The 282,082-nt window shown below is 39.7% G+C and overlaps 1 protein-coding gene across 1 annotated transcript; it reads right to left on the bottom strand.

The window, feature by feature from the left end:
- Nucleotides 1-56,133: 56,133 nt before the first annotated feature.
- On the bottom strand, nucleotides 56,134-253,313 carry PTCHD4 (patched domain containing 4). Its single transcript, XM_070360923.1, has 3 exons — nucleotides 252,888-253,313; nucleotides 195,409-195,889; nucleotides 56,134-58,210 (listed from the first exon to the last, which is right to left on the bottom strand). Exons 1-3 carry the CDS (start codon nucleotides 253,311-253,313, stop codon nucleotides 56,577-56,579), a joined length of 2,541 nt encoding a protein of 846 aa, XP_070217024.1. The 3' UTR covers nucleotides 56,134-56,576.
- Nucleotides 253,314-282,082: the final 28,769 nt, after the last annotated feature.

Raw genomic sequence — 282,082 nt, 5'->3', positions numbered from 1 at the left:
AGCTGATTTGCATAGGTGCCTCTGTGCCCCAGATGAGGGGAGAAATATGGGGTTTCTACCAAGTCTTCCAGAACTGAATTCTTTCCTTGTCTGAGGCAGTGACCTGCTGTAGACTCTGGATATTTGAATGCTTGGTTTGAGCAAAGGAAAATTTCACAAATCTGCTTCTTTTCTCAGGTTATGACAAAATTAGGCTGATAGGCGGTTTGGGGGCACAGTGAATTATGCATTTTCTCCCGAAAACAAAGGTTAGAGCATTGGAGAAACATCATTGGGTAGAAGTATGGGGTACAGATGTTCACTTAGCCAGAGCTAATCTCGCACTCAGGTTCTGTCATTTACCAGCTGCTTGGGCCTGGGCAGATGACTCACTCTCTCCTGTCCTCATTTGTCCTAGCTGCGAAATAGGGACAGTCTTACCTCAGTAGAGTTTGTTGTGAGTGATTTAAGTTGGCAAGGTTCTTAGGACAATTCTGGCCCTTTGAAATTATACCATAAATGAAAGCTGCTATTATTAACATAGCTAGTGTTAAGAATACCACCTTGGGGATATGCTTACCTGCTTAAATCACAGCTGGGGGTGGCAGGTGGTACATTAGAACAAGAGAGTAGAGGTTTGCTGCATTCCAGTAGGCACCCTTCTGGAAGGAGAAGGAGGCTGGAGTACCTTGTCTATTTCATTCTAATGGAAGGATCGAGAAGACCAGCCCTTCATAGATACTTCACCGAAGTGAGAACATAATTTCCTGCTATAGATCTTTTTGGAAACAGAGGCAGACTCAGAAATTCTTTCTGAGGCTTAGCTAGTTATAACAATTCTCACATAATTACCTCAGGTTACTAGCTGGAGAGTACATTTAAAGCAGAGAAAATTCTATTTTGAAGGCTTAGCTAGGATTTTCAACCAGTTAATGTCTATGTATGATATATGGAGTATGGTCTAAATCCTTGTTGCCTAGAGTATAGTCTTCAGAACCAGAGCTTGGCTACTTTTTTTTAAATTGGAATATAATTGCTTTACAATGTTGTGTTAGTTTCTGCTGTACAATGCAGTGAATCAGTTATATGTATACATATATTCCTCCCCTCTTGAGCCTACCTCCCACCCACCCACCCACTTGCATTATACCCCTCCAGGTCCTCACAGAGCCTGGAACCGCACCCCCTGTGCTATACACAGCTTCCCACTAGCTAGCTATTTTACGAATGGCTGTGTATATATGTCAGTCTTACTCTCCTAGTTCGTCCCTCCCTTCCCTTCCCCTTTGCATCTGCATCTGCGTTCTCTACGTCTGCATCTCTGTTCCTCCTGATTCCATGTGGGGGTGGTTTAGTCGCCCAGTCGTATCCAACTCTTTGTGACCCCATGGACTGTAGCCCACCAGACTCCTCTGCCCACGGGATTCCCCAAACAGGAATACTGGAGTGGGTTGCCATTTCCTTCTCCAGGGGATCTTCCCAACCCAGGGATTGAACCTGCATCGCCTACATCTCATATGTTGGCAGGCAGATTCTTTACTGCTGAGCCATCAGGGAATGCATTAATATATGAAATTTTTCAAAGCTGGTTAGATTCTTCTTCTTAGGAAAGCAAGGGAGGGGAACACGAGGCTGGTGGGTGAGTCAGCACTTTCCTGGCCTACAGGGATGTGGATGGGGATAGACTACTCAAAACTACTTGTTCAGAAAGAGATTTTCCGTCGATACAAAGAGTCACACTTTTGTTAAGTATTTTCTATTTTGAATGTAGCATCCACTTGCAACACCCACCCTCCCCAAATACACACACACACACACACACACCCACCCAAATGAACAAAATCTAATTTTGTCAGAGGAAAAGAAAAGCATCTGATCCATTTGAAAAATGAGCCAAACTTGGCAGCAGCCAGCATGTGGGATTTATCCAAACTGCCCAGAATAATATCTGAATCTACAAATTTTGATGTTCCATCCATGAAGGAAGCATGGCCATAGATGAACCCAGATTGATAAAACCTTTTAAAGCACTGGGAGTGAAGAGTAACAGCATTAAAGTAGCAAGTCACTTTCAACACTCCAGGAGAGTGGAAACACTGGCAACCTTCACTAATTATGGGACTAGACCTGAACACAACACAGATACTTTCAAGCTAGGGTTTTGCAGGAACTCACTGTCACTGGGGAACTGGTAGGGCATTCATCCGAAAGAAAATCTAATTCTGCCATTGAGTCTGATGGTGGGTCAGAGATGAAGAGATGAAGCCCTTAGCTCAGGATGAGGATGAAACCAAGAACTCTCCAAAGATGATACTTCCTCCCAGGATGGGGATGATGGCCAAGGTGAGAAAAGATCTGCCCATTGTTAGCCAATCGAGTCCTGCTGCTTGCTGGTTACAAAGTCAGTATTCACAAATGCTGGTAAAAAGTGAAGGTGCCTTGAATCAGAATGCTGGCTATCTGGGGAGATGGGGAGATGGTGGCCTAAGCACTCTCCTGCCCCCACCCAACTACCTCTGAACATTCTATTCAGCCATGAAACAGGGAAGGAATCTCAGTTAACTGAGATGAAGGGTCAGAGCCATCGCCACCCCCCACTGGGTACAGGCTTGACAACTCGTGGTCTTCTTTTAGAAACTTGTTCACACAGTTTGATCACACAGTTTGTTTGGGAGATTGTTGAAGGCGAAGCTAGGGAACAGATCTGGTCATCTGTTAATTACTTATTCTTCATTTCTACTTCTTTGATTCACAGAAAGAACCAACCAGTTAGGCCAGGTGTTATGTGATTAAAAGATTTGAAAGGTGTTCTTGGGCTGGACACAAGTAGAGGATGGAGGTGCTGGCTTAAAACTTGGTTATTCAATACAATATACTTTTACTAAGGTGATAAGAAAAGGGGCCTCCTGCTGAGGGCAGGTTTCTGCAAAGAGCTCCTTACAACACTATCTCTATTGAGCCTTTTTCTGGTATCTTTTTAAGGTAGCTGAGCAGACTCCCAGAAGGAGCTTGTAATGGAGAATATGGGCCAGGAGCAGGGCAGTTCTGAAAATCAGCAGTTGGATCAGCCTGGATTCTTGAGACCAGGCACCCCTGTGAGAAGCAGCTGGCTCCATGGTAATAATGGTAAGGACCAAGCACCTCTGGACTGTAATAGGTTGAGCGGATAACACAGAAATGAGAGAGGAGTGGAGGGGCATGAGACAGTGAATGAACAAGGGAATTTCATGTCCCTTTGCTGGGTTGAAATAGCTGCTACTGGCCCAGGGCTGGCAAGTGGACACAGCCACTTGGAGGATCTCATAAACTGGGGACTTTATGGGCAGAGGACAGCAGCAATCCTTCCAGGCAAACTCTACAAAAAAAAAAATTGCTTGCAAAAGTTGATATAAAAAGGAAGACTCCTTTAAATTTATTTAAAAATTATTTATATTTAGCTCTTGGCGAGGGCTTACCTGGTGGCTCAGCTTTAAAGAATCTGCCTGCAGTGCAGGAGACCTGGGTTTGATCCCTGGGTCAAGAAGATCCCCTGGAGAAGGAAGTGGCAACCCACTCTAGTACTCATGCCTAGAGAATCCCATGGACAGAGGAGCCTGGAGGGCTCTAGTCCATAGGGTCACAAAGAGTCAGGCATGACGAAGCGACTAAGCAGCAGCAGCTGGTGAAAACACCAGAAATGGTTAAATCATTGTGAGCATAATGTAATAGCAAAACAAACACCCTGACTAGAATGTCTAGTTTTGGTCACCCTGAATCTCCTAGGCGGGGCACCAAGGCTATGCCTTTGTAGGTCATAATGAACTGAATAATTCTGAGGGTTCTGTATATGACAGTATAAGTATAAATGTGATGCTGGAAGGTTGTAAAGGAGTAATTTACTCCGTATTCAGCAGTGTAGTACCTTGGTTCTGTTTGGTGTTGTCTTGATTTAATTTAGCATGGTTATTAATTAGCATAGTTTATCATTCAAAAGAAATGGTTTTCAAATTTTCACTTCAGTCAGGCTACTGCTTATGTTGTGACTTTCCCACTGAAGTGTCTTACAGGTTTTTTCAAATTGTTTTGTAGTTTGGAATGGTAGAAGTTACAGGGAAACTATGTTGTCCAGAAAATACTCCATTGGTTTTATTTCATAAATGAGAAGTGGTGGGAACTATGATTATCTCCTGTGAGTCTTCTATGGCACCCTGTTTTGTATTGACTCCAATTAGTACAAATAGGTGAGATGTGTTCTCATTATAGTGGGAACTACACAATTAAAAGTTGTATAAAAGATCAGAACTGGAGTTATGCACCAAAATGTAAATTTCTCCAAGGAAAATAACAACAACGACAATATTATTCAGTTTAACACGTGCAAACATTGCTCTGGTGCAGAGGTCGGCAAATGATGGCCCGTGGGCCAAAGGCCAGTCCACTGATGGTTTTTGTCAATAAAGTTTTATTGGAACATAGTCATGCTTAGTTGCTTATATATTATCGATGGCTGCAAGAGAGACTGTCTTGCGCAGTCTAAATTAAGTAGTTTCTGGTACACTACAGAAAAAGTTTGCTACAAGCTGCTGTACTGTTTGTTTTACATGTCTTAATGACTCTAGTGGATATTCTTTGTTCCCTGTGAGGAAACTGAGGCACAGAGAATTGACAGAATTGATGCGATGTGCTCAAAATCCCACAACCTACCAGTGTGTCAATGGAAGAGCTCCAGTTCTAGCTCTCTCCCTGCCTCCGGAGACTGTGCCTCTTACTACTGTGTTTATTCTGGATTTAGCTCTCCTCCTTCCCTCTTGCTTGCTTTAAAATCCTACTCTAGGTCTCATAATAATTCTACTCACTTTTTTGACTTACAAGTGGGAATTTACCAGTGAGAATTAAGAACTGATTTCTGGACCCTTTCTATGGATTCAGAAGGTCCCAATGCAGGTGTATTAGGCCCTAACTCCATTTATGTTCTAAGGGAACTAATAATCTGGGAGTGCAATGAAGTGATGGCAGGTGAGGGTAAATTCAAGACACATTTCTTGAGTGCTTCCTATAGGGGAGGGTAGGCAAAAAATAGTACGTATTCTTTATAGGAAAAGAAGTTAGTCTGGTGGAAAAACAGATGAGTAAATAGAAGACTGCAATACATGATGGGGAGAATAGAGGCTGTCTAGGGAGTTGCAAGAGCATAGGAGGACGCTTCTAAATCATGTTGGTGTGGAAATGGGAATGGACCCTGGATATTCCTGGGAAAGGGAATCCTAATAGGAATAGGTCAGAATAAATTGCTAGGGGCATGTGGTCTTCAACACTGAATGGGGCTTTGTGAGGAAGAGCACACGTATGTCACCGCCAGGTGGCTGTAGAGGCTCTGAAGAGCTGGGTAAGAGACCCGGAAGAGGTCATCACTTCCTGAAGGTCTTTAAACATCATAACATTGTGTCCAGTAACTTCCTTCATTTTCAACTGACTTTAGGGAACTATCTACATGTTTTTAGTACATGTAGATTGTTTTCCAGATTTCCATTTGGGATCATACATTTGAAGTGAGTATAGTCCTCATTCTCATCCAAATGTGGCAACTGGAGCACCTCTATCAGAATTGTCTGAGATGCTCATTTAAAATGGAAATCATCAGGCTTCCACACCTCCTACATCAGACTCTCTGTGGAGTTGTACCTATTTAAATCTGCATGATATTTAAATCCAGTGGTGTTTATTTATATCTACATTTAAATAAACATCTTGGGTGGTTCTTATACACTCCTTGGTTTAAGAAGCATGGAAGGGTAGTTTTAAGAAGGAATAAGGGCAGTGTCAATCTAGGTGATGTGGGTCTCAACAGGGGTACCCAGGCTTCAGAGAAAAGATGGATGATGTGTTTTGGAAATAAAAATCGATGAGTTGGTGATTCATTGGATGTGGGTAATTGGTAGTAAAGGAAAAGGAAATGCTCTTCCTGATTTAAGAAATTCTGACCTAGGTTATTGAAATGAGATAGAGACTGTTTTTCTCCCACCTAAAACATCTACCTCTTCCTGCCTTCTCTCCCAGGATAATTCAGATACTTGCTCACTAACTTCTTGTTTTCTATTCTGGAAATGAACCAGACTGTCTGGAAATGAACACTCAGTTTAGTTCCCCAGAAATTCAAAATAATGTCCAGAGTGGTTGTTTGGAATGTAGTATATTTATTTAAGTGAGAACCCAATACGTGGGTTCCTCAGTGGTACTACTAGTAAAGAATCTGCTTGCCAATGCAGGAGATGTAAGAGATGTGGGTTTGATCCCTGGGTTGAGAAGATCTCCTGGAGGAGGAAATGGTACCCCCCTCCAGTATTCTCATTGGGAGAATCCCATGGACAGAAGTGCCTAGTGGGCTACAGTCCATCATGGGATTGCAAAGAGTAGGACACGACTGAGTGTCTGAGCACAGTACATCCCAATACAGAATACGGTAGATTTTTGAAATTGTCATGCCAAATGTGAAGGATGTGGAGGCTGGCAAGAAAAGCAATTTAGTTAAATGAAGGAGTATCTTATGTGGGCAGATTTGCCATTAGAGAGCTAATGAAGACTTATTTATGAATCAACATTATCTTTTTTTTTTTAATTTCTGGGAGAAAATGTTATTTAGTTGATAGTTTCTCATTCCATATGTCTGTTGATCAGATCCCTGAAATGAAATGCTTAGACTTCACAAGTCCACAAGCTCATCTGTCACAGATAATTCAGAAATGGCATCTGAGGTTCCTCCCACGCATTTGAAGGAGACACTTTTGGTTGGCTTTGGCTGTTCTGAATAGGACAAACCCCTGTGTGATTCCAGCAAAACTCCACACAACAATCTGATTGGAAAGAACCTTGCTGAGGGAGTTGTTGGAACTGTTCTCTCCCTGCTTAGTTGTATGACTTTGGTCCAACAAGTAGCTGGATAGTGATGTTGAATCAGATACGAACGTAAACCTCTAGGAGCTGATTTTCTAACAGGAAGGGAAGGTCAGCGGGTGGATGGCTAGATGGATGGTTTGGCTTCAAGGACGAAGCAGTTTGAACAGAATCTTAAAGGCCGGATTAGATTTTCTGGTATAGGAGGGGGCGGTCCCTGGCGGGCATGACTAGAGGATAGAAAATGGTTTATATTGATCAAACAGTGTGTAGAGTAAGTTAGGCTGTACAGGTAGAAAGAGGCTAGATCCTGGGGAGCCTTATAGGTTAGTCTTAGGAGTTTGCATTTCATTCTAGACAGTAGCATCTTAGGAGTTGAAGACACGGATGGTGGTTAGGAGATTAGGCAGGTGGGACAGAGAAGAAGGGAGTCCTGAACTAGAATAGTGACCATTAGAATGTCCAGGAAGGGAGCAGGATGAGATGCATTTGGAAAGCTTGAACCCGCAGAACCAATTACATGTGGGAAAAGGAAAAAGAAGTTCAAAGCTGTCCTCAGTGACAACGTCCATCCATATCCCTGGGCTTCTGGTATTTGTGTATGTGTGAGTGTGGTATGATTAGGGTCTGAATTTAGTTTTGGAATCTCTCCACTAACGGGTGGTCTGCTTCTCCTGGAAACTCAGTTTTTCTTCTCTACAGTCGGAAGAGCAAGCTTACTGGTTGTGAAGAAGGCACCTAACGTGTTCACATGGTGTCTGGCATCTATAGAGATGTTAGGTTACAAATGTTGGTCCCCTGACCTCCCGCCCACATCCTATTTACCCTACCAGGAGAAAAGTAATTTACAGGGAATATCAAAATAATAATGTACCCTAGGAATATTGCAGTCACCTACCTTAGCTGAATAGTCCTGTTCTGAAGTCACCTACCTTAGCTGAATAGTCCTATTCTAATACAATGGCAGAGTTACCGACTGCAGCACGCTGGAGACCCATGTTTTCAAAATCCTCCTCTGCACACCTTGGTTTCCAGTCGTGTCCAACTCTTCACAACCCCATGGACTGCAGCATGCCAGGCCCCTCTTAATCTAGTGAATAAGGGACTGATGGTCTACTGAATTGGGTTTGTGAAAGCTTGTCTGGACCTGGAGCTGATTCGAGGAGGTCAGTCTGTGTCTTCTTCTGGGGCAGCTTCATTCCACAGTAATTTGACTTTTTCTCTTACAGGAGAGGTACTGGGCAGACGAGAGTGTGGTTGGTGAAAATATATTTTTATAATTGACAAAAGCATTGGGTAGCATCTTCTGCTGATGGGAAGAGATACCAGGTTAGGGAGTTAGGTTTGGTCTTGATGCCTCTGAGCACTCTCTGGGATTTTTCCAGGTCAAGTGCAGTTTCAGTGAGGATAGTGTGGGCATCCTGAACTCAGATGTTCCTGGTCATGACAGTCAATGTGGAGGTCATTGCAGATGCAGGTTCTCAGATGTGGGTCCCATGTGGGCAGAAACTGCCGGATTCTCACACCTGAATTACTTCCTTCTCTCCCTCCGCCCCCCTTCCCACACCGCCCCCTCCCCCAACTTCATTAAGGATCTTGGGAATGTCCCTTACCTTTAGAAAATAAGAAGTCAAACCAGGGAAACCTGAATCTTTTTTTTTTTTTTTGTGAAGTGGAGAACAGAGACCATTATATTTACAACTTAATAGAAGTCAGGAAGCAACAGTTAGAATTGGACATGGAACAACAGACTGGTTCCGAATAGGAAAAGGAGTATGTCAAGGCTGTATATTGTCACCCTGTTTATTTAACTTATATGCAGAATACATCATGAGAAACGCTGGACTGGAAGAAACACAAGCTGGAATCAAGATTGCCGGGAGAAATATCAATAACCTCAGATATGCAGATGACACCACCCTTATGGCAGAAAGTGAAGAGGAACTAAAAAGCCTCTTGTTGAAGGTGAAAGAGGAGAGTGAAAAAGTTGGCTTAAAACTCAACATTCAGAAAACGAAGATCATGGCATCTGGTCCCATCACTTCATGGGAAATAGATGGGGAAACAGTGGAAACAGTGTCAGACTTTATTTTTTTTGGGGCTCCAAAATCACTGCAGATGGTGACTGCAGCCATGAGATTAAAAGACGCTTACTCCTTGGAAGGAAAGTTCTGACCAACCTAGATAGCATATTCAAAAGCAGAGACGTTACTTTGCCAACAAAGGTCCGTCTAGTCAAGGCTATGGTTTTTCCTGTTGTCATGTATGGATGTGAGAGTTGGACTGTGAAGGAAGCTGAGTGCCGAAGAATTGATACTTTTGAACTGTGGTGCTGGAGAAGACTCTTGAGAGTCCCTTGGACTGCAAGGAGATCCAACCAGTCCATTCTGAAGGAGATCAGCCCTGGGATTTCTTTGGAAGGAATGATGCTAAAGCTGAAACTCCAGTACTTTGGCCACCTCATGCGAAGAGTTGACTCATTGGAAAAGACTCTGATGCTGGGAGGGATTGGGGGCAGGAGGAGAAGGGGACGACAGAGGATGAGATGGCTGGATGGCATCACCGACTCGATGGACGTGAGTCTGGGTGAACTCTGGGAGTTGGTGATGGACAGGGAGGCCTGGTGTGCTGCGATTCATGGGGTCGCAAAGAGTCAGACATGACTGAGCGACTGAACTGACTGAACTGAACTGAGAATAATTTTAAATTTATTTTAAATTTATTTGAAATATATAGTAGGAACAAAATAAGAAGTGTCTACCTTAATTACAAAGGTGACTCTTAGTTGAGGAGGGAGAGTGGAAATAGGAAATTTAGACGACAGAAAGAAACTTAAGCATTTTATAAATTTTGAGTGGACTGTAGACACATAAGAGATGAATAAAAAGGGCCCGCTAGGAGACTATGAAATGGTCTAGCTGGGAGATGACTAATTCATGAACACAAATCTTGGCGGCAGGTAGGTTAACCATCTGAGAACTTTCTAAAGGTTAAATGTACAATATTAGAATTTTGTTAATGCCCTAAAGAGAGTTTAAATCATTAAATACATGATGCAGATATGCAAGTACCTTTAATTGGGCATAATTAAAAATAATGAGGTATGTTTAAAATAGTGACATTTAGAACAAGAGAGCAATGAGGGAGAATTTGCCTAAAAAGTCAAGTGATAGTTGCTTGGTGATTTTATTGTTATCAGTAGAGCGAATTCTCTTTGTATAATAAATTGGGCCCTTTGGCAAATGAAATTGGTTCTAGGTCACCTGTGAGTCCCTGCACATTCCCTGGCAGTTGGAAACCTTGTTAAACCTAGTCAAAATGAAAGCTATACATGACCCTTCAAGTCACGTCTACTTATTGCATCAGGTCAATTGAATGTTTGGCACATCCGTTTCTTGGTGATTCAGAAGCTGATTCTCTTTTACCTTCTGCCTAAACATTGGTTGGCTTTGGCTGTTGTTGCATAGGTGTTTGAGAGAAAAAATTAAGCTATTTGGGTTCTCTTTGACTACTGTCTCTACAAGTTACCTCTTCTGATTTTTCAGGTCTATGAAGAGCTTTGTCTCCAAGTTAGTGAGAGAAGCAGATAATTTACCTTTGCTTGCATGGGTCTTTGACCCTCTAAAGATTAGTCCTTCCTCTTGGACTTCATGTGTATATTTGCTTAATATCTTTTCAAAAACTTTTATGAAATTTTTCAAGTATGTACAAAAGAGAAAGAATAATATAATGAATTCCAATATATCCATAACCCACTTTCAACAATGAACAACACATAACTTATCTCGTCCCTTGTTTATCCTCATCCACTACCTCCCTCTCCCTCTTCCCCCATTATTTTGAAGCCAACAACATTCTGGAATTTCACTACAATTTTAAGAATGTCTGATTTGTGAGGACAAGATTTCCGAAAATATGATCTACAAAAACCCTCTCCTGAAAAGCTTCTGCAAAAGTCAAGGATTCTAATCTTCAAATACTCTGGGCAAATGTTAGATACTCTCTCTCCTTTTTGAAGAGTTGCCCTGTACATTAATGTTTAGTGATTCTGAGAAATCTGCATGTAACAACTCATTTACATCAACATCTTCCAAATTTAATTGAATCTGGAACTCTTTATTTCCAGCAGATCCTATTTATATCAAATGGAAGAAACGTCAAGAGAGAATATTTGCAACGTTTACTAGGCACTCACTGTGTGCCTAGTTTTGCAAGCATTTTTCTGTAAAATATTTTTATATGCATTAGCTTATTTAATCCTTATAATAATCCCTTGAGATGGGATTTCCTGATGAATATATTGCCCTGTTTTTAGGTGAAGAAACTGAAACTCAGAAATGTGAAATAACTTGACAAGGGTCACAGAGCAGGTAAGAGACAAGGATAAGATTTACCCCTAGATGTGTAAATCCTGGAATCTGCACTCTCATCCACTGTGCTGTACATCTGGAGAAGAGGTCTTAGTGATATCTGATGACATGACAGCCTCTAGTGGCTTTGATATCCTCTTATTTTCTTACAGTGACAAGGGAAACAAAAGGATGGCAAAGCGCACTTGGTAAGAGTCATTAGACTAAGCTTAATAGCAGTATCTTCTATTTCCATCGTGCTTTGTACTTTCCAGAGTTTTAGCACTGCTTGGTGATAAGAGTAGGATGAGTATTATTCCTATTCAGCTGTTAAGGAAGAGAAAAGTTACATATCTTTCCTAAGGTCACAAGCTTGTTACAGGGCTAGAATTAGAACCAAGGTATTTATGTTCAGTGCATTTTATTTTGACTGCCCCTGACTCTTGGCTTGTTCTGGTTGATGTGAACTGTGGAGGCAGAAAAAGCCAAACAAACAAGCAAAATACAAAAAAACAGAGGTTGAGGGGAGGAGACTGACTTCGTTCAGAATGACCTGATAGTCAAGAGTCCACAAGTCATAATGCTCTTTACAAAACTATTCTAGAGGCAAGCTCTGGTGCTTTCCTTGATATCTATTATAGATCATGATTTTTCATATTTTAAGGTAGGAAAGGAGAGGTCTAAATGTTTCCTTTTCTTGGGACAACTGTGGCTCAGTCAGTAAAGAATCCACCTGCAATGCTGGAGATCTGGGTTCGATCCCTGGGTTGGGAAGATCCCCTGGAGGAGGGCACGGCAACCCACTCCAGTATTCTTGCCTGGAGAATCCCCATGAGCAGAGGACCCTGGTGGGCTGCAGTTATGGAGTCGCAAAGAGTCGGACATGATTGAGCGACTAAGCACAGCAACCCAACACATGACTATCATCTCCTTTTACTCCTTTACCAGGAAAAAGTTCACCAGTGCTCACTGTAATACCCACCCACACCTAATCCCTAACTTGTTTTGGATGCTCTGGTCCACACCCTGCTGGTGATAGGAGAGGCTCCGTGGAACCACTCTGTGGTCCTTAGCCAAGATGTCCATGATGTGGCTGGAAAAAGCACTGTTTGGCGAGTTGGAAGAGCAGCTCTTTGTCATCCATCTCACTTTCCTTTGTCAAGGTCAAATTGTTGTCTTCTAGAGTACATGTTTGGTAAATTCTCTGCTGAGTATAAAATTATGCAGAACATTTTTAGAATGATGCGCTTATTTTCAAGTGTATCATGGGAAGCAGAACAGTTGAATGATATCTACACAGAATTAAGTACCAGCATTATTAGAGTTCTACTGAGGCAAACTAAAACACTTCTGATTAACCGGGCATTTATTCTGGCTGAGACACACTGGCATGGAGATAGGGAACATTTGGAGGTGGGCTGCTAATAATAAACATTATCACTTCATTAAAGTAGGTCAAGGTAAGGAGGCGTGATAGGTTTTCTTCCCACATGCTATAATTACCAAGGGTAATTCAGTAGGTTTTAGTCCTTTATATATCTGGGCCATAAAAGTATATAATAAACAATCATTCACTGCAAGTGTTTAAAATACTTGTCTTTGGAGAGATTAAAAGAGGAGAGATGCTGAGAGAAGCACCATGGTATTATTATGTATGATATTCCCTCTCATAACTAAGGAAGGTATAAATTTAAAGCTTATTTAAAATGCACAGGCACCATGATGTAACAAACAAGAGCTTTGGTCCTGGGGTTAGACAACTGGAATCAAGGAATCAGCTTTTGACAATAGGCCTTGAGAAAATCATTTCACTTCTTTGAGCCTTGGTTTGCTTATTTGGAAATGAAGATAATAATAGACCCTCAAATGTTGTTCTGGGGATCAAATAATATATACGCATGTACAGTCTTAAAATTTTGTTGATATTAATAACAATAAGAATCGACAAATATAAGGGATGAAGCTAGAGGAGAAAGGCAGCAACAAATGACCACAGGGTCCCCTGTAAGAGGTGACGTATGTGGATGTGCAAACCTGAGACCCTTGTCTCTGAAACAGAAGTGCATTAGGCTGCCTCCAGGTTCACTGATAAGAGGGGAGTCAGCTAGCTTAAGAGCAATGAGTCAGAGAAAACCCCAGGAGTCAACCACATACTAAGTATCAACCCAGCATTTACTGATTTTGGGGTCTGTGACACTGAGAAGAAAGAATGATGTTTCCCGCCCCCCGCCCCGATTTGGTTACCTGGTTCGAATTATGTGTAAGTCAATGTGATAAGAGAGTGCAAACCTTTTTTTTTTTTTTTTGGTTGGTTTAATTAGGTTGTGATAGTCTAGAATGAAAATTGTCTATTCCATGAAACAGGGGGCTCTTGCTCACACCAAACTGTCAAATCAATGAGCATTTAAAGTGTTCATTTGTCTTAGGAAGTCAAGCAGCTTAACCATGTTTCATTCCTGGAGGTTTTGAAACTCAGGGAACCCCAAAGCCTCTTCTGAGAAAGTACCGAGAGCTAATGACAGAGCTAGAGAAGGCTTCCTGAACTGGAGCTTTTCCAGCTGCTCTATCTACTGCAAGTTAGATGGGTGTTTTGTAAAGTATGCCAAGCATGGGCTGTTATTCTACAAAAAGAATATCATTAAGGAAAAGAGAGACCTTAAATGAAAACATAGCTAAGGAAGGTAGAAGTGTCTGACATATACTAAGGGTAACTTTCAGAGGAATCTGTGGCAATCTGGTAAAAGAAATTTAAAAGTTGGCTGTAATTACATCCTAAACAAGAAGGTAGGCTATATAATCCTTCCAAATGAAAAAGGAAATAAATTCCAGTTATTTTTCAGACAAGCCATGGGTAGATTACAAATACTTTGAGTGGCAGGTTGAATTGTTGGAGGAAAATGAGTTCCTCTGTAATTAGGTTTGTCTTTTATGTTATAAATGTCAGAGTGAGAGAAAAATATAGAAAGATTTCCATTCATCCTAAAGAGACTGCAAAATAATACTGAAGAGAATTCTTAAAAGTTTTTAATTTGATATTTGTAAATTTAAATAGTAACACAATCTCATTGGAGCAATGGGAGCAGTATTGCTCAAAGATGTATAAAACCAAAGATGATGGATGGTATTCCCTGCAAAGTCATCTCAGTGTAAATAGTGTGATGTGTAACCAATGCACAACTGAGAAAGCATGTTGAAAGAGACACTTTTTTAGATAAAACCAGAGAATTTCAAAGTGCTTGAGACTTCCCAGCAAGATCAGAGAGCAACCAGAACTACCTTCTTTGGGCTTAATCGATGTAGAGGATAAACTGAAGGCTTTAGAGTCAGGCAGGGCCAAAAAAAGGAACCATGAGAAGCAGACCCAGAATAATTATTTAATATAATTATTGGAAATTATAAAAAATAATTTCTGGAAAATAATCCCTTAGCTGAGCTGTTAGATAATCAGACTTCTTCCTTCACATCTTACTCTGCACTTCCTTAACCAAACATCACAGAAAGTAGTTTATGGTGATGTGGCAATCATTGACATGGCACTCACATAGCCTTAGAACAGCTCTATCACTAAAGTGTATTTAATATGCATCTTTGGGGATGTGGTTGTAAGGTGCAGAGGCTAGAAAATCAAGCTAAAGAGACATGATTCGGACTTTCAGAGCATATAAAGAGAGATCAAGGATCTAGAGGCAGATGAACAAGTAAATTAAGTAGTAGAATGAATCAAAGACTTAATGTATTTGTGGAATGGTGAGGGAGGAAGAGCTGGGGCAGGTGCATATTTGGATAAGATGGGCTTGAAATAGATGCCTTGATTCCAAAGGCAGCTACCTCTGTCTAGCGAATATGATACGGGAAAGCGTTGGAATGAAAGATAATAGTGTTCTCATCCAGAGAGAAAACTTTAACCTGAATCCACTGGAGCATAATCCTACTCTGCCAGGGTTATCTCTTTGGGGCTTTTGACTTGCAGTGTGCTATAAAAATTGTAAGATGACAAATAGCATTATAGCTACACAATATATCTGTGTATCTGTGAGAGGATCTGAGGAAATAACCCTCCCTCCCTTTCCTCCTTCCTTCCTCTGTTTCTTTCTTTTTTCTTTCTTCTACTCATTCATCAATGCATGTGATCATGTATATGCATTATATATGTCTTTATATACATATATGTATACCTGCATACAATAGACAAATCTCTTAACCAAAAATTTTATAAAGACTTGTGATTAGTGATAATCGCATTATTTATGGAGTTCTTTGAAATGGAAAAATTGCATATCTCTTACTCATGGCAATTGGCTCTATTTACAGAAAGCCTAGTAGTAATTTCTTAACTTGGAAATTTTACACATGTCTTAGTAGGACCAACACACTAGGCTGTTCTGGTTATAAGTTCAACTGGGTTAGAACTCTACCCTTGGAGTGCTGTCTTTCTCACTGGGTTTTCATCTTAAGGATCTGAAGTCACGGATGGCAAGCCTTAAACTTGATGCTTTGTAAAAACATCATACAACTCTTCATCTCCAACCCAGTGTCCACTGCTGAGACACCTGTGAGTAAATAGATAAAGGAGAGTCTGGCCTCAGAGAGTATGGCTCAGAGATTGTAGATTGTCTCTATAGCTGTGCCCTCTGTGAATAGGTATGAAGAGCTACTGAATGGATGCTAAAAACAATAGATTTCACCTCAAAGATGTTATTCTCTGAAAGAGCAGGTACGAATGTACTAGTACTCATGACATGGATAGAATGAGTCATGATAATAATGGGAACTGTGACAAGGAATATGAAGCTATCTTCTGGGGCCAAGAAGCCCTTCATCTGTTCACTGAGCTTCAGAAAAAAAAATGACAGATTCTAATACATATTTTGAAATTCTGAAAAAAATTAGTCTGTTTTGTGTAGTTATTTTTTCAGCTTTGAAAAAATAGATGACCAAGGCCAGCTGAAGTCTTCTTGTTGAAGTTTAGTCATCAGTATGCAACATAGATTGTTAAGTATTCGCTTTGCAATCTTCATGCATGATTAAAAAACAATGACCCAAGAGAGAAAGGGCATCCTTAGCAATGGGGAGGCAAGGAGTAGCTTAAAGCTTTTTATTGTTGTGATAGCAATTGAACTTCTTGATAACTTATTGTTGTAAACATGTCTTTGAAACTACCGAGTACTGCTTCCTGTAGATGGTTAGAATTCAGACTCTTATTTGGGAAACTTCTAGAAGCATACTTTGTCAAGTCGACTTGTATAAAGCATTTGTAAGTGCTCTCTATGAGAATATTCAGAAGATGTTTTTAATTTCCTATTTGTTCTTTCCCGCCCAGTTGTGTGTTCAGCTGAAGGGCGCATTTGGCTACTGCACTGGGGAAAGATGGATTATTTCTTCTCCTCTCTGTCAGTTGCTCTGTATCCACACATTTAAAATAATTTCTCTCTCTTTTCTTTTCAAGCCACAGCTGTGTTATTCAAGTGCGTTTTTTCAATAAAGAAAATACACCACACTGACGTTCTGAATTATTTTGGTTTTGTTGGAATTGTTTATTTTAAATCTAAAGATTCAGCAGCACAGTGGGTAATAAATGAGGCTTTGACAGAACTAAAATAAGAAAAGCTTACATTAAAAGGACCAGTCGAATTGTACAATTTGGTAACTCTCTCTCTGCCTATTATGGTGATTTGTGTGGACTTTTCTAAAACAACAAGATTTAGGTAAAAATGCTCACTGGTTAGCAATATTTCTTAACATTTAATAGTACCGGGAGTTATCTGAGCAACTGAAAATATCCCTGGGAGTTATAGCACTAATTTCCTTGTCTAAACAAAAGCAAGTCCCCCAAGGTCACCCTTGAAAAATGGGAAAAACCAACAAATATTCTGTTATAAACTTTGTGCCTTCATCTTAGAAGACAGAACTGTTTAGTTAGAAAAGCTGGTTTTCCCACTAACTATAAGTAGAACAATCATTGCATATTGCCACAGGGGCCCCAGAAATGTAGAGAGACATACTACCCAAGAAATCCCGGAAATGTAGAGAGACATACTACCCAAGAAATCCCGGAAATGTAGAGAGACATACTACCCAAGAAATCCCAGAAATGTAGAGAGACATACTAACCAAGAAATCCCAGAAATGTAGAGAGACATACTAACCAAGAAATCCCAGAAATGTAGAAAGACATACTACCCAAGAAACTCAAAATGAATTAAAGATCTAAACATAAGACCAGAAACTATAAAACTCCTAGAGGAAAATGTAGGCAAAACACTCTGACATAAATCACAGCAGGATCCTCTATGTCCCACCTCCCAGAGTAATGGAAATAAAAGCAAAAATAAGCAAATGGGACCTAATTAAACTTAAAAGCTTTCGCACAAGGAAGGAAACTATAAGCAAGGTGAAAAGACAGCCTTCAGAATGGGAGAAAATAATAGCAAACGAAGCAACTGACAAAGAATTAATCTCAAAATTAATCTCAAACAGCTCATGCAGGTCAACCAGAAAAATAAATGACCCAATCAAAAAATGGGCCAAAGAACTAAATGGACATTTCTCCAAAGAAGACATACAGATGGCTAACAAACACATGAAAAGATGCTCAACATCACTCATTATCAGAGAAATGCAAATCAAAACCACAATGAGATACCATCTGAAGCCAGTCAGAATGGTTGCGATCAAAAAGTCTACAAACAACAAATGCTGGAGAGGGTGGGGAGAAAAGGGAACCTCCTTTCGTTGTTGGTGGGAATGCAAACTAGTACAGCCACTATGAAGAACAGTGTGGAGATTCCTTAAAAAACTGGAAATAGAACATAGAATTCCATATGACCCAGCAATCCCACTACTGGGCATACACACTGAGGAAACCAGAATTCAAAGAGACACAGGTACCCCAGTGTTCATCGCAGCACACACATGGAAATCAACAGGATGATGAGACATTCAAAGAGACCCCATGAACATGTACCCCAGTGTTCATCGCAGCACTGTTTATAATAGCCGGGACATGGAAGCAACCTAGATGTCCATCAACAGGATGATGAGAAAGCTGTGGTACATATACACAATGGAGTATTACTCAGCTATTAAAAAGGATGCATTTGAATCAGTTCTAATGAGGTGGATGAAACTGGAGCCTATCATATAAAGTGAAGACAGTCAGAAAGAAAAATGCCAATATAGTACATTAACACATATATATGGAATGTAGAAAGATGGTAGCGATGACCCTATACGTGAGACAGCAAAAGAGACACAGATATAAAGAACAGACTTTTGGACTCTGTGGGTGAAGGCGAGGGTGGGATGATTTGAGAGAATAGCATTGAAACATGTATATTGCTGCTACGTCGCTTCAGTCGTGTCCGACTTTATGCGACCCCATAGACGGCAGCCCACAAGGCTCCCCCATCCCTGGGATTCTCCAGGCAAGAACACTGGAGTGGGTTGCCATTTCCTTCTCCAACATGTATATTACCGTATGTGAAATAGATCACCAGTCTAAGTTTGATGCATGAAACAGGGCACTCAAAGCCAGTGCACTAGGACCACCCTGAGGGATGGCGTAGGGAGGGATGTGGGATGGGGTTTCAGGACGGGGGACACATGTACACCCATGGCTGATTCATGTCAATGTATGGCAAAAACCACCACAATATTGTAAAGTAATTAGCCTCCAATTAAAACAAAAACAAAAAACACAACACCACAGCAAACATCTCAACCCTGTATTATGGCCATTTAAGAAAGAAACAAAAAACAGAGAAAGTCAAAGAAACATTTTTAAACAGTAGATGCATGAAAAAGAGTGTGTGTGTGCATGTGTGTTTGTTAATCCTTCAAATGAAAGGGATTAACAGACAGACATAAATCAGTTCTCATGTAGTGACAGTCAAATTTTAAAGCCTTTTAACATATTTCTCCTGATATATTTTATGAAAACAAAGGCCATGATATGCTGCAAGTTAATGACTGTATTAACTTGCAGGGAATAGATGGGGAAACAGTGGAAACAGTGTCAGACTTTATTTTTTTTTGGGCTCCAAAATCACTGCAGATGGTGATTGTAGCCATGAAATTAAAAGACGCTTACTCCTTGGAAAGAAAGTTATGACCAACCTAGATAGCATATTCAAAAGCAGAGACATGACTTTGCCAACAAAGGTCCGTCTAGTCAGGGCTATGGTTTTTCCTGTGGTCATGTATGGACGTGAGAGTTGGACTGTGAAGAAGGCTGAACACCGAAGAATTGATGCTTTTGAACTGTGGAGTTGGAGAAGACTCTTGAGAGTCCCTTGGACTGCAAGGAGATCCAACCAGTCCATTCTGAAGGAGGTCAGCCCTGGGATTTCTTTGGAGGGAATGATGTTGAAGCTGAAACTCCAGTACTTTGGCCACCTCATGCGAAGAGCTGACTCATTGGAAAAGACTCTGATGCTGGGAGGGATTGGGGGCAGGAGGAGAAGGGGACACCAGAGGATGAGATGGCTGGATGGCATCACTGACTCAATGGACGTGAGTCTGAGTGAACTCCGGGAGTTTGTGATGGACAGGGAGGCCTGGCGTGCTGTGATTCACGGGGTCGCAAAGAGTCGGACACGATTGAGTGACTGAACTGAACTGAACTGAATGACTGCATTATGTTATGACTGATATGCTGCAGTAATGGCACACATACTCACAAAAGCCCCCAAACAAGCCAAAAGTCAAGACCCCCTAATCTCAGTAGTTTAGAACAATTAAAAATGTGTTGCCTGTTCTTACTGCATTTCAACACCAGTGGGCAGATGGATTCTGCTCCATGCAGTCCTTTAGGATCAGGGTCCTTCTCAGCTGTCTGGTGACATCTCCATCTTCAACATGAGGTCTCTAAGGTTACCGCAAGAGAAGGAGATGAGAGTGGATAGTTTAGCAGGAAGATTTTGTGAATCATGCCAGGAAGTGCTGTGCATCACTTCCCCCTACTTTCTATTGGTCAGAACTGAGTCATATGATCCAACCCATCTGTAACACGTGTGGGTAAAAAGAGTCTTCCTATATGCCCAAGAGGAAGATGAATGGATTTGTTGAACACGTGACACACGTGGGGGTGGTTGTTTTGTTTTATTTGTTGGCATCAGTGAAGATATCAACTCTGAAATACTAGTACAAGTCTTTGTAAGAACTTGTTAAGAGACCGTGGGAGGATAAATAGTATTATCCATGGTGTCATAGATACAGTCATTAATTGTCTCATAACATTTTAGTTAACATCTAAATAAATAGAAACAACAAATAATAGTTCTTAAAACAAGTCAGAAGCTTATTTTTCTGGTAGGTGGTCTGGTGCCATCATGGGATTCATGTTCAGCAGGGACCCAGGCTCCCTCCCTTGCTGTTCTGCCATTCTCAGTGGGTAGTATCATCTCAATGGTCTACACGATTCTTCCAGATCCTCTCATCACTTTCACATACAGAAAGAAGGAAGGAGGAGAGGAGAAGAGGGCATGTCCCCTCTGAGGATACAACTTGGAAGTCTTACAGATCATTTTGTTCATAATTTTTTAGGCAGAACTTAGTTACACAGCTACCTCTAATTACAACAAAGATTAAGAAAAGTGGTCTTTATTATTTTGGGGGCATAGGGATATGTTCCCCCATGGCTAAAACATGCAGTCTGATTATTATGAGAGAAAAGCAGAGGATGGAGGAAAATAGTCTCTGGCACAGTTCACTTTTCTGCTACCCAAATACCAGCTTCTTTTCATAGGTAGAACACATTTCTCTATCTGGTACCACCTTTACCAAGGAAGAGAATTTCTGAAGTCCCATCTGGTTAATGTACCTGAAGAGCCCAGAAGCTCTGGGTGATGGGAATTCTCTATGTCGGGTTTGTGTGACGCATCTGTGATCCAGTGACAACCCGTCACTCCCAACCCCACATAGTAGACCACGGCAGGGCTAGGAAGTGAATAACCAACACAAACACTCTCATTCACAAAAGCATGGAATGTGAAGGACGGCATCACAGAGCCGTGAGTGAAGTGAGTGAAAGGCCTTCAGTCCTGTCCAGCGCTTTGTGACCCCGTGGACTGTAGCCCACCAGGCTCCTCTATCTGAGGGATTTTCCAGGCAAGAATTCAGGAGTGGGTTGCCATTTCCTTCTCCAGGGGATCTTCCTGACCCAGGGATTTGACCCAGGCCTCTTGCATTGCAGCTGGACTCTTTACCATCTGAGCCACCAGGGAAGCCATAACATTTATCAAATTTAACCCAGCAGGCATCTTGAAGCTTCCCTACCCTGGCAGTGGTGTAAATGCATTTATTGGCTCCATTTAGTAGCTTCTGGTTTTTCCACTGGAAGAAATCTCTTGTCCTTTGGCTTCAGTGACCTCTGGCTTTGGCCAAGGGAATTCTTTTTTGCTTTTTATTGTCCGTGATTCAATCTGACCTGGGCGCTGGAGAGTGTACCCTTCCTGAAGGCTACAGAAGGTTCTCAGCCTGCTTCCTCCTGGTGCAGATTTGGGAGTTTGGGGTTATTTTAGGGATCAAAATCTCTTGAAAATCTTTTGCAAGTAAGGCTTGCATGAATTGTTTTGAGGTATTGGCACTTTATCTTGATGGTAATGGGGAACCACTAAAGGCTTAGATGGTCAGATTTCTCTTGTATAAAGGTCATTGCCTAAACATCCAAAGAAAACCAAAATTCAAAAGGATGCATGCACCCCGATGTTCATTGAAGGACTATTTACAAAAGCCAGGACATGGAAGCCACCTAAATGTCCATCAACAGAGGAATGGATAAAGAAGATATGGTACATATACACAGTGGAATACTATTCAGCCATAAAAGGAATGAGATAATGCCATTTGCAGCAACATGGATGGATCTAGAGATGATTATACTAAGTGAAGTAAGCCAGACAGAGAAAGATAAATATTGCATAATATCACATATATGTGGAATCTAGAAAAATGCTACAGATGAACTTATTTGTGAAGAAGAAATAGAATCACAGATGTAGAAAACAAACTTACGGTTACCAACGGGGATGGTGGGATGGGATGAACCGCAAGATTGCTGTTGACATATATACACTACTATGTATAAGTATTTAACTAATGAGAACCTACTGTGTGGCACAGGGCACCCTACTCAGTGCTCTGTGATGACCTAATGGGAAGGAAATCTAAAAAAGAGTGGATGTATGTATATGCATAACTGATTCACTCTGCTGTACAGTAGAAATTAACACATTGTAAAACAACTATATTCCAATAAAAATTAATAAAAATGAAAGTCATTGCCTAGAGCAGCATCCAAAAAAGGGTTGGTGGTATTGGAGATGGTGGTATTGGAGATGGGGGTGAAAGTGTAGGTGAAAGTGTATATTTAAAAAAAATATCAGGGTACCAGGTGACTGACTGGATGTGCTGAGAAAGGTGAGAATAGAATTAATGACTCTGAAATATTGTCTTTGGTGACAAAGCAAAAAGGTGAGTTTGAAGTGAGGTTGATCAGTGTACAGTGCAAAGGATTCAGATGGTCAGAAAAACCGAGCTTTCCATTCAGGGCACTTTGACAGAATAGATGAATCCCAACTGAAAATACAAGCTTTATTTTTAAAAAAATTTAGAACTATCAGTTGCCAATAAATTGCCGTCTTCTTGGTTTCTTTTTTTTTTTTTTATTATGGAATGTAGGTCATATGGATTTCATATGATTTGAAGATCAAATTGCAGGTGAAACACAACATCAAGCTTCCTTTATAAAAAGATCCAAGCATTTTCTCTCTTTCCTCCCATGTCCCACCTAAAGATTCCATGATGGGAAAATTACTTTATTTCACTAGGCAAAGTGACAGGGATGTCTTATGAAAATCTATTTACAGTAGGACATTTTCAGCCCCATCATTTGCAGAGCAGCAGTCCACCTCCTCCGGAGGATTTCACACATTAGTAATTCATTATGTTGCAGGTTCCTTTTGGTGTGAAATTCCTCTGATAAAGAAGAGCTGACGGAGGCAGAAGAATGAAGTAATTCTCTCTTCCTCCCTTCTAAACAAGTCATACTTAACACTTCTTCAAGGTCAAGTTCAATTGAAAATAGGATAGGGTGATAGCTCCTTAGATTTGTACTAATAACTGGGTGTTCTCAGCCGAGGCCTTTTGGCAGGAGAGCAAAGTTAATTTATCAAAATGCTTAAGAAAGCAAAATTGCTTGCCAGGTAGGAGATCCAAAAGTTTTAGGGCCATCATAATCAGATCGCCCTTCCTTTTTTCTAATAAGAATGAGCCTGATGCTGGCGGAACAAATGCCTTTGAAAGTATCATCTCAGATGCAGAGAAACAGTGTTCTTCCTAGGAGTTTGTTTGTAATTTTATTTTAGGTGTTACCTTCCAACTGGCTTTAGAACATGTTAGAAAAATTAAGAGAGGCCAACGCTCTTTCTCCTGGTGGTGACTATTAGGGTGACACCACGTAGCATATAGCTGAAAGCTCCAACTGGCTTCTCCATTAACTGTCCTCAACGAACCCTTCAATCATTCTGGTCACTGGTTGTGACCTGTGATTCAAATCCTTGAAGTTCTAGAAAACTGATCTTTGTTGTCTGTGGATTCAAGAGCACATACATACATATATTCACTTTAACTCATAGGTGTCAGACTGAGGCTTGTATTTTCACAGCTCATACTGACTCTTAAACAGTAGAACATAGTTAAGAGGCTAGGCATCTAGGCATCACTCTGGACTCTAGCCCCAGATGGAACCATTCCTAACTGTGTGATCTCTGGTAAGTTACTTAACCTCTCTGTACTTCAATTTCTTAACTAAGAAAATGGAGAACAGTAGTAGTTACCCAAATGGAGTATTATTCAGCCATGAAAAATGAGGAACTCCCACTATGGGGGACAACATGGATGAAACTTGAGGGCTTACTAGGTGAAATAAACCAGACAGAGGAAGATAAATACTGCGTGATCTCACGTGAAGAATCCAAAACAAAAATGACGTAAAGCCCCCAAATACCAAATACGTATAAAAAGAGATCAAGCCTGTGATCAGAGTTTGAGGATAAGGCAAAGGAAGAACTGGAGGAAGGTGGCCAAAAGGTATGAACTCTGCATTCTAGGATAAGTAAGCACTAGGGATATGATGTACAACATGAGAACTGCAGTTAACACGGCTGTATGTTTCAACTGGTAAGGAATCTGCCTGCAATGCGGGAGACCCTGGTTCCATTCTTTGCGGGGGGAAGATTTGCTGGAGAAGGAATAGGCTGCCCACTATAGTATTCTTGGGCTCTCCTGATGACTCAGACAGTAAAGAATCCTCCTGCAATGCAGGAGATGTGGGTTTGATCCCTGGGTTGGGAAGATCCCCTGGAGAAAGTAATGACTACTCACTCCAGTAGTCTGGCCTGAAGAATTCCACGGACAGAGGAGCCTGGCAGGCTACAGTCCATGGGGTCACAAAGAGTCAGACACAACTAAGCCACTTTCACGTGCTATAGATACAGGAAAATTATTCAGGTGGTTGCTAAGAGATCTTATCACAAGGGGAATATTTTATTTGGTTTATTAAAATTGTATCTATCTGAGATGATGGATGTTAACTGAATCAAACCATCATGCTGTACACCTTAAACTTATATAGTGATATAATTATTTCTCAGTAAAACTGGAAAAAGAGTAGTGTTTACTTCATGGCATGTTTATGAAGATTAAATGAGATGAGATGTGGAAAGTGTTTCCCCCAGCTGTTGGCACATAGTGAGCTCTAAATCGTACCCCAGTGTTCATAGCAGCATTATTTGCAATAGCTAAGACATAGAAGCAAATTAAATGTCTATCGACAGATGAACGGATAAAGAAGATGTGGCACATATATACAATGGAATATTGGTGTCATAAAAAAGAATGAAATGTTGCCATTCGCAGCAACATGGATGGAACTAGAGATCATCAAACTAAATGATGTAAGTCAGACAAAGACAAATACTATGTGACATCAATTACATATAGAATATGAAAAATAAGGCAAGTGAATTTATTCACAAAACAGAAACAGACTCACAGATATCAAAAATACTTACGGACACCAAAGGGGAAAGGGAGGCGGGGGATAAGGGATGTATTAGGAGTTTGGGCTGAACAGATACACACTACTATATATAAAATAGAAAAAAATAAGGATTTACTGTGTAGCACTGGGAACTATGTTCAACATCCTATAATAACCTATATGAGAAAAGAATCTGAAAACTATAACTGAATCATTTTACCACACTCCCAAAACTAATACAATATTGTTAACCAATGATACTTCAACAACAATAAAAATATGCATCAAAGGTAGCCCTCTTGGACGAGATCAATATATTTGGATCTAATTCATTCTCTTAAATATTTACTCTATGTTCCATAGAATCATATATAATAGTATATATATTATAGTTAAAAAATTAAATGTATATCTAACATTCTCTTTAAGGGGCTTCCAAGGTTGCTCAGTGGTAAAGAATCTGCCTGCCAAGCAGGAGACACAGGTTTGATTTCTGGGTTGGGAAGATCCCCTGGAGAAGGAAATGGCAACCCACTCCAGTATTCTTGCCTGGGAAGTCTTATGGACAGAGGAGTCTGGTGGGCTACAGTCCATGGGGTCACAAAAGAGGTGGACACAATTTAGCATCTAAACAACAATAACAGCAATACATGAAAAGGGGGATATGGTTGAAAAAAATAATCTGTGAAAGGGAAACTTCCTGGTAGATGTTGGGATGTCAAAGAGAGTACAGAGATGAGCCTTTTTAGCTTTGAAGTTCTGAATAAACTAGATTTGGAAATTAGATCTACATAAAAGGTGGGAGTGATAAAAGACAGCATTATTCCAATATACTCAGAGGGAGTAACCATGTGTAAAGGGAGGGGTTTCTCATTCCTCAAGAGATGATAACAAAGAAGGGAAATACTTGAAGATCAATGTAGCTGGAATGTTCTCTTTTCCCTCTGTACTAACTTTACCCCATCTTCCAATCCTGGGTAAGTTTCCACATCACACACCAACTCTCACCCAGTAGACACCAAAGCTTTCCCTGCCTGCTCTTCCCCCTGAAATTCCATGGCCCTTGGACGTTTGAGATGCAACACGATGCTTGATTCTGGAGTAATATTTGTCTCAGGGTGTTTTGATTTAGGTGACTGGGGTGCCCAAGTCTGATCCTATGCCACACCTCATGGGCTTGGGCATATCAATATTTCCCAGCACTTTCATTTAACTTGCACATCTCCCTGTGTGGAATGGAGAGCATATATACATCCCAAGCTGCATAGAAGCCATTCAGGGAGTTTAAGTGATCTGGGAAGGCCACACATCTAAGCCTCCCTGTCATCTGTGATTCACTGGTGGCTCCTCTCCCACTTCTCTGTACAACCCCTACACTGACCCAGTCCTCAGCTTCCTCTCTCCACTGGTCTGTGATTTGCTGAGTTGTCTTTATCTTCAAATAGTTCTCTGGACCTTCCTTCCACAACCTTGCCTTTTCTTTAACCAGGTTCTTCTGGGAGGATAGGGTGTCTCTCAGTCCTCTCTCAAATAAAGACTCGTGCTCTCTCACATCTCATAAACGTCAAGGCCAGAAAATGATGTGGGCGTACCCCTGATTCTCAAATGCTGCTTCCAAGCCATTTCTCTTCTTTCCTCCATCAGAACAAATAAACAAGGGAAAACAAAGAAACACCCAGCTCCTCCGAACCTCAGTGCATTCAACTCAGATATCATCATTCTAGTCCTCCTCACTGGCTGGCCTCCTGTTTTCTCCTCTCTTTCCCTGAAGACTTACACCCTGGATCCTTACCTTGCTCTACGTCTCTAGTTCTGTCATCATTTATGATAACGGTATGATCCACATAAAAGAACCAGTTCCCCCCCTGATCTATCAGTTCCTTGATATCCACACATTGGACAATCGTTTCCTTCTTCTCATCTCCTAATGCTTGGCATCAACACTTCTGGAATCCCCGCTTTGGGTAGTGGAATAATCCCATGTTTCATAGCAGGACAAAGTTAGTTAAGGGTAATCTGGTCTTGAAAGAGCTTTGGAGATAGAGATCAAGGACAATTATAGTGATGTGTGTGAACTCAGGATTCAAGACCCCATAGGAACCAAAACATCTTGGTGGATGCCAGAAAGATTTCCATAGCTGCTAAGTCACACCTTGTGTGTCCTGGTGCTAAGCCCCAACCTATGTTCGAAGTCAAATGTAGGAACTCCCTGGTAGTCCAGTGGTTAAGACTCAGTGCTTCCATTGCAGTGGGCATGGGTTTGATACCTGGTTGGAGAACTAAGATCAAGAAATATGTATGGCATGACAACAACTGGAGAAGGCAACGGCAACCCACTCCAGTACTCTTGCCTGGAAAATCCTATGGATGGAGGAGCCTGGTAGGCTGCAGTCCATGGGGTTGTTAAGAGTCAGGCACGACTGAACGACTTAACTCTCACTTTTCACTTTCATGCATTGGAGAAGGAAATGGCAACCCACTCTAGTATTCTTGCCTGAAGAATCCCAGGGACAGAGGAGGCTAGTGGGCTGCCATCTATGGGGTCGCACAGAGTAGGACATGACTGAAGCAACTTAGCAGCAGCATGACAACAACAACAAAAAGTCAAATGTAAGCTTCAAGAAAAGAGAAAGATCCTGAATTGACCATCATCAAGCTTTTGCCACCAAGTGGAGTGGAGTCCTAGGGTAAAGATAAGTTCCGCTACAGTAGACTATAGAAAGCTACACTTCCTGCATGACAGTGCTGTGAGATGAGGTTTATACCTGCCTGATTCCCTTGCCCACTTTTTAAAATGACTTCCTGCTTTCTTCTCTTCATACTTGTCATGTCTTCTACCTGTTCTTGCTGCACATTTTTCCCTGAGGAGATATCAACAGAGAAACTCCTTTGTATTTTGAGACAGATCTACATTTCACAGATTTCTGTGCCCATATTCTCTTTTGTTCCCTTCACCTTTACCTTTGCCTGGCGTGCTGCAGTTTACTGGGTAGCAAAGAGGCAGACACAACTTAGCGTCTGAGCAACAACAAGAACAACAACAACAACATTTACTTTGTGTGAAATACCCCTGGGTCTATGCCTTTCCTCCACGACACGCTATCGGAGTGGTCCTCCGTCTTCTCGAGCATCATCCATTGCTTGCTTCTTCTATTGGAAATTCCCCATCAGTGTAATATTTGCTATTATGTTTCCTTCCTTCCCAAGGCTTTCACCGCATTTCTCTGCTCTTTATTGTAGCAAAAGATTTTGAAAGGGTCATCTCCCCAATGGTTGCACTTCCTCACTTTTCAGTGCATGAAGAGTAGCCTCCCCTACCTCCCCTCAAGGGGCTCTTATTCTATTTTCTACTGACTTGCAAAATTCAATACATATGTCTCTCTCTCCATTCAAGATTTTCAGCCGCATCATACCCAGATGGCTGCTTATTCCTCTTTCTTCCCTTGTCTCTGCTTTCAGCACCTCACTCTCCTAGGAGTCCACACATCTCACTGACCCTTTCTGTTCGTTTTCCTTTCTTGCCAAATCCTCCTTCATCCAATTATTTGTTATTAAAAAAGAGTACGTTAATCACCAACGTAAGCCTCTTTAGTGGATTTCCCTGCATTTAGAATGACATCCAAGTTCTTTAAGGCACCTTCCTGTCCGACATTGCTCCATTTGCTTTTCTTCTGCCCACTGTGCCCCAGCAATGCTGGCTGGCCTTGGTTGTCAGTTTTCCCCATCAAAGCCTCGGTCATGCTGTTCCCTTTGCCTGGAACTCTCTTCCCTGATATTTTGTGTGCTTGGCTGCGTCAGGGGACGGGTCAACTCTCATCTTCACAAAGAGGACTTTCCCCACTCCCTTCTAAATTCCTCTCACATAGGATTCAATTGCCATGATAACAATTCTCGCGATTTTATTTTTTTCCCCAATACATTTCCTCACATATTCTCTCTCTCTTTGCTCGAATCTAAGCTTGATGAGGGAAGGGACCTTGTTTACCCTTTCAATGCTGCACTCCAATTGTCTAGAACAGTGTCTTAAACCTAGTAGGTGCTCGTTAAGTGTTGAGTGTTAGAGCAGAGATTAAAACTAACGTTAGGAATTCTAATCCCCATGCTACTTTTATCTACAAAACTATAATATTTTGTTTTCTTTTTTAAATTTGATTGTGCCAGATCTTAGTTGTGGCATATGGCATCTAGTTCCCTGACCAGGGATCAAATCCAGTCCCTGCATTAGGAGCGTGGAGTCTTAACCACTGAATCACGAGGGGAGTTTCTATAATTTTAATAGTACAATTTTTGGATCTGAGATTTTTCTTTCTGATCTGAAGGGGAAGCTGTTAGTTATCTCAGGGAAAGGTGTAGTCAAAAAGCTTGACTCATGGCTGGTGTTGTTTGCTTTTCAATCCTATTCCTTCCCTGATAATTTTCAGTGGGGTGGGCCAGTGTCTGTGTGATAGCTACAAACTTGAGGGTTAATGGGCCATCCCCATGTACCCAAGACAATTTATCTATGGATCCCCATGGAGGCTTAATGAATTATTTTGATATCTTGAAACACTACAAAATTCAGACACCTGGAGATTGGGCCTGCTGTATCTAACTTTCTCTTTTTTTTTCTTCCACGAGAGAGGACAGAACCTTGTCAAGTAGGTCTTTGGAGGGTGTCCAACATGAACACTCCATTCTTCCCTCTTTCTGTATTCTTCCCAATTCTTACAGCTTCCCTACAGTTCTTTCTTTTATCCCTTTCCATCTGTTCCCCACTTCTTGTCTGTTCCCACACACCAGAGTCTTCTATCCCACAAGACAAAGAGCTTCTTAGCCCAGTTTGGGATCCTGCAAACTCTATTCTCATCTGGTTCAGCTCCAGCTGACATTGTGCTGGGAAAGGGAAGCTCTGATCCACTGAAGGATGGCTGAGTCTGGGTGAGTAGTTCAACGCCTGTTTCTAGACCCACTTATAACACTAACTTGCATGTTCTCTTCAATCCCTTAACTTTCCAGAGCTTCACAGTGAAAACTGGTGTGCTTCTAATGAGTTGCGCAACTTACAGTCTCGGTTTTCCCCTCATTTGGTCTTCCAGATCAGGTATCAAAGTTCCATCTGTTTTCAAGCTTCCAAAATTTTGTTGACATCTCCTGTTTGCTGTTGTTTGTCTGGTCTTAAATGCCCTTATGGATATATGCCTTCTTTATTCCTTAAATGTCTTGTTTGTTTGATTTTTAGTACCATGAGGAATAATGAATAAACCAGTAGGATAAACGTGCCAGGATGAATCTGAAGTGTGGTCTCCTACTGTCTCTGACCTTTATGAATTCATGCTTTCCTGCAGAGCACATTGATTCAATATTCAGTCCCTTTTGATTGTTTTGGTCAAGTGTTTAATAAATTTCAATGTAACTCCCTATCAGTGTTGGTTTAAATAATATCTTTGGAATCATTCACCTCCTTTTGGTTAAACGCTCAGGCTCTTAGATGTTTTCTCTCTCCTTCCTGGCAATATGGTCTCTGAGTGCGTGATGGAGAGAGAAGACTTTGGATTCACGTAGTTTCTTCTGGATCCTCTTGGGTCTGTGACATGGGGAGGTTGGTTTGGTTTGACTTCACACTCATTGCTAGGGCTGTGGCCCTGGCTCTTTGCTGTCAACGATAACTTTTCTGTGTCATGTGGGCCTAATTTCCAGGTCTTATCAGACACTTGTTTCCCCAAGGTCTTTTTATTCCATCCTCAAGCCACCCAGAAGCTTCTCTGTCTCCACATGCCCAGCACAGGCTGTGGGGGGAGCAAGAGCTTTATTTTTCTAGTCATCTCTCTGAGCTACTCTCTAAGGCTGTCGTCCTTCATATTGGGTTTGACTCAATCATTCCAGAAAGTTCTTTCCAAGGTTCTCTTGGGAGCATTGTACATTCAAAGCAGAACAGAAGGAAATGTAGTTTGTTTCAATTTTCCCTAAGCCTACACAAAATGTCTCTCCCAACTGGGACTTTGGCACAAAGAAAGGGACTTGGGACATGTGTTTCCTATGACCTCCCTCTACAGCACAGTTAGCCTAGAAAGAAGAGGCTTACCCTCTCCTCACGTTCTGGAAGGGTGTTTTCCTCCTCCTAATTCTTTCTTGGGAACATTAACCTTTGTGGTTTTGCTTTGATGGTGAAAAAGTATTGACTTGAAACTGTGCAAGAAACACTTTCTTCTGCCAGTTTTGTCTTTGATATATATAGGTGGTGCAGGACAGGTTGTAACTACAGGTCACCAAAGTTAAAATAAACCCAAATGTATACCAAGTATACCATCCTTTTTATAAAGGCTTAACTAAAATCCAAATACATCCTGAATTCTTTGGGGAAGGTGAAGATTTTAAATAAATGGAAATTATTCCCGAAAGCAACAGAAGACACAAACAATGGACCCTAAATAATGAAAGGAAATGGAAATCATATATGTTCTAGCTGTGTGAGTTGAGTTCCCTTTTATTTTTTTAAATTTAATTTAATTTTATTTTTTAACTTTACAATATTGTATTGGTTTTACCATATATCAAAATGAATCCGAACACATGTATTCCTGAGTTCCCTTTTAAAATCTCCCCTGAATCCAATACTACTCACTATTGTTTCGGGTATATGCAGATTTTTTCTTTTTAGTTTTGAAGAACAAAAAGATGTGCTGAGCTCTACTTCACACTTGGCCTGAGCGAGAACAAAGCCTACATTAAGGGCAGCAGACATTGGGTAATGCTTTGTTTTGCTTTGAGCGACAAATGATGGCCCACCAGATTCTGTCGTAGCTTGAGGGAAATATCCTTCCGACAGTACAATGTCTTTACCTTCAAATGCAAGCTCACCAAAGAAAACCTTTGCTCCTGAGGCTGTCTTTCTTGGAAGGAGGCAAGGTGGTAGAGTTTGGGAGTGGGATCAGGGTTATGTGCTCCACCAGGTTTATCCTAACTGCTACTAAGTCACTTAAGTCGTGTCCGACTCGGTGCGACCCCAGAGATGGCAGCCAACCAGGCTCCCCCATCCCTGAGATTCTCCAGGCAAGAACACGGGTTGCCATTGCCTTCTCCAATGCATGAAAGTGAAAAGTGAAAGTGAAGTCACTCAGTTGTGACCGACTCCTAGCAATCCCATGGACTGCAGCCGACCAGGCTCCTCCGTCCATGGGATTTTCCAGGCAAGAGTACTGGAGAAGGTAACTAGACCCTGACGATAGTTAATTTCCCAGACTTAGCATGAGGAGAGTCTCAAACTCCATGTATCCTGGTAAGAGTCTATGTTCCCTTTCCTTATAACTTCATCAGGAAATATAAACAAATTCTATGTCTCCATCTCCTTTGGTACCAGAAACTTCCACTGGGCTCCAGGGAGAACAGTAGCACCTAAGACGAAAAGGCCTGTCTCCTAAGAGAATGTATGATCTCATCCAGAAATGTTCCCTAGGAAGTCTTTCTAGTTGTCAATGCCCACTTCCAATCAGGTAGAACTGAACATTCTTTCCTTTAGCACTTTTGCAGACCATGTGGGATGACCCTTGCTAAAATGTATTCCACTCAGGGAAGAGTGTCCTTATGTCCAGATGTCCAGTGCTTATTCCAGAGCCTATTATGGAGCAGGCGCTCAATGAATGACCGATGAGTGTGGACTACTGAACGAAAGCCTGGACAAACATTTCAGTATGGCAGCTCTATGGACCAGAGAAAGAACAGGCAGCCCTGGAAGCCAGCCTTCTTGTGGTTGTAGTGCTGCTCCAGGTTCTACAGCCCGGCTGTGACCAGGAGAGGCTACAGAGGGGCTGTGACGGAAATATTTGAAGTTCTGTTATAGTGCCTTTTTAAAAAAGGCTTTATTGAATTTGTTACAATATTCCTTCTTTTTTTTTTTGCTGTGAGGCATATGGGGTCTCAGCACCCCAATCAGGGATGGAACCTGGACACCCTGCATTGAAAGGTACAGTCCTAACCACTGGCCTGCCAGGGAAGTCCCCGCATCACAGTGCCTTTTTGCCCTGAAGCCTGTCACAATGTATGCACATCATCTGTTTAAACTTCCCTGACAGAGAATACTCCAGGTAGTAGAATGCAAGAAAAAAAAAAAAAATGAAGTTCTGGTAAACAGTTACTAAAAACCTAATTTTATATGTGAGAAACAAGAAGTTCAGAGAAGTTAGACCATTTGCCCATTATTCCACGGCTTGAGGATACCCACAGATCAGGAAACTCAGAAGGGCAACCTGCCTTCCAGGAAGCTGGCCCCATTATGGACAAGGTCTCCGAAGGAGGAGCTTGTCATAGAGGATGATTTATTTCAGAACTCACCTTTTGTGTCTTAGATGTAGCAGGCAAGATGTGTAATAACTATTCCCATGAAGAAGGTTGGAAGAGAGTGTACTTTAGGGCTTTAAAGAGAACTGGTTGAATATATTGTGGTTTTGCAGTAACATGATTGGACCTAGAGATAATTACACTAAGTGAAGTGAGCCAGAAAGAGAAAGATACATATTGTATGATACGGAATCTAAAATATGATATAAACAAATGTATTTACAAAACAGAAATAGACTCACATACATAGAAACTAATTTATGGTTACCAAAAGGGAGGGAGAGAGCGATAAATTGAAAGTTGAGATTAACTAATGTATACATTAATATATATAAAATAGATAACCAACAAGGACCTATAATATAGCACAGTAAAGACTTAATATCTTGTAATGACCTACAATGGAAGATAATGTAAAAAAGGAATATATGTATACCTGAATCACTTTACTGTACACCTGAAACTAACACAACATTGTAAATCAGCTAAATTTTAATTAAAATAAAAAAAGGTGGAATTTTTCCAGTGCTCATATTCTTCTATCGTTTAGAAATCTTGACTTAATTGTTCACATCAGGAATTAGACTCTAGACATGAAAGACTGTGGAAAATTCTGAAAGAGATGAGAATACCAGACCACCTGACCTGCCTCCTGAGAAATCTGTATGCAGGTCAGGAAGCAACAGTTAGAACTGGACATGGAACAACAGCCTGGTTCTAAATCAGGAAAGGAGTATGTCGAGGCTGTATATTGTCACCCTGCTTATTTAACTTATATGCAGAGTACACAATGCGAAATGCCATGCTGGATGAAGCACAAGCTGGAGTCAAGATTGCCAGGAGAAATATCAATAACCTCAGATGACACCACCCTTATGGCGGAAAGTGAAGAACTAAAGAGCGTCTTGATGAAAGTGAAAGAGGAGAATGAAAAACTAGGCTTAAAACTCAACATTAGAAACTAAGATCACGGCACCCGGTCCCATCACTTCATGGCAAATAGATGGGGAAACAATGGAAACAATGAGAGATGTTATTTTTTGGGCTCCAAAATCACTGTAGATGGTGACTGCATCAAAGCATTAAAAGTAAGCATTAAAAGATGCTTACTCCTTGGAAGAAAAGCTATGACCAACCTAGACAGCATTTTAAAAAGCAGAGACACTACTTTGCCGACAAAGGTCCACCTAGTCAAAGCTATAGTTTTTCCAGTAGTCATGTATGGATGTGAGAGTTGGACTATAAAGAGTGGGTTCCCAGGGCCTTATCCACGAGATGATAGCTGAAGAGCTTTTGAGAAGTAATGGAGTTCTGTACTTGATCATGTCCTGTGCTTGTGCTAACAATGTGAAGTGGTGGCTGGGACCACTCAGATGATTTCAGGCTGCACAAGGAGGTGATAAATTTTCCCTCTTGGTTCACAATCTTCAGGCTGTGTCCAGATCGGGGCAGGGAGCTTCCAGAGTGTCGCTTAGAAGCAGGGGCATGCTCATACAGGAAATCAGCATAAAGAGGGGCTGGCCAATTGTGTTATCTGAACAATAGTTGAAGGGGCTGGAGATTTTATTTTCTTCCACTTTGCTGGAAGGTGAGAGTCCTCAGGGGAAAAAGAGAGATATCTTTAAATACTGAGGATCTGTTTTGGGAAAGATGAGCTAGATTTATCTTGATTGTGCCAAAGGATGGGCATAAGTTTCAGATCAATGTGAAGATGAGCTTTCTAACAATTATCTGAAGATGGAAGGTGCTGCCTCAAAAGGAGTGAGCCCTCTATTGTCAGCAGTGTGCAAACGGAAGCTGGATGTATGTAGACATAACTACAACCTTGGGTGAGAAGTTAGGCTGTAAATGCTGAGTAGTGCAGAGTGCAAGTTGCCCGGGAAAAAAGGTCTCCATTTCTGGCATGGTTTAGCTCAGATCATATCAGTCGCTCAGTTGTGTCCGACTCTTTGCGACCCCATGAATCGCAGCACGCCAGGCCTCCCTGTCCATCACCAACTCCCGGAGTTCACTCAGACTCACGTCCATCGAGTCAGTGATGCCATCCAGCCATCTCATCCTCTGTCGTCCCCTTCTCCTCCTGCCCTCAATCCCTCCCAGCATCAGAGTCTTTTCCAATGAGTCAATTCTTCGCATGAGGTGGCCAAAGTACTGGAGTTTCAGCTTTAGCATCCTTCCTTCCAAAGAAATCCCAGGGCATTCAGAATGGACTGGTTGGATCTCCTTGCAGTCCAAAGGACTCTCAAGAGTCTTCTCCAACACCACAGTTCAAAAGCATCAATTCTTTGGCACTCAGCTTCCTTCACAGTCCAACTCTCACATCCATACATGACCACAGGAAAAACCATAGCCTTGACTAGACGGACCTTTGTTGGCAAAGTAATGTCTCTGCTCTTGAATATGCTATCTAGGTTGGTCATAACTTTCTTTCCAAGGAGTAAGTGTCTTTTAATTTCATGGCTGCAGTCACCATCTGTAGTGTTAAGAAAAGCTATGATGGTTTTTATTTGCCAGATTTGCAGAGGCCACACCTATAGTGACCAAAGAAATCAGGAAGAGGCCTTAGATATCATTAATGTAATTCATTCACTTAACAGGCAAGGCTAGCTATTGTCCCTCAGCCATAGAGAGGCAGAGATAAAGGAGATTCTCTGCTTTTTCATCTACCAATGGTTTTCAAAAATTTCCAGGGAGCTTAAGGGGTTGGAAGCAGAATGGTGGGAGTGACAGACTCCTGGTTTCAGTCTACTATACTCATCTGTACTATATGTGCAGTTGTTACGTCGATTTTTATTTGAAGAAAGGAGCCCATATCTAAAACTTCAGAAACCCAGATTTACACCAAATAGTGTCCCCTTTTATCTCCTATGGTTTTCATAACTGGGGTAATGGAACTTATCCTCTGCTTCTAGAAATGCTACCAATTGTTGTTTTGAGCACCGATCACCATGAGAACTCAACAGAGAGTGAACAAATGGTGCATATTTTGGGAGTATTGGCTCAGATCTACTATTTTCTTTATGATTCTGACTTGCATCACCATTGTGTGTCATTGTTCTATTTTTTTCCTGAGCCACGGTTTATTTTTATTAGTGTATTCCTCTAACTGCTTCCAATCTTGCTTCTCACTACAGATCCTTCCAACTTGTCCCAAATGTTACTGGGGATTGAAAATGGCCAGTCCCTTAATTTCTATAGTATATGAAAACTATTTTCATCTCTCAATTTAATACTGTAAGTCACCCCAAATAGCACTGGCTATTTATGTCTTATAAATACTACAAATGCATTCTCAGCTTGCTTTCTCATAGTTTTGTTGAGCTCTGTTGGTTTAACTATTTTTGTGCATGTTTTTGTTTTGTTTTTCTAACCCACCCTCCAAACCAAGGTTTCTGGTAAATTTCCCTGTATGTTTCTCAGCCAGATTCTTTTGGGCTCTTTAATGCTTGCCTCTTTATGCTTGTATTTCTTGATTTTTTTCCCTTGTGAGGTTTAGGAACACTGACTGCTTTATTATCAGATGCAGATTTGGTTTATCGGTTGTTCTGAATCGATAATGAGAATGTAAAACAACGTTTGACTCTAAGGGCTGTGGATGACACCTCCCTTCAGCAAGAATCATTTCTATTCATTTATTGATGCTGTCAGCCTTCCAACCACAAGAATGTGTAAAGCCCCAGCCATTTGCAAGTAAGATTTTGGCATTTTTATCTAAAATGCTTTCTGCAAGTCAGAGTCTATGGGCACCTTGCTTATATATTCATTTTCTCTCCCATCCTGATTTGAATGATTTTTATCAATATGTGACCCTCATGGTCTTTTTGAGATGGCTTAGATATGTGTTGATTTTCACTCTACCATTGGATTGATGGGTCACCAAACTTTTTACTCACTACTTTACCAATTATCAAACCTTTTTCTCCCAATAGGCGTCCCCCTTTTTTTTCCTTCAGTACTATCAACTCTCTGGGTTTCCCAGGTGGTGCTAATGGTAAAGAACCCACTGCCAGTGCTGGAGACTCAAGAGACATGGGTTCAATCCTGGGTCAGGAAAATCCCTTGGAGAAGGAAATGGCAACCCATTCCAGTATGTCTAGAAAACCTCACAGACAGAGGAACCTGGTGGGCTACAGTCCATGGGGTCACAAAGAGTCGGACACAACTGAATACACACAGCACCATCAACTCTCTAAGGAAAAAAATTCCATTCATCCTGAAAATTAGAAGGCAGTGGGCCCAGTTTAGCAAAGCTAAGCACTTATGGTTGGTGCTGTGCAGAGTGTTTAATGAATAAAGGATGATGTTTTATCCTTTTAAACTGAGGATAGATGCCCAGATGAACAGCTCAGATCTTAGTTATGTTGGGTCATAGTGGGTAACGGTTTATATTGTCTTTTCTGCATTAAAATATCTACCTCGCAGCCTGTTGCAGCACCTACTCAAGCAGAACTGGATATTTTAGACAAGTGAGCTTGCGTTGAAAATACTTAACACTTAATTGAATTTTTTTTTTTAATTATTCTGGGCCTTGGTAAATTAAAGAGGAGGTGAAATTTAACTCACCCTATAAGCTTTCCCTTTCTTCCAGTTAGAAAACTAACACACTATCCCTCAGAGGAAAAAAAGAGGAACTCTCATTTTGGCTAATACCTGCTAAATTGTTAATGAATAATAGAATGCTAAGCTGTTAAACTTTATCACTATTGATCTATAGTATCACCTTTTCCAGAGACTTTTGCATCTTGATGGGGAACTCTTAAAAGCAGTAAGCTTTCTAGATCACAGAAGGGAAAGCACAATGATACCTGGTCCCCAAGTTGATGATGGTGGTCATGTTGTCCTTGCCTGTCACTCTTATAATTTATCTCATACAGTCCGCTCTCAGCAAATTGGTTCCTTGGAGAAGAAAAGTTTCAATTAAACACTGTATCTGACAACATTTCCTTTGTACTTATCTGTTTCATAGGCAATTTGGCAATGAGAGTGCGATTTGGGCTTCCCTTGTGACTCAGCTGATAAAGAACCCACCTGCAATGCAGGAGACCTGGGTTCGATACCTGGGTTGGGAAGATATACCCTGGAGATGGGAAAGGCTACCCATTCCAGTATTCTGGCCTGGAGAATTCCAAGGACTGTATAGTCCATGGGGTCTCAAACAGTCTGACAAGATTGAGTGACTTTCACTTTCACTTCTTACGGTTGCTCTGGTCCCCATTCCTAGACTATCAGGAATTTGAGGTTTAGTGATTATGATAATCTCAGTAATAGTAAATATTTTAATTTGGGGTTTGGAGTGGAATAATTAGGGCCTACAAGATGTAAAGATTTGGCCGTGTTGTTTGAGGCTCAGCTGGTAAAGAATCCTCCTGAAATGCTGGAGACCTGGGTTTGATCCCTGGGTTGGGAAGATCCCCTGGAGAAGGGAAAGACTACCCACTCCACTATTCTGGCCTGGAGAATTCCATGGACTATGCAGTGCATGGGGTCACAAAGAGTCGGACATGACTGAGTGACTTTCACTTTGATAGTATTTACCATATTGTGTTCACCCTCTCCCTAAACTCGGGAGTGGATGGAATGAATTTCTAAGTAGGTGTGATTGGGCCTCTATGAATTGTATGCTTGTTCTTAATGGTATTCAGATATGCATAAGGGTTTTTATTTATTTTTTTTTTTGGTTTATTTTTCCCCATAATGGGAAATTAAAATATCCCCAAATCCAGGTGTGTTGGCTGGATATGATTTTATTTGCATACCACATAGCGGAGGAGAGAAAATCTGGACGTATTTTTGGCATTTTTAACAATATGCTTCCAAGGAAGTAAACAAGCCACACAACTTATTTTCTTTGACAAAACTTTAATTAGAAAACCAGACTCCTCTGATTATAAAAAATTACACAAGCTGATAAATCTTGGTAAGTTATAGAGAGAATAATTTTACGAACATTTTATAGCTAATAAAAAAGTTAAAATAATTAACAGCATTCATCAGATTAATTTTGTTTTCACATGATTTTCTAATATAAAAAAGCATATAGTCATCAACCTTTATAGAAATCCATATATGTTTGTAATAGCTTTTCATAATGGGAAGGGAACAGTATTTGTATTTAAATAATGATATTAATAATCAGTAATGAATTATCAAAACTGCCAAAAGCTGAAGCATGACAAAATTTATGATCAAAGATGCTTAGGGAATATTTGAGTTTTCTGAATCCAACAAAATGATCTTTTGGAGAAAACCTAGACACAATAATTTGTATTATCGTAGTATTGCCTCACTTGAAAAAAAATGCATATGATTAGTGTCATTTTACGTATTTTCAAAACAATGACTTTTTCTCTTCTTTCAACAGTTTTATACGAGAGAGGGGTAACCATGTGCTGGTGAATTGTGCTGCCTGCAGGAAATGGTGTTTGATCTACAGTAAAGTGGAAAAGTTGTTCCTATCCAGACTCCTAAGAACAGACACATAGTGAAATACAAAGTTTCATGTGAATTCGCAGCTTCCTGCAGGAGTTAACCTCTGTCCTGCAAAACTACATCATTTCAAAATATCTCAGTCCTTACAGTTCCTGTCCTGGAGCAAAGCAGCATCACGCTGATAATCCTGACAGTCGCTTTTCGATGAGATAAAAGAGTAGTTCTGTGTCCAAACAAGAAATGATGAGTCTGGGTAGAGTGAAGTAGTCACATGTAACATCTACATTTTTATTGCATTCTAATTTTTTTCAGTTTTGCGTTGCTGACCCAATCTCATACCTTTACCAAACCATTTTAAGCTACAGTGTTTCTGTTAAAAGTGTGGCTGTGTCTCTTCCATCATATCTGAATACTATAAACTGTTAACAAATTGCTTATTTTCCTTTGGAGAATGGCAATGAAAAATGGTGAAGTAAATTGTCTAGTAAAGATGGCATTATGTTGAACACTAGAAATTAAACACACAAATGGTTGCAATTATTATTTTTTTACTTGCTGGTACTTTAACACTTGACATCCCAAAGAAAATTTGATTAGAATAGTTTTTGAGCAAACTGTAGCTAGAGATAATTAGATATCAGTACCTTGAGAACTGAAGATTATATGTTTAAGGATGCTACTTTTTTTCACACCTCAAATGCAAATCCAAACATACACATTTCTGAAACATTTCAGTTGATTTATCTTGTGAGCTAAGAGTGGCAGAACCAGAACATCTATGGAAATTTAAACTTGAGTGTTGTTTATGCAGTCTCTGTTGTACCTTCCCCAAGAAGTGTTCCAGAAGAAATTATACACCACGTGAGAAGCCTGAGTGAATACTCCAGCAATTATAGGAGAGGGAAGGTTCTCAGAAATATACTTGATTTTGTAGCAGGCATCCCCCCAGGTTCAGAGTCAGAGGCAGACATAAGAAGAAAATGTGATTTTAGTTTATAATATTCATCACCTTCCCCATAAATAAATTCCTTGTGTAGGACAACATGATGCGTATGAAAAAATATTGAATATATTCAGCTTACCTCAATGTCAAGATTCAGGTAGATAAAAATATAAACAACAATTTCAGCTAAGCACAGTGTAGAGAGGAAAATATTAATGAAAATAAAATAGCTATCACATCTCCCAAATATCTACAGAACCTAAGAAAACTTCATGTATGCTGAAACCTGTGTGGTACAATTAATAAAGGATTTTCTGCCACAAATAATGTCATACTGTTTCACCAACATAAATTACATTATTTTGGAGAAATTCTAATAAGGATAAACTAAGGCATGAGACAAAAAGCAATAAAAAATTAGAATAAGCAGCAAGACTACACTTCACTAGCCATGTGAGTTGGAATTTCCGTGGTTAGAATTGAATAATAAATATTTTGGTGTTAAAGAAATAAAAAGAGTTCTAGAATAACAAAAATTTAGAAGAGATTTCTTCCAGAAAGAATGATACAGCAAATATCAACTGTACAGAAAAATGCTTCCTACATTTCTTCCTAAATTGATGAATTTAAACTACAAAATTTCTTCTTAATTCTTGCAGCCATTAGAGGACTAATGATCTCACAGAATCTGTAATTTAATTATGAGCTTCTGTTTTGAGGAGTAATAAATGAATCACTAATATGAGTTTGGGAACAGCAGGTAAAATACCGATAAATTATTCATTTTGCGGGAAGAAAAAATGTTCCTGGGCATCAGATGATATATTTAACTTATATTTATGTCGGGCTAGCTTTGAGTGCTTGTGGACATAACACTAAAATTCCAACTGAAAAGGTTTCAGGCAGAAGCTTTGAGCTCCTTGGCCAGGAAGAAGTAGCATAGTGATTTCTCTTATTTTGGACAATAATCTTTCACGTTTTCAGTTATAAGATAGGATATGAACACACTTCCTGCTGTGTCAAAGGAAATCATGGCTTTTGTTAAAATTTAAGCTACTGATAAATATTTAAGGAAAGGGAAAGCTGACATTAATATTACCTGGCAAGGAATTCATAGGCTAGGAACTTTCTAATTTTTCAGTAAGTCTACCCTGACTTGGGCTTCCCTGGTGTCTCAGCCGTAAAGAATCTATCTGCCAATGCAGGAGATGCAGGTTCAATCCGTGGGTCAGGAAGATCCCCTGGAGAAAGAAATGGCAACCCATTCCAGTATTTTGCCTGGTAAATCCCATGGACAGGGGAACCTGGTGGGCTACAGTCCAGGGATTGCAAAAGAGTCAGACAAGACGTAGCAACTAAACAACAACAACAACACTGAATTACTTCCTAGACGATGAGATACATCCAATGGCTTCAACTTTGTGATTGAAACACCAGAACCTTTCCAGGGCCTCCTGAAACTGGTCCACACTTTGATCTAATTCCCTCCTTCCCTTCATTCCTGCCTCCTTCCCTTTCTTCCATCCTGCCTTTCTTCCTTCTTTCCCCAAATATTCACTGAATGCCTAATATAAGCCTGGCACTGTTCTAGGGTACTGAGGTCATAGCAATTTGTAGAGCAGAAAAAAACCTATTATCTATTTATTTATGAATAAATACCAGGAAAAAAAGGGAAGAACACTTATGGCTAGAGAGTGGATAAAAAGCATTCAAGTTAGTGTGAACAGCGAACACAAGAGGACAAAGTGGATTGTGGCCAGAGAGGAGGCCAGGGAGGAGGAGGCTGGGGACAGGTTGGGTCTGGTTCCCTCTATCATGCATCTTCCACCAGCAAGAATGGCTGTAGGGAATGGGATCCTTGGCTTAAGCAGGTCCACTGTGTTCTTCAAATAAAGTTGCCTTTCCTTCATGCACTTATTCCCCTTTAAAGCCAACAGGCCTTGATGCCCAGATGCTCTTAACTTTAACTTATGGACCATGTGAGTCATTGTCAACCATTTTCTGTGTTTTATCACTCAGGACTGTTTCCTCTATTAGCATCTTCAAATAGATCCCAAGCAATTTAGGGGAGAAACCACGTAATACCTTTCCTCTTTTTCCGTACACTGCCTAACACTGCACTCAAGGTCATTAAAAGAAAGGAATACATCAAATGATCTGTTAATTAAGAGAACAAGAAGAAATCCACATTTCAAAAAAAAAAAAATTCAGGAAATTTTGAGGATGTTGCCATGGAAACAAACAACAACAAAACACTAATAGGTCAAAACATAATTGATCAATTTCCAATTTGTCTGATGATTTATGTCATTGTCCATCCTAATCTAGGGATTATAAATTTGTAGACTCTTCTCTTGTGCCTTGTAGAAAATGGGGTCTTTCTTTCTTTATAATAGTACTGCTATCCATTCTCCTTTAGTCTGCCATCAATTATAATTTTTTCCTCTGAATTTATATCTGCAGTTCCCCAAGATACTGTTACCAAGTAGGATGAGGGTTGTCAATGGAGCAGAGGATTACAAATATATTGGATATTTAAGCTACTGAGTAAAAGTCCACCAGACCACTAAGTTATTTGAATCACTTGCCACTTGCTTGAGATTACTTCCTTAGGTTACGGACAAAGAGTGGTAAAACACTTTCATAAAACACTTAAAAAAGATAAAACACTTTCATAAAAATGAATTATCTCTCTTGTGGTAAGGTCTTTATGATTTTTTAGACTTAAAATAATTTTATACACGTTTTTCACCAGTTCTCTACTGAAGAGAGTAGAATTCAATGGATAAATAAATGACATATCCAGGCCCAGTTGAACAGAGAAGAAAAGCAGATGCTGTTTGATGCCTCTCAAATCATTATGTTAGTGGAAAATATAAATCTCAGATTAATCTCAGTCCAAAGCTTGAGATCTCACAGTCCTCCCAGTGCTAAATTTTCAACTAGACCAGCGCTTTGGAGCTTCAAGTGAAGAGAGAAAAGCTGTCCCTCCATACATAGATGGACTCTTCTTTCACAAATTAGTCAGGATTTCTCCTTTCTGTGAGCCATCCTTCTGAATATGTCTTAGTCATTGTCACACTGGATAAAGTGAGCGGAGGTGGCAACAGGGCAGGAATGATTCCTCATTAACATTCTTTGGTAATGCTTTTTCATAAAACAATTTTTCCTTTTTTTATTTCTTTGGGTTTTTTTCTTATCTGCCTCAGTTTTGGCCTAACTGGTCTATTTATCAGCTTTTCCCCCTTTTGGATGAAATTATGAGTTTTAGAACTTGTTTATACTTTTAGTCACTAACTTGTTTTAGTTTATTAATAGCGATTAAAAGGATTTACGCCCTCAAAGGTTTTATCTTCTGCATTGTAAATAACACAAATCTATTGATTAACCTGTCCTGGCTTTTTTATCATTTTGTTCCAAACTCATCTAGCACTCACTTACAGCAAACGAAACAATTAATAAAGTAACTGCCATATTTATTATGGCAGACAAACATTGTCTAAAAATATTGAACAATTTTTAGATTAGGATAACAGTGAGTAATTGATAATTCTGGTCTTACCAATGTTTCATAATAAAACTGTTGGATTAAGCAAATAGTCACTTTCCTCTTTTTATAAAAGACATTAAAATGTTCCTCTGAATTATTTGAACATTTTTTTGACCCTAGCATAGGACTTAGCCCATTAATTGGCATATTAAAAGTGCTTACTAAATGTTTGTTGGCTGAATTAGTGAGGGATATGGCTGGTTCATTATGCCATTTTACTTTCCAAGCTCCAAGGTAAATGCTCTAAGTTTCAGTTGTTGAAAACTTTCTTCCAATCAATAATTATTTTCTGTCCCTGTGAACTTTTAGTTATGGCTTCCTCTTTCTAAAAAAACCTGAGTTCTCTAAATATTTAGATATAATATGTAAAGAAAAACTATTGGAACATAAGTTAAAAGATCTTTTACTTCTAGAGGCATTTTGGATGTGACTAATATAAGTTTCAGCAATTCTTTATCATATTTGTATGACTGAGGGGGGCCCTTTGGGGTGTTTCATGGTGGTGGATTTTCTTAATGAATTTCTTAGTGAAAGCCATTGCTTTCACTAGACAATGGCTAAAAATACATCCTCAGTCTGGCATATATCAAGTTCAATAGCTACAATATTGAGACCAAAGATCTCATTCATTTTCAACATTTATTATACTTATAAAATTTAGTTTAGCTGTTGCATTCCCTCTTAAGAAATTCTGCATTTGTTTTTTAGCTTTTTTAAAAAAATCATCCCCTATCCCTGTCCTTTGTTATTTTACTTCATGTCAAATCACATTCCCTTCTACTTCACTATTAAGATGTGTAAAGCTCTAGGTTCTAGCATTTCAACTTACTAGAAAGGCTAGTGAGTTTTGACATACCTGAAATTCTTCCCTTAAATGGGGCCTTATTCCCATGTAACCAGCTGTACAAGAGAATTCCAGAGACATTCATAAATCAGCTCTCACAGATTGAGATTGTTCAATAACTCACTTCTCATTTGGTCACAGGCAGACAAGTCAGAGGCAAGTAATTTTTAATTTATTTTTTTCACCGAATAAATAGTGAGTATCCACTAAGTGGAAGGACCTGTATGATCTACTCTTTGCCACATCAGCTGCCATTATTAAAAGCAATAGGAAAAAAAAAAAAGCGAACATAAACTATATCAGACAGGAAGACGTGTTATGGTAAAATTTAAATTGTGATATGACAGACTATTATTAGAAAAGGGATTGTAAATGTTTTAACCACAAAAACAAATGGTAATCATGCGATGTGATGGTGTTGACTTATGCAAGGGTGGTAATCATTTTGCAACATTCAAGTGTGTCCAATCAACACACAGTTCACCTTAAACTTACATAATGCTATCTGTCAATTGTATCTCAGTAAAGCTGGGGAAAAAGCAGTAGGCGATTTCAATTTGTTGCACATATAAATAAGTGATTCTTTTCCTAAACTTTACCTCCTGCAGATATGTTCACCTGTCCAGCTTAATTTTGCCAAGTTCTTATTTCACTCCTTTCTAGACATGCCCATTCTTACCAAAGGAAACATGTTTTAATTACTCTAAGGAAAATTATTTTAGAAAAAAATTGAATAGGATAAATGCAAAATAAATTACTGATTGAAATATTAAATCTGGATAGGAAATGGCTACTGAGTATATCAAATATTTCCAGACAAAATTCTGGGCATCTTGTTTGAAAAAATATGAAATGCTAGATAACATGAAATGTTATTAGAGTTCTCTGGTTATTTATGCAAATGATGTCACTAACGAAATCTGCAATAACAAAAGTTCTGAAGTGGATTGAAGTGAAAGTGAAAGTCGCTCAGTCATGTCCAACTCTTTGTGACCCCATGGACTATACAGTCCATGGAATTCTCCAGGCCAGAATACTGGAGTGGGTAGCCTTTCCCTTCTCCAGGGGATCTTCCCAACCCAGGGATCGAACCCAAGTCTCCTGCATTGCAGGTGGATTCTTTACCAACTGAGCTATGAGGAAGTGGGTTATGGATTATTAATTCAGTATAATTTTCACATCAGGTTAAACCTGGTAAAATATCAGTTATCCATGTGTTCCCTGAAATGACATTACATTATTCATTATATACAGTGGACTTGGTATTCAAAGACAGAATGTTCTTGGCTTTAACGGCTTGACAATGATGCTGACAGTTGATGAATAATTTTATCCAGATCTGGAACTGTATTATGTGCAGCCTGAGGGATGTGCTTTGTCTGTAAGCCTGGGTACCACTCTCTGAGCCCCAGCTCTGAGTTCTCACATGGTAAGAAAACTTTTGATTGGATGAAACTTTTGTAGTTAATGTTCCTACTCTAATAAAATGTGAAGAAACTATGGCTTTGCAGTAGTCACGTATGGATGTGAGAGTTGGACCATAAACAAAGCTGAGTGCTGGAGAATTGATGATTTTGAACTGTGGCATTGCAGAAGACTCTTGAGAGTCCCTTGCATAGCAAGGAGATCAAACCAGTCCATCCTAAAGGAGATCAGTCCTGGGTGTTCATTGGAAGGACTGATATTGAAGCTGATATTCCAATACTTTGGCCACCTGATGCGAAGGGCTGATTCATTTGAAAAGACCCTGATGCTGGGAAAGATTGAAGGCAGGAGTAGAAGGGGACAACAGAGGATGAGATGGTTGGATGGCATCACCGACTCAATGGACATGCATTTAAACTCTGGGAGTTGGTGATGGACAGGGAGGCCTCACGTGCTGCATTCCATGGGATCGCAAAGAGTCGGACACAACTGAGCGACTAAACTAAATGAAGTGAGATGTTTTAGACAGAATTTGTTTGAACTGACGATAAATTACTTTAGATTTCAAGTTAATACAATTATTAGGGATCTTTAGGACTTCCTGGTGGCTCAGATGGTAAAGCATCTGTCTACAATGTGGGAGACCCGGGTTTGAGCCCTGGGTTGGGAAGATCCCCTGGAGAAGGAAATTAAAATCCATTTCAGTACTATTGCCTGAAAGGCCATCTGGCTTCCCAGGTGGTAAAGAAAGTGCCTGCCATTGCAGGAGACATGAGGTGTGGGTTCAATCCCTGGGTGGGGAAAATCCACTGCAGAAGGGCATGGCAACCCACTCCAGTAATTTTGCCTGGAGAATCCCATGGACAGAAGAGCCAGGGGGGCTACAGTGCATAGGGTTGCAAAGAGTTGGACACGACTGAAGCAACTTAGCATGCATGCAGGCATGCACACAAAGGCCATCTATTTCAGTAACACTTCAGTGATTTACACATTATAAAGATATTTGTAAACTTAGAGACTTATAAAATATATGTTTCAAGAATGCCAAGGTATCTTGTGTTTGCTTCAAACCTTAGCCTAACCAAGTAGGAATCCTTGATATATACTATCATGGTATTATTTTAAATGCATGTATTGTATTTTTAAAGGGTAAATTTTATAATTCTTAACCTGTAATTCAACAAAAGATTGAAGTATAGTTGTTATGTTACACTATGATGTCATGGGATGTTATATTTAAGAAGTTTAATTCCTAGCCTAGAAGAATCTTTCTCTAAAGAATAGGGAGCCCAAGGATCTCACTGAGGTTAGAGGAAGAGGTCATGGAACATGACATTCTGTGGGGCATTTAATATTAGCGATAAGAAATGAAAGTGAAGAAAGTGAGTCTACGAATATCCTAGTTAGAAGCATGTGAGACCGTGACCTAGAAAGAACTGGTGAAGTTAATGAACCCTTATAAAATAAAAGGTCAACATAGCCAGAAATACTGTGAATAATTTTGCCTAATGGTATTATAATAAATATAACTGAGTTGACATTTTTGCAAGTAGCTAAGACTGTGTTATTTTTCTTAAGATTTTTACCTTTAGACTTCAGATCACATAGTTCCTAAACAAAGTAATCTTGAGAAAATTAAAATTATTATATCTCTGTGCACAAAGTATGAAAACAATGAAATAAACAAGGGAACATTTGCAACATAATGTCCTTTGATTGAGTTAGGAGATTAATTATTAAATATATGTTTGCACACATAAACCTATGGGGAATAATTTGCTATTTCTTTATTTTTATTATAGTCAGAAAAATCTGGTTTATAAATTATTTTTTTGCTTAGCTAGAACTGAGATAAATTTTGATGACAGACCAAATTCAGGGAATTTGGAGACTTTTGAAGACTCACATGGGAATTCTTGCTTCTTAGTGAGGTTTAAAAACTGGGCATTCAGGCAGTTCCTGATTTTGAAGATATGCTGGAATGAGAATACAACTTAGGAAATATACATATTTTTTTTGACATTGACGTTTTTGTTCAGAATTCTTTTTTAAACTTTCCTCAATAAGGACCTTTAGTTTTAGAGTCCAAGATACAGAATTACAGAGAAGAGAGCTTTAAATGGCTTATTAGTTTTTTTGCACTATTTTAGAAGTGATAAGTGAGGTTTTTTTCATGAACAACAGGTGGTAAGAATCTATATGTCAAAGAATATTAAACAAAAGAATGTTCTTACAGAGAAATATGTCTGAAAATGCTGGTTTGCCATTAGATAAGTATGTAGATAAGACATTAGAGTCTCACAATTTCACACTTTCTATCATTATCCTTTATTTTGTTACAGAAATTAGCATTTGATTAGCTAGGATTTAGAGCAAGTGGGTTTTTGTTTTAGGAAAAGAAAGGAAATAAAAGTCCTCAACGTTAACTCTCATTCCTACAAATTGTCTATGCATGAGTGGAGAGTGTTTCTTACTAACAGTTTTCTCTTCACTAATTCTAATGTTTCCAGAAGTGACTTCTGTTTCAGAACTCCAATTTAGCTAAAAATAATAGTAATGGCATCTAGTGAAAAAGAAAACCCAAGCGCAGTGCCAAATACTGGCAACTTCATCTCTTTCTGTTTGCTTAGGGCAAACAAATAAGAGTTTTCCCTCCATTGATAAGAAGTGCACTTGGATTTTTTACTGAAGATTCCACAGATTATTTGATTGTGCACTCACTATGTGGACCACTGCCTCATAGGCAATGTCAGGTTGCTCTCTTTCTGAATCACGTTTTGAGATGTCTGCAGAGAGATACCAGACAACGGTCCTGAGAGATTTCATATAAATGAATATTAGTAATCAGAATGCACAAGTAGAACTGCACGTAGGGTATCCCTTTCACATTTAGTCTAGTCTAAATTTACAAAGGAAAAGAGCATCAAGAAGAGCTGACAAATAATATTGCTTTGTGGCTTTAACACATTGCCATTTAATCAAAGGTTGCCTGCCATTTTGTCTTTTAGTACCCTTTTGAGGTAGCTTGGAGAGATCGCTGCCCTTTTCAACTGAGACAGATTTCCTATTTAAGAGCAAGAAAATCTATTGCTGAAAAATATGCATAATTAATGGGGAAGTATAATAAAATTGTTGCTTAAACTCTGCCAAAACTTTGAGATAACTTGCACTGGTGAGTTTAAAGTCTAATTTATCAGCATCTAGCACATTTTATGTTTGAGAAAAAAAGGTGCCAGGATTTCCTGACTCTCTCTCAAAAGAGATGCCACATACCACAGCAGAGCATATAGGAATATGATAGTTTGGGTTTCTTCCAGCTTTCTTGTGTCTACCAATAACCAGTGAACCAAACAGAATGATGGAAGGTATTACTATTTCAGTTTCCAGGGAGAGATTCTGTTGACTGTTTTACATGAAATAACCTAGATGTTCCCCACAACATACTGCAGGTTGGCTGTACAAAAATGCAAGTTAATAAATTTATACAAGACTGAAAGGTAACACATTTATAATACTCTTCCCTTGTCCCTTACTGATGGCAGTCTTTCTAGCTCCTCCTAGGATATTCTTCAGTGAAATTGTCCAAAGCATTAAAGTTCTTATTTCTCCACTGGTTTGACGGAGCCCTTCGTGTAATGCTCTAATGACTATGCAAATAGAGGGAAGTGAAGCCATGCTATACTGTCTGACCATGCCATTAGCAATATGGGAAATCAGAACACAGTGACGCGTGACTTCTAAACAGCCCAGTTCAGAAACGTACAAACATGCGACATGGAGCAGGAACCACACGTAACCAGTAGGTGTTCTTATCTTTTTGTTTCTGAAGTTTCCTTCTGATTTTTAAGACTTCATAAATAGTATGACCCATAAGAACTTTCTTAGGGAAAACTTCAGCTGGCAAAAATAGTAGGGACTGACTTTACATAATTTATAAAAGTGAAAATTAGTAATAATTTTTAATAAATACTTTGTTATATTAAAAAAAAATCTCTAGCTTTTAGAGCTTCACAATTGAAGGAGTAAGCCCATTCGATCTTGACAACATCTTTAGAGCTGCAGAAGATATTTGATATTATCTGTAGACTAGTCAGCTATACTATTCCAGTATCTGATTTTTTAACCCTATATACTTCTCTCTTTTGGGCTTCCCTGATGGCTCAGCGAGTAAAACATCCACCTGCAATGAGGATCTTCCTGGGTCAGAAAGATCCCCTGGAGAAGGAAATGGCAACCTACCGCAGTATTTTTGCCTGGGAAATCCCATGGACAGAGGAACCTGGTGGGCTACCATCCAAAGTGTCCCAAAGAGTCAGACCCAACTAAATACACATGCATGTGCTTTCTCTTTGAATCATTTTCCATATCATGAGAAAAGCAAGGAACTTCTCTAGCAGCAACAGAGAGGCCCTAATTGAGTACAGAGAAAACGTCAACAAAATATTCATTATATGTCAAAGATGCACAAAGTCAGAGCAATGCCAACAGCCTGCCCAGATAATGCTTATCTGGGTACTAACTGGAAGCTTGTCTTCAAGGAGACAGGCTAGTATCCCACTTTCATTCACAAAATGATCTCTGGTTCTGATTCATGCTTGGAAATTCAGGAGCACTTTACCTGCAAAGGTCAGGTTATGATTCCGACAAATGAGAAGGTAATCTTCAAATGGAGTTTGTTGGTATTTGTTCAATTTTCCTAGCAGTTAAGAATCTATAGTTTTGAGGCACCATGCAGTTCTCTGTGCTATATCTTAAACTGTAAAATATATGGAATTTTCCCACCTGTTCTCTGCCCAGTGTATAGACATCTTAATTTTTAAGCATGAGATATTATTTCTCAATATCCTTTCAATCTTATTTCAGTTGCTGCCTGATCTAGTTCCACAACACTTCAAGCACAGAACAACATCCTCGCCCTTCCAACTAAAACGTGATGGTGGATCAAACCTTGGCCATTTAGTTTAGAAATCAAAGCAATTTGCTGTTGTGATATCTATATATAGTCCCTCCTGTGCGGAACCTGATGCAAACAGGCTTTTTGTCCTCATTCATGATTTCACTGCTCTCATTTGGTAAATATATTTGCTGTCATAATTCTGAAGACAAACCAGTAGAAAAATATTTAGCTCATTTCCCCTCTCTACAACCTTTTGGCAGATCACTGCTTAAAAGATTGGGATAAATGCCTGCACCACAGTGATGATGCTGAGTTTTATATTTAGATTGAAGATGGGGAGATTTCAAGGGCATGCCAATTCAGTGCTGGATAGGTTTTGAGTCAGTGTCATAAAATTTGTCACCATTTTTTTTGTTGTTGTTTGTAAGACAGAAAAAGCAAGAAGTGTCTTTGCTTTGTTTGTTTTTAAAGGGAATGAAAGTGCTTCTAAGTCTATTTTGGTATAAATGACAGTTTTCAGGCTCACATTTGAAAGGATTATCAGTACCATTTGCAAACATCAACAAAATAGACTGAACAGAAGGATTCCTCTAGAAAGAGGTCAAGGGAATGACTGAGTTCCCCAGTTTACCGGAGACAACACCTAAATTCCATTCTCAAGGCATGACATGGTTCACTTTGAGATTAGCAAACACAGGACACTAAGGTGTGCTTAATCACTGACTAACATAAAATCTGCTGTGTCCTTTACCTGGAAGCCAGACGTACTCTCCAGGATTTTCCAGAGGACATTCTAGAAGAGGTTGCTGCCATTGACACCCAGGGAGGGCAGTTTTTAAACTGTTCCTCCTGGGATGGAAATTTCTATGAATTTTAGGTCCTTGGGACCAGAACCTACAAGGCATTTATGAATAGGTGATAGAATTTTACTAAAAGTTGCAATAACCATGAAAATAGTGTCTTTAAAAGTCTGTGTACTATTAGTAACAATGCATGCATAGTGCTAGGCATTCATAACTACTTGGTCATAAAAATATATGACTGTAATTATAATATTTACAGTCAACTTATAAAAAATACATGTAATTCTGAATGGCAATAGTTAATCCCTAGCTCTAACCACAAGCCTAGGAGGATCAGCTTGTTATGGGAAAGTGCAATGGGTAATTACAAAATGGACAAAGCTTTCATCCTCTTGAATTCAACAATCAAGAATGGCTATTAGGGCATCACAGGAGCTTCATTTATCATAATTCTTCTTCTAATCTCACAAGGTAAAACCAAAAAGTCCGTGGAAATAAATAGGAATGAAATGGGAAAGGAACACTCACATGATACAGCCACAGTGGAGGATAATTCTTTCATAGAATATTCGTGCACAACCTTCAAAGAGGTTCACTGGTCCCTGAAAGAATTCATGGGATGACATTTAAGTATACTTTTCATTTAAAAAACTTGTTCAAGGTCTAAGTTGGCATATGATTATGTTTAACGAATAAGAGGGAAAGAATCGGTTAGCCAAATCTCTTTTCTATCATTTAGGTGAGTACCTCTTTGAAGCTTTAGTAACCATCATGGAGAGTGCAGCTCTTACAGTTCTCTCTAATTCATATTTAATTTCCAGTGGGAGGAAACAAATCCACATTCCAGTTTAAATTCAGAAAGGGTTTGGACTTTGGTTTTTGAGACTTTAAAATTCTCTCACTTTAAGGGAAAAACCATGTTTCAGCAAAATAAAATATTCTACACATCTGAGATATTTCCCATAGCTTTCTTCTTTTCTAGGACTCGATAGGTCATCTTCTAGAAGTAGAAAAGTTCCTAATTTGAACACCATCAATATTTCATAAATGGACTAAGGACAGTGGGAGTAAACTCGAAAAACTTGAAGAGTTGCACACCAGCTACTGATAACGGCAGAGATTTGGTGTCACTTGCAAATCATGATCTATTTTAGGATTCATCTTGGCATTCAGTGAATGGAATTCTTGGAAATGTCTGTTTCACAGTGAGGTTGGGAGGTCAGACGATGCTCAGTTACATTCTACATTCTTCCTAGACTCAAATAGCTTCCAAGGACTAAGTTAGGGCATTTTGTGTGGTATATTAACTCTTCCAGAACAAGAAATTCCATTTCAATAAATTATTGCTGCAGTTCACTAAAGAGTACCATGGTGTCCTGGAAAAGATAATGTCCCTTCCAAAATTCCACACCTCTAGTCACTTGAACGATGAGAAATTCATATTTTTCTTAGTCACTTTGATCCTTGAAGATCTAACCTAAAAAAGAACTGTTTTCCCTGTCCAAATAGAGACTGTCTCAATGATGGGGGCATGATATTAGAACTGCCCCAGTGGTGGGGTAGCTATACCACTATTCCCACATGCATTTGGCAACTGGCATGCTTGATCCTTTCTTTATAAACCAATCTGCCAATCTTCTTTGCATGTGGAATTGTCTAAGGTAATTAAGAAGAAAAAATGACTCAAATAAGCAAGCTTTTTTAAAAGTTGGTAAAGTAATGGAGTATGGCACAGTTTACAAAGAAATGGACTGATAGCTAATGGGATTTCTCAGCTGATGACCTCCCATCTTTTGAAAAGGATGTAAAACCAATCTTCAAAAATGATGAGTCAACTGTGAAAGAAGAGTCCCGTCTCCTCCATCCAAACACTCAATGCCTTAAAAACTTCCCTTTCAGATATAAGACCAAGGTCTATAGGTCTGCTAGTGTCAAATACCAGTTCATCATAGCAGAGCAGCTCAGGAGGCAAAAGGCTAGACTTATCTGCGATGTGACGTTACACATAATGTATGAACAGTAATCTTATGTCATGGCAAGTATTTTCCATACTCCATCTATTGCTATTTTCCCCACATGAACACAATCGAGAAGACATGGATCACTTCCAATAGAAACTCAATAACCTCAAGGTAGGACGAAACAAACTCCCCATTTAATAAAATGAAATTTAGTTAAATGTTTTTCATTTAACTAAAAAGAAACCGTAAAGAAACAGTTCTCCTTTCCCTTAATATTCAGGTAAATCCTTCATTTGTAAAAGTATGCTCATTTGGTTGTTTCATTACTTCATTCAGCTACCAATTTCATTTTTTTTTAAAAAAACACTGAAATCAGAATGGAATGGTTTGCATCTCTTTTCTGAACCTGAGTCCAGAAGCTTTTTGTTTGTTTGTTAGAGATTTTAATATTCTAAATTCATTTAAATTATGCAACCAGAGTTGGTGCAGAGAGTAGTGCTCTTCCAGTTAAAAGAATTGACTAGCAGATTTTATGATCATTGGACATTTGTGAAGTCCTACCTGAAAATTAACTGATTTTACAGCTTGACATGGGAAAAGGCATTTTCTAGTAATTTTCTGTGACAGGAAGCACAGCATTCATCCAAGGAAGCACCCAACAGATTGAGTCTATCTGCTGGGGAGCAGTTGTAAATTTTAACGCAATGAAAACATTTACCTCAGTACTTTTTTTGAGAGAGAATTCAGCAGCAGTTACAGTTACTATGTCACTCATGGAGAGCAACAATCACCCTAGGAGGCAGGCCAACCGACAAGCACTTTTCAGGTCACAAAAAAAATGATATCGCAAGAAGCTACATAACAATACTGCAGTAGTTATAGAGACCACTACTGTGGTGACCGTGGCCTGGGTTAATGTTCCAAATATTAATGCAAGGAACACACTAGACTTTATAGGATTAGAATATTTTTTTTTTTTAACACTAAGAACCAGTTGAGGGGACATGATGAGTGGCGATGGTTCATTTACTCTATTTCATTCTGCAACAACTTTCCGAGTTACGTTCACTTTCTCCTATGTTCATTACCTGTATTCCAAGGCAGTATATTTTCACCATCTAAAATGAGAATACTGTAACCATGGAATACCTCGACTTTCTCTCTCTCTCTCACACACACACTTGTGCACCCTTATACACATTTGTATGGACAATACATGCTCATTTGCAGTGGGTGAGCTCCCTAAAAGCAGCTAAATCAGCCTTCCCAAATACAGAGAACCATTTTAAGCCAATAAAAAGCCATAGTAACTATTTAGCATTAACATGAGATTTGAAACCTTGCCCCCACGGCAATGAATTCGAATGCCTTTTGTGTTTTTTTCCGTCCAAAGCAAGAATCTCAAAGATTGACAACATGGTGTATGAATCTAATGGGCCCATATCTGTTTATTTTGCCTAGAGCACAGTTGAAAAATGCTCTTGCTGCTGCACCACTTGAGTTGATGTAGAGTGGCCATTAACATATCTAGATTTGGCTAAGGCTGATTGGACTCTCTAAAGAAAGCCCAGCCCACCTGCAAATGGGCACCTCCCTCCACACAGACATCGATGTACACTAAAGACAAATCTATGTATATGTATATATGGCATATATACATATGTATGTACACATAAAATGAGTCAGGAAGTCCTTTGGTTTAGACAGGATTAGACGTGTACTTCCCAAATGCATAGGTTTCCTTTGACCAACCTATTCAAAAAACAAATATGAAAAGTGCCACGGCAATTTTGACGTTTCTGAAGTCTTCTCTGCTATTTGGAGGCCCCCATCTTCCCTACTCCATCTCTCCTAAGCATTTTATTTTTAAAAGTAGCTGTTCCTTTGGCCTTCTAACACTCTGTCGATTTGTCCGTTCCTTGGAAGAGCTCTTAAGATCACATTCAGAAACTTGTCTTTAGAGGAGAACAAGGTTTCAAAGAGCTTTTTACCCTTCTTTGAGTCCCTCTTGCCCCCCGGAAGTGGACACCTTGACGTGTTATAAATAATTCACTCTTCATCTGACTTGCCTTGTTACCCCTGGCCAGCCCAAGCAGCTGAGGTCTGAGCTTTATCGGCCCTGCATCATTGTGCAATACTGGAAAAGAAAAATAATCCATTAGTCTACACCCTTCAGACGGTAGTGACGTGATCAGGGTTCTCTTGAATTTCTATGCATTCAATTTCCTCTCTCTCCTTTCGTTTGGCACGTTTCTTTTTCTTGTGGTGCTTTTTAGAAGGGGGGAAAAAGGTTAGGAACACAGGTAAGATAACAAAACAGTGCAGAAGTGTGCAACTCCCGGTGAGCAGCAAGCATTTGAACAGTGTGAAGGTCAGGTTCGAAGGCACAAATAGGAGGGGGACCAACCCAATAAGAAAAGAAGTAACATTTTGCAAAATGGCTGTCCCATGCTCTTGAAGGGAGCTTTTTATACATTGTGTTCGGGTGTGCTCAGTCGCTAGTACAAACGTGTAAAGCAGTGGTGCACAGTGGTCAATGGCAAAATTGAAAGTGTAGATAAGGCACAAGATAGAAATGCAATCCATGTCGACGTTCCATAGTGTCATTAAGCCCAGAACGCCCAGCTCAATTGAGGTGACGCTAAGAATTAGCCAGAAGTTTCCCAGAGGGTGGATCACTAGGAAAAAAGTCAGGATTAACACCAGGAGGACACCAAAGCCTGCAATCAGAACAGGCACGGTGACAGATAAGCTGTAATGGTCCATGAACACGAAGGAGGGGTTGAACACGATGAACCGGATGCTCTTTGACAAGGACAGAGGCCTCAACTTGTCCAGCACTTCTATGACTTCCTTCTGCTTGTCTCTGCTTGTCCGGGCCACCAGATACAAGCGAGAAGCAATGATGTTGCTTTCATCTCCTGCCTTGGAGAAGATGATATCGTTTCGAAAATGCTGGAATTCTGGCTTTTTTAAAAACGAACTTTGTAGGACACTAATAAAATCACTCTTGTTATTGGCACTGATGTTGCTCACTTTCAGGAACTGGTAATACTGCTCCACCCAGGACACTGCAGTGAACCCACTACAGAGTCTCCGAAGGTCCTCCTGGACACTGTTGTTCCAGTACTCGAGGGGCTCGTAGACGTAGAATCCTATCACAGGGCTGTAGTTGCTGAAATATTTCTGCTGAACCATGGCATAAGAAATGCTTGGGGAATCACTGGCTAGTAGATTGATGATGTTGGCTCCATCACTGATCTGCAAGCACCCCATGAAGGAGAAGGAGGCGTAGATGAGATAGAGGATGACCACAAATGGCTTCACATAGATATTGGTAATCCATTCATTGTAATGTTCACGGAGGAAGTGCTGAATAAAGTGGTGCTGGTAAGGGTTCGTCTCGTGATGGGATGTCTGTTGATGTCCATCACTCATCACTGTCTGGAACCACACAGGCTTGCGGTCCAGGTATTCTGCAGAAGGGATCTTACAGCAAAAGATGCTGTGGTAGCGGTTTTGCTCTAGTTGGCCAGCAAAGACCAGACAGGAGCCAAAGAAGGAGAAAATGTAGAAGTAGTTCAACAGGATGGAGACGCACATGTTCTGACAGAAGACCTTCACAGCCTCTATATTGGTGAACGGGCTGGCACCCATGCCAAAAGTGATAAAGTACAGGGAGCTGGTCATGGTATAGGTCACCATCACGTCCGAATAAGCATCTGCTACCCTGTCTTTGAAGGGCAAATTCTCTTTGGTTCTCCGCCATCCAGATAGAAGCTCAAATACTCCTTTCGTTCCATGACCTAATTTAAAGAGAGAAGGAAAAGAACAATTGTTTTCATTGCTTCCTATGGTTCAAGTGGATTCTTTATAGCTTATCTATGCTAACCAGTATGTCACACTCTAATCTTCAAAGTGCTGTGATTCTCCTATCAAGGTCTCAAATTTCAGTTACATACCAGGATGTATTTGATTCATGTTTCTATTTTAGTCAAGTCCAAACTAATCGGTATTCTGGGAAAAAAGAATCATTTACTGTCTCTCCTATTAATTTGACAAATTATAAATGCAGTGTGACACTATTTCATGATTCCCCCCCACCCCCACACACATATTGTCTCTCTAAATGGACCATAAGTCATCAAGGGCAGGGGCTGTTATTCACCCATCTTTAAATGCTGCTTAACATAAATTCAGTGCTTGATCAACTGATGTATTGACTGATAGTCCCCAAGCTCCATCTCAAACTGACTTATATGCTGATTTGAGAAATTTTAAGGGGATTTTAAACACTTGAAAATGGCTTTAAATTGATTTTACAATGTTAATAATCTGCTTGATAGCCAAATGGCTTAGAAACCAATTCCTATAGATTTGATTAATTAACATTGGATGTGAGTCAGAAAAAATCTGCCAGGTCACACAAAATACAGAATAAGTCCTTCTCGGGGAGAGATCATAGCAAGCAGTTCCTCAGAGAGCTTTTATTCACAAAGAGTGGGTGATGACTGAATGTTTGACTGTTCCATTAAAGTGGATGGAGAATGCTTCTTTTTAACCAGTTTCTGTACACATTTTGATAAGGGTAAACAGATAAAAGGTTTATTTAAGAACTATTCCTTGAGCACCTATTATGTGCCAGATACAGTTAGATACTGAGCTTTTTTTTTTTTTTTTTTTTTTAGGAGCTTGACAATTCTTAAGATACTACCCCTTGCTTCTTTACTAAAATAACAGAGAGAAAGCAGCTGGGAAATAAAAGTATGATACCATATTTTCAATTAACCCTTTTTTCCACTTCTCTGGATTAGCTCTGTCAGTTATCACCCAGGAATAACAACTGGAAACTTTCTGACTGACTGGAAATCTTCATGGGTCACTCTTGCTCTTGTAGGATTATCAACCCTACAAACAAACATTCTCTATGAATGGATACAAGCTGTGCTTGGGCTGTTCTCCAAGAAATTCATTAGAGAGAAATGTAGTTTAAAGGCACAAAATGACCTAGTTTAAGCAATCCTAGAAAATAGACTTGTGTGGCACCTGGATATTGGAGCTATGTGTTACCCAATTCACTTAGCAGTGTTTTAACAAACCTATTGTAATGCTTAGGGTTTTAGCATAATCACTGATTTTGTGTTGTTGAAAAGAGTTGCTAATTGGTCTCTATAATGCTTCTACTTCTTTTTTAGTTTTATTTGGAGCTGCAATGCACACAATTAAAAACTATATTTCTCAGCCTGCCTTTCAGCTAGGGGTGGTTCACATGATGCACTTCTGGGCAATGCAATGCAATTGGAAGTCATCTAAGGATGCTTATTAGAAAATCAGAAGGGACTTTGTTCTAAATGGCATCATGAAGCCATCAGGAAGAACCAAGGCCTACTTTCCTCTTGAATTCTCTTTAAAGAAAACAAAATCTCTGTTTGGTTAAGCCACTGTAATTGAGGCTATTATATGCAGCTAAATATTTTCCCAGCCAACAAAACTTTATAGGTAAGTTCACATTTACCAAAACCTCTTTTATGGGTATCTAAGAATTTTAATTTATAGTTAATTTGACTACAGTATGTATAGGTTTAACGGTATAAATGCTAATTTTTTATTTAAAAGACACATTGGTTCATTCTTCTTGGGAATTCTTTTTTTTATTAATTATCAACTGTTATTGCATTGGAGTTCTTTTTGTCCACAGTATAAAACCTATTTCTTCTCCAATGTTATTTCTTTTGGGTCTCCAGTCAGGAAAGATATGTTCATCCTAATGATTAGAAAGGGTTTTAAAGAGTACATTTAAGTATAAGGCAAGGTTTTTTTTTTTTTGAGTCAATGATCTATTTTTTCTTGAAACTAATTACTAGCTCTACATCTATGTGTACTGAATTAAGTTTAACAATTCTGAACAATATTAATTATTCATTTCTGTCTTCTGTAAGACTCCTTGACCAAATGGAATACTTGTTCTCTAATTCTCTTGACAAAAGCATAATATTAGGATATTAATTAAAGTAATTAAAATCATTCTTAAATTAGAGGACTTCTCTTCTGAAATGAGGACTCTTGCTATCTTTGTAGTCACAGTGGGGAAAATGCTACCTGAGGCTATGGCTAAATCTGGCTTGTCTCTGCTTTTGGCCACTTTTATGGAATATTAGGTACATTATATAGGCCAGGTTGCTGCTTTATATAGTAGAAAGGTCTGTACGTGTGGGAAGATGAAGCTAACTCCTTTCAGGTCAAATAATCACTCTGTGATGAAGACTGAAAACACAACTTTGGGGATGGCATGTTTATCCCATTCACAGGTTTAGATATTTTACAAGGTTTTCATTTTTTCATAATTTTTATTGGAGTACAGTGGCTTTACAATGTTGTGTTGTTGTTGTTTAGTCACTAAGTCATGTCTGACTCTTTTGTGACCTCAACCTGCCAGACTCCTCTGTCCATGGGGTTTCCCAGGCAAGAATACTGGAGTGGGTTGCTATTTCCTTCTCCAGGGGATCTTCCCAACCCAGGGACTGAACCCAGGTCTCTTGCACTGCAGGCAGACTCTTTACCATTTGAGTCATCAGTTTTTACTATAAGCAAAATGAATCAGCCATACGTATGCATATATTTCCTCACTTGTGGACTTTCCTCCCACTCAAGTCACCACAGTGCATTAAGGAAAGTTCCCTGCACTACACAGTACGTTCTCATTAGTTGTCTATTTTATACATAGTATTGATAGAGTATATATGTTAATCCCCAGCTCCCAATTCCTCCCACCCCCTGCTTTCCCCCTTGTTAACCATATATTTGTTCTATGTTTGTGTCCCTATTTCTGCTTTGCAAATAAGATCATCTATACCACTTTTATAGATCCCACATATATGCATTAATATATGATATTTGTTTTTCTCTTTATTACTTCACTCTGTAGAGTATTCCTAATAATGCTCATTTGATTTTCACCATAATTAAATAGGTTTCACCATAATTAAATTCGAACTGCAGTTCAAATCTACTACCCACTCAGCCAGGTAGTTCTCTGACTCCTTATCAACCTGCCTATGATCAGTCTTTCCAAGTTTTGTTCATGTTATTTTCTCTGCCTTTCAGTTCCTTCCCCTGATTGTTGCTTATGTTGAAATTCTACCCATCAGTCTGTTAATCCAATTCTCTTCTTTGTCTTATAGCCATTTCTGACAATTCCAGACATACTGACTTTTTTTCTGTTTCTTAAACTCCTGTTGCACTAATTTGCTACTCATTTTGGCACGCAAACGTGTGTTGTTTTGCTCTGGAACAAAATTATTTTCTCAGGACATGTTCTATCTTTTTGGTTGGATTGCAAATTCCTCAAGGTCAGGGAATGCTTTTTATATTACTTTTATACTCTGCAGAACATCCAATGAAGTGATAGATGCTCAGTAAGCTCCTACTGAATTCAGTTCAGTTCAGTTTGGTCGCTCAGTCGTGTCCGACTCTTTGTGATCCCATGAATCGCATCACGCCAGGCCTCCCTGTCCATCACTAACTCCCGGAGTTCACTCAAACTCATCCATAGAGTCAGTGATGCCATCCAGCCATCTCATCCTCTGTCATCCCCTTTTTCTCCTGCCCCCAGTCCCTCCCAGCATCAGAGTCTTTTCTAATGAGTCAACTCTTCGCATGAGGTGGCCAAAGTACTGGAGTTTCAGCTTTAGCATCATTCAAAAATCAACCTTCATTCTTGATTCTAGATGGGTCTAGAGAAATACTTCTTAATTATTAATTCAAAAATTGACAATGCATCTTTGTACCTATATTAATTGTGTTCAAAAGAACTATACACTTTAAATTCAACTCAATTCCAGACCATCTGAGGTGACGATGCATGAAATATACACGTGTGACTTGCCCCACTCAACAACGATGCGAACTAATTCCATTATATTGCTCCCTGGTACCCCAGTCCTAACAGTTCTTTGCTTTTGTCTCATTCCCACCAAAATCCTTAATCCTCAGCTAAGGCCTCAGTTTGTTTTATGAACAACAGTGTTCCTGTTCTTCAGTGGTGAAAGCAGCTAATACGCAAGTGGCTAACTTGCATAATATGAAAAGAAGGCTTGCACTCTTGTTAAGTAGAGATGTATGCCGTGTACTGTGAAAATACAGCTGATTCTCTCTGGGAGATCAGGGAAAGCTCCTAAAGGTGTTAGTAGGCAGAGGATTATGCCAGTGGTGCTCTAGACTGATGGAATAACATGAATAAAGGCACAACACTTGTAAATTAAAGGAAGGTAGTTGTGTTTTTAACATTTATAATTGATTTTTTTTCTCTTGGCAGAGACAATCTATTGCCCAAATTGCACACTTTATTTAATGTTTCAAAAGAAGACTGCCAAACTTTGATCATAATTTCTTCCCACTATATTATAATAATATACATTTGCAAACTATATTAGAATAAAATAACAAGTATCTGTCTCACCTGGGTCATTATTAGATAGCTCACATTTATTTTGATAAAGTTTCATGAAAGAAAAGAGAGAGAACTCTTAGGAGTAGAAATGATTTGGACAGAATTGGAACTGAGAGAACGATGCAAGGATGGAAATGAATACAAACAAAATATTTGCATGTGTATGTGTGTGTTGAATATTCCAACATTCTTCAGGGATGTTGTTGGGGAGTCCTCTTTCTAAATGAAGGAAAATGGAAGGATTGTGCAATAACCAGGAAAACTTAGCTGGATGCTTGCTAACATATCATATTTAACAATAATTTAATAAATTCTACTACTCACAGTTGAGAAATGAGAAAATGAAGAGTATGTAGATTCTTATCCTTAGTCATGGCAAAAAGGGGTCAGCCAGAGGAAATATTTTAACAGATTAAAATATTAAAATATTTAAAATATTAAAATATTAAAAATAGATTTTAAAATTCTATTCTGTTCAGGATGGGGAGCACATGTATACCTGTGATGGATTCATTTTGATATTTGGCAAAACTAATACAATTATGTAAAGTTTAAAAATAAAATAAAATTAAAAAAAAATAGATTTTTGCCACCAAACACAACTCATTTCAGTCCTAGGTGAGGTGAACAATATTCAGGACTGTTTATAATCCCATCTGAACCCCAAGCAATCACTCTATAACAAATAAATATGACTTCTAAAGTGAGCTAAATCTCTGAAAACTGATTCCAACCCACATTTTACAGGATTTCTCTAAACTCTGGCACTTCCAGTGTAAACTTTTACCCTACAGCCTGACAGTGCTACAGGGGATTCTCTGGTTCATGGCTAGACTGCAAGTGACTTCTTTTAAAGTAACGATTTTCTTCTGTAAATCTAATACAAATTTTACAGTTGCCATTTGAATCCCAAACCCAATCTTTCCAAAATCAAGAATTCCAAAGAAAACAGTTTTAACAAGGATAAAATCCAATCAGAACTATTGTAACTGACCCAATTACTGGGGTTTTCTTTGATATATTTATGGCTCTAATATACTTCTTGGTGGACTTCTGATTCTTCTTAATTCTGTTCTGAAGATGAACTGGTGGCTCTAACCCTTTCATTTGAACATGGTAAGCCCTCAGCAGGTCATGAGAGTTTGACATCTCCTATTGCAACAACATTAAAAAAAAAAAAAGAGGTTAAAATAATACTCCTCACGACTCACTCCAGAGAAAGCTTTCTACATTTTCCTGAGCAGTTATTTCTGCTTTGGCTAACTATGTGTTCAGCAGTTGTGTTTGTGGAAATCACCACTGAGCTCTGGTGGGAAAAGTATTTTGATTAAAAAAAATTAATTAATTTATTTTAATTGGAGGGTAATTACTTTACAATGTTGTGGTTTTTGCCATACATTGAAATGAATTAGCCACGGGTGCACATGTGTCCCCCCCATGCTGAACCCCACTCCCACTCCCTCTCCACCCCATCCCTCTGGGTTGTCCCAGAGCACCGTCTTTGAGCTCCCTGCTTCATTTTGATTTTTTATTGGGCTTCTAAGCTATGCGAGCCTTCTAAGCTATGTGACATTTGACTTGGAATGCCAGCTTCCAGTGGAGGAGGGAATGGCAACCCACCCCAGTATTCTGGTCTGGAGAATCGCACGGACAGAGGAGCCTGGGGGGCTACAGTTCATAGGGTTGCAAAGAGTCAGATGCAACTGAATTGACTTAGCACACATGCACGCCAACTTCTGAATGCAACCTGGTTCCTATTCTCTTTCCCACCAGAGCTGAGTTGGCTTTTGAGGGCAACTCTGAGTTTATCTTTTCATATTTCCTTGCTGTAGGAACTCAGCGCTGCCAAGAGCTGAACTCCACTGCAGAGCCAGCACGTACATGGTGGCTTGCTTTCTTAGTCTCTCCCTCACGCTGGTATTCCCATTCTGGGAGAAAAAAACTCCCAGGAAGCTTTTCATTTTCTTCCCAATGCATTCTATGTCTTCATGTTTTACGAAAGGAGTATATTTTTGAGAAAGGGAAAAGCAGTCCTGGTAGCCGGATGCTGTCAAGTAGGTCTTGTTGTTGCCTGGAACTGGTCTGGCCCTCACAGCTAGATTTAGTGTTGTCCAGTTGCCCACAGATGGTCTGGCAAAAAAAAAAAACCACATCAGACAGGACCACTTTGTGATCGGGGATAGACTGAAACAAAATAAGACCACTCTGTAATCATGATTGAGCACAGACAAAAGGCAAACATTGTCCAAAACAAAACAGACCAAACATCCTTTCATCGAGACTGGTAGGACTGATCGCTGCTTTTTCTTTTTTTAACATTTGTATTTATTTATTTTTGGCTGCACTGGGTCTTTGCTGCTGCACATGGGCTTTCTCTAGCTGCGGCCAGTAGGGGCTACTCTCTAGTTGCAGTGCGCAGGCTTCTCCCTTGCAGTGGCTGCTCTTGTTGCTGAGCACGGGCTCCAGGTGCATGGACTCCGTAGTTGCAACGAGAGGGCTCAGTTGCCTCTCAGCATCTGGAATTCTTTCAGATCAAGGAGGGGACCTGTGTCCCCTGTATTGGCAGGTGGATTCTTAACCACTGGACCACCAGGAAAGTCCTGATTTCTGCCTCCTTATCATTCACACTTAAATCTTAGTCTGGTCTTCTTGCCTTCTGGGATAAGAATTGTTAAAGACAATGGATGACAGATTTACCCCCTCTTCCTGACAGTAATTAACCATGCTGCCTTCAACCCTCTTCCAAATCACCTAACACTTTCAGAAATCATAGACGTCCATTCTGAAATCTTCTTCCCAAAATGCTTCATAGTCCCCAATGGTGTGTGTTCTTCCTGATTGCAGAGAGGCAATAAACCCAAATTTGTTCAATTATCTTAGTATTCCAGATGGTCTTTGGCTGGAGGACATTGATATTTTATACTAAATAAGTAGTTTTGGAAAATGAGTAAATTAAAATTTTTATTACTGTTGACTTTATAAATTGAATTCTTTGAGTGTAGGAGTTAGAAGTGTAAGAGTTGGAACAGGAGCACTGGATGAGAGTTAATCCCTGGAGGATCTGAATTTTCAAACCATGTCACTAGTAAAAGGGATGGTTTTCTGGTGGCAGTAATATTTTAGTTGTATTCGCACTAAAAAGAGAAAGCCAGTTGGGCATGTGGGTAGTGGAAAGATGCTCAGAAAGGAAGATAAAATGGATGTTCAAACAGGAGAAGGAAGGAGGAGTCATGAGGAACAAAAAATCATTGCTTTAAGCAGAGAAGAGCAATGAATGAGAGAATGACTGGCGGGACTAAAAACCTTACAATTGTCAAGAGTGATCCCTGGATGGGGAAGATCCCCTGGAGGAAGGCATGGCAACCCACTCTAGTATTCTCGCCTGGAGAATCCCACAATCAGAACAGCCTGCAGGGCTACCATCCATAGGGTCACAAAGAGTTGGATATGACTGAAATGATTGAGCAAACACACACAAACTAAACATAAGCATGTACTTAAAAAATAAAGACCTAGAGTAGGAGATTACATAAGAGAAAAAAAAATAGAACTTGAAGGAAAGAAAATAAAGATACTCTAAGTATTTACTGAGCTAAAGACATTCAAAGAACAAAAATTAGTTAGAAAAATTAGTTCATTCATTTGAAGGACATTGCCTGAGTGCCTCCCATTAGGAAGACATGGTAAAATGTCATCACTTTGAAGTTTAATCACTCCCATTTTTCCCATTTGAAAACCATATCATATCCGTATGCCTGAATTTAATGGTTCATTATTACAAGCTTGGGGGATCTTCTATCCTACAAAGAGGAGAAGTGATGATGACTTAGGATTTCTATAACACCAAGAGCTGGAGAATGCTTTTAAAATGTCTGCTTCAATCATTAAGAAACACATTTGAAATGGAAGGACTCTTACTTAGCAAATTTGAATTATGCACAATTGTGGTTTCTTATGAATATCACTCAAAAGAAAATCTTCAAAGTTGTAGCACAAATCCTTGATAAAAGCATAATGCTTCAAAGGGAGAGTTTTCTAGCAGCATCCTTCAAGGTTTTGCTGCATTTCTTACCAATGAAGATAAATTTAACTTCCCATGAATGAGAATTCTCTCTGAACAGAATGGCCTGAAATCAGTGGAAACTCAATTAAAAGAGAAGCTCAGGAATTGGATCATCTGATTATTTGAACTGTCATTAAATTAATCAACCAGAACTTCCTTTTTGATTCCATTTTTATTGGTTGGTTAACTTTATTGGAAATCTTTCTAAAATGCATTAGACTTGTATTCCTCTTCTGCAACCAGTTCTTAAAACAAGGGAAAAGGCATTATATGTAGCAATTAAAAGGACATACTCTGGAGCAATATATTTTGCTTCTAGTTTTGGCTCCATCACTTTGTGATGTGTGGTTTGGGGTGAATTAGTTTAACTTCTGTGTATTTCACTTTCCTAGATTGGAAAATAGGGATTAAAAAGGTACCTATTCTAATGGATTAACATGAAGATTAAATGAGGTAAGAGTTGTAATATGCTTAGAGCAGGCTTGGAACCCAGGAAGCACTCAATAAATGTTAGTTTTTATTATTTACTGAATAAGATACTTGAGGCTCATCATCTTCATGCATCGATAAAATGAGGTAATTTGGCATATTGGTTGAAAAACGGAGTTTTGTGGGTGTAAGCTTAATGTATGTTCAGTCGCTCAACTGTGTCCAACTCTTTGCAAGCCCATGGACTGTAGGCCACCCGGCTCCTCTGTCCACGGGATTTTCCTGGCAAGAATATTGGAGTGGGTTTCCATGCCCTCCTCCAGGGGGATCTTCTTAACCCAGGGATCAAATCCACATCTCTCATGTCTCCTGCATTGGCAGATAAAGTAATTATCACTGAGCCACCTGGAAATCCCAAGCTTCCTCACTGCCATCTATGAGATGTGTGACCTTGGCAAATAATGAACTCCATCATTTGGCTAGATTGCCAATCTGTAAAATGGAAAAAACAAGCAATATTTTCTTCAAAGAATTGCTGTGTTAAAGGAGACCCAGACACATGAATCCTTTTATACAAATACCTGGTACATAATTAGTGTGCTCAGACAGACAGCCAGTATTGAACAATATTACAAAGTTGCAGAAATGTGGGAGTTTGCACTGAATGTACACCAGGCCTAGAGAAAAGCTTAAAAGTTTTCTTCTGTGATGACTATTTTCAAATTGCCTTCCCTGTCCTTAGAAGTTCTTTATGGAAAAGTGCTGATTAATAGAGGGTTTTTTTTTAACTGGATTTAACTAATTGTGGCATTCCTTACACGAATGCTCTTATTCAGGCTAAGCTGATAGAATCACTCTCATTCTGCAGGCAAGAAGCTGAAAGGGAGATTTCCAGCCACGAATCTGATTCATTCTGCAGCTCACAGAACAAACCAGACTCACTTCCAGAAAGTGCACCGCAGGGTTTCAGGGAAGCCAGCTCAATTCTACCAGCCCCAGCAGGGGGCCGAGCAAGGAGACCATTTCCTAAAGGGTCCTCTCTAAGTGAGAACTGGTGTCATTTGAATATATCCCTGATGAGTACAGGCTTTCTTTGCAGTTGAAAAGGCTCTCTTCTCACTGTATTTCCCTGTAATCTGTCCCCTTTCAGTGATCTACAGCTGAATTTAGCTCTATCACAGCGTAAATTAACCAATAGGAGTCACTGCAGAAAAAGTTAGATGTTAATTCCCGAAGGCAGGGCTAGAGGATAATGGTTGGGCGGATAGAAGGCTAGAAGGGGGGCGCTGAGTACAGCTCTTGTGTTCACGCCCCAGTTCACACCCCAGCTGCATCACTTCCTACCCCCACACCTTCAGCAGCAACCTCTCTGTGTCAATTTCCTCATGTGCAGATTGGAAAAGACCCTGATGCTGGGAAAGATTGAAGGCAAAAGAAGAGGGCAGTAGAAGATGAGATGGTTAGAGAGCATCACAGACTCAAGGGACATGAATCAGCAAACTCCCAGGGCCGTGCTGCAGTCTATGGGGTTGCAAAGAGCTGGACATGACTTAGTGACTGAAGAACAACAGCCTGACAGTGTGTTGCTCAGAATAATAAACAAGATCATCCACATCAGGTGTTTACCTGAGTCCTCGGCACATATTAAAAACTCAGTAAATAAAAAATCTTAGAGGAAAACATAGACAGAACCTCTGACATAAATCACAGCAAGATCCTCTAATACTTGCCTCCTACAAGTAATGGAAATAAAAATGAGAATAAACAAATGGGACCTAATTAAATTTAAAAGCTTTTGCATAGCAAAAGAAACCATAATTGAGATGAAAGGACAACTCTCAGAACGGGAGAAATTAATTGCAAATAAAGCCACTGACAAAGTATTAATCTCCAAAATATACAAACAGCTCATGCAGTTCAATATCAAAAAACCAAACAACTCAATCAAAAAATGGACAGAAAACCTAAACAGACATCCAAAGAAGGCATACAGATGGCCAATGAACACATGACAAAATGCTCAACATAGCTTATTATTAGAGAAATGCAATGAGGTATCACTTCACACTGGTGAGAATGGCCATCATCAAAAAACTCCACAGACAATAAATTCTGGAGAGGGTGTGGAGAAAATAAGACCCTCTTGAACTGTTGGTGGGAATGAAAATGATACAGCCACTGTGGAGAACAGTGCAGAGATTTCTTTAAAAACTAGGAATTAAACTACCATAGGACCCAGCAATCCCACTACTGGGCATATACCTTGAGAAAACCACAATACTAAAAGACACATGTACTGCAATGTTCACTGCAGCACTATTTACAATAGCCAGGACATGGAAACAACCTAGATGTCCCTTGAGAGACAAATGGACAAAGAAGTTGTAAACATATACAATGGAATATTACTCAGCCGTAGAAAAGGATGACTTGAGTCAGTTCTAGTGAGGTGGGTGAATCTAGAGTCTGTTATACAGAGTGAAGTAAGTCAAAAAGAGAAAGGCAAATATCTTATATTAATGCATATATATGGGATCTAGGAAAATAGTACTGACGAACCTGTTTGCAGAATAGCAATAGAGAGACACACATAGAGAACAGACTTTGGACAAAGTGGGGGAAGGAGAGGGTGGACAAATTGAGAGAGTAGCATTGAAACGTAGACATTACCATATGGAAAATAGATAGTCAGTGGGAATTTGCTATATAACGCAGGGAGCTCAATTTGGTGCTGTGTGACAACCTAGAGGGGTGGGGGGGAGGTTCAAGAGGGAAGGGGCGTATGTATATCAATGGCTGATTCATGTCGATGTATGGCAGAAATGAACACAACATTGTGTTGATTATCCTCCAATTAAACAATAAATGAAGCAGTGAAAAAATAAAAATAAAAACTCAGTAAATAGTAGCCATCACCTTTTATTTATGGTTGAACATTCATTTGGGGTCTTAGCTAAACGCTCACAGCCCACTGCTGTATTTCATTCTTGAAGTCATCAAGAGAGACGACAGTTGATCAGGATAATACACCAGGCCACCAAACATAGCTTCAAGGAGTGAAAGCTGTACGAAACTCTTATTACTGTCATGGGATAAATCTTATTCCTTTCTGTCTTGAGAATCCTCGGGGACTTTATCCTGACCATTTCTATTAGGCAAAGAGTAACCCAGAAACAGTGAAAAGAAAGAGTCAAATGAAAACCTTTTCAGATAGCTCTGACTCTGAAACAACTAACTGGACCTTGGAAGGATGAGCTTGCTCATTTGACCAATCTGAAAGTTCGAATCCTTAGAGACATAAGAAAACCCAGGAGTATTTCTGCAATTACAAGAACAACAAAAACCCAAAGCAGGTTCACATTACTCTTTTCAGAACATTTTTCACTTCTAATTAACTGAGAACAATTTAGGACCCAGAAATGTTAAGTAAAGAGCTGATGAAAATAATGTCAGTAACTTCTAAAATGTATTATCTCTTTGACATTTTCTGAGATTTCTCAAGGGGTAGACTACATTAACTGGTATGGGAATCTTTAATAAAATAGAGGTCTCTCAAGGAAACCCATCAACTAATCAGCAGATACTAATTAAGCTCCTACAGTATGCAAATCATGGTTGAACTTAAGGGGTTAGTCTTCCATGAAAATGGAAATATGCCTGGGAAGATCCACTATGTAAGCATGGTTCGTCATTCCTTTTGATGAATTCAGTTCAGTTCAGTTAGTTCAGTCGCTCAGTCATGTCCGACTCTTTGTGACCCCATGAATCACAGCACGCCAGGTCTCCCCGTCCATCACCAACTCCCGGAGTTCACTCAAACTCATGTCCATCGAGTCGGTGATGCCATCCAGCCATCTCATCCTCTGTCGTCCCCTTCTCCTCCTGCCCCCAATCCCTCCCAGCATCAGAGGCTTTTCCAATGAGTCAACTCTTCCCATGAGGTGGCCAAAGTACTGGAGTTTCAGCTTTAGCATCATTCCTTCCAAAGAACACCCAGGACTGATCTCCTTTAGAATGGACTGGTTGGATCTCCTTGCAGTCCAAGGGACTCTCTAGAGTCTTCTCCAACACCACAGTTCAAAAGCATCAATTCTTTGGCGCTCAGCTTTCTTCACAGTCCAACTCTCATATCCATGTATGACCACTGGAAAAACCATAGCCTTGACTAGACAGACCTTTGTTGGCAAAGTAATGTCTCTTCTTTTGAATATGCTATCTAGGTTGGTCATAACTTTCCTTCCAAGGAGTAAGAGTCTTTTAATTTCATGGCTGCAATCACCATCTGCAGTGATTTTGGAGCCCCCCAAAATAAAGTCTGACACTGTTCCACTGTTTCCCCATCTATTTGCCATGAAATGATGGGACCAGATGACATGATCTTAGTTTTCTGAATGTTGAGCTTCAAACCAACTTTTTCAACTTTCATCAAGAGGGTTTTTAGTTCCTCTTCACTTTGTGCCATAAGGGTGGTGTCATCTGCATATCTGAGGTTATTGATATTTCTCCTGGCAATCTTGATTCCAGCTTGTGTTCTTCCAGCCCAGAGTTTCTCATGATGTACTCTGCATAGAAGTTAAATAAGTAGGGTGACAATATACAGCCTTGACATACTCCTTTTCCTATTTGGAACCAGTCTGTTGTTCCATGCCCAGTTCTAACTGTTGCTTCCTGACCTGCATATAGGTTTCTGGTATTCCCATCTCTTTCAGAATTTTGATGAATAACTCATTCATATCCTTTCCTAAAATAGACCTGCATTGATAATGTGCGTGTTCCTGCAAAGGAAGAACCCACAGAGGAGGAGACGTACACAAAAGGAGTCCTGAGACACATCATGCGTGTGAGTCTCGTGAACAGATCCTTTTCCCTTTTCATTAAATGATTAGGAAGCGGAGACTCAGAAGAAGCGGAGGCATGCTGAGTTTACAGGGTTATTCTGGTACTCAGAATCAGAACTCAGATCTTCAGTGTGTATGCGCTTAGTTGTGTCTGAATTTTGAGACCCCAAGGATAGTAGCCCACCAGGCTCCTCCATTCACGGGATTCTCTAGGCAAGAATACTGGAGTGGGTTGCCATTCCCTTCTCCAGGGACTCTTCCCCAACCCAAGGATCAAACCCATATCTCCTGCATTGCAGGTAGATTCTTCACTGTCTGAGCCACCAGGGAAGCCCATCTCACCCTAAAGAGAGTAGACCATGATCTTGAGGGCAGTATCTGTACCGTACTTTGATTTTTATATGTCCCTTTCCTAAAGCAGTACTTGGTACTTAGTAAATATTTATTGTAAAATTGATGAATGAATGTGTGCCTTTGAGCTTCCAAGATTTCCCGTGTTCTAGTACATTGGAAAGGGAATACTTACCCCTATTTCTCTTTTCCGTGAAGAGGAGACTTCAATTCCACTTTCATTTAGATAGTGCTGGAGGGGACACTCCCATTGTTTCCTTTTTCTCTTTGACTACACTCTTTCTTCTAAGCACTAGCAATAGCTGATCTGATGGTGAGACCCTGATAACACTTGTAACAATTTATCACTGGATTGGCCGCTATTCCTCTAAAACAATAAACAAGCTGAACCCCATTTCTTTTTCCTGAACTACTTGTATAACAGATGAAGATGAAGGGTCAGAGCTTGCCCTCAGCTTTCTCATCCAGATAAGGCACAGCTCCTGGCACTGCCCTTCTAAAGGAAGGCAGGTTATTCATCTCTTAACCTTTGTCTCTTTTCTGACAGCAACTGGATTTGTGAGGCAAACCACAGTCTCCCATGCAGTTGACTGTTAAGGAAATCTTAGGGAGGGGTGCCTTGAAGACATAATTCTCCTACAGGTAGGCGGGGAAAATATCAATATCAATAGATTCAAGATTTATTAAGTAAGGATCACTGCATTGACTCTGGCCCCATATAAGGTCACCATTCCAGCTTTACCAGGGGCTTTAGAAAATAGTGCGTCTCCATTTATAAGGATGAAAAGTTGACTCTCCTTTAGCTCCTTGGGTGTACAGTCTCCACTGCATAGAACCCAGAGAGAAGGACAGTTGATTGGATGAGATGACTGATTTCCACACTCTGTCTATGAGATGATCAGTGAAAGAGCATAGAGCCTGGTGCTGCATATACAGAAGGCACATCATAGACATATCATATCAAAGCTGCAGTTTGCTACTCATTATTATCGAATCCTTCCAAAACAGCATTTTGATTTTTTAAAACATTTTTTTTATGTGTACCATTTAAAGAGTCTTTGTTGAATTTGTTACAATATTGCTTCTGCTTTATGTTTTGGTTTTTTGGCTGTGAGGCATGTTGTACCTTAGCTTGCCAACCAGGGATCAAACCCACACCCCCCTGCACAGGAAGGTGGAATCTTAACCACTAGACCACCTGGAAAGTCCCACATTTTATATTTCAAAACTGCATTTTAACTATCACAACTCTATAGCTAAAATTCTAGGGCACTTCCAGAATCTTTTAAGTTAATGTTAATATTTAAATATCTGCTTAAGGAGTACCACTCCCACTATTTGACCTGACTCTGTTCTTCTCAGTTTTCTCCTCTCTGCAGTAATTAGACAAAACTGTAAAACATATATAGCGTCTAAGGAATCTGCCTCATGAAGAAGACTAGAAACATAGGGTCAGTGAAAGAAGGTCTCATCAACAGTGCTGGAGACTCAGGGTCAGCTTAGTGAGTGCATGCTACCACCCACAGGTCTTTTCAAGGGCTCTTGGAAACAGAGAAAACACAAAGACCTGAGCTAAACAGCAGTGGAGCAGCTTGCTGATGGTAAAACTCAGTGGGAGGAGAATGGAGCCCTCTGCCTCCCAATCTAGAGAAAGCAGTGGCAACCCACTCCAGTATGCTTGTCTGGAAAATCTCATGGACAGAGGAGCCTGGTGGGCTATAATCCAGGGGGCCTGTAAAGATTTCAGACACAACTGAGCATAGCACAGCACCTCCCAACCTGATGCAGACAACCTTCTAGGAAAGGCAAAGTCACTTCAGACAGACATGCATCTCTTGTAAGAGGAAGAACTCTATGTCACTGTGCAGAAATAAGCGGGAATGAGAACAGAAGAGAAAGGAAGGACAGAAGGGAAGAAAGAGGAAGAAGAGAAATAAGTTTGCTTTTTAGGTTACTACTGGTGGTAGGGCCCAGTATGCCAGAATCTCCGCATTTCTCTAGAAATAGAAAGACAGGTCAATTTCTCCCTGGAGAAGAATCCAGTGACGGGCTTAAGTGTGAAGGTATCTATTTGTGGAAGAGTATTTGCTCCTATAAGAGACAAGAGGTGAAAGACTAAAGCAGAACACCCAAGTATTAATAGATCTGGGTCAAGATGAGGCTCTCCCCTTTAGAGCATGGCTATAAAGTATTGCATACACCACAAATCTGGGCTTCTCACAGTTCCCATTCTGTGAGTTGTCTTTTCACTTTCTTGATGCTATCTTTTGAAGTACAGAAGTTTTTAATTTTGAGAAAGCCCACATCATCCACCTTTTGTTGCTTTTTCTTTTAGTGTCATATCTAAGAAGACTTTGCTTAACCAAGGTCATGAAGAGATATTCCTACATTTTATTCTAAGAGATTTATTGTTTTAGATCTTTGATCTAGGTCTATGATCCATTTTGAGTTGAATTTTACTTATAGTGTGAAGAAATCCAACTTTATTCTTTCTCATATGGATATCTAACAGTCCCAGTATCATTGGCTGAAAATATCACTTTTCCCCCATTGGATTATCTAGGCATCTGTGTCAAAAAATTGACTATAAATGGAAGAATGTATTTCTGGATTCTCAGTTCTGTTCCACTGATCTGTATGTCTATGCTTGTGCCAGTACCAACCACTGGTCCTCATTACTGTGGATTAATGATAAGTCTTCTAGTCTATGAACATGGAATGTCTTTCCATTTACTTAGGTCTTCTAAAATTTTTTTTTTTAAATAGTGTTTAATGATTTTCAGAGTGCAATTTTGTGTTGCTTTTGGTAAATTTTATTGCTTAGAAATTTATTCTTTATAATGCTATTTTAAAGGGAACTGTCTTCTTAATTTCACTTTTGGATTGTTCATTGTTAGTCCCTGGTGGCTCAGACAGTAAAGAATCCAACTGCAATGCAGGAAACTGAGGTTCGATCTCTGGGTCAAGAAGATCCCCTGGAGAAGGGAATGGCTACCCTCCCCAGTATTCTTGCCTGGAGAAATCCATGGACTGGAGAGCCTGGTGGGCTGTAATCCATGGGGTCGCAAAGAGTCAGACATAACTGAGTAACTAACACTTTTACTTTATTTTTTAAAAGTACAATTGCCTTTTGTATACTGATCCTGCAATCTTGCCAAACACTTTTATGAGTTCCAACCATTTTGGGGTGGATTCCTTAGGATTTTCTATAATGAGATCATGTCATCTTTGAATAGATATAATTTTGCTTCCTCCTTTCAATATGAATGGCTTTTACTTCATCTGCTTGCCTTACTGTCCTAGCCAGAAATTCCAGTACAATGTTAAATAGAAATGGTGAGGGTAGACGTCCTTGTGTTGTTTCTAATCTTAAAGGAAAAATGTTCATTTAAAAATATGATGTTAACTTTGGGCTTTCATAAACATTTTTTATCCAGTTGACAAAGTTCCCTTCTAGTCCGAGTTGGTTGAGTGTCTTTTATCACAAAAGGGTGTTGAGGTTTGTCAAATACCTCTTCTACTACGTCTGTTGAGATGATCATTTTTATTTATTATTTTATTTATTTTATTTTATTATTTCTGATCTTTTTATTGAGATAATGTGTTATATTAACTGATTTGCAGATATTAAACTAACCCTGAATTTATGGGATAGATTCCCCTTAGTCGTGGGGTAAAATCCTATCTATATGTTGTTGAATTTTGTTTGCTAATATTTTGCATTCACATTGTATTCAAAAGTAATATTGGTTCATAGCTTTCTTTCCTTGTGATATCTTTGGTTTTGGAATCAGGGTAATACTGGCCTCACAGAATGATTTAGGATGTGCTTATTTCTCTTCAATTTACATTTCTTAAACACAAAAATTGTTCCTACCTCTCATATCTTGCCAGGTAACCTTCTTCATTTTGTTTATAAATTACGGCATATCTAAACTTCCTCATCAGTCAGCACTTAGGAAAGTACCTATGTGATTTGAACCAATTTATTCTCATCACCAAACAGTATTTATAATGCTCCCACATGATTTAAACCAATTTAGTATTCCTGTGAGAGAAGTCAGGTGGGAGATGGTGAGAGATGGTGTGTATTACAGATGTACAGTGGTTAAGCACAAGGAGGAAAGGAATGAATGGAGAATACTGACCCTCAAAGGGGCAGAGAGCTTGGTGCTTAGATCAGAATAAAATCCCAGTATTTCACAAATCACTTGCTTATTATTATTATGGCTATTATCACTATTTTATATCTTACCTTTAGACTCTAAGAAAGGAATCTTTGTGTTTAATCTTCTAAATCTTGCTTCTTTTTTTCTTCTTCCTACCAGAGGCTTTTTTTCTCTCCCTTCCTCCTTTCTTTCTTTTTTAAAAACTAAATCTTCTACTGGCCTAAGATAAAAGCAGTGGAGATAACCCACCGATGCCTTAAAAATAAAATAAGCAAGTCAATACCTAACATTAGAGTGTTACTTCCTTAGCTGAACTCTTATACCCAACTTACCATTGTGAAAACTCTGGGGAATTAAAGATTTTACCAACAACAATAACAACAGCAGCACAAATACCTTGTCTGACTTTGGATAAATTAACATGGTCTGGCTCCTCTTACAAGATGAGGCTTTATTAAAATGGTTTATTTATAAAAAAATATATTTTTAATTGAAGGATAATTGCTTTACAATATTGTGTTGGTTTCTGCTGCCATACACCAACATGAATCACCATAGGTATACATATGTCCCCTCCCTCTTGAACCTCTATAAAATGCTTCATTTTAAATGCTGAAAAATTATAATTCTTTAATTTCTAAAATATATCCTGCATAGAAATGGTTCTATTTTTAAATAATCAAATCCAATAGGTATTTTAATAACTAGTGTGTTCTGGGTATTAAGGATTAGAGAAAAAAGGTCCAGATACCTTTTATTTTGAAGGGTTTACAGTCTCATTGAAAAAGGACATATCTTTAAGAAATAATTAAATAAGAATTCAAGATACTCTAATCCTGGGCACACGCACTCATTTACCTTCTGTGTTCAAGACACTGTGTGTCATTCAGAGGTGAAACTATAAGAGTCCAGGAAAATGAATACATGGGAAAGCTGAAATGAAGAAAATGCTTCCAAAACACAGAAAGACGATGAGGATGTGGACTGATAAAGAAACGGAGGCATTAACAATGATTTCAGTCTGAAGATTAATTAGCAATGGTTTTCCCTTCCATTTCAAACAAAGCATCCAATTTAAAAACTGTCAACTAGTTTTCTTTACTTGATTTCCTTTTAATCACATATAAATAAGTCCAAATTCTAATCTTTCTCTCTTTTGTTGGTGTACTTGTCAAATATGCCTTACCTTGAGTCAATTTCATATGCTTATAAGTAACCCATGCACACTTACAAATCCTGAAAAACCTGGTTTTCCTTTGTTCTAAAGTACAAAGGAAACATAGATTCACAGTGCTTTCTGAAAGCTAGGAAAATCACTTGTTCTTGGATCTAAGAAGAGTTTTGCTGACATTATTTTGACCCATGAGCTAAGGGTCTGGTCAACACATTCACAAATACCCAGAGAATTTAAGTAAAACTTCTCAACAACCAATTTCTGCACATACATTTAATTTAGAAACAAGATAAAACTTCTTTTTGAGTTTTGAAACTTAATTTCCCTCCCTCTAGTTTCATCCTGTCAGTGGAGAGAGTCAGTTCAGAAACGAAATTTGCTCAAAAGTAACTATTAAGCGTTGTTAATCTGAGTACTCCAATACTTTGGCCACCTCATGTGAAGAATTGACTCATTGGAAAAGACTCTGATGCTGGGAGGGATTGGGGGCAGGAGGAGAAGGGGAAGACAGAGGATGAGATGTCTGGATGGCACCACCGACTCTATGGCCATGAGTTTGAGTAGACTCCGGGAGTTGGTGATGGACAGGGAGGCCTGGCGTGCTGTGATTCATGGGATCACAAAGAGTCGGACACGACTGAGCAACTGAACTGAACTGAATCTGAGTACAAAGATGAACACAATGTGTATATATATTTTTTCAACTAGAAACTTGACTTGTTTTCTTGAATATTAAAAGGAAAAAAATTACTTGTGATGGTGTCTTGGTTCAGGTACATGAATTCTATAAGGGAAAATGACTTGCTTCATCCATTCTTTCATCCAATATATATTTATTGAGTATATAATATACTATGCACTAAGCACTACTATAGCATTAGGGATACAGAAGTGGTGAGGACAGAGGTGGCCCCTGTTTTCATGGGGGTAAATTCTAATGAAGAAGACAAATAATAAGATAAATAAGTGCAAAATAGAATGCATTATGTATTGGTGAATTAGGAAAACAAACAAAAAAGGGAAGTCATATATATCTGGAGTAGAGACAGGCAATTTTAGAATGGATAAGAAAAACGTTACCATAAGAACAATATTAGACGATGTCCAGAAAGAAGTGAAGAAATAGCTCTGATGTCTTCAGGAGAAGACTATTTCAGGCAGAAGAAACATTAAGTTCAAAGGCACTGAGGCAGGCACCTGCCTGACATGGTCAAGGAGCAGTCCAAGGCCAGTATGGGCTGGAGTGGCTTCTCAGGTAGCTGAGTGGTAAAGAATTTACTTGCCAATACAGGAGATGCAAAAGATGTGGGTTTGATTCCTGATTTGGGAAGATCCCTTTGAGAAGGTAATGGCAAACCATTCCATTATTTTTGCCTGGAAAATTTCATGGACAGAGAAGCCTAGTGGGCTCTATAGTCCATATGGTCGTAAAGAGTTGGCTGAGCGCACTGCTGTGCTGTGCTTAGCTGCTCAGTTGTGTCAGACTCTTTGCGACCCCATGGACTGTAGCCCGCCAGGATCCTCTGTCCATGGGACTCTCCAGGCAAGAATACCCAAGTGTGTTGCCATGCCCTTCTCCAGGGAATCTTCCCGACTCAGGAATCGAACTGGGGTCTCCTGCATTGCAGGTGGATTCTTTACCAGCTGAGCTACCAGGGAAGCCCACAGTTACCACTTATCAGAGAGATCAAGATGAGGGCAGACTCAGCTGTGCAGATCAAAGTGAAGACTTTGGCTTTTATGTGGAGTGAGATGGGAGACAACTGGACGAGATCGCCTTGGTTGCTGAGATAAGAATAGAAGGCAAGGACGCAGGTGAAAAAGGATCAGACAGGAGGATTTTGCACAAATCTAGGTAATACAGAGGTGTCATCTAGAGCTGATTATATATGTACAGGGGTTGGCAAACTAGCCTGCTGCCCCAAATTTGCTTCCTGACTCTTGAAAATAAATTTTATTGGAACTTGGTTATGCTCATTCATTTACCTTTTGCCTACAGCTTCTCACTCCCTACAATAGCAGAGTTGAAGGGTCACAACAGAGATCTCATGGCCAATACAATTGAAAATATTTAGCATTTGGCCTTTTACAGAAAAAATGTGCACACCTCTGACTCAGAATCTCCTGGGAGGAGGATTCCAGCAGTGAAGCTTGCCTTCTGGATGTGCAAAAGAGCCTGTGAAAAAATTATCATTTTGGTTCAATTCTGTGCCTTCTATGCACTTTGAAGGTAGAGAGATTTATATCTGGGTTTTAGTAAATAGGACAAAATGAAAATAAGTGTAGACTTTCAATAAGAGATCATTCATTCGCTCAAGAAATATTCTTTGAAAATGCCATTTACCATCTAATGAGCTAGAGAGATATCAAATAAATAAGCATACAAGTGAATATAAAATTACCAAAGCACTTAAGTGTCATGATGGAAAGGATTGGGTTTGGTGGAGAGAACAACAAAGGACATACTTTGTATCCGGGGGGGGCAAAGGAAATGCCATTCGAGGTGAGAAGAGCTGAAGGATGAGTGCTGGGGCAAGACAGAAGAATCATTTCATGCACAAGGAACAGGGTGTACACAGGTGGTGAACTGGAGAGAGAATTAGAAGAACTCAGAAGAACACACACACACACCCAAACCCCTCATGGACACATACGTATGTGAATGGCTGAGTTATTAGGAAACAACTGTAGAACGTGGCTGGAGATACAGTATGGACTGAAAAATACTGGGCTTTTGTAGATGATGTGAAAGAGTTCTGCCTTTATTTTCAGTCCAATGGGGAGCCACTGAAGGATGCAAGGCAAAAAAGTCATGATTAGGTTTGTTTTTTTATACCGAATTCTGGTTCCATGAGGATAAAGGATTGCAGGGGGTTAAGGATCAAAGTCCAGCAACTAGTTAGGAGTTGGTGTGCAGCGGCTCAGGAGAGAAATGATGACAGCAGTTTACACTCAGTTGGACAGCTTCCCCAGGTGATCGTTGGGTCCATCCTCACAGCCTGGAAGGGAGCCGAGAATGAGAAGGGAGTCGAGAATGAGAAGGGAGTATGCCAAACACAAGGAGTTGACAGAAGCCTGGGAGCTGACAAGTGTATCCTGTCTTGTGGCCAAGAGTTACTCAGTTCATTTTGCATCTGTAGGAGGGTCCCACCCCTCCATGAGCACTTTCACACACTGGGTGTTTAATAAACATTAATTGAACAATAATAAACCCAAAGCAGTGAAACGTGAGACATTTCAGTTCAACCAGTTCAAAGCAGACATTGCAAAAAGGATATTCTAGGCTGCTTTCCTGATGCGTGTGCCAAGCCCCACTCTCTGTCTTGTCCTCCAAGCTGACATCATTTCCACTTGTGGGATGAGTTTCAGCTAGCATGAGCCGGCTCAGGAAGAGAGTATAATACAAACCTTAATAACACTGAGAAGTGGAGCCTGAATTAGCCTGGGGCATAGACTATGTCTTTGAGGGGATGGATGGAGCAGGGGTTAAAGCTGAGCCCTGGGAGCCTAAATTCTTTCATTTTCTTTTTTATGCTGCCATGTTCAGGCTGTGTGACACGGGGCAAATTTTTTAACTTCCCTGAATCCTAAGTTCTTCATTTGTAGAAGGAGAATAATGAAATCTGCACCAGATTATGCCTTTAATGTAAATCTTGACATCAGATCAGCATGAGATGGGTGGTAGCTGTGGTGAAACCCCGTGATGATGTGGCTCATGTACAAATGTTTGGTTAGAAGGAGATTAGCAGTTCCCTTTGGATGGCTCACCCTCATCAGTTCACTGACTTTATAATAGTGTGACCTGGATGTTTGGGGACCCACTTACAGATTTCGGTGGATTTTTACTGTGATGGGTTATTATCATTTATTGAGTTAAAATATTGCCACTCACACAGAAAAAGACAAAAAATTTCAAGTCTGACATGTTTCTCCCCATCTTTGTTTTCCAAAGGAGGACCTCGCCGAATATCATACATCAATATAACGTTTGTATTTTATTCTATCCTCCAAAACACCCTTTGAAACAAACATGCCTTCAAATCTTGGATGCAGTTACAGGTCTCTATTGGCCAAGTGGAACTTATGGGAAGGGATTTTGGAAATGACTGCTTGGAATTGAGAAAACTTTTCTCAGTAGAAGATTGTTTATCTCCCCATGAAGTCAATAATAATGTTTCCCAAGAACACGCCAGCCAAATGATCTTGGTCTTAACTTTACATTAGTTCAGATTCCCAGAAGAACACAGGGAAGAATGTGCTTTGTTAATGATTATAACAATTAATGCTGTTCTTGAAGTGAGACTTCTGGTTTCAGACAACATGGAGAAGACTCATTTCTTGCTCTATCTCTTGCTAAGTATAATCATAAAAGCTCTGGACTTAAAACAACAAACAAGCATAAGAAGACTTTGAAATGTGGAATGAAGAGGGTACACAGACCAGGGACCTTGGGACACTAACAACTTGAGGTGAGTTTCCTGTTCTTTCTTTTTGCCTTCCATACATCCTGGGTTTGGAGTTGGGCTTGGTGTAGGATTTTTGGAGAAGCCCTTAGTTTAGAAGTGCCAAAAGACACAGACAAAAACAAAATCCCCCATAATCTGTCTTCTCCATCCAAAGGACCAGAAAGCGAATGATCCAGCAGGATGGCAATATTTATGACAATATCCAACTTACTCCAGACAAACATCATGGAGAAACCTTGCCCTCCCCCTTTACTCTCCTATGACATCGGCAGAGACAGAGTGGGAGCTTGGACTTCCCATTCTATCTGGATATAGTGTGTCAAGGGGGCAGGTAGCTCTGAGTCCCCTGCAGATGTCGGCAAAGATCTGCAGAAACCTGGATTCCATGACTCCCCTACCCCCCACCCCCCACCAAACTATGCTGCTTTATCAATTTAGAGATGAGGGCAGGACTTTGGAGAAGAATGAGCTGGAGAAAAAAATTTCTTTAATGCTTTATGTGGGCAGATCCCTTGTAATTCACATGTGAAACTGGTCAGAATTTAAGACAGAAATACTGTAGAGCACTGCCCAAGAGTTCATGTTGGCCTCTAAGTAGACTGCACACAAAGCAGACGAGATTATCACTGCATAGACTGTTAAAACGAAGTTGTCATTTAGAACCACGTCTCATAAAACTAGGACAAGACCTGTATTGACAGACCTAAAGAAAGATTGACTAAAAGAAGATTAGGATCTGGAGTCTTAAACCCTGATACCCTAAATGTCCAGATACTGTTATTGCCATGAACGCCAGACTCTGTGATGGCTAGCATGTTCAGCACTGTCCCCACACTTCAGATCTTACTCATTTGACATGACCTATAAGTTTGGGGTTTGTCTTTCTTTTCCTGCTTAAAGCTTGGAGCCCTGATTCTAACTACCTCCCCAACACTGCTACTGACACTGATCCCCCCGATTCTAAATACACCCCCACCCCCCACCCCCCGCAACTCCTGACACTGACTAACGTTTCCAACAGAGGTAACTGTTCTATGTGGTCCCAGCTGTGCATAGACTCTTGTGCATGGGTCAAGTGAATAGAAATATGATTCTGCCCATATTCTACCCTGCGTACATAATGCCCAAGGTTGCCCTAGGACTGAGTCAGTTTCCCTGACAGCGCTCTTTGCCAACCCAGTCTGAGCTAGAATTACTTCTCCTCTCCAATAACCCAGGCTGTTGAGATCCAACCATGGTTTCTGTCAATACTCTTCTAACAAAATGTCCTGGTTTCTACCAGAAAAGAAAATTTAGCCCACCAAATCTTTTTTTTTCATATCTAATTATGCCACAATTATATAAATTCCATCACTAAGGAGCCATATCTTTCCTACTAACTTCTCATGAAATATCCGTTTTAATAACTTCTTTTCTGAGAGTGAAACCGTGGGTGGCTAATGAGCTGCTTGAGGAGATTACAATATGTGAATAATGAAATAATAATAGTGATGTAAACAGAAAAGACATAATGGTTCCCTTATTCTAAAAAACCTCTCTTGCTTAGGAATACCACATGAATTGAATGTCAGACTACCTAGCAGGAAGCCTGCTATACAGTGGGAGCTAACATATATTTACTGAAATTAAAACCATAAGTTATGTTTTGAATGGTCTGTTCACACTAATGGATATTCCAAATGCTACTTTAATCGTGATGGTCAAAAGGAGTCTAGAAGTGAACTCTCATCTTGAGAAAGAAATTATCATTGTAGTTTGAGACAGTGACCTCGCGAGGAAGCAGATTCAATACCAGAGAGAATACATATCAGACACTTGAGACCACAGGTTTGCAAAACCAGCCCAGTTCTCTCATCTCAGGGTAACATTTACTTAAATATTTTTTTTCACGCCATTTGAAGCAGATTGGTAACAAGTACTGAATGCTTATCTAAAGGGAAAGTTGCTCATATGATACTATTGTAAACCATTATAAATGCAGTGCCAGATTCCTTAACATATTTACAATGAAGACAACAATCATATACTCAACATATGATTAATATTAAATAAAACTTTAAATATTTTAGTATTTTCTAATGTTAAAATGAAGCATTTGATTTGGAGGTCCGGATTTTAAAACTAAGAAAGTAGTTACTGTAAGTCAAGTGACAAATATTTTCGTTATCCTCAACTGTCTAATGATGATTTATTAACTTAGTTCAAACTCAGTCTCTATGCATTTTCTCTCTTTATTATTTCATCTCTGTGACTCTTTGAAGTGAGTCAATAATATTATCCCCCCTTTTTACAGATGAATAAACAAGCACTAACAACTAACTGATTGGGCCAAGAGGTTAACAATGGAGATGGAGATGAGTAATGGGACTCTAAATCTTACCCCTCCTGGGATCTGGTGTCTCTTGCCTTGCAGCACTGGAGGCCTTGCATAGGCATCACATTCGAACGAAAAAGCAGAAACTGTTCCTCAGAATATAAGGAGTGAGCCATCTGTCCTCATGGGGGACATGGCAGTGGGGGGGGTTCTCCTTCAGCATTCCCCTTTGACTAGGGAAAATCACTCTACTTCTTTGTGGCTAAGTGGATCTGAACTGGTCATTTAATTTTTCTGACCTTCAATTTTCACATCTAGAATTTGCACTAAGAGGTTCATGAGATCTCATCTAGTTTTCAATTCTCTGAAATAACATCAGAAGACAACAGCATCCTTTGTATTTAGGGTCTCTTCTTTTTAATGGAGGGACCTGTTGAGACTTGACTGTGAAGCTAAAAGAGGAGTTGAAAGGTCAGGGTGACATCTGGTATACCGCATAGGCAAAGATACACACACACACACACACACACACACACACACACACACATATTCCATAATTTTTTTAGGCACTTGGAATTTAGTTGAGAGGCTAAAGGTATAATCTCCGTTTTGTGTAAAGGGACTATTTTGCCTTTTACAATCATCAGGTTGTTATTTATTCATCAACTACTTCTTCATCTTTCCATCAATCTATGTCTTTAGTTCGAAACTAGGTTTTGGAAGCTAGAATAAAGGAATCTAAACAGCACCTGGTTTTCTGATCTCAAATATTTGTGACATCTTTCTCTTTAAGATGGGCTGATCCATGATTGCCTCAGAAAGCAGCAAGAGCAAACAAATAAAAACAGGCATGTGGGCTGACTCCTGGGATCCTTGAATCAGAAACAACCCGAGTTGTCAGTAACAGGCTTAGTCTCCCACCACTACAATGGCTGTGTTTAAAGACATCAGCATGAACAAGAATAGATATATGTGTATGTGTCACTGAATCACTTTGTTGTACACATGAAACTAACACAATATTGTAAATCAACTCCAACATATGTTGCTCCAAGATAAAATAAAAATTAAAAAAAACACCCTTTAGGACTTCCATGGTGGTCCAGTGGTTAAGCCTCTGTGCTTCCACTGCTGGGGCATGGGGATCCCTGGTTGGGGTCTCGAGGTGGAGCCAAAAAAACTTCCAAAAAATAGGCAGAAGAGGAGTGGCCACAGCCGCTCTACCGCCCACACCATCAACCTACTGCTGATGGGGCTCAGGCATCTCAACCCCATTGCTGTCTTTCTCTATTCATCGAATTTCCTTTTGCAATCCATTTCATACTTCCCTCTCTTCCCAATTTTATTTTTCTTATTTTAACTTCTTTTTTTAGATTTCCTTGGTAAAGTTTGTCCTCCCTTTCTTCCTCCCCTCATGCGTCCCTTCCTTCCTTGTCTTCTATTTCATGACATTAGGACATTACATATTAATAATTACTCATTAACTTGGCTGGGCTAAGGTGTGCCCAGATAGCTGGAAAAACATCATTTCTGGGTGTGTCCATGACGACCTCTCCAGAGGAGATTAGTATTTGAGACGGTGGACTGAGTGAAGACGTTGCCCCTCACCAATGCGGGCATCCAGTCCACTGCTGACCAGACTAGAACTAAAAGGCGGGGGCGGGGGGTGGGGAGACACATTTACTCTGTTGGTTTGCAAACTGGCCCCTGTACACGGAAGGCAGGGATAGACCAAAAGAAGAGCAGCTACTCCAGACTAAGAGTTGGCAGATTTAATAAGCAAGGAAACTTACGTATGAGGTTTGTCTTGGGTGGCTGCAAGACGAGTAATCTCCCCATTCACCCATCAGAACCTTAAAAGTGTACAGCGAAGCCTTCACTGGGCTCAGTCACATATTCAGTCCAGAAAGTCTCACCAACACCTCACCTTCTCAAGGCTGCATCCTTGAAAAGGCTGCTAGTGTGGAATGCACATGCCAAGCACAGGGAGGGGCTCAGGAGTCTCCAATTGTTCAGATTTAGCTCAAGGGTCAACCGGTTGTCACAGCTTCTCAATGACCACCTCCAAGAGCTCTCTCTGTTTGAGCCAAGATATCCACTTTCTCCAACCCTTGGACATGGGTGCTCCTGGTTCTCAGGCCTTCAGATTCAGACTGAGATTTACATCATAGGCCCCTTAGTTGGGGCCTTGGGTCTTGGACTGAATTAGGCCACAGTTGGGGAGGGGGCTTTCCTGATTTTCCGGCTTGCAGAGAGCAAAATGTAGGCCACAGTCTCCATTATCACATGAAGCAATTCCTATATAGCAAATCTTATATATATATATACATATGTATACACACACACACACACACACACACACGTGTTTCCTACTAATTCTGCATTGCTGGAGAATCCTGACTAAACCACATACCACAGGCCCTGGCTCTGGTCCGGCCCAAGAAATGTCAGGATCGGTATCTCAAGTTTATGTCTCTAATATTTTAAGGGGCAGTCTGAAATAAACTGCTATTGATATTTAAGTAACACTTTTGTATTCAGCTGCTTTTAGGAGCTCACTAATAACTAATCAATATTCATGACATCTGTCCAGTAGTGGTGAGCCCTGAGTGGGGGATAATTAAGATCTTGGCATGATTGTATTGGGTTTCCCTGGTGGCTCAGCAGTAAAGGATCTGCAGGCTAATGCAGGAAACATGTGTTCAATAGCTGGGTTGAGAAGATCCCCTGGAGAAGGAAATGGCAACCCACTTCAGTATTCTTGCCTGCGAAATCCCATGGGCAGAGGAACCTGGCAGGCTACAGTCATGGGATCGCAAAGAGTTGGACACGACTTAGCGACTAAAACAACATGCCTCTTTATTGAATGTATAAAGCACTTCGATTCTCTCTAGGACTTTCCTGGTTGCAGACATTAGTCTATGGATATTGCTTAGTTAGCTAATATTTTGGTGTTTTGCTTTGGCCGTCTATTCACTTTATGACATTAAATGGGCCAGCAGATGAGATGTTTACTTCCTGTTTCACCTACCTAAGATGCTTGCTGCTGTTAGAGCTAGTCAAAGCGCTCGTTCCAGAATAATGAATTAATCGGTTCAAACCCACGTTTGCCAGCCCTCTGTAGTGTGGACATTTACCGCACAGAGGCAGGACATACTGCTTGTGAATATTAATGCTCCTAAAAGCACAGCCTTAAGCTCATTTTTTGGGAATGTTTACTATCTTCTAATTTTTTGCTTAAATAAGCAAAAATCACATTTTTCCTTAATAAAACCCTTCAGAAAAAGCTTTCCAGTCTAATTTTCTCTTCCTATATGATTTCCATGTAAATAATAAAGAGAATGTGTTTGAAAAATGTATTCTTTTAGCTGTGCCAGAAACTCTGATCCTCCAAATCAAGATAGCCCTTGTGAGCAGCAAACTCATCCTGAATCTAAGCCTTTTCTACCTCCTGGTATGGCTTTATTCACAGCACTCTCTCCCAACCCTTAGCAGCCCTTCCCTGCTGCTGCTGCTGCTAGGTCGCTTCAGTTGTGTCTGACTCTGTGCAACCCCAGAGACAGCCCCACCAGGTTCCCCCGTCCCTGGGATTCTCCAGGCAAGAACACTGGAGTGGGTTGCCATTTCCTTCTCCAAGCCCTTCCCTAAATATTCCTTATTCTAAGAGATTTGTAGTCTTCTCTCTTGGTCAGAGATAATCATGGACTTCAAGATGTTAAGAGGTTTTGAAGAAAAATAAGACATTTATTAAGACTTTGGGTAGAAGGGCATGGTCTAAATATTTTGAGTTAAAATCACAATTGCCTCATTTGGTATAAGAATCTACTCAGATTGTATGTATGTATTCAGATTTTAGGTATAAGAATCTATAAGAGGCTGTCATACAGAGTGAAGGAAGTCAGAAGGAGAAAATCTAATATCATATATTAAAGCTTATATGTGGAATCTAGAAAAATGCTACAGATGAACTTATTGCAAAGCAGAAATAGAGACATAGATATAGAGGACAAACTTATGGATACCAAGGGGGAAAGGGAGGTGGGATGAATTGGGAGGTTGGGATTGACATATATACACTGCTATATACAAAATAGATAACAAGTGGGAGCCTACTGTATAACACAGGAAACTCTACTCAATGCTCTGTGGTGATCCAAACGGGAAAGAATCTTTAAAAAGGGGGATATATGTACACGTATAGCTGATTCACTTTGCTGTAAGGCAACCATACTCCAATAAAAACTAATTGAAAAGCCACGACCCCCTAATTGTGTACAAGAATCTATTAACAGTGCAGCATGTCAGGCACTGTTTTAGGCACCAGAGATGTAGGAGAGAACAAAGTTGATTAAATACACCTTTTTTGAAGCTTATGTTCTAATGGGGAAGACAGACATTAAACAAAGCAATAGCAGCAAGGACAAGTAATTGAGTACACCAGTCAAGGCAAGGGGTGGTCAGAACTTGTGACGATCACTTGCTCACTGCTCTTGGATCCATTCCTAGTCCTTCTCCTGGAAATTACATTTCTGAGGGTTCCTTGCTGTCTGACTTCCAGCTAGGTTTGGCCAAAGGGAGACACTAACAGGACACTGGAGGGCAAGGGGGAGGGAAAACCCAGGGCATTCTTCTCCTTTCTCCTGTCTCAGGCAGGGCATTGTTGAAAAGCGAGGTCCCCTCCATACAGGCTGCTTTGTGAATCCGCCCCTCGCGCCCCCTCCAAGGAATTGCATTTGAAACATATGGAAAAATGATTGGTTTAGATGCAGGCACTTGTTTACTAGACATCTGTGAATCCTTTGCCCAGGGTATACAGTTTGTAAAAATCCTAAAGGCACAGATAAGACTGTACCTTATCCCCAGCACTGGAAAACCACACTCCTTGCAGTTGCAAAAGCAGCTACCCTTGCCTGGCATGGTTGTGGAGCATAATATATACTCAACAGTGAGTTACTAAATTAACAACTGCAGGGAATTTTTCAATAAGTCTCAATTCCAAATTGACCAGTTATTCTAGAAGCAGAAGTTCTTGCATAAATCTCCCTCATTTAATCTTCCATTACATTAAGGATGAAGAAAAAATTTCTTGTCTTTTTGCTTTGTCTCTGTCCACCGCTTGTTTTTATACTCTCATAACTTGATTTCTTCCCCACATTGTACAAACAGAGTGACAGTCATCTGCTCCTTGCTCTCAACCCCCACTCCTTTGCATTCTGCTGTGTGTTGTGTGTGTGTGTGGTGGGGTGGTGGTTGTCTGAAAATGTATTTTCTAAGGTCTCTTGCCAGCTGGCTTCCATAGATGGGCACTGGTACAAGAGCAGACAGCAGGAAGGGGAGAAGTGGTTTTCTTCTTCCTTGTGGTTTCTGGTGCACTTTCTGCCAGCAGTGACAAGTGACAATGGGGCTTCCCAGGTGGCTCGGTGGTAAAAGAATACGCCTGCCAATGCAAGATGACGCAGGAAATGCCAGTGCAATCCCTGGCTTGGGAAGATCCCCTGGATGAGGAAATGGCAACCCGCTCCAGTATTCTTGCCTGAAGAATCCCATGGACAGAAGAGACTGGCGGGCTACAGTCCATGCAGTCCCAAAGAATCAGACATGACTTAACGACTGAACAACAGCAACAAAAGTCCTCCATTCTGCTTTTGATTTTCTAGTTCTTCCAGCATCTTTGTAACTAGTCGCCTGCAGCAAAATCTCCATTTACATATTTATACAGATTATATTAGAGGTGATACAAATCAGAAATAGCTCAAGTGCAACTTCATTTCTATTTAGAAATTGTTACACATACAATGTGACTTACCTGAAATTTCTGGTCGTGGCCTTTGGTTATAATTAAACTCTCACTTTTTTCATCAGTTGCTATAATTTGGGATGCTTCTATCCTGCAGATTTTCAAAAGAAAGGCATAGAGTCTTGTCCAGCAGTGAGCTAAAGCTCAGACTCAGAAAGCACAGCTTTGCAAAACAGTGGCTTCTCCAATAAGCAATAGTTAACTCAGCTCCTGTCTGTTTCAAGGAGTTTCCTTTGTTCAGCTTGGCACAAGTCGATTTTATGAGCGGTGGGGGATCCTGATGGTATGTGTTCTGTGAACTTCACTTTATGGTGGTCTCCACTGTTTCTTATGACTGTCCCCACCAAGAAAAATCTTAACTCATTCCCCTAACGCGGACAAGCATTTCACACCGTTTAGCTTTTCTTCAATCTGGGTGACCTGTAATTCCATTTCCATTTCCAAAACCTAAGGCAACGTTCTGCTCTTTCTTTGTTACAACTTTTTTTTTTTTCAGTCTAGTGAAAAATCAGGGAAAGAGAAGAATTGGAATAAAGGGTTTTATATTTTCATAAATGTAAAATAAATATAAATAAATAAATATAAATCTGGTGCTTGAACAGATGAAATCATGATTCCTCAAGGGGAAAATGTAAACTCAGAAGAAGAAATTCCTTTGGAAAACCATTTTTCCATCAGTGGTGGGGCTAGAGTTCAAAAACAAAGTCCTGACTCTTTCTCTCCACACCAGTTCCTGTTTTTAAGCATCAGTTACTTCATATTTGCCTCAAATGGTAAAGATTCTGCCTGCAATTCAGGAGACTCGGGTTCAATCCCTGGGTAAGGAAGATCCCCTGGAGAAGGGAATGGCAACCCACTCCAGTTTTCTTGCCTGGGAAATCCCATATCCATGGGGTCACAGAGTCAGACACAACTGAGCATCAATCACTTTCACTTACTTCATTGTATTGCAAAGAAAGAGTCTGTAAGCAGAGATTCAAACTTGAGCATGTTTGAGATTTATGCTGCAGAGATGTTAAAATGTAGATTCTAAAACCCCTTCCCCAGACATTTTTCTATAGATTGAGTTGGACTTCAGAAACTTGCTTCTTAAACACAGAATTCTGATGCAGGCCATCTCTGGATTAGATTTTAAAATTCTCCCAGTCACTTAGAAAACAAACTTATGGTTGCCAGGAGGAGGGGATGTTTGGGATGGATATGTATATACTGCTATATTTAAAATGGATAACCAACAAGGACCCACTGTACAGAACAGGGAACTCTGCTTAATGTTATGTGCCAGCCTGGATGGGAGGGGGATTGGGGGGAGGATGGATACACGTATATGTATGGCTGAGTCCCTTCGCTGTTCACCTGAATCTACCACAACATTGTTAATCAGCTATGCTGCTGCTGCTGCTGCTAAGTCGCTTCAGTCGTGTCCAACTCTGCGACCCCATAGACGGCAGCCCACCAGGCTCCCCTGTCCCTGGGATTCTCCAGGCAAGAACACTGGAGTGGGTTGCCATTTCCTTCTCCAATGCATGAAAGTGAAAAGTGAAAGTGAAGTTGCTCAGTCACGTCCGACTCTTAGCGACTCCATGGACCGCAGATTACCAGACTCTCCGTCCATGGGATTTTCCAGGCAAGAGTACTGGAGTGGGGTGCCATTGCCTTCTCTGTAATAAGCTATAACCCACGACAAAATAAAAAGTTTAAAGTTTTGAAAAAAAAAAAGCCGATTAGAAAATAATAATATACTCCAGATCTAGAAGGCTGATCTGTGATTAATTCAGAATATGCCTTACTCACACGTGTTAACAGAACACTGATTTTTTTTTTTCTTTTATGTTGTTTACCCCACTGCTCTTCACCCAGGGGCCCTTTTCCAATAAAGTATTTTCCTTCGTCAGCATTTGTGTCTCCTGGGCCAATTCATTTCTGAGTATTAAACAAAAGCCCACTCTTGGCCCCGGAAGGGGTTCCCCTTCCTGTAACAGAACTATGTGCTACAACCTCTCCCGGGTTTTCAGTTTGCAGATATATAATGGAACTTCTCAGCCTCCATAATCACATGAAACATTTCCTCATTATTTCCTTATAAATATATTGGTTCTGTTTCTCTGTGAACCCTGACTAATACAGTTATGCCAATCAATAAAGGAAAGGAAAAAGAAAGGAATGAATTCCGCATAAGTCAGTCTAAAGATAGCATGAAAACAACACATTATTTATTATGAGGTTCTTTTTTCTCTCCACTTTCATCAGCTTTGTCAAAATTCCCCAAAGCTACTTCTTGAACCTTTATTAGAATTCATTTCAAATTTGGGGCAATAAAATATGTCTGCCTGAGGTAGTGATTAACCGTCCATATTGAAAGGTCTACAAGGTAATTTCATGAAAAAGAAACCTAATTAAATGTCATGGACCTTTTACTACCTCTCTGCTTAAAAAGCAGAGCCAGGAGGGGGGTTGCCTCAGGCTCCCCCAAATACTTGTCAATATGAATTGTAAAACCTGAATTTAAATCTTTAAGTTCTTATTTATTCAAAAAAACAATGTATTTAGTCTGCCAGTACATCTTTACATTACTAGGTGTGGGGATTTCTGTATTAGGTTCATATTGTAGTATTTCCCATTCCTGAGGCACAGTCAGAATTTAAGTACAAGTTAAAATAGAAAAAATTTTCTTTACAGATAATGACAACGTCTGGCTATGGAAGAGCCATCCATTGGTAATAAGCACTTAATGCTTACCTAAAGGGGAAATTGCTCATATTATACTATTGTAAACCATTATGAATTCAGTGCACCATTCCTTGACATATTTACATTAAGAACCACAGTCATATATTCAACATATTATTAATATTAAATAAGACTTTAAAGATTTTAATATTTTCCAGTGTTAAAAATGAAGTATTTGATTTGGAGGGCTGGATTTTAAAACTAATAGTTACTGTAAGCCAAGTGACAAATGTTTTTGTTATCCTCAACTGTCTAATGATGATTTATGAGCTTATAGTTCAAGTTCAATCCCTATGCCATTTTCTCTCTTTATTATTTCATCTCTAGGACTCTTTGAAGTGAGTCAGTAATATTATTCCCCCTTTTTACAGATGAATAAACAAGCACTAACAGTTGACTGATTGGGCCAAGAGGTTAACAATGGAGATGGAGATGAGTAATTGGACTCTGCATCTTACCTGAACTAAAGTTGTGGAAAGTTTCCAGAAATTTCTGAGCTGGTAGAATAGACTCATGGGTAGTATAGGAGAGATTTTTTTTCACATAGAAGAAAACTGAAGTCAAAAGAAGAGTGAAATCTAGCTAGAAGTTGGGATACTGATAATGCCATTCTATTTGTGATAAATTTCATAATACATTATAGTGCTTGGTATTTATATCCACTATGTTTATTAGTAACAAAGACTGGGACTCTTCCCATTGCCTCAGAACTGCCCTGTCCTGGGACAGAGGAGCAGAAAGTATCCTGAGAAAATGCGTAACTCCCACAAAATCAGTAACAGTCTGAAAGAAACCACTGAGTTAAGCATGAGAAAGAAAGTGAGGAATCTGGGGCAGAGAGAGGATGGTTGGTGGTAGCTGGCCGTGCTCTAAGCTTATCTTTTTCACATACCAGCTGTCAAATTTCTGAGCTGCAAACTCTGAGGTCCATTTTAGCATTGCCACCTAGTGTATGGTGAGAAGTTTCTTGGGAGAGTGTGATGTGTGTGCATGCCTGGAAGTTGTGAGTTGAACAGAGACTGTTGGTCGCTTCTGGGCTGCCAACTCCACAAAGCGCAGGAAAGCGGTTGGAGTTGCTGACATCAGCAGAATGACAGGGGACTGAAGTGTAGTGTGACTTGGGAGAAGAGGGTAGTGGTATTCTCCTCTGGGTTCTCGTGGTTCTCCGAGAGGGTGGAGGAAGACCTTAGCAGTTCCTTTAGTTCCAGGAAGGTTAATATGGGAGCCTAGGTATAGGTAACCAAAGCATAAACTGACCAAGTGAGGTTATACTCCACGTAGGAACCTATATGCTGTAGGAATGAAGGGAGACCCTGTTCCACCTCCATCATCCACGCGGAGACTACCACACCTGTGGATGTTGTCAGCAGCACGTGGGAACATTGTGAGCCATAGCAGGAAGTCCTCTCCCCATCACCTACATGTAACCAGTTGCTTAAGATCTGCTCTCCCTAGTTTCCTCTTCTTTCAAATTATGGAAGAGCTAGATCTAGAAGAGAGGGCAGAAGCAGGTGTCTCTAAACCAAAGCTTCCCATTCACCATCCACCATAACCACATTCATACACGTTCCCTCCAAGGGGTTAGATGGGGAGAAGTATACCATGCTCCATCCTACAACTCGTGAATGCTGGCTAATGGGACAGAAAGTTAAAGATTTAGAGTGAAACAGACTGAGTTGAAATACCTAAAACTGATCTGAAATTACAGAATCTGTCCAAAATCTAAAGGCTTACGTTGAAGGCAATAATTGGAGAAAAATAAAACCACTTTGTACTTAAATCCTTCTGGTTGGCACTCCTCAATCTATCATTTAAAGAAATCCTTTGATTTTAAAATATCTGAATTTAAATAAAATGCAGTTTTTGGTCTTCTAAAGACTCCTTCTCTGAGCTAAATTACAATATAATGTACAGTGAGCAGCTCTGCACTTAAAACACCATTATATCTTTCACAGTTCAATTTACACTAATAGTTTCAACACTACTGTTTTGGATAAAACAAGTACTATGTTTTCAAAGAATCAGAAGAAAAGAACTGGTCCTTCCTTCTAAAATTCCAAAGCCACAAAGAAGGTAAATTGCTCAAGGTCATGTCTTAAGCTTAGTCTAGAACGGTATGCATCACCACTCAGCCTACTCCATTCAGATAACAAGTCAGGCTAAGGAAAAGACATCAGTGAAATGGACAGAGACTCTGACACACAGATGATGCATATTATCACGTAGGCGGATGCGTCAGAATACAGGAACTCCATAAATTGTGGTGTCCTGGGCTTGAAAGGTTTTCTTTTTAACCTTCCTTTTTTAAGGATGCCATAACCCATTTAGATCATCTGCCAATACTGAGGAAAACATTTGACTTTTCTACATATATTCTTTAATAAATTTTTCCAAACTTAAATAAATTGAGATGCTGGAGGAAAGAGATTTGAAGACTTGCGGGTGCCAAATGAATACACTATATATATGTTTTGAATGTAGAGTTACTGGAAGCTTGAAAGATTTATCTTCAGGGATCTCATCTTACTTTCTTGGAGATAAATATGCCTGAAAATTTATTTCTATCCTTATAGTGCTAAAGGCACTCATAAGGGAAAGAAAAAAGTAAATCCAAGTAGTAAGATGGTAAAAACAGTTGCAACCATTGAAAATGCATATGAAATAGAAAAAGTAAAACCCAAGCAGAACTTTTAATTTAACTAGTTGAAATGGTAAGGTCTAGTAGTGATGGGGGATGGGTGTGTGAGTGGAGCTATGGATATTATCTCTCAAAAGGAGATGGGATGCTTTCACTGGAGAGAAGAGCTTCACAGTATTTTTTTTTTTTTCTAGCCTAAACTCAAACTAGAATTAATCTTCTCTATGCAAACCCAGAAAGTCCTCTTAAACCCACCTCCAAGAGCAGTTGCAGAGGACATTCACAGGCTTTTGGAGCTGAGATTGATCATGTTTGTATTAGAAAGCCACCCTTTCAAAATTTTCATAGCCACCCTTTAACACTTGGACTTTCCTTGTGTTTCAGCTGGTAAAAAATCCACTTGCAATGCGGAAGACCTGGGCTCTATCCCTGGGTTGGGAAGATCCCCTGGAGAAGGGAAAGGCTACCCACTCCAGTATTCTGGCCTGGAGAATTCCATGGACTGTATAGTCCTCAGGGTCACAAAGAATTGGACATGACTGAGCGTCTTTCACTTCACTTTAAAATTTGCATAGATTAGGGCATTTCTAAGGAGAAAAAGAACTAACTAAAGGAATAGGAAGGTCATTGACAGAGTCAAAGTAATAAAGATACAATGCCTTTCCATTAAATTTGAAATCGAGTTCTTTGCAATTAGTCCACTGGGCTCTGAACCAGGAAGAATTCAGATCAGCCTGGGGAAATAACACTGTGGAATGTAGGAGTGAGTAAGAGACTAGAGCCAGGGCCACTGAATGCCAGATAAGTTGAATCAGAGCTAATAAAGAGATTGTTCTATAGTAAGAATTTTGTGAAGATACTACAGATACTTAAATGAAAAGGGATTGGTAGCTAATGTTAGAATATTTGTAGAGTATTTCTACTTGATTAGCTATTTAACAATCATAAATACTACAGAGGTCATTCCATATTGTAGGTTCAGTTATTAATGGTGTTTTTTCCCTTGTAAAGCAACTAATGCTTTCACTTTTCCTTGTAAAATTCTAAATGGAAAAAAAAATCATTGCAAATATTATGGCAGAGATTTTAGTTTTCTTCTAGTATATTTCCCTTCTGTAATAACAGAACCCCGTTCACCTGCAGTTTTTATCTTGACACATAGCTATGTATACTGAAGTTTTATCTACTGCTGCAACTAAGTATGACTACATGACTAAGTTCTGGGCAATGGAATACAAGAGGGAATGGTGTGTTCAAATTCTGAGTCTGGATATAAAAGCTTAACCCCACCTGCTCGCTGGGCGGTCTATGAGGTATGAGCCATGGAGGACCAGTCAGGATAGGAAAGCCCAGAAGAGAAACAAGGAAGAAGGGCTCTTGTACTTTGATTCTGTGAAGTTTAGTATGTTGAAACATGGCTTTTTATACCAGAACTGGGGCTTCCCAGGTGGCACTATTGGTAAAGAATCTGCCTGCCAATGCAAGAGACTTAAGAGATGCAGGTTCGATCCCTGGGTTGGGAAGATCTCCTGGAGGAGGGCAAAGCAACCCACCCCAGTGTTCTTGCCTAGAGAGTCCCATGAACAGAGGAGCCTGGCAAGCTACAGTCCATAGGGTCACAGAGAGTTGGACATGACTGAAGTGACTTAGCATGCACACACTCATACTGAAATTATTAACTGGTAAGCGAAATAAGTTTTAATCATGTTTAAGCTGAACCCAAACTCACATCTAACTGAAAGGGTTATTTGCTCATTCATTCATCAAATTGATATTTTATGCATATTTTCTGCTAGTCATTATTGTAATGACACCAGCTTCTTGCTCTTGGGCTTCTCTCATAGCTCAGTTGGTAAGGAATCCACCAGCAATGCAAGAGACCCTGGTTTGATTCCTGGGTCAGGAAGATCCCCTGGAGAAGGGATAAGCTACCCACTCCAGTATTCTGGCCTGGAGAATTCCATGGACTACAGTCCATGGGGTCGCAAAGAATCCAACATGACTGAGTGACTTTCACTTTCACTTTCTTGCTCTTAATAGAGTAAAGGGGTTTCAGACAATAAATAAATAAAATAATATATAATTATAAATGTTGTAAACAGAATAGCACATAGTAATCTAACAGAATGAGACAGTAGGTGTGTATGGTGGCTACTTTTAATGAGTTAATCATGGACAACCTCTGTGAGGAGGTGACAATTAAGATGAGATCAGAATGATAAGAAGGAGCTACAGGCATATGTCAAAGATATTACAGGTCCACTTCAGAACTACCAGGATAGAGAGAATATCACAATAAAGCAAGTGACACAAACTTTTTGGTTTCTCAGTGTAATATAAAAGCTATGTTTATATTAAACTAAGGTGTATTCAATATTAAGTATGAAACTGCATTATGTCTAAAAAAAGAGAATTATGTACCTTAATTAAAAAACACTTTACTACCAAAAAGTGCTATCATCTGAGAATGCAGGGTTGCCACAAACTTTCAATTTGTAAAACAAACAAACAAACAAAAAACCCCATAATATCTGCAAAGTGCAATAAAATAAGACTAGGAAGAGTGTTCCAGCCGAGGGGACAAGCAAGTGCCATAGCCTCAAGTAGACCATGAGCTTAGAATTGCTGAGTGATGTCAGAAAACAGTAAACAAAAAGCAAGTGTAGAAGCATCCAAGGTCAGAGAGGCTCACAGGTATCTAATCATGTAGGATTTCACAACAAGGGTGAGAAGCTTGTATTCTGATAGAACTGCAGTGGGCAGCTTTTGCATGGCTTTTAAAAGGGCAGTGGCATACTCTGATTTTTAATATATTTAAAAAGATGCTTTCACTGTTACAGAAGCAGGAAATGGGTGTAACAAAAACAATGTTGTGGGCTCACCAAAACATATTTTATTTTCCTCCTGGCCCAACAGGAAGACTACATTACCCATCTCCCTTGCAGGTAGGTGGGGCCCTATGACTGACTGGCTTCTGGCCAGTGGGATTTGGGTGGAAATGGTATAGATTAGTTTAAGGCCTCAGTCCTGAAACTTCTTCTGGGAATGCCTGTGAGTTCTTTCTTCTCCCATCTTCTGACTGGATGCTGCACTTTGAGGACGTAAGTGATGACAAAGTCTACTTGAAGGAACCTGGTCCTTGAATGACTGCATGGAGCAGAGTCTCCTTGCTAGAAATCATCCTTTATTGTGCTAAGCCACTGAAGTTTGGATATTCCTTGCTGAAGCAGTAGCTGAACCTGATTGCACAGACAGCTAGTGTGGTAGTCTAAGCCAGAAATGATACTGGCTTGGACCAAAGGAAACACTGGAGAGAGCGTGTGGGAACTGGATTTGGGATATAATTGCAAAGTGGAGCAAACAGAACTTAACTGATGAATGAGATGGAGATAAGAAAGATGAAAGAACAAAAACGCTAGGATTTTTACCAGAGCAATTCATTGTGTAAGTTGTAATTTCATTAACCGTGGGTTTTGGGTGGGGAGACATGGAAAGAGGCACCTGTATGTAGAGTGAGGGGGTCAAGCATTCTGCTCTGGTTAGGATACATTTTAGACACTTACTTCTACAATGAAAGGGAAATGCTGGCTGTGTGCATCTGTATCCCAGAGGACAGGGAAGGGCTGAAGATCAATTTTGGAGCCATCCAACGTGGACTAAATCAATGCCTGTATTCACAACACTTGTCCACTAACTAGGCTGTTTCTCCTGAATGTGCCCGCTTCTTACCGCTGTTTTTGTTTGGGTTCACAACCGTTATAAAGATACACACGCGCGCATGTTATTAGAGAGGAACATATGGAGATGTGAGCCGGGACAGGCAAGTAAAACACAGCGTGAAGAATTAGACCATGAATAGACACATGGGTTTTTAGTTAAACTTTTCTTCCCAGAAGAATGAAAGCTACCACCCAAGTGTCAAAGAAAAGAACAGACAGGAAGATTGGGAATCTCTTGCTGCTGCTGCTAAGTTGCTTCAGTCGTGTTTGACTCTGTGTGACCCCATAGACGGCAGCCTACCAGGCTCCCCCGTCCCTGGGATTCTCCAGGCAAGAACACTGGAGTGGGTTGCCATTTCCTTCTCCAATGCCTGAAAGTGAAAAGTGAAATTGAAGTCGCTCAGTTATGTCCGACTCTTAGCAACCCCATGGACTGCAGCCTATCAGGCTCCTCCATCCATGGGATTTTCCAGGCAAGAGTACTGGAGTGGGGTGCCATTGTCTTCTCCAGGGAATCTCTTAAGTACAGCTAAATAGATTCTGCTGATTATCACTGAGATTACAGAAAGAAGAAAATGTGACCCCTGAAGTGTAATACCATTTACCACACTGTTGGTTCTGGTCACTGACATGAGGTCTCAAACTGTCTACAGCAAAAGTTAAAGAGGCATAGTTTTTAAAAAGTGTTCACATTTAAAGAAATGATTATTACTGTCACTACTTTAAATTTAAGACTGCTGCTGCTGCTAAGTAGCTTCAGTCGTGTCCGACTCTGTGAGACCCCAGAGACGGCAGCCCACCAGGCTCCCCCGTCCCTGGGATTCTCCAGGCAAGAACACTGGAGTGGGTTGCCATTTCCTTCTCTAATGCATGAAAGTGAAAAATGAAATTGAAGTTGCTCAGTCGTGTCTGACTCTTAGCAACCCCATGGACTGCAGGCTACCAGGCTCCTCCATCCATGGGATTTTCCAGGCAAGAGTACTGGAGTGGGGTGCCATCGCCTTCTGAAAAAAATTATTTGTAGTCCCACTGCTCTAAGATAACCACTGTCAACTATTACATTGTTCCATAAACTACTCCCCAAATTTATTTATTTTTTCTTTATGGGGGGTTAATTGGATAAGAAAAAGTGCCACCCTTCAATTTACATTCCTTTAAATATTAGCACATTAACATATTTACCTCTCTATTTGCCACCTGGTAACATTTATTCTTTGTCAATTAACTGTTAATATCCTTAGACTTTCCCTACCCAAATATCCATCTTCCCATCTTTGAAGCCTTAGCTTTTAACTGTGCTTAAGGCCATTTGGGAAGATTCCCCTGGAGGAGGGCATGGCAACCCAATCTGGTATTCTTACCTGGAGAATCCCATGGACAGAGGAGACTCGCAAAGAGTTGGACAAAACTGAAGTGACTTGGCATGCAAAGAAACTTGATATAAAACATTTCCCAGCCTCCTTCATAGCAACGTGAAGCTATGTGACTAAATTCTAGCCTATGAAATTTTAGTGAAAATGCAGTATATCAGCTTACAGGAAATTTCTTTAAGAGGCAATGGCATGAATCCCTTATGCACATACTTTTTCCATCTTAATGCTGAAGACATGAGTATGATGCTGAATTTCTATCTTAGATGCTGAGAACAAAGGCAGCCTCTATAGATGGCCTCCTGGAAGTACACTGGGTTCCAGGTCATGGGACAGTCACTACACCGGCCCTGGACTGTCCAAACTTCTACGTGAGAGAACAACAGATTTCTATTTTGTTGAAGTTCCTATTTTATAGATTTCTGTTGCTCATAGCTAAGCCTAATCTTAATCAATATAGATATTGAATTCAACTCCTCATTTTCAAATAAATGTTAGCTTTGAGAGACTTCCTGAATGCCAGATAGCTGTTGGAAGAAATCATGAAATACACTTATTCTATAAAGTTCTCAGATTTTATACCTTGATTTGATCCCTTCCCTCTGTTTCTTTTCCTTTTCTTTTCCCTTCTCCCTCTCCCTAGTCCTCTCTTTCTTCGCCATCACATTCCTACTTTAGATGTGTGTGTCTGCTTTCCTTCACTAGGGCTTCCTCTGTCTCAGTTGGCCCCTTTCAGGCATTAGAGAGAGAGAGAGGCCGTGTTCAAGATGGTTGCAATGCCATTGGTTCATGACTTGGCAAAAGGATTAATCATGAGACCTGGGCTGGTTTTCAATCTCTACTTATTCCCTTGGCCAAGTGCCCTTGTGCAATAAACTATATGTCCATGTTCACAACCAGCCAGTCCTTTATCTGCAGGTTCAGCTCATCTGCAATGTAACTCTGATAAAAATACGTATATATGGACTTCCTAATTTTGGCCACCTCATGTGAAGAGTTGACTCATTGGAAAAGACTCTGATGCTGGGAGGGATTGGGGGCAGGAGGAGAAGGGGATGACAGAGGATGAGATGGCTGGATGGCATCATCAACTTGATGGACGTGAGTCTGAGTGAACTCCGGGAGATGGTGATGGACAGGGAGGCCTGACATGCTGCAATTCATGGGGTTGCAAAGAGTTGGACACGACTGAGTGATTGAACTGAACTGAACTGAACTGAGTTTCAAAAAACAGTCATCTGGATTTAGCATCGAGTGTTACTCTTTTTATTGGTTTTCTGGCTTAATGACTCTCTTTGCTTATCTTATTCCTGATTATAGTCAAGAATCCTACTGCGATTCATTTATTGTCTTCATATATCTACATGGTTGATACCATTTCCGGTAGCTTCTACTTGTGTTTGCCTATCTGGTTGTTTATTTTGCTTTTCTTAGCTCTTAGTACATATTTGATTCTTATTGTCCCTATTCTCAGCTTCCTCTTGTGCTGATGTCTTTAAGACTGATGCAGGCTGGGGGACAGGAATGGATACAGAAATTAATTAACAGAAATAAATCAAACTTACTGCGTAGTCCCTGAGTCATGAATTAAATATTTTCATCATAGAAATGGTATTTTAAAATACTTTCCAAATTAAAGTGTAAGAGGGAAAATAAAAATATTCCATAGAGAGATTCCTCTATGTGCTTTCAGAAATAGTCTGATTTTCTTTATACTCTTTCCTCTTAATTTCTGGGACTCAGTAATACATACTGTATTTTTTTCTTTTTTTAGAAATTCTAGTTGTCTTACTGCTCTTTCCATCAATGTAACCAAAGATCTCTGTCCTTACACAAGTTATATAATTAAAAACATTTTTTTTGTCCTGTTTTTCCAGAGTCCTCACACATAAATTCAACTTGCATGAGGCATAGTGTAAAACAACCAGGACTGGCTCCATCTTGCTGTCATTTTCAACCAGATGCCCTTGGGGTTAAGAATGTAACTCCTACTCCTGTTATTTTCCCCACTTGCCATAACCGTACAGTGTGGTTCCTGTGCCCTTCATTTGATTCTTTTCCTTGCTCCAGTGCCAAGAGCAAAGATGAGTTCAAATTTGAGATTTATGTGTCATGTTCAAGATGATGGTGCCTGTAAATCTGCTGTAAATGGTATAGGCTCCTTGTTAGGTTTTCCTGGTCTTAAATTTTATTTGTTGGATGGAAAAATGAGTTTGAACATGTAAGAAAGTTTGATTGCAGAGGTAAAGAGCTTCCATGGAATCAGCTCAGGGGATCAGTGTCACCTCAGTCCTCTTGGGACAAGCTTCCTGTCCCAGCCAACGGTATGAATCCCTTGAAATCCCCTGATTTCTGAGTGGTAATTGGCAGTGCTGGGCTGATAGCTATCACTAACAAAGTGTGAATGGAGGGCAAAAGATTAACTCAGATAGAGCGCCCCTTGATATTTCTGGGTCTTATTAACACTGCCCTCAATATTTCTACCTGTGTAGGCTCTGCAGCTTGCCTGCTGAATCCTTTATTCTCTCACTGATTTCTACAAGAAATTCAATCCCATGGTCAATATCAATGGTCTCCTCTTCTGAGCCTTGCCCTCTCTTAAGCCACTGTCTCATTTGCTCAGCCAGATGGTTGGTCCAGGTCACTCCTGGTCAATACTGTCCCTCTGATGCCCAGCTTGGTGGAACCCTGACTATGTGGAAAAGCCCAGAGAGGGGAGACCCACTTCAGAATAAGCATGAGAGGAAGAGAAGGAGAAAGGGAAGGATGTCTAACAGGCTGCTTCAAATTTTTATCAACGTGAAGATTAAGATGGCTTTGAAACTCAGTGGTACAGAGGCACTCTAAATGAGGGAAGATGTTCGGAGGTGACATCATCAAGTGGATGGACCCAGGAGTGAATCTCAGCATGCCACTTGCTTTTGAGTATGCTGGACAGGTTTCTTAATGCCACGAGTCTCAGTTACCCCATTTGTAAAGAAAAGATTATGGCATCTCCCTTAAAGTCATACGAAGATTATAGGAGATAAAGTACATGACCTGCTTAGCACAATACCTGGCCCATAAAGTGCATTGTGTAACTGGTATTTTGAAAGAGCAGGTCCCAGAATCCTGTAAGAATTTTTTACTGAGGCTTGTTGAAAAACAGCTGAGAGCTCAGGACTTCCCTATGGCTCCAGTGGTTAAGACTTTGTGTTTCCAATGCAGGGGCATGTGTTCCATCTCTGGTTAGGGAACTAAGATCCTGCATGCTGTGCATTGCTCAACCAAACAAACAAACCAAAAAAACCCAAACAACAACAAAAAACAGCTGAGAGCAGATTGTAATGTTTTCAAGCAAAGAACACAAATACAAGCCTTTACCTCTAAGTTTTTTCTTTCTTTCCTCTTACTCAATTCAAATCTCTACTCAAATGTTGCCTTCTAAGAGAAAATTCCTCCAACCATTCCATGTAAAATAGCACTACCCATCAGTTCAGTTTCTTTTCCTTATCTTGATTTGTTTTTCTGCACAGTACTTGTAACCAGACATCATATTATGTATGGTTTTTGTTACTGAAAGTGTGGTTTCCTTCCATAGCATCTAAGCTTCGTTAAGGCAAGAGACTTTGGTTTATTGCTGTATCCCTACTGCCAAGAAGAATATCTGGAACAAAGAAGGCATTAAATGAAGATTTGTTGGGTGAGTTATGATGAATCATTTTTCCTGCTGCTGCTACTGCTGCTAAGTCGCTTCAGTTGTGTCCGACTCTGTGCGACCCCATAGACGGCAGCCCATCAGGCTCCACCATCCCTGGGATTCTCCAGGCAAGAACTTGGAGTGGGTTGCCATTTCCTTCTCCAATGCATGAAAGTGAAAGTGAAAGTGAAGTCGCTCAGTCGTGTCCGACTCTTAGCGACCCCATGGACTGCAGCCCACCAGGCTCCTCCGTCCATGGGATTTTCCAGGCAAGAGTACTGGAGTGGGGTGCCATTGCCTTCTCCGTCATTTTTCCTGCTTCCTATTTATTAATATATTGCTTTTATGGTGAATATCTGCAGCTACATATAGACAGAAGTTTAGGTATGAGTGGCAGGGTATTTTCCTAGTATTCTCTGTTTTCTTGGTCATGAAAGTGTTAGTTGCTTTCATGTCCGACTCTTTGCAGCCCCATGGACTGAACCCGCCAGGCTCCTCTGTCATGGGATTTTCCAGGCAACAATCCTGGAGTGGCTTGCCATTTCCTTTTCCAGGGGATCTTTCTGACCCAAAGATCAGACCCAGTTCTCCTGCATTGCAGGCAGATCCTTTACCATCTGAGCCACCAGGGAAAGTCCTTTAATTTATGGCAACAACTCATGTGGTGGAAACAGATTCTGTTCCCCAAGGACCTGACAAATCCCTTTTGGATTTACTGTAACCCTAAAAGAAAGCCAGAAGCATCGTGGCTCTTAAAATTGTTCATGATCCTATCTCTCAGAGCCCAGGACCTGTGTCAACCTCCACAAGATTCGGAATTCAAAAGCTTTTGTGACTTTCTCCATCACTTTTAGTCACTCCTTCTCAAGAAATCTGTCCAGTGTTTTTTGTTTTTTTCTTTTTCCTTCCTCTCAGATGCGGGACTGCTGCTTACTCTGCTTCCAGTCTCAGGGACAATTCATCATGGCTTGTTTCCTAACTCACTCCCGGTTGAACAGGCCTCTTTAATGTCGGTTCTTCTGTTGAGCAAAAAACAGGTTCTGGGGATTGATTATCTCAGCACCCTGCACTAATGAGCAGTTTGTTGCTCAGAGGCAGATTTTCTATCTGGGTGCTGGCAGGAGGGGCTTCCAGGATCCCTGCCTTGGTCTCTGGCTCATCTTCCTCCTTCTGTCAAGGCCAGCGGGCACAAAACACCATGCTGCATTCAAGGGGCCTGGGGCTTAACTCATTCTTGTTAGGAAAGGACATCTGAAGGACGTCCTCCCTTCAATATTGTAACTGTGATAGTGTAGAATCCTTGACAGGGCATTGGTCAGAAAGTCACCACCGGAGGTGAGGAAGAAAGGTGAGTTCTGGGTTGACAGTGGCCAATGGGCAGATATCTCGCCTGAGGGTAGGAAACTTCAGTTTTTAAAATGAAGTCTATCAGTTAAATATGTGTATGTATATATATGGTATACAATATATTATGCTAAAGAGATATGACTATTTTTGAAAATAGCTACTTCTTTGGTAAAAAGTGAGATGTAATTATCCTTTATTTCTATGTGACAAACCTCTGATTTTCTGTAACTTAAATCCCATATAAAGACTAGGTTATCTATAAGATAACTTATGCATTTATGTTCAGGGTATGAACTTTGAACAGATAGCATCAGCTTGACTTGGGATCTCTTTAGAAAGGCAGAGACTCAGGCCCCACGCAAGATCTGTTGGGTCAGAGCTTGCGTTTTAACCCGCTCCCAAATGATTCACATGCACATTACACATTGTGAAGCACTGATCATCAGCTCTAATATTTTGAGATTCTAAGATTATATTTCCTAGGTTAAATAATGTTGTTATCTAAATAATAGCATGCAGTGGAAAGAACATAGATCTCAATTCGAATTTCAGCTCCATCACTAATAATTTTGGGGAAAATAATCTACCTTCGGTTTTCTAATTTATAATGTGGAGAAAATAATATTGGCTTCAGGGTAGATGTGGGGTTAAAAGTGATACATGTACAGCACTAGCACATGCAATGTCTGGCATCCAAATCTGATAACTAGTATAATTAGTTCATTAAAATCTATACAGTTATAGGATTCTTGAAACTCAAGTTCATTTGGTAGAAAGCCAGTGTGTGTGTGCTTAGTCGCTCAGTCACGTCCGACTCTTTGCAACCCCATGGACTGTAGCCCGCCAGGCTCCTCTGTCCATGGGATTCTCCAGGAACACTAGGGTGGGTAGCCATTGCCTTCTCAGGGGATCTTCTGGACCCAGGGATCGAACTGGCGTCTCCTGTATTACAGAAGGATTCTTTATCGTCTGAGCCACCAGGGAAGCCCAGAAAGCCAGTATCATTGTCCAATGGCAACTGGAACATTGGCAAGGATGTAGAGTAAAGGGAACCCTTGTACATTTTGGTGGGACTGTAAATTGGTGCAGTCACTCTGGAAAAAAAATTATGGAGGTTCCTTAAAAAACTAAAAATAGAACTACCACACGATCCAGCAACTCTAGTCTTGGGTATATATCCAAAGAAAATGAAAACACAAGTTTGAAAAAATACATGTCCTCGATATTCACAGCAGCATTGTAGCCAAGATGTGGAAACAACCTGAGTCTCCATCAACAGATGAATGGAGAAAGAAGGTACGGTGTGTGCATACTCAGCCACAAAAAAGAATGGAATCATGCCATCTGAAACAACACGGATGGACTTGAAGGGTATTATGCGAAGTGAAATAAGTCAGAGGGAGAAAGACAAATACCACATGATATCACTTATACATGGAATCTAAAAAATAAAGCAAACTAGTGAATATAACAAAAAAGGAATAGACTCACCGGTATAGGGGACAAGCTACTAGTTACCAGTGGGGAGACAGAAAGAGGGCAGGAGAAGATCGGGATATGGGATTAAGAGGTACAGAGTACTATGCAGAAAATGAGTAAGTCACAAGGATATATTATACAGCATAAGGAATATAACCAACATTATATAATAACTAGAAACGGCAGCACAACCTTCAAAAATTGTGAATCACAATGTACATCTGAAAATATTATAAAGCAACAACACTTCAATAAAAAATAAAAGATAAAAAGGAAGAACTATGAGAGGGCAGGAGCTCTCCGTGGGGATGAGCAGTCTCCCTGTGTTAGTCTCTCTGCAGGACGCTGAACTAGCAGGGTTCTCATTCACTGCTGGTCTTTTTGTGCATGAGTTCGGCTCGCAACCAGTGAAGCTACTCACATCTACCTGAGCTCTTTGCCCAATATTATCTGTGTCAAGAATAAAGAGTGCCAGATAAAACAGCCACCTTTTAATCTACGTGGTATAAGATGCTATAATATAGAAGCTAGAACTGGACCTCATAAAAAAAAAAAAAAAAGAAGCAGGAGAAGAACATTTTACCAGGGCTGAGACTTGGGGTCTAATTCCATGTAGACAAATATCTGACTCATCTTTTCTAGTACATTTCATAAATCTAAGCCTTGGAGTTTTCATTTTTCAAAGGAGAGAATACTGGATTAAATATCTTTACACTTAAAAAATGGATGATTTCTTCCTTCCTCCCTTTCTTTTTTTCCTTTTTTATCTCATATGCATTTAGATGAAAAATCCATGGATTTTTTTGGGAAAATTTATAAATTTTATCATCTTTCATATTATTTAATATCACCCTAAATAACTTAGACTAAAACATTTTCATGATTTTTTTCTCTCCCTCTCTGTGTGCTCTGAGCTACCCCTCTCCCCCCGCCAAGTACAAGTGGTTCAGTTCTTCCTGTAATGTTAAGTTTTCATAAAGCATGGAAGCACCGTCTTCAGATAACTTCTGCTTCAGTCTCTGACGTGGACCACTCCTGCAGCAGGAGGAGGCACAAGCCTGGCTCCCCCTAAGTGAGTGAATGTTGCATGCTCAATCCTGTCCCACTCTCTGTGACCCCATGGACTGTAGCCCACCAGACTCCTGTCCATGGGATCATCCAGGCAAGAATAATGTGGTGGGTTGCCATTTCCTTCTCCAAGGGCTCTTTCCCTCCCAAGGATGGAACCCCCTTCTCCTATGTCTCCTGCATTGGTAGGCAGATTCTTTACCACTGAGCCACCTGGGAAGCTCTGGCTCCCCCGACAGGGACAGTAACACAAGGGGAGCTGAGATTAGCTGCCTCGGCAGTATGTCTGGATTCCTTTGTGGGAGCTCTACCACCAGTAGCTAAGGGCACTCAGGCTGCCAGGTAGCATCCGTGGCGCTGGCAGTGGGTGTGGGGAGCGACCTTTCTGCCATCCTTCTCTGCGCTCAAGAGCATGTGCTTTGTACTGATGCGAATCCACGCAGAGAGGAGCGCGAGGTTGTCGCGAGGACTAAACCAAGCCATTAAGTCAAGAACGTGGAGCTGGGCCCGTCAGCAAGAGCTGTCTTTAGTCCCGAAGCAGGGAATTCACACAGCTCCTTTTGAACTGCCCCCCTCGGCTAAGGCCCCTTAACCTGAATGCACATCAGAATCAACTTAGGAATCCCTTTCTGGACCCTCCCTGGAAACTCCCTTGCCGGCCGAGATAGGGCTTCTGTATCAAGGGCCATTCAAATGATTAAAAAGTAACAAGTCTCAAAAAATGGATGTGCCCAGTAGACACCAACAATATAGGTAAGCATCCATTTGCCCTTACATTCCACCAAGGCCAGGTATTACCATCTTAGACCTTCCCTTTTTCCCTGTGGACACAGAAGTTCAGAACTCTATGATGAGAGCAGAGATGAGTGATGGGGGCAGGGGTATGGATGGACAGACGTATGGCCGATCACCTCCTCTTCAGGACCATCTTTTCTGGACAGGGAACACAATGACTTACATATTACGACCTGGCAATCTTGAGTTTCTAGACTGTTTCCAGAAGGGTTATGCTTTCCCTCAGCCATGCTCCACTCCACCCCCATGCCTTTGTCTGTAACGTCATTATGAACCCAAATCCCAAAGAGTTGGGGGGTTCCCTGGGACTGGGATTTTATCAAATATATGAACAATGTTCATGTGTAGAAAAACTATTGACCTGACCATGAGATTGCAAACCTACTTATTTATCTCTTTTCCTAAGTGTGGCTATTTTGAGGCCAGATTCCCTTTCAATCTGAAGTTTACTTTCCCAGAATGGTCTTCCTCTGAATCACCTAACCCAGTGTGTGTGTGTGTGTGTGTGTGCGCGCGCGCACGTGTGCGCGTGTGCACATGCACACGCGCATGCGTGTGTGTTCATTTGTTTCAGTCATGTCTGACTCTTTGAGACTCCAAGGACTGTAGCCTGCCAGGCTGCTCTGTCTATGGGATTTTCCAGGCTAGACTACTGGAGTGGGTTGCCATGCCCTCCTCCAGGGGATCTTCCCAGCCTGGGATAGAACCTGCATCTCCTGTGTCGCCTACATTGCAGGTGAATTCTTTACCAACTGGGCCACCTGGGAAGCCCACCTAACCCAGTACCCAGGTCTAATCAGGTAGTTCTGGGACCTTTCTGCACATAGATGAGGTCTCACCAGGAGCACAATTCAAAGGTTTAACTTGTCTCAGGTTTGGTTTTGGGGAGAAATATTTTATTCCCATATGCAAATGAAAGTATGTAAACAATGCTGTTTGCTAAAGTGAAAAATGTGAGCATGGACTTTAAAATATGGTTTCTATTTCTATGTAAATTTTCCTGTAATATTATGGTTAAAGAGGAAATAACTTGAACTGGAATTTATAATTTGGTAACTTCCATCTTGCTACTAGGTTTGTGCACTAAAAAAACAAAAAACAATTGCCTCTTCTCTCCCTGTTCCTCCTCTCCTCCTTCTTATTTTAATTCTTAATTCTTATTCTTGCTTGATAATACACTGCGAGATCAAACCAGTCAATCCTCAAGGAAATTAATCCCGAATATTCATTGGAAGGACTGATGCTGAAGCTGAAGCTCCAATACTTTGGCCACCTGATGCGAAGAACTGACTCATTGGAAAAGACCCTGATGCTGGGAAAGATTGAAGGCAGGAGGAGAAGGGGATGACAGAGGATGAAATGGTTGAATGGCATCACTGACTCGATTGACATGAGTTTGAGCAAGCTCTGGGAGTTGGTGATGGACAGGTGTGCTGCAGTCCATGAGGTCACAAAGAGTCGGACACGACTAAGCGACTGAACTGAACTGAATACACTGTATTAGTTTTTCAAAATAAAAGGCTTTTAATCTTTTGTTTTGTCTTGTCTGTCATTATTCATATTAACAATCTGTGGTCCATGTGAGGAGAGGGGGGATTTCCTCATTCAGTAGCTCTGTTTTTCCAGGATATTGGCTTACCTAAGCTCACATGGACAGTGAAGCCTGGCGTCCGTGGGGTTGCAAAGAGTGAGACACACCTGAGTGACTGAACTGAACTGAAGCACACGTGCACTGGAAGATTTCCTAGTGACTGAGTTTAAAAAAACTGCTCCTCTGGCAGTAAAAAAAAAAAAGCTTATCCAAATAATTTTGAAAAGAGCATTACTTATCTAAGATGAGTGAAAAATTTTCATCTCAAGTTTAGCAAGGAATAGCTTCTAAAATTGGCACTGACAATTATTTCCATAAATAGGAAAGAGAAAAAAATAAATCTAAGGAAATTCTGAATTAAAGTGGATTTTATTTAAGGAAGGGACTTACTGCTGGGGATGAAATTCACAAAAGGCTTTTTTAAACTAATAGGGAAGAAAAATCTAAAGTTACTTTTGGCCTTTTCTATAGTCTTCATTGATCTGGATTATATTATACCAATGGATAACAGGTCTACCATTTAACCTCCCCTTTTTAGCATTTACCCCAAACAATGTTATCTCCCTGAGCATTCCCGGTCCTGAAAAAGCAATGTCTTCTACTTTTGTTATACCACTATGTCTTGTGTATACTGCTGCTAAGTTGCTTCAGTCGTGTCTGACTCTGTGCGACCCCATAGACGGCAGCCCACCAGGCTCCCCCATCCCTGAGATTCTCCAGGCAAGAACACTGGAGTGGGTTGCCATTTCCTTCTCCAATGCATGAAAGTGAAAAGTGAAAGGGAAGTCGCTCAGTCGTGTCCGACTCTTCGAGACCCCATGGACTGCAGCCCACCAGGCTCCTCCGTCCATGGGATTTTCTAGGCAAGAGTACTGGAGTGGAGTGCCATTGTCTTCTCCGATGTCTTGTGTATAACCCTAAGCTATTGTATTACATAATGTTACACTGTGTCACATTAGAGCATCTATCTTATTGCATAGAAATTCCTAGACTTGATACGTTTCTGCCCACTCTACTTGATGCTGTGTTCCTTGAGGACAGGGACCAAATTTTAATAATCTTTTTTCTCCCAGGAGCTAAGACAGTTCTTGGTACAGTTGATACCCAATAAATGTGTTTTTACTGTTGAATGAATGAATCAATGTGCAATGTCCTAATATAAGGAACTTATCATAATGGTAGTTGAGAGAAAAAGTGTTATAACTAATCATGGCCTTCCCACTTTAGAATGGAAATTCATAAATGAAAACAAGATTTGAGTTGAATCTTGCCATATCTGGGATATAGAGAATGTTCTTGGATAGTAGTGCTCTAAATTTAGCTACATTTAGAATGAAGCTGTTTTTAAAGTTATAAATTGGTACCTAACACAATTCTAATAACTAGACAATTTTAAATATGAATTTCTATCAAATGCTATGTAAGCAGCTTGGTATGCAACATCTTTATGATCAGTACAAAATGAAAAAAACGGTGAAGCAAGTAAAGTAACCCATGTAAAAAAAAGACTATTTACATATTAAAATTAAAAGCTTATTTGAGCTAAGGATTTTAACTCCGGGAAGGAAGATATAAAAGTAAACAAAATTCAAATAGGTCACTGAATATCAAGAACCTACCTGCAGTTACCCTTCTTTACTCTTTACATTTATAATTAGTAAATCCATAATAAGGAAGAGAGCCTGATAAGCCCAAAGGGATGCTTCTGTAGCAGTTCACTATAACCCTGAGTCTTGCAAGTACTTTGAGTATCTACCTGTCTTGAAGAAAACATAAATAACTTTATCCCTTCCCTTCTTGCAGTCAGAAAAATGTTGTAAACAATGACAAATCACCATTGCATTTTAGTTTATGACACCCTGATGCCATAAACGCTCATAGATGTGGAATTGTGAATTTCCAGACAGGAACTCCAGGCTGCTAGAAGGGATTTGAATCATTGCCTGGGGAGTGGGTCCTGCTGGCTTTGGTGCTATTTTGTAGATGATTTATGGACATTCAGTGTGTGTACAACTGGATGCCAGCACTGGACACCTTGATCCTAGTTCACACCTAAGTATCTGTTTGCGGTTCCATCCCTCATGTATTTTGTGTTTCACACTAGTGGGAGCAGCCCGTCCTCTTTACAGATGGATGAGTCAGAGGTCAGGCCAATGGGGCAATGCCTCCTGCTCTTTTTTTTTTTTTCTATAGCTTTTCTACAGCCACTTAGATTCACTTTTTCTGTGACAAAAATGTAATCTTAGGTAAGAAACTTGCTTTGACGCATTCTATCCACCTCCACGTCCTGTGGTTGAAGCTGGGTCAGCGTCCTTACATCAACTGTCAGAAAATAGCATGATTTTTCTAAAGTGTATGGAAAAGAAGGAAAAAGGAGAAAGAAGTGAGTGGGAGGAGAAGTAGCACACGGGGGTCAGCACAGAGGCACACTCTTTGAAAGGGCAACAAAGCCAGATGTTCTGCAGACACGACAATATTTTACACCTCAACATTCAGCTATACTAAATAATTCCAAGGATACATTTCCAGCATATCTGAGTAATTTCACTTTGCACATAGATATTTGGGATCTGATAGAAAGTCAGAGATAGGGATATTGATTCCTAAAGTAGAATTTATCCAAGAGGTTTCTTCTTAGTCTCCACAACATCAAATCTTACAAAATTTTAGCTACCAGTGTCACTAGATCATCATATTTCTATGTATTCCCAGGGGTCTACAGCATACACTAGAGAAAATATTTTAGGAGGCTTTCTTTGCAGAAAACCCAAAATGAAACATTCATGAGAGCTATGCATGCTTAGAAAGTATGTGGGGTGCTGTCGAAACTTACACTTTAAGTGACAGTTCTGCGTCAGCTCAGAGTAAGCTAGCAACCTCACATGCATAGGCAAGGTCTTGGAAATATTTGTGCTTTCATATTATAACTATTAGTCTTATCAAGAAGTTAGTGTACACATGAAGAGTAATGTTATACTCCAAATTTCCTTTTAGTTACCTATGAAGTAGTGTGGAGTATGCCTGCTCTAATACCTTGTTTGCCAAAAAAACATCCCATGGAACTACATCTGAATATGAATTTCTATATTGTTTTTCACTCTGGTTGTTTAAAAACGGTTAAACATTCAGAGATGTAGGGAAGCACTTACTTGGATTCCTCAGGACACACTGTCTGTTTTGCATTTTTCAGAGAACTCAGGCAAAGTAGGAGTAATTTAACCCTTTTATTCCTCTTAAGTGTAATAACATCAGGCTTCCTCTTTCTGCTTAATGGGACACATTGGTGACAATAACTAGCTAATACTTATTAACCTTGTGCCATGTTTGGTAGGGCTTCCCGAGTGGTGCTAGTGGTAAAGAACCCACCTGCCAAAGCAGAAGATGTAAGAGACATGGGTTCTATTCCTGGGTAGGGAAGATCCCCTGGAGAAGGGCATGGCAACCCATTCCCGTATTCTTGCTTGGAAAATTCCATGGACAGAGGAGCCTGGTGGGCCACAGTCCATAGGGTCACAAAGAGTTGGACATGACTGAAGCAACTTAGCATGTACCCATGCGTGTGTGGTAAGGTAAGCTCATAAAACTTCCTTAAGGAAAGGAAACTTGCCTTTTATCTGTCTGGGGACTCCCAAAGTGCTAGCCACAACTGCTTGCTCAATATAAAAATAAGTATTCTTATAATACTCCTATTCAGGAAGGCAATACTCTTTTAGGAACACTTTCTTATCATAAACTTCCTTAAAATAAGTATGAAATATGGATATCAGGGCTTCCCTGGTGGCTCAGTGGTAAAGAATCTGCCTGCCAATGCAGGGGACTCAGGTTCAATCCTTGGTCCGGGAAGATCCCCTGGAGAAGGGAATGGCAAACCACTCCAGTATTCTTGCCTAGGAAATCCTATGGACAGAGGAGCCTGGTGTGCTACAGTCCATGGGGTCGCAAAGAGTCGGACACGACTTAGCATCTCAACAGCAGCAGCAGAAGCATCGTATTTCTTATTATCAGAGAAGGAAAGCTCAGTTCCAAAAACACAAAGATCAGTATGTTAGATATGCAAGGTTAAAGGCATTCATATCTGTGATGGAAAAGCGGACAGAGGGGAACACAGATTGGGTTCAGTGGTGCAATGAGGGAGGGGTTAAGTTTTTCTTCCGCATAAAAGCAGGGCCCCTGGGAAGCTGTGTGCCCATAGGACCATGGATAAAGCAGGATGTGGTTCTAAGAGGGGATGGTAAATGAACAGGACAGGCTTTTTTGTCCTTAGCAATTACTTCTTCAAACAGTTATTCATCAGCTGGAGGAGGTTGGAAGGCAATTCCTGAAGATCACCTTGTCCTTCTCTACCGGTGGGGAGATTCCACAGTGTCGCCTTGAAGCCACCCCCCTCTGTCGTCCATAAACTGTCCGTCAGGTTTCCCTTGGTGGGAGGCCTTCAAGCATTCTCCTCTGATCTCAGGAACTTCTTCTGCACTACAACTTCCTAAGACCTCTTGTTTCTTTGCTGATACCTAGAAAAAAATACCTTTAAGAAGGTGTAGGTGTGTTCCAGAGAGACAGTTCATACGGGGTTTAACCTGAAGCCTAAATAACACTGTGGTGTGAATTGATTTTAGCCCAAACTTAATTGGGTCTGACAGTCTGTAAATGCCGGGTCACCAGTTCTTCACAGTGTGGAGTCAGGGAAGCTGGTTAGGCCTAGTGATTTCTGTCAAGGAGGAATGCTAAAAGACCCAGAAACAGAGAGGCTGGAGAGGGGCAGTGAGGAAGAGAGAGAGCTTTGAATATCTGATGATTTTGCCCTAGAGAGCCCTTGTTTTCCTTCCATCAAGCAGGACAGACAGCTGACGTGCATTAAGGGGATTTTTGTCAGGCTACTGGAAATGGCAGCATCCTTACCTCACATAATTTATGAAGAGCACTTCGGTTTATATTTGACACTGACTTTCTATACTGATCAACTCCTGAGGTCCCGGAGTGTGAGGTCTGGCCATGTCCTGCTGAGCACACCGGGTCCCCACTGAGCAGAAGCTGCACCCAGGTCTCCCTGGAGTCGGCCTCCTTGTTCCCAGTCACTCGGCAGCTTGTTGGTCTTACCATGATGCATGCAAATATCACCAGGGTCCAGTGAAAGTTATAGATACACACTTGGGACTTTTCTCTTTAATAGAGTTTTCCATCTTTGGAAAAAGAAGTCTTTTTTCAGATGGCCAAACACGCGATTGAAGGTGCACATTCAAAGCCAAGTGTTTTGTCGAACGGCAGCTGAAAAGCCACAAATTAAATGCATGAGTAAAGGAGCACACGTCTAGTGGTAATTTCAGATGGAAGTAAGCAGGTAATTGTATAAGCATGACTGTTTGAAGAGCAATGAAATGCTTCTTTTACTTCCTGTTAAAATGCTATTTGCTTTTCAAGCACATTCTCCAAGTAGGATGTGAAGAAACAATAAGTTCTCATTTTCATTTAGGTTGTGTACTCTTTGAATAAATGCATAGGTTCCTTTTTTGGCCTGAAGCTGATAAAAGGCATCATTAGCATAATCATGACATAACAATGGCAGGAATAGGAATCACGCTCCTCTGGAAGGGGCCAAGGAATTTTCCTAGGTAGTGGGTCAGAAATCCTCCCAGTATCACGGTGATATTTTTAAGGATGTATGCTTAACCTTTATCTGCTAATTTATTAATTTAGACTTCACTGGGTCTTAGTAGCATGTAGATCTAGTTCTCTGGCCAGGGATCGAACCCAGGCCACCTGCAATGGAAGTGTGGAGTGTTAACCACTGGATGCTGGTTATCAGGGAAGTTTCCATGGTGACTTTTGTTGAGGGGGAAATTGAGATCTGAAGGTGATGGGATGCAGGGACACTGAATACTGCAGAAGTCCACACAGCGCCACAAAACCCGAGAGGGGCCTCAAGTTCCATGCAGCATGGGAACCACAGCCACCTAACCCTTTGGCACTATCCACACAGAGTCTCCCTCCTTCGAGAAACATGCTCTTGGGTGCCTACTATTTCCCTCTTTCCTCCTAGCTCCGTGTTGCGGAAGCTGCAGGGTATGGTGGTTAAGAACATCAACTCTGGACCCAGACTGTCTGGGTGAGGAGGCCCATTCTGTCCGCTGCTGGCGGAGACTTCACACAACCTACCTCCCCTCCTTAAACTCCACTCCCTCCTCTGTAAAGAGGATTCTCATTGTCGCTGCTTCTGGGATTGTGAGGAGGACTCAGTGTTCCTCTATGGAGGAGCCTTAGGACAGTGTGGAGCCCAGGCTGAGTCTCGTTTGCTACGTGAATAAAAGTCTCTCCTCACTTCTGCTTTCCTCTCACATTTTATTCTCCAACAAAGGCAAACTGTGTGTGCTTTTATAAACTTGCCTCGCAGAGAGTTTACCTGTATGCCTTCGCTCCTGATGTTTTTCCTTTCTGAAGGCCTTTCTGTCTCAGACAAGACCTCTTCCTTCCACGGCTCCCAGAGCTGAGGAGTCTGCTGTGTCCTCCGAGTGGTCCTCTGAGAGCCTCACATATGCTGCAGGGTCCTCCCAGGGAGGATGGAGCCAGGTCACAGATGACACACGCTGGTCCTTGACTTCCCGTATATCCCCACGGGTTTCTGTCTCTTTTTCTGGCCAGTTCATCCACCCCTCAGGGCTCTGTTCTGGATCTCTTTCTCCTCTACCTAAATGTCCACCCCTAGATGTTCTCTTTCACTCCCTTGAGAGCAAATCCTTAAACTGACCATTTCTAAACTTATTTCCAGAACACTCTTTGGTGTGTCTGCTGCATATAACCAAACAGTTTCCAGTCTCTTTACTCACATGTTCCAAAGGCACCAAAAACTCAGTGGATCACAACTGCACTCAGTATTTCTCTCCTTTATCAACTCCTCCCTGTAAAGATGTCACTCACTCTAGTATTTCTCTGAAGGGCCCCATGCTTAAGATTACCTCTTGTTTCTCTTGTTTTCTCACTTTCATCAAAACTCTAATCCATTCAGCTAATGTCAGCGAAGTCTTAGGAAAGCTAACTAACTATGTTAGTTATAGGGTCACATAATAGAGGCCCTTCCCACTAAGAGTGTTCTCATATTAGTTCAAAAGAATCTGCAATATTGGATTCTAGGTGCTGGGAGAGGCCCTTTGAAGGTATTTCTCTTAATGTATATAATTCAGTTGACTCTCAGAAAGCCCAGACTGGATGGCTTATTCCAGAAGTCGTTGGTTTATCATTAATTATAAATTGGAAACCAGAATATCACCTTTTTCTTTTGTCTCTATGTTTCCAGAGCTCCTCCTTACCTCTATGGTCTTGAAATGGGCTCTGTACTTTTTCCATTTGTTTCTAAGCCAGATCTAGGGTTGACTCTCAAATTTCTTCATCTCCCTTCAGTCTGTGGATGTAAGCCTGAAGTCTGAACACCTCTACTGAATAAGCAGAAACCTGAGTGGCTGTGAACTCAGAGGTGGAAGTATGTGGTGGTGGTGGTTTAGTTGTTAAGTCACGTCTGACTCTTGGGATCCCGTGGACTGTAGCCTGCCAGGCTCCTCTGTCCATGGGATTCTCCAGGCAAAAATACTGGAGTGGGTTGCCATTTCCTTCTCCAGGGCATCTTCCCGACCCAGGAATCAAACCTGGGTCTCCTGCATTGCAGGCAGATGATTTACCAACTGAGCTATGAGGTGGAAGTATAGCGAGCAGTTATCTCTAGCTCTTGACCCTAAAATGCTTGCTAGGCAAATGCAGGTACTGGTGACATTTCACACGCACTGGAATAGCATACCTCTCTGTCAACATGCATATTCCATCTTTACTGGATCCATTTAGTAATAATGATAATTCATTTTCAGGCTTGCTCTTAAAACTGCATTTGAAGTGATTCAAAGAGGCACAAATAACAGCACAAGGAAGATAAATGCAGGGAAATAAGGCTGAATGGTAGGCAGGGTCAGTGTACAAAATACAAAGAGGGCAAAGATGGGAGATAGAGGTGGAGTAAGAATTAGGTTTGGAGATTTCCGGGGGCTGGAATAAAGGGACAAATACAGTAAATAATGAGACTGGATTAATGTTCACATGATGAAAGCACAGCTTTTTTGATATGTTTGTTTTTGACACCTAAGAAATTCCTTTTCCTAAAGGGTAGTTGGTATGATGTAGTGCTCTATATCCAGAGCAATATCTTTCAACATGTCCAATGCTAAGTTTTATAAAATTACTTCTTAAGATGACCATCAATACATAGGTATTTGCTTTGATGCCAAAGCAAAGCTAAACAAAGACACAGTTCTGAGGGACTTGCATATTTTGTTATAAGTACATGGCTAGTTGTGTATGGTATAGTGCAAAGATTAAGAGCATGGGCTTTGGAGACAAATTGGCTGAGTCTGGACCCCAACATTGCCACTTTCTGAATATGTATGATTGAACAAAGTGCTTTATCCCTCTGTCTCAGTGTAGTCGTCTATACGTTATGAGTAATGATATTATTCACCTCACAGATTAGTTCTTAGGATTAAATTAGTTGATACGTGTGAAGGGTTTAGAATAGCACCCTGGCACAAAGCTTAAGCTATTATTCATCAGAGGGAAAAAGTATAAAGCATTTAGAAGAAAAACTTCCCACTATTTACGCCACACACAATAAATACCATTTCATTGCTGCACTCTTGATCAGAGTTAGGAGAGGCAAGCTTGAGATTACGCTTCTGACAAGACCCTAGCCTGCAGAAATTCTGTACGGCTGACAAAAGAAGAAACTATATGCTCATCATCAACCAAGTGGAAGGATGTAAAGAAGATCAGAAGCCAAGTGAACACGTGGTGAATGGAAGACCACCCCGCCACTACGAGCACTGCAGCACTATCTGAGGAGGAGTCCAAATGTTTCTCAAGAAGGAGTTCTGGATCCATTAAGATACACAGGGATCTTCAAGGGCCATAATTCTGTCTGACAGAGAGAGCTTGGCTAATATAATTTTAGTTTGGAGAATTTTCAAAGCAAGTATCAACATTTATCCATCCTGACCATATCACTTCTTAAGAAACTAGAAAACATTTTAAGTTAAGCAAATTCCTAATGGATCCTGCAAGATGAACTGGATTCAGATATAGCTCTGGATAACTGAGTTTTAGCTTTGCTATAATACATAGGTCGATCAAGTGTTGGAAAATCATGGTTTTATTAATTGCAGGAGGAGAAGGGGATGACAGAGGATGAGATGGTTGGATGGCATCACCGACTCGATGGACATGGGTTTGGGTGGACTCTGGGAGTTGGTGATAGACAGGGAGGCCTGGTGTGCTGTAGTTCATGGGGTCACAAAGAGTTGGACACGACTGAGAGACTGAACTGAACTGAACTGAACTGAGTTAACTGAAGTCCATTCTTTTAAAAGTCCTCAGTATCAGTTATACATTGAGGCTAGTCTTCATTATGGAGGAGAAAATGCCTTGCCACAAATACAGTGATAATGATGACTTATTTCTTCTCCATTTTGAACAACAGAAATTTACCTGATCATTATATTAATTTCCTGAACAGTTGATTACCATGCATTATAAAAAACGATGACTTATTGGTAAAATTTGGAAATTGAGCAAGTTGCTATGTTTGATTTGATTATTACACTAAATTTAGGACAACTTGAGGTGTTGTCCTTATAAATGCTTTGTAGAATAGCTTGGTCATTTGCTAACAGCTTAAAATACTCATGTATACCTATGTACATGTATATCCATGTCACCAAATTCCCACAAAACTATTACACTGAAAGGTACTACAGATGAAAGCTTTCTGAATATAAACCCAAGGAAAAAGGAAAATTAACATGCTTGGTTTCTAACACATTTTATAGGTCTATATCTAGTAACATAATCTAGTCACATAAAAATACATATGTGTCACTTAACTTGCTGCTGCTGCTGCTAAATCGCTTCAGTTGTGTCCAACTCTGTGTGACCCCATAGATGGCAGCCCACCAGGCTTCCCCGTCCCTGGGATTCTCCAGGCAAGAACACTGGAGTGGGTTGCCATTTCCTTCTCTAATGCATAAAAGTGAAAAGTGAAAGTAAAGTCGCTCAGTTGTGTCTGACTCTTTGCGACCCAATGGACTGCAGCCTACCAGGCTCCTCCGCCCATGGGATTTTCCAGGCAAGAGTACTGGAGTGGGGTGCCATCGCCTTCTCTGGACTTAACTTGCTAAAGCACATATAAACAGTTTAACTTGACCCCTGTGGTTTTTAGTTTACTTCTCAATATTCTTTCTTTTAGAATAGCCTCCTAAAACTTCTGAAACTATATCTTCTTCTTCAGAAATTTGGAATTATATTGAAGTGACATCTCTTTACTTCATCCACCACTATCCAACCCCCAAATTTATATATTCACTCACTTTCTCTTTCATTCACTTTGATTCTGTTATCTTCATCTTTTGGTGAAGGGTATTGTTTGTATTTGACTGTAAAATCTATGTCAGTTTTGAAAAGGGAGATTTTAAATAAATTCTCATACTTCTAAATCTTATAAAACAATTGAAATGACTGGATATGCACAGTATTATTTAACTAAGTCTTTAAGTATTTCATTCTTCCTAAATCTAAAATTAAACAAGGTCCATGTGCAAAGTGACTCCAGTGAAAAAGATATCATTTAACTGCTTTTTCAGTGTTATTTAAAGTGACTATTTCATTTCCAGTAAGCTGTTTTGTGTAATAGAGTCACAAATTTAGAAACCAGATCTTTTTAAGGAGCCTCTTGTCGTAGAATTAAAGCCATTCCCCTTTATGTTGTCCTCATGTATTGCACATAATCTTTCTGTGTAAGGCTGTTCTTAGGTTAAATACCTAAATTAAACTATGAAATCAACCAAGAAGTATATCATCCCTATGCTACTTCTTCATTTGTGACTTTGTGTTGTATTAAGAGATTTGTTCTTACGGTAGTCCAAATTAGAGAAGGAATTCATATGTTGGATTCTTTTAAAACGAGAATATGCCATGGGGCACTTTGCATTGTTCAAATGTCTGCATGAACTCAAGCGGAGTAACACCAGTTGGCATACCCTGTGCTTTCTGCCACCTCTCGTCTACATCACCACCACGGCTGTCTTAATAGTCTCTTTCCCACATACCAAATCACATCAAGGGAGGCCTTACACTGTGGAAACATTTAGAAAGGAATTCATCAAGACCAATGCACCAGCATACCCTAGCTTGGCTGTGATTTCTTTATACAAGTTGACCCATATCTGACTTGCATTTAATTATGCTTTCAATTTCTTTCATCTATTCATTTATTCAGCAAATGTACAGATTCCTGATTAGGTGCTAGACATGGTTTTAGGTGCTGGGCTGTAGCAACAGAAAAAGCCGAGTTCTCACTCTTGGCTATTACATTCCAATGTGGAAGACAGATAATATGTAAGTATATAAAAAGCATATAATGTTAGGGAATGATAGATGCTATGGAGGACAAGAAAACTAGTGAAGAGATAAGGAGAGTAGAAAGTGCCGGTGGCATTGTGGTTCAGAGAGGGGACTTGTCATTTTATTATGTAGATGATAAAGTGGTATTTAAGCAGGAAGGTGAAGGGGATGGAGACATGTGAATAGGCAGGGAAAGGACTTTCAGGCAGAGAAAACAGTAAGTGCGAAGGCCCTGAGGTAGGAGCATGCCATGCCATGTCGGAGAAATAGCCAGGAGCTCTGGTGGGCAAGAAGGAGAAGTAGTCACTGGAGGGAAGGTCACTGATAAAATGGATCATTTGGTCATGCTAAATAGTTGAGGTCTTGAGGAGAGGCAAAGCGCCTGGGCCCTTTGAAGCAGAGGAGTGACTTGATCTGATTTATATTGAATGGCATGACTCAGAGTGAGCAGGTGAGGACACTTTATAGGGAACTAGAGAGACTGAGACAGAAGGCTACTGCAGTGACCAGGTGAAAAAAAGATGATGGCTTGGCCTTACCTTGTAGTGGTAGTGATGATGGAGATTATGAGATTCTAGGTGTATATTTTGAAGGTGAACTCAAATGAATTTGATATATATGAGATGACCATGTCCTGATTTTTACTGGTCACTCTGGTTATAATTATTCAGAGTATCCTCTTCTACTCTCAAAAGTGTTCCAGTTTAGATTAGTTTATATGCCCCCCTATTTATAGAACACTTTGTTTTTCAAGCATTTTCTCAAACATTATCTCAAAAACAACCCCACAAAAACCTGATAAAATAGATACAATTCTTCCTTGATAGACATGGAATCTGAAGCTGATAAAGTTTTGGTGACTTTTCCATGTTCACAGGTAGTAATGGTAAATCCAAAAGTGGCCTGGCTTCCAGGTAACACTCTTTTTCCTCCTCTTTGGTGTTTTTTTAAAGTTGCATCTACAAGGCACAAACACACTATTCATTCTCTCAGTCAGCCACCCATTTATTCTTTAAATATCTATTCAGTTCAGTGCAGTTCAGTCGCTCGGTCGTGTCCGACTCTTTGCGGCCCCATTAATCGCAGCACGCCAGGCCTCCTGTCCATCACCAACTCCCGGAGTTCACTCAGACTCACTTCCATCAAGTTGGTGATGCCATCCAGCCATCTCATCCTCTGTCGTCCCCTTCTCCTCCTGTCCTCAATCCCTCCCAGCATCAGAGTCTTTTCCAATGAGTCAACTCTTCACATGAGGTGGCCAAAGTACTGGAGTTTCAGCTTTAGCATCATTCCTTCCAAAGAAATCCCAGGGCTGATCTCCTTCAGAATGGACTGGTTGGATCTCCTTGCAGTCCAAAGGACTCTCAAGAGTCTTCTCCAACACCACAGTTCAAAAGCATCAGTTCTTTGGGGCTCAGCCTTCTTCACAGTCCAACTCTCACATCGATACATGACCACAGGAAAAACCATAGCCTCGACTAGACGAATCTTTGTTGGCAAAGTAATGTCTCTGCTTTTGAATATGCTATCTAGGTTGGTCATAACTTTCCTTCCAAGGAGTAAGCGTCTTTTAATCTCATGGCTAGCACGTACCAAACACTGTTTGAAGCAGTTAGGACACAATAGTTAACCAAAGGTCCTTCTGCAGATTGTGTTCTAGCCAGACAGAAGGGATACTAAACACAAATATAAGAAATAAGTAAAGTAATTAGTATGTTAGAGTATATGCATATGACGGAAACAAGTAGAAGATAGAGAGGATTTGTTCAAAGGGAATCCAGTCTCAACCTGGAAGTAGTCAAGGTAAGTCTAAGGAGGTGAATGAATCAAGTAGAAAAGTGTTCCAGGCAGAGGGAACAGCTGGAACTAGGGAAGTCTCTAGACAAAGACAAGTCTAGTGTGATTAAAAAACAATATAGCAAGAAAGCCCATATGACTAGGGCGGTGTGAGCAATAGGAATCGTTGGAAGTCTCAGCGTAATCATGGAGCCAGGTCATGCAACACTTTGCAGCCACTGGGAGAATTTGAGATTTTCCTCTTAGTAGAATCAGAATCTACTGTAGGGTTTTGAGCCAAGGAAAAGCATGCTAAGGCTTTTTTTTTTTTTTTTTCTAATTTTGTTTTATTTTTAAACTTTACATAATTGTATTAGTTTTGCCAAATATCAAAATGAATCCGCCACAGGTATACATGTGTTCCCCATCCTGAACCCTCTTCCCTCCTCCCTCCCCATACCATCCCTCTGGGTCGTCCCAGTGCACTAGCCCCAAGCATCCAGTATCATGCATCGAACCTGGACTGGCGACTCGTTTCATACATATTTTACATGTTTCAATGCCATTCTCCCAAATCTTCCCACCCTCTCCCTCTCCCACAGAGTCCATAAGACTGTTCTATACATCAGTGTCTCTTTTGCTGTCTCGTACACTGGGTTATTGTTACCATCTTTCTAAATTCCATATATATGCATTAGTATACTGTATTTATGTTTTTCCTTCTGGCTTACTTCACTCTGTATAATAGGCTCCAGATAAGAAAGCTGTGGTACATATACACAATGGAGTATTACTCAGTCATTAAAAATAATACATTTGAAGCAGTTCTAGTGAGGTGGATGAAACTGGAGCCTATTATACAGAGTGAAGTAAGCCAGAAAGAAAAACACCAATACAGTATACTAACGCATATATATGGAATTTAGAAAGATGGTAACAATAACCCTGTGTACGAGACAGCAAAAGAGACACTGATGTATAGAACAGTCTTATGGACTCTGTGGGAGAGGGAGAGGGTGAGAAGATTTGGGAGAATGGCATTGAAACATGTAAAATATGTATGAAACGAGTCGCCAGTCCAGGTTCGATGCATGATACTGGATGCTTGGGGCTAGTGCACTGGGACGACCCAGAGGGATGGTTTGGGGAGGGAGGAGGGAGGAGGGTTCAGGATGGGGAACACATGTATACCTATGGCGGATTCATTTTGATATTTGGCAAAACTAATACAATTTTGTGAAGTTTAAAAATAAAAAATAAAAAAAAAAGAAAAAGAAAAAAGTAAAAGAATGCTATAGGTGCTGGGCTATAGCAACAACAAAAAGAGAAGAATTCCCACTCTTTGATGTTACATTGCAATGTGGAAGATAGACAACAAGTAAGTATATACACAGCATATAATGTTAGGTAGTGATAGACACCATGGAGAAAATAAAACTAGTGAAGAGATAAGGAGGGTAGAAAGTACTGGCTGCTTTTTGATAATGGGCTGTAAAGGGGTGAGATAGAAGCAGGCAGACTCATTCAGAACCTACTAAAGTAGCACAATGAGAAATGAAGATGGCCTGGACCAGCATGGTAATAGTGGGTAGAGTGAGAAGCAGTGAGAGTCTAGACATATTTTGGAGATAACATTATTTCCTAATGGATTGTGTGAGGGAAAGAGAGTTGTCAAGGGACTTTCCATAGATGGAGAATTTGTTGTTAGATAGGGAAGGCAGGAGGTAGAGTAGGTCTCTGGGGGATGGTCAGGCTTTTGTTCTGTACCTGTGGGGTTTATGATGTCTATCAGGCACCAAATGGCTATTAGGGACATGAGCATCACCACATGCTTGAGTTCAGGATAGATGTCTGGGCTGGAGATATACATCTGGGAGTTGTCAGCACATGGCTTCTATTTAAATCCAAGGACTGTATTAAATCACGGAGAGAAAAAGAATGTCTATGGACAAGATGAGAAAGAACTGAGTCCAAGGCACTCGGTGCAAGAAGATAGGAAAAAGAAAAGAAACCTGTAAAGGAGATTGAAAAGCCAGCAATGGCACTGGAATAAAAACAAGAAAGAAAATTGATAGGCCAGTGGACAAAATACTTCAAAAAGGAGGAACTCAACTGCAAAATACTGCTGGTTGGTGGAGAAAGATGAGGACTGAGAATTAACCACTGAGTCTGGCAGCATGGCGGTCATCGGAGACTGTATAAGAGTTATCTGGTGGAATGATGGTGCTTGGGATTCTGTATGACTCAGAAGCTTTCAGGGATGATATCACTGGTGCTGGATCAGGGACCACTCTTTGAGTAGCAATAATCTAGTGAAGAAGCAGAGGGACTGACTTTAGAAACAAGTAGGGGGGAGGGAAAGCATTGGCTACAGATGCTAAAAGGCAGATGATAAATCCAAGGACGTTCCTGCTGTATGTTCCTAATTTCTTGGTGAAACATAAAGTGAGGTCATGAGTTGAAAGTGAAAGCGGGTTGAGGAGAGACGAGAAGGTGTGATTGTCATCTAGGTGAGTGGGGCAGAAAGTGGACTGGGGATGATGGCCAGGCAGCATCAGGACCAACTTCAGGTCTGGCCACGAATTTAAAGAGAGAAGAGTCAGTTTGCTTTTGTATTTTTGTTCAAGCATGTTCTGGAACACAGGTGCAGAGTAGGCAGAATTAGATTTAACCATGATTATAATTTCACCAGGTGAGGTCAACCACATGAGAAAGGACCAGGGAGTTGAGGGTCTTCCAGAGAGAGTGATTATAATAATTAATCATGGAATTTAAGCTAGGTAAGGAAGGGTTTGGAGAAGGCAATGGCACCCCACTCCAGTACTCTTGCCTGGAAAATCCCATGGACGGAGGAGCCTGGTAGGCTGCAGTCCATGGGGTCGCTGAGCGCCGGACATGACTGAGCGACTTCACTTTCACTTTTCACTTTCATGCATTGGAGAAGGAAATGGCAACCCACTCCAGTGTTCTTGCCTGGAGAATCCCAGGGACAGAGGAGCCTGTTGGGCTGCTGTCTATGGGGTCGCACAGAGTTGGACACGACTGACATGACTTAGCAGCAGCAGCAGCAGCAGCAGCAAGGAAGGGGGCTTCCCTGGTGACTCAGATGGGAAAAATCTGCCTGCAATGCAGGAGACCTGGGTTAGAATCCTGGGTCAGGATGATCCCCTGGAGAAAGGAATGGCGACTCACTTCAGTATTTTTGCCTGGAGATTCTATGGACAGAAGAGCCTGGTGCACTACAGTTCATGGGTTGCAAAGAGTCAGACATGACTGAGCAACTAACCTTTCACTCTTCAAGGAAGAAAGAGGGGCTATGAGGGGATGAAGGACAGTGTAAGCTGGTAGAAGCAGTTTGCTGGAGGTTACAGTGGGGTAGAAGGAGAGTTCAGGGTACAAGAAAGGGTGAGATGGAAAGATACAGGTGGTGTTCAGAGAGCAAATGCATGACATAGAGATTTAGAAGTGCGCTGGGGAAGGACTTGGTGATGGCCATAGGAGGGAGTGCCTGAGGCTAAGTGGAGAACCTCACCCGGTAAGAGGATTTCAGGGAACTCAGAGGCCATGAAGGTGGATCACCCACAGTGTTGCAAAATTTCACCTGTATTAAGATGCCATCGAGAGGTTATTACAGCTTGTATGACTGGGCCCCACTCCCAGAAATTTTAATTCAGTTAATTCCCTGGTAGCTCAGCTGAGAAAGAATCTACCTGCAATGCAGAAGACCCCAGTTTGAATCCTGGGTCAGGAAGATCTGCTGGAGAAGGGATAGGTTACCCACTCCAGTATTCTTGGGCACCCCTGGTGGCTCAGCTGGTAAAGAATATGCCTTCAGTGTGGGAGATCTGGGTTTGATCCCTGGGTTGGGAAGATCCCCTGGAGAAAGGAACAGCTACACACTCCAGTATACTGGCCTGGGGAATTCCATGGACTGCATAGTTCATGGGGTTGCAAAGAGTTGGACACGACGGAGTGACTTTCACTTTCTCTTTCAGTCTGGAGTGGGGCCTGAGAATTAGGTGGCATTGATGTCACTGGTTGGAGAACTACGTTTGGGAACCTTGTCCTACAAGTACATCAAAATCAAGAGTTAAGTAAGAATAGCAGGGGAGAGAGTGACACTGAATCTGGAGCTAAAACAGTTGCCAAAACAAAAGGAAAAGGATTGACCCAGTTGGGTGCACAGCTTCTGTGAGCTGTAGTGGGGAGTATAGTCTGATTCTATTGCAGGGTAAACTTCTGTTTCATTCTTCTGATTCTGCTTTTATCAAGAGACTCAAAGTGAGGCATATGGAGTAAGGCTGGCCCTTTATCAGCTATGTGATCTTGGACCAGTTGTTTACCTCTTTTGTTTCTCTGCTTTCCCATCTCTAAAGCAGAGCTATAAATAAATGTACCTGCAGAGGTTGATGGGAGGATAAATGAGTTCACAAAGGCTCAAGTTCTCAGGGAAGTACACGGTGTTCAATAGACTCAACACAGTTGTACCTGTTATTTATTTATTTCTTCCTGTTCTGTTTAAATGAGCTCTCCTGAAATCTATCTCCCTCTGAAACTTATCTTTTGTCTCTGATTTGATGAGAAACTCTATACTTTTCTTAACCTCATTTGGAATTCTACAACCAATGGAACTTTATGTGATTTAGATACCATTCCTTTGAACTAGAAATGTTGTAAGGAACAGTGACATAACATGAAAGCACTGTCATTACACAGATGTAAACTATGATAATAACCATAATTGTTTTATTTCTGCAAAGGTCTCTCATCCAGCATAGAGATGGATTTGACCACAGCTCTTTCAAGATCTTTCTGTCTTGAATCTCATGAGTGACCACAAAGAAAGTCATTAATGAAAATACAGAGAAATACATATAAACATTTCAATTGCCTCTCTAACGTGATTATATAATCTTACTGGACATTGTAACAAATTGAAACTAGTCTGTATGTTGGATTTAAATTATTACCATGTCATGTTTCCTGCATTACAACCCATGCAATGTAATTTGGAAGAAGTATTAGGTGGGTGCTTAGCAAACTTGGAGTCTAGGTTGCCGACATATATATTTATCCATGAATGACTTTCCAAATAAAATCAGAGACAGAGTACAATTTAACAAATGAATTTTTCCATCTCCAAAGGGAGTTCCCCAGCTGAATATTCATTCAGCTGGAGATTTTCAAACTTTATACCATGAAGCATTAGCCTTTCTAGGTCACTGTATTGCATCTGAGCCTAAAATTAAAACCATAAATACTTAAAGCTTTAACTTCCGTACTCTTTAAAAGCTGGTAAAAACAGGCATTTCCCTTTGCCACTTTCTTGTGCTTTTAAATATGAGAAATAGCACTTTGAAAAATGTGGCTTGAAAGCAGTCACACAGAGAATAAGGGAAGAGAAAAACCAATTTACATGTTTCCATTTTTCTTTCCGTTCTATTTATTCACTCCTGCTTAAGATTAGGACTCACACACTTTTGTATTGAATTTAAAGAGGGAGGAATTGGCCATCCAAGACTTATAGTCAAATCAATATTAAAATACGGAAAGTGGTTGTAAATCTAACATCTCCCATGGCACCTGTTCCATTGCTGGTCCAGGACAAATAACTAATAAATATTGATTCTCTGACGCTGAGGCTAACGTATAGACCTTTCATTATCTGGCCTGCTTAGTGAGCCATAGTATCGATCGTTTTAGAACAAACTTTCCCTGACTTCCAGCAGGCCTGTCTGTCAGCAACGAGCATCACTGCTGCCTTCTATGTTCTCCCTTGTCAGGCAGGAGCTATATACATGGGAGCTACCTTTTCCAGAATGTTTACTCGCAGGACTGCTGATTAGAAGTCCTCTAATCAGACCTTGGAGAATATACTTGTGTATATCTTTGTGTTCTTCCAGTCGATGCAAAAGTCACGTGTGCTTTGGCAGATGTGCAATGTGCTGTGTGGAGGCAGCCACAGACTGCTGGTGTGTCTGCAGACTCCCAGTTTCCTGAAGACTTCCAGAGCCCTTCCTGGTCTGCATTATGGGCTCTTCTAATGGTTTGGAAGCTCCTGATTCTCTATATTAAATCTCTTCTGGCTTGAAGTACCTGTTTTCTTGATGGAACTTGTCTGATATACCCAGATTTGGGAAAGAGCATGAATTGGGAGGCAGGGGTTCACCCTAGGAATTCATGCTGCATAGGAGGCATAGCCATAAAACAGTAAAATCAATGCCACACAGAAGCATATTAAATGCTCTGGAGCTGAACTTGAGTGGGAGATCACTGAAACACAATGCTTGTTGTTTGACCTTGAATAAGTTATTTGACCTCAGTTTTCTCATTTGTAAAATGGAGTTAATGACAGTATAGACCTCCTAGAGTTATGTAGCTTAATGAACTAATATTGGTGAAATTTGTAGGATAAGGAATGGTTAGTACTATATGATTTTTGCTTAAAAAAGATTAATTAAAAAGGCACACATGAACATTCCCTTAAAAGCATTCTTCATGGTAAGTTAGACACTGATTTCAATGCTGCAAACATTCCTGGATTGTGGACAATTTTGAAATTGTGTTGACACCCCGTCTAGCAGTCACATTAGAAAACTGCAATTTCTGGGACTTTCCTGGCACCCCAGTGGTTAGGATGCTTTCACTGCTGAGGTTCCAGGTTTGATCCCTGGTTGGGGAACTAAGAGGGATTCCCTGGTGGCTCAGTGGTAAAGAATCTGATTGCAATGCAGGAGACCCGGGTTCAGTCTCTAGTTCAAGAAGATCCCCTGGAGAAGGAATTGGCAACCCACTCCAGTATTCTTGCCTGGAGAATTTCATTGACAGAGAATCCTGGTGGGCTATACAGTCCATGGTATTGTGAAGAATCAGGCATGATTGAGTGATTAACATTGGGGAACTAAAGATTCCACAAGCCATGCATCTTGGAAAATAAAAGAAAGAAAACTGCAATTTCAGACCCACTTCTATTCTGCTTCCCTTTCTGGTGTAGAAAGCTCCCAAGCCCCAGGACATATCTCTCCCCAGCAGTTCGTCTCAGCTTTGGATAAAAAACTGTTATGCAACTTGGCCACTCACCTGATTCATGTCCTTTAGTTCTGAATGACTTGGGACTGTTTATACCAAATCAAACACACTCTCAAAGGATAAAGCATTGCTACCCTCAAAAAGGTTCAAAACAGTGTTGCAGAGAATCCGAAAAGATTCCCACTGGGCAGCTGCAAATGCACCCTGGACAATGGCACCATCACCAGCATAAGCTCATAGCCGCTCAGAATAACTTGAAAAAGACAGAACTCTTTGGCTGATATATTTAAAGAAAAATAATTTTTCTACCTTATAATAATTTATGAGTATGCAGTGGTTGTCCTTCATAAATTTTCAAGGGTTACAGTGAGAGTAGAAAATAGCAAAACACAACACCATTAAAAAAAAAGAAAACAACACCTCAAGGCAATAACACAAAATAGATTCCAAGACAGAAAATATAAGCTTCAGGGTCATGATGATCTTTCTCTGTCACTTCTGTCATAGCTGGTGAAGTTGGCAAGGTGGCCCTAACCTCTAGGTACAGACATATCTGCAAGTTCTAGTTTGGAAGAATGCAGGCTTCCTTGTTTCCTAGCAAACCAACGTTTACCCTTCTGTGCTTTTCCTTGTAGACACTGCTCAGTTTTGCAAAGTGAGACACACTTTTTGTTACTTGGCAGATGTCACCCAGGGGAGAAAGAGGAAAAAAAAAAAGCAAACTCTGTCTTGTTTTTTCTCTCAGGTGTAAAAAAAATTACCTCTGGTTTCTTCCTGTCTCAGTCATCAGTTGAGAAATTCAGCATATGTCAGATAATCTGAAAAATATTTTTCATGTGTTTATATTAACATAGAATGAAACATTCTCTAGACATCTTGAAGCTTGTGACAAAGTTGGCAACTTGGTTGTGGATTAATTTTTTTATGCAGAGTTTTGCAAGACAAATGATTTGGTTATTAGTGCTGTTTCAACCCAGCTGAATGCAGATATCAGTAATTTATTAAGAAGAGTCTTTAGGATATGCCTAATTTGCTAATACTATCCATTTGAGGAAAATCTCTGATTGAGGATTGCAAAAGTCTCATTTTGTTTTGTAAATTTACAATATTTACAAATGCAAATCAGAGATTTACACATATTTAAACATGTACACTCTTGTGCACGCTTAATGTAAAGATTGTAAATAAAGGCCTGTAGATATTTTTATTCTTTGATGATTGTGCACAAAATTTACTTATTTTCATGATTTTTCTGGAGTTTTCCAAAGCATACATTCATTCACTCATTTGACTAACATTTAATAAATAACTAGAAAAGGCAGAGGAACCAGAGATCAAATTGCCAACATATATTGGATCATAGAAAAAGCAAGAGAATTCCAGAAAAACATCTACTTCTGCTTCAATGACTACACTATGCTAAAGCCTTTGAGTGTGTGGATCACAATAAACTGGAAAATTCTTAAAAGAGATGGGAGTACCAGACCACCTCACATGCTTCCTGACAAATCTGTATGCAAGTCAAGAAGCAACAGTTAGAATCAGACATAGAGCAACAGACTGGTTCCAAATTGGGAAAGGAGTATGTCAGTCAGTATACAGTCAATGTATACTGTCACTTTGCTTATTTAACTTACATGCAGAATACATTATGCAAAATGCCAGGCCGGATGAAGCACAAGCTGGAATGGAAACTTGCAGGGAGAAATATCAATAACCTCAGATATCAGATGACACCACCCTTATGGCAGAAAGCAAAGAGGAACTAAAGAGCCTCATGATGAAGGTGAAAGAGGAGAGTAAAAAAGTTGGCTAAAAACTCAACACTCAAAAAACTAAAATCATGGCATCCAGTCCCACCAATTCAAGGTAAATAGATGGGGAAACAGTGGAAACAGTGACGAACTATGTTTTCTTGGGCTCCCAAATCACTGCAGATGGTGACTGCAGCCATGAAATTAAAAGATGCTTTTTCCTTGGAAGAAAAGCTATCACCAACCTAGACAGCATATTAAAAAGCAGACATTACTTTGCCAACAAAGGTTCATATAGTCAAAGGTACTGTTCTTCCAGTAGTCAGGTATGGATGTGAGAGTTGGACTAGAAAGAAAGCTGAGTGCCGAAGAACTGATGCTTTTGAACTGTCATGTTGGAAAAGACTCCTGAGAGTCTTGGACTGCAAAGAGATACAACCAGTCCATCCTAAAGGAAATCAGTCCTGAATAGTCACTGGAAGGACTAATGCTGAAGCTGAAACTCCAATACTTTGGCCAACTGATGCGAAGAGCTGACTCATTTAAAAAGGCCCATATGCTGGGAAAAGACTGAAGGCAGGAGGAGAAGGGGAATTACAGAGGATGAGAGGGTTGGATGGCATCACGGACTCGATGGACAGGAGTTTGAGCAAGCTCTGGGAGTCGGCGATGGACAGGGAATCCTGGCATGCTGCGACCCATGGGGTTGCAAAGAGTTGGACATGACTGAGCAACTGAATTGAACTGCTATGTCTTGGTGCTGTGTGCTAGGACCTGCAGATTTGTAAATCTAATCTGGAGGAACTCAAAATCTGGGGCTTTAAATGTATTAATTATCTGTTGCTGTTTAATCACCCAGTTGTGTCCGACTATTTTGGGGCCCCACAGACTGTAGCCAGGCTCTTCTGTTCATGGGATTTCCTAGGCAAGATTACTGGAGTGGGTTGCCATTTCCTTCTCCAGGTGATCTTCCCAACCCAGGGATTGAAACTGTATCCCCACATCTCTTGCATTGGCAGGTGGATTCTTTACCAATATCTCATACCTCTATATTTCTACAATAATAACTGCAAAGGCTAAAATGAAAACGTAGGCCTGCAGCTGGAGCAAGCACACACCACAGTTTTACGAAAATCAATTAAGGACTGAGACAAACCTGACTATAATTGTACCATTAAAAATCCAAGTTTCTCAAATTTTATTTTGCAAAAATAAGGATTAAATCCTAATCAATAACACATTATTTAAAGAACTTTCAAAAAACAGCTATGAAAAAACATGCAGAATTCACAACCCATCTCTGGCACATATTAATTCTAGCAGGTGAATATGACATGAAAAAAATGCCCTTGAATAATAAAAGACAAAAAAAGAAATTAACAGAAGACTTGATGGCAATAATTATTTCTCCTAAATTACCTAGTCTTGATGAACCATAAAGACACATGATAAAAACTTTAATGTGAGCTTTTAATCTGAGAATGGGCTGGACACATATTAATTATACTCTGAGTACTGTAAAATATTGTTGAAAGAGATTGAAGATGCAAAGAAATGGAAAGATACCCCATGTTCTTGGATTGGAAGACTTAATATTGCTTAAATGGCCATACTACCCAAAGCAATCTACAGACTTAATGTAATCTCTATTAAAATACCCAGGACATTTTTCACAAAACTAGAAGAAATAATCCTAAAATTTATATGCAACTACAAAAGACCCAAATTGCCAAAGCAATACTGAAACAAAAGAACAAAGCTGGAAGAACAACGCTCTCAGACATCAGAAAATACTACAAAGCTACAGTAATCAAAACAGGGTGGTATTGGCACAAAAACAGACAAATTGATCAATGGCACAGAATACAGAGCCTGAAAATAAGCCCAGGTGCATCTATGGTCAATTTATCTATGAAAAAGGAGATAAGAATATACAATGGAGAAAGGGCAGCCTCTTCAACAAGTATTGCTGGAAAACTGGGCAGCTACAAATAAAACAATGACGTTAGAATATTTGTCACACCACATACTGAAGTTTTCATTCCAATCCCAAAGAAAGGCAATGTCAAAGAATGCTCAAACTACCACACAATTGCAGTCATCTCACACGCTATTAAAGTAATGCTTAAAATTCTCCAAGCCAGGCTTCAGCAATACATGAACTGTGAACTTCCAGTTGTTCAAGCTGGTTTTAGAGCGGGCAGAGGAACCAGAGATCAAATTGCCAACATCCGCTGGATCATCGAAAAAGCAAGAGAGTTCCAGAAAAACAACTATATCTGCTTTGTTGACTATGCCAAACGCTTTGGCTGTGTCGATCACAATAAACTGGAAAATTCTGAAAGAGATGGGAATATCAGACCACCTGACCTGCCTCTTGAGAAACCTTTATGCAGGTCAGGAAGCAACAGTTAGAACTGGACATAGAACAACAGACTGGTTCCAATTAGGGAAAGGAGTACATCAAGGCTGTATATTGTCACCCTACTTATGTAACTTATATGCAGAGTACATCATGAGAAATGCTGGGCTGGAAAAAGCACAAGCTGGAATCAAGATTGCCGGGAGAAATATCAATAACCTCAGATATACAGACGACACCACCCTTATGGCAAAAAGTGAAGAAGAACTAAAAAGCCTCTTGATGAAAGTGAAAGAGGAGAGTGAAAAAGTTGGCTTAAAGCTCAACATTCAGAAAACTAAGATCATGGCATCCGGTCCCATCACTTCATGGCATATAGATGGGGAAACAGTGGAAACAGTGGCTGACTTTATTTTTCTGGGCTCCCAAATCACTGCAGATGGTGATTGCAGCCATGAAATTAAAAGACGCTTACTCCTTGGAAGGAAAGTTATGACCAACCCAGACAGCATATTAAAAAGCAGAGAGATTACTTTGTCAATGAAGGTCTGCCTAGTCAAGGCTATGGTTTTTCCAGTGGTCATGTATGGATGTGAGAGTTGGACTATAAAGAAAACTGATTGCTGAAGAATTGATGCTTTTGAACTGTAGTGTTGGAGAAGACTCTTGAGAGTCCCTTGGACTGCAAGGAGATCCAACCACTCCATCCTAAAGTAGATCAGTCCTGGGTGTTCATTGGCAGAACTGATGTTGAAGCTGAAACTCCAGTACTGTGGCCACCTGATGTGAAGAGCTGACTCATTTGAAAAGACCCTGATGCTGGGAAGGATCGGGGGCAGGAGGAGAAGGGGACGCCAGAGGATGCAATGGTTGGATGGCATCACCTACTCAATGGACATGGGTTTGGGTGGACTCTGGAAGTTGGTGATGGACAGGGAGGCCTGGCGTGCTGCAGTTCATGGGGTTGCAAAGAGTCGGACACAACTGAGTGACTGAACTGATACAAAAGTAAACTCAAAATGATTTAGACCTACGTGTAAGACTTGAAGCCATACAATTCTGAGAAGAGAACATAGGCAGAATGCTTTGGGACATAAACTGCAGTAATATTTTTTTAGAACAGTCTCCTGATCCAATGTCAAAGAAAAGCAAAAATAAGTAAATGGGACCTAATTAAATTTAAAGACTTTTGCACAGCAAAGGAAACCATAAATAAAATTAAAAGACAACCTATGGGATAAAATATTTGCAAATGATGCAACTGACGAGGGGTTAATATCCAAAATATACAGCAGCACTTACAACCCAAAACAATCTAAAAACCTAAACAATTCAATTAAAAAATGGGCAGAAGACTTGAATAGACATTTTTCCAAAGAAGACATACAAATGACCAACAGGCACATGAAAAGATGCTCACCATCACTAATTATTAGAGAAAGGAAAATCAAAACCACAAGAAAGTATCATCTCACACCTATTAGAATGGCTACCGCAAAAAAGTCTACAAATAACAAATGTGGGAGAGGGTGTGGAAAGAAGGGAACCCAGTATACTGTTGGGAGAAAAGTGAATCTATCACACTGTTGGTTGGAATGTAAGTTAGGGCAGCCACTGAAAACAGTTTGGAGGTTCCTTGAAAAACTAAAAATGGAGCTACCATATGATTCAGCCATTCTATTTCTGGGTATATATGTGGAAAAAATAAAGATGCTAATATGAAAGATACATGTACCCCAATGTTCACAGCAGCACTGTTTACAATATTCCAAGATATGAAAACAACCTAAGTGCCCATTAACACACGATTGACTTTAGAAGTTGTAATACACATAAACCAGTCAATCTTAAGGGAATTCAATGCTGAGTACTCATTGGAAGGCCTGAGGCTGAAGATGAAGCTCCAGTAATTTGGTCACCTGATGCCAACAGCCAATTCATTGGAAAAGTCCCTGATACTGGGAAAGACTGACGGCAGAAAGAGAAGAGGGCAAGAGGATGAGATGGCTGGATGGCATCACTGATGCGATGGACATGAACTTGGGACAATTCCAGGAGATGGTGAGGTCCAGGGAGGCCTGGTGTGCTGTAGTCCATGGGGTCGCAAAGAGACAGACACGACTGGGCAACTGAACAATGAAGAACGACAACACACACACACACACACATGTGCATGCAGAAGAACATTAGCCACACAAAGAATGAAATATTTCCATTTGCAACACTGTGGATGCGTCTAGAGAATACTATGCTTGGTGAAATAAGTTGGATAGAGAAAGCCAGTATATGCTATCACTTACTGTGGAATCAAAAATATAACATAAATGAGTATATATACACAATAGAAACAGACTCAGAGATATATAAAACAAATTTGTGGTTGCCAGTGGGGAGAGGGAAGGGGGAAGGGACATATTAGGGTTATGGGGTTAACAGATCCAAACGACTATGTATAAAATTGATAAGCAACAAGTATAGACTACACTGCACAGATAATTATAGCCATTATCTTATAGTAACCCAGAATGGAATAAAATCTGAAAAAACATCCAATTATAATGCTGTACACCCGAAACTAACAGGATATTATAAATCAACTGCACTTCAATGAAAAACAAACCCTTTTGGAAGACTTCCATTTAACTAACAAGTATAGCGCTAAGAGCAGAGAAGAAGGAGGGAAAGCAAAGGACAGGGGCCGTTGTGTTCTTCTGAGGCTGCTGTAATGATGTATATACTTGCTAATGAAGCTTGGGAGCATCTCTCTTGTCCATTCATTCATTCAACAAATATGTATTGAAGACCCGCTCTTTGCCAAACACTGAACGAGGCACTGGGAATACAATGCAGAATGAGGCAAACTTCCTCCTCACTTCAGTGTGCAGGTGGTTTAGTGGGTGAAGAGAGGCACTGGGCGATGATAATAAAATATGATGTGCCAGTGTCGGTAGGGGAATGTGGAATCCTACAAGGACATGCCAGGAAAATCTGACTTGGTCTAAGCTATGGAGTCAGAGTCTTCCCTGACTGTCACCTCAGACACGAAGGAAGAGAAGAAGTGGGAACCCACGGGCTTTCCTTTGTTCCTACTTTTCCCTTCTTTGTGTAGCTCCTCTTTCCATCTTTTCTTATTTCCAGTTGCTTAAAATCTGAAAAAGGAAATTGACCCAAGAGCCATTTGAAAACGTGGATAAATGAGTCATGTGTTCAGCAGAAATCATCAGAGAGAGACAGGTAGACGCTAAGCAGGTGAGAAAAACCAAATGACCAATCTAAAGGTGACAGGATCCATTCTCTTCTGCAAGGCGATGATACAAAAAAGGCAATAGGAAAAGAAGACTGTCTTCCATGGAAACCAAGCAGCAATATTTTATTACAATCATGAGGTACAGGACTCATTAGCTGGATTATGGTAACCTGTTTTAAACATTTTATGTAAAATTGATATCTTAAGAATTCTATTTTTAGGATGAAGGTTTATACTTCCCAAAATGAGACGTATAATTTTCTTTAAACATGTTTCTGGCATTTTAAGAAAACAAAACCTAACATCTGTATACATCCCACCCAGCCTAAGAGATACAATATTACAAAATGCGTGCATGCATGCATGCGTGCTCAGCCATGTCTAACTCTGTGTGACCCTATGTACTGTAGCCTGCCAGGCTCCTCTGTCCATGGCATTCTCCAGGCAAAAATACTGGGCAGGGGTTGCCATTTCCTTCTCCAGGGAATCTTCCTGACCCAGGTATTGAACCTGCATCTCCTGAGTCTCCGGCCTTGGCAAGCATGTTCTTTACCACTACGCCACCTGAAAAATCTCAGTACTACAAAGACTCTCAAATTTTCCCTCTTCTCTCTCCTCCCTGAGGTAGCTTTTCTCTTAACTTTTATATTAATCACTTTGTTCTTTAAAACATTACCTCATATGTATGTATGCTGAAACAATATTTTGTTTATTTTGCCCACTTATAAAATAAATCTAATCATCCTGTATATCTTTTTCTAAGATTAGCTTTTCTTTCTTTTCTTCTTCCTTTTTTTCACATAGCATACATTTGAAATTAACCCACATTGAGTCATGGAACTGAAGTTCATTTACCTTCATTTATTTTACTGCTTGTATAGGGATCAATTTGGAAAAACAGATGCCTCTATGACATTGTGCTGTCCTACCCATGAAAATCACAAGTTTCTTCATTTAATTTGGTCCCCTTTACTATCTTTAAATATAAATCTTTAGAGTTTTCTTCAATAAAAGCCTTAAACATCTTTTGTTAGGATATTCCTAACATATTTTAGCTGCTATTCTAAATATTACCACATTAGATTCATTGTACACATTCTCTTGAGTTGTAATCCATTATTCAAGTATATGTACTTTAAAATTTTAGTTATTAATTTTCTGTAATATGCACTTATTTTGCAGTATGCCTTTAATTTACGAACAAATTAGATTTTGGATATTTTTTTCCTTACTGATTTCTAATCAATAGCACTGATGTCAGGATGTAGTAAATATACTGATTTTTTGCAATTTGTTGAATCTTGCTATACCATTAGGAGAAGGCAATGGCACCCACTCCAGTACTGTTGCCCGGAAAATCCCATGGATGGAGGAGCCTGGTAAGCTGCAGTCCATGGGGTTGCTAAGAGTCAGACACAACTGAGCGACTTCACTTTCACTTTCCATTTTCATGCATTGGAGAAGGAAATGGCAACCCACTCCAGTGTTCTTGCCTGGAGAATCCCATGGATGGAGAAGCCTGGTAGGCTGCAGTCCATGGGGTCGCACAGAGTCGGACACGACTGAAGCGACTTAGCAGCAGCAGCAGCATACCATTAAGATCCTGGTCAATTTCTATTATTGCTTCATTTATACTTAAAAATATGTGCATCCTCCCATTCTTGGTGCATTATGGCTATTAAAATAAATTTGTTCTTTGTATTGTTCAAATATTCTCTATTATTACCAATGCTTTCTGCTAGATTTATTAATTATTGAGAGAAGAATGTTAAAAATTTTCACTATACTATTATATTTTCAATTTATTTCTGTATTTCTGCTAAGTTTTGCTTTATATATTTTGAAGCTATGTTTTTAGGAATATATAAAGTTAGAATTCTCATCTTTCTGATAGCTAGAGCCTTTCTGTCAATATACAGTGATCTCCATCTCTAGTGAAGCCTTTTTGGCCTTTATGCCTTTTTCACTTGATATTAATACAAAGGAAAGTCACTCAGTCGTGTTCGACTCTTTGTGACCCCATGGACTATAGTCCATGGAATTCTCCAGGCCAGAATACTGGAGCAGGTAGACACTCCCTTCTCCAGGGGATCTTCCCAAACCAGGGATTGAACCCAGGTCTCCCATATTGCAGGCGGATTCTTTACCAGCTAAGCCACCAGGATATTAATATAGTTTAACTGTTTCTGTTTGGTTTCCATTGGCCAATATGTATTTTCCTATTATTTACGTTCATCTTTACTCTACATTAGGGTATATATATTTTTAAATGTAATCTGAAAAATTTAAACAGGACAGTTTAGTTAATTTGCCTTGACCATGACTCCTAACACATTTGGATTATTTCTATCCTCTTATTTATACTGATTTTTATGCTTCCTTTTCGTTACTCTTTCTTCCCTTGCTTTGTATTGAGCTTTCCCCAAATAATTTGCTTTTCCCTCTTAATTTTGAAATCATGTGCACAACTTCTATTCTATTTCTTTATTTTTAATGGGTACTCTAGAAATGTTCAGTTGTCTATTTAACTCAAGAAAATCTGAGGTTTATTGGTATCTTTACTTTTTCACCAAGGCAGCAAGAACATTTTATAATAGCACTCTTCACACATATACTAATTTTTTGCCCAGTCATTTCTTTCTTTTTTTAAAAAAATTTAATTGAAGGATAATTGCTTTACACAATTTTGTGGTTTTCTGTCATACATCAACAAGAATCAGCAATAGGTATACCTGTGTCTCCTCCCTCCAGGACATTTGTTTCCATCTTGATACCTTTATCCATCCTGCCTCTGTCCTCCCCCAAAAGAAAAAAATAATAGTTTTCTTTAAAAATGTTACTGGTTATATAATATGTTTGTTATCAGATATTATTATTGGTATATATAATATTTACCAAAAGTTTACATTTTCTTTTTCACATTTCTTCTTGGAGCTCACATCTTCTTTCTGAGGTCATTTTTTTCTTCTTGAATAACATTCATTAGCTGTTCCTTTAGTGTTAATTCATTTTTAACTGTTTCTTTTTTGTCTGAAAATGTCATTATTTTACCCTTACTCATAGGAGATATTTTTTGCTAGACATAGAATTCCATGTTGATAGTCATTTTTTCTCAGTACATTAAAGATAATGATGTTCTACTTTTCATAGTTGTCAAAATGTCAGTTTAATTTTTGTTCCATGATGTCTTCCTTTTCATTCCAGTTAACTTTTTTGCTTTTAAAATCTTCCTTTTGTCCTTAGTATTCTGCAATTTCAGTATAATGTAGTTGGTTGGGTATGGATATGTTTTTATTTAGACTGCTTAAGTTCTTTTGAACTTTCTGATCTGAGAAATGGAGTCTTTTCATAAATTCTGAAATATTCTAACTCATTATTTCTTCAGATACAAATTTTATGCTATTCTGTCTGTTCTTTCTTTCTGGGACTATGACCTAATGTTCATTAAACCTTCTCATTCTATCCTGCATGTTCCTTAGCCTTTCTTTCATAATTTAGGTCTCTAGGCCCAGTATTTTATCAGTTCTTCAGCTCTTATTTTCCAGTTTACCTTTTCTTTATCTCATCCACTGAGTTTTTAATGATTATATTTATTGTTTAATTTCTAGAATTCGATTTTGTTCTTTTAGAAATATGCTTCGTCAGTTTTGAAAATCTTGAAATCCCCTTATCAATCTTTTAATGCCCTCTTTAAAAATTTTAAACATATGTAACACTCCTAGTTTGTTTATTATACTGGACAATTCAAAGACCTGCAACCTCTAAGCTCTGATTCTGCAGTTCGTTTTTTCTGTTGACCCTTGCCCATTGTTGTATGTGAGCATGTGCTCTTCTGATACTTGATTTTCTGAAATTATTTGAAGATGGGACTTAAAGTATATTTTTCAAAAAAGCATCTATGTTTGCTTCTGAATGTAGAATTTATAGACAAGAATTCTCAATTTTTTGTCTGTTTTCATTTCACCCAGCACCAGGGGCTAAAGAGACATGCATTGCCCACTGTTTCCTCTGCAGAATCAATTTTTCCAAGTTCAAGCAATAAAGGTACCATGCTCTGAAGCTCCTGGTCAGGTGTGAGAGCCCAATCCTGCCCCTTCTCTCCTTAGGGGACAGGCTTTTTCTCCCATTTTGCTCAGGCATCATGGAAACCAAGCCTTAGGCTGTGGGGTCAGCAGTTCCCTTAGGGCGAATGCTGACTTCAAGGCACAATTCCAAGTCCAGATTTATGCTCCCTTGTCATCTGTAACCTCTGATCTTTCTCTTCCTTCACTGCCAGATTAGCTTTGCTATAAAAAAAGATTTTCGCAAAATGTTCTATGTAGCATTTTTAGGTGTTGGTCCTGGTTGAAACTTTCTTGGATATCTCATCACTGTGGCCTGGGTGCAATTCCTGGTCAGGGTACAGGTTACTCTTTGGGGTTTCCCTGGTAGCTCAGTGGGTAAAGAATCATTCCAACCTTGTGTCGGGAAGATCCCCAGAGAAGGGAGTGGCTACACATTCCAGTATTCTTGACTGGAGAATTTCATGGACAGAGGAGCCTGATGGGCTACAGTCCATGGGGTCACAAAAAGTCCGACATGACTGAGTGACTAACACTTTCACTTTTTCATACTGCCATATTTCTGAAAAGAAGAATGGATTAGTCCAGTTTTCTTTCTTATTTACCATAAGGCAATATTGGAAGGAAATTACAATGATGTTTCCATTGGTTATTCCTTGATGATTGGACTTTTTCCTTTTTCTTACCGATGTTTCTTATCCACATGTCTTGAACAGTGAGAATTTTCAGAATACACTTTGGGAGAGAAAATAATGTGAAAAGTTGGCATTTGTGGATTTGGAAATGAGCAAAAGCCTGTCTTTGCAGATTTGATGCCAATTTTCCTAAAACCCTGATGGAACAATCTGTCTGGGGATCTAAAGAGTGACAGGGCAGGTCACACATATGCCACCAGAGCCAAGAGTGTGAAGAATGATTCATAAAGTAGTGTTCTATAGTTTAACATTTTGCTTTTCAACATTAAGAAGACAGAAGACAATACTCAGTGGAGAAACACATCTCAGGTTGAAAGTTAGGTGAGATGGGGTGAACAAAGAAAATCATAGGGATGTTGTCTTTCAATTGCAATGGACTAGAGTTCAACACGGAGAAGGCAATGGCACCCCACTCCAGTACTCTTGCCTGGAAAATCCCATGGATGCAGGAGCCTGGTAGGCTGCAATCCATGGGGTCGCGAAGAGTCGGACACGACTGAACGACTTCCCTTTCACTTTTCACTTTCATGCATTGGAGAAGGAAATGGCAACCCACTCCAGTGTTCTTGCCTGGAGAATCCCAGGGACGGGGGAGCCTGGTGGGCTGCCATCTATGGGGTTGCACAGAGTCGGACACGACTGAAGTGACTTAGCAGTTAGCAGAGTTCAACAAGATCTTCCTGGACCTGATAAAAATGGCTCTTCTCTAGGAAATACTGTAACTGCTCATGTGTGTACATAGAGCCAGATTCTCAGGGTTCTCTGCCAGCTGTCCCTCCAGTACAACTTTGGACCTCAGATACTAGATCCCAGGAACTTGCTGAAGCTTATTCTTTTAATCATCCATCAAATATTTTAAATAGATGCATTTTTGAGTGACTACTCCTCCTGTGCTAAACCTAGAGATACAATGGAGGAAAAAAAAAAGAAAGACACCTCCCTACTATTCCCTGGTATTAATGAGTTTAAAGCCTATTTAGGAGAGATAGGAGTCAAGCAAATACTTGAAAACTTACTTTACAGCACTTCCCTGGTGGTCCGGTGGCTAAGACTCCATGTTCCTAATGCAGGGGACACAGGTTGGATCACTGGTCAGGGAACTAGATCCCACATGCCACAGCTAAGAGTTCACAGGCTACAATTAAGACTCAGTGCAGCCAAAGAAGTAAAAATAAATATTAAAAAAGAAAATAATCCAAGGACTTCCCTGGTGGTCCAGGGGTTACAAATCTGCCTGCCCTGAGAGTTCTCATGCTGCAGCTAAAGATCTCACGCGCCGCAACTAAGACCCAGAGCGGCCAAACAAATATATATATAACACTTTTTTAAAAAAAGGAAATTTACATTATTATAATTATGACTACTTATAAGTACTATAAAAAAAAGCAAACTCCAAACCCAAGGGTACAGACATCAGACCTTTGCTGGCAATTTACTGTTATAATTCACAGGGTCCTGCCCAGCTCTGAGAAGCTGTAGTTTTCATGTTTAGTCTCTATGGTCTTTTCCTTCTTACTTTTTTCCTATGTCATACTAATTATCTATTGCTGCATAGATACATAACAACAAATGTAGAGGCTTAAAACAAGGCATGATGTATCATGGTTTCTGTGGGGAATAAGTCTGGATATGGAATGACCGGGTCCTCTGCTTCAGAGTCTCCCAAAGCCACAAGAAAATGCTGGGTGAAGCTGAGGTCTCATCTCAAGGTTGAACCAGGAAAGGATCCACCTTCAAGCTCATGTGGTTGTTGGCCAGATTCAGTTCCTTGTGGTTGTAGAATTGGGGCCTTGACTGGCAAGGTAGCTAGTCTCTGTGCATGGCAGAGGGCACAATGCTATGAAGCATAATGATGGCCCAAACATCCGTTACCTTTGCCTAATTCTACTGATTTAAAGCAAGCCACAGGTCCGGGACTCGGCCTAAATGAGAGGGGACTCACACAGGGTATGAATATCAAGAGCTGGGAATCACAGAGGTTACTGTATAGTTTTGCCACAAACACATAGCCTTCCAGCTTACTTTATTTTTTTACTGCTACCTGTCTCATCTTGTAAATTTTGTCTTTTTATGATTTTTAGATTTTTAATTGAAGTATAGTTGATTTCCAGTAGTCACGTGTGGATGTGAGAGTTGGACTATAAAGAAAGCTGAGCACCAAAGAATTGATGCTTTTGAACTGTGGTGTTGGAGAAGACTCTTGAGAGTCCCTTGGACTGCAAGGAGATCCAACCAGTCTATCCTAAGGGAGATCAGTCCTGGGTGTCCATTGGAAGGGCTGATGTTGAAGCTGAAACTCCAGTACATTGGCCACCTGATGCGAAGAGCTGACTCATTTGAAAAGACCCTGATGCTGGGAAAGATCGAAGGCAGGAGGAGAAGGGGATGACAGAGAATGAGATGGTTGGATGGCATTATCAACTCAATGGACATGAGTTTGAGTAGACTCTGGGAGTTGGTGATGGACAGGAAGGCCTGGCATGCTGCAATCCATGGGGTCGCAAAGAGTCAGAAACAACTGAGCAACTGAACTGAACTGATAATTGATTTACAATTATAAATTTTATCTTTAAAGTGAGAAATAGAAAGGATCAACATGAGAGAAGGAGCTGGAACCTGTCATATTTTCTTATTCCTCTGTCTTTTGTCGAGATGTCTATAATATTCTCCTGACTAGTGCTTTGGGGCTTCCCAGGTGGCTCAGTGGTTAAAAAAAAAAAAAAAATCCACTGGCCAGTGCTGGAGCTGTAGGAGATGTGGATTCGATCCCTGGCTCAAGAAGATTCCCTGGAGGAGGAAATGGCAACCCACTCCAGTATTCTTCCTGGAAAATTCCATGGACAGAGGAACCTGGCTAGCTATAGTCCATGGGGTCACATAGATTTGGATACCACTGAGTAACCGAGCAACTGGTGTTTTTCTTTAATCTAGCTCTCTTGTGACTCTTACAAGGACACTAATCCCATTACTGAAGACCCCACTCTCACAACCTCCTCTAGAATTGATTATCTCCCAAAGGCCCTGCCTCCTAACATCATCATATTGGATTATAGGGTTTTGGCTTGTGAATCTGGGGGGGACAAAAATATTCAGTTTACAACAGGCAGGGATCATCCAGTTTAGAACATAGAAAGGAAAAGAAAAGAAATACATCTCCTAACTTTATTTATGTATTGATTAATTTCCTTTTGGAACTTTAGCGAAAGTCTTCAATATATTTCTAAACTGGTTTCTCGGTGAGGAAATTGTGGTTCTGTAGATTATGATGCTGTGTTGATTCATTGGTTCTAAATTAGTATAGCAATTGTCTGTTTACCTGTCTGTTTTCCCTGGAAAACAGTGGTCTTTTCCTAGTTTTCTTGGTTGTCTGGACACTTACTGTGCTAGGCACATAGTATACATTAAGAGAGGGCCCTCTTCATGGGAATGTGATGTGTACAATTTCGACAAGCTCCATGCAGAGAAGAGCCCCACGCTTGGTTTGGTGTTCTGCTGCTGCATCTTGAAATTCTTAATTTTTGGACTAGAGTCCCAGATCTTTGACACTAAGTCCTGCAATGTGTATAGCCATCCTTCACTCAGTAATTATTGCTTGAATAACCGAGGATAGTCTGAACTCAAAACAAGGAAGGTTAGACACTTTTTCATATTTCGATGCTTAAGTGACCTTTCCACCTAAGAAGATCCTTCTTTACATCCTAGGAAAAAATAGTTGGTCAGGTATCAGTCTACCAGAAAACAGAATAGAAGATTATTAAGGAGATAAATGTTAACAGCACAAAATTAAAATGGATTAATTTGTATATGAATATATTACTATGATGGGCTTCCCTGGTACCTCAGCTGGTAAAGAATCCACCTTCAATGCAGGAGACCCTGGTTCGATTCCTGGGTCAGGAAGATCCCCTGGAGAAGGGATAGGCTACCCCCTCCATTATTCTTGGGCTTCCCTGGTGGTGGCTCAGATGGTAAAGAATCCGCCTGCAATGCAGGAGACTGGGTTTGATCCCTGGGTTGGGAAGATCCCCTGGAGAAGGGAATAGCTACCCATTCCAGTATTCTGGCCTGGAGAAATCCATGGACTGTATAGTCCATGGGGTTGCAAAACAGTCAGACATGACTGACCGACTGTTTGCAATGCATGAGACCTGGGTTTGTCCCTGGTTCAAGAAGATCCCCTGGAGAAGGAAATGGCAACCCACTCCAGTATTCTTGCCTGGAGAATCCCATGGACAGAGGAGCTTGGCGGGCTACAGTCCAAAGGGTCGCAAAAAGCTGCCCAAGTTAGAGAAGGAAAAAAAAAAAACCAAGATAGAGATGTTGTATAACATACAAAGATAATACACCAGTGATTCAGGGTATGAGAAAATTCCAGAGGAAAAGATATACTGCACGTCCAAGAAAACCATTTGGAATAGAGACAAAGCAACATTTAGTCCCTGATTATGCTATTACAAAAAGATTTTAATTTTTTTGACAAGTATCTGAGGGGGTGTGTCAGGGAGGCTGGGTATGTGCATATACTAGAAAAAAATTGAAAAAAAAAAGGGCATAAATACATTTTCCAGAGTAGCAGACAATGAAATAAATGATAATGGTGGTAGAAGTCATTTGAGTTTATTTTATTGATAAAATATTGATATTCCACATCTGTTGGAATGTAAGCTTTGGTGATGGAGTTCCTCCAGGAAGGAATTAGTTGTCTTCTGGGCTATGCTGCGCAGCATTTACTTATCTATCTCTGCTACAGCTCGCTTGTCTTTGTACTCCAATTACTCTGTAATTATTTGTTGTCAGTCTATCAACACTAACAGATATGAACTCCTTCAGGACAGACATTTTTATTCTTAGCTTCTAAAAGAGTGTCTGTCACAAAGAAAATACTCACCGAATGTTTACTAAAGTAACAGTACAATAAGTATGTACACACTTATGCATGTTCGTGCTCAGCCATGTCTGACTCTTTGTGACCCCATGGACTGTAGCCCACCAGACTCCTCTGGCCATGGGATTCTCCAGGTAAGCATACTGGAGTGGGTTGCCATTTCCTCCTCAAGGGGATCTTCCTGACCCAGGTATCAAACCCATGCCTCCTGGATCTCCTGTATTGGCAGGCAAGTTCTTCACCACTGAGCCACCTGGGAAGCCACATACACATGTATACACACACACACACACACACACACACACACACACACAATTTGTCTTTGAAATTAAGCAGTATAGATTCAGGAACAATGAAAATTCTAAACTACGATAGAAACGACACCTAATGATTGTGGTGATAATGATGAGGATGATAATGATGGTGATGAAGGTTAGGGTTAAAATACACCCTCCAGAACAAGGAGTTCACCCTTAACTTTTGGATAATAAATGTTCTTTGGGGAGCTTGGATGGCTTTGGCAATCATATGCAAAACAATAACAATAAAAATGTTTGACTCTGTGCATGTGTGTGTTTGTTTTTACTCCTGAGGGTGAGGTCCTTATCTTTCATCAGCATTTCCAATGGTCTGGATTATAAAAAACAAAGTTAAGAGTTCTACTTTGAGGGGAAAACCGTTTTGAGAAAATCCACTACCTGCAAACTAGTGGGAGTTTTATTTCTGAGTTTGGTTGAGATTTTTAACCAAGAAGTAATCTTTGGGGAGACAAAAAAAAGAAGTAATCTTTGTGCTCTTTTATATCTTATTTAGAATATAAGTAAAATCACACTATACATCTTAGAAAGAATCCCATTAGGTTAAATATCTAAGGTATCCCTATAGAAAAGATTCTGATGTGAACACAAAATATTACATTGGTTTAGATTAAAATCACAGGAGTATTTTAAAAATTGGAATCAGTCTGTAAAGCATAAAGCATATAAACCGCATTAATGGCAAGTAGAATGAGGCCAAGTATATCTTGTTCAAAGCACTTTGCACATTCAAAAGTATTCCATTAAGAAAAAGTATTTGGGTGATGTATTGATGTAAGTAAGGACTATGAAGTAATTTCCCAAGAAAACATTGACTGCTTAAGTGGTAACATCACATAAAACACTATCTGGAGTAAATTGGAAACTTCCTTCAGTTTTGAATGCTGTCTGCCAAAACGGATTGCAGGAGCAGAAGCTAAACATCATAGTATCTTCCAAATGTATAATTTTCCCCTAACGTTTCCTGTGGGAAAGACTTCACATCCTAACTCAATAGTTTACCTTTTTAACTCCTTCTGTGTTTCTTCTTTTGACATCTTCTTTTTCCTCTTTGCCATTAAATTTTTTTGATCCAAGGTTGGTTGAACCTCCATGCATGTGGAACTCACTGACACCAACTGTAGAAGGATTTGGGTATTTGCAGATTTTGGTATCAGGGGACCCTGGAACCAATACCCCATGGACATCGGGGGATGACTGTATATTCAGCTCAGTTCAGTTCAGTTCAGTCACTCAGTCATGTCCAACTCTTTGCGACCCCATGAACCACAGCAGGCCAGGCCTGCCTGTCCATCACCAACTCCCAGAGTTTACCCAAACTCATGTCCATTGAGTCGGTAATGCCATCCAACCATCTCATCCTCTGTCGTCCCTTTCTCCTCCTGCCCTCAATCTTTCCCAGCATTGGGGTCTTTTCAAATGAGTCAGCTCTTCGCATCGGTTTTATTACTTGTGATGATTCATACTTTTGACCCATACAACAAACATGTATTAAGTGCCTATTCTGCACTAAGCCTTCTGTGAGGTTTTGAAATACAATATAACCAGGGTATAAACCCTGTTCTCAGGGAACCTGTGTCTGGTGAAAGAGATGGCCATAAAAACCAAAAAGTTCACTAAGGTGGGGAAGTTACCACAGAGGTATGTGGTAAGGATTGCAGTACTAGTATTAATAATATGTTTTAATATATGGCATTGCCAGCTGCAGTATTAGTATTAACTTGTTTTTCTTCAGTGGCTGTCATATTTGACTGTTTGTGACCCCATAGACTACAGCACACCACACTCCTCTGTCCTCCACTACCTCCCAGAGTTTGCTCAAATTCATGTCCATTGAGTCACTGATGCTATCTAACCACCTCATCCTCTGTCGCCACCTTCTCCTTTTGCCTTCAGTCTTTCCCAGAATCAGGGTCTTTCCCAGTAGGCTCTTTGCATCACGTGGCCAAAGTATTGGAGCTTCAGCTTCAGCGTCAGTCCTTCCAATGAATATTCAGGGTTGATTTCCCTTTGGATTGACTGGTTTGATCTCCCTGCAGTCCAAGGACCTCCCTAGAGTCTTCTCCAGCATCACAGTTGAAAGCTTCAAGGCTTTGGTGCTCAGCCTTCTTTATGGACCCACTCTAACATGTGTACATGACTACTAGAAAAACCATAGCTTGGACCATATGGACCTTTGTTGGCAAAATGATGTCTCTGCTTTTTAATACAGTGTCTAGGTTTGTCACAGCTTTCCTTCCAAGGAGCAAGCATCTTTTAATTTCATTTGTATTAATTAACTTAGTACTAACACTTTAGTTTTAATACATGGAATTATCAGTATTTTGTGGCACTAGGAGTGCTGCTAAAGTGTTAGTGAGGTAGATACACAAATGTGGCCGCAGCAGTACTTCTGCTCTTCCAGAACCTTCTAGAACAGTTTTAGATGCATCTCCCCCTCTTTCACACATTTTACCTAAATTGGACTTTTATTTAAATAGTTTATGAAGCACTCTTCTGCTTGAGGGGAGACTTTTAATGACTATGTAATGAAGTTCTTATTATATACTAGTTTCATTATATATTAATTTTTGATGTCTGAGAATGCATATCTATATTTTTTATTTTACTTCAATTCCCATTCATGTTATTTCTGCATAAATAAGTATTACACTGGGATATACGATTTTCATCGAGGTATATTATTATATATGGGTGGAGAGAAAGCTTATCAAGCTATAAGTATTTAAGGATTTAAAATTTTGAAGTGATTTTCCATCTACTTCTGCTTTAGGTTGATTATGAAAGAAATATCAATTCATTTTTTAAAATAATTAATCCAAGAAACCAATTATATATTGGTACAGCCCTTTTGGAAAAGCATCACTTACAAAACATTTTCCATAATAAGCCCACTCTGAAACATAATTCAACAGAATCAGAGATACGTTTATGAAGATTTCCTTGTATCATGACATTTAGAAATAATTTGAATAAATATTAGAAGTTAATTCAGTAAATAACAGACCCTTAAGATGTTAGAATGTAGTCAAAATATAAATAATTATGAAAAGTCTGTAGAAACACGTATCTGTAACAATTGCAGCACTGTGTATTACATGCTTGCCTCTGTTTTAAGTACTTTACAAATATTATTCCATTAGCTTGTCAAGCTGTCCTGATGCAGTAGGTAATATGTTCTCCATGTTATACAGATATACCAGGATAAATAACTTGTCCAGGATCAAAGAGCTAGGCAATGACAAGGTAAGGATTTCAAATCAGAGTGTACAGTACAGAATCCAAGTTCTTAAACACTGTGCTATGGCTTAAACTGTTCACACACACACACACACAGATAAGGACTGGAAGATAACAAAAACATTTACAAATGATTATCTTTTTTTTTTTTTTTTTTTTACAAACGATTATCTTAAGGTAGTGGGAACATGAATGCTTTTCATCATTTTTTAAATTGCCTATAATGCATTAACTAATTTTTAAACAGAAACAAAGGAAACGATGTAAAGAATTTGATAGTTAAGAGAAAAAAACCAGTCTAGTTTCATTCAATAAAGACTGAAGTGGACTGTGTAGCATATGAATTTTCAAATCCCATTTTGAGACTTATTACCTAAGATACATCTGTTATTGCAGGTCATATTTCCATGATTTGTTAAGACTACACAAAAATACTATTGCTAAAGCTGTGCATTCTATTCCTGTTATGAATTTTCAGACCAAGTAACATATGGTGCATCTCTTATAAAGTTTAATCTGAATTAGTTATTCTATGTTTCTACCCCACCCCCTTCAACCAAAGGAATACTGTAAATGTATTTCTACCATTCAAATTTAAGAGTAGATCCACATCAGTTCAGTTCAGTCGCTCAGTTGTATCCGACTCTTTGCGACCCCATGAATTGCAGCACACCAGGCCTCGCTGTCCATCACCAGCTCCCGGAGTTTACCCAAACTCATGTCCATCGAGTCGGTGATGCCATCCAGCCATCTCATCCTCTGTCGTACCCTTCTCCTCCTGCCCCCAATCCCTCCCAGCATCAGGGTCTTTTCCAATGAGTCAACTCTTCGCATGAGATGGCCAAAGTATTGGAATTTCAGCTTCAGCATCAGTTCTTCCAATGAACATCCAGGACTGATCTCCTTTAGGATAGACTGGTTGGATCTCCTTGCAGTCCAAGGGACCCTCAAGAGTCTTCTCCAACACCACATTTCAAAAGCATCAATTCTTTGGTGCTCAGCTTCCTTCACAGTCCAACTCTCACATCCGTAAATGACCACTGGAAAAACCATAGCCTTGACTAGATGGACATAATTCAATGCTAATAAGCAGGACTGTCACACTGGAGGCTGAAGGCAATCAAATCCACTTTAGTTTTCAAAAATATATTGTGTAGAATCCTCAGTATTTGAGACAGCCCTTTTACTACTAATAGAAAGTCTCATAACTTTAACACGAAAATCCTTAAAATTAATAATAAAAAGGAATAGAAAATCAAAGTTGTCTTAAACCACTGTGGATTTTGTTTTTATTTCAAATATTCAAAACAGATGCTGTGCTCATAATCTTACTGATTTAAGGATAATATAAGTGTATTAGTCAGGATAGACTAGATTTTGTAGTAGTAGCATATTAATCTCAAATGCCCTTTGGCTTGGACTTGCACTTCTGGCCAAGATAGAATCACAGGGGCCAGATCAACCATCCCCACCTACCTGAAACAACAAATATCAGGATTAGCAGACAAGAACATTAAAACAGTTATTATAACTGCTTTAAAAAAAACCCAACTGGACAGATGATATGAAACGATGGTATTCAAGGAAGTATATAGGCATCAGACAATTAACAATAGTAATCCCTGAGAAATGGGAAACAAATGACATGACCCTTACTATTACTCCCAGAAGTGACATACACATCCTTTATAGGATTTAGTTGGCCAGAACTATTTACTTAGCTTAACTCTTTGGGGCCTGGAAATTGCATGATGAGCACAAACATCTCTGCCATAGACTGACAATAATGTATCTAATGTTACTACTTGGAAGACTATTTTCCTCTTGGGGAAAAAATGTAGATTGACAATTCTAAATACCTTGAATGCATTTCTAGATTTATACAGAGATTATTTAATTATTGGTATCTACAACAAACCTTTTACATAAAGTAGTTTTATCTTGGGAATGAATGGCTCAATCGTATCACAATAGATCTGTTCTATCTGTTTCATAGCTATTTGATTATTCGAGGGCTGTGATAACTCTCAGCGGTTAGCAGCATAAACTTTAGTCCAACACTAATGTTTAGTTTGAAATAATATTTTTCTTATGCCATATTCCACATACTGTGAAGATTTGAAAATAGCACAGGAAAGTGGCTCTTTTTTGCAACTGAAGTACCTTCTGGAGTATGACACTACAATATTGATAACTGTATTGCACATTTTTCTTTCTTTTTTAAAAAAACTTACTGGAGCATAGTTTCCTTGCAATGTTGTGCTAGTTTCTGCTGCACAGCACAGTGAATCAGCTATATATATGTATGTATATTTATATATACATATATATCCCCTTTTTTTTGGGTTTCCTTCCCATTTAGGTAACTGCAGAGCATGGAGTAAGCTTCCCTGTACTATATTAGGTTCCCATTAGTTATCTGTTTTACACATAGCAGTATATATATGTCAATCCTAGTCTCCCAACTCATCACACCCTGCTTCCCACCTGGTATCCATATGTTGGTTCTCTACATCTGTGTCTCTATTTCTGCTTTGCAGATAAATTCATCTGTATCACTTTTATAGATCAGATAATTAACCATAGTCATCTCTGAGAAACGGGAAACAAACGATATGACCCTTACACCGAAGTGACACACACATCCTTTGTGGGATTTAATTGGCCAGAATTATTTACTTAGCTTAACTACTTGGGGCCTGGAAATTGCATGATGAGCATAAATACCTCTGCCATAGACTGACAATAATATATCTAATGTAACTACTCAGAAGACATTTAAGCAATATAATAACACAGTTAAGTGATACTATAAGATGTTTGTTTTTCTCTTTCTAACTTACTTCACTCTGTATGACAGTATCTATGTCTATCTCTGTCTCTGGAAATTGCACACTCTTGTTCCTTTTTATGGCTGAGAACTAAAAAGCCTCTTGATGAAAGTGAAAGAGGAGAGTGAAAAACTTGGCTTAAAACTCAACATTCAGAAAACTAAGATCATGGCATCTGGTCCCATCACTTCATGGGAAATAGATGGGGAAACAGTTACAGACTTTATTTTCTTGGGCTCCAAAATGACTGCAGATGGTGACTGCAGCCATGAAATTAAAAGATGCTTGCTCCTTAGAAGAAAAGTTATGGACAACCTAGACAGCATATTAAAAAGCAGAGACGTTACTTTACTTTGCCAACAAAGGTCCATCTAGTCAAAGCTATGGTATTTCCAGTAGTCACGTATGGATGTGAGAGTAGGACTATAAAGAAAGTTCAGCACCAAAGAGTTGATGCTTTTGAACTGTGGTGTTGGAGAAGACTCTTGAAAGTCCCTTGGACTGCAAAGAAATCCAACCAGTCAATCTTAAATGAAATCAGTTCTCAATATTCATTGGAAGGACTGATGCTGAAGCTGAAACTCCAGTACTTTGGCCACCCGATGTGAAGAATTGACTCTTTTGAAAAGACCCTGATGCTGGGAAAGATTGAAGGCAGGAGAAGGGGATGACAGAGGATGAGATGGTTGGATGGCATTATTGACTCAATCGACATGAGTTTGAGTAAACTCCAGGAGTTGGTGATGGACAGGGAGGCCTGGCGTGCTGCAGTCCATGGGGTCGCAAAGAGTTGGACACGACTGAGCGACTGAACTGATACTGACTGATATATGTATCATATCTTCTTTACCCATTCTTTCTGTGGATGGACATTTAGGTTGCTTGCACATTTCTCTTTTTAACAGAGTTCCTGCCAGATTTAGTTGGGACTTCATTATTGTTCATGTTTCTCATGAGCTGCATTTACTCATCATTATTCTTATTCTGTGCCTTTTTGATGGGATACTAATGAGAAAATGTTTTTAAATTAAAAAAATCTATAATTTCACCTCAGTCTGAGTGCTTTAATAAATGAATTCGAATACTATGAACATGTGTTAAATTAGGTTGACTTTTAACTTAAACATATTAGAATATATTTGAAGATAGATAATTTTTCAAGAAAAAACAGTTACAAAGCAAGATATCACTTGTAGGTATGCAGACTTAAAAGCGTACTTTATAGCACTGTTGTTCTTGAAGTTATTAAAAGCAGCATTGTATCTTTTAAGTGATCTGGTGAAATAAGCATTTCAATATTACTCTCCTTTAAATAGGTCTCGGGATAATCCAAAATATTACAACAGTGTGAGTCACTTATTCTAAAAGAAGCTTAATAATTTTAATTAATGATGTAAGATATTCAAAGGAAAAAGAAGCAACCTTTACTCGGGGCCTGTCATCTATAAATCATGGTGTAGATGTTAGTGTGGGTGTGTGTGCTCAGTCACTAAGTCATGTCCAACCCTTTGTGACCTATGGACTGCAGTCCACCAGGCTCCTCTGTCCATTGAGTTCTCCAGGCAAGAATACTGGAGCGGATTACCATGCCCTCCTCTAGGGGATATTCCCAACCCAGGGACAGAACCCATATCCCTTATGTCTCCTGCACTGGCAGACAGGTTCTTTACCACTAGGGTTACCTGGGAAGCCCCTGGTGTTAGTGTAATAATGGTTAAAAAAGTGAAATCTATTATTTCTTAGGAAAATCAAAACTGTTGGTCTGAAGGAACTCAACACTGTGCTAAGGTCCCATCCTTGAATTAATGCATTTTGGGGAATAAAAATGGAGAAAACATAGGTGTATATGACATAATTCAGAATAAATGACAATATTGCTTCTCGCTTTAAAGACAGTTTAGCATCTAGAAATGAGTAATGACAAACGTATGGCTCTGTGTACACAAAGAAACAGAAAATATTCAACTGGTCATATTTGGAAATATACTCTCTGTGAGCCTGTAGCATAATGAAAAGGGTATTTCTCTGAATCTTTTATTTTTTTCATACAGCAGCTTTAGTGCCATATGGAAAACACCTCAAACAGTATCTTATTGATATGTTTGAGAAGGCAGGAAGGTGGACAGGAAAAGATGTCTTGGAAACCTGAACTCCTCTATAAATACACACTAGACTCTAAGACCGAGTCAAGGAAAATATTATGAAGAATATATATGAGAAAGAAAGAGAAAGAAAAGGAAATGATATAATATGACACATTTTATATTAAGTGCCCAACAAATCCATTCCTAATAATGTGCTGTATGGACTTCATCAATCTCTCTAGTTATTGTTCTAAATCCCTAGTGATTTGATTTATTTCGAATTGTGTTAGAGTCATGCTCATTTTACTGATTAACCTGCAAAATTCCTATAGTAAAAAGATATATACAGTTTCTGATATATTGCATACATTTTATAATAATCAATAAATGTTTATAATCTCTTATGGTTTGAATTCCTTATGATATTGGTAAAACTTCTTGCTTCATAAAACTTCATTGGCTCTTGAGGTAAACAAAATAAAACAAAGACAGAACTGCACATTCATACAAAATAAAAGAAATTAGGGCTATTAAACATGTAAAGCCTTTAACTTTAGGATCCCAGAAGTACAGAGGGAGCTATTGTTTTCACATAGCTGTGTTTTCCTCTTGAATACCCCTACCAGTGACATGCTTACATTGATGGAACCAAAAACAGGGCATGAAATCTGACAAGCATGCCTATATTTGATGGGAGTACATTTTTGTGCTCTGCATTTTTGCACTCATTGGTTCAGATAATATATTTGAACATCTAATAATCTTAGGAATCACACCAGAAAATCTGAAAAATATATTTGTTATATCATTTTTGGCTCATCCTTAAAAGATTTTTTTCTTAAAAATTTACACTCACTGCTTTTCACAGATATATATTCTATGTAAAGCTGGAAAATTTTATTTAAACTGAAAGATTAGTAAACTTAAATATTAAAGTTATACATGAAATAGATTTAATTTTTTCTAAAATATATTTTTAATAAAGGAAAGAAATGAAATAAAACTGTGCAGCTATTGTAAAGAGGATTTTTTCAGGGAGCTTAAAGAATTTCCAAGTGGGTAATTTTCATTTTACCTCAAGCTAGGTTACATAAAAATTCAGGGCATTTAAAATTCTCATAAATCATAACTTCAACTGAAAATGGGAGAATGCAATTTTCTAATCCAGTCTTCTTCCTTGAAATTTACCAGTATAAACCAAAAATAAAAATTATAGAAAAAGTTGTCCTTAATGAAACAGGGGCATACCCACAACTCAAATAGTAAATTGTGATCACAATACTGTCAAGTACAGACCGAAATAATGAAGGAGCTGAGAAAGTTGACACATAACTCCATCCAAAACCTTGGGTAGTTCACACTGGCCCTACAAGTTAGAACACAGCCTGAGCACATGAGTATATCATAGGATAAGACAGGACTGTTATCATAAAGGAGAAACCATATACCTATGACTGTGTCCGTCGTCTATAACTTTGTTTTGTTCTAGAAAAAAGAAACTACGAAATGAGGTAGGGTGAAGGCAAAGAAGGAAAGAGAGATTTTTAATAAAACAGTAGATTGAACACATGTTTCCTCCTAGAGCCCTATTAAATGAAATAATTATTTTCATATTCATTTTTTATTGTATTAGTTTCAGGTATAGAGCACTGTGATTCAGTATTTTTACAGATTATACTCCATCAACAGTTATTACAAGGTAATGGCTATAATTTCCATGAAATAGTTTTCTTTTAAGAAGGTATATACCTTATAAAAAAAAAAAAGAAATTGGGAATAGAGACAATAATGAAATGTTAACAAGTGGGAGGAAAATGGAAAGCAGGTGAAAGAAGAATAATTAACTAAGCATGAGGGAAATGAAATGTGTGTGCCTGAACAGAAGGATGCTGGGCAGACTTAAGATGCAGAGAGCTCAGAAGGATTCAGGAATTGGAGGCAACAGATACTTTGTCGTTGTTTAGTTGCTCAGTTGTGTCTGACTCTTTTATGATCCCATGGACTGTAGCCTGCCAGTTTCCTCTGTCCGTGGGTTTCTCGGGCAAGAATACTGGTTTCTACAAAATGAACCAGCCATTGTGCTAAGACACTTCAGTCATGTCTGACTCTGTGTGAACCTATGGACTATAGCCTACCAGGTTCCTCTGTCCATGGGATTTTCCAGGCAAGAATACTGAAGTGGTTGCCATTTCCTCCTCCAAGGGATCTTCCTGACCCAGGGTTTCGAACTGGGGTTACCTGCATTGGCAGGTATATTCCTTACCCCTGAGCCATCAGGGAACTCTAAGTGGTACTTTGGGAGGCAGGAAATGGGAGGTTGTGCTAAAAAGATGAAGTCTAGTTGAACTCTTTAAAGGAATAGCTAGACTGTCAAATACAGAGAAGGCAATGGCACCCCACTCCAGTACTTTTGCCTGGAAAATCCCATGGATGGAGGAGCCTGGTAGGCTGCAGTTCATGGGTCGCTAGAGTCAGACATGACTGAGCAACTTCACTTTCACTTTTCACTTTTCACTTTCATGCATTGGAAAAGGAAATGGCAACCCACTCCAGTGTTCTTGCCTGGAAAATCCCAGGGACGGGGAAGCCTGGTGGGCTGCCATCTCTGGGGCTGCACAGAGTCGGACACGACTGAAGCGACTTAGCAGCAGCAGCAGCAGCAGACCATCAAATAGGGTGAAGTTTATTTTCTGATTAAATTATCAGAGGGACTGTAATTTATAAGACACTAGGTACAAAAAAAGCTCTGGAATGAGAACTTTCTAAAACTGAAGATTTTAGAGAAAGCTCATTTCTGAAGAATGACATTCCCAGTCTGATTCCTTTGCTCTGCTTCCAGTAGCAGAGGCAATCCCATTAGGCAGGAAATTGAATTGAGCTTTCTTTAGACCAATGCTTTTTAAACTGTGGCTACAGGATCAGCAATACCACCATCACCGGCAAACTTCTTACAAATGCAAATTCTCAGGTTCTATCTGCCAACTAAAGATTGACACTTGCCATCTGCGTCTACAAGGATGAAGTGACCAGCCATTGCAACCGCTGGCCTTCAACACACCCTGGAAGCGGTTCAGAGTGAAGATGGGGAACGAGGCACTTTGGGGAAAAACTGGCAGAACATGCCTTCAGATAGTTAGATATTTTCAGGAGGTTTTTATGAGCTCAAATTCTTGCATCTTCTCATATTTAAAAAAGCACTAAAATCGTTAACAGTAAAGTCTGCTCCTCACGACTAGCAGCAAACCTCTGGCAAAATATGTGCTTGGTTGCACATATTCTCCTCCACTAAAATCATGTATAATACTGACCTTTCCTCCACCTCTTTGGAGCAGTCTGAAATGTGGTCTCCTGAGCTATAGTCCTCATTTTACCCCCCAAAAAACTTAACTCACAAGTCTCACATTGTGCTTTTCTTTCCAGCACCACACCTACTGAATAAAAATCTGAGGGTCGTGCCTAGCTTTAGCGCTTTGTATTTCAGCAAGCCTTCAAGGTATGTCTGAGATGTTAAGGTTTGAATCTCAAACTCAGATTTGAGCACCACTGCTCAAGAGTACTCTGATGCCAACCGGAGTACTCGGCCATGAAGCGTGCCAGTTGGCTCTACCCAAGCGTGCACACAACGTTCCTAACATATTTTTAAAAAACTGACATGGAAGAGATCACAAGACAGTTTGAGGAGACAGTTGCATAGGCAGTACAGAAACTCAAACAGGAAAAAGAACATTGGGAGAAATGTGATACTGAAGAGAGCAGAAGAAGCTTCACAAACGATATAACGATATATAAATGATATATAAACGATATCTTCAAAAGTTAAGAGGCTGAATTCACAAAACCCGATAGGATGTTTTAAAAAAAGGAACCGTAGGAAAATAAAAAAAGAGCTCTTTGGAAATTGAAAGCATGGTTGCTGAAATTAAAAAAGAAAAAACCCTTACAAGACTTACAAGTGAAGGTCATTCAAACTAAAATTACCTTCTGTGTATCCAGTGTAAGAATGAAAAAAATACCCGCGCCAATTCAGAACCCCACATTTCAGAACAATAGAGTTTAAGGGAGGTGAAAGCAAGTTACTTATAAGGCCTGGGGAATTAAACTGGCATATGGTAACTGTAGCAACCACATTATGGAACCTCGGACATAATGGGAAAATGCCTCCAAATTTCAGAAAGAAGTTTCTAACTAACACCCAGCCAAACTATTTTTAAGATGTAAGGATAGAAAAAGATCTCAAAAATGTACCTGCTAAGCTGCCTTTCTTGGAATGTACTCCGTGTGATGACATATTGAAATCATAATGAAGTAATCATAATCTAGTCATACAAAATGGAGCTGGAGGCCACTAAGGATCTGGTCCCTACACCCTACCTACTGCACCACTGAGAATTTGAACTTTCTATGAACAATACCAAACCCAAGTACACCAGTTGCTTTTAAAACATCTGCCAGCTGCAGCCTTGTGTCTTAAGGTTGTTCCCCCTTGTAACTACTAACCATTTCCAAGCCCAACCAACCCTTGCTTAACAAGCACGCTTACTTCTTGCCAGCTCCAATTATAATTCTTGACCAAGTCTCGTAACTAACTGTAGCTTTGCAGTTTTGCCTTTAAAAGATTCCTCCATTTTGTAATCTGGTTGGACACAAAGCAAGTGCCTTCTTGAATCTGTATCTCCTGTGTTGCAGTCTAATAAATCCCAGATAAAATCCCTATGTCTACTGACTCTCCATTTCTGAAATGAAGCCTAATGATGTAAAGAAGAAGACAGAAGATTTGGGAAGTAGGGTTACCATCACAGGACATAGAAAAAGGGGATCCTCAAGATCAAATTCAGCCAAAGATGACAAGAATGCAACAGACTTGGAGAGTAATCAGTTGACTGGTTCTGGAGATACTGTTCAGAAGCGGCACCTCCAAGAGGGAAAGCGACCTAACCAACCACCTAAAGCATTTTGACATGTGGGAAATCACAGTGAATTTGGGAAGAATTAGCAACATTAATCTAGAAAAGCAAGGCAATGACTAATTTGAGGAAAAAGTCTGAACAGGGTAGAGATGGAATCATGGCTCAGTTCTGAAAAATATTTAGTCATATTAATGTAATCATTAACTACTGACTTAATCAATGTGATGATATAGCCATAATGAAAAGATGTCAGGAGTGAAGCATGTGTGTCTGAGGTGGGATAAACAGGCTAAATGCTCACATTCCATGATTGGAAGTCAGTAGATAATGGACAAGTATTAAATAAATTACAAAACAGCAGAATAATTGTGTATGGATTCAGACAAAAGGCTATAGATGAGCCTGGACTCTAACAGTAGAACTCAAACTAAACAATTGGGACGATAAAGGCTATGTTAGAAATATATATTTCTATGAGAGAGCTATAAGGAAATAAACTGTGCTAAGTTAAAAATGTTTCATAATATGGAACAGATAGTAGTAAAGTAGTAAAAGTCACTCAGTCGTGTCCGACTCTTGCGACCCCATGGATTGTAGCCCGCCAGGTTCCTTTGTCCACGGGATTCTCCAGGCAAGAATATGGAACAGATGGGGGGCCTTAAAAAGGGAAACAAATATTTTAAAAAATGCAGTTCCTAATACTTTGCATAGGCCTTTTCTCTTGTAGAAAATCTAGAAATGAATTTTTCTTGTGTTTTTTGAATATTGTGCAAAGTTTGGCAAACTTTAGCTCCAAAAATTCTTTTGCTTCTTACAAATTTAAAGTAAATAAAATGTAATCTTTTATGATAAAATACAGCATGTCATAATTTTATTTTCCAATCTGTCATCAATCTAAACTTTTATCCATCCATCTATTCATCCTTATGTCTACATAAGTGCATTGGGTAACATCCAGATTGAGGCTCACCAGTTGTTGATGATGACTATTCTGAGTGGTGGGACTTGAAATTATTTTTTACTCTTGTCTTTGTACTTTTTGTTTTGATTGGACTTTTAAAAAATTATGATGATCTCACTATTAAAACATCTTTAATTTTGAAATTAAAGGGATCTTCTTTTAATAAATTTTAGTGCTTGAAATTTGAATGATGTCATTCCCTTTTTATCACGCTTCTATATTATAATCTTTCATAATATGCTTTTAGCACTCTGATAATTTAAATTACTTGTTTCCTGTTGCTCATTTCTTTCATTTACTATTTTGCTCCAAGTAAATATAATTACATTGTACTTTTTAATCCCTATGAGTCAGAAAATTGTGTTTAACATACACTGTTATTTATAATTCTCTTTCACATTTGAAATGGTTACAAATAGAATGGAAATATTTTTGCCATGGATATTTTTTACCATAATCAATTTTCCTGCAGAAAGATACAAATATATACTTTTGGAGCTTTAAGAAAGATATTGTGGCAGATCAAGTTTTGGTTCCTATCTGAGGTTTTCTATTTTTCTTGAAAATATTCAAACAAGTATGCAAATATCAAGAAAAGGAAGCTTTCCACCTACTCTTACTTCTTGGGACCTAGGAAGATAAGAACCACCCCTATCAACAATAATGATAGATACCTTGACAACAGTTATAGCTGCGGATTTGATCAAACACTATTCAAACAATTTAACAACCTGGTGTGTGTGTGTGTGTGTGTGAGAGTTGAAATCAGAGCAGAAGCTGTTAAGAGCTGAAGGCACCTCTGGGGCAATTATTACCCTGAAGTTGCTGAACAGAGGGGAGATGGAGAAGGTTCTCAGTGGGGTTGGGTCATTGGGGATGATAATGGAGATTTATGAGGCTTAGAGAAGGAGCTACATATCTATCAGTGTGGAAATATTTTTTGTAGTTTAACCACTAACGATGGCTAAGTATAGTCAGTACTATAGCCAAGGATGATGTCCAGTTTTATAGATTCTTATGCTTACAGAGTTAAGAGTTGACATACAAGTTCAATCCTAAAGAACAAAGACAAAGTTGAAACTTGGCTTTAAAGAGTGCCTTCGAATAAGTCACTGCTTGAAACCTTACCATCATGGATCAATAACTTTGGATTAAGTTTTACTGTCTTTCTTAAAAGCCTGAAAATGTAAGTTATCAAGCATGTACATCAAAGCATGATGTACCCTAACACTGATTCAGGGCCCCATCAGGTGATTGAGAACAGGACACCAAGACAAGGGCAATTTGGGGAGAGTGAGGGACATATATTTTACAATTAGGGGACCCTTATATAAACAATAAGATCCTTTATGAGTGAGGTGACAACACACAAAGAGAAGACATATAGACGTGGAGGAGGGTGAGTATCAGTAACGATAAGAGTAAGTTACGAGAAATGCCAGAGACATTCCCCGCTTGTTAATTTTCCCCAGGCTCCCTTCTGGAAAGAAAACAAGAAAAAGTTGGCTTCAATATTTCATCTCATTTTAGCAGCAGGCAAATGGCTAACTCTTCAGAGCATACTTCGTTCAAGAGCCAAAATTCATGTTCTCCTCCCTACTTCCTAATGTATTTCATTTTATTAAGGAGCCAACTATATTCATTGTAATAAAAATACAGATTTTGAGAGCTAAAAGAGTTCAAAGATAAAACCATCTCTTGATGTCTGCACCAAATAAACAGACCCTGATTCAAAAAATCCAAGGTTTCTCGACCTTAACATTGTTGTCATTTTTAGGCTGGATATTTCTTTGTTGTAGTGGCCATCCTGTGCACCAAAGTATATTTATCAGTATCCTGTCTCCACCCACCAGAGGCCAGTAGAATCCCTTCTAGCTTCACAATGAAAACTATCTCCAGACATTGCAGAATATCCCCTGGGGTCTGGGTGGGGAGCTGGGGAAATTGCCTCTGGTTGAGAACATTGCAATACTCTAAGAAAAAGACTTGATTTTGGAAAGCATAGTATTTTTACTTCTTGCAGACTTTCCTTTCTAATTGTGTCTAAAGCAGGCTAATATTAACACTGGTTTTTATTTGCTGACCACAAATTATCGGCAAACAGGGAAAGTGGCCAATAAATGTAAAAATAGCTGCCAGAAACCAATCTGGAATTTAAAACATTTCATACTTGGAGAAGGAAATGGCAACCCACTCCAGTGTTCTTGCCTGGAGAATCCTAGGGACGGGTGAGCCTGGTGGGCTGCCGTCTATGGGGTCGCACAGAGTCGGACACGACTGAAGCGACTTAGCAGCAGCAGCATACTAAGCCTACATTTTTATAATCAAGCTGTGGCATCATCATTCATTTTCACTTTCCTTTAACAAATATTTATTTACTGGGCACCATTCCAGATACCGGGGATTTGATGGTGAAAGAGATAGTTATGTCTGGTCCCTCACAGAACTTACATGTCTGCATGTGCACACACATATTACAGTAAAATGCAAATTCTCAGTCTGTTCTAGCTGATCGTTGACTCACACATCTCCTTGAACCCATAGCAATTCTAAAGTAACATTCAGGAAATGTGGTTGTTTTAGGTCATGCCACTAAGAATACGACTAGTGGTTAAACGTTTTTTGAAAGTGAAAGTGAAATTTGCTCAGTCGTGTCCCACTCACAGTCCGTGGAATTCTCCAGGCTAGAATACTGGAGTTGATAACCTATCCCTTCTCCAAGGGATCTTCCCAACCTAGGAATCGAACTGGGGTCTCCTGCATTGGAGGCAGATTCTTTACCAACTGAGCTATTAAATCCAAGCAATTATGTATGCCTATTTCTATTATAGGTTCCAGGTTGTATTCACACCAAAATACAAGAGGTTCCCTGAGTGCTCCAAGCTCCTTCTCAACTTCATATTTTAGTGCATTCTGCTGCCCCTTTTAGGAACTTAAAGTCACCCCTTGGTATCCATGGGGGATTGATTCCAGCATCCTCACAGATACCAAAATCAGTGGATGCTCAAGTTCCTTATAGAAAATGGCACAGTATTTGCACATAATCTATGTATAGCTTTCATGTACTTTCAACCATTTCTAGATTACTTCAATGCCTAATACAATGTGCTATGTCAATAGGTATAAATACAATGTAAGTGATATGTAAATAGTTGCCAGCACTCCACAAATTGAAGTTTTATTTTTTGGAACTTTCTGAATTTTTTTCAAATATTTTTAGTCTGCATTTGTTTGAATCCTTGGACGTGGAACCTGCAGATTCTGAGGACTGACGGTACTCCCCAACTCTCCTCCTTCAGCTCAACCAGTGAATTCTGAATTGTCAGTCATCACAATCATCTCTATTTGCCTCATCTCTTCTGGAAAGCCTTCATCACCCCCAAGGCTGAGTTAGGCTTCCCCAATGAGACTCCTTTAAAACTCTCCTTATTCCATCACGACTTTGACTCTCTGCAGTAATTGTTTGCTTCTTGAAGTTACAGGATGTACCTTGTTCACCAAAACGTACCTAGTAAGTAGCGTATTCAGTCACATTGTGGGTGCTCAATGTATAGCTATTAAGTAAGTAAATCACTAATTTACTTGGAAGATGCTTAATGTGATAGCATCTATTAAATATATATAACTATCTTGGCTGAAGCAGGTGTTTATTCCAATATCAAGACATCCCTTTGTCGTTTCCTTTTATGTCTGCCTTTAGACACTCAGTCATGTCGGACTTTTTGCAACCCCATGCAGCCCTCCAGGCTCCTCTGTCCGTGGGGATTCTCCAGCCAAGAATACTGGAGTAGGTTGCCATGCCAGGGGATCTTCCCAACCCAGGGATCAAACCCAGGTCTGCCACATTGCAGGCAGATTCTTTACTGTGTGAGCCACCAGGGAAGCCCTTGTTTCCTAATATCTGTATTCCCGACCAGTTCTTGGTTTCCATTAATATCTCAATTCCTGACAGTTTGCCTAACTACTCTTGTCTTTTTTTTTAATAATTTATTTTAAATTGGAGGCTAATAACCACCACAATATTGTAAAGTAATCTTGCCTTGTCTTTAGTGTTTCTTTTTTTACTTTGTGAGGTTGATTTTGATAACCACACCCCACCTCCAATCATTATTCTCAGTACCTCCCTTCTCCAAGCATCCATGTATTACTGTTACACCCACTTATGCCTTTTCTTAACTGTGCTACAACAGTCATTCTTTAGTTAGAGCAATAATACTTTTAAAGTACCTATTATGAGTTTGGCACTGTGCTTAGCATTCTGCATACAAAGATGAACACAGAAACTCTTGCTTTTGAAAAGTGTATAATGTGCCATATGCTCTTCCTACTTTATACACACATCCCTGGTCATTTGTATACAAGACGGGGGCCAGAAGAGATGGGTCATTTTTTGAGACTGGTCCCCCAGCAAGCCTTCAATTCTTCTATTTTCCCCTGTATCTCATGTCTCCCCTGTTTTGGCTCTCAGATGCCTTGTCTGTCCTCTTCTTTTAGGTTGGTCATACCATTTGAGGACTTTTACAGACCACATCACTCTCCAACTTTTTATTTTTTTAACTTTGATAAAGCACTTACTGAAATGGGTATTCCATTTGATATAGCTCATTCAGCTTATTGCTGAAGCCCTCAAAACCTTAAAAAGCACTTACTAGATATGATACAGCACAGATGGAATGAACATGCTCCTGACTGTCTTTGGAGTCGGCTCAAACTCATCATTCTACCTTCCCAGAGACAGAGGATGAGTTCCTCAGAGCCTTAACAACCTGCTTCCCAAAGGGAAGTGAATTCTAACCAGCCAAAAGCCTGCCAAAATCTCAATTCATCAATATTTCAGAGGCATTTATGTTCTGAAAGTAGAAACTACAAATTAATAATTCAAATAATATATCCCACTTGAAAATGGACAAAGAATATGAATTGTAATTCACAAAAGAAGAAATTTGTACTGCCAATGAGGAGATTAAAAAGTTCAGCCTCTGATCTAGCAATTCCACTTCTGGTTAGTCATCCAAAGAAAACGCCAGGTGACACCATGAATGGACCTTGAGGGCATTATGCTAAGTGAAATAAGTCACACAGAGAAAGACAAATACTACATAATCTCATTTATATATGAAATAAAAATAAAGCCAAGTTCATAGATACAGGTAACAGATCTGTGCTGTCAGAGGTGGGAGTGGAGTGGTAGGCAAATGGATGAAGGAAGTAAAAAAGGTACAGATTTCCAGTTATAACATAAGTAAGTCATGGAGATGTACAGTGCATCATGGTGACTATAGCTAAGTATTGCATATTTGAAAGTTGCTAATAGATTAAATCTTTAAAGTTCTAATCACACACAAAAAACTCTGTAACTATTATGGTGATGGGTGCTAACTAGACTTAGTGTGGTGAACATTTTGTAATATATTCAAATACCAAATCATTATGTTGTACACCTGAAATTAATACAATGTTATATGTCAGTTATACCTCCACAAAAAATGGAAAAAGGATTTAGGGTCAATGATAAGGATATACAAATTAAAATGAAAATGTAATAGACTTTCTTGCTTTTCAAGTCATCATCAGTTATGAATATGAAACCTTCCAGAACTGGTGAGAGTGTGAGGAAACAGACATTGTCATGTTCTGCTAAGAAGGTAAATTACCATAAACTTGTTGAAAACTAACTTGACAATGAATGGTATATATCCTTTTGCCTAGCAGTTTCATTTTTTATGAATTTATCATAAGAAAATAATTAGAGAAATGAATAAAATTGCATGTTCAGTGATGATCACAGCAGCATTTTAACCACTGGAATAATAGCAATAATGATGATGATAACATTCAATGAGTGCTTACTATGTGTCAGGCACTGTTCTTAACTCTTTGAAATAGGTATTAAGATTTGCTCCATTTTGCCAATGAAAAAATGAAGCTATAAAGAAGTTAAGTAACTCTTCAAGGCTTCACAAATACTAAACGGGGGAACCAAGATTCCAACCCAGGCAAAACATCTCTAGATTCTGTTCATAATTACTAAGAATACAGGGCTGACAGTATTATCACACATCCATATGATGGAATAGTATGCTGACTTTTAAATAATTTAAAACATGCATTGCATTGGAAAATATTTACAATATATTGATGGGTGAATGAACAGAATTTGGGCATAGCAATAGTAGTAAACAGACTTCTAAGGTGACTTCCAGTCACCCCCATCTCCTGCTATTTTCACTCTTCTATAATCTTTCACCCTTGAGCATGAGCTAGACTTAGCACTTGGACTGCAGCCTACCAGGCTCCTCCATCCATGGGATTTTCCAGGCAAGGGTACTGGAGTGGGTTGCCATTGCCTTCTCCTTTTAAAACATAGACTAGAGCAAAAGTGATGAATGTCCTTTCTGTGATTAACTTGCAAAAGGTTATGGCTTCCATCCTGCTCACAGATCTATTGTGCTTCCATGAAACATGTTCTCATTTTGGAGAATTTCATGTGACAAGTAACTGAGGACAGTCCTTAGCCAACAGCCACTGATGAAATGATACCATCCATTCTACAGTATTTGAGGAACTAAATCCAATGAGCAATCACTGAATGAGTTTGGAAGGGATCCTGCCCTAGTTGAATGTTAATTCCAGCCTTATAAGCGATCCTGAAACAGAGGATCCAGCTAAGCCATACCCAGATTCCTGACTCCCAGAAATGGTAGATAGTAATTTTCATTGTTGTAAGCTGGTAAGTCTTGGGGTAATTTGTTATGCAGCAACAGATAACTAAAACATATATTTACAGAATTTTACAGCATTATATTTGAATGCCATAACTATAATAATAAGAATTGGTAACTTTGGTTCCATAGTTTTATCATGGTTTCTCCTTTTTGAGTTTTTATTCTGATTCCCTTTTTAGTGACCTAAAGGAATTTCTTTTTAAAGAAAGGGTCATGTGTGCTGTATTTCCTGAGCTATTATGCAAAGGAGATAATTTACCTTTAATCTTAAAGCTTGAAAGACAGTCGGGATAATTATGAATATTTTATTTCTGTTCCATATTTCTATATTTTCCCTCAGAATCATAGCTTGTCATTATGTTGAAGCCTTTGTCTCCCTCTCAATCAGCTTCACTCTGTTTTCCTATTTTTGTTCTTTCTTAATTTATTTTATGTGATTTCCTCACTTCTGTGTTCTATGTTTCTAAATGTGTTTTCACTTGTTCTGTTGCTTTCAAAGTAGCTCTTCTCTCTAATAATGGTTTTATTTTTTCCTTCCCTTTTCTGCCTGAGTTCTATCAACTTATTTTTCCTTTTTTTCCTTTTTTTACCGTCTCTGCAGTTTTTCTGTTTCCTTCTGTGTCTATTTTTCACATGTTTGTAGTTCCTAGTGAGGTCATGGTGTTCGTATCCTCCATGGAGCATGTTATTTTCTGGGATAAATTGCTCTTCTGGTAGACTTTCATCATCTGTATTTTGCTTATATTCTTTTCTCCTTCATGTTGTGTTCTGGCACCTGCCTGGTTATGAAATGGGAGCAATTCTATCTGGAGCAGTTGTTGTTGAATGCTGAGGGGACAGTAGCAGAAGTGAGGAGGGCTCGCCCTTCACAACTCAGTATGGACTTGGTCATCCGAGTCCTCCCTCACTAAATCCTCTCTGTCCTCTATCCACCTCGCCCATTTTCTTTTACCTTTTGCTCTTCAGGAAGTCTGGATGGCTGGAGGAGACCCTCCTGAAATGATAGGTTCTCTGAGATTAAGAGGTATCCACGCTGCTCCCCTTCTAGCCCTCACCCAGGCTTACCTACATCAGTGAAGACTGCTTTTTCCTCTGCTCCGTTTTCCCTAACACTTTACAGTATTAGGCTGAGTTCCCACCGGACATTGCTCCAACTCTTTAAAGGTTTGCCTTGGCTTCTACATCTCATTGGGGCTTCCTAGGTGGCACTAGTGGTAAACAATCCACCTGTCAATGCAGGAGATCCGAGAGACCCAGGTTCAATCCCGGAGTCAGAAAGATCCCCTAACAAAAGGCATGGCAATCCACTCCAGTATTCTTATCTGTAAAATCCCATGGAAAGAGGAGCCTGGTGGGTTACAGTCCCTGGGGTCACAAAGAGTCAGACATGGCTGAGCAACTGAGCATACACTCAACATCTCATTCTGCTATTAGAAAGATAGTCTGAGCTCTTCTCAGAATTCTGCCATTTAACTGTTAGGAAATCTGCAGTCTGCTACAAGACCAAGGAGATGGATACATGTTGACTTTATATCTTCTCTTAGTTCAGTTCAGTTACTCAGTCGTGTCCAACTTTTTGCGACCCCATGGACTACAGCACGCCAGGCCTTCCTGTCCATCACCAATTCCAGGAGTTTACTCAAACTCATGTCCATTGAGTTGACGATGCCATCCAACCATCTCATCCTCTGTCATCCCCTTCTCCTGCCTTTAATCTTTCCCAGCATCAGGGTCTTTTCAAATAAGTCAGTTCTCATCAGAAGGCCAAAGTATTGGAGTTTCAGCTTCAGTATCAGTCCTTCCACTGAATATTCAAGACTGATTTTCTTTAGGATGGACTAGTTGGATCTCCTTGCAGTCCAAGGGACTCTCAAGAGTCTTTTCCAACATCACAGTTCAAAAGCATCAATTCTTCGGCACTCAGTTTCTTTATAGTCCAGCTCTCACATCCATACATGACTACTGGATAAACCATAGCCTTGACTAGACAGACCTTTGCTGGCAAAGTAATGTCTCTGCTTTTTAAATGCTGTCTAGGTTGGTCATAACTTTTCTTCCAAGGAGCAAGTGTCTTTTAATTTCATGGCTTCAGTCACCATCTGCAGTGATTTTGGAGCCCCCCAAAATAAAGTCTGTCACTGTTTCCACTCACCTTGGTCCAAAAGTGCAGATATTCTTCACAATTTAGTGTAGATTGTAGGTTTGCTTTCAGTTGTTTGGAGGTGATGTATGCCATTAAAAATGTCTGTAGCAACATCTCTAATTAAAAGAATTGCCTATGTATGAAGCTGACATCAAGTTGTATTTTCCCTTGAATTTTCTTCAACTAATCAACCACAACCTGATCTCTTTTTTTTTAATAGCCCTTTCATACTATTTACCTCTCAGATTATATCCTAAATCAGTCCCTATTTTTTTAAATGTGTAAAAATTAGAAAATAATCTCCATGAATGATGGAACCACATCAGACTGACTTACCTTTTTTCCCCCACTACCTAGCATAGTGCCTGGGAGACAGTAGGTGTTCAATAAGAATTTTGAATGAAATAACAAAATAACCCACAAATGTAGCATAAACTAAATTGCAAACCAAATTACATTTTTTGAGGGCATGTGGGTCACAAAGAGTAGGACACAATTGAGCAACTGAACTGAACTGAACTGAACTGAATGCATATCAGGGCTTCCCCAGTAGCTCAGTGGTAAAGAATCTGCCTGTAATACAGGAGACCCAGGTTCAATTCCTGGGTCAGGAGCTTGGCAGGCTACATTTCATAGGGTTGCAAAGAGTTAGACACGAATAAGGAAACTTAGCATGCATGCATGCAATGTATATCAAGATAAATAACTCTGAAAAAAATTTAAAAGGGCTAACAAAATAATATATATGATATATATGGCAAAGCACAGAATAGGCATGCCATTAATGCCTTCAGGGGCTTCCCTGATAAACTCAGTTGGTAAAGAATCTGTCTGCAATGCAGGAGACCTGGGTTCAATCCCTGGGATGGATAGATCCCCTGGAGAAGGGAAAGGCTACCCACTCCAGTATTCTGGCCTGGAGGATTCCATGGACTCTATAGTCCATGGGGTCGCAAAGAGTCAAACAAGACTGAGTGTCACTTAGCTAATTTGTTCAGAATGGAACTGAATTAAAAAATTAATTAAATATTTGTTGTTTTTGTTGCTAAGTTGCTAAGCCGTGTCCGACTCTTTTGGGATCCCATGGACTGTAGCCCACCAGGCTCCTCTGTCCACGGGATTTCCTAGGCAAGAATGTTAGAATGGGTTGCCATTTCCTCCTCCAGGTGATCTTCCCGACCCAGGCATCAAACCCATGTCACCTTCATTGACAAGCAGATTCCTTGCCACTGAGCCACCAGGGAAGCAATAAATTTAAGAAAATAAATCAAATATAAAAATACATTTTGGAAGATACTTAGAATACACATTTCTAAAAGTGAGAGTAAAATAAAAAAGTAGACATCAAAAGTTGAATAAATGACAAGGGCAAGACAACTGTGTTTGAGGTAATGTGGAGGACAGAAAGAGAACTGTGTGGCTACTGGTGTGCAAAGTATTTTTGCTTGCTTTTTTGGTTTGAATTTAAGCACGTTAAAACAATATGACTACAGAAAGTTTTGATGATGCCTTATAATGCCAATGTTGGATTTATTCATGATTCAAAATAAGTTTTTGAATCTCAGAACAGGAAGATTTAGTTCTCACTGGTATATGTCGCTTTCTTACAGTTTAGGCAAACATTCTGAAAGCAATTTAAAAGCATGACATTAAACCAGTTTTGAATATATATATATATATATATATATATATATATATATATATATATATTTCTATTTAGGAAAGCACATTTGTTATTTCAAGATTTCAAGGGCAAATAACTGAGATTTCCAGGTTTAGTCTTTTGTAGTGCAACCATATGCAACAATCAGTCTTTGTGTGTAATTGAATAAAATTTTGACAAATGCCTGAAGTTAATTTAGCATATTAAGGAAAAATAAAGAAGATAGTAAATTACCAATAAACTCAGCAAATGCTATGCTAAAGGTTCAAAAGCTTATGAAGTTCAAAATTTAAAACTTTAAATATGATGGTAATCTATGCTAACCTGTCATTATAACCTTAGAACCTAGAAAACAAAATAATTCTAGTTTTGCATTTACAAAAATTCTATAAATCGTAAATAGCAAACATGTCAGTAAACAGAATGATCTTTTAACCCAGTACCTATGTAACTTCATGGTCATATCACATATGTAATTTTTAAACAAAAACAATGACATAGTTCCTTCACCTTGTATTATGGTATATTTAAATAGAAATGAGAGGCTGTGTATGAATAGCAACATTAATAGTCAATAAGTCTTTTATTATGAATATCTTTTCACTAGTAATATTTCTACATAACTATATAACTTGACAATTATAATTGACTTCATAATTACAAAACCTACAAAAAGGATTCCCTACTTTGTCATATATTAAATCTTCAGAACCATGATTAAAGGGTAAAAATGATTCTTTTAAATAGAAAGCTACTATTTCATATAGAGTTTCAGTGCAAATCAATAGATACTTAAAAAAATACTGAAGGTACATATATGGGTAAGCACATCATATGAAATGCCAGGCTTGATGAGTTAGAAGCTGGAATCAAGATTACCGGGAGAAACATGAACAACCTCAGATATGTGGATGATACCACTCTAATGGCAGAAAGCAGAGAGAAACTAAAGAACCTCTTGATGAGGGTGAAGGAAGAGAGTGGAAAATCCAGCTTAAAAGTCAATATTAAAAAAAACTAAGATCATGGCATTTGGTCCCATCACTTCATGGCAAACAGAAGGGGAAAGGGTAGAAGCAGTGACAGACTTCTTCTTCTTGGGCTCTAAAAATCACTGTGGATGGTGGCTGTAGCCATCAGTCTACAGTCAGAAGACAATTGCTTCTTGGAAGGAAAACTATGATAAACAGTCTGTTAAAAAGCAAAGACATCACTTTGCTGACAAGGGTCCGAATAGTCAAGGCTATGGTCTTTCCTGTAGTCATGTACAGATATGAGAGCTGGACAATAAGGGTCAGAGCACCGAAGAATGGATGCTTTCGAATTGTAGTGCTGGAGAAGACCCTTGAGAGTCCCCTGGAAAGCAAGGAGATCAAACCAGTCAATCTTAAAAGAAATCAACCCTGAATACTCTGTGGAATGACTAATGCTAAAGCTGAAGCTCCAGTGATAATTTGGCTATTTGATAAGAAGAGCTGACTCATTGGAAAAGACCCTGATTCTGGGAAAGACTGAGGGCAAGAGGAGAAGAGGGCGACAAAGTCTGAGATGGTTGGATTGCATTAACCGATTTAATGGACATGAACTTGGGCAAACTTTGGGAGGTGTATAGGGAGGCCTGTCATGCTGCAGTCAATGGGGTCACAAAGAGTCGGATATGACCTGGTGACTGAACAACATATATGGGTACAGTTTCAGAAGATATTTACGAATGATTATGCATCAGAAAGGAAAATAACTATTAATACCTTATGAGTATGTTTTAGTTAACAATTTAATGCACATGTAGTATGTCACAATTGCACCCATCAGGGAAGGAAAATTTTTCCCTCTACCTCAGTCTGTGGCTGGACTAATATATAAAATTGACACAGACTAATTAACAGGAGAAAAGGAAACAAATTTTAATTTGTGCTCTTGGAGCTCTCATAGAAATAAGGACTTAAGAAATGGCCAAAGCAGGCAGCTACTGTACTTTTTAGACAAAGAAAAAGATAAATTTGTGAGAGATTGACAAGAAAAAGAAACTTAGGTTTTAAGTACTTAATTGTTGGAAAATCTAAACAGAGTTTCAGTTCAGTCGCTCAGTTGTGTCCGACTCTTTGCAACCCCACGGTCTGCAGCATGCCAGGCTTCCCTGTCCATCAGCAGCACCTGTAGCTTGCTCAAACTCATGTCCATCCAGTCGGTGATGCCATCCAAACATCTCATCCTCTGTTGTCCCCTTCTCCTCTTGACTTCAACCTTTCCCAGCATCAGGGTCTTTTCCATTGAGTTAGTTCTTCGCATCCTATGGCCAAAGTAGGGAGCTTCAGCTTCAGCATCAGTCCTTCCAGTGAATATTTAGAACTGATTTCCTTTACGTGAGATAGTAAATTAAAGAAGTAATGAGGTTTGTTTACACAGGCATCTCAGCCCCAAATTGCCAATCTCTGGCAATAGGGTGTCCTTCTAATTCCAGATATAGCTAGGGCATCTTTCATATGGGAGATTTATTTCCTTCTTTCAGGGAGACAGAGGATGGTCAGAGTTTCCTTCATCAGCTGCTTCTTAAGCAACTTCAGTTCAAAATAATCAATATGCCACTGTGGCCTAGTGTGGGGAATCCTGCCCAGAACCCAGCATAATAGATATGAGATATAAGATAGATTGGAGGAATTTCAAAGATAGGGAAAGTAATTAAATAATTTATAATTTAAGATTTTCTTTAAGTTTGTGGCTAAGACAAATTTTCCTGTTTTCAATTGTGTTATGATTGTCCCTATAACTTTAACATGAGTATAAGGTTAATTCAGTTCTCTGCAGTGAAATGAATAATACAGGAATTTCTAATTTAAATTGTGACCATTCTAACACATTTCCATTTACTTTTCAAAACTGATTTTTATTCATAAAACATAATATATCTCTTCATGTGATTCCTGGGAATTATTCTCAGTCCCTATCTTCTTACCGAGTCCTGCCTTCCTTGTACATAGCTGCCATTCTTGCTGCTCCTTTAGGCTGACACAGTTGAATAAAAATTATCATAGTGATGGGATTGGTTCTCTATGCCTTAAGTAAATATTGGAAAAAGCCACACGGCATAAAATGAAGCTCATGCTAAAAATGTACAAGTGGTACAAAGACAGGAGCTTCCCAAGTGGCTCAGTGGTAAAGAATTCTCCTGCCAATGCAGGAGACACAAGGTTGGTCCCTGGGGCAGGAAGATCCTCTGGAGGATAAAAGGGCAACCCACTCCAGTATTCTTGCCTGGAGGATTCCATGGACAGAGGAGCCTGGTAGGCTATGGTCCATGGGGTCACAAAGAGTCAGACACAACTTAGCGACTGAGCATAGCAGGGTACAAAGACAGACATGAGGACACATGGAATTCTGGGAAGCAACTAGCTAGAATGGTCGGATATTTTTGAACAGCAATGAAATTATTTGTAGTAACAAAGGACTTGCCAATGTAGTGAGAAGTTGTTTGAAAGCCATTTACTTAGTCAAAATATTTTTAGTATTATGAAGTTAGAAATATATAAAAAGTGGAGGAAGAGAAATTCATGATATAGACAATATATATATATATATTCTATATACATATATATTCTCTATTCCCATTTAATATTCTTGTCTTAGAAGAAATCTTTCATTTAATGGAAGGTGAAAAATCTAGTTTTAAGTAAATAAAATTAATGCTGATTCAATTATTATTTATGTTGGATATCCATATTTAGAAAACTTTTTATTACTCTGCCTTATTTTTACCACTCATTGCAGGTATAGAAAGCTTAATATTTCAACATAAAATTTTTCATTCAAACACACTGATATTTTTAGCAATATTTTAGTAAATATCCAATTTTTAGCAAGGAGTCTAAATGGTGAGAAAAAACTTATGGTGATATTCTCTTATATTGAGGTGAGTTTTTTCCTTTCAAAATTGTGTTTGCATTTTTTGGCTTGTTTGATTTTTCAATATCCAAACTGTTTTTGAGTAGAGACCAAAGCAGACCTACGTCACGCTAAAATTTCAAACTATACTTAACTGAGTAATGATGTGTATGTGTATACAATTAATATGTTAATATAACATATTATATTAATATTATGTACATTTTTTCATTTTATCAGATAGAAAATACATCTGAGTTTTTAGAGAATCTGGTAGACAGTATTAATTTTGTTTCTAGAATATTAATTTGTCTAATAATTAGACACTTATCAAGTCTTGGAGAGACCAATGGTTAGTGGCAGAGAGTGTGGATGGAGCCAGAACTCCTGTGTTTGTAACCTGGCTCCACCACATACTATCTAATATGACCTTCAGCCAATTAGTAAAATTCTGTCTCAGTGTTCTGATCGATAACAAAATTCATATATTGATATGATGGGTTATTGTGAGGATCAGGTAAATCTATACCTGTAAATGTTATTATTGAGACATATCAAGTGTTGGATACCTATTAGTTACTATTAAATCTCTACTGTCAGTTTTCCTGACTGCTTGAACATACAATCTTGCCTGCAGAAGTGTCTCATATACATAGTTCACTTCAGTTCAGTTCAGTTGCTTAGTCGTGTCCAACTCTTTGCGACCCCATGAACCACAGCATGCCAGGCCTGCCTGTCCATCACCAACTCCTGGAGTTTACCCAAACTCATGTCCATTGAGTCGGTGATGCCATCTAACCATTTCATCCTCTGTCATCCCTTTTTCCTCCCACCTTCAATCTTTCCCAGCATCTGGGTCTTTTCAAATGAGTTAGTTCTTTGCACCAGGTGGCCAAAATATTGGAGCTTAAGCTTCAATATCAGTCCTTCCAAAGAATACCCAGGACTGATTTCCCTTAGGATGGACTGGTTGGATCTCCTTGCAGTCCAAGGGACTCTGAAGAGTCTTCTCCAACACCACAGTTCAAAAGCATCAATTCTTGTGAGGTCAGCTTTCTTTATAGTTCAACTGTCACATCCATACATGACTACTGGAAAAACCATAGCCTTGACTAGACATATACATACAGGATTTTTAAAAAATTAAATTTCAAGGAGCTTGGTTGCCTATATATACTCTCATGCACCAATCCCCAGCATTCCTTATTGTCCTATAGTAGTCTATTCCACCCATCTGTGTAAACATAGGAGGAGGAAATGGCAATCCACTGCAATATTCTTGCCTGGGAAACCCCACAGACAGCCTGGTGGGCTACAGTCTATAGGGTCACAAAGAGTTGCACACAACTCAGTGACTGAACAATAACTATGGTGTAAATACATCAGTATTAGCAAGTTGTCCCCTGAGGAATTTAAGTTCAGAACCTTTTGATAAAGAGGTATGTGTATCTGTTAACTGTCTTCACAGGATTTAAATGAGATGCTTTCTATGTTTGTCGTCATCAAGTCACTGGATCTGTTTTGACTAGTAGAGATGAATTGTGTTTTCTGTCAATCTGGTCTAATGAAACTTGAGCCCAGAGCATGTCAAAGACTGATATTTTTTTAACTGTAAGCTCAACAATCTTCACTCGCACGTGTGCATGCACACACACACACACACACACGAGAGACAGACAAACATATAGGAATCTATATGGAAAGTATGAAAAGGAAGCACAAAATAAAATGGTAAATGTAAACTTCCAAATACATAAAATCATATTAAAAGAACTCAAGGGACTAAGTCCTTCAGCTGAAAGACAAAAATCATTAAACAGGGAAAAGTCTCCACGACCAACTATATGCAACTTACAAGACACATACAGAAAATCTAAGAAAACAAAAGGCTGATACTTAAATAATGGAAAAATACATATTTTCAAAGTATAAATAAAATATTCTGATGAAGCTATATTAATACAAGAAAACAGACTTCAAAGTGAAAGTTTTTAGATATAGAAAGTTAGTTTGCATTGATAAAGCATTTAGTTTACATTGATAAAGTATTTAGTTTACCAAGAAGAGATAATAATACATATCTGTACATATGTTATAACACAGGTTGTGAAACTATAAAGAAAAGGAAAGAGCTGATTATCTTAAAAGTCAGGATAATGATTACAGAATCGCAAGGCAGATGACGTGATTAGAAGGAGGCTTCTGGAATGATGGTAATGTTCCCTGTTTTAATCTGAGCAGTATTCAAACATGTGTTAACATATAACTACTAGTGAAAATAGTATACATTAAGGTTGCATTCCTTTTTGCACATATGGAAATTGTTCAGTTATTGAATTAAGATAAGCAGGCCACATAATAGTATGTATAAAAGTCATCTCATTTTGTTTAATACATTGACATATTTATCTATCTCTAGGCTACCCACTCCAGTATTCTTGAGCTTCTCTTGTGGCTCAGTTGGTAAAGAATCCGCCTAAAATACTGGAGACTTGGGTTCAAAAGATCACCTGGAGAAGGAAAAGGCTACCCACTCCTTTTTGCACATATGGAAATTTTCGGATACTAAGTTAAGATAAATAGGCTGCATAATAGTGTATATAAAAGTCATCTCATTTCATTTTATACACTGATGTATTTATCTACGTCCAGATATAGTTAAAAGATATACATGAAATTTTTATCAACAATTATCTCCAGATGACAGTTTTAGACTTTCTTTGCCTTTCTGTATTTTCCTGAAAATGTATTGTTTTTGTAATAATGGAAACAAACCAATTAAAAAAAACCTTTCTACCCGCGAATAGGGAAAATAGGGTTTCTAGCGATAAGAGAGGTTGGTATAGGATGTATATCAACCTCAAAACTGGAAAATGAATAGCTTTGTGGAAAGTGAGACACAGATAGGCCATGGGAGGGAAATACTTGGAAAGCAGCAGTGCTGAAAAGGACTTCGGAGTGAGTGTGGACAGCAAATTAGGTAGAAGCTTGCAGTAAAATGTGCCAAGAATGAGTGCCGATGCTATTTTCAGCTGCAAAAAGCACAGGCCCCATGGCACAAAACAAGGACACGCAGCCTCTTTTTATATATATTTTGGAAAATCTGACTGTAAGGCAACAATTTTATATCAAACTACTTTTAGCTTAAACTAGGTACAAGGAAGAAAATAGCCACCATGACCTAAAAATGACTATGGTGATACGGAATTCTCCAACCAGTTCATTTGTTATTCTTACTTTGTAGAGGGCATAACCTCTGTTAATGACAGCCTGAAATTTTACCAAGGGCGATGGTAAAAACATGTATGTTTCATTTTTTTCTGCAGAATCTTTCTCAAAAGAGATATATCATAATAGCCATAAAAGAAACAAAAACATAGGAAGCTTACACGCCCTCAAGACTGCAGCTCACTGGAGAAAGCAAAGTATAGGAATTATAAAGTAGGAGAAAGGAATCCTCACACAAGACTCACCTTTAAAAGGAGATACACTGCCCAGTGTCCAAGGGATATTGGGAACTTGAGAGGTTCAAAATGGCAGGCAGAACATGATGGGAGGTTTCCAGATGTCAACTGGAAATCAAACTCAGGTAGGCAAGGCAGACTGCTTCTTAGGTAGGTCTACTGATGGCCAGGAGTTAGAATGGTAGAGAGTAATTGTCAGTGCCCTTAAAGAAGGTTGCTTGGCAAGAATTAAGCAGAGAATTAAGGCAGGCAGATGGACTTGAGTGCAGGATATCAGATCCAACAAGGTACTGGGATGCTGTATATCTTGCAAGGGACTAAAAGGCTTGGCAGGACATGTAGAAATCTCTCTGATGGTATAAATAAGAAGGCCTCAATTGAAAGACTACTTACAGAGATACTGGCAAGGTCAGTGGAAAAAACAAAAACAAAAACAAAGTATGTTGAGCTAACAAGAGACTATCAAGGTCAGGAAGCTGTTACCACTTTTAAATCTAAAGGAATAAAGGAAGGAAACAGTATTTCCAGGGTCCCGTAAGAGACAGATACAGAGGAATGGCTGTCTGTCAAAGACTGCAGCTGTTGCCAGAGAAACATTGCCAATGCAGAGAGGGAGGGAGCTGGGAAGAAAGACCTTGACCTCTTTCTCCTTCTGTCCTACTGTCTCCTGGTGATGCCTCTTATTGGCCAAAGCCAGAGAATAACAGAGCCTAGATGACACAGTTCATAGGAATCAGCCTTCCAGAACAGAGACCAGGGAAGAGAAGGGCAGAGAAGAAAATCCGTTGATGATGATGATAAGTGCAAACAAAATTATAGGCACAAGTGCTTTTCAAAGAATCCAAGGTGAAGACCAGTTAGGCATAGTGGACCAGTATGGCAGAGCAGTCCAAAAATAGCTTACAAATACTTCCTGTATTGTGCTGCTGTGCTGTGCTCAGTCGTGTCCGACTTTTTGTGACCCCCAAGGACTGTAGCCCACCAGACTCCTTTTTTCACGGGATTCTCCAGGCAAGAATACTGGAGTGGGTTGCCATTTCTTCCTCCAGGGGATCTTCCTAACCCAGGGATTGAATCTGCATCTCTTGTGTCTCCCGCACTGGCAGACAGATTCTTTACCCGTGTGCCACTTGCAAAGTCCTTTGTCTTGTGCTGGACCCACTATTAGTTGCTAAGGATAAAAAGCAGTAAATTGATTCTTTCTAATGAAAGCTTTGCAACCTAACATGAAAGCGATGATAGGCATGTAAACAAGGATAAGCAAAAAAGGAAATCAGTTATTTGGAGGTTTGGAAATCATTAAAAATTCTCATAGAGCGAGAGATACTTAAGCTATGAAAATCAGAGCAAAGCAGAGAAAGAAGAGAATCTCTAGGAAAAGGAACATCAGGAGACAAGAAGCAGCCTTGTATATGTGGGCATACAGCAGTTTTGTCTTGGTCTGAGCAAAGAATGTGAAGGAAATTGGAATTAGAAGCTGCAAAAAGATGAAGCCCATGGGTCTCGTTTGGCAGACAAGTCCCCCTTGGCCAGACTCCTATAGACACACAGCAGTGCTAAGCTGAGTGAGTAGATGGGGTGTTGGTAACCATGTTTGGAGAGGTTGGGGAAATACAGGGACTCACCTAACCTGCTACTCCTTTACAGTTCTCATCTTTCAGGGTAAGGTGAAGAAGAATGAACAGAATGGGCAAAGGGATAAACAGACTGAAATAAACAGCACAACCGAAAAGAAATAGTAAAAATAAAATTAAAAAAATATACAAAAATAAATAAATAAAACCAAAAAGGAAGTTCACAGGGGGAACAGAAAGGAGGAGCTTCAAACACTTGGAAATCATAGAAAGATGGTCCTTCTCCGAGGATTAAACTCATTTCATCAATAATCAAAGGAGAAAGAATGTCTCCTACTCCCAACAGAACCACTATTTACTTACTTCATTTACTATCATAGTCAGCAATATTGAGTCATCTTAGAGAGAAAGCTTATCAATGGTGGTGGCCAACATAGAATGGTAAGGTCTAGCAATGTGAGTTCTGTATACACAGAACTTCCCAGGGGAGAATGACATTGAATCCGGGAGGGACAGGTGGGCATTTTGGCAGTATTCCTTGTGGGGAACAAGAAAATTCATTAGACATCACTGAGTTTAAATTTATGCTCATCATATAGCCTTCTGAGCAATAGTTGGTCTTTTTAATACATTTTGAGAAAGGGAAGCCTTGCCAGTGTAAATCACTTTTTGAAAAGGTTATCAGAGCAGAGATTCTGGCTAACATATTACCCTTGTCAGCTTAGTTAATGGGATTCTTTCCCTGAGAATCTAGTTTTGCCACTGTGTTTTATAATGCAGTGTCTTGACCCATAAGACAGCCATTCTAACCCTAGAATACAGTAAAATTACAATTAATTCTATCTTTTGGAGTCTCACAGCAGTCCTACTCAGTCCTGGCAACCATACAACCTCACTGCCTCCATCCTTGTAGATTTTCTGCATCTTAAAAATAGCTTGACTCATCTGCAAGAGAGAAAGGTAAGGCGTTAAGTTTTTCTTAGAGGTTTCTTAGAGGTTAAAAAAAAAAACAACTTAGAGGTTAAGTTTTTCTAGAGGTTTCCACCTCTAGACAGCAAAAAGACTACAAGCTGTCTGTGGATACAATAGGTGATCAAAGTACAGCCACCCAGACTACAAAATATACTTAATTCATCTCAAGTTTAGTTTCTACCTTCCCTTTTATTATGAAGGAGGCACTATAGGAAGGTAAAGGATGGGCAGTTGTCAGACTATTTTTTAATTCCTAAGAATTTTTCCTCAAACTAAGTCTCTATGGAGAGTTGAAATGTAGAAATATCAGAGTAAAGTGTATGTTTGGAAGCAGGAAGAAATAGCCAGGAGTTCTGCCGGCTTCTTTCCCAGGTCCATTGCAACATCAGCACATCCTGGGGAACCCCTGGGGCTGAGTTTGAGAACTGCAAATAGAGTCAAGGAAGCAGATAGGAAAAATCAAATAATAGAAGTTCTCATCTTGGCTCCACACCAGGTTTGAGAATAGGTCTCACGACTTTATTTCCTCATTTAATGGAAACAACTGCCCCACTTTCCTCTGGGCCAATAAGGAAACCATTTTCATGATCACGTAGTCAGAGGGATACTTGGACGGTGCATTCACACCTGCTCAGTCCCCTCAGTCATGTCTGACCTTATGACTTATGGACTGTAGCCTGCCAAGATCCTCTGTCCATTCCATGAGATTTTCCAGGCAAGAATACTAGAGTGGATTGTTAGTTCCTTCTCCAGGTGATCTTCCCAAGCCAAGGATCGAACCTGTGTCACCTGCATTAGCAGATGGATTCTTTACGGCTGAGCTACCAGGGAAGCCCAAGTGGTACTTTAGGAGGCAGGAAATGGGAGGTTGGGCTGAAAAGAGGATTCTTTACAGATTCTTTACCACTGTACCATACGAGATGCAGCAAACAAAAGAGAAAACACTTAGACTATATACTTATGTTTGGAAATACAGTCTCCTCATCACACAATCATTTCACAGGCTTTGTTTAAAAGCCATGGTTCTAAAATTTTCCAAAGAACATGTACAATTTCAAACAGCTTTTCATCTATTTCTAAAAAATCATTTTTATCTCTGTTGTGAGCTAGTGAAATTACAAGTCATTTCTTCAATAAATAACTATTGAGCACTTCTTAGTTACAAAACTAACCAATAGTTATTTATTGAAGAAATGACTTGTAGGAAGAAAGCTGAGCGCCAAAAAATTGATGCTTTTGAACTGTGGTGTTGGAGAAGACTCTTGAGAGTCCCTTGGACTGCAAGGAGATTCAACCAGTCCATTCTAAAGGAGGTCAGTCCTGGGTGTTCATTGGAAGGACTGATGCTAAAGCTGAAACTCCAATACTTTGGCTACCTCATGTGAAGAGTTGACTCACTGGAAAAGACTCTGATGCTGGGAGGGATTGGGGGCAGGAGGAGAAGGAGACGACAGAGGATGAGATGGCTGGATGGCATCACCGACTTGATGGACATGAGTCTGAGTAATCTCCGGGAGTTGGTGATGGACAGGGAGGCCTGGTGTGCTGCAATTCATGGGGTGGCAAAGAGTCAGACACGACTGAGTGACTGAACTGAATTGAAGGGCACATAGTGATATCCATAATCCAAGGCTTGAATGATAGTTTTTTTGTCTTGATCTGGATGAAGGCATCACTCTCTCATTACAGAGGAAACCAACCACGATGACGCACAGATACTTGATGCATACATAAATCACTATGTTCCAGAAAGACAAATGAAAATCAGTGTACTAGGATTCCTCAATTCTCAGAAACCTAAGGCTGGCCTCTAGGATCTTCACATCAATGCAAGATTTATCTCATTTTTCTCCACTAATTTTCCTTTCTGTTCAATATTGGAGTATGAAAAGTGCTGATGTGAAAATGAACTGAATCTCGGAAGCAAGCCTCCAGTTTGTAAATGATTTTTATCTGGATGAGACTTTGTTTTTCCTCAGAAAAGCAATGGCATGGGCTTAGCTCATTTTCACCCTTCCTGTTTCAAGGGTTTGAATTGCAGTGTTTACCTTGAGGCAGCACTGCAGAAAATCCCAATCTCATTGGCAACTGCAGCTCTCCTGCATCAGGAAAATATTTTTTCTTTGAACATTCTGATATGACAGTCAACTCCAATCAATGAGGATAGTTAAAGTTGCTTGTGATAGATGTGTATTTGAGAAAGGCTTAGACGTCCTGACTAGAGAAGTGGTATGAGTTGACAGAGGAAGAGTTCTACCATATCCTGGATAAACTGATGCTCTTTCCTTTTCCTGTCTGCTTAAATATTGAAGCCTGATTCATTATCTGACTTAAGAAGTAAAAAGATAAGGGCACAACATATTAGAAAGCATGAGGCTTATTTACAAATCTTTCCATAAAAAAAACTAAACTAGCATGTCAGCTACCCTTGAGATAAACACAATCACCAAAATGGGACCATATTCTCTTTACTATGGGTAAAATTGTTACATAACAGTATTCTTCCTCATCCCTAAACTCCAGCTATCACTGGAAGAAGCTCATTAGCAGTAAAAAGTGCAATAGATGGAGGCGGATTCCAAAGAACATAAGAATCTTAAGGAGTCGGGATGTAATTATTAGCAATGTTGGACAGTGCTATACAATACAAAGTACATATTCAATGCTATCTCAAATGCTTGGCATAAAATCCAGCTTTCTACTTGTTATGCCAAGATCTGTTCCCTTCCCACCTCCTTCAAAATATCTACAAATACCAGGTATTTGGATAACATCTTAACTTATTAAAAACTTTTGTCCCAGGAGGTCCATTTACAGCTACAGAAAAAACAGAGATCAATATAAAGAAATGAAAACTAAGGAAATAACAACAAAAAAAATAGGGACATTAAGATAAACCACCAAAGTTAAGGTTTCTCTTGCAAAAGCCACCAATAAGTGAGCATTTGTAAAAGGCATCTATGGGCACTTTGAGTGGACGCTTGAAAAGATGCCAAAGAGATCCACTTTCAACCCCCACCAAGCCAAAAATCTAGATGAGAATACATATAGCCTAAACATCAAATGAATGATTCATTGATTAAAGAGTAAAGGTGGAAAAGACGTCAAGCACTAACGGGTCCAACTCCCTCATCTCATGAAAGAGAAAACATAGCCCCAGAAGGAGTCACCTGAACTGAGAGACACTTGACTGGACCCCAGGTCTTTTGACTCCAAGCTTCTAAACACAGAAACAGTTTCACATCATTGGCCAACCTTTTCCCAAAAGGGATGATTATTTATCACCAAGAGCAGGATGGCTGCAACAGACATGGCTAAAAAGGAGCTCCAATGAGAGAGCCTCTAGCAATGGGGTTATTGTGGGAAGGCCTTTGATGAGTTTAATGACCCTGAGTAAATTAGGTCCTGGGGCAAAACCAGCTTATTGAGAAACACTTCAAAAACCATAATACAATTGTTAAAAAAAACTTTAGCCACCCATCAAACCTTAGAGTGCTCATTATGTGTTAAACATTGTACTGGTTCAAATTGAGGAAAATAAAAGTGCCCAAGAAGTAACGCATTATGTCCCTGGCAATACCTTCTGCTTCCCACATTCAGATCCTATCTCCAGAAGAATCAAGAACAGCTACCTGTACTTTTGATGAGTTTTCCCAATTGCCTCCTCATTAATAAATCCTTACCTATCACCATGTAGGCTTAAGACATTAGTCCAAAGAAGTATTTAGACAGTGTTTTCTCCAAAAATTTTGACTGTGACCCAAATTAGGAAATACATTTTATATAATATCTAGTATACATAGGTATATTAAACTATAGCAGAAATATGATGCAATAATACACTATTATGTGCACCATCTTTTGATCTTTCCCATACCTTTCTACTCTCTTTTTTCTCATAAGTTAAATATAAATATGGATCATGATATGTTATATTAGTTTAATGACTCTAATAGATCAGGACTTCTCAGGTGGCACAGTGGTAAACAATCTGCCTGCCAGTGCAAGAGGTGCAGGAGATGGGGGTTCAATCCCTGGGTTGGGAAGAGCCCCTGGAGGAGGAAATGGCAGCCCACGAAAGTACTCTTGCCTAGAAAATTCCATGTACAGACAGCCTAATGGGCTACAGTCCATGGAGTCACAAAGAGTCCAACAGGACTGAGCAACTGAGCATGCTCGCAATAGATCATAACCCATTTGAGAAATGCTAAGAGATCATCCATTCATTAATTCCCCATATATTTACTGAGGGCCTACCCAAGACCAGCACTATTTGAAGTATTTGGAAAACAGGAGTGAAGGGAACAAATGGAAATTTACATCCTTTGGGAGCTTACATTCTATTGCAGGGAGAACAAGTTAAAATATAAAATATACCGTATGTTAGATAATGATGAACTTTAAGGAGAAAATTGAAGCAGAAGGGGAGATAGGAAGCACTGTTGAGGCACTTGTGGTTTTGAATAGCACGGCCAGGAAAGTTCCCACTAGAAAGTGACATTTGTATAAAGACCTGCAGGAGGTAAGGAAAAATCTAAGGAAGAGCCTTCCAGGGGTAGAGGAGAGAGAGACAGGCTGGACCTGAGGTCAGAGGGGTAGCAGATGCTGGATTTGTTGAGCCTTGGAGATCCCAGAATACCCAAGTCTGTTAAGTTTGGACCTTTGAATATCTAATGTCTTTAATCTAACATTTGTCTTCCAATCCCAAATGATAAAATCATAGCCATTTTCATTAAGTAATCATCTCATCTCAAAACCTTTGTAGCAAGCAGCTCTAGAATCCACCTCTCTCTCACTCACATCATGACTGTGCGGCGACTGCATTTTCCAAAGATGGCCACACCTGTAGCTCCCATGCCACACTCTCTTCTGCAATGTAACTTTGCCACTCTCTCAATTCTCTGCCACTGTCTCAATGAGTGGAGTTCCAGTGCCCTCCTCTGGGATCTGGACTAATACTCAGGCAGTAGAATAGGACTGGTATGATGCTATGTGACTCCTATGTCTAGGCCAGCCCTAGGACTTTTGTCTCAGTCTCGTGCAATACTTTTACTTGGAGCCCTGAACTACCATATAAGAAGTCTGACTACCCTGGGAACACCCCGCTGGAGAGGTCACATTTGGATGCTATGTTCAACAATCCCAACTGAGATTCTCCTTCAGAATTCCCAGACTTGTTACCAACCCTGTGAGCAAAGAAGCTGTATTGAAAACTGTTGTTCTAGCCTCAGCTATTCCAAATCTCAAATATTCAAATTACTTTCAGCTAAGGCTCTAGACATTTTAGAGGTGGGAGGAGCTCATCTCATTGAGCCGTTTCCAAATTACTGACCCACTGACTCCATGAGCGTAATATAATGGTGGTTGTTTTATACTGCCCAGTTTTATGGTGTTCACATGTGTTCATGCTAAGTTGCTTCAGTCATGTCTGGACTCATTGTGACCCTATGGGCTATAGCCTGCCAGGCTCCTCTGTCCATGGGGATTCTTCAGGCAAGAATACTGGGGTGGGTAGCCATGCCCTCCTCCAGGGTATCTTCCCAACCCAGGGATCAAACCTGTCTCTTATGTCTCCTCATTGGCAGGCAGGTTCTTTACCTCTAGTGTCACCTGGGAAGTCCCTTTGTGGTGTTTACTATATAGCAATAGATAACCAGAACAGACTCCAGCCTAAGGTAGTTCTCTGACCCCACAAAGAATCATACTAATTTCATGCTACCAGTGTTTTGCCATGATGCTGAGGCAGAGTAAATCCTCATTACCTTTATTGTTTGGCTTGGTTTATGTGGAAGAGACATTTGATGCTCATAAAATAATCTATTTGCTCTCCTACATTTTCTCTCCTCCCTCGCAATCAGCTCATGGCCATATGACTAGTTCTGGACCAACAGAATGTGATGAGAAGTAATCAAATCACTTCAGTGACATGGTAGTTCTAAATAGGTGTGATTTCTCTAATTATTCTCTCTTGTGTATTCTCTCTTGTGCTGGAGCACAAACTCTGAGAAGTGAAGATGTTGACTTCCTTGAATCTCTGTTGGAAAAGAGTTCCCAAAGAGAGCTTCTTGACCCCCACCAAACTGTGATATGAGCAAGAAATTGATCTTTGTTCTGTCAAGCTAAGTGGATTCAACACATTTTTTGTTATTGCAACATGGTCTAGCTGACCTAACTATTACAATTTTCACGATCTGTCATTATAGTCACTCTTTTGCATACACTATAAACTCTCCGTTTTTTTTTTTTTTTTTCTGGGAGTTTCTATCCTATTAAATTCAACTCAATGCCTACTCAAATCCTCTCAAAAGCAGCTCTATATGGTTGGAGGAGGGTACCGACTCAGCAACCTCTCTGATTTCTTTTTTTTAATTCATGCACAGTAATTTCAAGGGGGCCCTTGTGCTTCCTAGCTTGTTCCCCTAAATTTTCTTCTTTAATTCATTCTCCAGTTTTCTGAGGTGACACTTCAAAATGCCTTTACTTTCCTCACATTAACGCCTCCTTCCCCAAATTTATTCTCAGCTGATGACTTGCTTCCTCTTTTACTGACAAAGTTGAAGCCACAGAAGAGAATTTCCACCCCCGCATGTACCAACCTGTCTGGATCTGTCCATATATTTTACCTTCCCTTTTCTTAACTGTAGATGAGCCGTCTACAGTTAAGCTAACTACAGTTAAGTTAACTACAGATGAGCCTACAGTCTAGGCTCTTATATAAAGTCAACAACTCTAGTTGTGCTCTGAATCTCATCCTATCTCTTCTGCTCAATGACATTGCTTCTGCAATCTCTTCTTCTCTCTGCTTTACTATAAAGCTGTTTCTACTGCAGGTCAACAGCACACAATCATTATTTCCCTTTAGGGAAAAATCCCTTGGAAGAATTAGCTTTACTCACTGTCTTCACTTTCTTTCTTCCCAGCTCTGCTGAATCTCTTTAAATTACACTGAGCTCTCCTCTAAAGCAACTCTTGTCGAAGTCACCAATGACCTTTAAGTTCCTAAATCAAATGACCGGTTCTCACTAGACACAATTTCATAACAGCTATTGGAACAGTTGATCTCTTGCTCCTTCATGAAACATCTTCTTGACTTGGCCGCTAGGAGTCTATTCTCTCTTGATTCTGTTTGTATCTCACTTGACCTGATCCTCACTAAAAAGTCTGATCCTTTTTAGTGTTCTTTTCTGAATCATCTTCATTTGCCCAATCTGCAAGCATTGGAAGACTCCCGGGCTTGATTCTTATACTTCTTTTATTTTTCATTAATATTTATCCTTCCAGTTGATCTTATCAGATTCAATGGCTTTTGTTATTAGCTATTTCATGATGAATCCAAAATTTTTATTTTCAGCTCCAGCTGAATAGATTTTACTTCTGAACCTGATCTGTATATTGTCTTATATAGGCAACTCCACATTTTCCTACTTGGATACTTAATAGGCATCTAACTTAGCAGATAGAAAGCTAAACTCTTGTATTGTCCCCCACAATGTATTCCTCCCACGATCCCCCAATGACAGGAAATGACAGCCGCTTTCACTTAGTTATTCAGTCCTCAAAGCTTGGGGTCATCTGTGACTCCTCTTTCTCTTACATACCATATCCAGTCCTTCAGCAAGTCCTGTCAATTCTATTTGCCAGTTTCTATCCTGAGTCTAATCCCTTTTTACCACTGTCACTGCTCCCAGGCTATTTCAAGCCACCATTATAGCCCATGAAGACTTTGCAATAACCTCTTACCTATGTATGAGGTATAACCCATAACCATTCTTGCTCCACTGAGACTCATTTCCATAAAGTGTAAGTCAGATCACACTCTCATCTCAAAATGCTTCAGATAGCTTAGCATCTTACGTATTAAGTTCTCAGTGCCCTATATGACATAGCTCTATGCAACCTGGCATAAAACTCAGACAGGTACCCACTCTGCTCCAGCCACACGCCCTTTCATGCTTTTCCTTAACTTCACCAAGGAAGGTCTATTTCAAAGCCTTTGCATGGATAGTTTTCTTTGTTAGAGACATTCTTTTCTCAGTACATGGCTCCTACTTCATTTTATTTAGCTTTCTGTTTCAATTTCACTTGTTTAAAAAGGCTTTTCTCTGCCCACCTATGCTCTTTATCCCTTATCCTGTTTTATGACTGTACTTTATGTTACTTATCAATAATATAGCAGTATATATTTGTTTATTGCCCCACATCTTTCCTTAGCAGCCCTAGAATGTAGGATCCATTTGGGTGACAACTTGATCAGATCTGTTCAATATCTTTTACTCTAGGACATGATAGGTGCTCAACAAATATTTGAATAAATTAATAGCTAAATGAATATGGAGCTCAGTTTTGGATAATGAATGAGAGAGTCTTTTATCTGAAAACCCTGGGTTCACCTGAAAAAAAAGATCACAAGTCATCTGCACATGTCCAGTAGAATCAAACTGACTAAAGTTAAGACTCCTGGCATATAAAACAAACTCAGGATGGACAGCAAAAATAATAGTGAACCAAGGCTCTTAATGTCCCTGGCAGCGATCCACAGAAGATCAGCAAGAGATACAGCAGGAGCCAGCTTGGCGTCTGTGTGTGATATTAGCCCATATTTCTCCTTCCAGAAAGAGGAAACCCATCCACATAAAGCAAATGAGGTGAAAAAAAAGCTGACAATGAGTTATAAATTAAATTAGTGGCATTCTCATTGGTTTATGCTTGTGCAGAGAAAGGACATTAGGCTGGAGCCAAAAGGGGTCATTTTAGGCATTTTTAAAGAAATTAATTCTGGATTTCTCTCTCTGAAATCTTTTCTAGAAAGAATACACATGCCTATTTTTAACTTCTTTCTAAGCCTATATCTTAAATGTACAACTTGACAAACATACCTGTACTTACAGGGCATACGTGTGTGCTAAGCCGCTTCGGTTGAGTCTGACTCTTTACAGCCCAATGGACTGTAGCCCCCCAGGCTCTACTGCCCATGGGATTCTCCAGGCAAGAATACTGGAGTGGGCTGCCATGCCTTCCTCAAAGGGATCTTCCCCACCCAGGGATGAAACCTGCATCTCTTATGTCCCCTGCATTGGCAGGCAGGTTCTTTATCACTAGCACCACCTGGGAAGCCCTACTAATACGGACACCAGGGCAAAATATGAAAATTGGTACAGGCTTAAAAAATACAGGATTCAGAAGTATTGTACACACACTTCTGAAATGACACTGGGGACATTAAGTGGATGGATAGTCAGGAAAAAGGACAAGAAGATGAAGTATAAAAGGAAGACAGGCAGTCAAAAATAAAATGGTTGAAGAGTAGAACACCTCAGTGACATACTCAGCTTTAGGGATAAGTTCTAATGAGGATGAATGGCTTGAATCCTGGAGCATAAAGGAGAGAATATTCACTACCTTAAAGAAATCCATGAAGGAACACAGAAATAGAGGCTTATAAAAAGAGTTGGGCCTCTTTCCCTTATATTCAACTGACATTGCACTGTGCAGTTTTGACACCATGTCAACTAATTCATCAAAGGACTACTTTTAAACAATGCTATGTGTACCACCAGGAGGTATATATCTGCCAGACTCAGCTTATGGATGCTTGACATTACATACATCTCACCACGGTCACCGAGATGTGCTTTGTGGATCTGAGGCTCTGCATGCGAGGCTGTGATTTTTCTATTCTAAAGTTCCCCGTCCATCTCTCTCTCTCTTTTCACACACACACACACATGCATGTCAACAAAGCAGAATGGAGATAAGAAGTCTGGGGATAATACATACCTTCAAGGTTTTTGCAAAAGAATGACAAAATTCTAACTTCAATTGAGAAATGAAATGAATAATATTATAAGATCTTCAACATTTATGACTGAAGAGTCCAAATCCTTCATTTCATAGATGAAGAACTGGGACAAAGGGACTATACATAACTTGCCTAACAAAACATACAAAGTTAGTGGAAAAGCTGGGATGGAAAGCCAGATGTCTGAGCTCTGTGGCATGTCCTTTTCATTTCACTAGATCTCCATCTTGGTATATTTACTATTAATATTAGAATCATTTTACAAGCAAAACAAAGCACAACAAAACCAACACTCCCTTGATGGAGTAAATATCTTCAATGATAAGTATATGTTTACAGGTCTATTGGTGCCATGTTTTCAGAAGATAGCAGAAAATTTCCTTTAAGAATATTTTAAGAACTTGAACTGTAGAAATACTGAAGAGTAACCATTCACTGGGCTTCTGGAGTCTGTACAAATCCAGTCCAGGACTGATTTGTGGTTATAAAGATGACTGAGAGAGAAGAAAATATGAAAGGTGTGGGTTTTAGGTTTTGAACATTTTCCTCACTGTGGCTTTCAGTGTTCTTTAGTCTTTCTTTAAGGAATGAAAACGTCACTCTGATTTTGTATCTGAGCGGAGGATACAACTCAGCACCACCAAAGACAATTTTTCTCTATATTTGTATAAACTATGTAATTGCATACTTTATAGAATTTTCCTAATAAGTCTTTCCACTACCTAATTATATTGCTACCAGTTTTAGAAAAAGCCTTCTCAGCTCTAAGGTGTCTAATTTGTCCATCTTGAATGATTCATGTTTCATCGGTGAATCATGCTGCATGATTTATAAGAATCTTGTATTTAGTTAAAACACTGAGCTCCCAAACATAACAAGTATAAATGGTTCTAATCTAGACCTTTCCTTGTCACTAGTGGAAAAAAATTTCATATATTCCTTCAGGAAATAGAAAAATTCTTTTTGTTAACAAGATGAACATGCATTTAAAGATGATACACAGAATGCAAGAAAGACTTTCAATTTCTTGAAGCCAGGGACTGTTTCCTATTCATCATTGAATACACTGCACTTAACACCCCTGGTTAAGAACTAACACAATAAATCTTACTGAGTGTTTACTCTGCTACTCTGTACTAATACCTTTAGGATATTCTATTATGTTCAGAAAACAATTCTTTGACTTATTTTTTATCCTCATTACTTTATTCAATCATTAGCCTCATTTTTAAACTGATAATCAAAGCTTTATTATTATTATAATTATCACTGTTATTATTATTTAGTTTTAAGTAGGAATTCTATTGTACCATGGTGGTCAAATTGGTACTGACTTTTTGTTTATCCTTTTCTTTTTTTTTTTTTTTTTATCCTTTTCTTATATAAGAGGAAACTGAGAAGGGGATGAGCTAACACGGCCACAGTGAAGATGTGTTTCTAGATAAATCCACTTTGCAGGGCTGTTTTCAAAAATGTTTGCTTCAGTCAACATGAAAAGAGTCCAGATCACCTTGAAGACTTTAACCACATGCCTATATCTTTGTTACTTAATAGTGAAACTATAATTTATGGCTGATATTAAGCCAGAGAGTGCAAGCAATTATTTTATAGCTGAAAACTCTCCTGTGAATATCAGTTCACCATCTAGAGACCATTTTCACAGCTTATCCTTTGCTTTATATAGGGAATTGTATCACAAGGGACAGAACTCTTCAGCAGTACCACAATATCACCATTATCATCTCTATTCTGATAAGCTCCATCAATCTTGTTGATGAAATGTCACTCACTTTTCTTCCCAGACTTGATATTCTCTGCAAGAAACACACACACATACACATTCCACTTTCTACACTGTTAATGTTGTCTGGGGAAAACACATAAGAAGGAATAAACTTGACTGAAGATACTCATGAATTGTTTTCACCGAGATATCAAAAAATTAGAGGACTTCCCACCAAGTGGGCTTCCCAAATGGTGCTAGTGGTAAACAATCTGCCTGCCAAAGCAGGAGACTTAAGAGACATGGGTTTGATCCCCGGATTGGGAAGATCCCCTAGAGGAGGGCATGTCAACACACTCCAGTATTCTGGCCTGGAGAATCCCATGGGCAATCCCAGACTCCTGGCAGGCTACAGGCCATAGCATTATAAAGGGTCAGACACAGCTGAAGTGACTTAGCATAACACACACATCTTTAAGTGGTTGCAGGAAAATTTTAAGTAGAGGTGGGCAAATGGAGTATATTTTTGCAAAAGATTTGAAATAAATTAATAGACAAAACTTCATGAAGAAGTTCTTTGAGATTAGAACTTTTCAGCGGCTCTCAGAATTTTCATCCCATGATATCCACTCTTGACCACCATTAATCTGAGGATTCAAGACAAGTATGAACCATAAAGTTTTTTGTGAAGCAGATTTTGGATCTCTTTAAATTTGTACCCCATGATCTTCATCCTATGATCTTTGAGGAAGTTGAGTAGAGAATTCCAGTAGTGTGTACTTAAAAAAAACAAACACTGAACAGCATTAAAGTCCCTGGTATAAATGGGAAGATGGCTTGGTCAGCCTACAGATGACTGAAAAAGGACTAAGGGAAAACAGACACCACCCTGAGTAAAATTTCACATCATCACACAGATACACCGATGCAAAATTAAAACAGATTTCCACCTGAGAATTCAAGAAATGTTCTGCCTTGCCCCACACCGGTAAGAAGCCGATTACCGCAAGGATGGATAGTTACCCATGGCGAAGAACGGGATTCCCAGCAGGGTGGAATTATACTTTCCGTCGGTGATGAAGAAGATTCCAGCTGCAGTAATGATGGAGATGCACACGGTGAGCACCCCCAGGAGGCCCAGGAAGGGCTTGCCACGCAAACAGTCCTTCATGGAGCTGGAGAGGGTGGCTGTGGTCAGGATCAGCATGAGGCTCACTAAGACCTTGCTCCTGGCCAGGATGCTGGTCTTATGAAAGTCTCTCCAGAGGCTAAAGGATGCTAATGAGTAGAGCTGGAGGTCCTGGTGCTCCTCCTGGAGCTTCCGCATAAGTTTACAGAACTCATTCTCCCACTTCTCCCCTATGAGGTCTTGAGTGGCAGAGCCATAGGTCTGGAGGTAGTAGGTGATTTGAATGGCTCTGGCTGACTTGACCCGCTGGTCCTTGCTGTTTGGCACTTCCACTACCCCGCCCAGCTGGTGTCCAATAAAACTGTTCCTCCCATCCTTGAAAACAGAAAAAGGGGAGACTGAAGTTACTAGGGGGATGCAAATTCCAGAGAACAGATTCTTACTCTAAGTGAAGGGGCACAAAAGGCAGAAGTAGGCTCTAGCAGTTGAGGAACTGATGTGGGTGGAGTAGCATGTGATGAGTTTATATTCAACCTTTTGGAGCTCCATGAGATACCATGCAAGATGACTGGGATTAGAAAGGATGCAAAGAGTATCATGAAGTTATACAAGACTTGCTGCATGCATAGGAAAATGTACATACAGATTATGTTGATCTCATCCATAACCTCATTCTTACCATTTCCTTTTGGACTAATCAATAGTAACTCCTTTATGCATGATCAAGTTTAATTATTCAGTTTTGGCCAAAAGTGAAGCATGGCATGAAGTTAACAATCTTTAAAAAATTACAATAATAATGTATTTTTAAAATATATGCTAAACTTTCTAAGGCTAACACACACACGTACATTAATACACACACCTACATTAACACACACACATACACTAACACACCCAAGCATTACAAACATCCCTCCTTGTTTATATTTTGGGAGTACAGCTGTGTATTGCAGAACAAGTAGAAGAAAATACTGCTTTTTAACAAATAATTTAATAGCATTGAAATGTTTACTAAATATAATGTGAGCACTTGTTCACTCATTAAAACCTAATCCACCAGTTGTAGGTTGACCAGAAAACACAGTGGACAGACCTTCCAAATGAGATGGATAAGACTTCAGGTGGGGTTGTTAAAAGTCATTTCAGTTTCAGGATTTCACATGAAGTAGAGTGGACAAAATCAAAAGAGTGAAGTGAAAGTCGCTCAGTTGTGTCCGACCTATACAGTCCATGGAATTCTCTAGGCCAGAATACTGGAGTGAGTAGCCTTTCCTTTCTCCAGGGTATCTTCCCAACTCAGGGATTAAACCCAGGTCTCCCTCATTGCAGGCAGATTCTTTACTAGCTGAGACACAAGGGAAGCCCACCAGGATATTCAAAAGGTGGACACCGAGTTGCTTAACCAGATTCACAGCAGTTAATTTTCAACCAGTGTGCTGTACATTCAGAAAGAAATCCCAGACAGCCATCATCAAATCTTAATTTTGCCACAACTGTCATGTACTTTAATGGTTGTGGTTGTTAGATGGAATATCGAACCCAGTGGCAGGTTGCAGGATGGATTCTGGTTCTGAAAATGTACATCAGGTCCTGGAGGAGACAGGTACAAAGGTGAATTTATGTCGTGAATAGATTGTGCACTTGCTACATCAGGCAAGACATTTATCTTGTGAAGATATAAAGGTGGAGAGTCAGAACAGGAAACAGAAAGGTAGTAGATAAGGGCCACAAATCCAACTCTGGTTACCACTACTATTTTCACAGCGTGCTGTGTACTCAAGGGACATTATTGTGGACTTGCTAGATTAGATACTTATGTCTGAAGTATTTGTTTTTATACCAAAGCTGCCCTAGAACTTGAGAATGTGTTGAAACACAAAAAACTTGAGAAATTTACAGAGAGTACAAATATTATGCAGGTCAAGAAGCAACAGTTAGAACCTGACATGGAACAATGGACTGGTTCAAAACTGGGAAAAAGCACATCAAGCCTGTATATTGTCACCCTGCCTATTTATCTTATATGCAGAGTACATCATGCAAAATGCCGGGCTGGATGGAATCAAGATTGCTGAGAGAAATATCAATAACCTCAGATATGCAGATGACACCACCCTAATAGCAGAAAGTGAAGAGGAACTAAAGAGCCTCTTGATGAAGGTGAAAGAGGAGAGTGAAAAAATTAGCTTAAAACTCAACATTCAAAAAACTAAGATCATGGCATTCGGTCCCATCACTTTAAGGGAAATAGATGGAGAAACAATGGAAACAGTGACAGACTTTATTTAAGTGGGCTCCAAAATTACTGTGGATGGTGGCTGTAGCCACGAAATTAAAAGACACTTGCTCCTTGGAAGAAAAGCCATGACAAACCTAGACAGCATATTAAAAAGCAGAGACATCACTTTGCCAACAGTCAAAGCTATGGTTTTTCCAGTAGCCATATAATGATGTGAGAGTTGGGCCATAAAGAAGGCTGAATGCCAGAGAATTGATACCTTTGAACTGTGGTCCTGGATAAGACTCTTGAGATTCCCTTGGACTGCAAAGAGATCAAATCAATCAATTCTAAAGGAAATCAACCCTGAATATTCATTAGAAGGACTGATGCTGAAGTTCCAATATTTTGGCCATGTGATACGAAGAGCCAATTCATTGGAAAAGACCCTGATGATGGGAAAGACTGAGGGCAGGAGGAGAAGACAGCAACAGAAGATGAGATGGTTGGATGACATCATGGACTCCATGGACATGAATTTGGGCAAACTCCAGGAGACAGTGAAGGATGGGGAAGCCTGGTGTGCTGCAGTCCATGGGGTTGCAAAGAGTTGGACACAACTGAGACAAAACAACAATAACAAATTTTATTAGTAAGGATCATCAAGAATTACAAGAAAAATTTAATAGTCACTCCATATACCCATTTCCTCCCAACATGTTAAATAAAAACAGTCTATGTCTGTCTCTATTTCTGCTTTGCAAATAAGATCACCTATACCATTTTTCTAGATTCCACATATATATACTAATATACAATATTTGTTTTTCTTAGTCTGACTTACTTCACCCTAATATATGGATACCAAGGGGGATGGGTATAGAAGGAATTGAGAGATTTGGATTGACATATATACACTATTGATAGTATATATAAAATAGATAACTAGTGAAAGAACACTGTATGGCACAGGGAACTTTACTTAAAGAACAGCAGTCACCTGAATGGGAAGGAAGTTCAAAATGAAGTGGATGTATGTATATGTATACGTATGGCTGATTCATTTTGCTGTACAGTAGAAACTAACACAACATTGTAAAGCAACTACACTCCAATAAAAATTAATAAAAACAATTTTTCTATTAATTTTTCTATTTTTCTATTTTTTTCTATTTTAATTTATTTAAAATTTTCTATTTAACTAAACCTAACTCTAAATGCAGAGAAGGCAATGGCACCCCACTCCAGTACTCTTGCCAGGAAAAACCCATGGATGGAGGAGCCTGGTAGACTGTGGTCCATGGGGTCGCTAAAAGTCGGACACGACTGAGCAATTTCACTCTCACTTCTCACTTTCATGCATTGGAGAAGGAAATGGCAACCCACTCCAGTGTTCTTGCCTGGAGAACCCCAGGGACAGGGGAGCCTGGTGGGCTGCCGTCTCTGGGGTTGCACAGAGTCGGACATGACTGAAGCGACTTAGCAGCAGCAGCAGCAACTCTAAATGCGTGCTGCAATTCATGGGGTCGTAAAGAGTCAGACACGACTGAGCGACTAAACTGAACTGAACTCTAAATGAACAATATATTTCTAAATAAGAGTTGTGAGAATATTTCCCCTTCATTTGGCATTATTTCCCACTCTCTATGGCATCTCTGCAATTTCCCCATCTTTTTTCGTGTAAAAAGCCAAACTGAAATTCTGGCTGTAGGTTCCCAATGCTCTGTCTTTAGTAAACTCTCTGGAGTCCCCCAGTGAGCTGCAGGCAGAAAGGTGGGAAATTCTGCCCTGGCACTGACAGGTTTTCAAGGATGGCTTTTGTTCTTTTAGTACAGGTCAATTTGCTCCTCTTTTGGGCTTATTTTCGCTTTAAGCTTGGTATATGTTTTAGCTCCGCCCTTGTCTCCACTTCTTTGAAATCCCATCTGCGATGTTGACTTGTGCTTCAAATTATTTGAAAAAAAAAAAGTATTTTAAAGGCTTTATTTATTCACTTAAGAAAGTGCAGTTCTGTCTTTACTCATTTCTGTCATCAAAAAGATTTCTGAGGGATTGTTAGCAGCAGAACAAAGATTTATGTCTCCCTCAGGCCTCGTTTGGAGATTATTCTGGATCAAAGAGGGTGCTGATAATGTGTCTGGGCAAAAGTCGAAATTTTGAAGAAGGCAAAATACAGATTTTTAAATAGCTGGTCTATACTGGGTTTGGCTAGCTGTTCACTGCTTCTTTTAAAATTGTCTAATATCCATTTTTTACAAAAATGACTTCATAAAAGATATGCTTTCATCTTATTATATGTAAATGAATGTAACAAATTGAATGCATTTCTTTTAACCGGCTCTACTTCACACACTAGGATAAAATAAACAGTCTTTGCACATCCTTGAATCGAAAGCTCTATTGACTGAACATCTTGTACAAACCATTGGCCCAATCAAATCTACTCAATACAGTCCAGAAATACACTTCTGCACATTATTTGTAAGAGATAATTCTACTCTTCTGTGGTAGAAGAGTCAATTCATTTCCCAACACATGAGTGCTTCTATGTAGGAGAAACAAAGAATGAATACAATAATTATCCTCTGGGCAGAACTTCCCTGAGTTTGTAAGGAGTTAGGTTGGATTCATGGACCTGGGCTGTAGTGTGCATCTCCTAATAACTGGATAAGAAATCCTTAGCTGGTTCATTTCCCCTTCTAAGTTTCAGTTTTCTCTTCTATAAAAAGAGTGATATAAGTAAAAATGTTTACATAATACTGAAGAAGTTTTTCAGCTCTATCATGAATTGAACCAATATCATTAAGTGAAAGTGAAAGTAGTGAGCATTAGTCGCTCAGTCGTGTCTGACTCTTTGCGACCCCATAGACAGTAGCTTGCCAGGCTCCTCTGTCCATGGAAATTTCCAGGCTAGAATACTGGGGTGGGTTGCCATGTCCTTCTCCAGGGGATCTTTACCTGGGTCTCCTGAATTGCAGGCAGATTCTTTATTTAGGTCTTTAACCCGTATCCTTGGGTCCACTTCTGCTCTCTCTCAAAGTATACTTCACATGGAAGCCAGAGCCTGCTTGGACAGTTCTAAATAAGCTCACATCATTTATGCACCTAAAACCTTCTACTGGCTTTCACTTGCACTAGGAATAAAATAAGAGCCCCTTGCTAGGTCTGCTAGGCACTGCATGGCTTGCTGCTGGCCAAGCCCTCAGGCCTCTTCTCCTGAACTCCACTCCAGCTATCCTGGTCTTTCTTTCTACTCTGAAACACACCAAGTTAATTTTCACCTCATGGCCTGTGCACTACTCACCCCTCTGCCCCGTGCTTCTGTTCTATGGCCGAGGCTTCTTCCTCACAGAGGGCTTAGCTTCAAAGGGACCCTTTGAACCACGTAATCTAAACTAGACCCCTTCTTCCCAGCACTTAGTCCTGTTAGCTTGGCCCAAAAGTTCATTCAGATTTTTCCATAGGATGTAAATGTTTTGTTTTCTCCCTACTATTTCTACCTGAAATCATCTTATTTAATGATTTAGTTGCTCCTCTTCCATTTCCTTCATTAGAATGTGTGCTTGTTGAGAGCTGGCACCATCCTGTTCGCTGGTAATCTCCCTGAGCCTAGAACAAAGCCTGGTATATAATAAACATTCTGTAATATTTGACTCAGTGATTCACGCTGAGTGTATTTAACTAATCACAAATTATTTTTTAGAGCCTGCTTCCCTAAGAACAGGGAAAGTAAAAGATAGTATAAGTGTCTGAGATTAGTAGGCAGTCAGATGTAGAGAGGTATAGTATATATAGAGATTAGAAGTTGGTAGAGAAGAAAACAAACTTTATCCTTTTTTCAATCTCTTTTATCTAGTGTGACCTTAGTCCAAAATATGTTTCCTCTTCTATTTTTCACTGAACAAGCAAGCATGTGCCATAAGCTAGTGAACAGACAGGGGACTTGGGGAGTACCTGGAAAAGGCATTTATGTACATCATGGGGCTGGATCATGGATCATGCACGTCATGGAACAGCAAATGATGTTTAAGGAACCGAGGTAAGTGATGGGATTTGAGACTAGACAAGAAAGCAGGCCCTCTTCTGTAAGGACCGTGAAAGCTTTATTAAAGGAGTTGGACTTACTGTCTTGTAATAGGAAACTACCAGTGAATTCTAAGCAGGGGATGACATGATTTACTTTCTGGAGTGCTCTCTCACTGTACTGTGGGAAATGATTTAGGGAGTTGGGGTGACTCTAAACGTAGGAGGTCAGTTAGGAACTCCCTGCAGTATTTCAGTTTCTCGATGCAGCATGAAAAAAAAAATGTCTCTGGTAGGTGAATAGTTCCAAGGTGAATCAATAGAATTACAGGTCACGATGCTATCTCACAGCCAGGAAGCTCATCACATTATCACATTAACTCTCCAGGAGCAGTAATGCCAGAAAAAAAAAAAAAAAAACTTCCATTCTTCGGGTCTTATTTTGTTTATGGCTACTACTTTGTAGCTTTTAAAATTACTCCCACCCAATCCACACCTCTGCAGCAGGAAATGAAATCAAACTCTTTAGAGACAAGATCAAAGAATAAATTCTCAAAGAAATACAAGAGGAAAGAGATGTTAATGTTTTAAACTGTTGTGCAGAGAAACAAATTATTCAATGATGCTTTGAAATTATAGGGGACTAAGTTTCATATCTGCTCAGAATATGTGTTAGGTTGATATTAAGTTATTTTCTGTACAACATAATTTGGCAGCATAGCTCCTGTCTAGAACAATTGTACTTTTGATCTCATAGATTTTCAATACAGTAGACACTGAAAGGATACTGGAAATTTTTAGATGGTCAGTAGTCTTTAATTGCTGAAAAGAAAAACGACTATGTATGGTACAGATAGTGTACCATATAGTGACGTTTCTAAAAGAATGATACATTTTGTTGTTCTTGTTGTTTGTTTAAATAAGATTTTTTCTTATATTTATTTCTTAACATATCTCTGTTTTATTCTCAATACTGATTACACACACAAAGTAGGATTAAACAAAATCTTCAGTTATCTTGAATTTCTTCTCTAGAGCCTTATGTTTAGTAGAAACAAGCAAATAATGACAAAGCAAGTTCCCACAAGGTACTTGGACTTTTTTTTTCTAAAGCCATTTTCAGAAGGAAGACTTTAAAGTGTTAAAATGCCCTAATAAAGAATAAATTAAACTTCTTATGTGACCTTGCTAAGCTTGACATTACTAAGTGGTGTAAATTTTAAATTTTTTTTCAAAGAAGAAGGTTAAAAAAAGTAAGGTTTTGGTGTTGAAATAAAACAAGAGCTTTAGCCAATGAGAATGTAAAGTAAGTTTAACAAAACATTCTAGCTTATTAATTTTTAACACAGGTGGCAGACTCAGTTTCCAGATGCAAGCACTTTATTTGCGTTCTCCTAGGTAACTCTGCGGCCTCTCTCAGAGGAAGTGCTATTCTGGAGTAGCCTCAGGTCACCCCTGGGACACAGGCACCTAGCAAGAGGAAGAAAAGTAGGGTGACACAGCTAAGAGGCAGAGCCAGTCATCTGATTCTTGTTTTTAATGCCAACGCTCGTGTTCTTAACACACCTGCACATATGTTTGAATGATCTGCGAATATACCTGAATGAAAGGAAATACAAAGCAGCAGTTCGATACACAGATTCAAGAGGCCACTGTCGGACTTAAAGCTCCAATGTCATCACCGTCAAGCTGTGGAAGTCTCCTGAGCTCTGGGCACGTCAGCTTTATTACTGGCTAAAATAAGATTTATAAGGGCTTCTCTCATAGCTCAGTTGGTAAAGAATCCGCCTGCAATGCAGGAGATTCCGGTTCGATTCCTGGGTCGGGAAGATCCGCTGGAGAAGGGATAGGCTACCCACTCCAGTATTCTTCAGCTTCCCTTGTGGCTCAGTTGGTAAAGAATCTGCCTGCAATGCAGGAGACCTGGGTTCGATCCTTAGGTTGGGAAGATCCCCTGGAGAAGGGAAAGGCTACCCACTCCCGTATTCTGGCCTGGAGAATTCCATGGACTGTATAGTCCATGGGGTCGCAGAGTCAGACACAACTGAGCGACTTTCATCATCAAGATTTATAAGGTATTGTGAGGATCAGGTGTGTTAATATACATAAAACACTTAGAGTAGTGGTCAGAGGAGCCTGGTGGACTGCAGTCCATGGGGTCGCTGAGGGTTGGACACGACTGAGCGACTTCATTTTCACTTTTCACTTTCATGCATTGGAGAAGGCAATGGCAACGTGTTATTGCCTGGAGAATCCCAGGGACGGGGGAGCCTGGTGGGCTGCCGTCTATGGGGTCACACAGAGTCGGACACAACTGAAGCGACTTAGCAGCAGCAGCAGCAGCAGCAGTGGTCAGAACATGTTGGAAATTGCTAACATGGCATCCATTAAATGTTTGAGTGGGGCTGTTTATTTAGCCATCTAGCATTATTTCACATTTCCCAGTAAATGTCTGTGATGTGATAGAAAGAATACAGGGTCCAGGGTCCAGGTTCCAGACTGGTTGTGAATTCCAAGTCTGGTGCTCTATAGGAGGGTGACAGAGGACAAAATGCTTGCCTTGTCTGAATGCCAACTATTCATCTCCAAAATAAAAGATTTGACTTATATTATCTCTAAAGATTTCACTAGCTCTGTATTTAATGATTCATCTGTAGTAAAGTTATCAGACACTACAAAGCAGGCTAGAGAAATCTGCCCTAAGGAAAAAAATAAATAAGAAGAAAGGAGAAACTCAAGATGACCCATGTTCATTTCCATAGAAACAAGAAGCGTTTTATCTTCTCTTAAATCTGAACCAAGTAGTTTTTTCTCCTCTTTGAGGAATTTCCAGAGAGAATTTTTCTCAAATGGTAAAAAATCAGGACTTTGCCCCATTTTACCTAGATGGAAATCATCTCTAAGTAGCTCAGATGAATTCATTTATTTCTTAGATAGTAAAATTCATGTTTTCTTCAGATCTCTATTTCATGAGTATCCTCCCCACTTAATCACATAGTAAAATAAATACATTTAATTTCTCCTCAACTCAAATGAAATCATTGCACAAACGTGTAAGTAACATATGGAAGTAGAGTTAATATCTACATTAAGTGTGAAGCATGTAACAATGACTTTTTTATTTCTCTCTAAGTCATTAGTGACCCTATCCCCTACATTTCCTTTAAAATGACTCATTTAAATTTCATTTTACATTAGTCTTTCACAAAGTGAAATGACCACTCAGGGCAAGTATCCACTATTCAAAGAGATTTAGTGCTGACACTGGTCTACATAAAAGAAGCTGGCTGTAATTTACGCCAGTGTTAGAGGAATGCAGAAAGCTCCCTTCCAGAGAAGGATTGAAAGTCTGCTGTGATAGGCTTTCTTTGGGGCTAAGACTCTAGTTTCGGAGAAGGCAATGGCACCCCACTCCAGTACTCTTGCCTGGAAAATCCCATGGACGGAGGAGCCTGGTATGCTGCAGTCCATGGGGTCGTTGGGGATTGGACACGACTGAGTGACTTCACTTTCCCTTTTCACTTTCATGCAATGGAGAAGGAAATGGCAACCCACTCCAGTGTTCTTGCCTGGAGAATCCCAGGGACGGGGGAGCCTGGTGGGCTGCCATCTATGGGGTCGCACAGAGTCGGACACGAATGAAGCGACTTAGCAGCAGCAGCAGCAGCAAGACTCTAGTTTACAATCATGTGCTATGTAAGAAGTCTTCCTGGGTGGCTCAGCGGTAAAGGATCTGCCTGCAATGCAGGAGCCGAAGGAGACATGGGTTCAATCCCTGGGTCAGGAAGACTCCCTGGAGGAGGGCATGGCAACCCATTCCAGTATTCTTTCCTGGAAAAGCTCCATGGACAGAGGAGCCTGGCGGATAATGGTCCACAGGATCACAAAGAGTCTAACACGACTAAAGCAACTTAGCACACATGCATGCACGCTTTGTACGGAGTGTGATGTTAGCACCTGTGAGTGGAACAGTAGATCAGACTAACAAACTACTGAGGCAAACCTCAGTGTAGAGCCCAGGACAGTCTCCCCTAAAGGGGAAAGTTAGGGAAGATCAAAGGTGTAGGTACTCCAGACAGTAGTGTGGTAAACTTATGGGGTACCAAGGACATGACAGAGGTGGAAACAGGTAAGAAGGGAAGTCATTCTTTCATTCCAGAAATATTCAGTGAGGACCTGCTCTATGAGAGCCAGCTATTGAGGACAGAATCGTGAACAGATACAATTTTTATCCTCAAACAGCTTGTGGTTTTGCGGTGCAGTGGGAGATGGAGGAAGATAAGTAAGCAGGCAGGCATTTTATATATTATGATACTAGTTAACACAAGGTGTTAAGGTACCGCTAGATGGAATCACTAGCCTATCGAGGACTAAGAAGATGTCCAAAGAAAGTGGCCTCTTAGCTGAGACCTGAAACACGATAACAGTTCCCCAAGTGAAGATGGGGGATTTGGTTGGTGGACATGGGGAGGTGTGGTCTTCTAGGCAGAGGGACCAGCATGTGCAAAGGCCTAGAGACAAGCGTAAGACACTGCATTACTGGCCACTTTGGTAATGACTGGGATATACAGCTGGGGGCAAGAAAGGGTGATGCAGAGATGTGTGCAGGTAGTGAGGATGGAGATTTGCTGATTCGAAAGTTCTCTTTAAGTGCAATGTGAAAAATGAACTTCATGCATGGCCTTAAGGAAGGAGATGGACACTAGAGAAGGTCCATGGGATCATTTTTTTTGTTTTTTGCCTTCCTCACAGCTCTATCGAATCCAAGACTTATATAACTGATTAAATGAGTATCAAAAAAAGACTTTTCAGATTTTATGGCATGCACATTGTCTGAAAGTAAATTTTCCCCACACCCAGGTCCTTTTCCCAAAGAACAACTCATTTTGGAGTGCTGAAGGATTCTTGGAGGAAAGCTTACTTTCTAGAGGTGAAGGGGTTGCTGAAAGGGATCTACTTATTTTAATGATTTCCATAAATCCAATGAATTAAAACAAGACATGTTTTGAGTGCTTAGGAAGGCATGTGTAGAAAGCAAAACAAGGACAAATAAATGGAATATAAAGTCTCTTCCTTAGAAGAGTTTATATTGTTATGAAAACAAAGCCCATTAGATGGTAACAAAATAAAACTGCATACAGCATTAGAACTCAGGAGACATCCGTTGAAGAATCAAGGTAACTGCTGAGGGCTGCAAAATGATACACATAGAGCATGAACTCAACCATGTAAAACTAGATATGCACATATCAATATTCAAAGGAAACTATCAAAATTTTAACATTGGCTCTTATCTGGTATAAAATTATAGGTCATGTCTACCTCCTTGGCTAATTATGCTATTTTATATTATCCTTTTAAAAAACCTATTGACTCACCCACAAAAAGGATAAAAATAAGTGTGTGAAGGGAACTGAATAAAGGGTAGATGGGAGTGAGAGGGAGAAACTAAGTAAGACTTCAAATTTCACTCTAACAGGGAGTGGGAGAGGAGGAAGGCCAAGAATCAAGAGTCCTTTAGTCCCAGATTCAAGCTCGAAACTTGAATTCAAGCTCCAGGCTTCTAAGGAAACAAATTATGGTGGTTCATTCATTCTCATGAAGGACTGTGGTTCTGGCCACTGAGACGGAAGGAATGATGGTATTCGACTGAGAGTAACAGCAGATTCCTGGCTTCTAAGGGTGGAGTACAGCACTAACATTCACTTAACTCTCAAGGTGATCTGACCTTGCCCTTGGCTAAAGGATGTTTTCAGAGAAAAGACCATGAGGACCTTGGTAGTTCAATATAGTTTTCCTTGTATTGAACTTGAGTTCAGAAATGGTCCTTATGAGGTTCTCTTTAATTTTTGTCTTTGTACCTTTCCTTCCCATGCGTTTTTCTTTAATCTGAAAACGAAGCCAAATCATTTGACTAATCAAATTAAAAAAATTTTTGAGGATTTGATATACATAAAACATAAAGCTAAGCAAAAGCTGATTTCTTTTTCTTAAATTATCCAGATAATTCTAATGATTATCAGATTGATTAAAACTTCCAGAAGACAGGCCACTTAATTTAGGCAGTTTGAAAACAATGTTGCCAGTTATGTGCCCCATTTTTCTAATTTCTATTTTTCTTTGCTTTCCAAGATTGTATAAAATTTTCATTGAAAAGGCTTCTTCCAATAGCATTATTGGCATTATTGGAATTATTCCAATAATTCCAAATTTATTCCAAATAATTCCAAAATTATTCTTCCAATAATTAATATGCATTTTTTCATTGTTGTTTATCACTCCAATTAGATTTCCAAATTCAGTGAAGATAGGAAATGAAGGTAGGACCTTTTTCCAGCTAAAGGAAATTAATTTGAGGCACATATCTCAACGAAATGTAGAGAAATTGACCTACTAAGAAAGAAGAAACCGGTGGTGCAGCCTTTATTTGCAGCTGTGGGTGAGGTTACCCGTGTCTTAATCCTTTAATAAAATGAAGGTGCATCTTTGTTTCTCTACTGAAGATGAATCAGATTTTTTTTTTTTAAGTATTATGTTTTAGTAGGAGGATAATTGTTTTCCAGTGTGTGTTAGTTTCTGCTGTACAACAACATGAATCAGCTGTAGGTATGCATATATTCCCTTCCTCTTGAGCCTCCCTTCCCTCCCCGCCATCCGACCCCTCTAGGTCATCACAGAGCTGTGTTGTACAGCAGCTTCCCACTAGCTATCCATTTTATATATGGTAGTATACATATTAGAGAAGTAAATGGCAACCCACTCCACTATTCCTGCCTGGGGAGTCCTAAGGACAGAGGAGACGGGCAGGCTAAAGTCTATGGGGTCGAAAAGGAGTTGGACATGACTTAGCAACTAGACAACTAGACCTGTATACAGGTCACTGCTACTCTCAATTCCTCCCTCCCTCTCTTTCCCACACTGCATCCACAAGTCCATTCTCTACATCTGCATCTCTATTCCTGCCCTGCAAATAGGTTCATCAGCACCATTTTTCTAGATTCCCTATATATGCATTAATATACGATATTTGTTTTTCTCTTTTTGACTTATCCTGAAGATGAATCAGACCTTAATACAGCATCTCATGGTCTTGTATCAACATCCTCCATCCTCTTCCTTGACCCCACCTCCTTTCTCCCTACCCCTCCTGTCTCTCTTTCTCCAGCATGCTCTCTATTTTTTTCATTCTTGGTTCCTTCCGCTCTGACCTTTCCCCTTCCTTTTCCTCCTCTTCCCCCTCCCATCTCTGTCCTTCCTTTATTTGAAAGACAACTACCACAAAGCCACAGCGAGGGGTAATTACTGAACTATGTCAGTAAAATGCCAGATAAAGAATACAACGCTTGCTTAAGTCCATTCTATCTTCCCTAAATTACCTTTTCTTTTTAATCTCTGAAAAGACAGACATGCTTTGGAAGTATTGTGCGTGATATACATTCTAATGAGATCCATGCAATTGCTCTTTACCACTACCAACCTATTCAGTCTCAAAGATATTAAAATAATTGAAAGCCTTTTGATAAACCCAAGAAAGTAGGTATTCTCCTAGCTCACAGCTCAATGAGGGAGCTAAATATTACTTCTAGGAGATGGCTGCCATGACTCACTTTGCAACTATGTTAGCATTTTCCAAGTTGATGGGACATATTTTAGTCAAATATATGGGCTAATTTAGCTCTATATTCCTGGATGTTTAACAGAGGAGCCTCTGGCTGTCTTGGGAGGTACACTTTTAAAAATTAATTAAAACTTTTGGGATTTGCCTGGACTGTCCAGTGGTTAAGCCTCCATTCTTCCAATCCAGGAGGTGAGGGTTTGATCCCTTGTCGGGAAATAAGATCCCACACGCTGTGTGGCATAGCCACAAGATAAAAATAACAAATAATAAAAATAAATAAAAATTAAAATTAATTAAACTTTGAAAGCACATGAATGAAAAATTAACCCAAAAGTAAAGTGCATGCTTTTTTTGCTCTATAACTTAACTTCCAGGAAAAGATTATCCAAAAATCTTTAAAGATTTATAAAATAAATTTCTGCTTTAATTTTTCTGGTGGTTTGTTGCCTTTCTGGTTGTTTCTGTTTAAGGCTAATATTAAAGTTTGTTGGTATTTCATTTATAAATGCTTCTCTGATGTAGGAAAAAAGTAATTCATAAAGTTGAGTGTGTTAAGCAAAGGAATAAGTCAGAAGCACTTAAGTTATGTCTAATGACTGCAGACTTTATTTTTAGTAAGGCAGATAAAACTTAGTAATTTATTATTTAAACAAGGTGGGGCTTCCCTGGTGGCTCAGATAGTAAAATGTCTGCTTGCAATGCTGGAGATCCGGGTTCGATTCCTGGGTCAGGAAGATCCCCTGGAGAAGGAAATGGCAATCCACTCCAGCACTCTTGCCTGGAAAATCCCATGGACAGAGGAGCCTGATAGGCTACAGTCCATAGAGTCGCAAAGAGTTGGACACAACTGAGCGACTTCACTTATTTAAACAAGATCAATTCATGGAACACTTACAGGTGTGTGTTTTTAGCCCTATGCCTATGTGAGGCTTTTTAATTAATAATATTCACAAACTAGAGTCCTTAATTTGATTGCACATCCCTTATGGCCTGGATCACATGGTAACCTGAGTAAGTTAGGTGGTAGAAAGTTATGATGGGTAAATAACAATGTGTAATGCTAGAAGGTATGACAGTTGATTTACTTAGATTTTTAGGCAACAGGGAAAAATATGAAGACTAGTCTCATGGTAATGAAAGTAATCATCACTGTAAATTTACTATTCAAAATTGGCCAATTTTAAGTGGGTCAACCCACACTCCAGCCTTTGGGAGCTTGATTGCCTTCACTACATAAACATGATCGCTGCTTCTATGCTATGCTATGCTAAGTCACTTCAGTCGTGTCCGACTCTGTGCAACCCCATAGACGGCAGCCCACCAGGCTCCCCCGTCCCTGGGATTCTCTAGGCAAGAACACTGGAGTGGGTTGCCATTTCCTTCTCCAATGCATGAAAGTGAAAAGGGAAAGTGAAGTCGCTCAGGCGTGGCCGACTCTTCTCGACCCCATGGACTGCAGCCCACCAGGCTCCTCCGTCCATGGGATTTTCCATAAATATCCCTCTTCATTGCGTCAGTTCTTGTGTCACCTAGCCCTATTTCATGGAGTCTGGAGACAAGGCTTCTAATTAAAATTGCAGTCCTCTTTTAGGTTGGTTTCAATTTGCTTCTGGATTTTTCAAAACAGGGCCAAGTTTCAGCAGCCCAATTTCTCATAATCTGACAATCAACATTTTTTTTTTCTTTAATAAATCACTACCTTCCTTTTCAAACTATAAAACTTTGGCAGAGAGAATTTCTTCCAAAGCTTAGTAGAAAATGGACTTAGTAGAAAAAGAACAGGTTCCCTCCTGTTCTTCAGAGGAAAGACTTACAGCACATACTACAGGTCATGGCTGCCTGGTTGCCATGACAGTGATGGTGAAGCAAAAACCACTTCAGCATCAAGGGCCACAGGGCTGGAAAGAGCAGCTTGACTTTAAAGTTTAAAAACTTGGGTTTGAGTGCTGATTTAGCCACTTACAACCTCTGTGACTTTTAGAAAGTTACTTAGGTTCTTTGAGTCTCTTTCTTCAGTTATGAAATAGGACTGCCTAGCTCATAAGCTTTATTATGAGAAATGTTTTATGATATTGAAAGAGGGATGGCACCCTATGTTATTTCTGCAAGGGCTCTATCAACAGTTGTTATCTAATTACAAAATGATGGTTGAGAGATTCTGTGATTTTAAAATGAATTAAAAACAGACCATGACCCTTGATACCAAGGACATTCCATCCACCCCCAGCCTACACTACAAATACAGGAAGTTTCCAGGGTTCCCTAAGTAGGGTATATTTAGCTAAAAGGAGCAACAAAAAGATCCTGTCCTGGTGTTCCAATCCTGGGTGTCTACTCGCCATATGTCTGAGAGCTTGCTCCAAGTTCAGAAGACAAAATGTACCTAGTATTTTTGGGGCAAATCTAGAGGAGTTGGCTCAAATTTTCTTTTTTTTAATATATGCCAAATGATCACCTGGACATAGGATTTTTCTAATCCAGAAAACAATCTATTGTCAAAGCAAACTTTCGGGGCAACTGAGCTTGTGAAGTTTATGCTCCTTCGCTGTGGGGCTCCCAGCACTCACCGGGTTCAGACACTGAGTCCGGCCCAGGCATCGCACTGCCATGTGCTTTTATTTTAGGCAGCAAACAGGTGGACTTCAGGATGTGACACACTCCACGGTGAAAAGAGGGCCTGCTGCAGCTCTGTGGCTTTCTTTGCAGCCAAGACTACGATGGAAATAAGAATCAAACTCCAGATTCCACAATACAGACGGCCCCCACTGCCAGTCCCTGTAACTAAAAGCATCCGGTGAAATCATGCAGGAGCCTCACATAACTTCCCTATTTTACCACCTGTCTTTACATTTCACATATAAAATGGCAGCAGACAAAAGACAGATGAAGTGACCCTACACTCACATGGCTTCATTTTGTGTTTTCTGACGTGCTATCTGAGCACCCTACTGGATTATTCCAAGGGATATAATTTCATCCAAATATTTGATGAAACTTTGATTTTAATGTATTTGTTTCAGTACTAGTTCTCATGCTTGCTATAGATATTCAGTGTTCTCTCCAATATTCTATCACCTGTCACAGGCGTCACTGATGTTCAAAGGACGCCAAGAACAGTGTCTAATGCAGTGTCAATAAAAATTCCATGTTATTCATCTTCCCCATTGATCACAGATATCTTCATTCAAATGAGTCCATTACATCTAAGTAAAGAGAAGGAAAAAAATTGCCTACTGAGAAGTGCAAATACAAAAAGCAGACACAGACATGGCTTTCAACTAAGCACATTCGACAAAGAACTAGCCTTTTTTTTTAAGTATCTGCTACAAATGAAGCTGTTTTACAGACACAAAAATATAAAAGGCTGGTTCATTCTCCTTAAGACTATTCACCGTCATTTTCCTTTACTGCAACAGACATTAATTCCCTGTAATTTTTCAAGTGGTGAGAGAATTCACGGTGAATATTTCAGGCCTCCTTATAAAAAAGGTGAGAGGCTCTCTTTTTTACAGAGCTTATGTAAAGAAGTCTAACATCTTTCATTTACATGGAAGTACTTTGTGGAAACAGAGTTAACTTGGAAAGTGGGTGTCTGACTTGGCTGAAAAGATCAGGGCTACTTGAAGCCACTGCAATCAGTTACAGAAGCAGGTATTTAGGGGAGACTTTTCAAACACACATTGTTGTCAATGCGCTATTAAAAACACTGGTCATAACACACACACGAAAACAACACTCCTGAGAACTGGGGCTGGCAGCTGTCTGCACCACATTGGAGCTCTTTACAAGGAAATCTTGAGTGAGGTTCTAAAGCAATAAAATGGCACTCAGGGCTAAGCTACCCAGTTTGGAATAATAAAGGACCCCTGCCTGGAAGGACAATGAGGGTCACTAACCCTCCAATAGCAGCTTGAGCAATGATGTTTGTTACTGCTCACCTAGGATGGAAAAGGATGATCCCACCCCAAGACAGACATCAAAAGGGGCTTGAAAGTGAAAGTGAAAGTTGCTCAGTCATGTCCGACTCTTTGCAACCCCATGGACTATACAATCCATGGAATTCTCCAGGTCAGAATACTGGAGTGGATGGCCTTTCCCTTTTGCAGGGGATCTTCCCAACCCAGGGATCGAACCCAGGTCTCCCGCCCTATGGGCGGACTCTTTACCATCTGAGTCACTGGGAAGAAATGCCATTGAAAAATCTTTAAAACTAGAAGTGACCTGGTGAGATGTATATGTTGGAAGTTCCCTCTGGTAGCAATTTGAGAGATGATCTGAAATGCCTGTGCATATTTATTTATGTTGGTATGTGTGTGTCAGGATTTTATTTTTCCAATTTGGATTCCTTCTATTTCTTTTTCTTGTTTTTTAAATTTTTTTTTTAATTGGAGGATAGTTGCTTTACAATGCTGTGTTAGTTTGTGCTGTACAGCAGTGAGTCAGTGGTACATACACATATATTCCCTCTTTTTTGGATTCCCTTCCCATTTAGGTCACCACAGAGCACTGAACAGAGTTCCCTGTGCTACACAGTAGGTTCTTGTTAGTCATGAAAATAAAAACAAAAATAAACAAGTGGGACCTAATTAAACTGATGTCAGGATTTTAGGAAAATATTGACAGGGCAGCAGTAGATGAGCAAATTCCAGTAGAAATCCAGGTGAGAGAGAATGAAGCCCTGAATGGACCAAATGGCAACAGAGAGGAGAGCTAATAAAGGGGTATTTAAGAAGCACATGAATAGAACTTGGTGCCTGACTGAAGGTGAGAAACGGAAGCGGGGAGAGGGAGGTGGTGATTCCACAGTGGTGGCTTAGCAACCCTGTAGACAACAGTGGTCCTACCCTCGCTGAAGATCACGTTTAGGTGGGATGAGGGGAATGGGGTTTGGGCTTTATTAGGCACCTGAAAAACATCAAGGTGGAGATTTTAGAAATGAGTAAAGTTATGGGTAGAGTGTTTAAGACAGGCTAGAGATGAACACTTGGAAAATTATTGTGCAGCTAACAGACTGCAGGAAGACAAGGAAGATGGTGAGTCCACAGGAATGAGAAAAATAAGGTCAGGAAATTTCATTAAGAGGCACAACTATGCAGAAAACTGGCAACATTTCTTGTAGAGTCTATATTGATGAAACATGTCACAATCCCTGATGGGAAAATATGTATTAAACAAAGAAGGAATTATAATGGCTGGCAACCCATTTGCTGACATTTATGTACCCCAGAATAAATTTTTATAGGATGTACGCTTAAAGTACACTCAAATATTTCAATTCATTGAAATGAAAGTGGTACAGATCCAAAAAATAGTCTTCAGTTGGAATACTTTTTTAGTGCTTTCATAGGAGATTCCCACCAGTCAACTGAGGTTGCATCCTGTTCAATCTTTTGAGATGAAGGATTTGCCTTTTAATGAGAACTTCGCATTTCATTATTACAATGTACCCTCTGTCCTTGACTTGGTTATTCTCCACAGAAGCAGGAACTGCTTTGGACCATATGCTTAGCATATAGCAATGACAGATTCAGAAAGTTTTTAAAAAGCAGAGTTAAAAGAAAATAAGTATGAAAAATACCACCCTCCCCTCTGCTGTACACAATACAAAGAAAATTCTTAGAGGTGACCTCATGAATTTCCGGTTTCACAGTCAGGCATCTGTGAAGACTGAACAGGTCAGAAATAGACTCAAGTTAGGTTAGGTCATTGAATATGCTAAGAATTATTTGTAAAAGAGTTTTGATCACTCAGGGCCACATGAGTCAGCATGAAAATAGCAGTGTGTGAGTGTGCGAAGGGGAGAGGGGTCCAAAATTCTAATTTAATTTGCCATAGCAACACCTTCAAGAGAGAGACATTAGTTTAAATAGTAAGGAAATAACAAAAATGAGCTCCTATTTATGAAGCAATAGCATATTTACAATAAGAATAACTTTAGCAACTTGCTTCATGTGCTGCTTATAACTAAATAATAAAATGGACAAATTTTCAAGTTGAATCAATATGACCATTAAGGCCACAATATTTCTTAGGAAACCTCAGAACTGTCTGAGCTAACATCTGTAAGAAAACTTTTCTTTGTCGGTGGTAAATAAAAAGTTAGAACTGATGTAAAACATTTTAAGAAATTTAAATTGGAAGAAAGCGCTTTCCTCTGAAGTCTTATGATATGTTCTGGGCTGCTCCTGTGGCATTTACAATTATTATATGGTATTTTCATTATGTTAGTTCTTCCCCTTTTTAAACTGGAAGTTTCCCGGAGGCAGAATACATCTTATGTTTTGTGTAATTGCCTACAACAGAGTAACTCCTCAAAAATCTGTTACTCAACCGAGAGTGATGTGTGCTTTATCAGCTAAAAGCTCTTCTTTGTGAATTGTGTGGGGACTTGTAACACTAGATCACAACAGAGGAGAAGGACAGGACGTTACAGTTGCAGGCAGAAGGATGGGGTCCAGGTGAGTCATGGGTTTCTCTTTATGTCAGAATGGTTGCTGGGCTGGTACCAAGAAGGTTTCCGCCTTCTCGCAAATATCTTTCCCATTAATATCCAAGCCTTGCCTTCACCTATTCCCTGGGTGCCAAATCCTAACCGCCAGGTGCTATAGGTGTGTGTTATAGAACAAAGGGGCTGGAGGCAACATTCCCCAGAAGATCAACCTTAACAATGTTAATTCCCAAGGGAAATGGTTACCTTGGATACTGCTGCTTTCTCATGTCAGCCCAGAGTACCAGTCTGTTACCTTGGAAGGCACAGAGCAAGGGCCTGAAAGAAGGACCAATTCAATAAATAGGCTTTAAAGAATCAAACAGGCAGCACTTCTTGAGGACTTGTGGGCCCTGAAGGACACCGTAGGAAACCCTGGGCTACCAGATCCTGGAGAAGAAAAGGCAACTTGAGCATATTGTACCCTTTTAACTAAAATTCACTGTGGGATTTTTTTTGTGTGTGATTGATGCAATAGTCCTTTTTATTTTACTAAAAATGAAAACAAAAACAAAGAAAGCCCGCAGGTGCATACAACCTAAAATGGTCGGTTTTAAGCAGACAGGTTTAGACCAGAATGATGGTACATTTGGATAAGGAGAGCTAAGGGAAGTTGTGATTAGGTGACGGTATGGTTGCCAGGGTAGACCCTGAGAGGTGAGGTTTCTGGCCAAAGGTCTCACTAAAAGGGACTAGAATTAAGAATTATAGATAAAGATTAGAAGTTAATTGTACTGCATTCTCTAAGTTTCTTTCGAAAAACAGTAAAGATTGCCCGATGACCTTTTGGGTTACATATAGAACAAAGCCGAGGGTGGCACAGTATTCAAAAACATTTATGACTTTAGAGAATTGTAGTATTATTCATATTTGAATAGAGGTTTGAAATTTTAAAGCATCCTGGGCTTCCCTGGTGGTTCAGATGGTAAAGAATCTGCCTGCAATTCAGGTGATCCAGTTTCAATCCCTGGGTTGGGAAGATCGCCTGGAGAAGAGAATGGCTACCCACTCCAGTATTCTCGCCTGGAAAATTCCATGGACAGAGGAGCCTGGCAGGATATAGTCCAAAGGGGTCACAGAGCCAGAAAGGACCGAAAGACTAACACAAAAGGTGTAACAGGCAGAATGCTGGGGTGGGAGAAAGGGTGTCTTCAGACCTGTTTTCTGTTCATTTGCTGCTTTCTCTCGTCTAAGTCTTGGCATCCTGTGCACTTTTCCAAATCTGTCAGCAAGTCTATCTCTCAAGACCTGATTACTGCAGGCACCCTCTCTTATCAGAATAAATTCCCTTTGCAATCAATGAACATTTTGCTTTTCACTCGTTCATCTTCTCACTCCCCAAACAATGAGAAGAATATAAAATGTTCTGAAGAACTGAGCAATAATAAAATGCTGGTTAAAGCCATCTGGGCAGTGAGCTACCTTATCAGGGACAGTGAAGTACCTTCCAGAATAGTTGCTGCGCACATTTTACATTTACCACCCCTACCCAAAGAAGACTTATTTCTCAAAGAATGGGACCCTTGCATCATTATACACTACTGTCCTGTATACCGTGTATCAAAGGCAAAATATAACTGCTTTTTTCTTACTTTTCTTCTTTAAATCTTTTTTTTTTTTTGGTTATTCTCTTTGTGCTAGATAATGACCTCTTCATTTTGCAGAGAAATATGTGATATTAAAATATGCTTTTTCCTAATACATATAATATTCCACTGAAACACTTAGAAGATGGCAATGCATGAACCCACACTGAGACTTTATAATAACAAAGTATGAAGATGGGTCTCTGTGAATTAGGAAAATCAATCTTTCACAAGATTCTAGTATTTCACTTGAGTGCAGTGATTTTCTAAATGTGTTTCCCTGGACCAGGGAGCATCAGCATCACCTGGGAACTTGATAGAAATACAAATTCTATAAAATTCTATTTCTATGAATCAAAACCTTAGGAGTATGGCCCAGTTTTATGTTTTTTTTTTTTTTTAATTTTTATAGGAGGATATTTGATTTACAATGTTTTGTTAGTTCCTGCTGTACATCAAAATGAACTGGTTATACATATATACATATCCACCTTGTTTTAAGGTTCTTTTCCCATTTAGGTCTTTTTCTGAGTCATGTTTACTTTAATAAGCCCCTGCATGCATGGATGCTCAGTTGCTTCACCTGTGTCTGCCTCTTTGCAACACCATGGACCATAGCTTGCCAGGTCCCTCTGCCCATGGAATTTTCCAGGCAAGAATATTGGAATAGGTAGCCATTCCCTTCTCCAGGGGATCTTCCCATTAGCATGATGGGTGATGATGAATCAAATTTCATATCAGAAACATGGTGAGAAGTTTAGGTTTTTTGGGGGGAGGGGCTCTTAAGAACTTATGTATATATTAGCAGAGAGATGGTTTAAAGAAGGCAACAAGACAAAAAAAAATTAAAGAGAAAGTTTATGCTAGTAAGACAGATTGAGGCTTCTGGGCAGCCAGGAGAAAAAGTGAAAACACTAAAGTGAGGAGGTAGGAAAGTACTTAATGATGGTGTGTTATACTGAAGAAACACAGAGTATACAAACTCTAGAAACAAAGGTCCTTTCATCATACTGGAAGTATACACAGATCTGTGTCTTTTTTTTTCTTCTTTTTAAAAAATCTCATTCTGACCAAGTACGCTTAATCAGGCATACACTGTGAATTTCAGAAAGAATTTCAAAGGTTTAAGGAAAAGCTGACATAATCTATGTCATGCAGCTCCAAAACAGAAAAAGAAAGCTCAGAAATTGGAAAAGTCTTTAAAATACCACTTAGACTGTGTTAATAGAAGAAAATGCACTGAGGAAGGAAAAGGGAAGAAACCTACAGAGAATGAGATGGCACACAATGTTCTCCAATGACGTTCCCTTTTAAAAGGAGAAGTCCAAATCATGAAAAGGAGGAAGTAATTTAAAAGAACATCATGGATCTATAAGAATAATTTTCCAAAGGCTAAATTTAAAATAAGCAACCAAAATGCTAAAAGTAAGAAAAGAGCTTTTTTTCGTTTGTCGCTGTCAATGTTTGACTTGTTTTGTTTTTCTTTGGACGGAGCAGTTCAGAGAATAAATAGGCCCACGGCTTTGCGCTCCTAATGTATCTCTTGGTGGTTAACAAAAAGAAAGAAATTGAAGACTAAAACTACGACTTGGTTTTTGTCTTCTGTTTCTATGAGAATGAAGGAGTGGGAAGAATACGGGGAAAAGGAATTTAAGCTAAGGAATGGGTAGAAGATGCTGAAAACATTGCTGTGCAGTGCTTTTAAAGGATCTGTCTCCTGACCTGGGTTAATTACCACCCACTGCTCCAAGAGAACAGGAGCGGCCAACAGTGATGTTGAGGCAATCATGGGGAACGATGTGGGATCAGGAGCCTGGGGATGAGCAAATGTAATCTGGGTTTAAAAAAGGAAAGACATTTCTCACCTGCTTCTATAAGGATTGATGTTGATTTGAAACCTAATATTCCAGGCAGTAGTGGGTAAACAATTTTAAGATAAGAGATAGGGTTAATGAAATGTTGGTTTGAGTTTTGCTTTTAAAGCAAAAACAATCACAGACAGATACGTGAAGAATTACAGAGGACCTTGTGCACTGGTCTCTACCAAGGCAGCATTTGAAAACATCTCTTCTGGACAGTGACCAGATTCTCACTTACTCTGCTGGTTGTCATGTAAACATGAATGTTAGTGACAGGACCACTTTGGAGAACTCTCAGCATCATCAAGCCAAACTGGAGATTCAGAGACTCCAGGACTCTGGGATTCCTCTCTCAGCTAGGTAGCCTGGATCAGCTTTGCACATAGGTACTGTGGTCATGCATGATGTGAGAGTTAGACTGTGAAGAAGGCTGAGCACCGAAGAATTGATGCTTTTGAACTGCAGTGTTTGAGAAGACTCTTGAGAGTCCCTTGGACTGCAAAGAGATCCAACCAGTCCATTCTGAAGGAGATCAGCCCTGGGATTACTTTGGAAGGAATGATGCTAAAGCTGAAACTCCAGTACTTTGGCCACCTCATGCAAAGAGTTGACTCATTGGAAAAGACTCTGATGCTGGGAGGGATTGGGGGCAGGAGGAAAAGGGGATGACAGAGGATGAGATGGCTGGATGGCATCACTGACTCGATGGATGTGAGTCTGGGTGAACTCCGGGAGTTGGTGCTGGACAGGGAGGCCTGGCGTGCTGCGATTCATGGGGTTGCAAAGAGTCAGACACGACTGAGCAACTGAACTGAACTGAACTGAACTAGGAGATCTGTACACAAGTGTTCATGTTGGTATTGTCCGTAACAGCTCCAAAGAGCAAACAACACAAATGTTCATCAACATTAGAATAACTTGTGAAATCAGTGGTCAATGAAATACTACAACAGCAATGAAAATAAACCAATGAGAGCTAAACAAATCAACATGGATAACTTATACAAATACAAGCTTGAATAAAATTAGCAAGGGCTTCCCTGGTGCCTCAGTGGTAAAGAACCCATCTGCCAATGCAGGAGATGTAGGTTTGATCCCTGGGTCAGGAACATCCCCTAGAGAAGGAAATGGCAAACTACTCCAGTATTCTTGCCTGGGAAATCCCATGGACAGGGAGACTGGTGGGCTACAGTCCATGGGATTGCAAAATGTCAGACATAACTATACAAAAACAACAGAATTAGCAAGAACACATGCCATAGAATTCCATTTATATAATGCTCAAAAAAGATGAAACATAATTTTTATTTAAGCATGTATACTTAAATGAAAAAACTGTAAAAGAAAACAAGGAAAGAAGTAATCACAAAAACCATACTTTTAGTGTGGCATCACCATCGAGTCGGTGATGCCATCCAATCTCTGTCATCCCCTTCTCCTCCTGCCTTCAATCTTTCCCAGCATCAGGGTCTTTTCTAGTAAGTATTCATCCTAACTTTTTCTCTGTAACCCACGGAGTGGAAAGACTAGCCACCATGGTCCAGATGCGATTTCCTCCCTCAGGGCACCTATACTGTGAATAAGTCAGGTTTTGTCTCAGGGTGATCCAAAAGAAAGGAAAAACTATCAAGTGTGACTTGCATTCCAGTTTTTATAAGTGATTATAATGATTAGTTGTGAATTTCAGGGTCAATAGGATCATTGTGAATGAAGTGGCATTAGTGGTAAAGAATCCGCCTGCCAGTGCAAGAGACTTAAGAGATGCGGGTTTGATCCCTGGGTCGGGAAGATCCCCCAGAGAAGGAAATGGCAACCCACCACAGTATTCTTGTCTGGAAAATCCCCATGGACAGAGGAGGCTGGCAGGCTACAGGCCATGGGGTCGCAAAGAGTCAAACATGACTGAAGTGACTTAGCATGCATGCAGGGTGGTTCTAAATTATGAATGGTGAGTGTTTTATAGCATGGAGACTTTACAACATGGAAAACAGTGGGTGTAGAGTAAGGAAGAAAAATAAGTAAAACCTATCTATCAAGTTTGTACTGCATGCTGGATACATTGGTAGGTGCTTTCTTATGCTTTAATTCTCTCTACATTAAATGAAGTATTATTATATATCATAAAGTCATTAAATGAGTATTATTCTTCTTCACATTTTATAGGGTGAAGTCATGTGGCTTATCCAAAGCAGCACATCTCATGATAGGTGGGGTAAAAATGAAAATCACTTAATTTGCAAGGCACTGTCTTTTTTGGCCCATCATACTGCCTCCCTGTAGCTTCTAGAAAGGAGCAAAATCTCATTCTAGTAAAGTATAAATGACAGAACCATGCACATTGGGCTTTGGGCTTAGATGATAAAGAATCTGCCCGCAATGCAGGAGACCTGGGTTTGATCCTTGCATCAGGAAGATACTCTGGAGAAGGGAATGACAACCCACTCCAGTATTCTTGCCTGGAGAATCCCGTCGACAGAGGAGCCTGGTAGGCTACAGTCTATAGGGTCATAAGGAGTCGGACACAGCTGAGTGACTAACACTTTCACTTCACCATGCACATTAGGTTTTTCAGAAACATCTAAGAAATTGTATCTTTGATATATATATAAAAACTCCTGGTGATGACTGTGGCAGGTATTCATTCTGATTCTCAAGTTTTAACTAAAATCCAGAAATAAATTCATTAGATATAAACTATCAGTTTTTTTTTTTTTTAATTTCAGTGAGATGAGCTTTGTTTAAAAACTGTTTCCAAGGTAACTTAGCAATGACAAGTTCAATTTAGTGAGTAAACTAATTTATATCGCAGAGAGGAGAGAAAGCTGTTCTTTAATCAGTTGACAATTTCACTGGATTCTCAATTTTCATAATAAAGTATCAACCCTGATACCACTTCCTCTGGTTTCTAAAAGCATTCACCCTTCCATACTTAGGAATATAGGCCATCAGCTCTGAAGTTCCCTATCAAAGCATGCAATTTGGAACACTTTGAAATTTAACTCTTACCAAATGTTTAGTAACACTTGACTGCCTACATGTTACCCACCAACCCTGCTGAACTTGCTAAAATCTCTCCTTGGTATCAATTAGAATTTGAGGGCTCTGCACACCTAGCTGTAGCAGAGTTTCCATCATTAAAATGTTTCAATGCTATGCTTTGCATTTTTAACACAGGTTACTGATGGCAACAGCTACATAGAATTTCCCTCTGTGCTTGCCCAAATGTCACTGGGATTATTGTCCAGGATATCAGTTCTTTAAGATTCAGTGATGGGAAAACTGATAGAATTATAGTCTTCCTGTTGAGAGGGTCATACTGTTTTTAGCTGTATCTGGAAGCATCTAGAAAACCATCCAAATTTGAAGTTGAAACTTAGTAACCATTTGGCCACAATTGCTAGCAAATGTGTAGTAACATTTTCATTTTTGTCTTTCTTCAGTTTTCATTATCTTTTTAAAAGCCACCTGAAATTATTTGTGAATATTTATGTAACTAGTAAAAGGTTTCAAAATGTTTAGATTGCTGGAAGAAAGGGCAACACACTATAAAATTCCTTTTGATTGATACAGTTTAAGACACGCACAGAAACATATTGACAAATTGATTAGAATCTTGGTGCTCAAGGTCATAGCTATTGGAACAAAACAGACAGTCTCTTAAAGTTTACAACCTCTGTGGATATTAACCAATGGTATGTCAGGTATAAGCACTTTCTTTTCTTCTCATTGATTAACTCCAAGAAAAGAGGGGGGAAAAGTCACTCTTTAATGTTTTTGCTTCCTATCATCACCCATATTGAGCAATTTTTAACTCAAATATAGGTCCACAAACAGGTGCTTCCCATAAGGGAGTAAGAATGGCTCCTATCAGGCAATGTGCAAAAAGGCAAACATTTAAGCCTGAAGTCAGAAGTCCTGTATGTGAGTTCATTCTTTCTTGGCTATGTGACCTTGGAGAAATCACTTCCTTCCAGGAACCTTAGTTATTTGGTCTTTAAATGAGGATGCTAATGCAATACACTTCAGTACAATAGAAATACAAACTCCAACCTATGTCCAGGCCAGAGGAGCCCCTGTTCCTTATAAAACAAGTTCTTCACAGAGGCGGAAAAGTGTGGTAGAAATATGAGCTTAGTATTCTGGACAGAGAGATGGAAACTGACGAAAACAGCTGCTCCTTCCAACCAAGTCACTGACCCAACCTTGTTTTTTCCTGGATGCCACTGGCTGGAAGCACTTTCGGCAACTTCCACAGGCTGCTGCAGTGCAGTTTCTTCCTTCTTATTTTCTGCCCTGCAGCTCTATTCTGCAGTTTCTAGGTCTTGCCTTAGTCAAAGCACTTAGGCAGATACCTGATGCTGTGGAAACTTAATAAATACTACATCAATCAATAAAAGGATTAATCAGAAACAACTTCCAACAAAATCCAGCACTACAAAGAGTTGCCTGTATTTTCTCGTTTGCTTAATTTTAACCCAAGGAATAGTAGCCAAAAAGAAAGACTGCCAAATTGCTGCCTACTCTGATTTCTGATGAATATCTGTAGTCTTAGGTCTTAGCTAATGTATCAAACAAATTTGTAGAGTTTCTACTGTGTACCAAACAGAGGAACAACATTAGTGACTAAGTTGAAAATGTGAGGGAACAAATATTAGAATTCAGACAAATTAGTTCCAAACACATGTGCATTTTTAAAAAGGGCTGAAGGTGCAAGCAAACGCACATTTTAAAAATTACTCATCACCAGGGAGGCACAAACATTAGATAAATATGCACAAGCACTATTTATCTTTAAATTTTCTTTCATTTCAATAAGTTCAGTTCAGTTCAGTTGCTCAGTCGTGTCCAACTCTTTGCAACCCCATGAATCGCAGCACTCCAGGCCTCCCTGTCCATCACCAGCTCCCGGAGTTCACCCAGACTCACGTCCATCGAGTCAGTGATGCCATCCAGCCATCTCATCCTCTGTCGTCCCCTTCTCCTCCTGCCCCCAATCCCTCCCAGCATCAGAGTCTTTTCCAATGAGTCAACTCTTCGCATGAGGTGGCCAAAGTACTGGAGTTTCAGCTTTAGCATCATTCCTTCCAAAGAAATCCCAGGGCTGATCTCCTTCAGAATGGACTTGTTGGATCTCCTTGCAGTCCAAGGGACTCTCAAGAGTCTTCTCCAACACCACAGTTCAAAAGCATCAATTCTTCGGCACTCAGCCTTCTTCACAGTCCAACTCTCACATCCATACATGACCACAGGAAAAACCACAGCCTTGACTAGACGAAATTTGCATGTTAATCCCAAACCTTCCCAGAGTGTTTTTTCCACAATTACAATTTCCTGATCCAAACTCTTCTTTTAGTATTTATAACAGTATTGCAGTCCACAGAGTCACAAAGAGTCAGACATGACTTAGTGACTAAACAACAACAACATTAAAAATGTCCAGAAGCCAATCTGAGGCATATACCTCATAGGATGCACTCCCTATCAAAGGATTTAATTATTCTTTTCATGCTAAGAGGCAGCATTTTCTGTTGCCCCAAATTAAAAGACTCTGACTTGAAATGTCTAGATTTTATTTTCTCACTTTTTCATCTGAGTCTCAAAGTTCTGCCTCAAGCCCATTTGTACTTTCTGTATACTTCTTCAGTTTTAGTTTAAGCCACTGGAGTGATAACTTATATCACAGTTATATAAGTGAATATTTTTTAATACGTGAGTTTGCTGGCACCTCCAGTCATACAGCAACTTATATTTGCTATAAAGCATGCTTTACATATGGCATGGCATGGATATAATCTTAAACTCAAAATGTTATCACTCCTTAAATTCAAAGGAGTCCAATGTTTGCTATTCTCACTTTGTACGTCTCTAAGAAATGCCATCAAAAATAGTTGCCAAGCTCATAACAATATTCAAAAATTAAAAATGTGCTTCCAGATGCCAAGTATTTGTAAAGTAAGGCTGTCTGCCTCTTTGAGAGTATGAAGCTTATCAGATGCACTGTAACAGCCACAGGAAACTGTTGTGGATATAAGGATGAGATGCTATTTAACTTGCATGCAGAAATAGAGAGTGTTCAGGCTTAGACCCCAATCTAAAATCTAAAGCAGAATTGTCTTCAACGAGGATCCCCTTGTGGCTCAAGCAGTACAGAATTTGCCTGCAATGTGGGAGACCCAGGTTCAATCTCTGGGTTAGGAAAATCCCCTGGAGAAGGAAATGGCCATCCACTCCAGTATTCTTGTCTAGAGAATTACAGGGACAGAGGAGCCTGGTGGGCTACGGTCCATGGGGATGCAAAGAGTTGGACACCACTGAGCGACTACACTTTCACTTTCACGTGAGAATTAGAATGGCAAAAACTCAGGGATCTGCCGGGAAGGAGAGAAAAAAAGGAATAAAATGGGAAACCTCATTCTTCCCCATTGAAACTTTAGACAGGGTCCAGCATAAGTCTTATTTTATCAGGCCTTTTTCAAGGGGAGCTTAATGCTCTTTCATGTATTTTCATTAATATTTTAATTTTTGCACTTGCCTCATGAGACATTTTCATGAAGGGAACAATTTTGAACATGCAAAGGGGAAATATGACATTTTATTTTCCCTGCTTGCAGAAAGGTTTAATATACCATGAAGATATTCTCATGTCACTGAAACTAGATTCTTCTCAGCCATCCTTTAAGTGTCCACTAATTCTCTTTAAACTGAACGCAAGTTTATAATACAGACCTGCAGTACATTTGTCTAATTTTCTTTGAGACTCCCTAGTCTAAGTGCAGTTCTAGACACTGCATTCTGCACACTGGAAGAAAACAAATTTGTAAACCAGATTTGAGGTGGGGGCCTCTGATACTCAGCTCAAGAAGATATTATTAATTATTTTGAAAAAATAGCTTAAAAAGTCTAAACTAGGAATTGGCAAACTACAGCCCACCAACCAAATCCAGCCCTTGCCAGTTTCTGTAAGTAAAGTTTAACTGGTACAAAGTCATCCTCATTTCTTTATGCATTTTCTGGAATTTTACAGAAAAGCATGCTAACACCTGGAACAAACTTTAGAGCATGCAAAACAGATATCTGTATGTTTCAGTTTTATTTATCCCCGTGGTTCGTTGTGCTTAGAATCTCTTTTTTGCTGAAATGAGTGACATGCATTTTGAAAATGAAGGCACAGAGAAATGTTTAGGTTTAAATTAACAAATACTTTTGACACGCATTCCAAATGACACCGTCCTCAAAATCTTGTCAAACAGCATCTTACGAACTGAAACACCATTGGGCTTTTATGCAACAGCACCATAAGATTTGGAGGCTGCAATGTTAAACAACATTTGCAAACAGAATTTATATGTTGTTATTTCCATATCAAACCTTCAAAAGACTATGCAATTCCACACATTACAGAATCTGTTCCATTCCTTATTAAAAATATAACTGCTGCTTCTTTCTCTGACCTTTTACCACAGCTCTTCCATCTCTGCCAGGATGGTTTATTACACGTTGTCAACCCTGCGTGTCATTCCTGCATCAATCATAGGAGAAGAGGAAGATCCTAGAGATTCCACCCCTCTGGCTTCAGTCAGCACCGCACCCAAATCATCCAGGGAAGACAGCCTCACATCGTATTTCTAAAAATACATTTTGGGGGGTGATAAATTTTACTAACAATCTCTAGAATATTTTTTATGGTTTAATTCTATTTTCTTTAACTCAGCAGAGATGAGGAACAGAATAATTCCTTGAACTCACTTAAAAATGTTTGTATTGTCATATTTCTAAAATTGCAGGGTTTGATTATTCCACCAGTACCTCCACTTCCTTGGTGGTTTAGCAGTAAAGAATCGCTTACAAATGCAGGATACCTGGGTTCACTCCCTTGGTCAGGAAGGTCCCTTGGAGAAGGAAATGGCAACTCACTCCAGTATTCCTGCCTGGAGAAGCCCATGGACAGAGGAGCTTGGCAGGCTACAGTGTATGGAATTATAAGAGTCAGACACGACTTAGTGACTAACCCACACCTCCACTCAGAAAGGATGGATCATTATCATTCTTCTTGTACCTGAGACGCCAAGAGACCCTTGGTGTCCCTCCTCTAGAGACCTCTCCAGTATATCTGTTTTGCATTTTAAAAATGTGTTGCTTCAATTTAGAGCATAAACACTGACATTTACTCATTGCTTATTTTGCTATAGATACTGAAAAGTGTTTATTTCAGTCCTTCCAGTGACTATAGGATCATTCCTATCATTACCCCATTTTGAACTGAAGAAGCCAAGGTTTAGAAAGAGAATGTCTTTAGTTCAATTGTTGTTGTCAATATCACACTGCTAGTAAATGTGGCACAAAATCAGGATGGAATCCTAGATTTTTCTGATTCCACAGACACGGCTTTTGTCCACTAAGTTCTGCAACCTGGAGGACAGGGTTTGTGTTTTTAAGTCCTCTTGCTTTTCCAGGGTCCAGCACAAACTCTGATACTGAAGAGAATCTCATTCAAATGTACACTGAATGAAAGGAGAGCTAAACCAACTCTAAACAAAGTGTGAAATGTTTACATAAAAATCTTCGTTGTATCTCTAGCAGTGGTCATGTCTTGGTTTAGCTGTGACCAAGCAAGCCTGGCTACTTCACAATTTGTTTGAATGTCAGGAAGTGGCTCAGACAGTAAAGAATCTGCCTGCAATTCAGGAGACCTAGGTTCAATCCCTGGGTTGGGAAGATCCCCTGGAGAAGGCAATGGCAACCCACTCCACTATTCTTGCCTGGAGAACTCCATGGACAGAGGAGCCTGGAGGGCTACAGTCCACAGGGTCCCGAAGAGTCACACACAGCTGAACAACTAACACTTTCTTCAGGTCTGAACCAGACATTCAGAGAAAACAAAAAATTAGAGAGTAAATACACTTATAAATTAAACAGTACAAGGGAACAAATAAAGACAAGTTACTTGGGAGGACAAAATCAGAAAATAAAACTTGCCATCTCTTGAACTAGTTTAATTTTCAAACGTCTCATTATTAAGGCCTTTTCATAACCATTCTTTTGGGTCATTAATTAATTGATAAAGGGTGGCAGAGGATGAGATGGTTAGATAACATCACCAACTCAATGGACATGAGTTTGAGCAAACTCCGGGAGATAGTGAAGGACAGGGAAGTCTGGTGTACTGCAGTCCATGGGGTCACAAAGAGTTGGACACAACTTAGCAATTGAACAACAAAACCCATGTTAAAATCTGTTTCTCTCACTCCTTCCTATTGGAGTTGTTCCTTTACAGAAATAAAAGAATTCAAGATGCAAGTAGTTCTGTTGGGAAAGCCCATTCCTACAAAGTGTTTTGAGTGAACAATCTAATATCCTTTGAATGGAGATTTTAAAGTGTCAGTTTTATTCCCAGTACCATGATTTCAATTTCAATTAAGCAAATATACATTTAATTTATAGGTTTATAAATTATATGTATAGGCTTATTCTTTCATATCGTTTAATATTAGTCATAAACTAGCATTTCAACTGTGTTAACTCTATTATATTTAGGGATCCTTAAACTTCTTCAGCAACTTCTATTTTCCTTCCACTGTATGCTTCCAAGTTTACTGATATTATATTAGAACAGCTTTTTCAATTGTGCCTTCTTAAAAGTCTTTATTTAAATATGCAATATAACATCTGACTTATGATACAAGTTGTCAATTTTCAAATGCAATAAAATACACATAAAATGAGGTTTCCCCCAGAAAATATCTTTGAAACATAATAAAACAAAGGCTTATTTGAAATAAATGCTCCTTTCTAGGGTATATGAAAGCAAGCTGAGTTATTGAGAAGCTAGAGGAGCTCAGGTTACACTCTTAACTTCTGAAGAGAACATCATGAAGGAAAAAAGTAGATGTTCCTATATGTCCCCTGGCATCACGGCCATAAACTTAACATTTGAGATGTCCTGGATTCAAACTGTCAGAGCCTGAATACTGGGTTGGTTGGCCCAGGGCCCAATCACCAGGATAATTTTTTTCCTCTCTGCTTCTTATACAACGAAGAAAGACTTTAATAAATGAACCCAAAATGCGATTGTATTTGCTAGAACTCTCTCTTGCTTTAATGACTACAATGACTTTTTCAAAAGAACATAGCTGCTACGAATCACACCTGGCCAATTTCCAGTTGGGAAATTCAATTTTTTGTCTAGCTATGTACTCTGTGAAATGCCCCTGGATAAAGAACTAAATGATCAGTATAAATCTGTGTTGCCTTGATAATCACAACAGTTGGAGGCAAACTTCCTCTATTACCTTTGTCTAATGTACTCTTAGACCCTAACCAACGGAAAAAATGGAAGTTTGGTAGTTTTGATATTTTTATCACGTGGGATCAACCACACAAGCATCCTGGATTAAAATGAAGGTTTCTGTATTTTCTATTGTTGTTTAGTAGCTAAGTTGTGTCTGACTCTTTTGCAACCCTATGGACTGTTTGTAGTCCATCAGGCTCCTCTGTCCATGGGATTCTCCCCTGGCAAGAATACTGGAATGGGTTGCCATTTCCTTCTCCAGGAGATCTTTCCGAACCAGGGGATGAACTCACCTCTCCTGCATTACAGGTGGATTCTTTACCACTGAAACATCAGGGAAGCCCTTCTGCAATCCTGGGGCATGATAAATTCTCATTTGCGTCCCACAGTCAAGAATCTTGGTTGAATTGAGCACACAGGTGCAGTAACACCTGGAGACCCTGTCATATATGAAGAAGAACATTGTCTCATTAAGACGTTAAAAAAACAGCATTATGGTTAGAATGTTACTTCTTTCAGAGCACATAAATAAAAGTTCCAAGGTTACTAGTTAGCTGAAAAGCATTAATGAACTGTTCTGGAACACTATTTGAGGAGCTGTGCATTTTGGAAGATTTAACACAGCTTCAAAGAAATAATATGAAAATCCCAGAATGAGCTCAGGTACTAGGGGCAATTTTGACTGAAATAAATAGCCAACTGTGAGAATAGAACCATTAATGAGAAATAGTTATCATTAGGCAATTGTTCAAAAGTCACCTATTTTCTAGCAAGTGCTTCCCCATTCCATTATTAGTTTCTGATTTCTGGGGAAAATATATTTTAGAAAGGTCAAAGTATTTCACTGGAAAAATGAACTATAAGTGTGAATGACACAGGCATGACAACGTATAAAATGTGGAAAGGCTGATTTTGCTTAACGGAGCCTCATAAAATTCTCCCAGGGAAACCTATCTTCCCCATGTTACCAAAATGGGGAAAAATCAAGTTAGCAAATCGCATCCTCTCTCCGGCTTCCCCTAAAGCCGTGGAGGATGGCTTCTGTGATTTAGGAGGCCTTTTCCCTCCTTGGTGCCAAGGACTAGCTTTTGCAATATTACCTTGAGGATTTAGCATCTCACCACGGCTGTTTCTGACTCTCCAAAAATGAGGAAGATGAATTATTTAACATCCAGGAAGCACCAGCTGTGTTTGCTCCTAAATGCTGAGCTTCTCCCACCAATGGAATTTACAATTGAAATAGGTTTCTAATCTAAAATGGACTACAATTTTGACAAGCGAACAAGCCTGAAGAGCTTCTCCTCCTCTGAGAGGAGATATTGGCGAGCATGTCTTCGTGGATTTCACTAGGCATCCTAGACATTCTCTGGAGATAAAAGCCTGACGCCCTGCCAAGTGGGCTGAGCACCCCTGACATGCAAGGCACATGCTCCCAGGCTACTGAAGAAGAGGATTTACAACATGCAATATGAGGGCTTCAGGTTAAATAAAGACTATTTTCCTGATGGTCTGTGTTACAGAAGGTGGGAAGAATTCTAAGAGGACTCTTTCCTTCCATGTTCAAAGAATTAGAGTACTGGTTCTCAGTGGGGAGCAATTTTGCACCCTTTGGGTGCTTACTATCTGGAGACACTGTTTTTGTTTGTCGCAACTTGGGAGAGAAAGCCAATACTACCACAGTCTACAGAATAAAGAGCAGGGATGCCCCTAAACACCATATGATACACAGAAAATGAAAAAAGGGTTAGTGGCTCTGTCGTGTTCAACTCTTTGCAACCCCATGGCCTGAAGACCGCTAGGCTCCTCTATCCATGGGATTTCCCAGGCAAGAATACTGCAGTGGGTTGCCTTTTCCTTCTCCAGGGGATCTTCCCGACTCATGGATCAAACCCAAGTCTCCTGCATTGCAGGCAGATTTTTTTTTTAACATCTGGGTCACCAGAGAAGCCTATGATGTACAGAACTGCCGCACAACTAAGAATCATCACACTCAATGTCAAGAGTACCTAGAAATCTTACACAGTTTTTCAGTTCTCATAAATTTGGGATACTCAGGGAGTCCTATAATTCACTGTTTCAAAAGCGCTTTCTATAAGTCTAATTAGTGTACCAGGGCCAGTTTGAGGAAAGAAAATAATTCTCATTTGTTTAATGCAAAAAAAAAAAAAAAAATGCTGACTTACCACCCAGTGGGCACACTCTACAGACTTGCTCTTCTTTTGTCTCAAGTGTTATCCCTATACTTCTTCAGCTGTCTCTAACTTTTGCTTTTGGAACTAGCTCAAATCCTACTTTATCCTTAAAGCTTAGGAAAAGATAAAGGTGATCACTCTTCCGAATTCCTTTCTATAGCAAGCAGTGTCTGCATTCTCACTGGGCACTTACTGCCTTATACTCAATGTATACATGTGACATGTTAATGAAGTTGTAAATTCCCTGCTAGTAGGGACAGAAGACTGCTTCAGAAACACAGTCAACTCTGACTTTGTGCATAGTAAGAACTCTATCAATGTTTATTTGTCATGTCTTCAAATATTATGGGTACCCTCAGCATAGTGGTTACTAAATAAAATTTAGAAGAACTTTAGCGGCCAGTTTCCTCCAGTCTAAATTTGGGACAGGAAGAGGTCATTTAAAAATTACATCAAATATGTTTCTATTTACAATGGTTCCTATTCCACAAAAGTGGGATGTGGGCTTTGATTTCTGGTCTTTTAAAACACTGGGAATCAGCATGACTTATTAGAAAAAGAAGAATTATTTAGGGTCAATTTAAGTTGTTAATAGAAAAAGGAATAATGAATCGCCATAATAAAGAGAGAGAGTTTTATAACAGAAAAATGTCATGATATTAGGTTTATTAGGACTTTAGAGAGCTATTCCAAGAAAGTGGCAGAAATTCGATCAATTAAGTGAGGTGCACATAAATTGAACTTAATAAAACTGCCTAAATTGCTTTGGAAAAGAAATGCTATGGGGAATATACTTTTATTAGTTTTGGGTGAGGATGAATTGTGAGTCCTTTTCCACTTTTAATCTTGAGTTTCCCATGAAAACTTTCAGGAATAACTTTAGAAATATTATGTGCAGCCAAACTAGAGATTGAGAGACCTATATGATCAGTGGTCAACCGTGTGGTCAGCGGTTATAGGAATAAGAGTGGCTGGCACTGCAACAAGGATGCAGGCTTCTTGTCGTCTGAATAAATTTTGACAAGTTACTTAACCATCTGTGCTCAGTTTCTTCCTTGTGAAGAGATAAAAAATAATATAAGGTAGCACCTCACTCGACTGCTGGTGAGAACCAAATGAATTCCTGCCTGTTATCTGGAAAGGTAGCAGCTCCACATAACAGAGTCCTGGCTCTTTCACATTATATGTTAGAACTGCTCCCATGGACCTTCATCACGAACGCCATGGTCCATCCTTGGCTCCAAAAAACTCAAAGAAAGAGAGTTGCCAACTTTCAGTCGTACTATGTGTGAATTCAACAAACAACAACAAAATCTCAGAGAAGTAGTAATTACCAAGATAAGTAGAGCAAAATAAGTGTGGCTTTAGGACAGTTAGACAATTATGTCTCGATTTTCTACCCATAAAGATTGAATTCACTGGGTGATTTTTTAATGCCCCACTTCACTTTGTTAGTACAAAAAATCTTATGAAAAAAGAAGGCACATTTTCATTTTATGTTTCTCAACACAGAGACTTAAAGTCCTAGAATTTGAATATAAACATTAACTCTCCGAAGCATACATCTAACATCCTTCCGATCAGCAAAGATGTGAGATACATTTTGTTGATTTTATTTACCCATCCTGTTCCAGAGAGATTTAACTCATTTGTTTAGTGGAAACAAAATTGCTGATTTACCATCCAAGCAGGCATTAAGTCAGAGATGTTTATTAAATCAGACATTATCCCTCCGGCCCCAAAGTAAGAATTAACCTATTCTTTGCCCTTATTAAAAATGCTCAATGTTTTATCAGTGGTTTTACGATTTTGTTAAGGTAACTGTGGGATTATTTAGCCAGCAAAATGATGCATCTATGTAAGTACAAGGCATCTTTAATAAATCGTGAAACAACCTTCTTGTACTTGCATAGATCCTTTATTTTTGCTGGTTAAATAATCGCACAATTACCTTACCAGTTACTATCACTTGGGAAGAAAGACCTGAGGATAGGAGGACTTGGGGGGATCATGGAAAGTTCCAGTATCCCACAATCTTCTGGCCAGATCTTGTGGATGGTGAATAACCCTCATGTTTTTCATTTTGATATTTCTTGGTCTGTACCCATAAAATTTTTCTGCTTTGTATTCACTTTTTAAGTCTACCGCATTATTGGGATTTTATGCTGACTTCATAACCTTCAGAGTAACCGATCACAGCAAAACATTTCCCTGCTGACAGAAAGCAGCTCTCCCCTGACCTTAGTTTTAATGAATACATTTCAAAAAATAAAACATTTATTACCAATTGAAATAAGCATTCCTGAAAGACCTCTCCCACTAGGAAAGAGTATTTGTTTTTATTATAGAGCCCTGGAGGATTCTGAATCTAATGCAACACCAGTTCTGGACTTTTCTGTGCTCTGAATCATTTTGAACTAACCTTTAAGATTCAAGTTACCATGCTCTACTGCTACTTTCCCACTTGCCCCTCTTCTTCACTAGTCTGTAGGTTTCTAGGAAAGAGGGTCTCTAACTTTTCTCTATAACTCCAACACCTAGCCCAGTGTCTGAAACAATATAAGCATAGCATACATTTCTGTTGAGAAAAGCTATTCACTGGGGTAAGACAAATACGGAGAGATTGTTTGGATCAGGAAAGATAATTTGTATATCTTTTGAACACAACATTGGTGTTCAAAACTCAGGATACATCAATTTCCCAAAACTTAAAAGTTTGCTAAAAACAAAAAGGCTGTGTAGTAGCAAATGAGGTCTATGCATAAGAGAGTATTCAGTTAAACAGAAGTCCAAGAGAAAGTACTGGTCATTTCCAAGGTCATAGGATGATTAAAAAATGATAGCAAAGACCAGTTTTCTTTTTTACTGAAGGAAGAACAAATAGAAATACCTGTTTTAAATAGATATGAGGAGTAATTTTCTTCTGAAGAGATAGTGAGTAGTTTATTGAAGCAATTTATATATAACAGGGCTTTCTGAAACATGTAGGTTAGATAACCTTCCCAGATATCTTTCAATGAAGACTTGTAAAAATATGTGCACACAAAACAAGGATTAGGTCAAACTCCCTTAAGGCATGTCACAGTAACTATTTGTGAAAAAGTAAGAAAAAGTAAAAAAATACTTTATTCTAGAACAGTAAATAAAAGAAAGGTCAATTCCTTATTTTATTATATATGTTTCTGCAAAATATAAGTATGGATTCAACTCTGTAAAATACTTTTACAGATATTAAGATAAAATATTTAATAAATGAATAAAATAAAATATTTAATAGAAAGTGACCGTGGGACACCAAATGTTTGGCTTTCCTTTTGCAATGTATAATTTCCAGTTACTGGTGGCCAGTGTTGCATACCCACATCATTCATATTGATGTAGAAAACATCCTTTCACCTCACTGTACCAGGTGATTTATAATTGCCATTTAAAAATAATAAGAGAGGGAGTATAAGATTTGTGAACCCACTGGGATGCCAATGGAAAGCTTTCTACTGACCCAGGAAGGGCACTTAGATTTTTATGGCTCCTCTGTAGTTTGAACTACTTTAAATATTCATTGCACTTTAATGAACATACTTTTTCTGTAATTAGACATCGTGTTAATATTGTTTTATATGAATGGACTTGCCACACTGATCTGGGGGCGCCAAGATCCGTTTATGAAGGAGTTAGAAGTCTCAGGCTTGCTAAAACTAGAGTTAGCCTTCCCAGAACTCATTCATCTAGAAAAGGATAATAGTATTTTCACAGATGAAAAGATAGAAGGTGTGGGATTTGGTTGAAGATTAAGTAAATTTCAACTAAGTTAAGACTGGGAGTATTTTGAAATTCTTTAATATGATACTCTCCAAGCTTGAGCATGCTCAGTCACTTCAGTTGTGTCTATTTGCCACCCCATGGACTGGAGCCTGCTGGGTCCCTCAGTCCATGGGATTCTCCAAGCAAGAGTACTGGAGTTGGTTGCTGGGCCCTCCTCTAGAGGATCTTCCTGACCCAGGCATCAAACCTGCATCTCTGATCTCCTACATGTAGTTTCTTTACTACTAGCGCCACCTGGGAAGCTCTTTAAAGCTTAATATGGCACAATTAAAAAGCCAAATAGTTAATTCACTTGATCCTTCATTTATTCAATACATATTTCTTTATTTCCTGCTGCTGCTGCTAAGTCACTTCAGTCGTGTCTGACTCTGTGCGACCCCATAGACGGCAGCCCACCAGGCTCCCCTGTCCCTGAGATTCTCCAGGCAAGAACACTGCAGTGGGTTGCCATTTCCTTCTCCAACGCATGAAAGTGAAAAGTGAAAGTGAAGTTGCTCAGTCGTGTCTGACTCTTAGCGACCCCATGGACTGCAGCCTACGAGGCTCCTCCATCCATGGGATTTTCCAGGCAAGAGGACTGGAGTGGGTGCCATTACCTTCCTACTACATGCTTATTACAAGAATAGGCTAACAATGAATAGTATTAATTAACTGGTTACAAAGTAGCAAACACTGTCTCAGGATATGAAGGAATTTAGGTCATCCTAATGGGCTACAGTCCATGGGGACACAAATAGTCGGATACGACTGAGCGACTAAAACACACACACACACAATGGAAATCAAGGAGCTAATAACAGCTTCATAAGAATTGAAAGCCTATACTTGAAATAGACTTATTTGAGCTATCAAGATTCATTTCCTTTGGCTCTATCACCATAATAATAAATATTTATAGGTTTTCTTATTAATCTCCTGGAAGAAGTATATTAAGAAAGGATGCCTTCTAAAGTGTCAAGGGATATATTTTCCCAATGATTGGCAATCCTGGACATCTTTGGAGCAGAGCAAAATGATTAAGACATCATATTTCTGGCCAATCAATACCGGATTAGGGAATTACAAGAGAGAATGAAGTTGTTTACTTTAGCTACAGAGCTCTTGTGGAGGCAGCTTACGTGCCAAGGAAATGGTACTGTGATTGATTGTGTCAAGGCAAATGCTCTCTTTTTTGAGACCCGGATTAAGACTTGAAGTGGAGGGTCAAAGGAAGCCGTATCATTCCCTTATCTTTTCATCCTATGAATCTGTAAAGGAGGTGAGTAGGACAGGGGGATCTTTTTCTGGTCTAAGGTCTCTCAGTGTTTCTCAACCTGGTTATCCACTAGAATCATACAAAGAGCTTAAGAAAACACCAATTCTCAGGCCCCTTCTCCAGAGATTCTGATTCAGTTGGTCTGAGGAAGGGACCCAGACATCATTTAATAGGGAAGTTCCTGAAATGTTCCTTTTGAGAATCATTGAGCTATACCAAATGAAAAGCACTAAAAATCACTTTGTAATAGGACAAGCCACATGGTACTCTTATAAGCTTACTCTTGGATGTGGTCCTTAACAAAGCAATTTACAGCATTTTGTAGTTGGTCTATAAATAAATCAGGTCCTTCTAATTTCTATCCAAGGTTTTTCTTGGGACACCTGCTCCCCTGGAACTTGTTGACCTAAATTTGTATCGTGCTTGCATAAGTGCATATACTTATGAAAGCTACATTTTAAATCACATAAGAAAATGTTCTTTTTCTCCAGCTTCTGTTGACAAGCCAGAATATTTTGCTTTCTTCCTTTTGTCTGCTAAGGAATGTGGAAATCCAAAAACAGTCCTAGTCTACTCTCAAGATAACAGTAAATGAACAATTAAGTAAATTATGCTACAATCACTTGCCAGGTTTTTGAGCTACAAAAAAATATTATGTAAATTTTTATGGAAAAATTTAACAGTCTCAAGAAAGACATGAACTCTATATAGCATCTATGTACTTCACAGTCAAAGACTGGAAATCAATTGTTTATAAAATTGGTCAATAGGATTGTGAGCGAGTTTTCACTTGGTGTTTTTATGATGTTGATTTAGATTAAAAAGTTACAATTTATTAAGAAATCACTAAGTGTCTGAAAATTTCAAAATATGGAGAGTAGATACTAAAAATACTTTTAGTGTCATGTAAAAAATATTAATAATACTTTTTTACATAGAAAAACTGGGACAAAAACACTAAATAACACATCTAAGGTCATACAGTAATAAATGATAGAATTAGATTCACACATAGATCTATTTCCTTTTTACTACCCTCTTCATCATTATTTAATAATTTCAAAGGGGGGGCTCAATCAATTAGAGCCTCCCCCATCTCAATCCATTAAAAACTATGACCCATCTCAATTAAAAAAAAAATTGCTGTTTTAAGCTAAATGGGTCACACTGTCAATGCTTATAACTTTAACATCATCAATAACTTAAGGATGCAGAGCTGAGGGCAAAAAGGGAAGTAAAAATCTTATGTCAATTTAGTTACCAACTACCAAAATATTTTTTCTGTCAAGAAGATGAGTAGGATAACATCAGTTTATAAACAACATTTTGAGATAAATTAACTAAAAATGTAAGTGAACATTGCTTAGCAAGAGACATGCTGATGTGATTAGTTGATAAAAGATGTCTTAAGTTTCATAGCCTAGAAAGGATCTAAGTCCTTAAAAATAATCCCCAAGGGCACAGTGGTTGAAAAGAATGTAATGATAATAAAGTCAAGCAGCGAGTACCAGTTTTGTGTGCTATTCCCTTAGAGAGGCATGCTTGATCTACAAAGAGGGGTCATTAAGCTAGTGCAGCCACTGAGCTCCTCACGCCCCCCAGGGAGCCAAGCAGGGTGTTTGTCTCCAGGGGCACTTACTGGGGCCCCACTGACCCTAACCTCACGCTCCGTTGTTCAGGCTCTGCCTTGCCCACCCAGGAGTCTGTTCTAGAGAAATCATCCCCCAAACTGCATTGTGCAAGAAGACCTGGATCCTGGGAAGGGAGAAATGACATGCTAGACTTTTGTCCCTTTCTTTTACAATATTGCTTCTGATTTATGTTTTGGCCTTTTGGTCAGGAGGCATATGGGGTCTTAGTTCCCCGACCAGGGTGTCGAACCGGAGCCTCTGCATCACCAGGAAAATCCTTCCCATTTCTTTCTAAGCAAGAAATGTGAAATGAAAAAAAAAAAAAAAAAGAATATATGTACATATATACATATACATATATATACATATGTATATGGAGAAGGAAATGGCAATCCACTCCAATATTCTTGCCTGGAAAATCCCATGGATGGAGAAGCCTGGTAGGCTACAATCCATGGGGTCACAAAGAGTCGGACACGACTGACAGACTTCACTTTCACTATACATATGTAATTATATAAGTTTACCAAAAAAAATGTTGATTAAAATATACAACAGAATGGTGATTTCTTGCTTTATAAATAAAAGATGACTTGCAGATAAATTACAACAGAAAGTTTATCAGTGCAGGGATGGGGGACTCATTACCTATTTTTAAATTGTTTTTGAGAGTAATTTTAGCAGCTTTGTCCAAATGATCCTTTTTTAAAGACTTATTTTTCTGAGTGGAACATATGTCACAAGAGAGGATAAGAACAGCCCAATAAAAACATATCTGGTTATTAAAACAAGCTTGATAATCTTAAAAGAAAAATAAGAAGGGTTCTAAGTAGCCCATGTGCTTAGTGCTGGTGCACAGACGTTTAAGAGCATGCTTCATCTTTGATTTTAATGCCACATTTCATACACAGAAAGGGTAACCGATCCTGTCTAGGGGTTTAGCTTTGGCTTGCTAATATTCTCACTGAACAAATTTTCACTAACCTGCTGCATCATCTATTTTCTTTCTTCCTCCCTCCCTTCCTTTCTGACATAGGACTTCTGCTCTTCACTTTTTTAACCAATTCCCTTAGTTTTAAGAAATCAGTTTCACTCTTTACCATCACATGAATAGAAACGATAAAATCTCTTTACATTTTATGACCTTCAGTATTTCTGCTTAGGAAGTGTGAAAGTGTTAGTGTCTCAGTCACATCTGACTCTTGGCGACCCCGTGGACCACGGTCTGCCAGGCTCCTCTGTCTGGACCGTGGTCTGCCAGGCTCCTCTGTCCACGGGATTCTCCAAGCAAGAAAACTGGAGTGAGTAGCCATTCCCTTCTCCAGGGGATCTTCCTGATCCAGGAATCGAACCTGGGTCTCAAGCATCGCAGGAAGATTCTTTACCATCTAAGCCACTAAGAAAGTTGAATTTCTGCTTATGATACTCTCAGTCCTACATTTAGCATGGGTAGCTAAATAAATATCCCTCTCTCCAATCGAATGATTCTCAAAATTGAGTAATTGAGGGACCCTTTTAAAAAAGAAGCAAACAAAAGTCTTCTGAAACTATTCTGTGGACCGAAATTATTTTATGTATCATAAATTAATGTTTTCAATATAGATATGGTTCTGGCAAATGTGGGCAGTTTTCTTTTTTCTTTTTTAAATTTTTAAAAATTGAGATGGAAGTGACATATCACACTGTATTAGTTTTAAGTATACAATATAATGATTTGATATGTTTGAATATTGCATTAGTTAACATCCCTCTTTTAGTAACCTTCAAATATACAATACAGCATTGTTAACTATAGTCACTGTGCTGCACACTGTATCCCCAAGACTTATTGATCTTATAACTTAGTTTCTTTAATTATAGTTCCATTTATGTATAAATATTTTCATCTTCTCATAGATAAAATATAAAACAAAAGACGTCTTCTAAATGGAATATTTATTTAGTGCAGTTTTGAATGGGTTTCTTTCATTTATCCATTCACTTTTCATTTCACTAGCAAATGAAGACCTGGAACTATTAAAACGACCAGTGTAAGTTATGTTTCCTCAGGACAGAATACACATATGAAGTCATATGAAAAGGAACTTAAATTTCATCTGCTTGCATCCCTACTTGAATAAGACAGAAACTCTGGCCCCTGAAAACTTTGACCCATTCTGGGAGTCTTTAGAATATCTTTGTGCTGTGCTAAGTCGCTTCAGTCGTGTCCAGTTCTGTGCCACCCCGTGGACTGTAGCCTATCAGGTGTCTCTGCCCATAGGATTCTCTAGGCAAGAATACTGGAGAGGATTGCAATGCCCTTCTCCACGGGATCTTCCCAACTCAGGCACCGAGCCTTCGTCTCTTACACCTCCAGCATGGGCAGGCAGATTCTTTACCACTAGCACCACCTGGGAAGCCCCTAATATCTTTATTATTTCCCAAATTGGCTTTCACGCTCTGCTCTCTGGCCCCCTGGCTGATGGTGACTCCTGTGCATTAGAACCGGGGCTAGTCCCCTGGCATTCTGAAGTCTGTGCGTGGGTCTTCAGATGTGACTCTGTGAGTTCCCACTGTGCTACGCTGCCAGATAAAATACAGGACGCCTAGTTAAATCTGAATTTCAGATAAGTGAAGAATGCAATATTTAGAACATACTTATACTAAAAACGTAAATTTTTGTTTATCCCAAATTCAAATTTAACTGGATGTTCTGTATTTTTATTTGCTAAATCTGGTAACCCTTCCAGGTGCTCAAGCTGCCTCCCTGCAGGCTCTCCTGAGCTGAAGTCACACGTGTACCATGTACAAGTGGAAAAAGACTCTCCCTATTCTTGTGGCCCCTTGTTTCCTAAGCCCCAAACAATCTTGCTTGTGGCTCATGCATCTCAGGACTACTCAGAGAGGCAATTCTCAATGACGTTACCAGTAGCTATCTCTCTTTAAGGTTTAGGCACAGCCATAGAAGGCAATGGCACCCCACTCCAGCACTTCTGCCTGAAAAATCCCATGGACGGAGGAGCCTGGTAGGCTGCAGTCCATGGGGTCACTAGAGTCAGACACGACTGAGCGACTTCACTTTCACTTTTCACTTTCCACTTTCATGCATTGGAGATGGAAATGGCAACCCACTCCAGTGTTCTTGCCTGGAGAATCCCAGGGACGGGGAGCCTTGCTGGGCTGCTGTCTATGGGGTCGCACAGAGTCGGACACGACTGAAGTGACTTAGCAGTAGCAGCAGTATAGAAGGGGAAGGGGATGACAGAGGATGAGATGGTTGGATAACTCGATGGACGTGAGTTTGAGCAAGATTCAATAGACAGGGCGGCCTGGCGTGCTGCAGTCCATGGGGTCGTAAAGAGTCAGATATGAATGAGCAACTGAACTGAACTGATAGAAGGGAAGGCTGGCTGGGATGGGCTTTTTTTCCTGTTTCCTTGCAACTTCCCCACATACCAGCTGGCTCCACGTAGGCAAATCAACGTATGTAGTGAAAGCTACCAGCTCTACATCAGGCACATACAGTTTAACAAAGACTTCTTAGAAGTCTACAATACAAGTTAGAGTGTGATTAAGGAAATTGCCATCAAAGTACCTCTTAAAGTGTATAAAAGTGGTTTCTACCTTTGGAGGCACTTTGGAGAAGTTCCATGGAAAAAGCAACTTTTAAGAGATGTGAATTTGACAGTGTGAAAGAAATTCCAAGCAAAAGGAACATTATGAATGAAGGTAAGAAAACAGGAAAATTCAGGGTGGGTTTGCTTTGGTTTGGTTGCTGCATAAGATGTACTGCAACCTGAAACTTCAAGTAAAGTTAGAGGCCTGGCTAAGCAAAGTTCTCAATGGCTACGGTCAGGAGTTTGCCATTTCTTCTCTAGGCAATGAGAAACTCTTGCAGGATTTGGTTAGAGGAAAATATATCAAGAGATGTATAACCCTATTACACAGGTTAGGTTCCAGGTGAGAGAAATCATGTGATAGAGACTAGATTATTACCTAGATAAAACAGGTACAACATAATGAAAACCCAAGGGAGAGACAGTGAGAAAGAAAAGGAAAATAAATTTGAAAAGGAGAACTTAGTCTTCAACCTTGCTAATCCATTATAATCAACAGAGGAGATTTTAAAAATTTCAGTGTCCATGTCACCTCTTTACTGAGAACCTCTGGAGATGAGATCCACACATCAGCATCATTAAAGCTCCCCTCATGATGCCTACATTCAGCCAAGACTGAACATCTCTTCTGCACAAGAGAAGTTCTCATATTTCAGCAGGAATCAGAAGCACCTAGAGGGCTTGTGGGACCCAATCCTCAGTTTCAGCAGATCTGGTCCAAGAATGCACATTTCTAACAAGCTTTCAGGTGGTCAGGATACTACTGATCTAAGGGCCATCTTGGCCTAGAATGAATCAGCTCCTACTGTTTATGTCTCTGCTGGGTGGGAGTCTAGGGAAGGGAAGAGTTAATCATAGTGACTGAGCCCGAGTAAACGACAGAATAGAGATGCCATTCAAGGAGTTATAGATGTGGAAGAGAACTAATGTTTGGCTTGAATGAGAATATTGAGAACACACCAGGAAAAAGACTGTTCCATGGGAATAATTATAACTGTGGAAGTAGCAAGGGGAGTCAGCCAGTAAGAAGCAAAGAGACATCAGAGATGTAAGAGGAGAACCGAATGTCACAGAAACCCAGAGGGGATAAAGGGGTCAAGGCTAGCTGTGCTGAAAGTGACAAGAATATACAACTTCTGAGATATTTCCAGACCCAGTGGACACTGAAATCAAGGTCTCAGTTTCCTTATTTGTTCATTACTGTCCTTAGCAAAGACATGTCACATTCAGAATGAAGGCAGCTCAAGTTCTTTGGAGCAAAAATCAGAGGAATCTATGCCTGTCATACTCTACTTACTAAGGAAATAGCATGACTATAATAGGATAGAAACAACTTCAGTTTTGAGGACTGAAACAAAAAAATATTCATCTAATCAAGAGATCACTATAGAGAATGGACTGGTGCTTGTCAAGGGGGAGGGAAGTGGGAGAAGGTTGGAATGGGAGTTTGGGATTAGCACATGCAAAATGCTATATACAGAATGGATAAACAAGGTTCTATTGTATAGCATGGGAAACTATATTTAATATCCTGTGATAGAGCATAATGGAAAAAATATGAAAGAGAATATATATATTATTACTGAGTCACTTTGCTGTACAGTAGTAAATAACACATTGCAATTCAGCTATACTTCAATAAAAGATAAATTAAAAAAAAGAGTTCACAAGAAAAATCAATTAACCAATTCTGAATAAGGGCAGAATATCAGTGCTCGAAGAGCTAAGCTGAGAGTGTTTGTTAAGAATTTGCAACGAATAAGGTACTGTTCTAAGTGCTTTATACTCTTCTTGCTCGGTGTGGTCCAAGGACCAGAGGCCTCAGCTTGCTAGAAATGTAGAATTTCACTCCATCCCAGACTTATTAAATCAGAATCCACATTTTTGTCAAGATCTCCAGATGACAATCAGAATTTGAGAAGCCCTTCTTTAATTAGCCAACTGAATGATAAGAAGTCGGGGTTATGATGATAGAACTGAGTTACAGAGAAGTTAAAACATCTGAACAAAGTCATAGAGCTAATGGGACAGAGTAAAGATGTAAACTGGACTATCAAGCTTCACAGATCTTGATCTAAACTGTGTGACAGCAACTCTTAAGAAATTCTCAACACAGCCCTTAGCACCTCCACCATGACAGCGTTTTACTTCCACCCACAGTGGCTTTCATTCAATGTACCTAAGGTACTAGATGCTTCAGCATCTAACCTCGACATCAGCTCACAGTTCCTTGCTCAAGAAAGTTGAGCAAGAGCCCACGACTTGGTATCCTACTTTCACTGTTAGTGTGTGTCCTTAGTCCTTGGTGACCCCGTGGACTGTAGCCCGCCAAGCTCCTCTGTCCATGAAATTTTCCCTCTCACAGCACCAGGCAATTTTCCTCTGTGATAATCTGTAATGATACATTTATCTGATTTTTGTCTTTTGTATTAGACTCAAGCTCCTGGAGGGTCATGCATCACATCTCTTTTTGTTCTTTACTCAAGTCTCCAGCACCCAACACAGGGCGTGGCACAGAGCAGACACAATCTGTTACATTAGTTGAATGGCTTTATTTAAATTTTTTTTACTGAAGGATAACTGCTTTACAGAATTTTGGTGTTTTCTGTCAAACCGCAGTATGAATCAGCCATAGGTATACCTATAGTTGAATGGCTTTGAGTCTAAGGTACACCTCACCTACTTTAGTATGATCCACGGTGACAATCAGAACTGAACATTCTCCTCCTCCACATAGGCGGAGGTGAGGTGAGAGAACAGACCTGAATGTTCAAAGGGCAGAGAGAACTTTGAGGCTGATTATGATCCACAGTGACAATGTACCGAGTGCTCAATGTCCAGGCAAGCCTCCATCTACCCTGAACACCTGGAACTGCTTTAAGACCCTCCTGAAGCTGTAAGAACCCTTTAAACAGGTTTCTGTTTTCCAGAAGCCGAGTCATCCTCTGCCTTTAGCCTTTGAGACAGCAGAGGGAAGTAAGCGTGGCCCAGATGAAGCCTCTTCTTGTAGAAGGGGATTTCTGAAGGGAAAACATCGGCTGTTCCAACGCAAAGCCTGTAACTAAACAGACTCATTCATTTTAAGTGCTGCTCATCAGGTACCTTTCAAAGGCCCTGAATTTCCCTGAATTACAGAGAATGAGCCTTGATTTCAATGAATGGCTTTGCCATAATAATCCTGTCTGAGAAAGGCATGGATTGCAAAGCCACTTCAAAAATCTACTCCACTCTAATTTTGTGTTTCACTTTCCCCAAATACCCTTGTGCCTATGTATAGTTCCTATACCTTGTGTTCCCATATAATATTAACATGATTAGGCTAACGAGGGCTTAATGCTGCTACTGTTGTAAACTAATCGCAAAGAGGCTTGAGAAAATCGCTGCTGATTTTTTTTCTTAAAGATACGGTTAGATTTAATTTCAACGTTTTTGGAAAATATTGACCGACAGTAATAGGGTTTAAGCTCAACCAGGTGACGGGCCCAACCACAGAGGAAAAGGGTGAGCCTTTCTGTGTGGACTAGCTGCTTGATAATTCTCTGGGCATTTCTCTAATGTCTTTATCACATGTCTACATAAGATGGTGCAGGCTCAATTACTCAATTTTCTTAGGGTGTGTTTGGTCTAAGTCAACACACGTGACTTCAAACTCAACCTGTAAATAGGGAACACTAATGTGAACCTTGCATCTGAGACTTGAGTTTCCCAAAGTCTCAGGGGCCTGTGAGTCACTTGGGGAGCTGGTTAAAACACAGGTTCTGGTCAGTAGGTCTGTGGTAAGACCTGGGATATTTCCATTCCCAGTGAGTTTCCCCAGGGATGCTGATCACTGGTCGATACAGAACACTTTGAGGAAAAAGGTTTTAGAAACAAAAAGAAATTAATTCTGTAGCTTACAATACAGCTTGGCACGCTTTTAAATCAGAAGCATTGCCGTAATGTTTCTGGGTGCCAGGGCTGTGATAGCTGTCTCCCTGTCCCCCAGCAGCCTAGCAGAAACAATCCAGAGATAGGAGTCGCTTCTGTGACCTCTCCATGCAGAAGGGGCTTGACCTGTTTGTTGAACTAAGTTAGGGAAGAAACAGGCCTGCTGTTTAATCTAGAGCTGTGTCATAAAAATCTAGAATCTTGGAATTTCCAAATTTCTCCTTTAAAAATGCTGATATTGAGCATGTGAAGAAATGTCTGGATGTATCTGGAATAGGTATGCACATCTGCTGATCAATCAACTCTAAAACTGAGATAAAACCAATGTGTTCCAATCATGTCCAACAGCCATTTCTCCAGGCAAGAATACTGGAGTGGGTAGCCATTCCCTTCCCCAGGGGATCTTCCCAACTCAGGGATAGAACCCCAGTCTCCTGCATTGCAGGTGGATACTTTACCATCTGAGCCACCAGGGAAGCCCTATCATGCTGTGAGGGCTAATGGGTTAAAATGAAAATATTCTCCTAACACAATATATTTTGAAAAGCACAACACCATAGCTTGTTTCAGTTATAATAGCATTAAAGTAGAAAAAGATTCAGGACAAAGCTATTAAATTTAAGTATTGCTTAAAGCAATACTTAAGAGCAGTGACAGCAAAGGAATGTTTGTTTTTTCTTTGTTTAGGGGGCAGACATGGCTCTAGGCCCTCCTACACTTCCATCTTGCTCCGTGTGTCCACCCCAAGCCCTTGGTGGTTCTGAACCACTGGATCAGCTCAGCTGAGGGTAAGAAAATTAGAAGGGAGAAAGTCATTTCTCTGCTCTCTAAAAAATTCTACCTTAATCCTTGAATTCCAAAACTATGGAAAGAAGCATGAATAAGTACTTATGAAATTTACCTAATGTAGTTTAAAGTAGGTCTTTGTTGAAGCCAACCAGAATCTGTGTCCCAATACCAGGCAAGATTTTTGCCCACCTGGTTGCTCAGAAAAGTTTAATGCCTGAACTGATCCTGATACAGTGGCTTGGAAATATATGTACAACTATTTAGTTAGGAAACTATGATTATTGCTTAACAGCATTGTTCAAATCTAACTAATCAAGACATCTACTTCACTCCAGAGAAGAAATATTCTAGAAAAATCTCCAGATCTACTGCGATGATATTTATCTATGGCATGGTGGAATGTCACAGAGAAATCCCAGAGCTTGAGGCACAGATTGGTGACGAGACTTGTCCAATGTCACATAACTGGTCTTTACAGAACTGGGGTCAGAACTCAGGTCTCCTGAATATGTCTCAATTTAGTCTGCATTGTATTATCCCATCATATCTCATCAATTCTATTTCCTGATGCCAATTTTAAACAGAAGGACTCAAGCCTGCCTGGCACATAAGACCCTGGCTTGGAACTCGGTTACCTAATAGGCTTCCCCACTCTCAGTGGATCATTAGTTTGTTCTGAGTTGATGTGAAATAATATGAAAGGTGAAATCACATGTTGGTAAGGAATCTGTTAAATTGTTTGTGGCAAATCCATGTACAATATGGATGGTAGACAGATACTACCTGCTCAGTCGTGTCTGACTATTTGCGATCCCATGGACTGTAGCCCGCCAGGCTCCTCTGTCCATGGACTTGTCCAGGTAAGAATCCTGAGTGCGTTGCCATTTCCTCCTTCAGGGGATCTTCCAGACCTGGGGATCAAACCCTGCATCTTTTGCATTGGCAGGTAGATTCTTTACCACTGCAGCACCTGGGTCAACATCGGAGTTTACCCAGACTGGAAGTATTACTCCTTTGTGGGTTAGTGAGGGAAGAGAAGCTTCACTGCACCTTCATCTGGGCTGGTCTCTCCAGTAAGCAAGGGGACTGGTATGAGAGAGCAGTGGTCACAGTGTGGATTTGAGATGGCTTGGGAGTTACAACCCTAGTTCTTCCTTAGTACAAGGGGTTGCTGTCACAGAGAAAGATGCAGGATATGCAAGGACCCAATACAGTATTCATAGTTAAAAATATCAACTTCAGTGTCAGACAGACCTGGATTTAAAGCCCAGCTCCAACATGCACTAACATGGGGTCCTCTTAAAATTTACTTAATCTCCTGGTCTTTAGGTTTAGGTTCCCAACTCATAAAATGGGAATTAAAATATTCTTCCTGATTCATAAGCTTGCAAAAATGACATGCTGTGTATGAAATACCATGTCAGTTAAGACACAAACTATGTACTCAATAAGGTAGTGATTTTTTTTTTTTTCATTATTAAGAGAGAGAATTAGGAATGCAAACTTAAATCTAAGAGAAGATCCTGACATAGCTAGTTTTTAAGGTTTTAGAATGAATTAGGGAAAGGAGTCTATGGAATAACTTTTCTTGGAAATCTTTAAAAGTAATGCTTGTTTTTTTACTTTTCATGTTGGCTTTAACTGCCCTTCCATTAAGATTGGCACTAAATAATTAATGGCAACAGCTTCCAAATTAGGAAGATGTACTCAAAATGTGCCCAGAGAAACACTCTTTTAAGAAGCAGGAAAATCTATCTTTGTTCCTCTTCTTAAATGTGGTACCTTGGAAAATATATACTTCACTTAAACATCTGTTCAGAGGTATGTATTAATGGAATTTAATGGGGAGGACAGGCTACAGGGGATTGTTTCACTTCTTTCTTACCATTTGTCATGGACCACATTTCTCTGCTTCTTCATTACTTGGCCTTTTTCAGTGGCAAAATTAAAGAAACAGGGACATATGGAAGTTGGTACTTTCTTAGAACTAGCCAGATGGAAAAGTGAGGTCATCATGGCCTACCTAAGAAGTAAGGAAATATTACCTGTAACCACCTGAGCCCCTGGAATTATAATGACAATATGTTTTGGAGTCCAGAGCAGTCCTTGCTTAAGGATTTTGAGTGCCTGTCTCATTTTAATCAGGAGACTGGTTCCAACACTATGTGTTTAATTTCAAAATTCAGCCTGGCTACACTATATCAATTTATACAATATGTATGCTTAAATAAGTGGGAAAAAATGGTCCCTGAATTAGTAGGGTCAAAAAATTTATAGAAATCTGGAGAGTGTAGAAAATATCTTTAAAGTAAAAGCACATCATAGAAGTTTGAAGGTTGATAATAGCTTTGTGATGTTACAGTATAAATGAACACATTAGTCAATAGACTAATCAATGATGTAAATATTGCCTGCATAGAACTGTACAGGTTGGGTTTGGGGGATGTGAATAGTACAGAAGGAATGTAAGACTTGAGCTTTGTGCCTGCTCAGGGATATAATAACATAAAGAATATAAAGACAGGCACAACAGTAGAGTTGGTATTATATAGGTGTAGGGATTTCTGATCATGGCTCCTTTCCCACACAGCATTTGAAAGTATATATGTTTCTTCTGTGGTATTCTAAGCTGACTGCTCCTTTTTTCATATCATCTTTATCTGAGCCTCTCTTTAGAATTCCATAGCAGCAACTTTCTGTGTTCCTGCCTGTCTGGATTACCTTGTCAAGATAATCATGTTTATCAGAAGTTCTAAACCTTTTTGTGCTCAGAACTACTTGGGTGTCTTAATAATATTTGGAAGATGTCCTTCCAATTGTCATAACCTAAGCTTTCTGACCTCTGCCAAAAAGCTTTCTGTCCTAAGCTTTCTGTCAATCAGTGTTTATACATCTTCAGACTATCTCCAGGCTCTGACCTACTGCTCCTTCTATGTCAGGAGATTGCCAGTTCCTATCCACACCATCCTGCCCCTGCTATTTATTTTGCATTTTCCCTCAACTATTGATTCTCTGTCCACCAATGGCATTATCCAGCACTGAAATTTTCCATACTGGCCAGAGTTGGGAAGATTGGTGACCCAAGTGTAGCAGATGAAAGCAACATTAATTAAAGGGCCAAAAACTGTGAATATAAAATTTCTCTCAAATATCATACAACAGAAGTTCTCAAAGTTTACTATGGGTCAGCATCCTAGGGACACTCTTTGAGCATCACTGTTATGTATGAATTAAAATCATTTCCATATCACATATAAACAAAACAAAAGGCCATCTCACTTCGCTCTGTGTGAGGGAGTTCTTCACCTGAAAGTCCCTGGAGACTCTGATAGGATTCTAGGTGTCCCTGGAATTCCACCAGTTGTACTTCATATTACATTAGCATGTGTGATATTCCATCTGGATGCTTCAGAGAACCCACTGCTCTCAGAAAGTGAAAGTGTTAGTCGCTTAGTCGTGTCCAACTCTTTGGGACCCCATGGTATGTCCAAGGAATTCTCCAGGCAATACTACTGGAGTTAGCTGTCATTCTCTTTTCCAGGGGATCTTCCCAACTTGGGGATTGAACCTGGCTCTCCTGCATTGCAGGCAGATTCTTTACTATCTGAGCTACCAGGGAAGCCCACTCCTCTCAGAAGACATTTACCCCAAAATACCTTAAGGACCCCACTGACTGCATGCAGAAAGAGTCAAGCCAATGCACTGGAGGACACATTGATATTATTGATAGAATGTAGCAGAAAAAGGGCTTTGTAAATCAGATAGCCAGTGTATAATTCTCCTGTTCTTATGGTTAGCAGAATAATTCCACTAATACTACGTGGCCCTTTGTAATCAATTACTCCATTCTTTTATGATTATCCACTGATTCCTATCAAGATGTAGATGAACCAACCAATCAGCCAGAAAGTTTAGATGGAGAACCTCTGGACCCAAAGATTAGAGTCCCTGCTTACAGATAATCAAGGGAAGGACCTTGGCATCAACAATTAAGACCCCTGAGGGTAAGAACTTTGCTTTTCTTGCTGCAGACTTGTCCCATGTGCCTAGAAGAGCATCCAGTAAATCATAGGAGTACAGTCAGTCATTATTAAAGAGGTGAATTAGAGGCCTTAGGAGTTTGTATCACACATATCATAATGATATTGCTGGATAAATAAAATGCCCATGGTGGCTGATTGGACAGAGCCCTTACACCTGGAGAGTACTGCTGACTAAACTAAATAAGGGGCTCAATTAAGCCTGCATATTAATAAACTGCAAACTTGCTTCAATAGGGAAAACAAATTGAAATTTAAATATGTCACAATTTCAAATCTTTCTTTACACCTGATGTTTGACATAGGAAAGAACTCAGATAAAGACAGTAGGTGAAGATCACCTCTTCACCGCGTCCTTCTCTTGAACAAGCAATAATGTTGATGGAAAGGGTCTGGGAAATGAAAAGCATGCAACCCGACCACATCTATTCATCATGCTCCCTTCGATAAGTGTGAGGCAGGCAAGCCCTTACCTAGATTTCAAGCTAATGAATCATCTGTCTAGTCTCATTAAACTCCAAGGGACTGCTCCTGTGAACAGGGGGCTGAACCCTTGTCAGCCTCTGGATCCATAAACGAGGGCAATATGTTAAAAGGACGCAGGTTATGGGATTTTCTGAGGAATCCCTAGTTTCCAAGTGCGTTAATTTCTCCTTCGATTCAGGAAAAAGAGCCCTTTACCTCAAAAATCCTGAGAAATTAATTTTTCTAAATTGTGTACAGATGCTGATTGTATCAAATAAATTAATAGAAATATTAGCAATTTCCTATATCTGGCCACCCATTCATTGAAACTGGGATGACTTCTATCCCATGATTTCCCTAGAAGCACACACACATCCTCATACACATTAGAAGAAAGAAAATTCCTTCTTCTTGGGAAACACCTGCCTTGGGAATTCTTGACTGTGCAGCCTCTGAGCTGCTCAGGGCTGAGCATACAAATGGTGCAGTGACTCTTTTGGAAGTCACATTTGTCCCTGAAACTTCAGTCACCTGGAGACTGCATGCCTCATTGCCTGCAGCAGCTTAGTCCTGACAGTGTGGAATGAGTTTAGAAATCTCATTTGAGCAACAAAATCTGAATTGAGAGTTTAAACAGTACTGTCTATTTAATGCCACAATTATCATTCATGGCAACTTTTGCTGACTGTGGAATTTTTTCTTTTGCTATTGGGCTATTATAATAATCTTGCTTTGGTTTGGATTTAGTGTCTGTGTGTGTGGCGGGGAGGAAATAACAGGACTCAGTTAACTACTACATCAGTAAGCTGCACATCTCCATTTTCACACAGAGAAAATTCCTGCTTCTTTCCCTGTGCAAACACACACACACATAATTCCTGGAATCCTTAGCCATTCATACCCACTGCTTCCAGACACACACTCGCAGGGCAGCCAAGCACAAACTCCCTACATGTCAAAATCAAGCAAGGCTGAAGATGTAAAGGGGTGGATATGGCACCAGGTGGGATGTGTAATCAGTAATAAGAAATACATCGAGCCCCAGAATGAAAAGAAATCCCCCAAATTGTTCAGGATTCCCCCTCCCCCTTCCATTCACTGATTTATTAACCCTGAACAAAGATGTAATTGCAGGGTCTCAGAAACAACTTTTTTTTTTTCGTCCATTTTTTTTCTCATTTTTGGCATTTGTTTGGCTTTGAATTGCTTAATATCTAGTCATGCCATTTATTGCCTGTTTTCTTCACTCGTTGCCCATCGTTCCCCACCACCCCGCCAAAATGAGAGAAGCATCAGCTTCTGAGTCTTAAGGATGAGACCTCTGCATTTTCTTTGCTTGTTTAGGGCAAGAAATGAAGTGCTGCCTCTTTAATTGGCAGAAGCATGCAGGAGGAGCATACCTTTAATTTAGTGTTGGGATACCTCACTTGCACCCTGGCTGTTGTCTTATTGGAGACGGCAGCCTGCCTGAGATCCTCTAGCACTGAAATAATATCATCCAGTACGCATTTCTTATCCTGATTTCTCAACACACACAGATGGGAAAAAGTATAATTATAGCCCTTGTAGTTCACCTTCATTTCCAGCACGGCTCGATGGGTCTGCAGGATCCCCTCAGCCTGGAGCAAAATATTGTCCCCGGGTGGGGAGAGGAGGATCACCCTGCCATACCTCCCGGGGGTGTATAAGTCCGAATAGAGCTGGCTTTTGGACTGGTCCAGGGGGAAAAGGCTGCTGGCCAGGCTGCGCTCGATCTTGGCCAGGCTGTGGCTGGGAGCGACCAGGCGCTCCAGGTCGCCCTCGGGCTGGAAGCGGTTGAGCGCGCTGAGGCCGAAGGTGATGGTCAGGACTGCGGGCACGGTGAGGAAAAAGACCGGGTGCCGGCTCACGCACAAGCCCAGCCTGTGGCAGAACGACTGGAGCCCTCTGCGAAGCACCTGCCGCAGCATCCTCCACCAAATCCAGCTCGCAGGCGCTCCCGGCCGTCTTAAAAAGCACATGTGACATGTGTAAGCGCCGGGCTACCCCGCTTCTCTCCACGCCCCCCCCGCCCCGTCTTACCCGCTCCGGGTCGGCCCCCCGCCCCACAGCCGCCGCCGCCTCCCCGCCCCCTCCGCGCTCCCCGCGCCCCCCCACTTCCTCCGCCCGGTCTTTCCCCGGCCCCACCTCCATGCGCTCCTACTACTCTTTCAAACACTGCAGCAAGTTGCAGCAAGGCGGGCAGATAGAGACCGCGCGCGCGGGGGTGGCCGGCGGGCGCTGCGAGGGCCCCCGGGCCCACCCCTCCCCGCCCGCCCCGGCCGCCTCCCGCGCCCCCTTCTCACCGCATGAGCAGCGATCCCGCGGTCTAGCCCTTCATCTCGGTGCTGCAGTCCCCCGGTCTCCCTCTCTGGAGCTGGTTCCGTGCGGAGCGTCCCACAGATGTGAATTTCCTCTTCGTCCCGGTGGGGTTCGGCGCCTAACTGGAACCATGTGGCTCGGTGTTGTAAGAAGCAGACATGTGCCCCACGAAGGGGGGGTGGGGGCGGGAGGAGGGAGAAGAGGAGGGCGGGAGCGGGGGATGGAGGGGGGTGGGCAGCTAAGCTTTTCCTTTTTTTAAGAGGCTAACAGTTATTTTTAGAGTTTTGTTTTCCCTCTTCCTCCTTCCCCTCCGGAGTGAATGGAAGAGGAGATGGGGAAGGCGCCGCCGGCCCATTGGAGCTGTGGCGATGGGAGCCTCAGAAACGGGGTGCGGGGGGGGTGTGGAAGGAGGGACTCGAGGGCTTCCGGAGGAGGCAGCCTTTCGCCCCTCCAGTTTCCCTGTGCTCTCGAATTCGGCTTGTCGGACCAAGAAAAGGAGCTGAGAGAATGATGCTGCATTTTTAACACACCACACAGCTTGCAAGGGATTTCCTTCCACGCTCTTTCCCCGGGCTGCAGAGACCCCATCTATTGGCGGTGCGTTGGGGCTCTAGGGATCCTTCCTTGCTCTGGTGATTGGAGAGGAGGCATTTGCCAATAGCAGTCGCCTTTGGTTTTGGGGTGTGTGTGTGTGTGTGTGTGTGTGTGTTGGGAAGTGAAGATCCGCAGGCAATATGTGGTTTCTCATAAAATATTGCATTCACTTCCGTACTTTTGAAGTTTAGGACCAAAAGTTTCTAAAATTGGTTTTAGTCTTTTTCTCCCATTTCGCCTTCTGCCCCTCATCCTTGAGGACTGAGAACCTATCTGATTTTTCTCCTCGGAGGGAAATTCCAGAAACAAAAGTTTTGGGACGCCTAGCGCCTAGTCTTTGTTTGAAGAAAGAAGGTGAGCTAGGTAGAAGGGATACACATTGGAGTCAGTTAATGTATAAAACCGGAGAAGGCAATGGCACCCCACTCCAGTACTCTTGCCTGGGAAATCCCATGGACAGAGGAGCCTGGTAGGCTGCAGTCCATGGGGTCGCTAAGAGTCAGACAGGACTGAGCGAGTTCACTTTCACTTTTCACTTATTTCATGCATTAGAGAAGGAAATGGCAACCCACTCCAGTGTTCTTGCCTGGAGAATCCCAGGGACAGGGGAGCCTGGTGGGCTGCCGTCTATGGTGTCGCACAGAGTCGGACATGACTGAAGCGACTTGGCGGCAGAAGCGTGTATAAAACAGTCACCTTCCCCATATGGAAAAGAAAACCCCCAGGTCCTCCCTTAATATATACCCTCCACAGTGTGAAGGTGAAGAACCTTTACCTGCAAATCAGATCAATTTCAAAACCTTTAATAAATGTGTATATGTTGTTTACTATCTATTGGGACTTTCACAAATTCATGTTCTAGAAAGAATAGGAAGAAATTTTGAGGGCAGGTTCTAAAGTTTGATGGTGAACTGGAGATCTGCTCTCCATAGTTTCTATTCTTTTTGCATTGACCTAATAGAGATGATTCCACTCACACTCTCTTAATCACATCCTTCACAGGATACTTAGAGATGCACCCATCAAAGCATACAAACTAGCCAAAGGATTTATCCACCTAATTGATGCCTTTATTTTGGTTAATGAATCTGTTCTTCAGTTGAGAGACCAAGGAGACAGGAGAGAGCTCAGAAACAGGGTCACTGCTAAAGATGGTGTTGCTCATAAGAGTAAAGAAAAATCTTAGCCCTTAAAAATGGAAAGTGTTCTCGGTGACCATTCAGCTTGAATTCCTACCCAGGACAGAAATACTTTCTGTAGTATTCTCAATGGTTCTCTATCCAGCCCAGGCTGCAAAACTCTCACAACTAAAAACTCACTGATTTTTCTAGGAACCATTCTGTTGTTAGACATTTTTCTTAAGTTCAGCTAAACTCACTGTTCTTGCAACATTCATGGACTAGTACTCCCTCTTTTTCACTCGAAGAGTCCCCTGTGCGACCAACAGTCACTTTATGTAATGTATTCCATTAGTACCACATGATGGAGAATTGTTTTTGGCTATACAACAAAGAGGAAATGTATCTGTCGTCCATTTTCTACACCCTCTTCATTATATTAAGTATATTTGGCTGTATCACCTATGTGAAATTTTCTAAGAAATAGTCTTGTTGCAAAATATAGAATAGATTTCAGGAATGGAATTTTACTTGGGATCAAGTAAGTTACCTACTTTATGTTATGGATAAAGGCATTTTGTAGATAAAGAACTATAGAGTGAAGTGACTTTAAGGCTACACTTAGAGTTATTTGCAGAGCTGATACCAGTGACTGGTCTTGGTCTCCTGTTTCTGGGCCCAATGCATTTTCCCTGGCAGCTCTGGATTGGGCCCATTCCTCTCTCTCTCTCACAATGAACAAATATGTCAGAATTGTTTCCTATCTTCTTACTCTGTCCATTTTCCATACCTCCTTCCTCAGTAAATTCAGTAGGATTAAAGAAGAATAGTTCAGTTCAGTTGCTCAGTTGTGTCCGACTCTTTGCGACCCCATGAATCACAGCCAGGCCTCCCTGTCCATCACCAACTCCTGGAGTTTACTCAGACTCATGTCCATCTAGTCAGTGATGCCATCCAGCCATCTCATCCTCTGTCATTCCCTTCTCCTCCTGCCCCCAATCCCTCCCAGTATCAGGGTCTTTTCCAGTGAGTCAGTTCTTCGCATGAGGTGGCCAAAACATTGGAGTTTCCGCTTCAGCATCAGTCCTTCCAATGAACACCCAGGACTGATCTCCTTTAGAATGGACTGGTTGGATCTCCTTGCAGTCCAAGGGACTCTCAAGAGTCTTCTCCAACACCACACTTCAAAAGCATCAATTCTTCAGCACTCAGCCTTCTTCACAGTCCAACTCTCACATCCATACATGACCACAGGAAAAACCACAGCCTTGACTAGACGGACCTTTGTTGGCAAAGTAATGTCTCTGCTTTTGAATATGCTATCTAGGTTGGTCATAACTTTCCTTCCAAGGATTAAGTGTCTTTTAATTTCATGGCTGCAGTCACCATCTGCAGTGATTTTGGAGCCCCCAAAAATAAAGTCTGCCACTGTTTCCACTGTTTCCCCATCTATTTCCCATGAAGTGATGGGACCAGATGCCATGATCTTATTTTTCTGAATGTTGAGCTTTAAGCCAACTTTTTCACTCTCCTCTTTCACTTTCCTCAAAAGGCTCTTTAGTTCCTCTTCCCTTTCTGCCATAAGGGTGGTGTCATCTGCATATCTGAGGTGATTGATATTTCCCCTGGCAATCTTGATTCCAGCTTGTGCTTCTTCCAGCCCAGTGTTTCTCATGATGTGCTCTGCATATAAGTTAAATAAGCAGGGTGACAATGTACAGCCTTGACGTACTCCTTTTCCTATTTGGAACCAGTCTGTTGTTCCATGTCCAGTTCGAACTGTTGCTTCCTGACCTGCATAAGGGCTTCCCTAATGGCTCAGCAGGTAAAGAATCTGCCTGCAATGCAGGAGACACAGGAGATGTCTTCCTTGGGTCAGGAAGAGCCCCTGAAGGAGGGAACGGCAACCTACTCCAGTATTCTTGCTTGGAGAATCCTATGGACAGAGAAGCCTGGCAGGCTACAGTCCATAGTATCTCAAAGAGTTGGACATGACTGAGCGACTAAGCACATGCACACAGAAGAATAAAGATAGTCAGTAGATAATTGACTAAATAATTTTGGATACATCCTTAAGATGAACTACCTTGATATGAATACAAATTATGTTGTAAGATTATAATGACATGAAAACATGTAATGACATAAAGTTTAAGTGAACAAGTATGTACAGGATGAAATGACTTTGAGAAATGAAGATAGACCCATTTTAAAAAAAGGTTAAATCGGCATTAAAATGTCTGTCTATTGCAAGATGATAGGATTAAGATTTTTTTTTTTTGAAAAAATAACTTCTAAATTTTAGAACTGTTTTAAGTTATGGAAGAGTTGTGAAGACAGGGCACACAGCGCTCTTACATTTCACATTCAGTTCCCCGCTATCAATTTCTCATGTTAGTATGGTACTTGCATGACACTTCATGAACCAATATTGATACATTATTTTTAACTGAATTCCATACTTTATTCAGATTGTTTTCATTTTTACTAACATCCATTTTTTTGGTCCAGGATCCCATTCAGGACATCATATTGCATTTGGTTGTCCTATTGCCTTAGGATTTTCTTGGCTGTGATAGTTCTCAAACTTTCCTCCTTTTTTGGTGACCTTGATAGATTTCAGGAGTACTGGTCACATACTTTGTAAAATGTCCCTCACCTGGGAATTGTCTGATTTTTTTTTCCGTGTTTAGACAGGAGTAAGGAGTTTTGTTGAAGAAGAATACAGAGGTGTTCTTTACCTCTTTCATTACAGCTGCTTTCATTACAGCTTATGGAGGGTACATTCTATCAATGTGACTTGTCACTGAGGATGTGAACCTTGAATACCCTACCTGAAGTAGTGCTTGTTAGATTTTTCCACTTTAAAGTTACTCTTCTTCCATTTGCCTTTCCACACTGTCTTCTTTGGAAGGAAGTCAATATATACAACCTACACTTAAGGAGTGGGAGTTATGGTCTACCTCCTTGCTCCTTGAGATTGAGTCTCCCTAAGTTATTTGGAATTTTTCTACATGGAATACTTGTCAATTCTACTATGTTCATTTAGTCCATATTTTGTATCAATACAGACTCATGGATATTTCTAGAGAGTTCTTTTATATTTTGGGCTATAATTTTGATATTACTTTGTTACCCAAATTGTTCCAGTTTTGGTTATAGGGAGCTCCTTTGACATATCCCATTATTGTGGGATACCTTTTTTAAAAGTATTCCTTATTTTCTGGCACTATAAGATACCCCAGACTCGTCTTCTATCTTTCCTGCCCCAGTTCTAAAATCATCCATTTTTCCAAGGAGCCATGCTTCGTTTTATTGTACGGTGGTCATAGAAACAAAGATCTGGGCACCTTATGTGCTGCTTGCTCTTGGGATGTTATTGCTTCTAAGCCCTCTCAGCTGACAGAGAAAGGAAATACATGGGTCTTTACTAATCCCTGTATATGTGTATATATAGAGTTCTTTATGTAACTCTCTGTATCTATGTTAAGCTAAATATGAGTTTATATTTATGTCTCCAGCTATAATCTATTGCCAGATGGATAACTGTAGCCTCTTCCCCTTGCTTACCTGTAACTTCCCCCTCCAACAATGAGACACTGGCTCTGTGGGAAAATTTGAAATCACATTGCTATAATGAAAGCATATTAACTCATAATTAGAAAAAAAAATATTTAAGAGAAAGAAGAAAAGTATGGTTTCTTAATTTCAGTTTTACAAACAGTTAATGCCAAATATCATATTAGAAAGATAAATTATATGCCAAAATTAAAGGAGATGTTAGCAATATTCTAGATCAACCTACAGGTTAATTTGCACTAAACCATTCAGTACACAGAAGAACTGTACAAAAAAGATCTTCACGACCCGGATAATCACGATGGTGTGATCACTCACCTAGAGCCAGACATCCTGGAATGTGAAGTCAAGTGGGCCTTAGAAAGCATCACTACGAACAAAGCTAGTGGAGGTGATGGAATTGCAGTTGAGCTATTCCAAATCCTGAAAGATGATGCTGTGAAAGTGCTGCACTCAATATGCCAGCAAATTTGGAAAACTCAGCAGTGGCCACAGGACTGGAAAAGGTCAGTTTTCATTCCAGTCCCAAAGAAAGGCAATGCCAAAGAATGCTCAAACTACTGCACAATTGCACTCATCTCACATGCTAGTAAAGTAATGCTCAAAATTCTCCAAGCCAGGCTTCAGCAATATGTGAACTGTGAACTTCCTGATGTTCAAGCTGGTTTTAGAAAAGGCTGAGGAACCAGAGATCAAATTGCCAACATCTACTGGATCATAGAAAAAGCAAGAGAGTTCCAGAAAAACATCTATTTCTGCTTTATAGACTATGCCAAAGCCTTTGACTGTGTGGGTCACAATAAACTGTGGAAAATTCTGAGAGAGATGGGAATACCAGACCACCTGATCTGCCTCTTGAGAAATTTGTATGCAGGTCAGGAAGCAACAGTTAGAACTGGACATGGAACAACAGACTGGTTCCAGATAGGAAAAGGAGTATGTCAAGGCTGTATATTGTCACCCTGCTTATTTAACTTATATGCAGAGTACATCATGAGAAACGCTGGGCTGGAAGAAGCACAAACTGGAATGAAGATTGCCGGGAGAAATACCAATAACCTCAGATATGCAGATGACACCACCCTTATGGCAGAAAGGGAAGAGGAACTCAAAAGCCTCTTGATGAAAGTGAAAGTGGAGAGTGAAACAGTTGGCTTAAGCTCAACATTCAGAAAACGAAGATCATGGCATCTGGTCCCACCACTTCATGGGAAATAGATGGGGAAACAGTGGAAACGGTGTCAGACTTTATTTTTCTGGGCTCCAAAATCACTGCAGATGGTGACTGCAGCCATGAAATTAAAAGATGCTTACTCCTTGGAAGGAAAGTTATGACCAACCTAGATAGCATATTGAAAAGCAGAGACATTACTTTGCCAACAAAGGTTCGTCTAGTCAAGGCTGTGGTTTTTCCAGTGGTCATGTGAGATGGATGTGAGAGTTGGACTGTGAAGAAGGCTGAGTGCTGAAGAATTGATGCTTTTGAAGTGTGGTGTTGGAGAAGACTCTTGAGAGTCCCTTGGACTGCAAGGAGATCCAACCAGTCCATTCTGAAGGAGATCAGCCCTGGGATTTCTTTGGAAGGAATGATGCTAAAGCTGAAACTCCAGTACTTTGGCCACCTCATGTGAAGAGTTGACTCATTGGAAAAGCCTCTGATGCTGGGAGGGATTGGGGGCAGGAGGAGAAGGGGATGACAGAGGATGAGATGGCTGGATGGCATCACTGACTCGATGGACGTGAGTCTGAGTGAACTCCAGGAGTTGGTGATGGACAGGGAGGCCTGGAGTGCTGCGATTCATGGGGTTGCAAAGAGTCGGACATGACTGAGCGACTGATCTGATCTGATCTGATCTGATTCAGTGGATACCAGTTGTGTGATAATTCTAGTGAATCTGATGTAAAATAAAGCTTAGTATAAAGGTGAAATTAGTGCACGTAGGGACCAGTCAGTAATAGCACAATAATCTATACTGTTTAGTTCATACAGGATTTGTCTTTTCTGATATATCTTGGTCAAGGTGAAATTTCAAGACTTGGAACCAAGTCAGATTTTATCCACTTGTCCTTTTGTAGGTTAGGATACCAGAAGGAGGTGAACTTGGACACAGAATGGTTGAGTTCTAGGTCAGCTCTACAAGTTACTTCATGGATATTTTGGACAGGACACTAAATCTCTGAGCCTCAGGTTGTCCTTATTTATAAACCTAGATTATATTAACCTACTTGTTCACTTCAGTCATATCACTGTTCACCGAAACTGTGTACCTCTGCTGAATTAATTAATACTGTAATAAGAGCAATTGTAGCAAATAAAACAGTAAAACTCAGCAGTGTAAAACACTAAAAGTTTATATCTTGTTCAAGATTAACAGTCTATTTTGGATATTCCTGCTGAGCAGATCAGGTAGAAGACAGAGGCCTGTTTCCATGGGGCACTCATCTGCCTTTAACTCATGGCTCCCGAGGTCATTCCTAATGCCATTTTCTAGCTAGCCAGCTGGATGGGGGAGAGAGCCTGGAAGCGCACATCTGGAAGGTTTATGGCTCAGTCTGGAGAGATGCATATATCACCTCGTCTTATATGCCTCCGATTAGTCACAAGAGAAGATGAATGATGCCGGTCAGCTGTGTATCTAGGGAGAAGAGATGGGTATGACGATCATGGTGCCAACTCTCTCATCCCTTTCCTGGACTCTGTTTCCTGTTTACCCTAAACCCCTGTTGTGTGTTCAAGGTGAACATCTGGCACCCTTTGCCATTTCACAGAGGACTCATTGCTCTGCACTGCCAGCAATGTTGGCTTTGGGGCTTGAAGGAAATACTCAAAATTGATCTCCTTCTGTAATGGCTTTAGGAACTTTCCTCAGCTTTCCCACCCTTTGGTAAGGCTGGTTGTATCCAGAAAAAGCATGTCTGAGAGGGAAATTTTAGAGGCAGTTTTGGTCTTTTTTCATGTTGGATGTTTCCAGTCGCAACTAGTTTAAGAAATAAGAACATTCCTTATACACAACAAGATGTCCAGAGGAATGGCAGTTATAGAACTGGTTAATCTGGGTTCTAGGGTGTCACTAGGAATCCAAGTCCTTTTTTCTCATTCTGCTTTGCACTGTGCATCCATCATGCTTAGTTGTTCAGTCACCTCCCACTCTTTTGCAACCCCACGGACTGTGGCCTGTCAGGCTCGTCTGGGATTTTTCAGGCAAGAGTACTGGAGTGGGCCTCCATTTCCTTCTCCAGGAGGTCTTCCTGACTCAGGGATTGAACCCGTGTCTCCTGTGTCTCCTGCAGTGCAGGTGGATTTTTACCCATTGAGCCATTGGGGAAGCTCATTCTGCTTTACCCATCCCTAGAGCATGGGCTCCAAGCTCCTGCTGACTATGGGCCATGCATCCAGGCAAAACAAGATCCCAAAGAAAAGGAAGCCGCCTCTTTCTCTTAATCTCTTCTAAGAGTGAAGAACTCTTTCCCAGAAGACCATTATCTAAATCAGTCACTGGTGAGAGGAATAATAACACAGTAATGGACTTAGACCAATCTGGACTCACACTGTGGCTGGGAAAGGGGTGAGCCGCCTCTCTGAGCACTTCCTCAAATGGAAGTTTATGTGGGGTTCACTTTGTTAGTTTTGTGTTGTTGTTTTATTTTAAGCAAAGGTTTTTGTTTGTTTGTTTGTTTTTAGGAAGAAGTATGGCAACCCACTCCAGTACTCTTGCCTGGACAATCTGTGGATGGAGAAGCCTGGTAGGCTGCAGTCCATGGGGTCGCTGAGAGTTGGACGCGACTGAGCGACTTCACTTTCACTTTTCACTTTCATGCATTGGAGAAGGAAATGGCAACCCACTCCAGTGTTCTTGCCTGGAGAATCCCAGGGACGGGGGAGCCTGGTGGGCTGCCGTCTATGCGGTCACACAGAGTCGGACACAACTGAAGTGACTTAGCAGCAGCAGCAGCAGCAGCAGCATGGTGTGATGGCGGGGATGTTTGAATGTGGGTATCTGACACTAACTTTGGTGCTGAGTTTTTCTGTGTGGAGGAAATTATTTTGGGGGGACCACATTTTCTAAATGGAAATTAGAGCTCTAATCTAACAAAGGGATTGTTTTTCTGGTTTGAAATGTATTTATGCTAAAATACTATGTATACAATGAATATTTGGTATCTTAAAATTGCCTTCGTTTAAATAGGATACAGACAGATGTTACTCTCCTAGAAAATTCACTGTCTCTGATCACCATATTTGTATAGGATGAAACTGACTGACCCAGGTGTCTATGCAAACATCTTGCCTTAGTAAAAAGTATAAGGAGTTTGGACAGGATTTGCATTAATTGATAACCCAAATATTATCACATATGATTGTGCATCAAATGTGGCAGTATTCCATCTCCCTGCTATGTTGTTACACCCTGTATGCTTAAAACTTAAATATAAACTGTTCTCATTCTAACAGTAAAATATCCACACTACACATTCAAAAAAGGAACAGAAGGCTGTAGACATCCACGTTCTACCATTTATAAATAAATCATCAAGACTATTTTTGCCATAACTATTATTTTCTTATGGTGGAACATGATTAAAGTTCTGGAGAAGACTTCATGCAGCAAGGTTCTGCTTTTGTCTTAGTCATTAGTTAGTTTCTTCTCCTGCTTAACCGCTATTATCACCTTGGTCAAATCACTAAATGTCCATATGCATACAATTTATATTTGTAAATTAAGTTTTATAATTGAGCTAAAGTGACGTTAATTTCACTCCAGGTTTGACGTCTCCATCCTTTTGGAACTTGACTTCATGGCGTTCATTTTCTAGGTTTGCTGCTGCTGCTGCTAAGTCACTTCAGTCCTGTCCGACTCTGCGCCACCCCATAGACAGCAGCCCACCAGGCTCCCCCGTCTCTGGGATTCTCCAGGCAGAACACTAGAGTGGGTTCTAGGTTTGCTACATCTCAACAATTGTAACCTCTGATTTCCAAGTCTCAGTTTACCTTTCGTGGTTACTATTTGGGCCTCCCTGGTGGCTCAGATGGTAAAGAATCTGCCTGCAATGCAAGAGATCTGGGTTTGATCCCCAGGTCAGGAAGATCCCGTGAAGAGGGAAATGACTACCCAGTCCAGTATTCTTGTCTAGAGAATTCCTTACTATTTATACAATATCAAATACAGAATCTCTGAGGGTGGGGAGAGACCCAGCATTCAAGGAGACCACAAGCTTTGCCATGGGTCTAGAAAAAGATAGATGGAGGCTGGAAAAATACTTAGAATACTTTGGCCACAGGGGAGTAGCTGGACTGAAGATTAAAAACTGCCTGCCAAAATACAGTTAGTGCAGAGTCTTATTGGATCAATGCACAAAGATGACATGCTGCTTTGTACACAGTCAATTTTCAGCCATTTAAATACACATTTTCTAACTTAGGTAGATGTAGACCACACTTTTTTTTTTTAAAGCATTTTAAAATTTAATTTTGCTTTTTCTAAAAAAATCCAAATATAGTACACTTTTGCCCTACAAAGATTGAAGAATTTCCTACACATTTTCCCTTCCCTCCTTATTTCCTCTCTTTTACCCTCTCTCCCTTCCTCTCAATATGAGTTCTGTTTGCTCAAATATTCCTGCCAAGGCCTTCTACAAATTGTTCTAAAAAATATCTCTTTCTTCCAGATGAACTCAGGAGGCTGTTACTTACATGTTATTTGAAAAGTTATACATTTTCTGAAAGACTTGAGTTTAAATTTGAAATGGGTTGTTGGTTTCCAAAGTGTGAAAGTGTTAGTTGCTCAGTCCGTGTCTGACTGTTTTCATCACCTTGGACTGTAGCCAGCAAGACTCCTCTGTCCATGGAATTCTCGAAGTAAGAATACTGGAGTGGGGATCTTCCTGACTCAGGATTGAACCTGGGTCTCCCACATTGCAGGCAGACTTTTTTGCCCTCTGAGTCACCAGGGAAGCCCTGAACTGGCCTTTTATTGGTGTTACTGCCCCAGGGAGAAACCTGTTCTTAAAGGACCAGCAGTTATTAATTACTGTGCTCATTACTTTCAGGTCTGACTTGAAAATCACTCCTATTCCCTGATAAGGCAGTTCTCCCATCAGATCTTGGCAAACTTATTTTGTGAAGCCATTTGCTGAGTGGAAGTGGGCATCCTATTTGCCAGGAAGAGATATTCTACTAGGGAAGCAGTAGGATGTTGCCCCTTGATAGAGCTCCACCTTTACTATTGCAATGTAAATATTGCATCAAATAGCAACTCTGATGCCACTGTAAAGAAAACAGAGGGATGGTACGGGCAGGGAGGTGGGAGGGGGGTTCAGGATGGGGAACATGTGTACACCTGTGGCAGATTCATGTTGATGTATGGCAAAACCAATACAATATTGTAAAGTAATTAGCCTCCAATTAAAATAAATAAATTTATATTAAAAAAAAAAACAGCAGATGACAGCAACACTTCCTGTCTCTGGTTAACAGCAGCCTTTGTTCAGTAGGTGCAGGAGAAAGAGACTCCCTTCCTTTGCAGAAAGGGTGTGGTGCAGTGGGAATGGTTTAACCCAGTAGAAAGGAGGATTTTTACCACTGACATGGTTTAGACTGACAATATATGGGGATAATAAAAAAAAGACAAGGCTTTAATAAGTCCTATTATTTCTTTCAGTTTTGTACAACCAGTGCTATTACTGCCTACACTTAGGTGGAGGGCTTCCACCACTCTGCCCTCTTCCCGTACCTGGTAAATCACTGCTCCCTGGAATTGCAACTGTGATTTCTGAGCAAGTCCCTACTTTGCATATTCAATGCAGCATATTTCTGAAAATATTGGGGTGGCACATTTGGGATCATAATATGAAAGACTGAGCTGCAGTATTCATATGATTGCAACCCCCGTCCCTTGGATGATTCCCCATCTCGCCACCTCCCACAGTGGTGTGGAGATTGTAGGGAGAGACACAAAAGAGCCTCACTCCTGGTGCATCAGGACCTGCATATGACTTAATTTCAAATAGAGTTTTCATGCTGGGGAAAACAGATTTCTTCAGAAAAAAATATAAGTTAAATGGCATTAGACATCAGATAAACTCAAACTATTTATAAGTGTGCTTGACATTCAAAAATTTGGTCTTCAGCCTGTCAAACAAAGTGAGGAATTCCTCTGTGACCTTTGGGAAAGATTCAGCCTTTTAGCTAGGTAAAGCCATGTCAACAAAATGAATTTATATTCAAATGGGAAAATAACAGTTTCCTATGACCGTTTACCTGTTCTACGTAAACAACCATGCATGTCCATGAAACATGTAGACTAAACATCGGGAGATTTAGTTATCTTGTTGACATAGGCAAAATCAATAGATGTTTATAGAAACTGTGATGAAACCTTTTTCTGCAAGCCCTCATCTTTGGCAAAGTACCCCTCCTTTGCTGTGCCGTCTGTCTTCTATTATACTGAAATAATCAATATCGCCTGCCTACCTATGTTGAGTCTTCATAAGGGCAGTGGCTGATACCCACTGATCTTGCACCCTCAGTTTTTAGCAGGATGCTTGCATATAATAACCATGTAGTAGCATAATAGCTACTTAACTCATCCCAGAAAGGCTCTTCCAATCAATGAAAGGCACTAAGGTAGGTAGGACAGGTATACAGACAATATTTGATCCAGAGATTTGGTCCTCGTGGCTGATGACATAGGTGTGTACTCCTGTTTTTCTTGTGTCCGTTGTCCATTTGCCTTTTATTCCCAAGTATCTCTTTTTGACCCTACTAACTGCCCTGTCACTAGGCTCAGCTCTCCTCATTTTATCAGATTGTCTGAGTCTTGGAGCTTTTACCTTTCTTTTTCTCAGTGTTGTGCTTTTCTGATAACTGTTTCTGTTTTTGGTGATTTTCAGAATCTAAACAACATTCATTATAGCTGGAGTGTAAATTCAATGGCAGCAGTTGGCAAGAGATGAAGCTGAAGGAACGGTCAGGTGTAAGAACATAAAGAAGCTGAAAACTAGGTTTGTGCACTGACTGAAGAGTTAATGAATAGCAAAAATGTGCAAAACTTCCTCTGCAAACTGCACAGGATGGCTACTGTCACCCAGAGCTTACATTGTAAGGGGAGCAAAAAGGGTTGGAGCTTCTTCCTTAGAGCCACACGGGGGCTACTGAAGTGTTATGGAAAAAGATTGGGTTTTAGAGCACAACTCTGCTGCAGTGTATACTGTGAGCTGGATGGCGCAAGAGTGAAGAGGAAGCCAAAGCAGTTGTTTGAGCCAATGACAAGAGCGTGCTAGACCAAGGTAATAGGCACAGAGATATTAAGGAATGAAATGATTTGAGGGTCCCTTGCAAGCGAAAATAGATACAATTTGCTGCTGGATTAAATGTGGATGTGTACACTGGAAAAAGAGAGTATACCCCATCAATGCACCTACAAAGATAAGCATAAAAGCAATGGCAGTAATGTTGAGTCCTGCCCCAGGCCACAGGTGTGGGGTCTCATACCAAGGTCACAGAAGCAGATCCCAGAACCAAGGATACTTCCAAAATCGAGCCCCTTTGTAATAGTTGCCAAAAGCCCCTGAACATCACTAACAGGCTTCCTGACTCCAAATTGGGCCAAGATGCCCACTTCATGAAACACTCAAAGCTCCCCAATCACCTAACGCCAACCTTCCAGTGGGAATTTTCTTTGTCTCAAGGCTATAAAAATTGGCTATTAACTCATGAAAACTGTCGACTCTCCCTGGCCTGTCAGGAGTTGTCAGCCCACTGCGCTCACAGTGCCCACTTTATCTCTGCTCTTTCTTCTTAATAAACTCACTCCCTTCTGCAATACCCTGTGTCTGGAAAATCTCTTTCAAACCGTGGTCAGACTGCCCCAACAACTCTTCCCTTGCAGTTTTACAGGTGATGGCAGTACATGTAATGGGTGTCTGGCCTCTGGGTAGACACATCTGGTTCAAATCCCTCAGACCTCTTTTCTTCCTTCTTCTAGTGATATTACTTTGGCCAAGATATTTAATAACTACTCTTAAGTTTTTGCCTTTTCATCTGTAACAGTGGGATAATACAAGTTCATACCTCAGGTGCTAGTGTTCAGATAAAGTGAAATACTGAATGTAAATAGGCAAATACATTAATAGAAGGATTCAGGTTTGTATAGAGTTATATGAGAATTACTAGATGTGCTTCTTGCCTTCAAGTACTTAAGGTGAAAGGAACTACATAATTACTTGGAAGTAAAACAGATAAATTCATTTGTATTTATTTAAAAGTTGTATCTAAGTGCCTATATAGAGATAGGTTTAGATGTTATTTATAAGATTGCAGATACTTGAAAGGATGTAGTTTAAGGGGAGACATTTACCTTAATAGGCATAGAGCCTTGGCTATGTTGAATGTTTAATGAATGCTAAATATTTTGCTAGTTACTTTATATTCATTATTTAATTAATTGCTAAAGAATCCTGTGACCTATATATCACTTACTCACTGTTACAGATATTAGAACTGAGGTTCGTAGGCTTAAGGATTATTAAAATTTGAAATCGGTTTCCCCTACTTTAAAGCATGTGCTTATTCTGATATTCAGGCTGAGTAGAATTTCCTGTGTTATTAGTATACCGTGGATTTTTCCTTGTTTAGAAAAATTGCCTATCTATTGACCTTTTCTTGCTTTTCCTCCTCATGTATTCAAGGGAATTATTCCACCGCCTGCGTCAAATTTCCCGCTGGGGAAAAAAAGACCTTTGCTTAATTATTTCCCTTATTTTGGTGGAAAAGAAGGGCTTTCTACAACACAGCAGAATTCGGGACACTTCTCTTCAGGAAATGAGTGTAGAGAGAACAGGCTGGACCAAAAAGAAAATGTGACCTACAAAAGATTGTTTTCAAGTCCCGTGAGATTTCATTCAATTTATCTTTCTTTCACTTAAGCTCTGGCCGGTTTGGTCAAAAGGAGCAAATTTAGTAATGAGCTCTACTTCCAATTCTTCAGTCATTTCTGTTTTGTGGAGTATAATGATTTCTTGAGGAAAGGACAGCCTCCATGCCACGTTTCTTAAAGGAAGAAACCACAAACACACACGCAGACACACACACACACACACACACACACACACATGCATGCACAATTCCTATTTTTACACTGTTATCAAGGTAAAATCAAATAGTACACAGACCTTATAATGAAAAGCAAGGCTCTCTTCTCTAAAAATCCCCACTTTCAGTCTCACTCCTGAGAAACAACTCATTATTTTTTATCCTTTTCTTCTGAAAGATTTCTCCACATCTCTAAACAATAGTCATAGAGTTCTATTTCAGGATTAATAATTTTAGACCTTTTTCTATTGCTTTTTAAAATGTTCTCACAAAATTAAGTCAATTATTTTTATAAAAATAACTTAATTATGGTTATGTCTTTAAATATTATAAATAGGCATAATTAAAAACGTTAAAATGCATATAGTCAATGATGATAAAAATAACTTCATTTATGACAAAATAATTTTAGTACCAAATAGCTTTACCCTACTTAACCGTTCTCTTATTGGTACATACTTAACTGCAAATTTTGGCCTCTATAAATGATGCTAATAAAATCTGTTGCTAAATTTGAACACACACATCCATAATTTCCTGGGAAAAATTCCTGGTGATATAGTTCCTAGTACAGTTTTCTGTTTGTTTTTGTCTTCTTGGTTTTAGTTATTGAAACACATTGTTAAACATCCTTCCGGAAAGTCTGGGCTGACTTATTTTTCCACTAGAAGAGGATCAAAAAACTTTCTGTAAAGAATCAGATAGTAAATATTTTAGGTTTATAGGCCAAAGGAAAAATTGAAGATATAAGAAGGTATTTATATAACAAGAGAGAACCACATTCCCATACATTTTTATTTAACAAAATGCAAAGTATAACAATAATAAGGAGAATAAGAATAAAGGACAATATTTTTGTAACACAGATCTGCTAATAAAAAGAATAGATTCTTTTTGGGAAATAGCATTTTGCTTAGTTATATATGTTAGGCAGAATAATGACCCTACAGATACGTTCACATTCTGGTCCTTAAATCCTCTCTATATATTAATATGTTATATATCAAAAGGGAAGTTGCAGATACAATTGAGACTATGGATATTAAAATAGATTAGTCTAGATTATTCATGGTGGGTAGGTTTAGTTGAATCAAATGAGCTTTTAAGAGCAGAGAGAATACCAATACTTGGAATTTCAAAACCAAGAGATGCAGTGGAAGAAGTTGTAGAGATTAGAAACATGAGAAGGACTTGCCCCGTTGGTGGAGGGGCCATATGGAAGGCACGAGAAAGATCATGGTGGGTATCTAGGAGCAGGGATTGGCCCCTTGACAACAATCAGCAAAGAAATGAGGGCCTCAGTTCTCCAATCATAAGGAACTGAATTCATGCAACATCCTAAATGAGCTTAGAAGTGAAATCATTCCCAGCGCATGAAGAAAAGAACATAGTTTTGCAGACACCATGATTTTGGCTTTTTGAGACTTTGAGCAGAGCCATCATTCTGAGCTGCCACTCAGACTCTGATTTACAAAACTGAGATAATAACTGAGTATTGCTTTAAGCCACTAAGTTGTGGTCATTTGTTAGAGCAGTGACTGAAAACTCATGACAAAATTTGGGCTTTCACATTTTGTTTACTGTATCATCAAAACTCATTGGGAATGTCCATCTGTCAGTGTTGATCTGAAATGAGATTTTGTATATTTCATCAGTGAAATGTCTTTTTACACAAGCAGGTACTCCCAAATGCTGTTAACAATCCACAAATATATGTGTTTTAATTGAACATATTCATCTCTTGGGAGGAATTTATAGACTGATAGGTGCTCTTCTTAATGTTTGCCTTTTAACATGTCATTACCTTGCAGACTGACCATGCCCAAAGAAGCTTAAATGGAAGCTCCTCAGCTGAACCATTAAATTGATTTCAAAATATGGAAAATTTCCTTGCATATTCATTAAGGGCAAATACTACTGTGATTATAATTTTAGCTCAAAACTCTAAGTTAGCCCACTACCAATTCATCTAAGAATGGAGATCTAGCTTGTTGTTTTAACTTTTGACAGCGTAAGACTTATTAAAAAAAGTTTGATATTACTAGTGATTCAGCAACATCAGTTGTTGTGTAAATGACCATACTGAAGTATGCATTTTACATATAAGTACTATTTTGCTTTTCTTCATGTTCATTAAGAAACATTATCAAGTTAGCAGCAAAGCTAATTTCAGAGCTGCTCAGGATTTGATAACAGTGGTTAAGAGAACTTCTCATTCAGAAAAATCAGTCTTGAGTTCAAAATCATCCAACTGACAATGATTAAGTCCACAAGAGTGAATGAAGTTCACTGTTGACACCACTGGTTCAGTGATACCAGAGAGATTCAAATATTCAATATTCCAAGTATGTGTTGATGAATAATGCAGGGAATAACCTTAAGCTTTAAACACTTGAATTCATCAAAAGGTCTGTGAATTAATTAAAAAAAAAAAAGCCCTTTTCTGCTCCATATGTTTTTACCATCATCAGTGGTAACACATTTTAGCAGATTCCACTTGAGGTTGTACTGAATTAGTTTTCTTCAACTTCCTTGAAAATATTCTCACCTAACTATGTTCCATCCAGCTTGGTCCCAGAAAGTAATTCTTCAATTACTTCTCTGATAAGTGACAGCTGATTAGTAGTATGTAGGAGACAGGAAGAATAAAAGAAAAGCAGGCCCCGGCAAGGGCTGCAAAAGAAATTTATAATTATTGATAAACTGGATGCTATAAGGCATGAGACTCTTGGAACAAGTCCAGAGGGAACAGTTCATAATCTTGAAAACAGGATATGATCCTGGGGTTGGAAAACTGACCCCAGAATGTTTCTCAACTGGCGTCTCAGAGTCACATGTTTTACGTATCTGGTGGAAAATCTATAGATAAGAATATTAGTCCCACAGCTTTCTTATCCATTCATCTGCTGATGGACATCTAGGTTGCTTCCATGTCCTGGCTGTTATAAACAGTGCTGCAATGAACATTGGGGTACACGTGTCTCTTTCCCTTCTGGTTTCCTCAGTGTGTATGCCCAGCAGTGGGATTGCTGGATCATAAGGCAGTTCTATTTCCAGTTTTTTAAGGAATCTCCACACTGTTCTCCATAGTGGCTGTACTAGTTTGCATTCCCACCAACAGTGTAAGAGGGTTCCCTATTCTCCACACCCTCTCCAGCATTTATTATTTGTAGACTTTTTGATTGCAGCCATTCTGACTGGTGTGAAATGGTACCTCATAGTGGTCTTGATTTGCATTTCTCTGATAATGAGTGATGTTGAGCATCTTTTCATGTGTTTGTTAGCCATCTGTATGTCTTCTTTGGAGAAATGTCTATTTAGTTCTTTGGCTCATTTTTTGATTGGGTCATTTATTTTTCTGGAGTTGAGCTGTAGGAGTTGCTTGTATATTTTTGAGATTAGTTGTTTGTCAGTTGCTTCATTTGCTATTATTTTCTCCCATTCTGAAGGCTGTCTTTTCACCTTGCTGATAGTTTCCTTTGATGTGCAGAAGCTTTTAAGGTTAATTAGGTCCCATTTGTTTATTTTTGCTTTTATTTCCGATATTCTGGGAGGTGGGTCATAGAGGATCCTGCTGTGATGTATGTCAGAGAGTGTTTTGCCTATGTTCTCCTCTAGGAGTTTTATAGTTTCTGGTCTTACATTGAGATCTTTAATCCATTTTGAGTTTATTTTTGTGTATGGTGTTAGAAAGTGTTCTAGTTTCATTCTTTTACAAGTGGTTGACCAGTTTTCCCAGCACCACTTGTTAAAGAGATTGTCTTTAATCCATTGTATATTCTTGCCTCCTTTGTCAAGGATAAGGTGTCCATATGTGCATGGATTTATCTCTGGGCTTTCTATTTTGTTCCATTGATCTATATTTCTGTCTTTGTGCCAGTACCATACTGTCTTGATAACTGTGGCTTTGTAGTAGAGCCTGAAGTCAGATAGGTTGATTCCTCCAGTTCCATTCTTCTTTCTCAAGATCGCTTTGGCTATTCGAGGTTTTTTGTATTTCCATACAAATTGTGAAATTATTTGTTCTAGCTCTGTGAAGAATACTGTTGGTAGCTTGATAGGGATTGCATTGAATCTATAAATTGCTTTGGGTAGTATACTCATGTTCACTATATTGATTCTTCCAATCCATGAACATGGTATATTTCTCCATCTATTAGTGTCCTCTTTGATTTCTTTCACCAGTGTTTTATAGTTTTCTATATATAGGTCTTTAGTTTCTTTAGGTAGATATATTCCTAAGTATTTTATTCTTTCCGTTGCAATGGTGAATGGAATTGTTTCCTTAATTTCTCTTTCTGTTTTCTCATTATTAGTGTATAGGAATGCAAGGGATTTCTGTGTGTTGATTTTATATCCTGCAACTTTACTATAGTCATTGATTAGTTCTAGTAATTTTCTGGTGGAGTCTTTAGGGTTTTCTATGTAGAGGATCATGTCATCTGCAAATAGTGAGAGTTTTACTTCTTCTTTTCCAATTTAGATTCCTTTTATTTCTTTTTCTGCTCTGATTGCTGTGGCCAAAACTTCCAAAACTATGTTGAATAGTAATTGTGAAAGTGGGCACCCTTGTCTTCTTCCTGACTTTAGAGGAAATGCTTTCAATTTTTCACCATTGAGGATAATGTTTGCTGTGGGTTTGTCATATATAGCTTTTATTATGTTGAGGTATGTTCCTTCTATTCCTGCTTTCTGGAGAGTTTTAATCATAAATGAGTGTTGAATTTTGTCAAAGGCTTTCTCTGCATCTATTGAGATAATCATATGGTTTTTATTTTTCAATTTGTTAATGTGGTGTATTACATTGATTGATTTGCGGATATTGAAGAATCCTTGCATCCCTGGGATAAAGCCCACTTAGTCATGCCAGGACATGGAAGCAACCTAGATGTCCATCAGCAGATAAATGGATAAGAAAGCTGTGGTACATATACACAATGGAGTATTACTCAGCCATTAAAAAGAATTCACTTGAATCAGTTCTAATGAGGTGGATGAAACTGGAGCCTATTATACAGAGTGAAGTAAGCCAGAAGGAAAAACACCAATACAGTATACTAATGCATATATATGGAATTTAGAAAGATGATAACAATAACCCTGTGTACGAGACAGCAAAAGAGACACTGATGTATGGAACAGTCTTATGGACTCTGTGGGAGAGGGAGAGGGTGGGAAGATTTGGGAGAATGGCATTGAAACATGTAAAATATCATGTATGAAATGAGATGCTAGTCCAGGTTCAACGCACGATACTGGATGCTTGGGGCTAGTGCACTGGGATGACCCAGAGGGATGGTATGGGGAGGGAGGAGGGAGGAGGGTTCAGGATGGGGAGCACATGTATACCTGTGATGAATTCATTTTGATATTTGGCAAAACTAATACAATTATGTAAAGTTAAAAAAAAAAAAAAAGAATATTAGTCCTAGTTACTGATTTGTTATTGATTACTGTTTCCTAATTACTCAATGGTTAATGATTATTTTGTTCTTTGGCCCTGAAGGCCACATGAGTTATAGTTTAACTCCCCACATATTCTTTCATTCACAGCTAAAAGTATAATAAAGCTGGCTTGGATTCAGTTTCGCCACCTTCACCTTGGAGCAGTGTTGGTCCCCTGACCCTCGCTTTTCTCTAAATTCTTGTGTCTCGTTTCTCATTCTCTCACCGTATCACACGTTCGAAAACCCTGCTTGTCGAGCTGGTTTTGACAGTAGTAGTAACATTTTTTGACATTAAGTGCCAAGAAGTGCCACTCAAGACCATTTGCCTTGTTTATAATTGATTATTGATGTCACTCTGTTTGAAAGCGTTGAAACGCCTTGAGAAACTGTTCTTGCTAAAAATTTGATAGTCTTACTTATTTTTGCTCATTACATTTCTTCAATTGCTAAGTCAACACTGGTAAATTCATTTCTTGCTTGGCTAATGAGTGAGCTGCTGAGGAATTTCATTGTAGCCTTATTTTTAATTTTTGTGAATAAATTCTACTGTGATTATTCTACTTAAATTTTTCTACTTCCCCTGGTTGTTGTTTTTCCATGAATAGGAGATGTGATGAGTGCATAGTCTGAAAAGATCAACATTTATTAAGTATCATTGCTTAATAAAGAAGATATTTTGTCATTTAATTTGATAATGAAATAATCTATAGTCTACTGTACCATTAGATTGCAATATTCAAATTCCACTTTGTTCTTATTTTGACATGATATGTCATGGTAATAAATGCTGTGGTATAGTGATATTCATGGCATCAGAAATGCCATAGAATTAGAACTGTCACTGTGATTTTGTAGTGAACGAAGCAATGATGCAAAGCAAAGAGAATATAACATATGGTCTGTGTCACGACTACTCAACTCTAGTGTTGGAGCAAGGCAACGGGCATAGGCAATGTGTAAACAAATGGGTATGTTTGAATTCTCACAAAACATTTATTATGGATGCTAACATTTGAACTTTATATAGTTTTCACATGCCACAAATAATTATTTTTCTTTTGATTTTGCTTCAGTGATTTAAAAAGGAAAAGCCTGTTTAAAGCTCAAAGCTCATAATCCATACAAAAAGAGAAGTTGAGATTTGGCCTTTGGGCTGCAGTTTGCAGACCCCTGTACCAGAAGAATATCCTTTAATAAAAGATCAAAAATTTCAAGCAGACATGTGTGTTTGTGTGTGTTAGTCACTTAGTCGTGTCCGACTCTTTGCGACACCATGGATTATAGCTCGCCAGGCTCCTCTGTCCATGGGATTCTCCAGGCAAGACTACTAGAGTGGGTTGCCATTTACTTCTCCAAATAAACTTAAACCACTAGATATTCACCACTTTTTTTTTTTTTTTTTTTAAATAGGCTTCAGTGCAAAAGTAGTTGGGAAAAATGGTGAGTATGGAGGTTGAAGGAGAAGGACATTGACTTATGTCTCAGGGCAATCTCTGCTTATAGATGAACTAATGAACTAAGAATTCAGGTCACTATGAGGAGATGGCAGTAGATGAACATAAATGAAAAGTGACATTTGGATTTTTTTTCCCTTTAAATTTTCGAATTTCAGTTGGGTGGGGGAATGCATCAGCTCAAGAAAGTGAAAATGCCTGCAGAGGAAAATATCACATATACAGGAGGAAATAAACATTCCCACCACAACTCTCTACAATTACTAGTTTTGTTTTGTTTTTGCACAAATGATCAAATTTGTACTAGATTTTGTAATCCCTGTTGTTTTCTAAAAATGCAAATAAGAAATCATTTATATCAATATTCTTGTTAATCTAAAGGAGGTAATGAGAAGAATCCCTTTATCTTAATATTCTAAGCTTCTGTAAAGGCTATTTGTATCAAAGTAAACATTACGCAGAGATGGAACAGCCTAGTATTTAAAACATTGAAATGGAAGACATGGAGGCTGTTCCAACTTCACTCCTGTCACCTACCCATTGCCCAGCTACCCCTCCTTAGGCCTGGTTTTATCTGTGTAGTGATATAACACGGCATTTGTTTCAGAACAGGACTAGGCTGAATCTAGATAAATTGTGAAATGGGATTTGGTGTTCGTCCCTTGTGACAACCCTCAATGCTTGCTTCTTTTGGCCTCTTTGATGCTTTCAGAAGTCCCAGTACCCAGGGTCTCATACTTAGTACTAGTTTTCAGGCCCTATGACAGGTTCTCAAACTAGTACCTTTTGGTGATACAATAACAAGTTTGATAAACCAAGTTGTGCTATCGTAATACTTCTTATTGATAAATGCTGAATACTCCTTGGAAGGACTGATACTGAAGTTGAAGCTCCAGTACTTTGGCCACCTAATGCAAACAGCTGACTCATTGGAAAATACCCTAATGCTGGGAAAGATTGAAAGCAGAAGGAGAAGGGGGGCAACAGGATAAGATGGTTAAATGGCATCACTGATTCAAAGGACATGAACTTGGGCAAACTGGGAGATGGTGAGGAACGGAGAGGCCTGGTGTGCTACTGTCCATGGGGTCACAGAGAGTTGGACATGACTTGGCGACTGAACAGCAACAATATTAATAAATCAATTATAATGCTAATGATCTCAATCATAATAATGAACATTTATGGCACCCTTACTAGGAGTCAGGACCTTTGCATGCACTGTTTTATTTAATTCTCACAAAATTGCTGAGTTGATGGTATTCATTGTTATAGGGTTCTAGATGAATTAATTGAGGCTCCCAGAGAATAAATGACTTTCTTAAGTTCTCATAACTGCTAGATAGCAGACCCTAGATTCAATCCAGATGTTTTTTTGTTCCAAAGCCTGTATATAGATTCTAAAGAGAAAGCTGATGAGGTAAATGAAAACATTAAACTATCTAAAAAAAATTAATCTGCTATTGTGTGAAATGTTATTTCCCTCAGCTCTCAATTATTAAAGAGTTAGGCAGCCAAGACAAGGGTCAATTATAATGTATATGTATCTCTATTTTCAATGTATAATGTATCAATTATAATGTATATGCCTCTCTATTTTCAGTGAAACTATTATGTGGTAGCCTCTTAGGAAGTTAAATCTCAGATGAAATGGACAGTATACAGAATATATTAATGTAAGAACAACTCAGATAAAATGTAAATGTTATTTTATGCTATTGCAATAAATTGGGAGTATAACCACTAATTATATTTATTTCAAAACCAAAATAATTTTTTGAGTGGACGTGTTAGGTTACAACACTGTCAATAAGAAACTCAGGGTCATAGATTCTTTGTCCTTTCTTGTGGAATTTTTATAAGAAAGCATCCATCTTTTGGTTGATCTGATAAAATGCAGATAATATTCCATATTTTTTAGAAGTCTCCATTGATAGCATTTTGGTGTGCCCTATTTGGAAGACTGGGCCTCACCTCTCCGGTCAGCTGATTGATTTACCCCACATAGTTTAGCTGCTTGATTTTAGAAAACTTATTTTATGAAAACTCCAAGTTCTAAAATGGGTAAGTTTCCAATACCTCTTGTATCCATAAAAAAGTAGTTGACTTTTTAGCCTCTGTTTAAATCATTATCAATTGATTGTGTTAAAGATGACTATGGAAGACATTTTTTTTTTTTAAAGCAGTGCTTGAAATGACTACTCATAAGTCTGGGTGGTTGTGTAAATGTGAGTTGTTGAAGTGGTCTTATAAAGCTGTGAGCAAAAAAACTCTAGCAAATTCTAACATCATTTAAGAATATCAGTAAGTGTTTGGAGGACTAAAGAGCTCTGTGGTTTTAATGTGGTGAGAATGTACATATTTCACAAAGTCTAAGGGACCTGTATTGTTTCTCAGCATGCAGGCTTTGCCCAAATTTCTAAGTTAAAGAAACACGGGTAACCATCACTCTGATGAAAGCTTGCCCATGTTGAAAACAAAGGGATACTGACGCCATAATGGGGTGAGGTCAATAGTAACAGGGCTAGATAAGGTGGAAATTCCTAGAAGGTTGACAGCAATTAAATGATAATGACAGCAGAACAATTTACAATGTACATATTCTAGGATAGACAGGGTTTTAAGGATGCTCTAAATATTATTTATTTAATACTTTATGTAACAGTGGACTCTAAGACTATGGAAAGTTATGGTCACTAAATCAGTGGTGAATTGGGTATACAAAGTTTATTAGTCTGTCTCCATAAAACCAAGAATCACAATTAGCTATACCTATGTAGAACTTACTGTTTTAACAGATTCTGACTGATAGTAAAATGTTAACACATTTTAGAATGTAGTCAACCATACAGTCATTGTAAAGACCACCAATAATCATACTCATATGAGATGAGAAATCTTTTGAGAATGAATATTTAGATTACTGGTTTAATTTTGTCACTCATTGTCATAACCCCATTGTTGAACTGTACTCTTGAGTAAAATTTTGGAAGTTTTTTTTTTTAAATTTCCTTAATCAGCTCTTTTATATAGAGTATATATATCATTCAGCAGGTTGAGAAAAATCTTTTCATTGGGTAGTATTCAATACATTTATCAACTGCATTACAACTTTTTGTTCCCAGTGTTATAAATTGGAATTTTATCTCATGGGTGTCCCTTCCTCTGCCTCCTGTGTTGCTTATTTTTCTTATTGTTCACATCCTGCACCACTACATGATTACTTTACCTCTCTTTTCATTTCTATTTGTTCTTTTTCTTTAATACTCTCCATCTACCTTCTTGTATGGAAGTTTGTTTTGGTTGAAGAGTCAATTTGATGTATCATTTAATGTTTCATCACCATTTTACTATAGCTTATCAGAGCTGTTTTATAGATTTCAATTCATTTCAATAATTCTTGGTATATTAAACTTTGATTTAGTTAATAAATACTTAGAACCTACATTGTTATTATAAGAAAATTAATGTCTTTCTAAAGTAGGTCTTTTAATGTTAGTTACAGTTCCAGACCTAATTATGAACAATGTTAAATAAATACACATTCAGAAATGCACACAATTTTTTATAAATCATCACTACTTAACTACTTACCTGCTATCTTTTGTGTCAATATTGATAAATTAACAAGAGTTGTTTTACATGATCATTGGGTATTTGGCTGGAGAGAAAGTCATTCCCAGGGAAGCTTATGAAAACATTGCTTCTCCTTAGAAAACTGCGGCTATCAGCTGGGCACTTTACAGGCTGCTTAGCTTACATTGTCTCTAATCCTCACGGCAGCCCTGCCGAGCAGATATTTTCACTGCCATTTTGCAGCAGGCTCATAGAGGTCATCCTGCTAATGATTATCACTGCTAGGATTTGAACTGAAACAGCCTGATTTGAAAACATACATTGTTTTTCCACAGTAGGCTGCAAACAAATCTCAGGAGAAAAAAATAATTATTCCATGAGAACATCAGGCTGCTAACAGCTGCAGATCTCTATCCTTTGCCATCTAGCCATGCATAGCACTGGCCACTCAATACTGCAGACAATACGTCAAAATATAGAATGAGCATTGGTAGCTACCTTAGTAGCCATAAATGTTCAAATAATAAAACAAGTCATGTGTAATATTCATCAACTATTGCACTTCCGTCTTGACTTTGCTTCATTCTTGAAAGAAGTAAAGTTCAATAGTGCTCAGTCATCTTTTAAAAGAGCGTGCTCCCTAGTACTTTAATTCTTCACAGCTTTCAATTCACACCAAAAATTTCACTGCACACTTATTATATAAACAAATGTCTAGCAAAGCATGTTTTTCTATTAAAACTTCCTTAAAAATTATACTATAAGCTATTTCTGATAGAGCCTGTATTCTGAAAGTTTACCATCTCTTGGTTTGATGGTATCCAGCATCAAGGTATATATGGGCAAAATCACCATAATTTAGATAACTGAGGGCTTCCCTAGTGGCTCAGTGGTTAAGAATCCACCTGCCAACGCAAGAGACCTGGGTTCGATCCCTGGCTCGGGAAGATCGCCTGGAGAAGGAAATGGCAACCCACTCCAGTATTCTTACCTGGGACATCCCCATGGACAGAGGAGTCTGGCGGGCCACAGTCCATGGGGTGGCAAAGAGTTGGACATGACTTAGCGACTGAACAACAACAACAAAGGATAATTGAGGTGAAGGAAAATATAGAAAAACAAAATCTTTATATTTTAGCACATTTTAGTTAGCCTTTTTTATTGTTGAAATATAGATGACCTGCAATATTACATTAGTTTCAGGTGAGCTACATAGTGATTCAGCGTTTGCCTACACATTTAGTCTAGTGGCCATCTGTTCCCACACAAAATAATTAAAGTATTATTGACTGTATTCCTTATGCTGTATATTACATTCCTGTGGCTTATTTATTTTGTAATTGGAAGTTTCTACCTGTTAATCTACTTTACCTATTTCATCTAAACCCTCACCACACTCCCCTCTGGTAAACACCTGTTAGATCTCTGAATCTATAAGTCCGTTTTCATCTTGTTTTTTTGCTTGGTTTGGTTTTTACATTCCACATATATGTGAGATCATAAGCATTTGTCTTTCATCTAAATTGTTTCACTTAATATGATATCCTTTAGATCATCTGTGTTGCAGCCAATGACAAGATTTTGTTCTTTTTATGGCTGAGTAGTATTCCACTGAATATAGATACAACATCTTTATCCATTCATCTGTCAGTGAACAGTGGGGTTGCTTCTGCATCTTGGCTATTATAAATAATGCTGCTATAAACATTAGAGTATATATATCTTTTCGAATTAGTATTTTTATTTTCTTTGAGTAAATATCCAGAAGTGAAATTGCTGGATCATATGTTAGTTCTGTTTGTAACTTGTTGAGGAAGCTCCATCTGTCCTCTGTAGTGCGGCACCAATTTACATCCCACCAGCAGTGGGATATTTGCCAGTGACAGTGTCATTCAGGTAGAAAGAGCTCCCCCAGATGGCTACCACCAGCATCTCAGTCCTCAGGAGGAGTCTCAGTTGTGTCCTGCCTCCCTGGGAAGCTTTCCAAGATCAGCAAGTGGGTCTGACCCAGGCGCCTTTCAAACTACTTCCTCTGTACTTAGACTTGGAGCATAGGCATTTTCTACATGGTTTTTGAGAGCATGGGCTTTCCTGGTGGCTCAGAGGTTAAAGTGTCTGCCTGGAATGCAGGGGACCTGGGTTCGATCCCTGGGTCAGGAAGATCCCCTGGAGAAGGAAATGGCAACCCACTCCAGTACTCTTGCCTGGAGAATCCCATGGAGGGAGGAGCCTGGTAGGCTACAGTCCGTGGGGTCGCAAAGAGTTGAACACGACTGAGCGACTTCACTTTCACTTTGAGAGCATATTCTGTTTCCTGTAGCCCTGCAGCTTTCCTAAACCTAAGCCCCACTGGTTTTCAAAGCCAGATATTCTAAGGACTCATCCTCTTGATTTAGGACACAGGGAAGACTGATTCAGGGCTTGGACCTCTTTTTCCTTGGGGAGAACTTCTGTGGTTTGAAATCTCTTTCATTTAACTATCACTGATCTGGGCTTGGGGTTCTGACTATACCAGGTCTCCACCCCTCCAACCCATTTTGTTCAGGGTGCTTCTTTATATCTTTAGTTGTA

Source organism: Bos mutus, chromosome 23, assembly GCF_027580195.1.
Source record: "Bos mutus isolate GX-2022 chromosome 23, NWIPB_WYAK_1.1, whole genome shotgun sequence".
In the NCBI taxonomy this organism is placed as follows: domain Eukaryota; kingdom Metazoa; phylum Chordata; class Mammalia; order Artiodactyla; family Bovidae; genus Bos; species Bos mutus.
Note: the sequence above shows the minus strand (reverse complement) of the source record. Positions and strands in the feature narration are given on the sequence as shown.

Excerpts from the sequence above, each read along its gene's own strand:
- PTCHD4 (XM_070360923.1), bottom strand. The coding sequence starts at position 253,313 with ATGTGCTTTTTAAGACGGCCGGGAGCGCCTGCGAGCTGGATTTGGTGG. Across the intron at positions 195,890-252,887 it reads GAGCCGTGCTGGAAATGAAG|GATGGGAGGAACAGTTTTAT; the intron begins GTGAACTACAAG and ends TCTGTTTTCAAG. Across the intron at positions 58,211-195,408 it reads AATCCCGTTCTTCGCCATGG|GTCATGGAACGAAAGGAGTA; the intron begins GTAACTATCCAT and ends TCTTTAAATTAG.